Source organism: Numenius arquata, chromosome 7, assembly GCF_964106895.1.
Source record: "Numenius arquata chromosome 7, bNumArq3.hap1.1, whole genome shotgun sequence".
NCBI classification, from domain to species: Eukaryota; Metazoa; Chordata; class Aves; order Charadriiformes; family Scolopacidae; genus Numenius; species Numenius arquata.
In genome coordinates this window covers 19,694,361-19,982,718 of record NC_133582.1, presented here as the reverse complement: position 1 = coordinate 19,982,718, position 288,358 = coordinate 19,694,361, and the positions used below count along the sequence as shown (strand labels likewise).

General features: G+C 40.2%; 5 protein-coding genes across 9 annotated transcripts in view; 3 read left to right on the top strand and 2 right to left on the bottom strand.

Annotated features, from left to right (window-relative positions):
• The window catches only part of FAM184A (family with sequence similarity 184 member A), a 65,660-nt gene extending 19,159 nt beyond the window's left edge, over window positions 1-46,501 (top strand). Inside the window, exons 2-18 of the mRNA XM_074150565.1 lie at window positions 1,320-2,174; window positions 5,052-5,187; window positions 7,927-8,108; window positions 8,660-8,857; window positions 11,494-11,616; window positions 15,372-15,533; window positions 17,462-17,587; window positions 17,783-17,929; window positions 32,107-32,319; window positions 33,468-33,621; window positions 34,023-34,150; window positions 35,551-35,735; window positions 36,228-36,374; window positions 39,385-39,502; window positions 40,217-40,321; window positions 43,876-44,078; window positions 46,141-46,501. Of these exons, the coding sequence (XP_074006666.1) occupies window positions 1,320-2,174; window positions 5,052-5,187; window positions 7,927-8,108; window positions 8,660-8,857; window positions 11,494-11,616; window positions 15,372-15,533; window positions 17,462-17,587; window positions 17,783-17,929; window positions 32,107-32,319; window positions 33,468-33,621; window positions 34,023-34,150; window positions 35,551-35,735; window positions 36,228-36,374; window positions 39,385-39,502; window positions 40,217-40,321; window positions 43,876-44,078; window positions 46,141-46,222 (3,264 nt within the window). The 3' untranslated portion in view covers window positions 46,223-46,501. The remainder of the gene's footprint in view (window positions 1-1,319; window positions 2,175-5,051; window positions 5,188-7,926; window positions 8,109-8,659; window positions 8,858-11,493; window positions 11,617-15,371; window positions 15,534-17,461; window positions 17,588-17,782; window positions 17,930-32,106; window positions 32,320-33,467; window positions 33,622-34,022; window positions 34,151-35,550; window positions 35,736-36,227; window positions 36,375-39,384; window positions 39,503-40,216; window positions 40,322-43,875; window positions 44,079-46,140) is intronic.
• A 6,018-nt stretch (window positions 46,502-52,519) lies between these two features.
• On the top strand, window positions 52,520-99,430 carry MCM9 (minichromosome maintenance 9 homologous recombination repair factor). Its single transcript, XM_074150279.1, has 13 exons — window positions 52,520-52,570; window positions 53,305-53,647; window positions 57,748-58,064; window positions 59,900-59,981; window positions 60,939-61,139; window positions 63,092-63,217; window positions 64,488-64,607; window positions 86,736-86,910; window positions 87,279-87,481; window positions 88,483-88,686; window positions 90,122-90,204; window positions 94,879-95,024; window positions 97,201-99,430. Exons 2-13 carry the CDS (start codon window positions 53,314-53,316, stop codon window positions 98,771-98,773), a joined length of 3,564 nt encoding a protein of 1,187 aa, XP_074006380.1. The 5' UTR covers window positions 52,520-52,570; window positions 53,305-53,313; the 3' UTR covers window positions 98,774-99,430.
• On the bottom strand, window positions 71,508-84,271 carry ASF1A (anti-silencing function 1A histone chaperone). The gene is made up of 4 exons (XM_074150280.1): window positions 83,877-84,271; window positions 80,222-80,337; window positions 75,803-75,979; window positions 71,508-73,494 (listed from the first exon to the last, which is right to left on the bottom strand). Exons 1-4 carry the CDS (start codon window positions 83,983-83,985, stop codon window positions 73,282-73,284), a joined length of 615 nt encoding a protein of 204 aa, XP_074006381.1. The 5' UTR covers window positions 83,986-84,271; the 3' UTR covers window positions 71,508-73,281.
• Window positions 99,431-140,039: 40,609 nt separating the features above from the next.
• On the top strand, window positions 140,040-288,110 carry CEP85L (centrosomal protein 85L). Its single transcript, XM_074150099.1, has 13 exons — window positions 140,040-140,104; window positions 188,174-188,335; window positions 215,283-216,049; window positions 254,229-254,350; window positions 267,266-267,383; window positions 269,419-269,595; window positions 272,982-273,134; window positions 273,414-273,568; window positions 275,123-275,240; window positions 275,561-275,611; window positions 282,044-282,151; window positions 282,468-282,681; window positions 283,605-288,110. Exons 1-13 carry the CDS (start codon window positions 140,092-140,094, stop codon window positions 283,766-283,768), a joined length of 2,322 nt encoding a protein of 773 aa, XP_074006200.1. The 5' UTR covers window positions 140,040-140,091; the 3' UTR covers window positions 283,769-288,110.
• PLN (phospholamban) lies at window positions 220,390-236,040 on the bottom strand. 5 transcript variants are annotated; one of them, XR_012463310.1, is made up of 4 exons: window positions 235,760-236,040; window positions 231,086-231,120; window positions 227,925-228,504; window positions 225,301-226,750 (listed from the first exon to the last, which is right to left on the bottom strand). XR_012463310.1 is itself a non-coding variant. In XM_074150744.1 (2 exons), the coding sequence occupies exon 1, from the start codon at window positions 228,379-228,381 to the stop codon at window positions 228,223-228,225; it is 159 nt and encodes a 52-aa protein (XP_074006845.1). In that variant the 3' UTR covers window positions 225,301-226,750; window positions 227,925-228,222. The 5 variants fall into 5 exon arrangements, 1 of the variants encoding a protein (XP_074006845.1); XR_012463311.1 differs by lacking the exons at window positions 225,301-226,750; window positions 227,925-228,504 and adding an exon at window positions 220,390-223,560; XR_012463312.1 differs by lacking the exons at window positions 225,301-226,750; window positions 227,925-228,504 and adding an exon at window positions 220,390-223,459.
• Window positions 288,111-288,358: the final 248 nt, after the last annotated feature.

The window sequence follows — 288,358 nt, the reverse complement described above, 5'->3', positions numbered from 1 at the left end:
TAGACACTTCTCCAGTCCAGAACACAGAGGCTCTGTGCTTGATTCCAGGAGAGCAATTGTGGGCCTTCTTCATATTTTCTGGCCCTGAGGGCAAGTCAGTGCAATCTTTCTGTTGCTTGGCTGAATAATAACGGAGGACTGGTCCAGGTTCTGCCCTCACAAAAAAAAAATCACCCAAACAAAACCAACCCTCCCCCTCCTCCCAAATTCCTAAATTCTCTGCTGCTTCTTTGTTGTCCATTTTTGTTGCGTCTTGTTCATTTTTAAGATATACACAATAAACTAATCAGATTTTTTTTTTCTGTTCAGATGTGTTTTGTAGCTCTGATCTGCTGTCTGGGAGTTGTGTGGATTTGCTGGAGTTCTAGGATCACAAAATATTGTATTAAAACCACTTATTGCGCGAATAGTTTATTCACTTACATATATGCATATACACACACACATATGCATACACACATACTTATCCATACCTCTATATTGGTGAGAGTGCTTCCTAGTTAAAAAACAGAAAGACAACATCCCATGTTGGGGTGCAATTGAAACATCCCATAGGATGTATCTGGTTACTTTAAAACTTTCACTGAAGGTTAGGCAGCTTTGATGGTTTCACAGCCTCCTTGAGCTGCTTTCCTCCCTGGGCCCCCAGACTGCTGGCTTTCCTGCAGCTACTTTTCTGTTCAGCTGGAAAGTTGGCAAGCTTATGTAGTGAGGGACCTCAGACCTTAGGAGATCCACATACACAAGATGCCTACTAGAAAAGCTATAAAAAATGAAATTATATCTGGGAAACCATCAGGCCTGCAAACCAGAACAACCAATGTTGGCATTTTAGATGTTTCTAAAATGAATTTTTTAAGAATAGTTAGCATTTGGAAAAGAGGAATTTGAGATTTGGTTTTTGTTACAATTTAATTTCATGTTGTAATGTATACTGTGTGTGTTTATTATCCAACAGAAAACCTCTGTTCAAATTTTGTTTTAGGCTATGCTTTTAATTCTTTTACATACATGTTGTATTTTTCAATGCATTAAATGTGCTTTTTTTTCAGTGGTATTTACAGCAGCAATGTGCATATAAAGGCAAAACTTTCACCAGGAAAATAGCAGGTTAAAAAGTATAGAAAAAACATTCTACAAGAGCTATAAGATTGTAATAAGACAACGTTTATACACAGAATCACGGAATATTTGACTTATTTGTATCATGAAAACGTGCCAGATTGTCAAAGTAACTTTCAGAACACCTAGATGTTTTTTCTTACGATTTAATAGATAACCAGAATGCCTTTTCTCATAATATTATTTCATGTCTGTAGGTAATATATGCTTTGAACACTAAAAATGATGAACACGAAGCTGCTATCCAAGCCCTTAAGGATGCTCATGAAGAAGAAATTCAACAAATTCTTGCAGAGACCAGAGAGAAGATCTTGCAGTATAAAAGTAAAGTTGCAGAAGAAATGGATCTCAAGAGAAAGATCCAGGTTTTAGAAGAGTCACTGGAAGATCATAAAAAGATGAAACATCAGGCCTTGACAGAATTTGAAGCCTATAAGGATAGAGTTGAAGATATGCAGCTTTGCGCAGAAGCTCAGCATGTCCAACGTGTAGTGACCATGTCAAGAGAAGTAGAAGAGATCAGAAAGAAATTTGAGGAAAGGCTGCGAAGTTTCATACAGTTGCAAGTACAGTATGAGAAGGACAAGCGTACAGCTCTGGAAGACTTGAGAGCTGCCCACAGGCTTGAGATTCAAGAACTTCTCAAGACTCAACAGAGTCAGAATGCTACTTTAAGTAAGGGGCAAGAAAAGTTAGAGGAATTGCATAGACTGGAGCTGGAAGACTTGAACAGTAAAGTTGAAGAGTTAAGACTGGAAAGAAAAAAACTCATTGAGGACTATGAAGGTAAACTCAGCAAAGCACAGTCCTTCTATGAACATGAACTTGATTCTTTGAAAAGATCTCAGCTTTTTACAGCAGAAAGTCTGCATGCTTGCAAAGAAAAAGAAGTGGAGCTAAGAAAAGAATTTCAAAACCAGGAAAGTATGTTACGGAAGAACTTGGGAAAACTTAAAACTGAATTGCAAATGGTCCAGGATGAAGCTGCCAGTCTACGGGAAAAATGCCAAAAACTTCAGGTGGCTCTTGGTACAGCAGAAAACAATGTTCAGGTGAGACCAATTATATGTTATTAAGACTGTGAATTTTCTTTTCCTATTTATACTGTCTTTCCCTGTGGCTGGTAGGTTGAGGTGACTGGAACACGTAAACTTAATTTTCTGTCACTCGTACTTGATTATCATCTATTTCTAAATTTTTAAAATTTATATTATTATGTTTATTATATGTGTTTAATTTTCCCAAACTGAATTAATACTACTTTATATTCCAGTAGAATCTAGAAACCCCTATCCAGGGGAAAGTTTTGGTCTCCTTCCTTTCAGCTCTTCAAGAATGAAGCTTCGTTGTTCTAGTCATACTACCCAAAGTGTAGTATGTTCAATAGACTACTCAAAATGGGTACCACTTAAAGAACAGACAAAAAACCCCAAATCAAACCCTGTTCCCTCCACCCCAAAGAAAGAAAGAAAAAAAAATATGCAAAATGCTAAGCAATATTGCATTAGGTCTACATATAAATTCATCCCTCCTCCACCCCAAAAAAAAGGATTCTGAGAGGGAAGGAGGATGTTGGTGACTAATATCACTTGAGATGTTATACTGACAAACTGAAGTGCTTGCTAGAAAAGTTGAGAAACCACTTATCTAGACTGCTGAGTTTCTTGGAGAAATATATTTGACAGGGATGTCATACAACTGACTATAAATACAATGAGGGTACTGTATTCAGTGCAGTCTTGCTTGTAGAGAACATTAGTGATTATCTTGCCTAAACATGTTGAGTGTTAGGAAAAGTAAGTTTTTGGGAGGTGAGAAAAAAGACAACTTTCTGAACTGTTTGAACTTTTTTATTATAACATCTTTATTGCCATTTTCACAAGCAGTAACTGAAATGTTTTCAGTATGTACTGGTTTTGGCTGGGCTAGAGTTAATTTTCTTCACAGTAGCTAGTACGGGGCTGTATTTTGGATTTGTGCTGGAGACAGTGTTGGTAACACAGGGATGTTTTAGTTACTGCTGAGCAGGGCTTACACACAGCCAAGGCCCTTTCTGCTTCTCACACCAGCCCCACCAGTGACTAGGCTGAGGGTGCACAAAAAGTTGGTGGGGGACACAGCTGGGACAGCTGATCCCAACTGACCCAAAGGGATATTCCATACCATATGACGTGCTCATCAATAAAAGCTGGAGGAAGAAGGAAGGGGGAACACTTGGAGTTATTGGTGTTTGTCTTCTCAAAGTAACTGTTATACGTGATGGAACCCTGCTTTCCTAGAGATGGCTAAACACCTGCCTGCCAATGGAAAGGTCCTTATTTTGCTTTGCTTGCATGCACAGCTTTTTCTTTACCTATTAAACTGTCTTTATCTCAACACACAAGTTTTCTCACTCTTACCTTTCTGGTTCTCTCCCCCATCCTGCTGGAGGGCAATGAGTGAGTGGCTGTGTGATACTTAGCTGATTACCAGGGTAAACCACAACACAGTGTTATTTAGATACTAAAGTTTCTTGTCCTTAAATAAGGACAAGATGTCCCAGAAATACAAAGATTGTATTTTTTTGGTCAGCACAAAATAGGACTGGGTGCACTGGACTTGAAGGAAAAGAGTCTGTGAAAGACTGCTTGGTTTTTGGTAGTTGTGCTGAGGTCTGGAGAACAGTAAACTCTATGAGTAAGCTTAAGCTTATCTTGTCTTTTGCATTTAGTTACTCTCAAGTTTCAAGACCAGAAGTACCATAAATGTGATGGTCATAGTAATTTTGGAAGCATCATTGAGTAGAGCTGAGATGGGCCATGAGCTTTTCCCATTTACAATCTAATTCCAGCTCATCTTTTGGACTATTCTTCCTTCTTGTATTAAAGGCTACAGGGTATAGTGAAAGAAGACTGCCACCTTTATCAGATGTTAAATTCAGAATACCTTTTTCCAGTTTCCCAAGGGGCCTCCCAAAAGTTCCTTTCCAACTCTCTTCAGTTAACAAAGCAGAACTCTTGCCTTTCAATTGATTACACCAAGGAGGTGGGGTTTTGGCAACCTACAGCAAAGAGGAAACCCACTGTATATTGATCATTCCTGCAAAATAAAGTTAGTCTTAGTCTTAGTTCCAAAGAGGAAGAGTCTAGTACAGTATTCACAGCAGATTTTTTAAGTCAGATTTTTTAAGATGCTCTGATCATCATGGAGGAGGTGACCAAAGGCATAATCTCACCACTTCTGCTGTCCATGTTTCATTACACAACCTGCCCAGTGTTTTCCCCAATTCTGTTTCCTGCTTTAGTTTCTGAAATGATCCCTTTACTATTCCACTGACTTGAATGATGAAAAATCTAGCTTTCCTTTTGAAACAGAACAAGATTTCCTTTTCCTTCCTGCATGGCTGAGAACACATCATCATCATCATCGATATGCTATTGTGAATCAGTACACCAGACTTAAAGCATAGTAGAAGCTTGATTTAACTAATTGCCTAGCTCTTGTTTTATGTATATCCGTGTGCAGCTTAATTTGTGTCAGTACTAAACACTCACAGTTGCAATGAAGCACACTGTAAACTGCTGTGAACATACAATGTATTACTCAGTGTGAAGAACTCTCAGATATCAGAAACCAGGTTTCTCAAATTGGCCCCCAAACCCTGGACCATTTTACCATTTTTATTTTTCGTATACCTTTTTGAATATTGTCACTTTTCTTTTATGCATCCTTGTCATGCCATGTATCCAGTATCTTGTAGTGCTTCAACAATATTTTTGGAAAAACACAATACAAAACGAATATGACTGTAATATCACAAGAGTTCAGCTTTTGTATGAATAAAGCTTGCTTGCTGAAGGGTCTTTTCAGTTTTTTTTAATCTAGTGTTTGTTTAAACTTAAACACGATTGTATATAATGATAACAGGCATTATACTGTTCTTCCTCTAGGTTCTTCAAAAACAGCTAGATGATGTGAAGGAAGAGGAGATGTCATTGTTAAGCAAACACAAAGAAGTGGAAAGTGAGCTAGCAGCTGCTAGAGAGCGCTTACAGCAGCAGGCCACTGATCTTGTTCTCAAAGCCAGTATGTATGTCAGGAACTTAATCTGAAATGAACTTCATCTCTTTATTCTAGCCTTTCCTCGTTCTGTTAACCACATGCAGATTTAGAGTGCCTAAAGATTGTTCAATGCTGTCCATAGATATTTCTGATGACTTGGTTTTTAACTGTTTTGATATCACATGCATTGTACTTGGGATTCTTTCTCTGTGTACTTACTTGTCCAAATGTTCTACTTTGTATGGCATGTATGCATCTTCCAGGCCATGGAATTTCTTGCCTTAACAGCACTTGTACAGAATGCTGCTACTGTGTATATGTTCTCCACATAATCACTGAGAAATGCTTCCTATTCCTCCATCCTTTTTCAGTTGCCTTGTCTTTTTGCTGAGACTTACTGCTGTACATCTACTATCAGAAGACTTGCAGCTTATCGGTTAATAAATCTGTTAGGATTTTCTTTATAGCTGTTTTCTTGACTTCTCTGTGCTCCTTGGCATAAGGAAAGGCATAGAAAATGCTTTTAGATTTGCCTCTACACATGGGTTTTAACTTAGTGGCATTGTCTCTCTAGTAAACTGCTTAGTGGTAGGGCATGGGCCTGAGCCCAAGTACTTGAACTTGGTTAACTATGCTTATAGGTAGGATTGTAGGCTAAAAGTAAGCCCTTGACTTACCTTTGGACTTTTTCAACTAGACCAGTCGTAGAAATACCTGATTATTTTCCACACAAGTTAGCATAAGCCCAGGGGCCCTTCCCAAAAGTCACTTTGGATATGATCACCTTGTTTTGAAGGCTGGGATGTTGCCAGACTGTACCAGTCGGCCTTAGGGACAGAAAATACTTCACAGCATTAACTTGCTAATGCTGTAATAGTTTACTATTTATATTATATACTGTATGTACTATTACTGTAATTGCTTACTATTAGCTGGCTACATGTGGCCTAGCCCTCAAACTGTGTATGTGAATGTGGCCTGTATCAAGGCTTTATTTCTGTCCTTCAAATAATGAAGCAGGTCCTACAGATGGACTGAGTGTGTCTGCTACCTAGGAGACCTTCATGCCTAGGACAAGTGGCATAAACGAGCTAGCTAAGGTAAAGGCTAGGAATAATCTGAGCTATATGTTTGGACAATATAGAGGCCAGCTGGGACCCAAGACTGCAAGGTCCTACTGGATGTAAATAGCTAAAAGAAATGGGCTCTCTGCTAAGAGGATCTCAAATCATGGTTCTCAAATGGGAATCTGACCCTCCAAAAAATGACGTGTGAGGCACTTACAGAAAAAAATCATGACCTGAGACTGTTGGAGGAAAGAAACCTGTTCTCATACACTCTTAGGCTGTTCCTGTTTCTTTCCTTAGGCAGAAGCATGGGAGAGGTTCACCAGCCAGCCCCAGATTTACTGGAAACAACATCCAGGCTTTTTTTCTTTATTACTGATGACAATGAGTCATCTAGACTGTGAGTCCAACGCTGGTCTCCTCTGGCACTGAGGTTTTTAGCTTTACCAGAAATGGCAGTGTGTCCATGCTGTTGCTGAGCTCAGTGGCACTATCAATAGTACCTCCTTGCTTTACAGCACCTCGCTGTGCAACAAGAACCAGGAGCCCTGTTTACAGTGGTCCCACCAAGCCTTTATTGTGAGATATAATTGATTACCAGCTCCTTTGGATATGTTTTCTGACCCTGGCTCACTGCCATCCTCTTTAATTTTCTGCTCATGCTTGGATGTCAAAAATCCTGCCCCAAAGAAACTAAATTCTTGTACTTAATTACCATTCAAAATATTTACTCATTGTATTTCAGTTTGAAAATGCTGAGTTATATTTATTTCCCATAAAAGATTTATTCTTCTTCCATTTATCGTGAGATTCTAAACTTGAAAGGAAACTGCTGTGTTTCATATGTTCTGTGTAGAGCATGAGGAATGGGAAACCTCTGTTGTGTGACAAAAACTTAGATTAGTGTGTGTGTGCACTTACAATAAAATATGCATGTACATAATACTTCCCGACAAACTTGAAATTCTTGTATGATATACAGATACAAATTAAGTAGAACAAGGAAAAAAAATACCTGAAGTCATAAACCTTTTTCCACTGGTGATATGAAGGACAGATGATTATATAGTCTAGCTTTGTAGATTTTTTTTTTTAAATATATATAAAGAAATTAAAAGCAAGCCTCTAACCTGCAAGGATTTAGATCATACTTTACTATGGAGAGAATGAGTTCTGCTACATCTTTTAGTCATATACCTATAACAAAATAAACAAAGTGTAATTCCATAAGTTTTGCATAGCGTTAGCTGCTGTACCTAGCATGCTGGTTAAATTATGAGTTTGATAAAACAGTAACATCTTTACTATTAGACTTCAACATTCTGCTTTCTGTTGTGTAGTTTATCGTGGGGTAAAAATGTGTGGTTTTAGGTGGGGCAAGTTCTTCAAGACAGACTGTCCATGTTCATACTATTGCCTACCTTTGCTTTCTCTGGAGTCAATATGCAACTTTGAACCAGGAAAATTGAAAGTAAAGGAGCCCCAGCACCAAGCACTCTACTGTTGTTGGACATTTTACAATAAAACTAAAAAAGGGAGAAGTGGAGGGGAAGGTGAGCATCGTAGTGAAGATAATGGACATCCATATGAAAGCTTCCACTAGAGTTGAACTTCTGGAAAACACTGAGCTATGAATGTGTACTTAAATGACATGAAACCAATGCTGTGAGGTTTTAAAGAGCTGTTTTGTTTTTAGGTCACATTGGAATGCTTCAAGCTACTCAAATGACTCAAGAAGTTACAATCAGAGATTTGGAATCAGAAAAGTCTAGGTTAAAAGAAAAACTATCCCAACTGGAAGAGGAAAGAAACTTACTACAAAGCAAAACTCAGAGTCTGGATGAGCGACAAAGGCAGCAAATTTTGGCCTTGGAAAAGGTTAAACAGCTTATTGGCTTTAGTTGAATAAAAACAAAAGACCTAGAATTCTAAGAAAAAATTGCTGGTTTGATTTTTGTTTTATATAACTAATGTAGAGTGTAAAGTGAGAGTAGTGGGAAGTCAGATTAGATGTTCAGACTGCTTTGGACATCTTTTAACATTTTAATTTAGTTTATGACCTCGTGTGTAGATGCCTAGTATCTAAAGTGTCTCAGTAAGGAGAAATGTGAAATGGTTAAAGAAGAATTAAAAAAGCCGTTCTCTGAAAATGTGCTGAACATGTTTGAAAATACTGAACTGAAATTTTCTATAGGTATGATATCTGATTGCTGTTTCCCCAGATTAAATAGAGAAAAAAAAAATAAGCTTTAGTATCGTGGATATATTGAAACTACCTTTTTGGTCATTGAATTATTTAGTCATTGCTTAGTGTTTACTAAATTTGTTTAATATGGAAGTTAACTTATGTAGATTTATTTTATCAGTAATGTTTTTGTATTTTTTTATTGTTTAATAGAAATGATTGTATATTTATCTGTTTCTTACAGAAAGTAAATGAAGCAAGGGAGTCACAACGTGAATATTATGAGAAAGAGCTGGTAAAATTGCAGGCAAGATTGGAAGGGGAGGCTGCACAGTTAAAGGAGGCTCATTCTAAGACCTTAGAAGAATTAGCATGGAAACACCATACTGCAATTGAGGCTGTGCACAGTAATGCTAATAAGGATAAGAAAAAACTGCAGATGGTAGGTTTGTGTTTTCTTAATAGTCAAACTCTACAAAAAGCAAATGTTAGAGTTTGAACCTTGTACTGCGTGGTGGTTTTGTTGTATGGCAATTTTTATTTGGAATTACCTGCAGATCTCTTGTGCCTGTCTGAAGAAACTGCTCAGCCTTTATTAAAATAACATACACTGCCAAAAAAAAAAAAAAAAGCATTTGTTCTGTCATTAGTCTGCACAGAAGAGAAATTCTCAACTCAAAACAACTTTCTTTCTCAGTATAGTAAGTGTGGTTTTTTCTCTGGGTTTTGTGACCCACGTTCAGAAAGGTTGGTATATTGCTCAAGATCATTCTTCTGAAGGAGATGAAAGATTATGTTACTTTAATATTTATTTAAAATTTTCGTAAACAGTCCAGAAGTACAAAAAGATATTATATTAGTAATTGACTGTCAGTGTACTCGAGGACAGCAACAGCTGTTCCTAACTTACATCATAAAATTATGCGAACTGTATATCAACTATTCATTTACCTTTGTTTGGAATCCTGAAACTGAAAGGCTGCTTTGTTTCACAAAATTGGCCTTTTCTCTGTTGGCATAACTGAGAGGACCAGTTTTGAATTATTATTTCCCAATCTGATTGTATGTACACGATACACAAATTTTCCTTTATACAATAAATATGGGATAAATATTAATTGATTAATTTAACGCTTTGTGAGGCTCCTCTAGTGTGTTCACAGGAAACATCAAGAAACACAGTTGTAGTTAGCGATGTGCATCTTAGACTGTTTTTTATAAATTATTTTACTGGTGTTGCTTCTTAGTTTTATCTCAAGTCCCAAAGATTTTTTCATGACTTCCAGTGATGGAAGTAGTTCTCCGGGACATACATGCATCTGATCTTTCAAGTTCACTTTCTTTGTAACTTTAAACATGCTTGTTATTAATACAATGTCTCTTAAAGGTTTCTGGGAATATTCTCTTTTACTTCAGTAAGATGTGGGGTTCTTTTTTTTTTCTTTCTTTTGTTTTTTATTAAACTAATGTAGAGAATAAAACAAAGGATATCATAAAATGTTTTTTTTTCTTAAACCGTTGAAACAGGGAGCACCTCTATAAATGTGAGAAATGTGAAATTTGATTTTAGCAAGGGAAGATTAACTATGAAAAAATGTCAGGGTCAAGATCTCAGTAAATCTTAATCAGCGTACTGTCTCCTGTCAAACCTGTCTTGCTAAGCACATGTTGTGTTCTTAGAGTAACTCAAGGAAGGAACAGTCAGTCTCAAATGTGGAGAAAAGTTAAATTTAGTATGAGGAAGAAGATGGTATACGAGGAGCCTTGGGACAGAGGACACGAGGATTTATTGGGACTGAAAGACTGGGAAAGGCATCTGGAGTTAGGAAAGCTTTGAAAGAAATGGAATAGAACAGAATTCTAAAGAATGAGAATAGGACTCAAGAAATGGCTTAAATATATCTCTTTGCTTCAATTCTTCCATCTATAAAATGAGCTGTAAAAATGGCATCGGTTCATAGGATGATTATGAAAATAGAGCTGCTAATAATTTTGCAGTACTGCACAGCTGTACTGCCAAGTATCATAAAAGAACTAATTACTCAGTTATCAGTGTAGGGTCTGAATAGCACTAGTGAAATTTTGCAGACAGCAGATTTCACACTGTGAACAAGAAAAACTGAGCAAGTCTCATTTAGCAAGCATCATTTGTCCCATGGTTCTGGTCTATGTATTTTCATAGCTGTTCCTGAGATATTTCTGATTTCTCAGAAATCTGAGCCCAGGGCTACAGAGACACTGAATCGATGCTAAGCCTTGCATTACAGCTGAACGCCTAGGAGGGAGTTCATACAGGAGCCTCTGCATCTGCATAGAAAACCTTGAAGTTGTGTTACCTGGAGCACTTTACCTGGCAACATTAATTTTTTTCGGTACTTTGTGGTATAGTAAATTATATAGTATATTCTGCTGGAATATACAATAAAGCTCTTAATTTTAATGTTTCATGTTCAGTATTCTGTGATATAAATTGTTCTTATGAAAATATATTCTGAATATTAATAAATTTAAGCATATGTTTATAGTTTTACTTAATAAAAGAAAAAGGTTTCTAACAAATATACAATGTAGGCTCATGTAAGAGAAATTTAATTCATCTAGCAGTTGCTTTCAGTATTTGGCTATTACTCCGCAGAGATCAAATGAAAACAGAGGTGTTACTTGATTCTTTCCATATAATTGAACTTGAAGACTAATTGTTGATTTCTTTTGGTTCTACCTAAATTTTATAGATATGGTGTGGGGTGCTTTTTTGTTTATTGTAATGGTCTGAAAACTTCCCAAAGTCCAAAATCCAGTCCGGATTTTAAACCTTACTATTTTCTGTGGGGATTATGTGTAGGAGATAGATGGTAAAGGCTGAAGCATGTAAGATTAGAGAATGAACTCAAAAAAGAAGGCATCCATTGTAAAAGGAAATAAATCTTCATGTTTTAACACTTTAAGGAAAGGACGATTCTTGGTTGAGATCAGGAATACTTATGCCAGGAGGAATAATTTTCATGTGGTGCATCTGTACTTTGTACTGATCATGTGGCAAGTATTTAATGCTTTTTCCCACCCTTTTTATTTCTGAAGGAGCTGGAGCAGCAGTTTGAGAAGGAGAAACTGCATTTGGAGGATGATAAGAATCAGCTCCGACAGCAACTAGAGAACCTGAAGGAAGAGCTGACAACCAAACTGACTTCTGCCAATCAGGAGGCAAGGTTTAATTTCATTGTATCAGCTAATGGTCCTGTGCACTACAGCACATTCCATCAATAATGATCTTGTGCTTAGGGTCCAGTGCAGAGCTGGGACTGCACTGTTCAGTCTGTTTAGTGCCTTACTTCTGTCTCTTCAAACACGCTAAGTTACTTGACTGCTTCTGAGCACTGATTTTATCGTCCTATACAAAATTAACAAAGCAAAAGAGACTGCAAAACAGTTGACATAAACAACCTTTCTTGTTTTAACTCTGCTTATTTTCTCCTTAGGTACACAAACCTCTACACAAAATATGTCAGGAGACAGAGGGAAAATTAACTGTATTTAAACCCATATTTGTTTACAATTAACATATTGTAAATTCTGGTCAGCATCCTGACTTGATGACCTTCATATATTTCCATCAAAAGATGACATGAATACTTATTTATAGTAAGACCCAAATTATTTGCAATGTTTTGATACATAAAATCAATGTTAAATGTATCATAGAATGGTTTGGGTTGGAGGGGACCTTTAAAGGTCATCTAGTCCAACCTCCCCAGCAATGAGCAGGGACATCTTCAACTAGATCAGGTTGCTCAGAGCCCCATCCAACCTGACCCTGAATGTTTCCAGGGATGGGGCATCTACAACCTCTCTGGGCAACCTGTTCCAGTGTTTCAGCACCCTCATTGTAAAAAATGTCTTCCTTCTATCTAGAAGTACTGAAAGGCTGCAGTAAGGTCTTCCCGGAGTCTTCTCTTCTCCAGGCTGAACAACCCCAGCTCTCTCAGCCTGTCCTGATAGGAAAGGTGCTCCAGTATGTGTTCTTTTAAGTTTAATAAATGGGAAAGATTGCCCTTCTGAAAGTAATTTTATTATTGTTATTATTAATAATAATTATTTTAATGTATATATTCTTATATGTTAATATATTGTGATGATATATTATTAACATATCAATACATTACTAAATTAATATACACATTAATGTATTAAAATATTATATATTAAAGTATATATTAATATAGATTCAATATATTAATATATACTTTCAGAGTAGGAAGAGTTCAGCAGCACTGATCAGTCCATCCCGAGTGCCTCTTAAACAGGAGACTACTTTCTTCTGCTAGTTGTGAGTGCCTTTGCTGGTACTTCAGACCTTGGAGAAGGTGCAAACTGAAGCTGGAACTGCTCTTGCTGTTTTAACAGTATGCTTAACTACATTCAAATCGATATAAATATAATGTATTTGTTATATATATTAGCAAAATCATACACAGGTTTATTTTTCATTTCAAAATTACAGAAAGTTTAGATATTTCTTCTTAGTTTTAACTTATCTGTTGTGTGTTAACTTTCTTGCTGGATTAGATCTGAGTAGAGCACTGTTGTCGCTCTATTGTCATTCAGCGCTAGGCTTTAATTTAGTTACTCTTTGTCAACTTCTCTTGGGTTCCTGAGTAATAAACTTGCTGCTTCTTTGAAGGAAATCACTTCGATTCTTTTAAGAATGAGTTTTCATTATCTAACTGCTATCAAGTTCAGGCTTGGGAAATCCATCAGCACACTGAATTAAGAAAACCGAGGCATAGCTAAGGAATAGTTAATTCTACCATAAACTACAGTAGGGAATTAGGGTCAGCTGTTATTTTGTAGTTGAGCGTATATACATTCTTATGCTAGGATAAATGCAATACAGCGTATTTTGTCTATCAAGAGAATAAAAGTGTACAGGCAATAAATTCAGGGTGGTCTGTAAATCCACTCTATGTAGTTACAGAGGCAATACGTTTTGTTTTATTACTATGTTTATCTTAAGCACGAGACAAGCGCTTTACTTGAAACCATAGCTTACCCTTGGATCTCTATTGACAACTGTGACAAGAGTTTCTCAATGTCTTTGCTGACCTGGAAGAAATTTGACTGTGAAATGTCTGGCAAGTTTTTAGCTTAGTTCTCACATTTCTATTGCTGCTTCCTTTTTTTGTTTGTTTTGTGTCGTTGCAGATGTCATTTAACAGTAGGTATGTATTTATTACTCAGTGCAGATGTTAGCTTAGCTCTAGCTTCCCTGCTGAGAAAGTTGCTTTTGAACCTACGCCATCCTCTTTCCTTTTTTTATAGCAATTATCTTAGCTAAAGGATGAGGAAGATTCAAGCCTCATTAGGCTTGCTGCTAGTACCAAGATATTTAAGACCAGTGTAATCTTAAATACTTACCTGAGGTTTTTTTGAGAGTTCAGGTTAAGTCAAGATCTTTACTTTCTCGTACGTATCTCTGGATGAGGCTGGCAGTTTACTCTATAGATTTGCTTGCTTTCACTGTTGACCAGCCAAGACCTTTTAGAAAGACTCTGTTTATGTCGCTTGACAGAGTAGTCGAAGGACTGGCCATCTCCTTGCAAAGGATGTCCGATGATATTACTAAGAATCACTTTAAACAGCCTCCAGCGTTGCTTTGTCAGTAGAATAGACCTAAGCCCCGTGAGTGGCATTCCTGCATAACATTTCCATATCCTTTAGATCTCAGGACTGCTGTTCACTTTCGTGCCGGGGGTTTGCTACTACCAGCTACGTAGACAGTGGTGCACTTTGGGGATATCAATACAGTTTTAGGGGCAATTTTTCCTGTAGGGATTCTCTTTCAGGTAGTAGTGCTCTGTAGAGAATTAGTAGTTGTTTGTGTATAATGCAAAACTACAAATAGCCAAGTGCTCAAGATTACATTAGTTTTTCTCTGAGATCTGTCATGCCAAAGATACTTGGGATTCCTTCCTGAGAAGAAAGGAAGAGTCCCTCTTTTTAAACACTTCATGGGTTGCATACAGAGGTAGAGAGTTCTGGGTGTCCATGTATGTGTATATGTATGTGTGTGCACCTGTGTATGTTATAAAGAATATTTGCATATAATTATGCCAGCAAGCAGAAAGACTAGTTATAACTGTTACCTGTTCATACCTGCAAACCAGAAGTAAGTCTTTTCTTGAGACAATTCTCCTGTTGTGGATGAATTTATCCCAACATACAAAGGCAATGGCCTAGACTATTACCTCTTGCAAAAGCTTCGGTTCCAATTAGCTGCTGTTCTTTGGTCCCCCCTGCCTCCCATTATTCTGGTTTTCCAGCCTACATATTTTGAAAGTTTTTCTTTTTCTATAGGTGGTGAAAAATGTCCAATCTCTAATATTTTTAATTGAAGCAAAGCAGTATAGCGTCATTTTACAGTTGGGAAGCTAAAGCACAAAGAGGCAGAAAAAAATGTATTGTTATATAGCGGTTAAGGAAATGATGACATAATACAGATATTAGATTGAGCTTCAAACAGGCTAATTCATGGACAGGTAGCAATCTGAAAACAGAGAAACATATACCCTAGCAAAAGTTAATTTAGCTGTTAGATTAGAGTTTATATATTTTTGAAATAATGGTTATCATTGTTTTAATTAGCATAAAACATGCTTCCTCACAGTAAAATTACAGGTAATTTCAGAACTTTTATGTAACTTCTTTCCTTGCAAAATGATTCAAACATAGGTTGGATATTTTTTTATGTGTAAAAATCTTTTAATTGAATCTTTGATTTTATAATAATACAGGAATTTTTTTTTAATACAGAAACATAAAGTGATATTAAGGGACAATAGACTGTGCAAATAAATATTTGTCTAGGTTGGAATTAGAAAACACTGGAAAAAAATGAAACCAGGATGACTTCGCTTCCAATAGTAATAATTATGGAAATTACAACTTTTTTTTTGTCATAGGTGTGTCGTCTACAAGACTTAGTACGAAAAAGTGAACAAGGCCTTGGTACTGCAGAAGGACATATCTCCAGTCTTCAAGAAGCTCAGGAAATACTCCAGAAAGAACTAGAATTAACTAGAGCAAGACTGCGAGAGACCACAGATTCATTGTATAGTGTTGAGGTAACCATAATGTTGGAGAAAAAATTGTGCAAAGCACAGTCACAGCAATTTTGGTCTTGTTTTTAAAACGGCAAGGAGTGCTCTGGTGTACATATGATTGAAGTAGCTTCCTATGGTTTCATTGAAAGAGAGATTTCTCTTTTTATTTTGAGTAGAGAGAAGAAAAATGGAGAACTAGGACAGGTTGGTTTGGGCTTTTTTGCTTGTTGGTTGGTTGTTTTGGGGGGCAGTTGGTTGGGTTTGTTTTTTTTTCAGAACACATTTAGTATTTAATGAGTATTGCTGCAAGCACATCTTTCTGTGGTTAATATAAATTGTAGCTGCCAAAATATGTCTGTACAAAATATATCCAGAATTGGATTTCTCAGAGGCTTAATAGAATTTAATGAGAATGTAAAAAGGATATGTGTTACACCAGTGCTATTCCAGACAGTTTCAGGTCCTGGTGCAAAACAAGACCCAGAGCTTACTATATCTAGAAACCCTTTTAATTTATTTATTTTTATGCATGCATGCCATGTTTTCCTCAAATAATGGGCACAGTCTTCATTTCAGACTCAAATTTAGAATTTCAGAAGACATTTGAGAATAGTTTAAAAATATACGCGATGATATCTTGAAAGATAACAGAGTATCATCCAGAAAATGTGACCATTTTATATAATAGAAACAATTAATTTGTCTAAGCACAAATATATTGCCATTCTGGTTGGCTTAGTTGGAACTGGAACTGTCAATCTGTCAATAGTTCATTGACTTTAATGCTAAGTATCATACTAAGTATAACCTTTCCTTTTAATTTCATCAGTAAACAATGCACATTTACAAGATCATGGCAATATTTGAAGTAGAGCAGCAAATATTTATAAAAAAATACTAATAAAAAAATCCCTGAATCTGTTTCCATACTGGTGTTATTTTCTTAACAAAACCAGCCTGAAACAGGATATTTGGGGTTTGGTTTTTTGTTGTCGTTTTTCTTTTTAAAAAAAATTTGTTTCAGCTATGGTCATTAGATGTGCATCCTGCTATATTTTATAACTTCCTCTATATTTCCTTATAATTTCTTTAAGTGTCCATATGAACTTCTGCATTCTCATCTCTTCATCTATTATAACATTTAAATATTCATATATAGCAAGTTACTGGCAATAACATTTATCTTAACAGATTTAAAAATATATAAAAAAAAAAATCCTGCAAAAAATTCTCACTTTAAGTGTTAATTAAATTTAGGTGGCCATGTTTGCTTCTCATAGATGAAGCAAGCACTGCTGAAAAACATTTGTCTAAGTATGATTTCTAGGTAGTACCTAAATACTATTTTAGTATGGTAAAATTTGAACAGAAATTGATAGGAATTTTTAAGTGGTGGGGGTTTTTTTCTGTGCTCAGACTATGAAACCCTGATTCTAGCGGGTTTGTCCAGTCAAGAAGCAGAAAGAAGATACATGAACTTTTTATCAAATCCACACAGTGCAAGCTTTGAAATGCAAATACTGAGTATTTGCTGATTTAAAAAAAAAAAAAAAAAAAATCCAAAACATGCTTGACAAGAACCTAAGCAGCCTGCTCTAATTCTGAAGTTAGTCCTGCACTGAACAGCACTTGCTGAGCTTTTGAGGTTCTTTCCAATATAAATTATTCTGTCATTCAAGGTAACAGTATTTGAAAATATTAAGTCCAGAATGACTTACTGGAAATTTGCTTTTTATAGTAATGCAGAATTCTGTTCCACAAGTAAGAAATATCAGCAGATGTGTAGACATTAATTGTGTGTAATTAGGAACTACACACTGAAAAAGTTACAGTTCAAGTTTTATGAGCCAATTATAACTGACATTTTTATTATAAAGGTTTGAAACATTTAAGGTTTGAAATACTTTTTTGCTGCTGATCAGTCTCTATTGTGAAGTTTGTGTTTGCAGGGGGAACTAGATCAGGAGAGACAACAGCACGAGGCGATGATTGCTGCCATGAGAGAAGAGGAAAAGTTCAAAGTCGACAGAATGGCTCGTGACTTGGAAATAAAATGGACAGAAAATCTTCGGCAAGTACTTTTTTTTCTTTCATTCTTTAATAAGAAACAAAGTATGTATTGCACACAAATGTAATAGCAAATAAAACATAAAGCAAAAGTTTCTGTTATTATCTAAGCTTTTCCAATTATTAGTGAGTTCTTATTTCTTTTCACCTCTTGCACAAGGCCCACTGCATTTTAGTTATTTTAGGTATTTGCTTTTAGACAGGAATGTAATAAGCTTCGTGAAGAGCTGAGGCTACAGCATGAGGAGGATAAGAAGGCAGCCATGACTCAGTTGTTGCAGCTGAAAGAACGTGAAAAAAACGCAGCAAGGGATGGATGGCAAAAAAAAGTTGAAGATCTTTTAGACCAGGTAACTACGTTCTCTTTGAGAATTGGAAGGCCATTGCAGTTTAGTTGCTGGTGGTTTATTGCTAAGTAACTACGTGAGATTGGTTGAGATATCTGTCTTGAAATGAAATTTGTTAGTGTAATACTTTTTAAACCTAATTGTTATCAAACTTTTAAAGTAATATATGAAGATGCCTTAAGATTATATGAATGTCCTTCTTTACACTAAATGTGAATAACGCTTTTAGAGAGGGTGTTCACAGTCTCACCTATTCACTAGGATTTTTTTTTGGTTGTATATCTGCTCACATACTCTATTGTAAACGTTTACCAATGCTAATTGTTCGAACTTGGAGTTATCACTTATCTTTACAATAATGACACTGTACAAGTCACTGAAAAATCAAAACGTCCCTCAGTTTTATGTCACGATTGTTACAGCTATGTCTTCTCTTAAGTGATTTTGAACATTATTTTGGGATAGTGTTTTATAAATCCTGAGGTTTTTGATTGCAGCTTGTATTTATAAACTCGGTTACATTAGCTAATTCACAGAAAATACTTGCTTTGTAGTTTTTCCAAACCATAAATGCTATAGAACTGGTTTTATTGACTACAGCTTGAAAGAATAGCTGATAATGAACAAATATATTTTAAAGTAAGAGAAACAGATTTTGGAACTCACTGAATGTCTGCGATTTCAGGGTGTTATTGTGGAGTGGCTTTTAATTTGCTGTCTAATTTGAGAAGTCTAATAACTGAACATGCACTTGATTATACAGCTTCCTGTAGGAACACATAACAATTTATTTTGCTGACAATGGAATTTAAGCTTGTAAAATCTTGTGGCTTAGGTTCATAAAAGCTGGAGGTTTTCAAAGTTCTGTTACTTTTTACAACATGATTGTAATGAGACTTGGACTCATTTGATTTTAAGTTTCACTTACTGCCTTTACCCACACTTCATTTACTGTCTTTACTTCTACCTATAAATAGCATTTTCTCTAGGAAAGTAAAATTTGAAAGGGATATGTTAAACCTCTAGTTTTAACATACTTTGAAAATATTTTACTTATCTCTGCCTTTTAAAAATACCATGACAAATCTAGCCTACAGTTTCAGAGTGGAAAACTACTATGTTGCAAATGAACAATTTTTTTCTACATATGGAAGAAATTTTGGAATCGGAAAGCTCAGGAAGCTAAATGTAGTAAGGAGAATCTTGTGAGAGAATTTGGAGGTATAGGAAGTGGTCTGCAAATGCAAAATGGTTGGTTTGGTGGTTTTTCTTTTCCTTCATTCCTTTTACTGTACCAAAGACCTGCACCATTTCTTAATGGCATGTGTGTTCAGGGGACTAATAAGAAAATAAACCATAGGAGTCTTGACTTTTTTTTTTTTTAACCCAACTGTTGCTTTTCCATACCACTGTTTGAGTTGGATTGGTATTTCACAACGATTGAAAAGTTATTGTTGGTGGTAAGGAATTAAGGTTTCCCTCTGTAAGAATCTACATTTATTCATTACATCTGGAGGAGAGAGAATTCCAGACTATAGCATACAAGATGGGTAACTTAAGTCTTAGAGAAATGGGTTTGTAGTAAGTCCCTCCTGATTGGTCTAGAGACCAAGTGTGTAGTTATCTCTGATATGAGAAATGGTTCTAGAAGACATAAAAAGAAAGTGCTTTTCCTTTTTTTCCTGTAAATTGTACTAAGTACTTCTACATCAATCCATGTGAGAATTTCTTCATGAAATATGTAGTGCATTCAGATGTGCTAGCTCTTTTCCATTTCTCTTAGCTGTGTAATGGGCTTTTAATGCTTTTCTGAAAATATTTTACTGCCGAGAAGGCTTCAACCATGGATGAAATAGTAGGAACTTTCTCTTTTAAAGCATGAGTGTGTTCTCTCTTCTGCCTCTCCATGTTGCTCAACCTTCAGTTCTGAGCAGTGAAATGTAGAGGTTCTGTACAGATCTGTATTATTCTTACCTATTTCTTCTTGTGACAGATATTTCTTTCTGTAAACCGAATCAAGTATTTTGATTGTGGATGGGCTTTTCTGTATTTGAGGAAATACAGATTCTCCCATCTCCCTTACTTTTCAGTAAAACATGCGTTCCAGTAGAAGAAATGGTTTTGTTGGTGTGTTTTTCCATTCTTATGTAGCTTCACGCTATTATGTGACCAAGCATCAGTGTGACATTCTTCTTTCTACCTTTGTCAACTTTTCGTATACAAAGATATCATCTTCTATTAATGGAAATATTAGAAGTAGTATAGTGAGAATGGACAAAAGCATACTACATATGCTTTGGTAGCTGTTGTTTATTTTTCCTGCTGCAAAGATTCTCTCCTTTTTTGTAAAAAATGTATAAGCTTCCTATGCAGAGTTTGTTTCTATGATGGTGTGTTTGTTTTTCGCAGGATCTTCTTGGTTGGAAGGGACCTTTGAGATCATCGAGTCCAACCAACAAAAAAAAAAACAAAAACCAAAAAACAAAACCAAAAACAAACAAACAAACAAAAAACCACAAAAAAAACCAAAACAAAAAAACCCAAACCACACAACACCAAAACCAAAACAAACACCATCAAAATTAAACTATCAAAAAATATAAATATATCAAAATGTAAATATTTGCATCTGATGTAGACATTATTTGAATTGTAGTTATCAGAAAATTTCAAACTCAGTCTTACAACCCTGGCCACTAAGTGTACTCTTGTTCATGAAAGTGGAGTGTTGTAGAAAAGTCAGAGCTGTGTGCATCCATAAATGCCCATTGACCAGCCTTCTACCGGAGGGCAGTTATTGCTCAGTCTTTATTTGCCGATGTGGAGGTGCTTATCGCAGAGCTGATGTGCATCCACATTAGCAGAGTCAGGAAATGCTACTTTCTTTCCCCAGCACAAGGATTTCACAGCCTGCATAATCCTTACTTTAGAAGATTTGCTTTTGAAGGGGTGCTGGAAATTTCTACAAGAGAAAACCTGCACATAACCTATATTTACTCCCTGAAAGAAGGAAGATTAACTTTCAGCACAGAATCACCTTACTGTGCCGCCTTTCACCTGATATCGTCCTGAACACATTGCCTGAAGGCTTGTCTGTCAGAGAAGAGTAAATTTTAAGTAGCTTCCCCCTAATTCTCTTTTGTCGTTCTTGTATTCAATAATACTAGTAAGGCTACCATGACATCTAGTGGATGGTAAGGGATTTTGGGCAAGATTTAAAAAGCACTTAGAAATCTATAATGCTGAAATCTGAAAGAATGAAAAGAAAAAACATTATGAAGGTGGGAGCAAAGAACAGAAGGCACCTGGAATGCAGTTCAGGATAAGGTTCTATGCCTCTTCTTTCATCTCAAGATATTTGTTATTTTTTGAAAGGGACACCACTTTCTGCAGCTGTTGGAAACTCTCAGAAGTGACCAGCTCTGAAAACTGGTCTTAACAGGAGTGGGCTGCAACTCCTGCAGTACTCATGGAGAATCAGGGGAGCTTTGGGAGTTTCTGCCTAGATCCAGTGTCTGTAAACGTCCCACCACTCATCATTGGTTTAGAAGAATTGGTGCTCCTGTATTCTGAATGGGAAAACTATGCTTTAAGCTAGTCAAAACCTATTGGACATGAGGGTATGAATAACCATGTAATTCAGACTCCCTGCAGCTTTCAGAGGGGCATCTGTTGAGGGTATTTCCCACTCTTTCATGACTCTCTGTACTTCTTAATAAGGAATCCCCCTTGTTCTGGGCTCCCTGTTGTATGCAGAGACATGATCCTGGAGATTGGTTGGTGATTTATTATATCCGGATTGGTCATTGTAGTTTTGCCTGAAGCTCAATAATGAAAATAAATGCCCGAGATCTGTTTCTCTTTCTGACCTTTTAGTTCCAGTCTTTCTGACCTTTTAGTTCCGGTGAGCCCACTCAGCCTGTACTGCACTCTCTTCATTATTTTACTCTTTGTTTAAAAGATCTGAATGTAACAGAGGAAGTTCATTAAAGACCATTTACAATTAAGAGCTACCCAGCAATACAGACAAAGAAAATCAAAACAAATCAGTTTTTAAAGTATTTTCAGTGGGATACGGTAGGAATACTAACAAATTCTAGCTTTGTTATTCTGTTTAAGGATAAATGCCTTCCTGGACTTTTTTTCATCTCTCTTTTGGTTTCTTCTTCATTAAATTTTTTCTCTCATGGTGGTGTGTTTAATTAAATTTAAAAATACATCTAGGCTGATGTTTGAAACTACACTATCTTCATATCCAAAGAAACTTGTTCATCTGATCATATACTTTTAACTTGAAAATAATATTACCAGATTTTGTTTGGCAGTTGTTTCAGTTAGTAAATCTGGAGGAGACTGAAACAGTTTTTAATTCTACCTGTCAATGGATGAAAAGAACATTGAATTCTTATTACTGTATGTAATTAGTGATGCATGAGTCAGGAAAGAGTTTAGCTTGATATTTGGAGTTAAGTTTACACTTCCAGAACTGGTAAATAGAAATCTAAGCCAAATCCAACAGTAATACCATTCCTCAAATCAAATTCTATATATGTATATGTTTTTCCCCTAAATGTAAGATAAAGACTCTGGCAAGAGTCTAGTTTTAAAACATTACTCTGCTCAAGTAGCTTTTGCATAGGTTAAAAACCACTGAAACCAGTGGACCATGGGAGGAATGAACTCTAATTTATAAGGTGGAACAAAAGTTGTTTGAGATTCAGTAGATGAATAAAATTCCAGATTAATGGCAGGAAGGATTAGCCATGATGCATGTATGATTTTTAAATTCCTGATAGCATTATGACAAATAAGTAAAATTAAATGAAGGTCTAGTACCATTCCAAAAACTTTAAAAATTATCAGTAGATTCAAACGATCCTCTTTGTTCAAAACTTTCTCTTTAATCTTGACCATTTAACCTGCAGTTTGTCAAATTAAAAAGATATAATCCAAAATCCAACCAGGTAAAAATATGTCAAAATACCTAGGTGTTTTGCCCAGCAGTTTGATAGAATCCTACAACTGAAAGAGCAGAGCTCTATCTTTTTAAAGCAACAGGATAATTACCACCTTGTGATAGTCTGGACACAGCATCTTCACTCAGTTGCTACAGAAACAAGAGGAAATCAGGACCAAATTAGGTCCCAGCGACAGCTACATATTTCAGAATGCTGTATATATATTTTATTTTCCTTGATAGAAAACTGTTGGGTTTTGACAGAGGGGAAAGGGAAGGGGCTCTAAATGATGATTTTTCTTATCGGTCAGACAGGGCAAACTTTGCAGCTCTTCTATTCCTGGCATGTCACAAGCCTCAAGCCAAGTACAAAACGTTGTAGTAGGAAACAGCTGCTTTCCAAATCTCTGCAGAGTCATCTGTCATGCAAACACCAGGCAGCCACAGACAGTGCATCTGCTGACAAATCAGTCTTTCTCTTCAAACGAAAGTATCTCAAGGGAGAGTGCTGGGGTTGTTGTTATTAGCTGGATAAAATGGACTTATGCCAAAGGTCCCTTCAGCTTCCTCACTAGGCATCTCAGAAACTAGTTTCTTTTACTCACGTCTGATGGATGTACATAGGTGTTCTTCTTCAGAAAGGTTAGCAGTATCTATTGGAGGTCATTCTTAAGATGAGACAAAGACTGTGTGGCAATCGAGATGTGCTTTGGTACAAGAGATGAAGTTGGGTATTCCCCAGTTAGGGTCTCGGGTATTACATATTAATTTCTGTTGCCAGCAGTATTTTGAAACCTCATTAAACTCTATACCAAAGTCAGATCTTGACACAATTTGACACTGAAATGTCAATGAGAAGAAGTGTTACATAATGGATCTTTGCGTGACATAAAGACTGATGCTGAAATTTAGTGTCAAGTCTCTATAATCTGGTTGACAGTAATCTTTAGTCAAGGGAAACAATGAAATGAGAGAACTTCCATGCACCCAGTAAGCTGATGTCCTGCAGGACACAGTGCAGCTGAATGAAAATGTCAGTGGTGCAGTAAATTCACTCTTTGAGGAAAATGATACTGTTTGATCACTAGTGCGGCCCCTGTTGATAGTCATGATGGGAACACCAGCAACTGTACATTACAATAAGCAAACCCAAAGCTTGAGTAGTTTCAAATCTCTAAGTATGTGCTTTACTAGAACACAGATTGGCCCAACTACATTGAAAATGCAGCTCTTCTAGGAGAGATGTTGAAATAGAGGTGGGAAAACAAATCTTTCCCTGTGTCTTGTGTGAAAGGTCTTTTGGCCCTGCTGTGTGGACTGCACACCGTGGGTTCTAAAGATGCAGCAACCTCTTTGCTGTTCCTCTGGGTCATTAGGTAGTTCTCTTGGCTACATCTGAGGCTTAGCTGTGCATATGCTGAGGGTGGAGAAGACAATACTTACACGGAAAAACAAGACCACAAAATCAAGTAAAAGCTGACAGCTAATACATATATATGCATTAAAATGTGTTTTCAGAAGTTCCTGTACTTCTAAGAAACAAACTGACTCATTTATATATCCGGTATCTGTGAAGCCTGATTTCAAAGAGAATTGAGCAAGGGTTTCTCATATCGCAATAGAATCACAAACCAATGAATTCCAACCTGTAGAAATAGCGAGAGTTAAAGCCGCATTCTCTTTTTTTTTTTTCTCATCACTTCTCCCCATCGTAGAAATAAAGAGAGTAACAATTATGCCTCCATTCTGCTTGCTTCTCATTGCTTTTTTTTCCCCATATCATGGACCTTTCCATGGAAGTAGTCATGAGAGTGTTTTGATTTTTTATGGAATTTCTTAATAATATTTCAACCAGACTTATTTTGGAATTCTCCATTCTGAATGTGTCTGCATACTTTTCAATAGGGAGCTGCATCTGATTATATTGCTATATGTTCTGCTGGAATCAGCCTGCATACCAATTGACTAACCTAGATAATTCTAATTTTCTATTCTATCATGTATGTATTTTAAGAAAATTATTTATTATCTAATGAAGGATGAAAATGATAAATTACAGTCAGTTATTATTAATCGTAGTGAACCCCTGTTTGATTTCAGTGATGATTCACCACTAGCGGTTTTTGAGATTTATAAATTGCTTTTAATCTTTTAAAGTATCTTTCAGTAATATTGTATAAGCACACATTTTTTGACAAAAATCTCATGTGATAATAAATTGAGTACCATTAAAAAGTCCTCTTAAGTATTATTTCTGTACAGTAGCATTTATTGCTCAAGATCCTAGGGTTGTCAATGCAAGAAAACAGGTTTTCTGAAGCAGGGCTTTATTCCGTTGTTGCCTTGACTGAAAATCATCTTATTTTCACACTTGAAGTATTTCTTGATTAGCTCTTAAATAATCCTTTCCACTCTTTTTTTCCAGGACTGATTGTTTAGCTAGCTGTTCTATAATTAAATGTTTTTGAATAATGACATGATACTTAGGCTTCCAGATTTATAAAGTACTTGTGTATTTCAAGTTCTGTTAAAAATCAATAAGCTATTTTTACTATATATTCAACATTGCTGTGTGTCTTTTTAGAAGGTGTAGAAATGTCAAATATGTAAGTTTAACTTTAGTCAATATAACTTTCTTGTGTGTCTGTTCATGACCTTTTTGCCAATCAGATCTGAGCATTTAATTGTTAATTTTTTTTGCACAAGATAATTACTGTTTTGATTTCACAATCAGGAAGTGTGGGTTGCTGAAAGATTGCTTTGAGTGCAGTAGCCAAAGAAATCTGTGACAAATCTAAATACTGAACTGGAGAGTTCTAGTCTAGAACCTTCAACAAAAGTTCATTTTAATTCCATCTGTTTCCAAATCTCTGGAAAACTTCTAAACTTGGTGAAATCACATGTGTTAAAATCTTTAGCTTGTCTTAATACTTTTAGTTACAAGATCAGTTTGACAGCAAAGCAAGACCAGTTTCTTTGTTGGTGGAAGAAATCTGTTTTTCTGCAAGCAGCAGGGGCTGCTCTCACTTTCTTAAATGGTCTTTTTAATAGAGTAGTCCTCAGAGTAAAGCTTCCCAAAAGTATTTGTACTTGGAATTTCTTTTCAGTGTAGAACGTTACTAACCTTTCTGCTTCAGGTGTAAAATCTAAATATATATTATACGTATTTCTTAGTCTGCAGTGGTCCCTACATATGTCCCAGACATTCTAGAAACCAAACATTTTTTTAGCAGGAGATCATTCCTGCTTTGAACAGCTTCCCCGCTAAACAAATCAGAGGGATGGGAAGGGAAGCACAGCAAAAATGGGTAGATTTGTTCAGATTGGCACTGTCAAAATCTGGTGTAGAAATGGGAGCTGTTAGATGCCAGTCTTTTTTCTTGTCCACTGGAGTATGATGCCTCCTAGTGTTATGCCCTTGCATAGAAAATTGTTGCTTGAAACTCTTCTACAATTTTAATAAGATAATTTTGTATATTGCAAAATAATGTATCTTTATGTTGTGTCTTTTTGTAGATTCAGGAGAATGAATAATATTGTCCTCTTTTTGTATTTTGACAAAGTATTATCTAAAAGTTCCCAAATGTAGGCTTCCAAGCTGCTGTCAAAATACCTGCTCTCTCCTGGAGAAAGCCATCTTCTTGCCTGACCTGTCCCAAAAGGGGAAATCAGTCATGTGGGACTTGAAATTGCTCTCACTTCATTTCTGATGACTCTATTATATGCGTGTGTGTGTGCCTATCTACAGCATTCATATATATATATGTATATATAAAACATAGGCATTTTACTATATATATGAATGTTATATATGATTTGTATGATCAATAGTATATCGTATGGAACATCTACTTGGCAATATGTTTTTATTTTTTGCTCTTCACTAGCAATCAGCTGTAGCATAAGTGGTATATTAAGTCATTTTTTGCTGGAGACTTTCAGGAAGAGTCTTATGTACCTATCTCGTTCTGAATTTTAAGAAAAATAAAAGAAGTATTTTAATATAAATATGTCCTCCTTACAGACTGAACTTGGTTTCTGCCCTTAAGCAGTGAAATTTAATCTTTAATATTATGTGTTTAACATGCTTGTGATATTTCAGAGACACAGCTGACTGATTGGGTCCTTACATAACATCTTTTCTAATAGTAATGCAGTTTGGTGTACTTAATGATCTCTTCCCACAATTATTTGCCCTAAAGGCGAAAAGAAAGGAGTTGGATAATTTGAAAAGTGTTCACCTGCATAATATACAAGTATATAGTAACATTATGTTGAAGAGATAATGCTATCCTGTATGTTGAAAACATAACACAGGAAAACACATCATTCTGTTCTGTGTTCAGTAGTTTATATACTAAGTCAAAGCAACGTGTTCATATTTTTTTCCAGATAGTTTTCAACTTATTTTTCCCTGATCAAATTATAATTAATGTTCTATGTTTTACTCTTCCTTCCTTATCCCTTTTTCTTTTACTTAGTTGATTTCTGAATGTTTCCCTTTATTCCTGTGATCTTTTCTTCATAGCGGCACTGTCTCGGTGAAGCTTTGCATAAATCTATCAGCAATGTAAGTGATTTGCACTTACAGCTCGTAAACAGGGCATGTTTGCACTAATAAATCTGCATATCCCGTAGTACTGCTTTAGAGCTTTAGCCTATGAAATAGAAGACGTGGTAGTATTTGAGAGGAGAACGTTTGCCGCTAGTTATCAAAAGCTCGTCTACTCCATCCATTCATCTGTGTAAATGTATATATCACTGGACATCCATCAAACACTACATACATGGTCATAACATGAGCAGCATTTTTATGTGATTGTTAAAGCAAGCCAGCTTGTGGGCAGTGCAAATGTGTATTGCAGAGCTTTCTATAAAGCATGAGATTGATGCTGTGTTATAAGTTGCAGTTTTGCAGCGCAAGTCATAATTGTAGCCAAAATATTTATTTTCCTCTTTTTTTTTTATTTTTAAAATTCTTACTGATGTTTTAATGTGCTTGAAAATGTTGGATTTAAAGTATTGAAAGCAGAGAATAGTGTTTAGAGCTGTTTTCTTCTGAATCCTCAGTACTGGAGTATATAGAAGGGACTTTCCGAAGACATGCAAAGGGAGGCACTAGTGTTTTCAAAAATGTGCTCATAGAGATATCAGTATGTGTACTCAATAATCAAAATAATGTTTAAAATTATGTACTTTTCTAAAAATAACTGTCAGATTTTTAATATTTGATGTACTTTCAACAAAAAAAAATATTAGAAGGATAGACTAATCTGACTTGGTCATTAGAATCATTTAATTCTCGTTGTCCTTTATTTTCTGTAAAGTCTATTGATGCAAATAGGCATCTCCAGACATTGACTCATTTCAGGCTGTGGTTTTGCAGTCACTTTAATCTGGTGGAAGTGTGACATCCTGGCCAGATGTCAGATGTCTCTTAATCATCTCAGTTAAAATGTTTTCTGCATTTCCAAGAAAGAAACAAAAAGAACATTGTTTTGCCTTTGGCCCATGATAAAAAGGTTTACAAATGATATTCTGAGAATTATCAGAATTTGGAGCAGAAATTTAAGTAGGAGAGATTTAACTTCAAGCCAAAATTTTTTTTCTTGTCATCTTCATAAACATTTGGCTGAGATACCATGGTCGACTCCATTTGAATGTTATCATAAAAGGCTTTTTAGAGTATGATGATTAAATTACCTGAGGTTCTGCAGGACTGAGCAGAACTTCCCCTAGAATTGTACCTCCTGGTGGCCATGATGAATAGGACAGGGCAATGGTGAGAAACCTAAGGGACAGAAATATGGTGAAAGGGACAAGTAAGAGTGTACAGAACATCTGTCCAGTATCTCGGTGTTTCTGGCACAGGCACTCAGAGAAGGAGCAAGAGGATCTGAGTGAATATTGTGGGATTTCCTTCATACAAGATTTTTAAGCAGTAGTTTGTGTATAGAGTTCCCATCTACTGCAAAGAATTGGACTGAATAATCTATTAAGACTATCCTAACTGCACGTTCCTATGATACTAAAAATGGAGTCAGGAAGAAGAAAAGAGCAAAGTAGGGGGGGAGGAGGGGGAAAGATATTGGATTATGGGATGGATGGAAGACAAGGAGTACAGGGGCTAGAGCCAAGTCACAGTGGTGGTATCAGGGAAACAAACCAAAAAAGAAAACAAAAACCAACCTGAGAGTTTATGGATGGTGGTTAAATAGGATCAGAGATAATCTTAGGTAAGAGTTACCTAAAAGCACAGAGGCATCCAGGCAGGGTCTCGTTTTCGCTAGCTGTGATGTTGCAGAGGAATAGGAAATAAAGGCAAGGCTTACAGGTGAGAAGGAGGACCCAAGCAGGTGTGAGGTTACAGAAAAGTGGGGAAAGAGACAAAAGCCCAACAGTGAATGGGGGGTGAATAAAACAGATGGGGATGCGAGGAGATCAAGGGGAGTTTAGGCAAGATTGATTGATTAATACCAGATGATGATACATCGATGAAAATTCAGAGCTGGCCGTACTGATAGTGGCGCACGGTGCAAACTGACCACATCAGTGGAGTGAGTTTCTAGAGCTGAAGAGAAAGAATATGATACGTGGTTGTGTTACTGGCTTGTCTGACCAGCGTGGCAGCCCTGGCCATGGTATGCTGAAAGGGATCAGCCGAGGAGCTCTGGGGCTTCTGAGGAAACTAGAACTCCACCATACCAGAGGGAAGGTTTTGTATAGATAAGTAACTGCTTGAAAGATAGTATTAAATACAGTGTTACCACAGTGAAGGTAGATTATCAGCAGAGTTACACTGATGTTCAACATACTTTCTTTTGCAGGTTGTTTATTAATAAGTAACATGGGAAAGTTTGCAGCTTATAAAAAGTTATTCGGGGGTGGGAAGGACAAAGTCTGGCTGATGAATTATAGAATAGCCATAAAAAGCCAAGGGACTTGGCAATAAAATGGCAGATGCAATTCACTGTAGATAAATGTAAAATGATACACAAGGGAAAAACCAAATTCTAACTTTCTGTATAAAATGATGAACCTTACCTTGACTTATTAGAACTAGAGAGTAGATTTGGGGATTATGATATATAATTCCATGAAAACATCACCTGAGTGCTCAGTAGCAGTCACAAAAGCAAATAAAACATTAGGAATATAGAAAGGAGAGAGAGAACACACCACATAAAACCATGTCACTCTCATTTTAAATACCTTGTGCTGTTTTGGTTTCCTAATCTTAAAAAGAAATAGTAGAAAAGGGGCAAAAGTAGGAGAAGTGTGATGATAGATAGGAAGTAGCTTTCATACAAGGAGTGACTCATTAAACTAAAACTGTTTAATCTGGAAAAGACTGTAAGAAGGGATATAATGGAGATCTACAGAAACATGCATGGAATAGAGTAAATGAAAAGGGAACTTATTTTAACTCCTTTCCTTTACATGGCCATTTCCACTGGCGTGTCTATTAAAGATCTGGAACTTGCCACAGGATATTGTGGATACTAAAAGCTTACATGGATTCAGATGGTGGTTGGACTTTATGGACCTTTCTTCCATGAATTTGCCCAAAAATCCATCTTCTGGTTTAAGAAAGATTGCTGGGTGCTGGTAGACTTTGGAGTCAAGATGCCTACATTTATCTCTTGGCCTTGTATTTTTCCCAGTGTGACCAGGTTTGGCCATTTCTGGAGGCAGAACAGGAGATCAGACAAACCTTTGGCCTGACATTGTGCAATTTGTATGTGACATTCATATTTAATGTCCTCAGTAAAGGGTTTTACACAGTTCAGATTACAAAATGTAGTATAGGCCTTCACTATACTCCTTCGATTGTAGCTGATCTTCAAATGTATCCGAAGTAAAATACTATTGATACAGTATATGTAGAAGATAGAGTATATATGCCCAGACACAGAGACTTGATGAATTAGAAATGCAAGGAGCCATGGTCATTTCATCCAAATTAATTTGCTGCTTTTGTTTTAGTGCTAATTTTACTTTAAATGTAGCTTTTTTCTTTCAAATCTGCTTAAGCTCTGTCCTTCTGAAAAAAACGAAACAATAATGTTCATGCTGCAAGTTGTCCTTGGTATGCTGCTATTAATTTTTTAAGTGGTGAGTTTTAATGTTCTGTAAATCAATAAATTGATGTGCAATGTCGTTATTAATTTGTCATAATTAATTTTAAGATATGCTGAATCAAATGACACTATCAGACTTTCATTTATAATTAAATTTTATGTATTGCTCTGAGGCTTGAAAAGTACCCTTAATGATTCAAATTCTTTGTCAAGTAGCAAATTTCTTTTTCCTTCTTTTGAGTCACTGTAGTGAAAATCTTTTTTTTCGGTTAAATCTTGTTTCCAGAATTAGAGAATGTATCTCTCTTCTTAGGCCTAAAGAGAATACAGGTTTAGTGTTTTCAGTCTGAAAATATGCGATCTGATGTGAAGAGCAAAGTATAACATTATTATAAAAAGAAAATGGGACTTTTTTAAGGAGTACGGTGTACTGTAATGTATTAAAATGCTTGTTGGATGGAAAGCATCATTTGTAAAATCAGTTATTTCTAAGAAAACGAGTATTTGTGACTCAAATTGATTAGATCTTAGATCTTGAAAACCAGCAGAAACACCACTCTCATAGTATTGCTGAGCTAACAAAAAGCTTGGAATCCACCAAGTGTAACATTTTCTTTGTGATTTGGAGTGCTGTGCTACCATTTCTTTTTAAATGGGAAAACTACCAGTAAGATAGGACCGTATCATATCAAAAGATACAAAAATCCATCAATCTAGATGTCACAGGCTGCCCTCCCCTATCAGCTGCAGGATTTCCCTTACAGAATTGATGTGATGTCCCCCTGAAGAATAATTTATTTTAACAATCAAGTGTTTGATTTCAAACCTTGATAGTGTCATTTTTATTGATCTTTATACAAAACCGAGAAGTAAATTTTGATAATTCGGCTATGAAAAATTGTGTTATAGGTAGTATGAACTGACAGATGTGATAACCCTTACAAAACTATATATATGTAACTACTGTATCTCTGAGGTATAATATTAATAACAAACTCAGTAGATGGATGACATTGCTTGTCTCTCTTTTAGTTAATGTTCTGTCTTTAAAATTTCAAGTGTTTTCTTCCTTTGAATGTTTTTTTCAGAGTTGATGTTAGTATTAATGGCTAATGGATATTTGCTGTTCTGTTGTGGGTTAGATCTCCTTACTGAAGCAGAATCTGGAGATGCAGCTTTCCCAATCACAGAGCTCTTTGCAGCAGCTACAAGCCCAGTTCAGTCAGGAGAGACAGAGGCTGACTCAGGAGATACAGGAATTGGAAGAGGAACATCAGCAAAGGCATAAGTCACTTCAGGAAGCCCATATCCTTGCCTTTCAAAACATGGAAGAAACAAAAGAGCAAGAACAAAAGGCATGTTCATAAAGATATTCTGAATTATGTAGAGAATGTTGCCATTTTAGCAATTTATGTACACAGTTGTTAGTAGTAAAGAAAAAAGTATCTCCATAAGAACTTAATTTCCTTTTCAGTTGATGTCATATAGTAACATTTTTTCCTAGTTAAATCTGATTAAGACATACTGAAAATCATCTCTAATGCTGACATTATTTAATGTCTTGCGTTATACTCTACTAATGTATGCATATATGTGGGTGTGTGTATATATAGAAAATTATTATCGACACACACATTACAGTAGTTTGACATTGTTATCCATAATATTATATTCTAGTTTTGATTTGGAATAGGTTTCTCTGTATTTTCCATTATAGTTACACATAATTTCATATGTGTTTTCTGATACTTCCTGTCAATTTACTCCTTTTGTAATGTATTTTGTATTTTCATTATGTTAAAAATTGTATAAACTATGTTCTGCAACTTGCAAGATAATTTTTGTGTCCAGAATAATGTCATACCCAGGATATTTTTTTTTAAAACCTTGACTAAACCAGCCTTAAAATTGGAATTTCGGCAGTGCGTGGTACTTAATAGAGTATCTTCAGTTTTAAGTTCAGATCTAGAGTGTACTTTTGCAATCAATTTTCCAACTGTCCCCACTTATGTATTTTGGTTCACATCACGGACTGGCCTTAGAGCACGCAAGGTGGATTCCTTTTGTGCAAAATGAAACTAGAAGATGTGCACTAGGAACATTATACTTCGCACGCTTCAATAGGGAGTAAACGTGGTTGTCAGTTGGGAGCAAAAATCCCCAAACGGGTATTGCATGAGCACTAGACCCATCTATGGATCTGCTCCTTATCACCTTGCTTGCTATTGTAAATATAGCCATAGATTGTTTTTTCCTCTTTTCCAACCGTGAGTAGAACAGAGTTTTTGTGCACGGGTAATCTCAATAACTATCAGCCACTGAAAAGGAAAAATATAGTAGTAGGATAACAGTGCAAGAAGAAAATATGAGCAATATTAATGCATCTTTAATAATTTCTATAGCATGTCCATGCCTGATTTTTGTTGCCAGTTGTTTATTGTTTAATATTTTATAAATTCCCTCTGCTGGTATAGAATAAATTTTGTCAATTCTGATTTCATAGGAATTAGAAGAACGTTTACAACAGAAGCACTCAGAAGAACTTCAGGCACTGAAAGAAACACATAAACAAGCCATGGAAGGTTTCAAACTGGAGATGGAACAGGAACTTCAGACTCTACGATTTGAGCTGGAGGATGAAGGAAAAGCTATGTTAGGTATACTATTTTCAAGTTTGCCAGTGGGTCCAAAAACATTATTTCTGCTCATGCTAATATACGCACACATGTATGTGTGTGTGTGTGATAACATTGTAGTGTGTCTCAGAGTCATACAATGTTGACCTAATTGTTCCTCTTAAGATAATTATATGCTTTACAGGTAAACCCAAAATGTCATTTTTGAAAAATCTTACACTTAAGTTTTTTTGGAAAGAGTAAGCAACCAAATTTGTGATGGAGAATGTTTCAAAAACTAAGAGGAATAGAATGACAGGGTAGTTGCTTAACTGATATAAACTGTGTGTTAGGTCAGCAGCAGTATTTCACAGAGCTAGACTGGTTTTGTTAATTAATGTAAACATTTGCACAATAAACTTTTTGTTGTCCATGGTAACTAGCTTCCTTGCGCTCAGAGCTGAATCATCAACATGCAGCAGCAATTGACCAGCTGAGGCACAATCATCAACAAGAATTGGTAGCTGCCAAGATGGAGCTTGAAAGAAGCATAGAGCTCGGCAGGCGACAGGTAGGCGGCACTGCTGGCAACTGACCGTAAAACTGCATAATTGGTATTTGTTTTCTCTTAGCTGGAGGCAAAACTGTTGTGAACAAACAACAAACGTGTAATCCTTCAAAGTCAGCCAGCACCGGCAGATAAAGCATCTCTACCAGTTTACCTAAACTTCCTTGTTTAGCTTTTTCTTCATTCAACAAACTTCATCCAAAGCTTAGTAGAGGCTCCTGCATCAAGGCAGTTTCCCCTCAGAACTGTGCAGCTGTCCGGGAGCACACTGGCTTGCCCTGGGAGAAGAGTTCTGATTCTCACAAAATTCTACTCATCCTCAGCTGCCAGCAGGACTTAAAAAGGAAAAAGCTGTTTCTCTCCAAAGCCTAAATGATATGGCTAAGAACTGGTTGCTTAAAACCAAATGATGCTTCAAACTTAAAAGGTAGCTTGGTATCTTTTAGTTTCGGGAGCCAAATTGGGAAAGATAAATTAACAACTAAAGAAAGCGGAGAATGGCATAACAGCTTGCAACTGTTTCTTAAAAAACAAACACCCCTGAAACCAAAAAATGCAAAACAAACCCCCACATCCCAAATCCAGTATGGACTACCTTTGCTTTTAGCAGCAAACTGATTCATTCACTTTTATATTTCATTTTTCACTTTATGCACAATCAGTTTTTCCAGTAGTAACTAAAAATTCAAAAGCTTGATCTCTATTGAAAGGAAGCCAGACTCCTGGAAATAAGAGGACCAGAAAATTACTTCTTTATTTGCCTATACAGTAGGCTTTTCAGGATTGATTTACCAATAGTCCAGCACCAAGGAGGTGGAATGGTTTTAGAAATACAGTAACAGAGGAAACAGATTTAGTTGGATATAGCCTTTACGCAAAAACAGAGACAGTCAAAGATAAGCCCTTCTTTTTCTCTTCCTTGCTAGTTTAAAAGTGTGAGCACTAGAGGCAAAAATGTGGTGCTGTCAGCAGTCAATTAAAACATAGATTCTTAGAATCATAGAATTGTCTAGCTTGGAAGGGACTTTTTCAGATCATCGAGGATTTAGGAGGGTACAGTTTCAGTCGTGTTGTTTAAAGCTAGAGTGAGACATCTAAAGGAGATGTCAGGAAATTAAGTTTATAGTACAAGAGCAAGTTTTTGATCCAACCAAAGGCATGTACTTTTGGCCTCAGTACAATGACCTGCTAAGCATGAGCTTTCGTTGTACTGAGGGTAAAGCAATTAATTGTTTTTTCCTATGTTAGAATGCTCATCAGTTTTAATTATAATTTGTGTCAGCATCAAAACCGAAATTGTCTATTGAATGGAAAATTCTGCTCAGCTGTTATCTTCCAAAAGCAAGTATTGTGCTTCCGAGAGGCGTCTAAAGTATTTTTTGCTGCTGCTACTTATATCATAGGAGAAAGAATTTTTATGCCGAATATCAGATCTACAAGATGAACTGAGACACCGAGACCATCATATAGCTGAACTGGACAAAGAGATTCTGCATCTTCATGAAAATATAAGTGCATTGACCAAGGAATTAGAGTTTAAAGGGAAAGAAGTTCTTAGAATACGCAGTGAATCAAACCAGCAGATCAGGTATGATTTTTTTTCCACTCTAAACTCAAATGTCTATTATTTTATGTATTGTTTTACTTAAATTAAAACCTGCAAATGATAAAATTTCTTATCCCCTTAATAAGTGACGTTATATATCATTTAGTCTTCTTTAGAAAAAGCTATGCCCATTACTAGTAAATTTAGTGAATATTACCATACAGTTAAGCTGCATTTCAGTGATACATTTTAGCATATTTTAGTAGCAGTCCACACAACTGTTGGGTTTTGGTTGTGTTTTTTTTGAAATTCATTATATTTGTTTATTTAAAAAAGCATTAAAGGAGATGCGTTTTCCATGAAATAAGCTAGAAGACTGGAGGACAGTAAGTAGTGGGTTTTGATGAGTCAGTAATTCCTTCTATGTTGTCTGGTATTATGTAAAAGCCATTAGAAGCATGGCAGAAAATCATGATGAACAAACGAGTCTGATTTTAGAATAACTCTTTTTTTAACAAAAAATAAATTAAACAGGATGCATGAGCAAGATTTAAGCAAGAAACATGAGAAAGAGATGGATGTCTTGACAGCAGATCACATCAGAGAGAAACAAAGCATGCTGGCAGATTTTAATAAGACCCAAGAGCTGCTCAAGGAAATTAATTCAGCTTTACAAATTTCGTAAGTTTTGTTGCATTAAAAAAGTTTGTATGTAGCTGCATTTGAGTGAACAGTTTATTTTGGTGTCCACAAGTTGCTGAAGATATTGCAGAGATGCAGGTGTGCAAAAACCTCAACCAAGTATGGGGCCTAATCTTGCATTCTTTAGGGAACACAGTTCTATAAGCTTTAGGGAAATTTAGTGAGATTAATTGCTAGGGATTTGAGACTGAAAAATTTCAAGTAGGAAAGACATTAAATCTGTGCAGTTCTTCAAAAATTGGAGGAAACACTGTTTCAAATGTTTTTTTCTCAAACTTTTATATGTGTTTTTTGAGAACATAAGAGTTTCTTCAAGTTTATAAACAGTACAATATTTTCTATTAAGAAGTCTGATTATGGCACATAAGTAATGCAAACATTTTTAGGTTTGGTAACACGAGGAAAATTAGTGTCTGAAATGGATTATACGAGCATTACAATAACAGAATACTTAGCGTGTTTCTGAGTCAAAATGCCACCTGGGGTTACACCACCTCTGGGCAGAAGCAGTGTAGCAGTCTGTTGTCTGGCCAGTGTTCTCCTGTCTTCCACATCCTTCATTCTTTATCTCTGTGACGTAACCCCTTTGGTCAGAGTTTCTGGCTGAGGTTTTATAGCGCATTGAGGGTTTCCTGACACAAAGTTGTCACTGAGGGGTTTGTATTTGCATCACAAAAGATTTATGGCAGAGAAAATAATTGTCTCTAAGCATATGATTGAAAACTTTTTAAAGTTAGTATCGATTAAAAATGGACAATAAAGCCAAAATGCATCTAATTCTTCCTTGATAATAAGCACTCAGAAATTGTCCCCAAATAAGATGGGTATAAAATTCTAGTTCTGACTCCCTTGTAATCATCCACATGCATGCTTTTGCACCCTGATAAATGTGGTAACTTGCCATTGAGTAAGTTAGGTGTATGTTACCTCCTGTTTACTGCATTTATCTTCTATGAGAAACATGCCTATGAGCAGCCACCGGAACTAGGTGTTGGAACTGTTTACACTAACTTCTTCCCCCATGAAGTTGTTTCTTTTTCAGTGTCCTGAGATTTTCTGAATTTAGTTGGTTCCCCACAACTGGCTCTTGCTCAACTTAAAGTTGCGAGGAAGTAGGCACTGGTCTAAAGACAGCAAACATTATCCAGGGTGTCCTGACCTGGTTTTCAATGTGTTATCTCTCTCTAGTTAAATTGAAGCAAGGAGCTGTCAAAAGAGGAAATTAAGTAAACAAACAAACAAAACCAAACAAAAACAAACCCAAAAAAACCCCAAAACCAGAAGCAGCTATTTCTTAAGTAACTGTTTCCAGGTTCTGCCTTACTTAAGCATGGCCTTGTAAACATTTATGAAATGCAGAATCAATCTTACAGTAATTGAGAGTGGGTATCATTAATTAGGCTCTACAACTAGAGTCTTTAAATTACATATTATCTCTTTGAAACAGAAAAAACCCCAGTTCTCTGAAATATCTGAAAATAAAAGGACAGCTGTGCGTAACTATGTACTATCCTCTGGGGATCTGTATACGATAGTTTAACCCAGCATAAAATGTACACACAGAAATTAAGCCAGCTGAGCATATTTCTGTTCTGCTGAGTCAAATGCCTTTTCTGCAAATAAAAACAGTCATGTTATTCACATTTATAACGTTTTATGTAAATATATTATATAATCTCAGATTATGTACAGGTTATTTGAAGGTTATAAATATAATTTAATATGAATTGTTTTTTCAGATGCAACTCGAAGTAAAAATCACATAGCTGCTTCTGAGGGGAAAATATTTATCTAAAGTGGCAAATTATGTTTATTTCCAGGTGGCTTGGGGAATTAAGTTTGAGCTGATTTAGACATCTTAAATTCATAGATTTTTCTCAGGGTTTGGTTGGTTGTTTTTTTTTTTAAATATCTTTTTTTTCATCAAGTTTGTTAAATTTCCTGAATCTGTTCTGAAACTTGGTTCACTAATCCACATGAGGGTTGAGTATGAGAGACAAGTATTTTAGTAGTTTCCTTTGGAGCAATGTTTGGCATCATGAGCATTATATTTATGTTTCAGAGAGACACAGTTATTTTAAATTGTCGGGTCTTCCAATCTTGTTCTTTAAGAAGAAATAAGGAGGTTTATGCAGTTACTTGTACGATTCCTCTCTCACTGGGCTTATTTCACTTCTCTCCTTTAATGCTTTCCCACCAGGCATTTCAAGTTTCCTCCTATTTTTTTTCAAATGTTTATCAATTGTTAATTTCTCTTAATCCAGATATCCTAATATCCAAGTGTTACTGCTTTTCTTTTGCAGCTCATTCCTTTATTTCATCTCTAATGGTACTAAGTTGCTTTTGTGGAGAGGAGTTAGTTACCTGTTAGTCTTCACTGTTCTTGGATATCTTTGTCCCAGTATGTTCCACGTGAACTGAGGAAGATGGTGCCAGCCTTGTCTGTCTGTCCAATTTCTCCAGTATCACAAGAATGCATCTTTATTCAGAGTAGTCATCTATAAAAAGAAAAATGATACTGTTTGTTTTCCTCATCAAGAAAGTGAATTGCCAGCTTTTAAAATTTATGTTAATATTAAATATAATGCAATGTAGTCCCTATATTTTACATAAGAATCAATTTTAGCTATGTCTTCTGTAATTCTACTGCCCGTATTACGGTTTTGAATGCCTTATTTTCAGTCTGACTTTCAAGAGGCCTTTTCTCAAAAAAATCTAGTTCTGCATGCACATGAAAGATGTTAAGTCTTTAGAATTTTGCCCAGATTGTTAGTTACTGGAACAAAGGCTATTGTTATTGTTGATTTATTTTCTTTTAACTAGCTAAAGCTGAATGATAACATAGAAATTAGTTTACTTCAAGGTGATAAGAAAATCACCTTCTGCTTTTAATCCCTGAACTCTATTTTGTACTAATCAAAAATGTGACTATTCACTCATTATTTAACACTGGATCAGGCTAAAGGGAGTATTCTTCTTTCCTATAAAGTTTAGAAGAAATGGAAGAAAAATATAAAACCAGAGAATCAAGACCAGAAGACTTGCAGCTTATCTCAGAACTGAAAGACCTAATTGCAGAGCGGGACCAGCTCATAAAGAAATTGATTGTAAGACTTTCATGCTCTCTTGGTTTAATATCTTGACAGATATAAAAAAGTTAATCTATTTCAAAGTGTTTGAAATGCATTTAAAGAACCAATCCTGCTAGCATGTTATTCACATTCGTTAACACATTATTCCTGTGGCTTCAATGACTCAAAATAGTAAAACTAATTAGATACAGAGAGTTTTGCACAATTAAACATAATAAATTATTACAAAAAATATTTCAGTACAACCTTGATCAGATGTCTACTATCTCCAATCCTGGACTAAGCCAGCCATGAAAGCCATATCAGAAATAGTCTCGTCTGTGAGGTTTTTAAGACCAATTTCCTGATCCATGGAGCTTCCCAAATTGAGAGCACAAAACCTGGACTCATAGTAGTCTGATTATAACTTGATTCAGAAGCAAGAAGGAATGAGGAAATTCAAATTAATTAGAGATTAGAAGTTTACAATACTGAGTCTTTCCCAGTTCATAATTCATTGGGCTGTGCTCATTCTCTGGAGCATAGAACTGCAACAGAACTGCATAAATAGAAATTATTTAGGATTTACATATAATAATATATAAACCATATTAAATACGAAATGCAATTTTTAGAATTACCAGTTTCTTTAAAGACTTAAATTTCTTTGAGATCATTTTATAGGCAGATTTGGCCACTAACGGATTGAAAAATGCATAAAAAGAAGTTTCTATTTGCTCTTCTTTTTAGGAGGACAAAAAGTTCTATCAGCTGGAGCTAGTTAACAGGGAGACTAACTACAACAAAATGTTTAATGCAAGCCCTAATGTTGGTGTTATTAATCCATTGGTGAAGGTATGTTCCATGGACTTCATTGCTAAAGTGAAGAAAAAGAAATCTAAACTTAGGATATAGTGAAAAGAAGAAATATATGTGTATGTGTGTGTGCCTGCGTATATACATATTTCACTCTTAAAATACATGTTCAAAACAAGGAACATAGTTTTCCATTTGTCTCTACTTATTTTTGTGTAGGTTTGTTTCTTTTGTGTTGCTGAGGGGTCCACTGATATTGTTGCCTTAGTTTGCTAGATGTGTATGACAAAGTACAGTTCCTTCTCACAAAATCAAAATAGAAAAGTGACAGGCAACAGAGGGCAGTACTGTAGCGTATAACAGAGACCAGTGACACCTATAACCAGTTTTAGTTTCATTGTTTTTCTTGGTTATTTTGGGAAGTGCAAGGGCAACTTCATTTTTCAGGTGGTGCTCAGGATGGGAAAGCATTAGAAAGACAGAGGGAGAGGAGACACTAAAGGAAGGAAATAAGGGTAAAGAGGGGGAAGGAGACGAGTATGAGAAGGGCATGGAATGAGTCTGAATGGAGAAAGACATAGGAATACTGGAGAACTGAACCGGTATGGATTGTGGGGGCAGCAGGAGACAGAAGTCAGTCTCTAGCCTTCTCAGTTCCCATACAAGAGAAAACACTTCAGTAGCAACCTTTTCTAGGTCTTTCCGTCCTGCTGCCAGTGAAGGCTACTGTACAAGCAGGCATAGTCGCCTCCCTGTCACTTCAAAAGCCAGCAGCATTCCTTCATGATAGTTGGACTAGATGATCTGAAAGGTCCCTTCCAATCTAGGCAATTGAATGATTCTGTGATTCTATGAGGAACATGAATAGCCTGTAGCAGAGCACCTTCATTCTATTTTTCACCACTTCAGGAGTAAGAATGAGTCCTTTGACACTTCCTTCCTTGTCCCCGCTGTTAAGGCAGAAGATCAGGGGAAGGTTCCAAAGCAGAGGGTAACCCAAGGGGCACAACAAGCAGCTCAGATGCCCGAGAGCTTCGGCGATCAAGGTTCAGGCTCCGTTATTTACAAAGGGGGTCTCGCTCCGTTACCTGAGATCAGGCTGTGTTGTTGAGCTAAGCCTTAGTGTAGTTTCACATCAGATAGGCGCATTTCCCACTTCTGCACAAACTCTGCTGCAAATTGTCAGTATTCTTCTATGTTTTTCAGGAGCCCAGCACTCTTACAAGCTTATCTGTGGATGCCTAGCTTTTATGCATAACTGCATAAAAGAACTTAGTTTGGGCCCAGTAGAGACAATTCCAGGACTGCCAGATACAATTTGAATGCTCTGTTTTTATGTGATTTATCGTGGTTTGAAATTTTTGGAAGTTTGTCTGAACCACTCATTTATAAAGATGTGAAATGTAACCATCAATTATATAAGCTTGTGTTGTGTGTGAAATCTGAAGTGTTTGGGAAAAGTACTTCAACATCAGATTTCTGTAGTGATAATTCATATATTTTTATAGTATGTTTCTATCACTTAAAACTGTTCAGATTTTAAAACCATCTTGTGTGCTAGAACATTTTGATCTCTCATTTCATGAGTTGTGGACTATGTTACTTTATTTTGTCAAAGCACGTACTGTGTTACTGGAGAATGAATTACAAAGAAACTGAAAATCTCATTCTCTTTTCTTTTTTTTGTAATAAAAAGACAGAATTTATGAGTTACTACAGGCTTTGCATATTAATGCAAAATTACAGCCATTGCAGTATGTATTACCGCTTCTCTAATTTATGCAATGGATCTGTTTATATTACATTGTTACATCTGAAGTTTCTTAATAGAATACTTTGCATGAATTTCATGGAAACAATACACACAATTTTGTCTCCAGATTTGACTGCTTCAGAAGCATAGACTGTTTTATAGAGAATAAATATAAACTGCAGTATTTTTCTTAGCATCTATGTGGATAATACATGTTTTTCAGAAATGAGCCACCCATGAAGCACACCGATTTAACCACAGCGTGTTTAACACACAGTTTTAATTAGTGTATATTACGTTGCAGATGTATTTGACATAAGTTGGTTACTTTTACCAAACTATTTTTTCCACCATAATGTTATTTCTTTCTTCTTCAGCTACTACAGAAGTAAAGCGTATGGGACAATCTTAGCTTAATGCTTTGCAGTTAATGATCTTTCACTGTAATGCTTAAAAGAAACTGTTTTCTATTATAGCTTTCTGTTAAATTGTTGAGGGTTTTTAATTGTATTTTGACAACCGCTTCTGCCGTGTGGCTACAATTAGCAGCATTAGCATCTGCCACCCCCGGAGAGGTCAGGCACCGAAACCAAAGCTGGCAGAGAGCAAAGCAGAAAGGTCAAACAATAGGACTCTGTCTCCGTTTGAACTCGTGCCCACCCTTGAATAGAGCAGCTCTTCTGTTTCAGGGGGAATTGTGCAGGAAAATATTATACAGAAACAACATGAGATTCCACTTGTCTTTCACTTTATTTAGTTCGTGTCGTTCTTAGGCCCTTAAGGGGTTTTCCTCCTAGCTACTTTGTTAGGGTTGCATATGTGTAATTGAATTGCTTTATTATATATTCAAATAATACATAATTCATGAGAATAAATGAATCCATTCATTCAAAAATCCTATTTTTGGAAATAAGGCTTTTTAAATATTAGTATGTTATCGTGGACATGGAATATTTGTTAGAAGTCAGAAAATACACATGGCGTTCTGTCACAGCTATTTTTAGAAAGCTATAGAATTATTTGAAGCATTCTTTTACATTAAAATATCTATTAAAATAACGAGGATAAATACAGATTCTATTGTATGATGTTATGAAAAGTAAAATAGTGATATAAAAATATTTTTTTTCAGTATTTTGAGTTTCTTAAAAATACTATCAGTAGAACTATAAAGAATATTAAGAGAGGAAAAAAGCTCAGTTGTGCCATCTGGTGTCCAGAAGCAGCAGCTCTCCTAGCACTACCTTGTCCACGAAACTGAAGTCCTATACAATAATCTTTTTCTCTTTAGCAGTATTGCTATATTGCTTGCTTTAAAAGAAACCTAGCTGCTTTTCTAGGTTCCATGTTCCAGTTACCAAAATGTGTCTCAGTGAGGGGGTGAAACCTGTTGGAGAGATTCAGTTTTTTTGTCATTGAAATTTGCTGTAATTACATTTTGAGAGCAGAGCTGTTCCATTGACAGCAAGAAAAGATTAAAGTAAACATGAAAGGTTTAACAGATTAAATGACAATTTTATTGAAAACTTCCTATCTCCAATGTCTTAAACAGACCAAAATGTTATATTGGAAGATCTCATATAATATATTCCTTGCTTATTACACTAAGTCTTAATAACTTAATCATCTTGATCAGAAATTTTTCTGTGAAAATTTGTTGTGCTCAGTTCTGGTCAAAGCAAACAGTAAAACTACAATTGGGGGAAAAAAAAAAAAAAAAAGTAAAAAACCCCAGCCCAATCTGTCCCAAACCAGCCATCGCTACAACTTTTACATTTGCAAACATCCTCATCTGTCCTGGTGCAAGAAGCCTTCCTTACATTTGTTATTTTTAATGCAGCAAAAGAAGAAGAACGATAAATCAACAAACAGGTTTGTGAGTGTCCCCAATCTAAGTGCTCTGGAGTCCAGCGGAGTGGTGGGCAATGGACATCCTAACCGCCTGGACCCCATTCCCAACTCACCCATCCACGATATTGAGTTCAACAGCAGCAAACCACTGCCACAGCCAGTGCCACACAAAGAGCCCAAGACGTTTTTGAGGTGAGCACTGCCTCACCAATCTTTTTTTTTTTTTTTTTTTGCTGAATCCCACTTGCTTTGAGAACCTTTCAGAGGTACAAGTACTCTTAAGGCATTTTTAATTTTTACATGATATCTGTAACCTCTTTATAGTATTCCTTTTTATTGTAGACCCTGTTGAAACGTGAAGTATTCTCTCACTTTCATGTCTTGAACTTTGAAAACCCTTTTAGATACTTTTATAGAATTCATGTGGTTCCAATTGTTTACATATATGAACAATTGTTTTAAATGTTTGTGTTATTTACTGATTGTCATGTAGGAATTGATACTAGCACAGAATTTCTTTTAATCAGTATTACATGGTAATGGTTTTTATGTAAGAAAACTATTTTCTGTGCCACATGAATGTTTTGTGTTTCCCCTTTCCTCACCTAAATCAAATTGTTTCATAGGAGTAGCCTTACCCACAGCAACAGGAAACATGCTTGCTTGGAGGCTTAATACTGAGCTTCCAGTAATCAAAACCAGCATTAATATCTCAAGTAATTATCTCACAAATTAATATAGTAAATTGAATAACTTAAAAAAATGGCATTTTAGAGGCAGGATTTTAATCTTTTGGCTTTATGTGCCTACATATTAAATGCACTGAAGTGGTGTACTCTGTATTTAGTAGGTGCTGATCTCTTACCTCTAAGTTGGTAACTTAAAGCAATGTGTAATTGCCACTTCCACAGTTGGTTGTTTACTCTCTCTTTTAGTTTTATGTGAAAGACCACATACCATGCAACTACTAATTATAAAAGGAAACAAATAATAGAATCTAAGATAGATAAAGGAAAACAGTCTATTTCAAGAAAATAATTTAAAAAAAAAAAATACTGTTGCTTATTTTTTCCTGTGCATGCGATGTGCATGAGTGTGCTCAGATACCTACAACATGCATGTGCATGAACTCATGGACTGTCCTGCTGGAGTTGCCATTCTGAATTGGTTTGTGCTCTTTGTAATACAGTAATTACTGATTTTTATTGATAAAGGAACTTAATTGTGTAATATTTATTACACAATTAATTGTAGTATTTATAGACTGAGGGGGGGATCTGATCAATGTTTATAAATACTTAAAGGGAGGGTGTCAAGAGGATGGGGCTGGTCTTTTTTCAGTGGTGCCCAGTGACAGGACAAGAGGAAATGGGCACAAATTGAATATAAGAAGTTCCACCTAAACATGAGGAGGAAATTCTTTACTTTGAGGGTGGCAGAGCACTGGAATAGGCTGCCCGGGGAGGTAGTGGAATCTCCTTCTCTGGAGACATTCAAAGCCGCCTGGATATGTTCCTGTGCAACCTGCTCTAGGTGGACCTGCTTTGGCAGGGGGGTTGGACTAGATGATCTCCAGAGGTCCCTTCCAACTCCATGTGATTCTGTGATTAAATTTAAATTAGATTTAAGGATTCTCTCTTGCTTGTTTTGTGAGAATTTTAAGTGTTCAAGGGGGAAACAAATCTTGTTTGCAGTGCAGCAGTTTATTTTTTCCTAATATATTAGTGTATTTTAAATGTGTGCATGAACAACAATGCAAGTGATATCTGTGATTAGTGTTAAGTATTAAAATAGTGTGTATTTTTGTTCAGTTGCCAACCAGTCTTTGTGAGCACATGTCTACAAATATGATGCTGGCATCATATTTTTGAAAATTAACTTTACCACAGGAAAAGGATGCTAAAAGAGGACCTCCTACAGTCACGTTTTTTCAAGAAAACCCTTTTTATTTTTCCTGAAAACCTACAGCTGTTTATGAGATTTTAAATTATGTTTTCCGAGATATTATTTGCCACTCTGTCACGTGGCTTCTGAACTGACTTGCCTGTGCTGCTGATGCTCTCCAATGGAGTGGATGATCACAGATTCTATAGGGAGACATTAAATCATGTCCTGAGGCACACTGATCATTGACCCATGGGAAAACTCACTGCCGTCTTCACTGAGTATTCTCTGTGATTTTTCTTTTCTCCTGACATTTGTACTTTTTGTGTAGTTGTGGGATAATTGTTCTTTTTTCTTTCTGTGAATTTAGCCCTCCTCAGACTGACGCTTCACCAGTGGCTTCACCAGATCCCCAACGCCAGGAGTGGTTTGCCCGATACTTCACTTTCTGAGAGCTGATTTGGTTTTGTGGCACAGCGTGACGTGGACTGTTTTTATAAGAGCATGACCTTAAGTGAACCCTCATGTGAACAAGCTTTTCTGTAATTTGTCGAACACTGTGAATGAGAAAGTATTTGTCTTTCTGATTTGAAACTGCACTGTATTTCATGTTATATTTGTTGGAAGCACTTGACATGGTACTATATAATGTGCGTAATTATAACTATTATTTTTATTTAAAATGGAAGAATCTTTAAACTTTGTAATTACTACATAATAAATTTTGGTAGAACAAACATAATGCTTTCCCCCTTTTTCCTATAAATGTGTTTTCTTTGATTTCAGGTAAGGCTTTCCCCCCCAGAATAACATAATTGCATGGTTACTATAAATACAATTGAAATTGTAAAAGGAGAAGGTATATATATCTCACTCTCTCTCTCTCCAGTTTGGGCAGGATATGTTTAATGTGTCCCAATTCTATTCTGTTCCTTTGTAGCAGTTTAAAAACTGTCTCTTTCTAACATTTAAAAGGAAGAATGTGAAACAAAGCAAAACTAATGTAGGTGCCAAAAAAGCCACAAACCAGGAGCTGTTCACTGGGGGTGTGGGGGTTGACTCCTTACCTGTCACCCATGAGATTTTGCCAGCTAGTTCTAATCAAATGTTTTATCGTTGAACTTAAGCAGAAACTGTTCCCACACGTTATGTATTTCTTTTATGAATATTAACAAAAACATGATTTAAACATTTTGAATACTGTACTAAGTATCTTTGCATAAATCAAGAATCTGTATTTTGAGCACACAGTCCTGCTTTGGATAAAATTCATGTCTGAAATGAAAAAAACCCGAACAGCCAGCCACCCAGGTTTTTCCCATTTATACATACTATGGATACAGATCTTTCATTAAAACTTACCTTCCCTTGTCTATATTAAAGGTTTTTCTTCATCTTAAACTGTTCAGCTAGTGAGCATGATTCTCCAGTCTACATCTTTTATGATGCCATTGTTGCTCGAGAAATTTGCTGCAGCATCTAGAAAACTAGAGCTTATTGTCTTTTTTTTATATTTTTTCATTCAAAGATTACCACAAAGTAACTCGCACTGGTAGTCTCAGGGAGAAAATTGTCTCTTTGTTTTATGAATGTATTTTTAAGCTGAATCTCTTATCTTTACAAAGCAGGAAAAAATGTTTGAGTTATTTGAATAAGGTTTTAGTTAGCATATACAAATGTCTTGAACTTTAATATTTCGTCTGAAGCCCTAACTACATCCTTTTTTCACTATATGCACAAAGATAAATACCCAGAAAAAGATACTTGCTAATTGCAATGAGTTTTATATGTAGTATATGTATAAATGAAAAATTTGTATGTTTTCATATAAACAATATAAAATCTTCTAAATGAACATTTTAAAACTTTTATCTTATAATTCAGCTTGAAAACTCCACTGAAAGCTGTATTCTGGTGATGCTGCCGTGGATTAAAGATGTATACAGCAGACTTTCTGTAGCTGGTGGACTCAACTGTAGGTATATGCAACTTTTTAATTTTAGAAGAAAGCCATATTGGGCAAAATGTCAGATTTCTTGGCTGTTACCCAAAATAAAATACACTAGCTCATTTTGTTATAACATGCTCAAGTGAGTGTTGTGTATTTTTTCTTCCATGTTTTGCAAGGGCTCAGCCTTTTTCTCCCATGCTCCACTTCATTTGTGCATTTTTACATATGGAATTAATAAGAGAACAGTAATCCCGAAGATGATCATATCTGCATTTACTTTACCTACTCAGTAAAGGTATGAACATTGGTTTTTTGCTGGCAGGCATTTGTCTTTTGGAAGGGAGAAGAAAGTTAAGGAGCACTGAGTTACCGTGTCTGCCACAGCCAGTGGCTGTTCTGACCCAGTCAGTCTCCTGAAACCAAAACCCAACTAAACAAAAAAAGCCCAAAATCAACCCGAAGAAACTAGGAAAAAAAATGGTTTTCTACCAAACAGCATTGAGAACCCTGTAACATGTATTCCTAAAAAAAGCTGAGGGATCAAAGGGTCAGCCTCGTTCTTCAATGGCCAGCGTCCGAGGAGGACTCTGGTGGTTCATCTGCCTTTGATCCTGATCTGTGTGTTTCTGAATCCAGATCCAGGATCCAGCTCCCGTTTGTCACTGGGTCCAGTCTGGGACTTCCCCAGTGCCTGCTGGTGATGTCATCGCCATCCTGGTGATACTGGTTTTGTATATATTGTATATATTTCATTATTTTATTTTTTCATATTATCTTTTCTTTTTATTATTTTATTATTAAAAGTACTCTTTTTAGTTTCGTAGTTTAGTCTCTTTAAAAAGTAGTTTAGTAGTTTAGTCTCTTTTAAACTCATAAGTCTCTCTCTCTCATCCTTCTCTCCCTGAGGGGAGAGGATGGGGAGAGTGTCTGTCATTCGTTTCCGTGGCCAGTCCGGCCCAAACCATGACACAGGTATTATTTTGGTTTTATTTATGTATACGTTCCCTGACAAAATCTTTAAATGGAAATATGACTTATTTCTATGTACAATTATATACAGAAATCACCTTGCAGTTTTAAAGCTAGTTTACTTTGCAGTGTATTTTAGTCATATAAATAAACATCCATTTCTTTAGATATGCTACAGTGATTGGAAGTACCTGTGGATATTACCGGGATCGTGTAACAGGACCAGATGGCCAAGCTGAAACAGAAGTTTTCCACTTTGGCATGACCGACCACTGAACTCTATTTCTCTTAATAGCAGAACTTGTTATTTCCCAGTCTCAACATCAGGCTCTTTTACTCCACAACTGTGTTAACATTTATTATTTTCAAGCACATACGCAATTAGGCAACTCAAACTTTGTTGACTGTACAAATTGCACTGCAAGTTCCACCGTTAATGATGGGAGCCATGAGGTGAACTACGGCTCCGCTCTGGAGTCCTGCACAGCCTTAAGGATGAGTTTATAAATTGGCCTGTCACTGAGGTAACTCTCATTTTCAGAGGGAAGCACGGTCTAGAGGCCTGTTCCCAGTAACAGCTGGCGGAACACAACGAGAAGCAGCTGCTGCCAACAGCACTGAGAGCGACGTTGCTAGGGAAGAAGAGGAGCCAAGCTTTAAGAAAATAAAAGCATAATTCACTAATGACTACCAAAATCTGGCTTCACTGACAGCGAGTACTCTTGGAAATTATCAGGCCTTCCAGGTACAACCTGACGGACAAACAGAGAAGTTTAGAGAGCAGCTGAGCCTTTAGCTGGAGCTATGGCTGTTTAACTTCAGTTAGGGATCGTGGACGTGACGGCTGGGCACAGAGAGGGGTCCGCACGCTTCAGGCTGTGAACGCCACGGGCAGCCTCCCTCACGGCTGGAACAGGCACGTCTCAGGGCAGAGGCTGAAGCCCAAGTTTTACAGTCACATGAACATTCAACCACATTCACGCTGCTTAGTCTAAATCTTTACCTAATCTTTCCTGTGGCCCTTCTCGGCGCTCATCCAGCCTTGCCGGCAGCGTCCCAATTGCACGCTGGAGTGGGACGTGTACCAGCCACCCTGACCGTGGCATCAGCGGGCAGTTCTTGTTCTCTCCTGGGAGGTTTCCAGATTGAGAGCGCACGCTGCATTCTGTAAAACTGAAGACCAGGAGTTCTTCGTCTTTGTCTTTTTCTTCATGACCACGCAAGATGTGACCTGAAAGCAGAAGTAGTAACACTGGCTTATGTAAGGGAGCCATTCAAAGTGAAAAGTGTTCTGAGCCCAGGACAAGAGAGCTTTTCAGGCTGGTAATGACCATCACTGTCTCCATCCGCTCGTTTGAGATAATTACTTTTTCTTGTCCTATTTTGCACCATGCCTTTGAAAGGGGCTGCCTCATGGATTTCCAAATGGGCATGATGTATTTTTTTTTTGATGACTTCTTTGTTGAGTAAACATTTCTTAATTACTCAGCTAAGGACACAACTGTTACTAGTGATTATTAGAGAATAATAAAATGATAAATACTTTAGTTTTTTTTCTTGTAGGAACGACTACCTAATTGCAACCTTTAAACACTGTGCTGGTTTTGGCAGGGGCAGAGCTAATTTTGTTCATAGCAGCTTGTACGGGGCTGTGTTTTGGATTTGTGCTGGAGACAGTGTTGGTAACACAAGGATGTTTTAGTTACTGCTGAGCAGGGCTTACACACAGCCAAGGCCCTTTCTGCTCCTCACACAGCCCCACCGGTGAGTAGGCTGAGGGGGCACAAGAATCTGGGAGGGGACACAGCTGGGACAGATGACCCCAACTGACCACAGGGATATTCCACACCCTAAGGTGTCATGCTCAGTATATAAAGCTTGAGGAAGAGAAAGGAAGGAGGGGGATGTTTATGGCATTTGTCTTCCCGAGTAACTTTTATGTGTGATGGAGCCCTGCATTCCTGGAGATGGCTGCACACCTGCCTGCTGATGGGAAGCAGGGAATGAATTCCTTGTTCTGCTTTGCCTGCATGCACAGCTTTTGCTCTACCTTATTAAACTGCTTTTATTTCAACCCACGAGTTTTTCCTCACTTTTACTCTTCTGATTCTCTCCCCATCCCAACCAGGGGGAGGGAGCGAGCAGCTGCGTGGGGCTGGGCTGCTGGCTGGGGTGAAACCACAACACCCCCCCAAGCCCCAATACCAGTTCCTTGCTCTGTAGTTGTAATTGGCTGCTGCAGCTGCAGGCGGTTGCATTCTTTTTCATCCTGTCGCTCTAGTTGTTCAGGCTACAAAACACAGAGTCTGAGGAAGCATAGACCGACACCTCCAGGAAATCACAAAAATTACAGCTCTGCCATCCCAGAAGCCAGGTAACTGTGCTGATCCGTCTAACAAATGCGCAGAAACAGAGGAGTCTCATCATGAGAAAAAAGCAGCCTGGTTTTGGTGCCTTGCAGGACAACACCATAAACTGAGTAAGGTTGACACTGAAAGCCTATTGCGGAGACAGGGCTTGCTTCACACTCCACCCAGAATAATCTTTACCAGAAATAGTTTTGAATTTTCACAGTGATCAATTTATATATTGGGTGCAGATCTCAGCAGTGCTTTTGCAGCCATACCCATTAAATTGGTTAAAATAAGACCATTTTAAAAAGCAAAACGCTTTTTACTTCTAGAGCCATATTTAGGGGTGAAAACATTTCCTCTTTATAGCCCCCTGAAGCAGTCTTAGCCTTTTGATGTAAACGCTGCTTCCTTCAGGTGAGGATTTAGGCGACATCTACAAATACTCTAAAGAAGTTTGTATTTGCAAGCAATGCAGGACAGATAACTGAAGTTCTATCCACTGATTTACCAGACAGGACTCATACGCAGGAATCCTCTTCCCATAGCCTGCAGAGTAGCAATTCAGAGAAACACGATTTGTGATTTAAAGCACCCGCATTTCCACCCAAGAAGCTTTTGCCCAAACATTCCAAGACCCTTCCTTTCTCTGCAGCAAAACGTTCCTCAGACCAGCTCACGAATGGTGAGGTATTCAATGTAGTTCACAGAGATTAAGTAATCACGGTAGCTTTCTTATCCATTAAGATCACATATTTAAATATGATGGGGAGAAAAAACGTCAGACATTCAAATGCGTTATCTTAGTTTAATTAAGGCAGGTAAGGCAGTTACTTTACATATTGAAACCATTCATCATAACGTGAAAATAAGGGAACTAAGGGATAATTTTGTTTGAAAAGTGTTGACTTTGCCCTCCACCAACTCTAAAAATTTGTATTAAAATACAAATTCTGTACATTTCTTCTGATATCTTATTATAGAACTATTGGCACAGTTCTGATACCTTGGTGATAGTATGGTATACTTTTTCATTAAGATTTTACGGGGGCAGTGATTTTTGATTGCGTATCAGTAATTCACCATTAATACAAGGCAACAACGGGAGGTCCTGCGAATTAGGAGCTCAATGAAGAAGCTTTAAGATCCTTCAAACGCTTTGAAGTTAAGGGGGCATTAAGTTATTCTCTGCGATATCAGACTTGAATGGACATATGAAAGACATTCAAATACATTACAGCAGCTGGCACACCCCTCCGCACCCACCGAGCGCCCTCCTCCTCTCCCTTCACCCGCTCCCGGGGGGGACCGGCTCTCCCGCAGCCGCGGCGGCCCAGCGGAAGCGGCGCGTTCTCCCGCTGCGGCCGCGCAGGATCCGGAAAGAAGCCGCGCTGCCCGGGGGACGCCGCGGCCGCGCGTGGAGCTGCGCGGAGGGGGCGGGGACGGAGTCGCTTCTCCTGCCGGGTGAGGGAGCTGCGGAGGCGGCGGGAGCCCGCCCGGAGGGGCGGCGGCGGAGGCCCGCGCTGCAGGTACCGAGCGGGCTCGCACACACGCTGCGGCGGGGCCGCCGGGAGCGCACCCGCGGCCTTCGCCGCCCGGAGGCGGGACGGGACGGGACGGGAGGCGCCGGGAGCCGCGCTCCGCAGGCGGGCGGCCGAAGCGGCGCGTTGCCGGCCCAGCCCGGCCCGGCCTACCCCCGCCTCGCCGCGTTCAAAACTTGCCGCGCTGGTGGCGCCCGGGGCGGGAGCGGGGGCTTGGCCGCTCCGCGCTGCGGCGAACCCCGAGCCGGCCGCCGCCTGGGGCGGGACGGAACAAGCGGCTGCCGCTTCCCTTCATCCCCCACCGAGCGTGCGACGCACCGGGTGACCGGGCGGCTTCACTTGCCGGCATTAACGGGGAGAGGAGCGCTCTGCCCGCCCCGGCGGCGGGCGTGAGGAGAGCGGCACCGCGCAACCTGCCGCGGAGGCGGGACGGCTGCCTGACTGACGGGCCGACTGCCGGGGGGCGGGACAGGCGTGATTGACGGGAGGCGGGGCGGCGCTGATTGGCTGGCGGGGGCGAGGCGGTTGGTTGGCGGGAGCTCTCTGTGAGGGGCGGGGCGGGGCGCGTCGTTCCCGCGGTGTCGTCGCCCGGGTTCGTTGGCCGCGCAGTCGCCCCTGAGCCCCTCCCCTCCCCGTGATGGGCTTTTCTGAGTGAAAAGTGAAGTTTTCCGAGCGGCCTTACCGAAAAGCCCGGCTTTGTAACCGCTTTCCCTCACCCGCAGAGAGGCAACATGGTGCTGGGCGCGGAGCAGGTGAATCTGATCGGGCAGGTCTTCGAGTCCTACCTGCTGGAGCACCACAGGGACGACATCCTGGGCATCCTGAGGGAGGCGGACGAGGAGGCGCACTACCCCGTCGTCGTTGACGCCTTGACGCTCTTTGAGACCAACATGGAGATCGGGGAGTATTTCAACGCCTTCCCCGGTGAGGTCCTGACCGTTTTTGACAGCGCCCTGCGCCGGGCCGCCCTGGCAGCGCTGCAGGCCGCCACCACCGCCACCACCACCGCCACCTCAGGCCCTCCACAGCTCAGCATGAAGCAGAACCTCCACGCCAGGGTGTCGGGTGAGTTGGGGGGCAGCGAGGCACCCCGGGGGCATCTCCCAGTCGGCACTGCCCAATTCCCTCATTCTGTAACGAGCTATCGGGGTGGCCAAGGGAAGGAGCAAGTTTAATTCCTGCCATTTCAGTGTTTACACCAATAGCAAATGGCTGGTGTGTTTATTAGACGGAATGGAACACGTGGAGTTGTGTAGACCAACCCGCAAAAAAGCTGCGGCCATCCCTGATGGCGTCATGTCCTGGTTTGAGGTAAAAACAGAACCAATTTTGTGTTCAGTAATCCTACTTTTTAGCTAAGTCTCTTCTAACTAACTAAACTCTGAAATTAGCAGCGTATTGTGCAGAAAATCGATTCGCGTTTGTTGCTAGCTCAGGGCTTAACGCCAAAGCCTTTCCGTGGCAAAAAGACTCAAATCAGCAGCCAGTCTCACATTATTTCTCTTGTTAGCCGGACGGTCTAAAGTAAAAAAGGCCTGAAAAAAAGGTCTAAAAAAAGGTCTAAAGAAAAGATAGTCTAAAGAAAAAAGTTCTAGGGGAGGATAGGTAGTTCGTAGATTTTCTTGCAGGTTGACATCCTCACCGTGTCAGTTGTCTCGTGGTCTCTGTTGGCTCCACCCATCTCCCGGAACAGACAAAGTCTAAGTTTTGATTTGTCTTCTCCCAATTTAATCTGAAAATGTCAAATTTTATGCTTAAATAATTGTTACAAAATTGCTTGTTATGAAATTGGAATGAACTGTTGGAAGGCATGATCATTAATCGAGGATTTTGTCCTTTTTCCCCCTACAAGTTGATATGTCATTATTGCTTACTATTAGGAAATCTTTAGTAGCTTTGAGGTGTGGTAAGCGTGGAGTGCAGGTTCTGGGGTTAAAATGCCTATTTTGCCTGTTGTGGGGAACTGGGTCTGCGGTGGCACAGTCCTTTCTGGTCATTGCTGATGGTGACTATTTGGAGCTGTCAGGTCTGCAAAGCCAAGGGCCTGGTGACCTGCGTTTCCCTCCCCTGTCCCATGTTGGAGTGGTTTATGATCATTCAGTCTTTTGGCAGCTTGAACTTGGATGAATCACAGTTGTTGAATAGACCTGTCTTTTGTCCTAGTACGTTTCATTAAAAATATTGTCCTTATAACACATACACGAGAAATATAATTAGCCTGTGGCTCTCATAATGCTATTTTCTCAAAGTTTTTAGGGGAAGGAAAAAAAAAATAGGCTTGCTACCTGTGTAGGGGTTATGGAGCTTGTATACAACTGCTGAGTATGTGGTGTAAAAGGGTGGCCTCTGTGTTGTACTAAAATTTGAAATGTCAGGCATTTCTCTGTACCTATAAAAGTTGGAGTGAATTAAAATTTCCCCCCTAGTGTTCTAGCATGCATCTGCATCATTCAGCGCTTCGGCATGAAAACAGAATTATGGAGTATACTGTGGAGTATATATACTCAAAGGATGATTATTTCATAAACTACCAGGAAGTGCTAGAAGGAGTAAAGCAAGGGGCAAATGATCGCTGCATGAGTAGCGGTGTCTTTAAGACATTCCTGCTCCTATTATCAGCCTGTTGCTGGAGCTGACCATTCCTCCCACAGTGATGTGGGATGTGTGGTAGAATATTCCTTAGTCAACCTCAGGCAAAATTAGCCACGTTTGATCACATAGTTTTAGTAACTGATAAAAGCAAGTCTGACTGATCATTGATGGAAAAAGCTAGTCAGCAGCCTCACAAATTACTCCATCACTAAACAGGAGGGAAACGGATAAAGATCCTCATGTGGTCCAGCTGGATCCATGTAGTTTGGTTTGCGTTCTGTGCCATCGAAAGGCTGGCTGCCGAAGAAACAAAAGCCATAAGCTAAACGATCTGTAGGCTTTTTACCACCCAAATTTTCCCATGATCCCATAACCTGTTAAGTGGATGCTGGGTTCTGATTACCTTCAGGATTCTCGTCTTGGAGTGCCGCTTCCCATTCCCACGTGAAACGGGAATGAAGAGAAGGTGTTGCGCTCTTCTTGGTGGGAGCAGCGGGCACCTGCCTGGAGTGGGGCCAATGGGATCTGCGTGTCAGGCTTGGACTGAAGTGAGGAAAAGTGGGTTTGCTTTTGCGAGGTGCAAGAATGCAATCTTAACGCGCTCATACCAATACGGACAGGCCATCTAGGAGTTCAAAGAAGGACTCGGGGAGTGTGAATATGCAGGGATTAATAATGGGTGATTACCCTGGGTTCACTGAAGAAAGTAAAAGATGAAGTTCTTTATCTGAATTTTAGCATTGTAGGAATTTGATTGTATAACTTCTCCTTTTGCTACAAATCCATTAAAAGATTTTTCTTTACTGACTGTTACCCTGAGCATCGCTGTGGCTGTTGCTGATCGCCAAGCTGCTTCTAATAGCTCAGTTTTACATGTTATTACAAATATAATAAAGGTGATTCAAGGAGACACGTACTCAAATAAAGAGTTTGTCAAGCAGTCTAATATGATCAGAATGAAGGTTCTTTTTTTCCCCATCCAGATTCTTGTCTCTTCAATATTCACAGAGATGCTCATGTACATTCTGACAGCAGTGCTGCAGCTCTCTCTAGTGTAAGATGTGTTGTATTTTGCAAAGGTAGTTGAGATGCACCAATACTGGTCTGGGAAAAAAAGATGCCAAAACAGTTGGAAAAATAATGGATTTTATCTTTTTTTTTTTTTTTTTTTTTTTTTCCTGAACTGAATAGAAATGCAGACCTGCGGGAAAAAAAGAATTTTCACCAGGTTTGGTAGAATATCTAAATAGCTTTGTTACAGTCAGCCAGAAAAAAATGTTTGCAGTTCTACGTAATAATCTGGAAAAGAAATAAAGTATTTACTTCTTTCTGCTTTACTTTTTTAATTTATTGTTTTACCTTTTAAAATTAGCTTAATATTTTAAAATGTTTTCCTTAAAAAAAAAAGCAAAAGGTCAAACACTTTGCTAAAAAGCACTAGAACAGAATGTTTCAGCATGTCTGAAATAAAGGATTTGGTTTTGAAAACACTGAAATAAATATATGATGTCTTTGTTTTTAGCAGCCAAAGCTAATAAGAATATTTTACCTAAATACACAAATAGTTTTGGTCCCCTTAGAAACATCATTTTCCAGCAGATTTATTTTTCTAGCTAGTTTTCTAGTTTCCTAGCTCTATTTTGGAAGTAAAGCTAAGAAATTATTTTAACAGCAAGTAATTTCCTTTTTAAGTTGATAAATATTAGTATCTTGTAGTTCATATACTAACTTCTGAAGGGGCAACATTTTGATGCTGCCCTCAGGTGTGCATTTCAGACACTATTGATTTTTGTAAAGACTTTGTTGGCTGTTGCGGTAGGTTACTTTTCCTGAGGATTTCAGCTGCTGTGGTGCTAAGTGACGGCTGCACGGGTGAGTGCGGGAGCGGGGTCAGTGCACCACGGAGCTGGCTGTTGGGGTGGAATTAAAGGAGAGCAAGTGCCACGAGAATGTTCTGTCACTGTTCATTTGAATGTGCAAGTGAATTTGCTTTGGTTGTGTTCATAACCTCTTCGCATTCTTTTTATGCCATCCTTCTCGTGCTTGAGGCTTACTGGTATGCGATGTACATTTAAGGTCAAATGCTCGCAGACTATGAAATTTAAGTTTGCTTAGACTTGAGAACTCACACGAGATCAAGAGTTACACTTGTTTAAATGTGGGAATAACATTGAACCACAATTAAGTAGCATAATTAAAATTTTGTAATAAACCAGTTGTGGAATAAATGTTATGTGCCAAAAGATCTTTTAAATTAATAAATAGATCTGAGAACATTGGGAGCTATTTCCATGAATGGAAACTGCTCCTGACTATTCAGCCCTTGGCAAGAGCAAGAGAGTAAAATGGCAATATTTTCTGTTAGTGCTCAGCGTCTGATGTTTTTCACCATCTGAGGCCAGTGAATCAGATTTATGGTACAACAGATGAGTTGTTGAATCTCATTTATAAAAAGTAATAACAATCGCTACTGTTAATACTTCTGGCATTTTTTCTAGTCTTTCAGTTTAGCTGCATTGTAAGTCCATGTTTTATATGCATAGCTTTATGCTGCACATATTTTTGTTTAACAGGTTTGCCTGTTTGCCCAGAGCTGACTCGAGAGCACATTCCTAAAACCAAGGATGTGGGCCACTTTTTGTCTGTGACTGGGACTGTCATACGTACCAGTCTGGTGAAAGTTCTGGAGTTTGAACGGAGTTATATCTGCAATAAGTGCAAGCATGTGTTTGTCGTCAAAGCTGATTTTGAACAGTACTATGCATTCTGTCGTCCATCAGCCTGTCTTAATGAAGAAGGCTGCAACTCAACCAAGTTCACATGTCTCTCTGGAACAACCTCTTCTCCTACCTGCTGCAGAGACTATCAAGAAATCAAAATTCAGGAACAGGTAAAAAAAAAATACAATGGAGAAAAAGGGGAGGGTATTAAGGTATAGATGTCTCAAGTACAAAAAGGATTACCTTACTAAACAAGGCATTTAAAGGCTTAATTTCCTGCTGGAATAAGGTAACTCCACTAATTTTTATGAAACTGTTCATGCTTACATCAGAATTAAGTTGTTGATTAGATTTCCATTATTAGTTAACTCCATTCCAGATCATACGAAACACCTGGGATCACTGCATGGGTTTTACAAGGATTCAGCATGGAAAACTAACCTAAGTTTGCATTCTGTCTCTAAGGTCTAAAGCCAGGCCAGTGGTGGCCAAGACCAGCTAGGGTGGTGCAGTATGGTCAATACATGGTGTCTGCAAATTTCTTTTCCCTTCAGCCAATATTGAATTCAACAATTACTGAATATGTGCTCCTCACGGAATTTGCATTTGTTTTTCTGAAAGTAAACACTTCCTGGGTGGAAGTATGGCTAAGCTGGAGGAGTAAGAAACTACCGGGCTTCTTTTTATGGTTGCGCGTAACTAAGACAAAATGCTGTATGAAAATTGAGATTAAGTGGGGTATATTGCAGGCAATGTTTCTGTGTTTATTTATACATTCAGTGTCTTTTTCATAATTTTTTTCTAAGATCTCTAAGTTGTTTCAGGGTTTTGATTTTATAAATTAAGAGGATAGTGGTGCCAATCTACATGCAAAATGAAAGCAGAAATGTATGAAATTAGAAATGAAACTCTTTAAAGTTCAGAATAGCAGAAAAGTAAGGAAATAAAACTTTCTAGGAAATAAGCCCTATGTTGCATGTTTATATTATGATTGTTTCTGACATATGGGTTCTATAACATGTTTTGTTTTACTGTGTGACACAGGTCTCTAATGGGAAGGATTTTCAGCAGCAGGGGCTTATTAAACACAGTAAGGTTAAACTGGGAATGAATTTCACTCATGTTTCCTATTGAGCTCTGCAAGTAGCTGTGTGTGTGCCACCACTACTGACACTGACGTGAACTGCCTGTGGCCGTTAGATAATACACAAGGATGAATTAACCTTGGTAGGCACTAGAGAGTGAATAAATCTGGAATTGCAGCACGTATGATGTGTACTGCAGAATGAAAAGGTACTTCTGATTGTTGTTCTTGTGCAGTGGATATTCTAAAAACTATTGCAAGCTCTAAGTGTAAATAGAAAGATTATTGGTTAGAAATAGACTGTGACAAGATTGCATAGACTTTGCCCTGGAGAAAAGAAGAAGAATTACAGCAGTTACTGTCATATTTGTCAATGTACGTTTGGCTGATTGTATGCGATTTGTTTTTTCCTGTTGTTGATTTAATCCTTGACACCTACATGTCACAACCTGTCCAATTATGGTTAAATACCAGAAAAATACAGAGAATAATCTTTTAGTATATACTTCAGCGACGGGTTATTTAACCCATGAACATGCTTCAGTACCCAAAGTAAACTCTGCATATTGAAGAAGTATCTAAAAATATCTCAAATTATTTAAAAAATAAAAAATCAGCTCTTTCAAATGACCACTTTTAGTGAGATTTCTTCAGCAATATACTGAAATCACACAGCACCTCCCAGGATTGAGCACCTTCAGCTAATTTAATACCCAATCCCTTTTCCATTAATATCAGTATTAAACTTCCATTATTAAGTTCATGGCAGCAGTGGCATGTTTACTGTGTAAGTTTTGTGAGAAAAAGCAAGGACTGACCTCAGTTCCTGGAAAGGAGTGTAGGTCCTCTAAGCCTGAGCAGCTATAACTGGCTTTTGAAAGGTGTTGTTCTTCAGGAGTGCTTTTCCTTCCTGTCTCCTAGGTTCAAAGACTGTCTGTTGGAAGCATCCCTCGTTGCATGGTGGTTGTTCTGGAAGATGACTTAGTGGACAGTTGCAAGTCTGGTGAGGATACGTCGTATATTGCATATCTTTGTACCACAAGCATTTTTATTTTTCCATTTGAGACAAATCTTTGCCAAGCAGGCTGTCAGTGCTGAGGGCTTGTTGAATGAGAGATGTTCATCTGTCACGTAGCTGTTTCAGCTTGGATGTTAGCGTGGCAGTTGAAGACTATTCTAGACAATGTCATACATCCCCATGTTACATCTTGGCTGTTTGACACATCAGTTTCAATAAGTAATGTGTTGTGACACACAGAAAGTATATGAAATCTTGTTAGCATGGGAACACCAAACCTCTTGAGGAAATTGCTCCACACCATCGCACAGCGTGGGGTGTCCCTCTGTAGGTGTGTGGAGAGCTGGGTAACCTGGCCTCCTGTCTGAGGAGTGCTGCAGGTGGAAAAAGCTACTCAGCATTCAGAAGGAAGCTAATTGGCAGGAGGATGTATGAAGAATGGACTAAAAATCCTCAGATAGGTACATCCCCACAAGAAATTATTTTCTAATTGTGCTTTCTCAGAAGAACACTGTGGCCAGAATGTTAACGAGTGATTCTGGAATTCATCACAAAAGTGAAATAAGTTTTGACTAAATTTTTTGTATAGTATACATTTTTTGTATATAGATATATTTTTCTAATAGAAAGAAGAGCTTTTACAGTTTACCAAGAATTCCTCTTTTACAAAAGAGGAAACAAGCAGAGGTATACTTTTAAGAATTCACCTACCTTAATCAGAAGTAGAAAGACATAGCAACTTCCTACCACAGACATAAGCAATCTACCTAATGTTTATTTTAGACTTCCAGTAACTGAGGGAGGTTTGCTTTTTGTTGTTGGGTTTTTTTAACCTGATTTACTGTGACACAAGTTCTCAGTTGCATTATTATGCTTTATAGCTGTCACATCTGCATATCTCACGTCAGATGTTATTTTACTAGTTTTTGTTATTACCACCAGGAGATGACATCACCGTGTATGGAGTGGTAATGCAGAGGTGGAAACCTTTCCACGAGGGTGCACGCTGTGACTTGGAGCTTGTTTTGAAAGCCAACTACATTAAAGTTAACAATGAGCAGCTGGCAGGGGTTGTAATTGATGAAGAAGTCCGCAAGGAATTCGAAGACTTCTGGGAAAAGCATAGGAATGATCCCTTAGCAGGTTAGTAGTTGAAAGCTTTTAAGTAGAACACATTTTCGGATATAGGTGAAATCAGAAGTGAAAATACAGTGACTGAACACGTTTGTCCCCTACTATCCTATCCCACCACCCATTTCTCCAATAATATATTTTTTCCAGAACAGGAATATGAAATTCTTACTTTAATATTACTGGGGAAAAAAGTACCATAGGTACTGCATTGATCTTCCTTCTTTTGAGCTTTCTAGCCAAGTGTTTTGTGGAACGTTTATTAACAAGAAACGAGAAACAACATAAGTTCAGGGAAAAAGAGAAAGCATGCCTCTTAGAAGAAATAGTGCGGACCAGACCTGCTTTTAGTCAGCACAGCTATTGGCTCTGGAGTGAGGGATCTGCCTCGCTGTCTCTGCATTCCAAATTAAGCTGTGAATCTTTACCACAGAGCTTAGCACATCTCATCTTTAACCTAACTCTTGGATGCCTGACCCTTGATTTAGGTGCTGTGGAGCCTCCAATCAAATATGGAGAGAGTCTCCCAATTCACAGTGGCTTCCAGAACAGCCGTAGTGTTTAGTATGCTGGCTCCAAAACTTACCATAGTCTGCAGTCAACCACCTGGGAATTAGCAGGAGTTGTGCCTGGAACGCTGTCCCTCTCCATAATCTCAGTGCCTTCTCCTGAACCGCAGGGAAGCTCAATGGACGCTTTAGGATCTCTGTCACTGAACTGTCTCAGGCAAACACTCCATCTTTTAAAACACTGAAAAGGGCTTAGTCTTTCTTCATAAAAGGCAAACAGGAGGAAAAGCAGGTGGGAGTGTTGCCCGTGTCAGCTTAAAAATTAGAGCACTCACATAAGAAATTGGAGATCTTGTCAATGGCAAAGATTCTTCAGAACTGCATTTCTCAGAAAGCAATTTAATTACTAGCCTCCTGCTGTTTAGAATGAGAACATTTCTTCCTCCTGCTGTTTGGAATGAGAACATTTCATATCACTCTGGTTAGAACTGTTCAGAAAGTAATTCAGGATCCTTATTGAAGGTCCCATTCAATCTTTCATTTTGAGGACAATTTTTGGAAGCCTGCAGGGAGCAATGTGGTTTTATGCAATATTACCCATTTAGAATAAATAAATTAATACAAACTGGCTACAAGAAAATTGGGGTGGAAATTAGAAGTGCCCTGACTGCCCAAGATGTCTGTTTCAGGCTCTTTGTCTGAATCTGAGTCCCTTTAGGTGAGGGCAGAGATCAAATTTGACTAAGGAGTCTGAGGTATAGACCATTTCACAACAGGATGTGTGTACATTTGCTGTTTTTCAAGAGATAATGCTAGTTACTGCTGTATTTTATGTCAGTCAGTTTATTTATCATCAGTTGCTGATGCTGTGTCCTGAGAAAGTCTACCACAGCAGGCTTCTGAGAGAACTTACTCAGGTGACCTTATATTTTCTGGATACTATCTAGAAAGAAGCAGAACTGCTAATCTGCTCAGCGCTGACAAGGCAAATGAACCCGAAGGCAAATAGAGGCAACTGCGGAGTTAAATCTGGAGTTGTGCTATGGCTGACCAAAGTTTTTAAAATGTAATTTTTGGACAAAGATGTGTTAATTCCCTCAGAAGACCTCCACAAGAAACATATATGCCTCAAGTCATCTGCTAGGTGGCATATTTTGCCAGTACTTTGCTGCTTGTGACAATGGAAGGCATAACTTCTTTATAATGAAGGAAGTTTGATTCAAACTGCTTGGGTCCCATTAAAAAAAAAAAAAAAAAATTAAAAAAATTCTCTTCTCTGCCCTGTTGCTCTCGTTCAGGAAGCAGACCCAAATTATTTGTGAGTGGATGTAGGACTGTGGACATAGGACAATTATTTGTCAGTGTAATAGGACTTAAAGTTTATATAGGAGGCCATGGAAAACCAAGTTTTACTCTTAGGGCAGTGCTGAGTGCCATGTTTTGCTCCTGTTCTAGGGAGGAATCAAATTTTGGCTAGCTTATGTCCTCAAGTATTTGGATTGTACCTGGTGAAGTTGGCTGTAGCCATGGTGCTCGCTGGTGGTGTACAGAGGACTGATGCTACTGGAACTCGAATCAGAGGTTAGTATTGTTTCTAATACTGTCACATCCTTCCTAACAGTTGTTCCCATCCCTGTCTTCACCCATATCCCTCCCCCCTCCAAAATCAAAGCAGTAAGGTTTTGGAAGCATAATGATCCCATTTCCTTGAGTGAGAGCAATTTTTGATTAATGCTGAGTATTATTCCAGAATCTCAGACAAATAAAGTGGGTGTCTAGACTTCCTCTTTTTATTTTAATTTTTCCCAAATAAAACCCAGTAAAAGCAGGTGTTCAAGATTCCATTAGGTAGAATATTAAAGGCAGTTGTTTTAGGTAAAACATAAACTCACTTTTTATTGTTTAAGTGACGTTTTGAAATGATTTCTAGTAGAATATTCCCAGCAGTATTTGGCATCAAAGGATGGAATATTAATGTTTCCTTAATGTGGATCACTACAGTACATTGAAAGGAAAAATTAAAGGATTCATTTTACTTCTTAATGCCAGACTTTTCCATCTGTGATTGTCAGCACATCTCACTTAGTTCTGTTACTGTAAGTTATCTGCCTGCTGATTCTCCTTCTGTTGTTATTAGATGGCAAATACGCCATGTGCCAGGTGGTATGCAGGTCATAATCTATGTAGGTCATAATAATCCTAAAATAGTATGTGTGTATATACAAATTCAGGATTTTCTTAATGCTCCGGCAGCTAAATAAAGTTATAGGGTTTATATTTGAAGTTGTATTAATATTTTGTAGGAGACAATGAAATAATTTTAGAGCATTTCAGTGGGATTGTAGTAGTCAAATTATTTACTTCTGTAATTGCATTGTTTCAATATTACTAAACTGTGTAACTATTGGCAGTGTAACAGAATTAGTTGAGAAAAACAACCTGATGATCTTATTAGTTCTTTTCACAATAATTTAAGTAAACTGAATAGTGGAATGATAACTAAACCCTGGTATCCTGTTTCATGTTCAAGGGTCAGTTGAGTCTGCGAAATGAGTATTCTAAAATGTAAGAACCCACTTTACAGAAAATATGTCAAATGCCTGCTAGTACTTTAAAAATATTTCATTGTAAATATTGGGATTGGGTGCAGCAATATGACTGCATGCTTTTATTAAACAGTATATTTATCACACCAAATCGTGCAGTCTGAAACAGAATTACATATCGTAATGTATATGTAGTACTAAACGTTAGGTGAATAATAAGAAGTATTATTTAATGCAGAGCATTTTGTTTATATCTTTCTCTGTATATAAACCATCTACTCTTACATCAACGTTTTCCCCCCAAGGTGAATCTCATCTTTTGTTGGTTGGAGACCCAGGTACAGGGAAATCTCAGTTTCTCAAGTATGCAGTAAAGATCATGCCACGCTCTGTGCTTACTGCAGGAATTGGATCTACAAGTGCAGGTATGTTCTTCCTCAGCTGGAACGCTTCACTTTTTTCGCTGGAGTATGTTTATGTAGAGGCCTTCTACATATATGAACATGTATGTTCATATAGTGTTGTACGAGCACAGTTGAAGCAAAGAACTGCTGTGGAGGCACATGAGGCTTGACATGACTCTGCAGAAGGGCAGTCTTGCCCCTTCTTCTGTATCAGTGGAGCAGTCTGATGAGCTTCCAACAGGGAACCTTATAAGCCTCATCCAGGGGCACCTCTCGCTGCTTTGCTGGCAGAGGATGATCTGGACCTGTATTTTTAGTGTTCTTCCCAGCTATGACAAATCTGACATCTGTCCAGAGCTCCCACTGTGTGATGGGCTAGCTTCATTTGGTTTCTCCTGAACAGATACTCTCCTCTCTTCTGTTCTTTTATATGTTCTGGTTGGGTGCCAGTTTGATTTGTGCTTACTTTCTGGAAATTTACCCCTGTGCTGAGGAATTATTTCTGACTCATAAAGATGGTTTCAAGATAGTTTCAGAGAGGTTTTTTTTTTTTTTTTTCTTTCTTCTGGGGACAGCGTGCAGGGTCAGATTACCTCTGCAAATGACTTTATGTGAGCAAATGACTATATTAATAGTACATGCAAAATCACAAAATAATTAGGGATAAACCCCAGAGTCTCAGCTGGCCTATGTAACTTGAATGTTTCACAGATAGTGCTGTTTTTCATTTTATGTCTGGGAAACTGCATTATTTATATATGGGAAAACAGAGAATAATAAATCTTTCCCAGTTCCGGAGCTATGTGTACGTATGTATACTGGGTCTTCCGTAGCTGTGAAAGTGGAACGTGATGTCAAACGTATACACTCTCGTCTGCAGGGAACTTGTTATGAAACACATATGCCTCTGGTTTTCCATTCAAAGTGTTGACAAATAGGTCTGGAGAGAAGCCAGAGAGAACGTTCTGGCTCAGCGTAACCTTTTCTCCAGCTTTTGTTCTGTGTTAAGAACTGAGAACAGGCTGGATCATCTAAATTTTACTAGGGCACTGACAGCGACCTGGAGTGAAATTTTGCCATACATTTCAATGTGACCTTGCACACTTTTGTCAGTAGCAATCTCCCCGTGTCAACTGCTCTTGGCCTGTGATGTTGCTGTTGTCTTCTTCACCACATCTCCTTCCTCTGCTTCATTTTCTGTATGATTTGGTTTGCAGCTTAGCCATGATAGCTAGGTTCAAAGGCATTTCCCTGAAAACCAATGGATGTAGTTTGAATTATTTTCTTCCTTGTGCAAGGAGTGTCTTACCTATGAGTAAGTTTATAACTGTACCTAACATTGATTTTGTCAATTTACCATTTGTGCAGAAGCTTTAAATGATGAGTTTAGAGAACTATTAAATTGTTTTACTTTCCTTGTTGTAATTGCACACTTCAAATTGCCAGTTTCTACTTTCTCATGAGAGGAGAGTCCTAATGCATGTTTTTCCCTCCAGTGTACAAAGACTAAATCCATAAATTCTACTTTCGGCTAGCTCCTTACTTTCCATAGAAAGCAGTGTGGATTGCAGTTTAATCTCTGGCTCTGAGATTACCATCCACATTGGCCAAAAGACACACTTGAGATTTGGTGAACTCTGGCAAAGTGCTAAAAGCTGTCTTAAATTTGGATTCCTCTTTTAGAGAAAACTGCTGATATCTAACCGACCTTTGGTAAAGTCTTGTGCATTAAAACATCCTGTACCCTTTACCCATCCGGTGCTGTTTTAGGACACGAGCTATGTATCAACCTTAGAATTAGAATTCTGCTTTCAAAACTGTCAGTCATACTAGTTTTCCCTGGTACAAGCATTTATTGGTTCCAGGAAACCGTATTAGATCATTAACATTCTCCTTATGCCAAAATTCTCTTTCTTTCCTGCTCTACCTTAGGTATCATGTACTTTGAGATTGACTATGATCCCTCGGGGGCCTGTGGTGTCATGTGCCCGCTGCATCCCATTACCCCATCCAGACCTAACTGGAATTGCCTTGCAGAATTTCAGAAGACAGCGACCTAGGTCCGCAGCTTGATTTGCTGTTGGGCCTCTGCTCTTCCAGTCAGGTTCCTGCCTCCTCTAGCGCTTTTTAAACAGTTTGTGCCTCATCAAGTGGGTTTTGTCTGATTCAGAAAGTTTGACCCATGCTAACACCCTGCTTTGTTGTTGTAGTGAATCGGTATGGAAGATCTTCATCTTTCTTACCTCAAAAACAGGCTCAAGTTGACCTCTTGCTGCAAACAGTCCTTACAAATGACCAGTAATTTATTCTCTGTTGTGGGTGAAAACAGAACATTAGCTCATTACCTTCACTCTCTAGATAGCATTTCTGAGTTTACTTGTTTGATTAGGTTACCTTTCTTGCGAACACTTTGCAGAGATTTTCTGTTTAGAGTTCTCTGCAAGTTCATGACTTTTATGAGGAACTGGGGCTCATTCCTCCCACATCTCTTTAATGAAAGTTGGCAGCCAGAAGTCCAACCCACACTCAACAACTCCATGGCAGAAATTTCTTTGTCCACTTAGGACTTCCTGATTTGTAAATAAAAGATGAGGGAACCATCTGTCCCACTCTCTGGTTCTGTCTACACAGTGTTTAGGTTTTGTAAAGGCCTGGTTCATTCTTCCCCCTTAGCTTCTCATCTGAGAATGACAGAGAGTCATTCAGGTACCTTTAATTTTTATAAATTGATACAGAGTTTTTCAGGGAAAAAAAAGAGACTTAGTGAGATTTAACAAATTCTCTGTTGGTTCCCACCTTGTCGCTGAGTTTAACCAACTGTTTTGAAGTCCCCAGAGCCATAGTGCTGCTTGTGCATAATTGGATGAGATAATCGCCAGTAAGAAAATATTACATTTTCCCCTGGAGCTTGAGATCTGCAGTGATAGATTGAGTGGTGTGTTTGACTCCATAGGGACAGGAACCAACCCAAGCTGCCTGCTGGTGGCTGTGGAGCTTGTGGACATCCGGGCCACAGTCATTCTGCTCTTCCTGGTGATTATTTTGCTGTTCACATTTCTGCAAAGCTTTGTTTGGTGTTGTGTCCCTCCACAGATGGACTGCTTAAAGAATTTTATGAACTGTATTTAGAACAGCTTGTCTAAAAATCTGGGAGCCTATCAGCTGTTTCTCCAGTTCTGTACAATATGCCTTCCTGGGCTGTATGAAATGCAGCCTTCTGGCCTCTCCTCTTACAGCCTCTGCAGAGCCTTGAGACTGCTGCCCTTTTTTGCTGGCATTTTGCAGCGTCTAGCATTGACCATATCATGCCAACAGCAGTTTGCCACTGTGGCTTTTTTCTTTTCATTGAAGGCAACGTAACTCAAGGGGAAACCACCACTTTTCTGTGTCATAGTAAGCCTCTCCCTTAGGCAGGCTTCAGGTGCTAACAGGCTTCAGAGCTCTTTTCTGATCCATTAGAAACCAGTTCAAAGTGGCTGATGTGAGCCATCTGGCTATGATTATGAATAAAGTACATGGTATCAGTATCCTGAGGTGCGCAAGACACTGCAACTGGAGACATTTTTCCCTGTTTGTAGATCCCCAAACTGTCGCTGGGCGTTCCCTAGTTGATATAGGCCAACTGGAGACATTTTTCCCTGTTTGTAGATCCCCAAACTGTCGCTGGGCGTTCCCTAGTTGATATAGGCCAAAGGAGTGCCAGGGAAGTTTTCCACTGTGGATTCATACCCTGGTCCTCATAAGGTTATTAACAGAGGTGCAGCCTTTAGGCCACTCTTCTTGGATCTTCACGTCTGCCACAAGATTCTTGTTCTCCTGAATAGTCATAATTGTACATGAATTTGAAGTATTTTCTATCGGTATGTACCTTGAAAATAAATATTTTCCTGAGAGCATGACTTCATTGGCTGTTCCTTCAGCAGTTGAGCCTCAAGTTGAAGAGGCTTTACCTCTGTAGGAAGTCTGCTGGGCTTTGTGAAGGAATGGATTTTGAAGTTGTGATCAAACCTCATCAGAGATGTACCACGTCTGTAACAATGTCTTATCTCTTGCAGACCCTTAAATTCCCTTAATTTCCTCTCAACAATGCTGCTCCAAGATGGCTTTGTCCTGAAACAGTGCTTACCTTGACCACCTGCATGCAAAAGATCATTTGGCCAAGTAGATAACTGTCTTCAGACATTTTGGTCTGTTCATATAGCTGTATCTGAAGACCTGTAGTTAGGATGGACAGGAATTACTGCAGGAGCAACATCTTCATCATGTTGGCTGGAGGCTTCAGGTCTTACACACTTCTGGCATAATACATCCAGGCAGGTCTTCATCAGACCTTTTCATCTGCTGTTGAAATGACTGGCATTTCAAGCAGTTGATTTTTGGATGGATATTGTATGTCTTTGGGATTCCCTTTACCATACCATAAAGCCCCTGCTTCTTCCCAGTTTCTATCAGTGTAGGTCTGCCACACCTTTCTAGTGAGACAGGACAAACTGGAGGACCCCCTTGTGTTCAAAGGTAGGCCTCCTTATCTCCTGGTCCAGGGGTGTTTTCGAGAGAGACCCAAGCACTCCTAGAAAGTTCCTGACATTTCAGCCAGTTCTTAGCACTGCTGCTAAAATGCAGCTGTTGTCTCTTACCTCTGGTGTAGCCATTTGCCACACACACACCTCCTTCCTCATTTTTTTCTGTTTGCAGGGAGGGCAGGCACATCCCTTGTGCCACGGACAGTGAGTGCCCAGCCATGCCTCCCAGCCAGCATCGCTGAAAGCTGGGAATGCTGAAGTGTATCCTCCCTCTGTCCCCTCCTGAAAGGGCCTTTGCTTTCCAAGTTCCAGATATGAACCCGGGGTTTAACAAATGACTCCAGCTGGCTTTTCTTCCTCGAACATTCTTCTTTGCCTAGACCAAAAATCAAGCAAAAATGCCTCCACCTGTCTTCTGCAGCCCAGCTCTCGTATCGCACACTACAAGACCAGCTCTTAAGGAGCAGAACTTCAACTGCAAACATAAATACAAACGGGGAGGCCCAGCATGAGTAGTCCCCTCCCCACTGCCAGCCTTTGTAGGTAGGTGTCCGTTCCGAGCAGAGCCCTCCAGTGAGCAACAACAGGAACAATTAACCCATCATCTCCAGACCAAATTTCTGTGGTTCTCAAAAAATGAAAGAATCTGCAAGCTTGCAGCCCACTGTGCTATGCATAAGGGGTAGGGTAGTTAAGGAAGCATGTGAAGGATCTCCTGGCCAGCTGCCTGGACAGAAGCCGCAAGGCTTGGTTAACTCTGCTCTTTTTCGGTCTCTGGTAAATGAGGATTTGCCAGGAGCGTACATGTACATAAGGTGGTTTGGGTTCTTTTACCTTGTTCTTCCCTACCACCATTTTCAGATGGCGGGGGACAATCTTTATACAGCTGCAAGGGGCTAGCCTCAGACTTCCGGAAAATCAGCAGTTGAGGCCCTACAAATAATTGTCAGATCATCAGATTTGTCTTTGTGGCTTCGTCACTCGCATCTCAAGAATGCAGGTTGTCTGGCAATCTATAAACTAAGCTACTGTGGTTATTGTAAGGAAAGTTCTGAGTTGCCGCAGTCTTGCAAATTCATAGTAAGGCTTGGCTTTTTCAGTGGAGCTTTACAGAGCCACTGGTGAGGTTAAATTTCACCAGCCTCCATTGTCATGGAGTTGGAGCCATTTTGCTTGCTTCAAACTTGGGAGTGTCACAGTAATTCAGACTGAAGGTCATGCATGAATAAATCACAGTGACTGTAAGATGAAGGGACAAGTATTTTTCAAGCTAGACATAAGAAAACCCCACTCATGTTTTTCATTCCTAACGTTACCTTGTCTGATCCGTTTACTTCTTTGGACGTGAATAACCTCTGATAAGCATTACAACAATCTTCTAATGGAAGTGAGTCTATCTACCTGAGGTAAAAATACAGCATGATCCATCACCAGTCGTGTCAGTAGCGTTCCCTTGCATTTTGGGGGCCTCTACAAGTGGAGGCTGTCTGTGTGTCATGCACGTAACCCTGCTGTTTCAAAACTTTCAGAGATCAGGGACAAGTCTTTACAGAGATGACTTATGTGCTCTGTATCTTTAATACCACAAAGTTTGTGCTTTGATGTTACCTTATGATGAGACCTGAAGCCTCTGGAGTACTGGATTTTGGCTTCTCAAATTCCATGTCTCTGGAATGTGATTTTTCCAGGAAATGTGATATTCCGAAGACAGTGTGTATGAACTGCTAAGATCTGGACAAAGTTGTAGAAGACCCGAGAGGCATGCAGTCTCTCAGAGGGCATAGAAAGACTGTTTCTTTTGCAAAGATGAGGTACAGGTGTTCTTCTCCTGTTTCCACCAAGCACAGCAGGGTTTTTCTTTTTTCCTGTAACTGGTGGGTCAGCTATAGCTAGGATGTGTTAGTGTATCGGGTAAGCTGATGCCAAATTCTACTGCAGCATCATGCCATCTGGTCTAGCTTGAAGTTTACTGCATCCAAGTTGATGTGTGCAGTTGACTTTTTCTTCTCCTAAACAGAAAATAAATCTTCACTTTCTGATTTCTCCAAGTTAATTGGTTTGCTGGATGATGAAGTTTTGTTGACTGTTTTGTAGCTGATTCTGCAATAGCAGTAATACAGTTTGCTTCCATCGCTTTGTGGCATATGCTTCTAAGATGCCTTCATACTGCTGATGGATGGACTCTGGTCACAGCTTGTACTTGACCATGTTTTCACTTGAATCTTCAATAGGCGCACGAGTTTGAAATACAGTAGCCTTAGCTCAAGGCAGACTTCCTTAGCCTGCCACTCTTTCAGCAGATGAGTGAGTTATTTCCATGCTTACTTTTAAGAGATATCTTAAGAGATTTATAAATAGAACAATAAAGTGCATGAAAAAATCGCAAAATGTCACTGTAGACCTTAAAGTTGCAATATAATTGAAAATCAAAAGATCTTCCTTAAAAGTTCACAGAATTTCAGTCCTCAACTGAAGCAACTGCTGGTTTGGAGGACCAGTTCTTTGTGTTAAGTCATACAGATATTAGTGCTAATATTTTTAAATTGCCAGTCATAATTTTAAACAGATTTTCAAAAGCACACATTAGAATTAGGGTTCCAAATATTAATGGATTTCATTACTTTTTTCATCTACCACATGTACTGCTGAGTTTCCACACAAGAAACAAACGTGCACATACACTCCTTTCTGATTTAAAAAATATACATGTTAGAAATGAAGAGAATTTCACTAATGACATGGAAAGACAGAAGTGCTAACTGCTTGGGACATCTTCATCCCTATTAGAGGATGCAGAAAGAGAAGAGAAAGTGTTCTATTTTTATTCAGACCTATACTGTCAGTCACCATGAAATCTACCTTTTTTTAAGGGCCTGCAACCTACAAGGGTTCACGGTTTGGGCAATTACTAGTAACTAGCAGAACTATATTCTGGTAATCTGACATGACAGATTACAATTTTAAATGCACATGCAGTCACAGCAAATGTATAAGGCTGATGAGGACTGGAAGGACTAACTCAATTGTTAGTGTCATAATAATGTCTTAAGTCTTTACAATTTACTGCCTAGTTCTTTTTAACTTCAAGGATGCCTCCGGTAACAGGGATGTCTCAATGCAAGAGCTTCAGGGCAGGCAATGTATTCTTGAGTGTGTCACGCCTGCCACAACAGGGTTTGAATCTTGATTATACCAGAGTAGAGAAAAGTTTTAAATTCCAGATGTTTCAAAAAACTGAAAGCAAGCATCTAAATTCCTTATTACTAGTTAAAAATACTACAAGAATAAAGTATACCTGAAAATAAATGTACTAACCCAGCAGTTGAACATAACAGTCTTGCAGAAGAGCATTTTTTGGCTACTCATGCTATTCCTTTTGATGCTTAAATTTTCTAGTAATTGCTTGAATCCTTCCAACCGCGTGTGCCATTTGGGTGGCTGAGAAAGGGTTCTTTGCTGCGATACCCACCCAAATTCACATGAAACATTGTCCTTAACAAACCACAGTTTGGCTGAGCAGCAGCAGGAAGAGATTTTTTTTTTTTTTTTAAGAAAAAAAGTCCTAAAATCCGAGATAGCAGATGGTAAATCTCAAATTGCATGCTTTAAGTAACAAGTATGTGCCTTGAAAGGAAAAGAAGCTTGCACCTAAAATTATACTGTGCTGCCTGCTTTCACAGCAAGAGGACATTTTTGGACTTTTTTTTGAGATACTTTTTTCTTTGCACTTCATCTAATGACAGTTTTGTTCTTAAACTGCTATTAAAGGGCACTTTGTATTTGGCAATCTGGATATCAGAGATGAGGACATGGCATTATTCCTTCATTTTGCCTGAATATTTTAACTTTAAGGTTTTTAGCTTTCAATAGTGCTTACAAAGTAAAGGGGAAGGGAGGAGAATAGGTATGTACACTTTAATCGGGTTTGGTTTAGACCACATAGAATAACACATTAGAGAAAAAAGGCAATTACTTAAAAATAGTTGTATTTATATTCCACAATTTGCTCAAATACTGTTTTTTTTTTTTTTTTTTTATAAACTTTCTACAGGATGTTTTAAAACAAGTTCTTCACATTGCTTGTCAACTATATACTTATGGAATTTGAGGGAAATAGTTCTGGTTGTTTTTACAGTTTAACACATGTACAGTACCAAAGCGATGGTGGTTAGTCACATGCAGTCCATATGGGATTCTAACATAACATTTAATGAGTTTTCTGATGTTGACCACCCCTTTGATGCTGAAGGTAATGCATCTGTAGAAAGCAATGACTGTAGATTTGGGTTACTGCTCTCTGCATCTTCCAGTTTTTCAGTGTTGTCCTCCCAATTAATGTGGAATCTCGTGACTCTGGGATTAGATGCCAAAATATTCCTTTGAAGCTAGGAGAGAAAAAAATACATAGATTATGTAATGTGTACATCTCAAACTGGAGTTCACATGCGTATAGATTTTCCCCCCACCCCTCTTTTACTTCCCATAGCCTTGTATGTATAAAACAATTTGTTTAAAAAGGCAATTCATACAAAATGTAAATCTATAGCTACTATCTATGGATCAGAAACATGCTTACAGACACTTCTAATTCATTCATTTACTCTAGTAACCCTATCAGCGAAATAACTCCTTTCTTAAGAGGATATTTTTAACTGAACGTGAGTTCAAGGCTGTATGAGAACTCTGCAAGCGAAGTGCAAGTGTTTATTGTTTTAGCCATCTTTTAGGAAAGCAAATGACTACTCCCACAAAGATTTTGCAAACCACAGTACTTCATAAAATTTTGCATCCACTTTATGGTCTTTGCAGTAATTGTGTCAATCCCATCAACTGACTGTCTTTAAGAGCACAGCCTTTCCTTAAATTAAGTTACCATGCTTTAGATTGATTTCACTAACCGAATTTTAATTTGTCTACTAAAGTTTTAAAGTAAAAACATTACTTAGATTTAGAAGACAGTAACATTGTGGCAGTGGACATGCCTAGACATTAGTCATATGTTTTATTGTCATGGCTGGCCTTCATTTTCCTTTGAAGACATGAAGTATTTATTTATGCAGCAAAAAAGATAATGCTCACTTTCTCTTAATCTTTCACCATTTTCAAGATAATAAATAGTTAACTCTAGAGGATGGCAACTTACCATGATTGGCCACGCATTATTAAAGTTAAGGCTGATCAGAGGAAAAGTTTGCTTTGGTAGTAATGCTGACTTTATTTTCCAAGAAAGCGTGCACTCATTAAGTATTTCCCAACCCTTTAAGCAAACTAACAAGACCATTTCTTTTTTTTTTTTTTTTAACCTTCTAGGGTCTATTATCCATCAATTACAATTAAATATCTTTAATAACCTTCCATTCTATTTGTATGTTTAAATTCTGTCCCAAAGTCTCATTAAGGACTTTTTATACAAATACATGATACCTTTTTCTGATCTTTGTCTTAGAAGCAGAGCTAGCTTTTTACATAAACAAATCAGAGAATTAAGACAACTAAGTTCTAGGCATTTCTAAATTCAAGTGCTTAAAGGACGTCAACATTCTGGCATTCACACCCAAAATAACAAGTACATGATTCGAATGAAAAAAAAGAAAGGAACAGATTATAAGTTTAAGAATCCTCAAAATTAACAGTCATTTTGAATTTTGAGAACATACTAAGTATCTGATCCCTGAAAATTAAGTTAAGCACAGAAAATCATCAGCAACTTTCAAAAAACAATTTACATACCCATTCAATTTAGTTACATTTGAAGATCAGTTTCAGGGACTTTGGGGATTATCTCTGCACTAGTCATTACAGTACAGGCATTATCCCATTCATTTCTTCATATATCCAGTATATAATTCATGCAAACTTGGGAAATAACAGAATTTTCACCATCACACAACTTTGGAACAGAAGTGTGTACACATGTACGTTAGCTTTTATAAGGAGAAAACCCAAGTCCACAAAATCTTCATGAAAAAAACCTGGATGCTGTATCGAACCTTGTTGGTTTGTACAGAGTCTACCTGGGTAGAGCATTTCATGGGATTTTGACTACTTTTTGATATTTAATTGATTCTTCTCCTCAAGGTATTAGGTTCCAAATAATTCTTTTTCACATCATCTTTTAATTCTAGTCCTGGTTTAGTTTTTACCATGAAGGAGATATATATATATTCCTAAACTTAATCTGTATACTGCCTTAATCAAGTTGTCTATTGAATGGATAATCATCCAACCTGCTCTTACCAGGTTACTCCACTTATTTTATACAAAACTTGTTCTTTGGTTTCTTTGTTACTGTTTTGCAGAAACTGCAGCTCTAACACTAGAACAGCTGGATAACAACTGTGTTGAATTAATACTTAAAACTTAGTTCCAGGTTGACTGGCCTGTTTTTTTGAAGAACAGAGCAACTTTGTCAGCAGTGGTGCAGGTAGAGGGAACCCAAAAGTTTGTTTCACGCAGTCAGTATAAAATAACAACGAAGTCCAGCCAAGGCTCGGAGACTGCTGCAGGCTTCTCAATGTTCTCCAAGTTTATGCCAACTACATGGCACTTTTAGTTTGTCCTCCCAAGTCTTTTCCATTATATATTCTTTGTCCCATGCACTTTATGGAATCACTTGGGGTTTGGTTTTGTTTCTTAAAAACCTATTTCTATAAGCATACCTTTGATATGTGACTAGAACAAAATATGCCTTACCTTAGAAAAATCTGGCTTTACTGGTGGATTCTCTCTCAGTTCTGTTTCGGTATATTCATTGTTTACATAGTACCCAACTCTAATAAATTCTTGACCTCGATAGGTGCAGGTAATTAGCACAACCGTTACACCTACTGCATCTGCATCTGGAATAAGCCCTGGGTTAGGTGCATCAGCCTAAATGCAAAAGGGAAAGATGAATTAAAAAAAACATTAATACCACATGCATATCGAGCAGGGGAATATTAAGGAGTATGTCTTAACAGCTGTGTAGTGACTGTATTTAAAATTTTTCTTCAAGTTAAGCAGAAAATACACCTGCTTTCACATCACCCCTGAATTTAGGCCATTATCTACTAGAGACAGAATTACTTAGAATACAGTAATAGTGTGCGCTGACATTTCTTGAGAAATACAGACTGCAATTTATTCTTCAGCAAGAAGAGCTGGGACAGGCTACGGTGAGGTTTGAGCTGTCCCACAATTGTCTAGGAAAGGAATAAACTACTCTCGCCTCTGTCCACGTGCCTACATTTATTAAAATGTGTGCAGTTAAATGCATCGTTGCTCTAAGACATCTGACATTTTCAGCCAGGATGCAATCCTAATGGGCAACTCTTATAATCTTTCTCAACGTCCTTACCTTGGCTCTGCAGTTAATAATAAAGTTTGCCTTGTAAAACGTGGCTTACATCAGTCCCTTAAAACACTTCCTAACTACACGTTTATTGATAAAATGTGATGCCTCATTCTGCCATAGGATTTAAAGTAACAGCAATCTAAGCATAAATGAAACCACTTTGTATTTGCAATTTTACATGAAGATCTGAAGCCAACAATGAACACCTGTGTTGCAAGTACAAGTTGGTATTAACAGTGTGTGTTAGAATGGTTTGGGTGTAATGAATTTTGCCTTAGGGCAGAGGACAAACGGGATTAATTCCTGCTGTCCCTCTCATCCCTACTTTTCTGTAGTATTTATATGCTCCAGCACCGTGAAATTTGGGAGCTAGAGGTCATGCATCATTGGCTTCTGCTCTTTGCTACTTTAAGTCTAAGCCTTCAAACCAGTCTAGCTTTTTATAAGAAGCTGTAGGCACTTCGCAGAAGAATGAGACGAGTCAGATGTCTCAGGTACAAATACACTGGGGGGAGGAGAAACAACCAGGGAAATCAGGTAGAACACAACTTCCTCCAGCCCTGAAGGGAATAGAAAATGACCAAATGGCTTTACACAGGCACAGGGTAATGGAAAAGATGACCAAGGAATAGGACAAGTGTAGAAGTTTGAAGAAATCACAAGAACTGCCAATAGAAATGAAATCACAACTTCAATTCAGTAGTCTTGTTCTAACAGTGCCCAGGACCATTTGATTACATTAAATTCCACAGTGGGCAGCTATAGAAAAATATATTGCAAAAGGTCACTGTTCCATTTAACTCCCCATGAAAATCAATTCACACCCTAATGTTGGATTTTAGTTTTTCCAGGCTCCCATTGTCATTTTGTCTTGTAATATCCTATGCTACAGTTGTGAACCCAAGGAAATACTCCGTTTTAATGCTACCTAACTCTCAGGAATTGTTTTGCTGAGTAGAAAAGACAATGAGCACTGTTTAAAACTGCTTTCTTCTATCAAATTTTGAACTTCCTGCTTTACATGTCAAACCTCTGAATTGCCCGAGAAACAAATGATCCTACACAGGTGGAAGAAAAAAAGAAGAGCTTGGTGTAACCAAGTGATAAGTGAGCAGTTGCATACGGATATTTCAGCAGGCAAAAAGAGGCAGTAGGATTAACTTTTACATAAAAATCACTGTCATAATATGCCATTTTTACACTAGAAATTACTTAAGAATTTTACTAAATCACCCAATATATATGTTGTCTTGAATTATCTTGCTTTTCCACGATACATTTATTCACATAGCTATTACTGCACAGTAGCTAAGTTAGCGTAAGGTCATATCCCCACTTAAAGATAGTAAATTATTTATGTGCTTATACTCTCAAAAAGAAGCTTCTGTGAATTTATTACAAATCCCCAAGTGCATAGAGAGAAGAAATCAGGTTTCACTACTTATGTCTTGGTATTTAAAACCAAACAGGCCAAGCTGTGGGCCTTTAATATTGAAATATTTTTAAATGTTTAAAAAAAAAAAAAAAAGCTGATTGTGTAAGTCTGAGAAGCACAATGGTTTTCCATCTTTCTGTATGTAAGGCTGTTTTCCCAACCTGATACACGGCTTCTTTTCAACAAAGGTAGTTTTATCACCCTTGGTATTTTAGCTGTTTGGTACCCCATTTTACTTGCTGTTTTGGCCATTTTCCTACATAGAAGAATCTACACCATATTATTAGCTGAAAATTTTATATACTTCTACAAAGGTCCCTTCCTGTGCTGTCCAGATTGAACACAATCTCTTTTCTTTGCCTCCTGCAGTTCTATGCTTTGCCCCGCTCCGGCCGTCCCTTGCTGGTTCTCTCCATCTCCCAGGCTGCTTCGGTTCGGTGAATCAAACAGCTTCAGTCACCAGCAAAGGCTTCTCGCAGCACTTTGGGGTTTGCTGTCTCCCATCTACACATTAGCTGAGCCCTACCCTCACCTGAAATCCAGTGCTTTTGAAGACTAATATACTTTGATTTCTTATGGAAGTACTGTTAGTCTAAGGATTTATAACACAGAAGGAGTACTGACTCTCCTACAGGGCCCATTCCAATCTAATCAAAATGTCTACGTATATACTCCTAATTTAGCTGTAGTGTCATTTATAACTGGGATACAATTTATGAGTCCCTCCTACAGAAACTGCAAGACCAGTACATTTAATTTTCAAGGCTTTCCTAATCATACAGCCAAAACATGCCTTTTTAGGCACCTGCCTCCTGCTCCTTCCCATCACCATCAACAGTGACTCTTCGTAACTTAATTAAAAACAGTGCATCTTTTAAATTAGGAATGTAAATGCCAGCTGGTTTCTCTGGATATAGTCCTACAAGGTAGCCCCTTTGTGGGCAGCAGAGGATCACCTATTTCTGAGCAATTAATGGCATAAGCTATAATAGCTTGGTAATGGAAGAACTGTTAATAAATGATGCATTTGTTACACATCTGCTTTATTTGTAGCATGGAAAAATTCGGCCCAGCTCCAAAACCAAAAAGAAATGTTTCAAAACTGATTTGCATGGATGTGGTCGATAAATGTAACCTCCAGCTTAATCCCATTCCTTTAACCTGTTCTGTACGAAAAAAAAAAGTTTCCTGGAACTTACAGGATTAATCAAGATGCCTCACAAATGCTGGTATTATTTTAAAACAGTTACAGTAACTGTGAGAAATAAGAAAGTGTAATCATTAGCCCTTTTTTTAAAAAAAAATGCTTATACTCCAGCATGCATTTGCCATTAAATAATTAAGTGAATTTATAGTATTTGGGAAAGTAGCACGGTTCTTATACAATAAGCCATACTCAGTTGCAGTTTGATTTTTCTGCTCATGAATTCTGCTCTCAGTTTACAAGACAATTACTAGTATTTGATAATAGAGAAAAAAGTGAGCTAAATTATAGTTTTTGTTTTAAAAAAAACAAACCCAAACAAACAAAAAAAACCACACAAAACACACTCCTGCAAGGATTTAGGTCCTCCCCTCCCCCCACCTCACTCACTTAAAACGGAAACGAGAACAGGCTAACAGGCTATATAGTGCTGCACTTTCCCCATTTTCCTTCCCTTCAGTATTCCTCCTTAGTAACTTTTGGCTTTAACAGCAGTATTTTATAGGACTGTTACATGCTCCAGAGTTTGGACAGTCTTGACCTACATACTTCTGTCCCAAATGCCTGCTATTTACCATTGGAATTCTACATAATTTTACAAATTGCTTAGTTGTGATTTAGCATGCTTAGCCAAACAGCATGGTTGAACATTTATCTTGCCAAACAGAAATGAACTCTTAACTGTTGTGGCTGAGTCTTACAATTAATTTGTTCGCCTGATCTTCCAAAGATGTTGTCTATATTAACCTAGTGCTTCCTGATTGTCTGAAACTGCCATCACCTGCAGTAGAGTTAAGCCTGATGGTGCTCATATAAACCAGGTAACTGGCACTCGTTTACCGAGTGATCTAGAATATGTTTATAAACCAGATTGGTCAAAATTATCAGTAGCTACAGGAACAGTGCTTATATCACTATCTCTAATTATTGATACCACAAGTGAAAATATTACCATGGAAATATCAGGGGCAAGAAATAATCAGCTCATGAAGAGACTTTAAAGGAAGGTGTATCATACCTTAAGAGCTGACTGAAATATTTTTATGGCTTGTCATTGTTTTTCAAGTGCCTCTTAGTTTGATACAGTCATCTTTACACAAATTAACACAACCCTTTTAGAAACAGCTAAATCAAACTTACCTGAAATACAAACATGTGTCTGCCCGCAGGAACAGGTCCTACTAAAACAGAGTCTAACACCTGATCATACTCTTCACTTTCAGCTGAACCCACATAAATTATTTTCCACTCCAAATCTACAGGAAAACAAAAATGAAAAAAAAAATAAACAACCAACCCTAAACGTTACTTTTAGTTACAGTTAAAGGACTTTGGCAACAGGCCTAAAATAACAAGGATCTGTCTTCACTGGGGAAATTTATTGATGCCTGCCTGCCCCAGTCCTCGTGAACCAGACCATCCCACCGTTTCTCTCCAGTCAGTTGGTACTGCAGGAATCCTTCTATTTTCATAGTCAGGTTAATTTTCAAATTTTATAGAGTACAGGGCCCATCTCCTTGCTGGGAGCTGTGTGAACATCTTCTCAAATGGCTAACAGCTTCAGCAGAGGGACAATGCCTATATACGCCTATAACGCACTGCACGCCTCCCATACTGACTCTCCTCCCAGAAAGAAATTCCCACCCTCCACATATACACCTCGCAGCTTAAATTACACAGATCATGGAAAGTAGTTAATTAAGGAAACCCATTGTGTAAGCACCAGGAACACTAACTGTATGCCGCCACTCCTTCACACGTAACTTGTGTAACTGGAGGAGCACGTGAAACTGTGACTGCACGATGAAATCATATTCTGATTGAAGATATTTTGGTGCTTGGATTTTATCCACATTCTGAAATGGAGTTACAAGCAAAAAAAAAAAAAAATGTAGTATTTTGCTTCTTAAAATAAGGCACCAAAATGAAACAATTAATTTCTTCTTACAATTCTTCTTCTTACAATTCAGTTTTTTCTAACGTAGCCTCTCCACCAGACGTGTTTGAAAGTTGAAACTGCAAATTAGCACACATTAGCTCTTCCTGGGCCAGCTTTTCACTTTCACTTTTTGATTCAAAAGCACATGCATAAATACACATATAGAACTAATCTTAAGAGACAGACTTTGGGTTTTTTTTTAAAAAAAGAGGAAAGAAGATCACCACTACAGAATACTATGACTAAGTCTTTTTTTTTTTTTTTTAAGTGAAATCTTTGCTTCGAAACTGTACCTTAAAAACTTACATGGTATATTTAATATTTTTTGTCCTTAAGACCAATGCCTGGATTGTCTATGCAAGAGCACCAACCTGTACTCTATTACATTGACTTTATTAGTATTCTCTGCAAAATCCAAAAGCCTACATTATGGTTTCTTGATGCAGGAATGAAACAAGCATAGAAAAAACCCAGCACTTAAACAGAACTTGGTTGCTTTAGGATCCTGTAAGACTGCATCTGTCTTTCCTCATTAATGAATTCTTCTTATCGTGTTTAACATCAATGCAGGTATTGGGGGTTTAAGTAACATAATTAACAGGGCTTGGGAAAGGATTTTACTCCTTTGTACAGCACAGCACAACTGGCTGTGTACTGTATCAGAGGTTTTATTGACCTTGTAAGCATGTAGCTACTGCAGGCTACTCATCCAGGACAATTAAGGACCTCTTTTGTCAGCATCTGAGAGTAAGTTACTAATTACAAGAAGCGAGGACTTTAAGGCTAAACTGCTTATCACTCTATCATGTGCCACTATTCTAGGAGAAGAGTATAAAGTTCATTCTAAACCAGTAATATTTAGTACTAAAAAAACTGAGTTTTAAAAAATAATTTTTTGATTATACATTTAATATAGGTTGATCCTATATTGTTGTTTAGGTATCTTGATACAGAATAACAACTTTACAGAAAAAAAAAAGGGGGGGGGCTGGAGTTCCAGAATTTAATTTTAAGATCAGTGGTGCACAGGACTGGCTGAAAACAGCACAGTAAATAGATGTAGTAGCACTTGAAACCTAAGGCAAGGACAGCAGTTTTTTCATCGATATAGGAAGGCTATGTTTAATCTTCTTTTTAAATGTGAAAGATAGCAGTGCTCATCCTGAATGTATCCTGTAGTCTAACTTGCATCCAGGTGGGGGAAGGGAACCGAGAGTTTTGCATTAGACCATCTATAATTCTTCTCATCCCGATTGTCTGGGATTAACGTAAATCCAAAGAGTGAGGAGCACGTCACGTACAGCTGTGCACAACTGGAAGGCAAGGCCTGACGCCTTGTACCCAGCCCCTACCAGGGCACTGCCGTCCAGGGGACCGATGCTGTATCTCAGCTGAGGCCAGACTGAGCGGGGAGACGCCGCCAGCAGCCTGGGTATGGGCGCGGAGCACACCCCGCTACGGGCAGCTCCCCCTAACGCCTCGGCCGGTTGTAGAAGGGCAGGGGACATGGAGCAGAGACCCTTAGGAAACCCCGAGGCTCGGGCTAAACTTCCCGCCACCGCGGCCGTCCCTCCCGACGGCGCTGGCGCAGAGCAAGCCAAACCCTCCCCGCCACCGGCACCCACAAGTAAAAGCTGCTACAGGAGCAGGCGGGGCGCGGCAAGTTTAACCGCAACGACGGAGAACCTGCCCAGGGCCCATCACCCGCCAATTCCCGGGTAGCTTTCGCCTGCCCTCGCCCCTCAGGCCGCCGGTGCTCCCTGGCGAGCAGGCAGCCCCAGCCGAGCGGCCGCCTCCTCCTCCTCCTCCTCCCGGAGCGGCCGCCCCGCTTCCCTTCCCGGCCCGCCGCCGCCTTCCTCCCCCTGGACCGCGGCGTTCAAAACTCCCGCCCGAGGGGCGACGCGCGGCCTCTCGGGCCGGCTCCCGCCGAGAGCGGCGGCGCGGCCTGCCGGCGGGCGGCGCTGCGCAGCGCCGCCGAGGCGAAAGGCGGTTCGCGGCCCGCCCGGCTGAGGGGAAGGCGGGAGCCCGCCGGCGGTGCGGCGCGCCCCTCGGCGGGGAGCAGGGCCGGCGCCCCGTACTCGGCCGGGGGGTCCCCGCAGGGCGGCGCCGCCGGGGCCGACCCCCTGGCTCTGGCGGCAGCCGGTAACTTTCGAGTGACTTCCAAAAATAGTGGCTGGCGGCCGGCCCCCTCCCCCACCAGCAGGGCTCCCGCAGCCGCCGCGCCGTACCGCACCGTACCGCGCACCCACCGCGCCGCGGCAGCCAGCTGCCGACACCCGGGAGCGAGCTCGCCCGCACCTACCTCCCACAGCGATTTAAAAAATAAAAAAAAAAATAAAAAAAATTAAGTATTAAAATGGAGCACGAGACCAAAGAAACGCTGCCTGCGGAGGGTTTTCCGCGCTGCGAGTAACGCCCGGGCGTAGGGGGGCGGCCGGCGGCCCCTCTCCCCGCGGGGACGCGCGGGCGCCGAGCCCGGTGAACCCTCTCCCCCTCCCGCTTCCCCCCCCCCCCCCCCCTCACGCACACACAAAGCTGGCAACATGGCTACCACCACTCAAACAAGTTCCTCGCAACTTGAAAGCTCGCCTCGGCGATGGCGGGGAGCGGCGGCCCCGGCTCGGGGGGCCAGGGCAAGCGAACGCCGCCCAACTTTCCCCGTCGGGCTACATGGCGGGGAGAGCCCCGGTTTTCCGCCGGCGGCGCGGCCGGCACATCCTTCGCCTGTGCACGGCGATGCGGCGAAGGAGAAACTGTTAAATTGTAGGCGCAGGCCTGCGCAAAGTTTAAGCCTAAAAAGCCCCGAAACGGGGGGCCCGGGGTTCCAAAATGCGCATCGGGGGAAGATCTACTCACCTTCCGACAGGTCCTCTATGCACTCAAATGTGATTTCGAACTGGAAAGGATTGTAGAAAGGAGAAGGATTATCCAACACCACTACATTGTTCACCTGAACCTTTGCCATATTTTGAAGAAGGAAAAAAAAAAAAAAAAAAAAAAACCACCAGCCCCCAAACAATAGGAAGAGCGCGCTAAGGCGGCACGGTGAAGTCCAGTGTGTCGGCCGGGGCTCTTTCGGCGCCGCTCAAACCCCCGAGCGAGGCCGCGGAGCCGCCACTTGCGAGAAACTTTTTTTCTTCTCTCTTCCCCCCCCCACCCCCCCCCCTCCTTTTTATTTACACCGGGAACACTCCACACTGCTCGCCGCTTTCCTATTTCACTCAACTACGGCCCATTCTGCCCTGCTCGCCGCCAGCGCCCGCGCGGATTGGCCGCACGCCGGCCCAGGGCCCTCCCCTCCCCGAGCGCCGCCGACCCAGCGGCAGCAAAGATGGGCCCCGCCGTTCCCCGGCGCCGGGCGGCGGCGCCCCCGCCCGGCGCGCGGGGGAAACGGGCGGCCAGCGGCCGGGGCGGGGCCGGGGCCGGGCGGGCGGAGCCGGGGCGGGCGGGAGCGCGGTTCGCCCCTCCTCGGCCGTGGGGTTCCGCCATGTGCCGTGGGAGCCGCCGTGGGGTTGGTTTTGGTTATTTTTTAGGCTGTTTTTTTCTTTTTTCTTTTTTTTTTCCCCCCCTGTAGCCAAAGGTGGTCGGGGCGGTGCAGCGAGCTGGGGACGCGGGGGTTGGGTGCCGATGGGGTCCCCGAGGGTCGGGGCCATCCCGGCTCAGGGCCGTGGGGCAGTGCCCCGGGGTATTGGGCTCGCAGGAGGCCAGCCCCGCCGGGCGGCCTGGTCACCGACCCCTTGGCCGAAGGCAGTGTGTCAGCAGGGTACCAGGGAGCAGGGCTGGTGCCTCGTCCACTGGGGTGCCCCCCGACTAAAGGGGGCTTTGCTGGCGGGGTGGTGGGCGCCCCATGTGTGGGCGGGCCAGGGTGCTGCCCCAGATCCACCTGGGTGCTGCTAGAGAGGCTGCCCACCGAGGGGCATGTGGAGGGATGGGAAGCGTGTCTTTTACGCAGCCCTGCTGTCAAGAAGCTATCCCATTCCTGTATTTGTAAAGAAGGCCTTAGGTAACGTCATAGGCTGCGAAGCCACACATATCCACATATCCCTCTACAGCAGCAGGAAGCCCAGAGAGGAGGCCATCTTGTGAAGCTGCAAGAGGCCTGTAGAGGAGGCCATCTTGTGTGGCAGCAGGAGGACCGGAGAGGAGGCCATCTTGTGGCTGCCACACAGAAGGGATAGGGAGGAGTGACAGCACTGTAACACCAGTTTACATGCTCGGGCTTGGGGGGTGGGAGTTGTCAACCCTCACTACAGGAGGAGGTTCCGTGCGGAAATAAATACACAGCCCGGCTCTAGTAATGTTTGCAGGTTGCCTTTGAGTGCAATGAAATTGCGCACAGCAGGAAGGCAAGTAGGAGCCATCTTCCCACCTGGTGGGAGCAGAGAGCTGCCAGACCAGCAGCAGGCGACAGCGCAGCACTGAGGCACAGAGGCCCTTGGCCCTCAGCAGATCTCCAAGCCTATGCAAGGTTTGGAAAGCAGATGACACTTTTGGTTTGTATTTACAAAGGAATGTCATCGTTTGATACTTGGCTGATGTGTTGCTCGTTCCACTTTTTAATAGCATTTTCCATATGTCTGACACAAGGCTCGAGGTTATCTTGCTTTTTTATAATTCTGCTATATGATTGACTGCCTGGGTTGTTCAGTGCAGAGTCCAGGCAACCAGGAAAGACTGGATGCAGTGGAGGAGATTCCTCACAACAAACTAAAGCACACATTATGTTATGAGGCAACATATTTCCAGTAACTTTTGCTGGCCGTTTGGGAACAAATGGCTACTGTGGTGGGCTGCGCAGCCATGAGGTGGCCTCAGCAGCCTGTCCTACCTGAGCCAAGGGAATTGGGGAGGCATTCCTGGGCATGTTTTGACATAACATTCCATGAGATTTTAGGTTGGTCACGGCTTGTCAATTGCTAGGATGTTTTGAGCTGAACACTGGAGTGAAAAAGGAGGGCTAAAGATAGAAACTGGGAAATAGGGAACAGAAGGTTTGAAAGGAGCTGCACCTACTTGATAATGAGTGGCCATTGTCACACTTGCCCAGTTTCTGACCTGCCATATTCCCAGTGTTGTATCGTGTAGATTTATTGGGAATCTTGTTTCTTTTTTTTTTTTTTTTTGTCCTCCCATTTCATCTTTGGGCATCTTTGGATTTTCATTTTTGCTTAATGCTTAGAGGAACCCAAAATCTCATAAAGAAATTTAATTGCCTTAGTTTAAGGTGAGTATTTTTCTCAACTTACTGGGGCCAGGAGTTAAAAGGCAATTGAAATAATATTTTTTTTCCAAACTTTGTTTTGCAGCTCCAAAATTTTTTTCTGTTTTAGTAGTTGATGGGGAGGAGGAAGTACATGGGTCCTTTTCATAATTTTGTGATTTTTGCATTTGCCCTAATTTTCAATTTGATCTGGCAGATTTAGTCTTCTTACCCTAATCTCTTTCATTCAATTACCAAAGTCTGAGAACAAGTAACTGTTGAACATGGGAAGCTTAACAGAATCTGCTCCACAGGTCCAGGCTAACCTGCCAAACGCTAGTAGGATTTCTTACTGGTAGGTGTAAAGTGAGTTACATGGTAGATGTATGTGGTGGAGCTAACCTGCTGTTTTGCCTTCTGTCCGTGACAAAGCCAGTGTGCCGGGTCCCTTTTTTTCACTCAGGTGCGCTCCTGTGTTTTAAGGAAAAAACTGACTGAAGTAATTGGTTCTTCAGGTTTGACAGTGACTGCTGTGAAGGACTTCGGGGAGTGGAACTTGGAAGCTGGAGCGCTGGTGCTTGCAGACGGAGGCCTGTGTTGCATCGACGAGTTCAATAGTATCAAAGAACATGACAGAACCAGTATCCATGAGGCAATGGAGCAACAAACCATCAGTGTTGCAAAGGCTGGGTAAGTGGCATGTTAACATACGTGATAAGATAATGTAAGATGTTTCTCTTGTATTTACAAGTTACATTTATGTTGGTTTTCACCATCTAAGGACCTAGCTGTATGTAGAGATTACTCATGGCAATATTGCTGAGTTATTTTTGGTATCCTGATCACTGTCTGTCTGTCTAGCTGCTATTCTTTGCTCTGAGAAATGCTGTATATATAATATATATTAATACAATAATTGTGTATATTGTTTAGCTCTTACTGTCTTTCAAGCTAAGACATGCTTTTTATAACATAAAAACGTGATAATTTTTAACAATTTGGAACTATTTCCCTTACCAAATTTCATTCAACCGTCTGTTCACCATACTTTCCTCTAGCTTGGTGTGCAAGCTTAATACAAGGACAACTATCCTGGCAGCAACAAACCCAAAAGGCCATTATGACCCTAATGAGTCTGTCTCTGTCAACATAGCTCTTGGCAGTCCCCTGTTGAGCAGATTTGACCTGGTCTTAGTGTTGTTAGATACAAAGAATGAGGAATGGGACCGCATCATTTCATCTTTCATCTTGCAAAATAAAGGTAAGAGTAGTCTTTTTATATTATAAGGTGTTTGGGTGTTGTTTTTGTGTTTCTTTTTTTTTTTTTTCATTTTCCCACCTTTCAGTTTAGTTTGTTATTCTTAAGTCTTTCATATCCATCATTGTGTGCATTTTTGCTATCGTAATTTCCTGCGGTATGGTTGTTTTCCCAGTAGTAATAAGGTAGAGATCACTAATGAATTAATAGGTGTGAGCTGAAAACACTATACTTTTCATCTGTGATGATTTACAAGAGATTTCATCCCAGATTGGTCAGTAAGTGGATAGTTTCCATCTTGTGCCTTTACATTGCTTGATGTGGAGATCCTACACACCATGCAATTGTACATGTTGTTAAAGGGAAGGTTAATTCAGACAGAACAAATCTGAGGTGCATGTTCTGCAGGGCTCAAGGAATGAAGGATAGTGTTGCCCACATGGAGCTCTGTGCTCTGGAATTGAGGAAGGTGGTGTGATTTGATTTTAACCAGCCCCTTCTCCGTCCACTTCAGGAATATGGCTTTGGTCCCCATTAGGGAAGAAGTGGCTAGAGGAAACTTCAGCTAGCTTCCTTCCCTTCCCAAAATGTTTCCTTGCAATAAATGTTCAGAATACGGCAGGTAGCTTTTTGGCTGCTACAAAGCCAAACGTAAAATGGCCAGAGGAGGTACTGACATTCATGTAGCATTTTACATTTTATGGAATACTAGAGCACTTAGTACTGACTGTACCATCTGGTGGGCAGTGAATCTGACAGCAGTTCTGTTGAAATTACTGGAGGCTTTACTGTGGATTTTGATAGGGGAGGGATCTGGCAGTGTGTACAATTCCACACTGGAATTTGACCGAGTCCTTGAGGACTGGTGTACGGAAGACAACCTGGTATGCCCCAAAAATACAGTAATGTGTCTCTTATAGCCATCTCTCTATTTAAGAGGGATTCTTAGGGAAAAGCTTGATGTCTGTTGTTACAGAGTTACTGACTAGGCAGTTGTTACGCAGGTTGCCCAAGCAAATCAGAAAAGCTCTGGAGCATGGAAAAGATGAAAACCTATTTCTGCCTTATAAAAAGTATACAGCCAAAATTGTCTGATGAGAGCAACCTGATCCTTGTACGCTACTATCAAATGCAGCGTCAGAGCGACTGCAGAAATGCTGCCCGAACTACCATTCGCTTACTAGAGAGTTTGATACGCCTTGCAGAAGGTAAGGCCGCGGCAATTTTATTTTTAGGCTAACGATTAACCTCTATAAAATGAATAGATCAGGAGTATAATTATAGCTAGTAAGCAGAGTAGCGGCTTTTCCATAGAGGTAGGGAAGGTGATTCTTGTGTTACGTTTCTAATCTAAAGAGACTTGAGGCTGGAGATTTTAAATTTGGGAAAGGGTGTTACATTTAGATTATCAACATCAGTTTTAATTTTGCCATTCTCACACTTATAAACTAAAACCACTGGAAGAAATCACATTTCAGAGAAAAATCTCAGAAGTGAAGTGTCTCTATGAAAAGCAATCTCAGTATTTACTTGACTTCATTTGAGTCCTGGGTTGCCATTCTACCCAGCTTGAGGAAAGGTGTCAAGTGTTTGCTCCTATCTTAAAATTGTATATTTTTGTTTCCTTAAGTGTCAGTAATGAAGTCTGTGTTTTGCAATATGACTTTAACATTTCCAACTCTGAGTTGGAAGCAGTAGGTCTTTTTCTTAACATGATTTTGTTCTATAAAATGGCATATCAAATATTTTCAGGATGAATTTAAAAGAATGTGTTGTATTTTTGTAGAACAGTAATAAATGGTCTTTATGCTTTTATATGCTGGTCAGCAATGTGATGCTTCCTGCATTAGATGTTTATATTTTGTTCTCCATTTTGGGGGGAAAGTATTTAACTGAAAGACATTCCTAACTTGATCGTGGGGGATCTGCATGTTATTTTCACATTCTTATGCATTCACACAATTTGGGGCTCTTAGTAGTATTGCTTTCTTTCAAAGTATTATATGGATGGTATTAATTAACCTGTGTTTCTTTTGCTGAATAAGAACAGTATGTGTTTCCACAGCCAATTAGGAGGAGAGCTTCATGTGGTAAATTATTTGCATTATATCCATTTACAAAAAATCAGTTTTGTTTTGCTGACTTAAAAAAAGGAAGGAAAAAAAAAATAAAGCTATTGTAGAGAAAAGCATTTTAAATAATACTAAATTTGTGATGCAGACCAGTTGGAGGAAATCAAGCCTTTTCTGACCTGTGATGAAAATTAGACTTAATTTTTCACTTTATGGTGATGACATGTACCTATATGGATAGGGATGTTTCGTATCACGCTCTTTGTTGTGATATCCAGCACTTTACATTTTTTAGCTCTAGCATTTTGAGCATCTTTATTCAAACTGTCGCTGTAACTGTAATCCAGAAAGCACAGAACATTCTTTACTAGTAAAACTAAGCCTTCCAATTCCTGTTGAAGTTGACACTGAAATGAAAAGGATTGTATTAATTTTTAAGTTTGGGCTATACACCAGTGTTTGAAGAGCTGAAGAAATTTGAAGAAATACACTGTCCCTTCTAGTACAGAAAATTGCTTTTTGCCTTTGGTAACACTTGCTTTCAGTACCCGTTTATTTTTTTTTTTTATAGCTCATGCCCGGTTGATGTTTAGGGATACCGTTACTTTGGAAGATGCTATAACTGTGGTATCAGTGATGGAATCTTCTATGCAGGTACGGTTTCTTGCACTGCCATTGGTGCAGTACCACATTTAAGGGATTCAGTTTGTCATGTAGGTATATGCCAGCTTCCTTCGTCTCTTCAGAGAGGATTTCATGGACTCATGGAAAGTTAGTCATCAGAGGCCTTGACAAGTCATTTTTAGTCCATCTTGATTATTAAAATCCTAAAACAGAGACTATACTGAAAAATCAGAATTGGTGATAAAGGCCTGGTACCTTTTTTAATAGACTTTTCAGTCTAAGTGAAGTTTTGGTGTAATATTGACTTTTGGTAACCTACATTTTAGATACCTTTTGAGCCAGAAATTATGTCTATATTGCTGTGTTTAATAGCCTCTGATGGGTTTTTCTTCCACAGTGTTATCTTACCACTCATGAACTAGGTATGAGAGAACAAAATCTTTCTTTTTGGAGGAAGTTTGGAACAGTTCCCAAGACCTAATAAAGGGAAGGTCTTTATTTTATTTTGCCATTATTTTGCCATTTTATTTTTTTTTTATTTTATTATTTTGCCACTTTATTTTGCCATTAGATCATTTTAAAATATGTTGGTGGTGATCCTAAAACTCAGAACTAATTTTACTCTGAGAAACCTTGAAAGTCCAAAACTTTGATTGCACTGAAAATTGTGCATTCCAATTATCACATGGATTTGTGTAATGTTTCTGTGTAAAAAGGCATTTAAAAATGTGGAAGGCCAGATTTGAGTTTACTTTAACATTGTCAGGTTGAATATAAAGAAAAAGCAACACATTTAGAATTGATAAAAGGAATGTGATGTGAATCCGATAGAGACATTTTTAATGGCAATAATATAAATGCTATTACTTCAGATAGAATATTTTTAAGAGAAATAAATCTTCATGCTTTGGAGTAGAAAAAAAATTACCATAAGCAGATTACCCAAATTTTTATGCATGGGGGTTTTTAGTAAGTCTGAAATGCTTGGGTTTGGCTCTGTCAGAGATGGCGTACTCCACTGCACAGATGACTGCTGTGATCCAAAATGGCACTTCCTGTGTTTCTGCATAGATTGATATGAATATATTCAAATTAAAACAATTTTATATAGCACCCGTTAGCTCAATGGACCTTAAAGACCTTTGCAGGAGTAGATATACTCCTTTTTTGGAGATAAAGCTCTTCAGGATAGATACAGAAAGTCACATACGGCAGGTAGGTACTTGTGATCTCCCTTGTTCTTTCATTGAGGGTTGGGAGACTAGTTGCAGTTTGTGCCATGGATAATCTACTGCAGAGTGTAGCAAATGGAATTTGTCTCAAAAATACTACAGGGCCTGACCTTATTAAGGAACAAAAGATTATTTCGCTGTCTGCTGCAATCCATCTTGCACTGTTTTGAAGAGCTCAGCTTTTCAATGACAGCACTGCATCTAATTTAAAATAAGAAGCTGTACTAATGTATCCAGTTGAGACAGCAGAAGATATCACATAAGTGTTCATTAACTGTAATTAAACCTGTAATTAACTAGATGGGAATTTGATGGGACAGTGGTTTCGAAGCAATATGGTTTTGGATATAAGAAATCTGAAATACTCAATTTTTTTTTCATAACAGAGCAAAAAAGTGTAATGCATGTATATAATAATAATAATAATGAATGTGTATTGTCATCTGTGCATCCCTGTATCTCATCAGCACGAATAAGTGTTAAAAAAAAAGTATTTTAACTGTGGGTCACTTCATATTTATAAACCCCTGCCCTCAAGGGCTGCAGTTCGCATGACAAACATCTATCTAATAAGAGGCAGTGAGAAATTTGCCTGAATTATGACCGCAGAGGACTACCTGGGAGTAGCTAGTATGCTCATCGAATTGGCTCCACTCTTTATTTCTTATGAGCATGTAGGCAAATGCCTTCATCTTTGCTAGAAATCTGCAAATTTGAGATCTGCTTTTTAAGGCCAAATTTTACTTTCCTCCTGAAAGTATAAATGAATCACTGAAACAGTTTCTTTTTGAAGAAAGTGATTTATTTGTTTTATTTCAAGAATGAAAGTAACATGCAAAAGTTTATTTTCAGAAATTGATTTCTTCTCTAGAAGAAAAAAACCTTTATGTATAGATCCATCCTGTGTTCCCTGCCTAATTGTCAGTCTGTAGAATGAGGCTGTAAATGGGGAAGCACCAGTGTCATTCCTGAAGTACTGGCTGCCACCTTTCAGCTCAGCAAACTGTCTTCAACACCGTCTTTGCAATTTCTACAAAAACTTCTATTCTTCTTGGTATAAAATAAAAGTTCTCAGGTCAGTGTTCAGATATTTCTTGTGAGCCCTCTTGGGAAGAAGGACTATCACATTTTCATCACCAACCTAGTTCATTGGGGATTTTTTGTTGGTTTTGTCCTCTAGTTCACCATTCTTTTTCTGTTTCCTACTTTGTGTTGAGGATATTCTAATCCTCCCTGGCTTGATCTTTTCTTTGCCTTATTTCCTCTTTGTTAACATTGTCTCTTTCTTTCTCTTGGTCATGTTTTTGTCCTTCTTTTATTCCTTTTCCAATCCCTCTCCCTTTACTCCTTTTTTACATTTTGTCTTCCCATCCTCAGGCACTTTTACATCCTTCCTTTCTGCTAGCTTTCCCTGTAATACTTTCTTTTTTCTCTCTCTGTTCTAGATCCCCTGCCCTCAGTTCCACAGCATATTATCTCATATGACTACCTTCCTCTACTCAAAATGATATATCAGAGTCTCAGAGGGGCAGATATCTCAGAGACGTAAGCACCAGCACAGGAATGAAACTTCACAGATATCTTAAATCCCACTTAGAATTTCACACACATACACACACAAACGAACATTTAAAAGAAGCTCATTGTGATGGCCAAGTAAAGCACTGAAAAGCCAGTGAGGACAAGACATAATTGTACCCCTTGGGCATATATCTCAAGATACATAATTGTGTATTCCTTTTTTTTTTCCATTGAATCCTTAGGTCACAGATTGACAGTACTCAAGCCAAAACCCAACTGTCCTTTGTCAGTGTTTTGCTCAATGTTTTGTTTATTACCTGCTCTTCTAAAGGTAGAATTCTCAATTTCTTCATGTGTTTTCCTGTGGAATTCATCTCCGGTGTATTTTTTTCAGAAATATCAATTCACTTATCTTCACACAGTCCTTGTGATGGGATGGTGCTACTCCTGTTCTGTGGTCTGGAGCTGAATTCTGCACAATCCAGAAGGTTGTCCACTGGAGCATATACCATGAGAGATGTTTAGGGCCCCAGTTTCAGAGTAGTAGCACTTTGAGTTGAGCACGTTCCCCATTGACTGCAGTTTCCTTCTGTGCACACACCACATCAGGATCCCAGTTACAGATTTACTGTCTTTCAAAACCTTTGCTTAACTGGCTCATTATGAAACACAAGAACTGGAACTTATCATCAGAGATAGAATCTAGTTCTCCGTGGCTTCTTCTGTCCAAACCAAGAGACTGGACTTTCCTTTTTACAATCCTAGCCTCATTAACTATGAACCTTCCAGTCCTTAAAACAAACACGGCAGAGAGGTTCTGCAACAACCTTTTCCATGACTACACACTAATGCTTCTACATGGAACTGATCTGTCACGTTCCTGAAATGACACATGAAAAAAAGCCCAAGTGTTAACTTGCATTAATGATTGCATGGACAGCCTTAGTTCTAGCACTGCGTGGTGTTAGAGGGCTTTAATTAGCCACCAGGATGATGTTTTTTCAATGTAAATTTTTTTTTAGTACAAAATTTCAAAACGGAAGAACCAGAAATTGCCACAAATGAAAATGTGGGGTCCATGTGATGCCATACATAGCAATTTCTGGTTCTGGAGAATCCGTTGACTTTTGCTGTTGCTCTCATGGCACTTGATACCCATCCTGTTCATCAGTTGTATTGAGCTTTATAGATTAGACAGGAGCGGTAAATGCTAGCTAATCTGTGGCAAAATAGAGGGGTTGTTGTGTAGTTTTGTTGGTGTTTTTTTCCAAAGAGCAATTAACTACAGAGCTGTTCCAGATTATTTGTTGTGGAACAAATCACTTTGTGCAGATGCTCTGTTCTGATAAAAACTACTTCATTCTCACAAGGCACAGCAAAAGTGTCCCAGATTAAAATCACCTGCTCTCTGGAATTATTCCTGAATAGTTAGGTACTCTTAAAGAGCTATTGAGAAATACTTCTGCCAGTCAATTTACCCTGTGTTGACAAGCCTTAATACCCAGGTCTTTCCATTCAAATAATTAGGCAAAGCTAATGAAAACTTCTGCCAGTCAGAACTTCCTCGGTTATAAAAGTTGCTCACATGGGCATAATTTTTACAAGGTATTTGGAAGACTTCTTTAATCCTAATTTCCATTTTTAGTCATGATGTTGTTAAGCCTTAGGTGGACTTTCCATTTTTTGTATCCATAAAAATAAACCAGTACAAGTAAACTGCAGGCTTGATCATATAATTGCTTTATGTGTATGAGCAACTTTGCCCCTGTGAGCAGACCTAATAGGATTATTTGTGTGAATACAGTTACTCAGTAAATATTTGCTGCCTTAAGCTTTAAAATAAGGGACAATTTTGTATAAAATGGACTCTGCTGTTTAAATTCAGTGCTGAATAATAAAGATAGCTTCCTTTTTGTTTTGTTTTTTTTTTTTAATCTCTTTGCTGACATAGGGGGGTGCACTTCTCGGAGGCATCAATGCCTTACACACCTCATTTCCAGAAAATCCAATGGCGCAGTACCGAACACAGTGTGAACTCATATTGGAGCGACTGGAGCTGCAAGATCTTCTGCACAAAGAGCTACAAAGACTTGACAGGTTATAATATGCAAAGTAACAAAATAATTCAAATAGAATTGTTTGACAGTAATATCTGGAGAGGGTCTAAAAATAGAATCGGACGTTGGGAGGGGACTTGTTTAGAGGACATGGATAATCGGGGAGATTGTTATAAAGTAGCACTCTGAGATAATCACAAGATATTTCTCCTTCTGAGTTACAGAATTTACAAAAAATTTAAGAACATTTTAATCAGTTCCCAACTCATATCTCAGTTCTATGCTCAGATAAGTTTCAGTGGAGCTTCTTAGGGTCAAAATGGCAGATTCTGTAGCTGAGCAAGTAATCTTATATAACCTTTTGTTACTTCCTTGGTAAAATACAGCAGATCTGCTTCATATTTTTTAAGCCTTCTTTTGTGTTGGTCTTGCCAGGATCCTTCCCTTTCTTTTAATGGAAAATACGAGCCTGAATCAAAGTTCTGTTCTTTTGGGTGATTTTTGATTTTTTTATACACTGGAATTTTCACTATCTCTACTTTTCAGCTCACTGCAATAATCTTTGGAAAGTCTATTTGCTGTTATTAATAGAAAACTTGTAGGGTACTGAGGTTGAGAGGAAAACACTAGGATTGGAAGGAAATAAAACACAAAAAAACCCCCAACATTTGTTTCCTGAAATGAGGTTAGGCTCTAAAGAAACTCTTACTTTCTTATTGTTAAAGGAAGATAAAAGATTAATGTTATCGAACCAAATGGAGTAAGAACAGCTGGGAAGATACACTTTTTCCTTGAAATATTTTTTCAGACTTACTTTGTAACTAATAGTAAGGACATCTTAAATAACCACAGAGACAATAAAAGCAGATGAAAGTGGGGTATGTCCAACAGACAGACAAAAGCTAGTTTAAAACAGAGGTGTTATAAGGGATGACAGAAGTGTAGGATGGGGTGGGAGATCAAATACAAAGACAGGATCAGGTCTGAGTTTGACCTTCCTGGCAGGGGCTTGTGTTATCTGCTCCAAAGGCCTTCTAATGAAGAGGATTTTCCATTGCCATTGGTAGTCTGTTCCATTAATGCTCCATCATAATGCTCATAAAAGTTTTCCCAGTATCTCACTGAATCCCCTGTGATGCAAATCGAGCTGATTTCTTCTTCCCCCTCTTAAGCAGCTTAGAGAATATTAAATGATTGTCCTCTTTAAAACAACCTGTTCTGTATTAGACTTGTCCCATGCATTCCCCCTGAACTATATTTCAATAAAACAAGCATGTATCTTTCAGCCCTTCTTGATGAGTCAGATAATTTCTGCTACTTTCCATCAAAATTCTACAAATAAGCGTATTAGTAAATAATGATAGGAATGATTCTAAAACATACATGTCAATATAGTGTTTTCTCTCTCATACCACAGGACCTGCTCATAATGCTTAGGGATCATTTCACCTACACTAATGCAGTCACTTTGGGGATGGAATGTGGCTGCTCTTCACTCATGGTTAGAATCACTACTTAGCGAAAAGTAGAATGCTGTCTCCCTTGGAAATGAGGTGTTTAGGTACAACAGTCAGAATGTCAGCTATACTGAGATTGGAGGGAACCCTCATTCTAGCACCTCTGTTGTTTAGGAGAACCCTGAGAATATTAATAGCCACAGACAGTGATAATTAAGATCTGAGATGTTTTCATTCTATCATGTGGAGGTTTTGACCTGTTGAGTTCATAGCGATTGAGAGAAAACTGTCAGCAACCACTATTCCAAATAATACCTAGATATTATATCCATTGCGATAACTCATTTGAGGCTTTGCTTTGTGCAGGATGAAATCTAATGAGGTTCCTGTTCTAGAAGATACACTTATAGAATATATAATTCCTAAAGGACTCTAGCAATGGCTGTAAGCTGTTTGGGATTTGGGTTTTTCTGTTTGGTTTCCCAAGGAAATGAAGTTTAGGTGGTTGCTTTCTCTGTCCATCTGCCTTTGTTCTGTTGGGGGCACTAAATTCTGCCATGTACTGCAGAAGGTGCTGAAAGATCACAGACTGCAACACCAGCTTTCAGAGCTATATGTGAAACTTAATAATGCATTTTTGTGACCTACATTATTTGTAGCTTTTCACTATTCATACATATTAAGCGTCACTAATGCAATGAAGAAACGAAAAGAAAATAAAAATAAATTACTATTGCTTTTTTTTTTTTCATTCCGTAGATTACAAAAGGAAAATCCATGCCAACTGCAGCCTGCAGACACAAGTTTCAGTACTACTGCAAGATGCGTGGACAGGGATACATTTGGGCAGTCAAAGCAAATGCCTCAGTCAGAACCTTCAAATCAACAAGATAATAACTCCAGGCCATGGCCTTGTTTGCCCGAAGGCCCCTGCGAAGGGGATATACAACTAGAACCCTTGTGCAACCCAGTGCATGGGAATAACAAAACCACAAAACACTTGATTAAACATAGTAAGAGAGGTGATGATGGCAGCCTGGCATGGTTTGACAGCCTGGACGAGAGCAACACTGATGCTGAAGAAGCTTTTCAGAAAAAGTCTCCAGTGCCCAGGATATCTCCAGATAACTTGGCTTCAAAAGCCCTGCTTAAAAAACCATCCTGTTCTGGAGAAAGAACCGCTTCAATACCAAGGAAGGGAAATGGAATGAGAGAGTCACTGGCAACTGTGAATCTACGTGCTCCTTTGGAACAGGACGAAGTTTCCAAGATAAGCAAGAAAAGGACCGAAGAACATAACTCTTCTTCTTCAGAAGCAAATATTCAAGCCCCAGCATCGCCAAGCGCTAGTTTGCAGGATTCAGTTATTACACAATGGGTGTCTAAACGCTGGCAGAGACTGCACACGGAGAAATCACGTGGATTCTTTACCAGTACACAGGACCCCGAGGCAAAGGCCCTTCCTTCAGTATTACCTGTATCTGGCCTGATGGATCTTTCAAGTGATGCAGATTCTGTGCTAGGGGAGGAAAAGAACAGCATATCCGTAGCAGCAAAAACTGAATCAATTTCCATGAGAAAACGAAGTAAAGGTGAAATAGTGAAGGAAGCAAAGGTAATAAGTTCCCATGAGCCAGAAATCCTTGACAGTGAAAGTCCTCCAGCAGCTAAACTAGCTAAGTTTTCTTTCAGACCAAGGACAAAACTTGATCATTCTTCAGAGAGGAAAAATGAAGAATTTTCTCTTTTTCAGAGTGAAACTATTTTTAATCCCGGAGAGCAGGTCCAGGGAGAGCAACTGCCAGCAGAATGCTGCCGCCCTGAGAAATGCAAGACGACATTGACTCGCTTAGGAAAAAATAGTTTGGAAAAACAATCGATTGATAATAAAGGGGGGGAAGAGCAGCAGAGTCAGGCCTTAGGGAAAGAGGTCAGAGGAGGTGTAACAGTACTCTCTGATGTCAGTTTTGATGCTGTGTCATCTCCACCCACTGTAAAGAAAAGGGAGGGAGAGGAGAAGCTTGGTGGCCCAAGCACAGGGAAGGTGCGCTCCAGCACATTAGCCAAACTGTCAACATTCTCCTTTGCATCACGTCCTGAGTCAAAATTGGGAACCTCACCTGCCATTAAGATTGACACTAACAAGGAGAGCCGTAGCCCATTGCTGAAGGCGCACGTGAGCAATCCTAGCAGAAGGAAGAGTTTTGCCTTGGGAAATGCCAGTAAAGCCAGCGTGGTCACACAGAAATCTCTCTTCTCGATAGCAGAGCTGGATGATGATACATTAGATTTTGATTGGGATGAAGAAGTTAGGAAAAATCCAAGCACATAACGTGTATATCCTCCAAATTACTTAACATGCAGTTCTTCTGAATCTCCATCCTTCTATCAATTGTATCCGTAGTTCAGAAAGCATTTAAAAACAATCATTCTGGACCTCTGTTGATACCAATGAACACACTTTCTTTAAGGGCCGTATACTTTACATAAGCTGCATATACTGTACGCCCAGAGAGACTTTTAGTTTTCTAAACTCTTCCCAAGACTATTCCTGTCAGTTGACCATTTTGATTGACCTGATGTAACCTGAAGACTTGTGTGGTTATGTTCATATATCCAAAGTACAGTGAACTTGCAGAAGAGCACACTTAATTGACTGTTACTCTTGATTTCATGTGATGGTTAGAACCGTATGTGATTCAGATTATCCTTCCAAATGACTATGCTATGCCACTTTAGAAAAATGATGATGCTAAAGCTATGTCGTTACATTTTGTTCGTCTATATGTGCTGCTTGTCTCAGCGTAGTTAGCAATATTGTGATTTATCATCATGCTATGGTAAGTATTTCTGTATTATCAGTATCATGACGATTTTGCTGCATCTCTGGTTACTGTGCTCCTTGTCGCACTGCTGATGTTGAAGATACAGATCGAGAGCTTTTTGTTTCTGTTTTTTTAATTTCCGTTTTAAATACACTGGTTCAGTTATCTGTGTCTGTATTCTGGGTCATTTTATCCGAACTCAAATCTGTAATAAACATACAGTTCTCCACTGCAGAGAACAAATTTCAGGTGATTGAACGGGAGTCTTCAGTAACCAGGGTAACTTTAATGCGGGCATTAAGCCCTGGCATATCAGCTACAATTCAAATCTACCGGCTTGGTGAAAAGCTTCCCTAGTGTAGCGTGGTTCTAACTCAGATAATGTTTACTTGACTATTTTAGTTGTGATTATAGAGTTTTACTGCATCTGATACGCAGTTCATCTTCTGTAGCATGCTGCATCCTATGTCACTCATTTGTCTAATGGGAAATTAATCTACTAATGTACTACATGTTTACAGAGAAAGGTGAGCCTTAAATGTCTTTCCGTGACTTGCCTGCAGTGTTTCTGCTGTGTTTGAATTCTCCACAGAATGTTCTTGTTATTACCTGCAAGGTAAACAAGGAACGGAGTGGTTGCTTACAGCACGGTAAATCCTTTGGGAGGCTTGGTAGCACAAAGAAGTTCTGATTCTCTCTTGATTTGCTTAAATTTAGCAGTAGCTCCCTTGAAACCAAGTGAGTTAAAATACTGCAAAATTTCAGAGGATGAGGGAGTGTGAGGCCCAAGCACTTTGGTGTGATACAGTGAAATCATGAGAGCAGTAATCATGGTAGTTGGCTTACTGTTAAGTGTTTGGGAAAACGACAGAAACGTTACTGACCAAACTGATGGTGTGGTAGTTCCTCCACTGGAAACATCACATCAGTCCAAAGAAGTGGAATTTACCCACCTTCCTCTCAGAGCACACGGCCACCCCTTCCTGTTCCTTCTCACAAAGACCTACGCCAGGGTGAGGGTGACCTGCACTCAGGACTGCCCATGGAAGTCAGAAATTTCCTACAGGATGCTGTGTCTATGGTGAAACTGGAGAAGGGTGAAGAGTCCTGGAGCTATTAAGAATCCTGGAGCTATTAACATTTATGATTGTCTTCCTACTTGAATTTTCACAGGCCAGCTAAAGGCATAGTTTCCCATCATCACAGGACCTGCATCAAGTTCTTGCATGGTGGTCTCGTTTACAATCAAAAATCCTCCTTGCTAGCTGTTTGGTTTGATGGATGTTGCGAAGTGGCCAGTGCAAAGCCAGAACATGGCTACTGAATCCCCACAGTCAAGCATCATGAGCTTTCTCTACCGTGCGAAATGATAAAAATATTAGTCGAGAAATTTCACCCACCTGTGCCGGAAATACTGTTTTATTCATCACTTCCTACAGATCAGTAGCTAGGGCCCCATCTAATGTAATTTGCTATGTAAAGTTACGTGATGAGCTGCTCCTAAGAACTGCAGGACCTTTTCCTAAATATTCCTTTGTGGGAGGCTGGTTGACTTTCTCCCCTCTGCCCAGTGGAAATTAGAGCTTTCTTGAAATCAGTGGAGTCATAGTGGCACAAAACTGAGTTGAAAGTCAAGCTCAAAACTTCCTTCATATTCTCCATGCTTATGCTGTGTTTGAGAAGGTTCTGGGTTTTATATTCTGCTTGTTTCTAAGTTGTTGCGCTGTAAGATCTGCCAGAGGGCCAGGGCAGCTACACGGTGAAGCAGAGCAGCCGTGTTTGGGAAAGCTGGAATGCCAGGTGATGCAGACAGCGATCCTCCTTACTAACGAAACGTGGGAAGTCTAATGAAGCCAGGGAATGCTCAGTTAGCAACAACTGTGAGAATGGAATCGGGAAGGATGCCACAAACTCCTGTCACTGTGAGGTCACTCTGCCTGGAAGGCCGCTTGGGCAGCTTTGTTTCCCAGTTAGAAGCAAAGAAGAGGAGGCACAGGGACATTGTATTCAGCTTGCAGAAAGGCCCTTCTTTTCTGTATTAGCAGAAAAAAGCCACTGTTGTCTTTTCAAACGGTCTGCAAAGAGGTCCCAGTCACACAAGTGTGTTGGGCAAGTAACCAAAGAATAAAGTTGGAAGAGCAGATAGTGCTGAGATCTTTCTTTACCAGACCACTGCTTCTGTACTGCTTCTGTTTCATGGCGTGAATTCAGAGCATCGAAGATAAATGAGAAGCACGCAGTAGTAAGAAAATGGTACCTGCTGCTCATTTACTCCCTCCCTCACCATTGCTGTTGCTACAGGCAATGTATCGGTGTCTTGGCAGGGAACGTGGCTGACTTCTTTCTTTTCCCTTTTAAACCAGCTTCCCCCCCAAGCAATCGTATGTGTTTTGAGTGCTCCAAGAGGCAGGCGGTGGGAGGATGTAACCCACTATGGCAGCGGCGGCAGTGCTGGGCTAACCTGCAGACCAATCTCCTCTGCCAGTGCTTTGTGCGGTCAATGGGCAGATGAGTCACTCCCTTCCCAGGCACCTGCCGTTATCTCCTTCACGGTTTAACACTTGCCTCTCTGGCTTTATGAGCTACAAATATACAAAGGTGTCCAATGCGTCTTCCCAGGGTGAATATATACAAATATGTATCAAAGCAATTATTACTGTTTGAATACACTAGTATTTTATTAAGCTGTGTTTCATCTTCATGAGTCTGGTTCATTAAAGGTGAATATATATGTTGCTGTCTTAAAACCCAGTTGAACCAAACCTTAGAAGTCACTGGTTCTGTCAGCATATTGACAGGTCCTCGTTTGGGAGCAGCAGTGAAATGCTGCTGTTAGATATTCAGCATCCGGACTCCATTGCCTTGGTTGAAACCAGATCGCGTCATGTCAACATGGGACAAGATGACAGTTTTACTGGCAGCGCTCCCATACTACTGCTCTCCTGGATGGCCCATGCAGACATGATGATGACCCCAATATTTTTATATTTTTTGATTATATTTTTGCATAAAAGAAAAAAAAAAGCTTCATCATATTTCTTTTAATCCTCCTGCCTGGCAATTCTGCTGGGGAAGGCACAGTCTTGGCTGAAAGGAGACCGGACTTCAGTGAGACCACACTCTGAATTAGGAGGCCAGGTAGGATAGTCTGGACTGTTGTGAGGTGGCTCTGCTTACTGCTGGAAATTCGGAAGGTGGAGCTGTGAGTAATGTCTCTCTATGATTACATACATCACTGGTTGCTTTGTCGACCTCTCTGATGTCCTGTCTCTTCACTTCTGCAGCTGCAAAACCCTGCTGAAAGAGGCTTCCTCGGGAATCTTCCTCTACTTCCCATTTACAGAAACGGGCTCTCGGCCATGGATTGCTTATGCCCTGCTGTGTTGTCCTTCCAACAGATATCGGGATGGCTGAAGTCCCCCATGAGGACCAGGGCTTGTGAACGTGAGGCTGCTCCCATCTGTCCATAGAGGGCCTCGTTCACTCAGTTACAGGAGGAGCAGATGGAGCTGCGTTACTCAGCGTCCCTCCTGATGTGACTGGCCTTTCCTCTTCACTCTGCAGAGCAGTGAAGCCCTTCTGCAAGGGCACCTCAGGCTTTGGGGGAAGTCTCTTCCTCCTGCTGGTCCTTGCCGTTGCAGGCTTCCATTTTTCTGCGTTATTGCCCTCCTCCCTTCAGTGTGTGCCAGTGCAGGAGTTTTTGGTTGGTTGGCCGTGTGCTGTGGTCCACCGCAGGCTGCGCTTGGAACCAGCTTCTCAGCCTCCTCCACCGCCTCCTGCGGCTCAGCCTCCTGCTGCAGGAGGTCCTCCACCGAGGCACGCCTTTGGCAGGCAGGTCTGCAGGCTGTCCCTGCCCCGGGAGAAAGGTCTAGGCACTTCCTGCAGTCAGTGTCAGTGCAGCTCCTCAAAACTCCCCTGGGAAGCGCTGCCCGTCTAATTCAAGGCACTCCTGGGCTGGATAACTAGTTCTTAAGCTTGTAAAACAACTTATAATAGGAATCACTTGCCAGGTAAACATCTGACAAAACCAGCCTTCGGTTCTTCCCAGCATCATGGAAATTTTAGACGTGACACAAAAAAACGTGGCAGAAGAGACCCTGAAAAAGGGAGTAGGCGCCGTGTGGATGAGCTGCTGTGGCGCTGGCTGCCAGCCACCCTTACTCCAGCTCCCGTGCTGCTTTCCCTTCCGAGTAACCCGTAAGCAGGAAAGAACCCTACGTGGCTGAGTTTGCTTCGTTGCTCGTGTTATTCTCAGGCCAGTAGTTTGAATGTCATCATTCTTGTCGGGTACATAAATTAGTGTGTTAAATATCGTAACGTGGTGTGCACCAGGATTACAAAACCAAGTGAGCGGAAGCCAAAGGCAAGGCAAAGTCAATATAAACTGAAATAAAACTTCTAATTAGTGGATTCAATGGGAACAGATTTCCCAAGTGAGGACATGTAACATCACATTCTAGGGGGAATGTATTTATTGATGGGAAGATGAGGTAAACAGAGTATTAAGTGCTCTGTATTTCATGTGAGTGAGGCAATAGCTTCATTAATAATGAATGCTAATTATGTCATCTCCCTTAGGTATCCGGTATGCCTTTGCTTATCAATACCTTCCTTCCTGTTAGACAGAAGAATGTTAATAGATCCAAGGAATAACATTGTCCTTTACTGAGTGAAGAGCGCAGTTATTTTAGAAAGGACTGAAAATACCTTTCTTACCAAGTTTGATTATTCTGAACAAATATGTGTAATTACAATTGTACACATAATAATTTTATGTGCAATTGTATAACTACACAACAGTATTTGCATAACAAATGCATACGGTGTAATAATGCAAATATTATTGTGCAATTAAAACTATGATTGCAATGCGACTTAGGAAAAGATACCCTTTGGAGCAATGACTTTTCAATGGGTAACATTTCCTACCGTGAACTCAATAGTCGTATCGTAACAATAGTTACAATCAGATTATGTAAAAAAGCCAGGAGAGACGCGTGTGTCATCAAAGCCCCCAACAGGAAAGCTCATACAAGCAAACCCTACACAACTGCGATCACTCACAAGGTGTTTGGCATCTCCTGAGTCACAGATTTCATGTCCCAAATCGCCCTGTTGCTACTGTCAACGTTATTATAACTCCATACTCCCTGGCAGCTGGAAGCAGAGGTGGAGAGCAGTGGGAGCTGCAGGTTCCCAGACGTAGTCATCTGCCATGTTCAGCGGCATCCTCACGTTGTTCATCGCTGCCAAATATGAGGTGAGCGCACCGCGTATCTCCAGAAACCTTACTCGCCCTTGTCCTGAAGTGTTTTCCTTCTCCATTCAAGGCACCTCCTTGTTCATCTGCTGGTACAAAACATCAGACAGAAGAGAAGCAGCTCCTCCCTACCTTCAGTGTGGGAGAGACAGTCAGCTGTTTGGGCGGCTGCACCTGCAGTTCTGCTTCTAGCCCGTCTCAGTGGTCTGGAAGCAATGATGTAGTTCCAGGAAGAACGCAGCTTCACTCCCATTCTACACCACCAGTAGGACAGCAGCTTTACTCCGTTCCCTCTTTCGTGGAGCCGTGGAGGTGTAAAAATGCCTGTCTTGAATGCAAAGGTGTCTAGGCACTAGAGCAATGATTTTTTAAGAGGTTCTTTAGGTCACAGATTGACCTCAGGACCTCTCCAGCTGCCAGGAGACAGCGCTACCCACTAACGGCTCCAAAATTCAGCGGGATGAGCATCCCGCAGCGGAGAGGAACCCAAAGCAACACGGGACTCCAGCTGACATAGTGCTCGCACACCAGCGCAAACCTTAAGTGACGTGCTCCAGCCCAGTCCGTGTGTCTGGACCGGCCCCGCGCTGCCGGGTAAGGAGGTGAGCGCAGACCTGTGCTGGGGACCACGGCAGCGTGGCCTTGCTGCAGTTGGCAGCCTTTTCTGAGTCCTAGGGACCGGACTTGGGCAAGCAACCTCAGCTTTCCTCTTAGCAACACCTAGAGCTAGTTATGACCACGGCAACCTTCAGAAATGTTAAACATGAAGGCTAAAAACGAGAGGAAATGCTGAGAGTCACCTGGTCTAGTTTTGTATTCAGAGGTAGCATGAACTCCCCCTAAACTGGCAAGTTAACTTTTTTTGGTAAAAAAATACTTTTTACAGTGCCTGGTTTACAGTTTCTGAATATTTATGACTGACAGCTCTGCTCTGCTCTAGCGCTAGTGATTAACAGCGGCACTGAAAGATCTTTTCCTTGTTTAAACAAATAATAAAGACCTAAGCCAAAATAATTTTAAATATACCGTAAACATTAGGAAGACTGAAAACTTTAAAGTCACAAGTGGGTCATTCCAGTTTCTGCAGGAATCAGAAGGAATATTTCCGATGACTTCAGTGGGATAATTTTCTAATGACCTTCACAAGATTCAGCTCAGCAGCATATACTTATGGGTCCATTATCCAGGTATCAATATACAGAATAAATATATATATTGTTCTCTCAGTGAACACAGAGAAAATATAAGGGTGAAGGTTTTTTCTATATCAGTGATTAAAAAGTTTAAATTAAATTGTTCAAAAGTTGAAAGTTAAAGTTCCGTCTCTGATCACCTCTCAGTGGTGTCACTAAAATGATGATATAATCTAATGTCATCATGAGATTTGAAATGATCTTGTTCTGTTAAGTGCTATCTTGATTTAATCAGCTGTTCTTGTAATTATATTGTGGCTCTCCCATTACTATTTTATCAGCCTCAATGAGGGCTATATACCTCCACTATTTAAAATTTTTATAGGCTACAATTCGATGTGCAGAGTTCAGTTTGGTTGGAATTTATCGCAGCTTAACTGCAAAACCAGTGGGTTACCTGCAAGAAAATGGGAAGAAAAGTTCTATAATCTATTTTCGGACCTCTTTGAGCATAATGAAATTTCACCTTTTAAAGTTAAAGCTATTTGATATCGATCGCAAAAAAAGTTGGAGTAGAAAGCTGTAATTTTTGTAGGGATGACTCTTGCATGCAGAGCAAAAGCGTGTCCCAGAACGGCTGAGTCTCGGGTTGGATCCCATGCGCTTTGGAGGCTGTTCTGCAAACTTCCCCGTAATGGCGCGCCTGCTGCAAGGCGACGGGAGACGAGCTGCTGCCCGTCGAAACGGAGAGGTGCATTTTCACCTCTGAGAATTTGGATTGACAGCCCTCAAGTTATAAGCAAAGTGAGCCAATTGATGCAACCCCGACCCCGAGCTCTCTTTGAAGGTAATGAAGACAACGAAACTTGAGCGGTACCTTGGACGTACACTGTTGCTGATGTCTGACTGCGTTCTCTCTCGTTTGGTTGGCTGTTTTTTAACACGTGCACCTGAAATACCCGTGTGATTGTGTTGAGAGACACCCTGAGCCTGGTTACAGTGGAGAACAGCAAACTCTGAACCTCTGGAGTGCCAGTTACGTACATGACAATAAGAAAATACTTGAATAAAAATGAGGGAAGTTCTAGACCATGAACACAACTTACATCAGTTGTATAAAGGGTGAGTATAAAACCAGACACCTGGTTTCTTGGTGGTGCGTGCTTGTGCAATTTCCTGCAGCGTTTTCACAGTGTCTTCTTCCTGGTTTACTTTGTTTATACTTAGTAAGGCAGAGTAACTTATATTAAAGTAGTCACATAACATGAGTGCGCACATTTCAGGAATTCACGGAAGAACGGAGCGATAGGGCAATGTGCTTTCCCTAAACGCTTGTGTGCACGCACTACGCAAGTCCTGAAACTGGACTTAAAAGAAGAAGCTTTTCTCTCCTTGTTAGACGACTGTCAGATTTTTCTCCCAGTGTAATATCAACTGTCAGACACGTGCTCTGATAGGCAACGGGGTAACTTGTTTTTCAATACAGCAATGCATGAAATTAAATGTTTAAGTGATAACGAGCAGTCGGAGAGAAGGGAAAGCAGTTCTGAGTGAAAGTTGACGAAGAACCAGCAGAGGGAGCTCCAAAATTTGAATTTTTTTTTGCAGTGAGAAACGTCCTTGGGAGCCGACTGTTGCTAAAAATACTGGTCGGTCACTGCACATGGTGGGTGTGCGCTGCTTCTTCCCTGGTCCCACGAATCACAACAGCAAAATGATGTCACATTTTTTTGGGTAGGATCACTCTCCTGACGTGCTTAAAATGTAATTTAACAGGTCTTTGTAGTGCCACTGTTTGTTGGAAGAAATAATTGTAAGATCTTCCACTTATCAAATGATACGCTAAACTCTTTCTTAATATATTACATGTCAGCACTGTTGCCCTTATTACCTGAATCCATTGCACTTAACAGGAAGCCATGATGAAGAGCCAGACTGTGACATTAAATGCTCTTTTCCAAACTAAGACGCGTGATATCCCAACAGAGTGCCCTGGCCTGGGTCACAACAAGTTTTCTCATTTTTAAAATTAGTTCCAGTATGATGGGTGCCAGGATACTGAAGGGACACGGAGTCAGCTATGGAGCGCTTTCTTCATGACCAGGCCAGCAAACTTGATATGCCCAAGCTGTCCTCCCTGGCATGGACGCGTATAGACCTGGGACCTTTCGGTGTTACACCTTCTCAGCCCAGGGCAAAAAACTGCCCTGGCCAAGGAGAAACGCTACTGGAAATCAGTTCACTGTCAAAATCTCAGACTGAAAAGCAGTGTGGCTGTGGGATAAGCTGGTCAGGCGCTCTCCAGGGCTCTTTCCTAAATGTAGTCATGGACCACTTCTACTTTTAATTATTTCTTTCAGCAGAAGGAACTGGAGAGAAATTAAATACCCTCTCAGCGCAATTTATTATCACTGAGACCTGCACAATTGAAAGTTTCTTGTCAGCAGTGTCCAAGGCAGGGCTGGCTTTGGTACCTCTCATCCTTTCCTCAACAACAAGCTTATGCATTAGCATGAGCATTAAGCTGATTAACATTAGCTTAATTGGTAGCAAACCAGGTTTGAGCTGAATGCTCTTGAGAACTCTTCTTGAGTATTATTGTGAGAGACTTGTTCTGTGAAATGGGAAAAAATGTTTGAGTCTCACTCTCTTTTACTGAGAGCAACACACACATCTTTCTGAATTATAAACAAACAGCTTTGACTAGTACTATAACACCAATAATTACCAATGTCTGCTAAAAAACACCGTTTGGAGATTCCTCTCTCTTCTATTTTTCTGATTGCTAGAGTGGTATTGCCAGCCTCCCTGTATCATATACATTTACTAACTCCCTTTTTCCAAATTAAGACAATCATAACATACTTTCTGTAACTGGTGACATTTGCATTTCTGTACTCCTCGTTTCTGATGAAGTATCTATGATTCCCCATCTTCTTCCAGTGGCCCATGAATGTTTTGGCTAGGGAGACTGTGATTTAACTCTAATGCTTCCCTGCCTTTCAAATGCTTTTTTGGTGGGGGAATAAAACTTCACAGAATTCAGCCACTTTGCTCCCTTCCCTCATCTAACACACCTGCTAGTGATGATAGTCAACTCATCAGCAAGACTGGTGTTGGACCTATGGGATTTGGGGGCAGAATTATCAAAACTTTTGATAATTCAAATTTTGATAACTTTGATAACCCACTAGTACTGGGTTTAAATTGAAACTCCAGCATCTATCTGCAAATAATTCTTGATTGCATTTAACGTAAGTCAACAGTTTGTTAATCAGTAGGCCTTCAACCCTTGTTTGCAGCTCCTCCTAAGGGGGCACCTCTCCCCTTGAGCCTGGCTCTCAGGCTGTGCCGGTTACGGTACCCTGGGGAGGATGAGCTTAGGTGCAGCCCGAAGCAGGAGCAGGGCCTGGGGAGCCCGCGTGTCTCTGACACTTCTGCACAGGTTCCAGCCAGCTTGAGGTCACATCCAGGAGCAAGCCCAAGGGTGCTGCGGACCTGCCCACCAGCAGGTACCTGAGCAAAGCCTGGTGCAGGTGCTTTGAGCCCGGAGTTCAGCAGTCAGTGACCACAAAGAGACTGTGGAAGCTTCATTGCTGAAGGTCTTACAGAGAATGTGAGTAAAATTAAGTGCTCCCCTTATATCTAAGTTAAAATCATATTTCCAACAGGTTTGGTTATTAGAAGAAGTTGATAAGTGATGGATATGTTAACTTTGGATGTCTAATTAATTTTAAAAGATGAATTCTGGAAAACACCTTATCTATTTTATTAAGAGATTTCTGGGCTTTAATGTAAACATCATCCAGCTGCTTTAAAAAAACCCATCCAGATAGAATCTTTATTTTTACTCCTAACACACTAAGCTTGTATCAGTTAATTAAGTAAAAACACTTGCTTCAGGAACCCAGGGTTCCCAAACTAATATTGCTGATGGACTTTCAGTCCTATTTAATCTTACTTCTCCATCCAAACTACCACTGCTGGGGCCTCTTTAACTGTTCTATTTGAGATGTCTAAAACAGGAGAACAATACAAAAAATATCTGGTTCCTATTACTGCCACAGAACCGCCACCCTCCCGAAGCTGAGAGTGCTTGTGATGCCAAAAAGCTAATTAGGTTAGTGTGTCAGTTTAAATTCTCCAGGAGGTGAGCATTAGATGTTTACTAAATTTAACTGTCTGTTTCTGGATCTGGAATGTCTGTTTGCTAGGATAGAGCAGGAGCAGAGACACTGGGCTTTAAGTTAATCAAAACCAGTATACTGAAATGCATGCAGAAAATGAAGTGGCAATTAGAATTACAGTATTTAGTGTATTATCTAAATTATAAGGCCAAGCAAAAGCTGAAGAAAGGGATGGTTTTCAGAACGGATATTCTGCAAGCATTTAGGTAGCTTGTTCTGGCTGCAATTTGGAGCAACTGCATCGATAAATTATAAAAAAAGTAATGTGAAGGAACATCTTTGAAATGCATGCAGCATGAATTTGCAGGCGTTAGGTACCTTCAGCTGTGTCTGAATTATGGGACGTGGCAGCACTTTCTAGGTCCTGACTCTAGGCATATGCCCCAAAGGCATCTTGTCTTTGTCCTGTTTAGATTTTAACATGCACCATCCCTTTTCCCTAGGCCATACGCTTACTTCCATGGGAAAAATCTGGGTGCGCGCTCCAGAAGGCAGCACAGCAAGCTTCTGGCAGGAACTCAGCTGTGAAACCAGGAGGGCAGGATATACTGTAGAGCGTACCTGGCCTGGAGCCCAGAGACATTCTCCTTGCAACTGGGATTCACAGGCTCAAGTGTTTTTAGGTTTTTAGGTTATCAGTATGTGCAGAGGGCACCAGCTCACCTTTCTTCCGAAGGAAGAAGTTATGCACTTCTCTTGCAGCGTAGGGATTAGAGCACTCCCTCATAAAGTGAGATCTTAATTAAGATTATTCTTATTCTTATGCACTCACTGACAAGCCCACCATTATTTTTTGCCTTTGGGGGAGATAATTTTGAGACTTAACAGTGACCTGCTTTTCCTCCCCAGAATGGCTGAAGTCTGAGCCCATCGAGGGGAAAGTGACTCCACCAGGAACCCTCTGGTTCACGATATCATAAGGGGAGGTCAGGGACAACCTGTTTCCTTCACTGCAGCCCATAATATCTTGAGATGTGAAGAGTTCACGATTTTGCTGTTGGCTCAGGTTGCAGAATATTCTGGTGATCTTCTGGGAAGAGAACAGAGGAGAACTTGTGAGAAATAGACTGGAAATGAGAAGTACCTCAAAACCGACTAAGTTTAGTTTTAAAATCTTGACAGAATCCATAAGAATAGCGGTTGATATGCCTTTCCTGCACTAAATGAATGGATTTATTTTCTGGTACTAAAAACTGGGTATGGGCTTATTTTTAGATGACATTGTGCAGTTTATGTTCACTCAAACAATGAGCACTGGGGAGCTGATGTAAAAATATGGTTGGAGTAAAAATAGATGTTTTTCTCTATATTCTTTCAGCTTCTTGGAACTGGATGTTTCTTGAAGTACTGGTATGAAAGTAAACACTGCAAAAATGATGGTATCTGCTGTCCTCTTCTCTGTTCCATGTGAGCTAATAACCTGCCCAAGGTGGACTCTCTGTTATGTTTTCTTACAAAATGTGTTCCAGGCTGTGTAGTCACTCAAGACTTACAATCCATCAGAAGCTGCTGAAATACCAGCATCCAATATCAACTTCCTAAAAGAGCTGTTGTCACCTGTTAACACACATATAACCCTTTCTGTATAACCCTTATTGCTGTTAGTCAATACCTTCTGTAAGTAGGTACCCTTTTCTTTCAGGTGTCTACAAAACAGAAAGGGAACTGATGGCAAGAAAGAAATCAACTTTATCTGTTGTTGTTTCATATGACGACCAGGAATGTGCCACCCAGGAATGGTAACTACAACATCTACCACTGAACTGCGCAAGGTCTGTTTGCCTCCTATGGCACTTCAGAACTTAACAGTGTGGGCCTCAGCTGATCTCTTAGGAGTGTGCACAGCTAACACCGTCAGCAGATCTTGAAAATAAAGCATGCTTCCCATGCCATGGCTTCTCCAAAGAATGCCCAAAAATCTTGGGGGAAAAAAAAAAAAAAAAGCAGCAAAGTAGGAGAATACCGACCCCACATACAGGCGCCTGGATGGGTTTAAAGGCCAGGGCATGGATTAAAGCTCCAGATCAGCTCCCTGTGCTATCCCACCCACAGGTTTGATTGAACAGAGCGAAATAACTACCAAAGACAGATGTTATGGAAATGGTCATGCAATAAATGAAGTGGCAGCAACAGCAAAAAGTATACTTTCCAAGCAAAACTCTTGGAACCAGTCTTATATGTTGGAAATACAACTTGGGGACAGGAGGTTAGAAAAAACCTCCCCACCTGTTTGAGAACAGCAGCGCTCTTTTCTTCAGGGCTTGCTCCTGACCATGCTTCGGTGCTCAGGCTACAGTCTGCCCAGGCAGCTGCAGCCACCAGCTGTGTCCAGCGGGATCCCGAGAGCAGATCCAGCTCAGCAGCCGGGAAAACAGTACCCTGAGGACATGAAGCAATTGTTGGCCTGCATGCCATCCCTGCATGCCAGGGAGAGTAAGTATGGAATAAAAGGGAGAACAACCTCTTCTCTTTTGACTCAGTTTACCTACCCTGTTCCTTCTATAAGATCTCTCTCTTCTCCTGTGATTAATTCCCAACGTGGTAGTTTTAATAGTTGTGTATATCATTTGCGTTTGATGGTTAAAGAGGGAGGAAGGATAAAAGCATGAAACTCCTAGAATTAATGCACATTGACCCCTAACATTAAACAGTGGTATTACCCTTCTGTAAGTCTATCCTCTGTCAAGTAACTGTACCCGGGAAATAAATATTAGTCTCTTAACAGCTGTCCTGGAGCCTACATCCCTATTACTACTCTTCTGAACAGAGTAAACTAAAGTTAAATGAAGTTATCAGACATGATCTCATATTCAAAGAACCAGTGTCACTAAAATAACATTCTAAATTCAACAGTCTAATGTAATTACTAAAGTGGAATGTGGTCTGTTTAGTGCTGTATTGATTCAAGCCACTCTGTCGTAATTTGTAACAGCAGTGCCACTGCTGGCATTGGGTTAGCCCTGCTGGTATCGTTTCCTCTTGGGCAATATTTACAACGTAGCAGTGAATAACGGTAATGACCAAAATTTATCATATAGAGTTTAAGATTTTCAAGCAAAGTATTTAAACCTAACTTTAAAAGAGGAGGGCTTGTACTTATGGGAATAGAAGATGAAAAGTAACAAGAAGCTAGAAAGCAAAACATGCTCCTTTTGCCTGTCTAGAAAAAGGAAAAAAGTGACTTTTCATGTTCCTTTCTGTGTAGGCTGATGCTGGCGGTGAGGGAGGAGTTCTCAGAAAAAGGACTGTGAGATGTGGTGGCACTTTCCTTTGTCCCTACAATAGTGTCCTCCTTCTCCCTGCCCTGTGATGTTGAGCCTTCCTGCTTCCTTTGCTCTCCCACCTTTTATTCCTTCTCAGTGGCCCTGTTCTTTCTCCTTTTTCACTTCCTTCAGTGCTGATCTCACAACCTCAGTCTCTTATTTTATGTTGCTGTTTTCACCGCCATATCTCAGCCTCCAAAAAGCACACACACGCGTATCCCCAAGAATGCTCCTTCGGTTCTTTTCTCTTCTACCGTGAGTTTATAGCCAACAGCATGTATACATATATATGTATATAAATGACTGAAACTTGTGAACACTGGATCTGGGATGATGAACACATCTTTTTTAAAATACCTCTGTGAAGTTGTGCGTATCCAGGCCTGCCAATGAGCTGTGCCAAGTAGGCTCCACACCAGCCTGGCTGGGCAGTCGCTGAGCTGAATGATGGTGCTCTCAGCAGAGCAGCTGATACACCCGAGTGGCTGGAGCCAGGGCCATGCCTCTCCGCAGACAAAGGGCTGCAAGAAGAAAGGAACAGAGGTGATAAAAACTGAGAAAAGGCCCCTCCGAGGAAGGCATTTAAACGCATTTTACGGTTGGTAAAGAAAGAAATCTCCTTCCACAGCGTGCTTCCTCCCACCCTAAGATGGCTGTTTAAATGGCACCCTGCCTGGGCTGACACACTTCTGACGCACTCCAGGCTCTTGTCCCAAAATGTCAGTCTTGCAGGGCACCAAGAACTACACCAGACATTTGAGGCACTGCCCACTGACACTCACGAATACATTTTTAGGTGTGATTTTATTATAACTGTGTCAACTCTGCTGCATGTGTGTCATCGGCAACACAGTATTTGGCACTAGCTCTGAGGCTTGTTCCTGCAGCAATGTTCCTAAGAATGCCCTCTTTTATATTTTAAACAGTAATTTATTGATTCCCCGTTGATTTGGTAGAGAGAAAAAAGAGAACAAGGGGTGGGTGGAGGGGAGAGCTTTGTAAGTGTGAACTCCTATGCTCCAAAAAGAGAGGAAAAATAGCAAAAGAAATCCCACTGGTAGTATAGTCAGTCTTTAAACAGCACTTGTGATTTTTTCCCAGTTGTAGAGCGAGCAGTACTGGTTTACACGCATTTGCTCTTTTTATGTAGAGGAGGAAAAAAAATCTCTTCTTCCTTGATATCATACGTGCATGTGAAATGTACAGTTTATTGCTGCAAAGGCTGTGGGGTTTTTTTTCAGTTTCTGTGGTAGATGCGCAGAGGGAAACCGAGACAAAAGTCACTGCGTCCAGCAGAGGGAGCTCCAAAATCTGATTTATTTTTTTTTGTGTTGGGGTGACAGATGGTGCTTTTCTTTGAAATAGATGATCTCTGGTAGAATCCCGTTTGTTAACATAGAAATCCTTTGATGATTTTTCATTCCCTTCTGTTAGGAATTCCTATCTTTCCCTGTCACAATCCTCAACGCTAAAATAATATCAGAATTTGTCTATGCATGAGGGTAATTTAGAGTCTGTCCTAAGATTCGAAAATATTTTTTATATGTTTAAGTTAATTTCAACTTCAATTTTAATGCAGCAGTTGGTATATTTCTTCATAGGATTATTTAAAATACTTCTGTTCAGCTTTTCCAGAAAAAAAATCATAGCATAGGAATTATTTATGTGCATGTTCCTAAATTTCCATGAGTAAACTCTTTCAACTCCACAAATGAGCAAACCCTTTTCCATTACATAAAACATATGTCTATAAATGGCCATGTGTTTCCTCTTCTGGTCAGGTCAAGTCAGCCAGTCCCAGGTGAAGCAGATTATATGAGTTTCCAGCCCTCACCTCTACCATCAGCACCTGCTCTTCTCTCATTGTTCAAATTCACTAAAGAACGTTTGAAGATCCTGATGCCATTTTGTTGATTTTGATAATATTTAACTACTAATCTAACAGGTATTCATCTAATTTGAGGTGTGAAGGGTGACGTGCATATGCTATTGCCCTCACAAATGATATCTATTAAGTATGCTTTATTTGAGTTAACGTGAAAAAAATAATCACTGCCTGTCTGTTGTTCACAGAACTTAAACCATTGTCTCTGGAGAAGTGGATCCCAGACTTCACTGGCCCAATGGCAGAAATGGTGAGTGAGTGAAGTGTGGAAAGCAAAACCATGCTTAGCTCTCCCTTTTGGCTTCACTTCAATTTTTTTAAACTTCCTGAGGCTCAAAAGCCTCAGGAACATGTAACAAGCCATGTCTGCTGCCCTCAACTTTTATTCTTACAATGAACATAGAAAACATATGGCATTTAGCTCCTGGTCATGTCATGCCACTAAAATATCCAGTCTACCGGGGCTTTTTCTTTTTCTCTGGCTCAGAGGAGAAAGAGACATAATGGGAGCAAACTTCAGAGGAATAGCTGTGCAGTCCTTTAGCAGCTGCTCTGTGTGCGGGAGGGGTCCGGCTGGTTGTGTGTGGGATGAACGCCCTTCAGAAACGGTGTGGCATCGCCCTTGATATAACTCCTTGTTCTGCCAAAGAATTAATGTCATGGTGTACTCCTTCCCCTCTCTGCTCATGCTGCCGCAGCCCCCCGATGCAGGAGAGTGTATTGCCATTCACTTTGCAGACAAGAAGGCAGTGAACGTTTGTTTGCCGCCGGCTGCTTGATTTCTGCCTACTCTGCTCTACAGACAAAAGAGAGCTGGAAGCCATTTGTGCAATTTGGAGCTCCCCGTCACCAACTCCTGAGTGTCTTGTGGCTGTGTTGGGCCCAAATAATCAGAAAGCAGGATCTGGCTCCACAATCTGTTTTGTTCTCCTCTTTCCCTCCTCTTTTTGATCTGCTTCCAAGAGTTTCCTCTGGAGTCAGTGATGATGGCTGGGATATCTGGATATCTGCAAAGCAAGCTACTGATTTAGGTGCAAAAATAGTGCTTTAGGCTTCTTTTTCAAGAATTTTACTCATGCCTGCGCATGCAAATATTGAAACATTATTTGTCACACTGCAGAGAATAATTACTAAACAGTTAGATTCAGATTTATTTTTGCATTTTAAATGTGTTAAAGTTTTGTCATAAACTATTGCTTATAAATATAGTGCTTTCCCAAGTCAGCCAGTCTCACAGAGGATGGATAAACAAAACTTCCATCTGATACCTTCATCTCAAAGCCTGCTCACCTCCCAGCTCCTCTCCCTCTGCCAGGCAGAGCTGGGAGATCAGATTAATTCCTGGAAGCCCTTGCGCTTTCAAACCACAGCTGAATTTCCACTTCGAGTACTTTTCAGCAAGGCTAATTTCAGGGATCGGTTCCTCAAGTTCACTCTGTCTTATGTCGTGCCTGCCCAAAGAAATATCCTCTTTCTTAAAAATCAAAGTGTTCTTGAGACAATTTTTTTCTGTAGCTTTTCTCTCTCTCCTGCTTCCACTATCTAGAATCTAATGCCAGTCAAAGACAAGTGTTAAAAAGGTAAATATGTTCACTGCATTAAGCATGTGGTTTCTCCTTCTCTTGTTTCTCCTTTGCAGCAGTTTAGACCTTTGCGCCTGATTCTTACTTGATTTGCAGCTGTGTAACCTCCAGTACTGTTATTTTCCAATACACTCTATCTGAAATATGTATTCCAAAAAGCTTGCCCTCTGAGCATGAGATCTGAGAGAGAAACAAACAGAAGAAATCCCGCTTTTGATCTTGCTCCTCTTCTTTCACGTTCCCACGGCCTGACCTCAGTGTGTGACAAATGTGGGCTTCACGCTTGGCCCACGCACGCAGAATGGGAGCCCTGTGCCTCCAAACGCCATCACGCCTCTGTGCACAGCCCTGACCTGCTCTCTGGCCTCCAGCACCCCCGGTCCCTGCTGGCTTCCGCTGCCCCGGGACGAGGTGCTGCCACCACCCGGCCTCAGCCTGGTCGGGGTAAAGCAGGCAGTGGCTGGAGTTAGGGAGACGTTGGGAGATGGGGGTCCAGTTTCTTTCATAAAGGGAAGGGCCTCCGTGATTTTAAACAAATCACCTGTCTTCAGTTCTCTTTCTTATGGATGATCCTCTAGGTGTTTCATCCCCTGAGGAGGACAGAAGGGTGAGCAGCCAGCTTGCCTGGTTCCCGTAAGTCAAAATGGTTGCCATCTTAGGCCAACACCTGTGAAGCTGGTACTTACAAATTGGCTGCCCCAGGACTCTGCAGTGCATGGCCACGAATCTCCTCTTCAGTTCTCTTTCTTATTAGATGTTCCTCTGAGTGTTTCGTCCTCTGGGGAGGATGGAAGAGTGAGCAGCCAGTTTGCCTGGTTCCCATCGGTCAAAATGGTTGCCATCTTAGGCCAACACCTGTGATGCTGGTACCCACAAAATGGCAATGCCAGGAGTCTGCAGTGAATGGCCATGAGTCTCCTCTTCAGTTCTCTTTCTTACAGATGTTCCTCTGAGTGTTTCATCCCCTGGGGAGGATGGAAGAGTGAACAGCCAGTTTGCCTGGTTCCCATCAGTAAAAATGGCTGCCATCTTAGGCCAACACCTGTGATGTTGTCCCATTGTTCTGCAGTGCATGGCCACGAGTCTCCTCCTCACAAAGGTGGCCACCATCTCCCAGCAGTGAGGTGAGGCTGTGCATGCCTGTGTACAAGCTGTCAGCTGGAGGGCTACCTGGGTCGTGAAGTGCAAGGAGTGGAGGAAACCCAATGCGAGGCAGGGAGGAGGAGGAGGAGGAGGAGGAGGAGGAGGAAGCGGCGGTGGCAGCAGCGGCAGCCAAGTTTGCAGGGAACGGATGGGAAGGCCGAGTGGCTGAGGAGGTACGTGCTGGCAGCAGAAAATTTATTCAGATTGTAGCTGGTGTTCTATATACTTCAGATGGAGTATTTCCTGATATTTTATTTCCGCCCCCCCCGTACCCTCTTACTCTGGAAACATGTAATTTAAAAGCTTTCAGCAACCCACAAACCATTGTGCTAATGTGCATCAGGCCTTTCAGCGGAGACGTGATTGCCCTTCCTGAGGGGATATGGGTTGTGCCTGTGGCATTGGTGCTGGTATCATCAAATCCTAATTGAATTGTACAGCTTTTTCCAACGGAAATCAAAAGGTAGACTCAAAACTGAGCTGACCCTTAATAAATGCAATTAGGCACATAGTTTTTCTATTATTGTTCTGGCTATTTTGAAGCACTAAGTTAAAGAAGCCCAAAGCTTCATAGATGTTGAGGTTTTCAAAATGTGCATGTCAATAGTTAGGATGCTGAGGCCATTTTCTTTGTGTTGAAGCTGCTTTTAAATTCAGTGAGTTTTGGATCCAGTCTACAATGTGTATGTCAGTAACAAAACCAGGAGAATGAGAGAACTGTATTTTATCCATACTTTTTCTCGTCTGGAGAAATGCAGAAAGCTGAAAATTCAGAAATAATTCAGGTTTTTTATTTGCTTTGTACATAACTTTTTGCAGCTTATAGGACTATGTTATCGCAAATGGTGATTAAAAAACACATGCACAACAAATTTGGTGCATCTTTCCAATAAGCAGCATCACCTAAATTGCAGAGATGAAATATGCCCTTTGTTAAACGTGGCTGGGTTTTAACAAAACCAGCTGGAGAGGCACCTGCCGTATCCTCGGAAGGAATGGGTGAATGGAGGGGGTGTCTCTGCTGGAGCTCATGCAGTCTTTGCGGTAACAAACATGTTAACATCCTTACCCCAGGATCCATTGGGGACTGTTCCCCAAAATTACCTCATTTACCTCTTCCAGTTCCTTCTCATTTCCAAATCCTCTCACAAACTAGGCAGCCATGGTTATTAGCTTTGTTTTCTAATATAGGTTCTTCTTTGATTGTTGGACATGGCTTACATGTGACACTATTAGAAATGTTCACGGCTCAATGTTTCCAAGTGACAGAAGCCCTTTACCTATTTATCAGTGAGATGCGGAGTGTTGCTATTTCTCTTAGGCAAGGCCTGAGGACCCACTGGGGTAAGCAACTAAAGCTGATAAACTGGGGTGGCTCCAGAGAGCCTTTTAAAAGCCTTTAGAGGGCCGCTACCTATAGGCTACGTCTATACTGGAAAGTAGAACAGGACCAGGGCACTGGTCTGCAATCATGCGTCTTGTTTAATTGTTACAGTGCTCCACGGCACAGATTTGGTCCATGTCAGCTAGCAATATTGCAGGAAACGAAAAGGATTGGATGCCACAGACCTTTCCTAATGGGTGGTTCAGATATGACTGCCATGTCTGGAGGCAAAGGGGAGCAGTTTAACTCGGTGTATGCATGCCAAGCCACGTTGCATTGCTTCAGGCTACAGAAAAGTGTCTAGCCTGTTTTATTTACTAGCTCAGACATAGCCTTACAGTTTCATCCTTAGTACTGCCACTGATTTTACAGAATAACATCAGTGTGGGGCTCTTCAGATCTGTGATACTGACTGTAGGCTTCTGCCAACCTTTAATGCTAGGTTAGATGTGTCTGCAGAAGATACAGTCTCAGCAATGCCTGTAGTGTGGACTCACCCTGCGGATAATCTTTAAAAAGCCACTTAATTATTTTTTTCTGAATTATTTTTCTTTATTTTAACTCTCCTTGGAACTGTAAATTCCTTGGAAGTGCTGTATTGTAATTCAATCAGGCTGGGGAAGAGATTCTCCAGGTAGGAACAGCAAGTCTGCAAAGAGCAATGCAGCTTCCACCTTTTGTTCCAGACAGAGCTGCCAGAAATCTGTCATTTTTCTCTTGTTTCTTCCTGTAGCTTTACCAAAAATCAGGGAAATCTGTTAAATAGTTTATCCTAGTAAACCACCATTAACTTGTCACTTGTCTTTTTACTAGTAGTAAAGGAAAAGTGCCTTTCCTAACTGAGCTGCTGCAGAGGGAAGGGTAGTCACATTGGAGGCTCCTGGTTCACGATATTGAGATTTCTGGTTTATGAAATATAGCTAGGTTAGCACTCAGCTTTATTCTCACATCAGTACCTTATAGGAAAGGCTTTAGAAACTGTTATTGTGAATGAGATTTTATTTTATACCTCAGGAGAGAAAAAGAGGATTGATTTTAAAAAGATACAAGTAGGGCATGAGTCTCTCAGACCCTGTTGACTGGTGGTTTTCTTCTTGGGAGAGAGATGCCCCCCTAATGCTCTTTGGCAGAGCCGTGTTTCCCTGCAGAGTTCTGGGCTCCACCTCCTGCATCGCCACTGCATTCAGGGCTGCCACTCACTGCTATGGCACTCGTTGAACTCCTCATCACTGGAAAAAGAAGCTTAAGAGGGATGTTTTCAGCCTTGCCTGGCCATGCTCCTTGGCACACATCCCTTCCTTCTGGTGAAAAGCAGCCAACTGGATCCCCTACAAAAGCAACACGTCCCAAGCAGGTTGTAGAAGTGCCCAAGAGAAGGACGGCTTTTAGCAGATGTGCTAGGAAAGACTGAAGAAAACAAGGACCAGAATTTCTGTACACTTCCTTTTCTTGTTTTAACTGCTTATAGGTATGCAGGTTTTGGGGGAGAATGAAGGGATGAGGAAGGATCAGGACAGATATGCATTAAAGCAGTGATAGAGGATCTGACTGAAGGCCTATTTAGCCCAGGTTCTGCGTATCACTGAGCTGAACAAGACCATTACAGAATGAGTAGATGCTGCTGGAAACTGGAAAACAGCAAGACAGGAAGATGCTGCAGGACATCAACAAGAGCGAGGTCCTGAGGTGGCAGTGAGAAGTCTCAGTGCAAGTGCTTGCTCCAGCGTGCAGAGACAGAGGCTAAGTTGCTGTGGGAGGACTGGAAACGGTAGGACCCCAAAGTGGATGCTGCTTAGTCCAGGAGAGGGTCCTGCTGTGGCAGGAAAAAAATAAACTGGAGGTGGTCCTCTGGTGAGAAGCAGATGAGAGGTTCTTGTGTTCTCAAACAGTAGACTGGACCAAGTGTGAATCCTTGAGCAAAGGCTCCATCAGATGCTGAATATGTGTAAGACAAATGAGGAAATGCAGCAGAAGGTCAGAGAGGATGTGCCAAGCATTCCTGGCACGGTGACAGCCAGCTCCAAGAAGCTCCAGGGCACATGGAGATAGGTGGAACTGAAGCCTGTTGGTGACTGAAATGTGTGAGGGAGTCAATGGCAGATGCAAAATCCTGCTAATTGTGTAATTATTTATTTAGTAAAGATAGCTTGCAGAAAATGGAAGAAATAGCTGTTGATGGAAGACCATGGCAGCAGGTCAAATGTATGTGGTACTTCTCCCTAATGTTCCACAGCCTTTCTACATATTTTATCACCTTCTGTGGATTTTCCATCCACTAACTTGTCCCTGAACACATGTAGAGACAAAAAGAGGGAAGGGCACACATCTCTAATGTGGAACTGGCGGCATGAGGAGTTTAGGGATGGCTACAGGAGTGGGAGGAGCAAGATGTGTAGGTGACTGAGATGATGAGATTTGAATAGTGGAGGGCAGCAACAGTCAGAGCACATCAGGTGCTGGCTGAGGGCGTCCATCAGATCTTTGACTGAGAGACGCATGTGCATTAGAAAAGAGACGCTGTAACTGTCTCACACGCAGCCGTGCTGTGCGGGTGAGAAAGTTCGAACACTAGACGGCACACCAGGCACATCAACTTACTTGTTTAGGCTTAAACGCCATCATTTGGTGCTTACCACATTGCTTTGGGGGTGTGGGCCTGACTCATATCAGCAATAGCCTGCTGGAAAGTCAGAGCAGAGGAGAAATGAAACTGCACTTACTGACTTTTTATTTATTGCCCAAGCAGAGTAATGTGAGAATGATTATGGGGGGTGGGGAGGAAGGCGGGAATCAGGACTTCCAGTCTCCTACTCATGTAGCATTGGTAGGAATGAATAATTAGATAGTATTCGTTATAAAACCACAGACATGCTTTTGGCAACAATAACTTTGAAAGCATTTTTTAGTATAGACTGTGTGTTGGCCTTGTTAATCGCTGCCTCTTAGAAATCCCTTGCATTTGGAATCTCTGCAAGAAATATAATTACTCTTGTGATTAAAAGAAACTTTGGACCATGGATAAGAAATATGATGTGTGGAAAAAAATTCTACCTAATATTTTTTGGCATTTATTTGTAATGGCATAATGACCATCTGCTTCCCAGAACCTGTAAGAAAGATTTCTGTGCATGTGTTTTTATTGCAACAAATGTCAGTGTGTTGTCTTTCCTGTTATCACAGCATCGGGCTCTATTATCTGTTACTACTGCAAACCAATTTATTCCTAATAATAGAAAATAGGTCATAAATGACTGTCCTAGTTTTTTTGCTGAATTGGGGTCCAAAAAAGTGGAGCAGATTTAAAGATACTCATGAGGTTTATATACTGCAGGGGAAGATGCTGATGATTATTTTTCAGACCAAATAATAAAATGGTCTGAAAGTTTCTTCTTAAAGTCTTTTAAGACTTCAGAGTCTTAAAGTTCTTGTGAGCATGTGAAATTTTTCAGTGCTGCTAGTAAATGGCTAAAAATTATGTTTCCCCTTGTTTAAAGTAAGGAAATAAAGCCAAAAGTGGTCCAACTTTTAGGCTGGTTGCATGGCTGTAGTCACCAGGCTGTCAGCAAGGTTTTACTTACTTCACAGACATCAGGACCTAACTGTCACACAGCAAAGTAGCAGCCTCTGAAGCCCAGTCAAATTGAATTTTTGTACATGAAGAAGCACTAAATTACTCAGGACTTTGCTGTCTCTCACTACTGACTTTGGATTTATGTGAAATAGCAGCCCACTGCTCACCAAGGGTTTTGTTCCATGTTATCATAGTTTTTAATAAAGTGGAAATCTACCCTTTAGAAAATCAATAATGCTAATTCTCAAGTGGCCACCCCAGTGCTTCAGGCTCTCCTTCTCCTGTGCCCATGCAGAGGCAAGGAACGTAACAGACAACATGCAGAGGCAAAGAAACAGCAAAGTAACAGCAGCTGAAGCCAAATCAAAGTATTTGTACATGGCGCGGTATCACTGTTCAGTAAAACAAATGTTTGTTTCCACCTTCATTTAAAATCGCAAGAGCAGGGACAAAATTTCTGTTCCTCTCAGTGCCCGCAGGCACAGAGTACAGCAGAGATGTCTGTGAGGAGCCAGGAGGCTGCTGGTTTGGTGCTGTCACTTTGAAAAGGGGTCTGGGATGAATGGTTTCCTTTTCACAAGTCCCTTTCCCTGACCTTATTTCACAGGCAGGTTTTTCAAGCCTTTGCGTTACTCTGAAGCTGTTTTCTTCCTCCTTGGTTTCTGTCCAAGTATGATTCTCTGAAAGCTCTTCACTAGCTTGCGTTTGTAGGCTGTGAAACGCATGGTAGGTAGCGGGGAAAACAGGAAGTTTCAATGTAATTCCCAGAGGTTATGTACGGGATTGAAACCAAAAACTGTTTTATGTTTGTTTTGGCCCACATAGCTGGAACCTAGCGCTGTGGAGTTATTAATGTTCAGTGAAACATTCCAGTGGGTATGTACCCATGAACCTGCTGACTTCTTGTTACTGTATTTAAAGAGATGCTGTAGAAAATAAAACCTAGTTTATCCAGTGAACTTTAACAGCACTGCATCTGTTCAGATGACGTGGTTTCTAAGAATATGCTTTTTTTAGAGCTCCTGTTACTTTTCTGATCACTCCTTGGGCTGGGACACAGAATCCTTCATGCAAATGCAGTCTGTCTCCTACATTCCTTGCAACTCATTTATCTGAGAGAAGGAAAAGGAAGAGAAACAACTCTGAATTCACCCTCTTTCACACACTTAAGGTTTTTCTCCATGGAGTCCTTCATGGAGTTACTTCCTATGGTGAGGCACAGGCTGCTCTCGAGCACAGGTGAAATTCTGCGTATGTCCCTTCATTCATTTTGGGCCTCTCTTTGCAAGTGCTTCTGGCTGCCTCACCTTCTCTTGATCTATACACTAACTTCTGACTTTGGTTTTACACCAGAAAACAGGAGTCAGTGTCATGCGTGTGTTCAGTGATCAACTCTGTGGCCAGAATGAGAAAAATAAGATTGGGAAAAAAAAAAAAGTACAATAGCCAACAACAAAACCAAAACTCCCTCTGATCTGTAGTGAAATCATCTCTGGAAGTTCCCTCCATCCCCAGAATTAGAGGCTGGGCTGTGTTCTAAAGCACGAGGAGACGAGATATTATCCTAAAATTGTTACGATGGTGTCATGATTTAGGGTCTGCCTGGGACTGCACAGTGTGTTTCAGCAGTTTGCTCCCCTGGGAGAGTTGCAATGTTTTGTGCCTGTCAAATGGAATTTCTGGTAATAAAACCCTGTACTGGATCTAATTAACACTCTCACTGGTAACACTCTCACTGGCCTGCACCAGCTTCTCAGAAAGTGCTTCTCGTGTGGGTCTTGCAATTCTCTCTTGGGCTATCTGTAAACACCACGTGCTGTGGAATGCTACTTTTGGGTAGTTAACAGTTTGCCCTTTTAACTCCAATATGTCTTTCTCTTATAACACAAGATAGGTTTAACAATAAAATAAAGAAAAGATTGTTGAAGCAGGATTTCAAGTAAGCTCTTTAGTTACTGATTGGAATCAACCATCTACAAGAAAAACAAATATCAAAACCAGTCCTTATCTGCTTTAGCAACTAAATATTATTTCGTTGCTTACCCTCTCAATTTGTGTTATCACTTCTGAATGCAATTTTTTCTGTTTCAAACGCTGCCCCCTTTCTCTTGTACAATGTGACAGGAGAAATAAACTGACTTCTGTTACACCTCTAATCATCACTTCTAAGAATTCTTTCAGGAATGATCACATGAAACCGTACCTGTTATGTATAATAACTTGCACTCATTTTGCTACCCATCCATGCATTCAGAGCTGGAAGTCCATACTACAGCTTACAGCCTGGTTAGGAGCAACAGCAATGGCTTGTGGAAGGATGCATTCTCATGTTTCTTTCCTTCAGCTCAGCTCTGTACTAACGCCCTGGGAAGGTGTGGGAGATAATTGCTTTTTGGTATGGGGTGGCTAGAAATTGTGTGGTTGGGGGGGTTCTTTAATCTTCGCTGCACAATGAACAGGTACAGATGGTAATTGTATGAGTAGTTCAAACTGAAAAAAAGATATGACCTACCACAGCTTACCTTAAGGTTTTTATCTGCTAATTGAAATTTATCTGAACTGCCTTTCAAAGTCATTAGCATTGTTCAGCTCGGGAAATAGCTAAACCATAACCGAGACTGATGGGCATAAGAGACAAACATTAGAAGCAATGAAGCTCTTTTTAGTAAATGAATAGCCCAGGGATCTTGCAAAGTTTAAATAAGTGCTGGGCTATGCCATCCGATGCTGGCTGATGAAAATGTTCAATATTACTCTGATCCTTGCTGCATAAAGGGCAACAGGACCTGTTATGTTCTCTGTAAATAAGCAGGATGCTGTCAAAAGGTAAGTAAGCAGGACTGTGACAAAATACATTGTTATTACAGTTAATGTAGGTACCAAAGACATCTTAAAACTAAGAGCTTGAGTTTTTTGGGTAGGTGTTGCAGCACACGTTGGTTTCTGTACTTCCACAGCTGTCCTGCTAACAGCATGCAAGTGTCTAGCTTAAAACCAGCTCTATCATGGCCACGCAACTCAGACTTGGAGTACACACAGAGTACTATTTCCCTAGATAACAAAAATAACCCACTAAACCTTCAAAACTAGCATATAGGTTGGGGCAGAAAGGGGTTCCTGTGCATATGCATAATGACTGTGGGCTCTCTTCCTGCTCCCACCAAAAGTGGAAGCTCCATACCAGATGAACTGTCCTCCCTGCTTAGCATTACTATATATTTTTAAGAAGGAAAGCCAGCATGATGTAGCTTGCCAAAGTCACAGAACGTCATAGCCACTTCTAGACCTGCAGGACACAACACTGGTATCTCCCATCTTTTGTTCCTATCATGAGCCTGGGCCTGCCTCAGAGAGCTTGTCCTATCTCAGTCTCTCGTGATAGCGAGACACAACCTTCTTGTGTGGGTGCTCTGGGAATCCAGTCTGGAGGTGGGCCCAGGCTGCAGCATTCCTGAGTGTCTGCACTGCCACTCTCTCTGCTCTTCCCATTCAGTGACTCTAGCCTTGGAGCATGCGTCATTTCTAAAAGTCACAAAATATTTGTTCGTGGATGTGCAGGTAGCACCTGGCTTGTGATAAGGATACCTACTTTCTGCCTTTCTACCAGGGAATCTCTAAAACTAGTGCAAGGGCTGTAGTTTGAGGACTTCAGTTTGCTTACAGAAAGATGAGAGTGGGGGCTGGTGGTGTAGAAGTCACTATTTTTGCTCCAGGACAGGAAACCAAGCTTTTCCCTGTAGTCTGATTCCATCCAGTTGGCCTTGCTGCTGTCCTCATTTTATTGCAGGCTTGTCTGAATAACCTCAGGTCTTGTCCTTGTTAAGTATTTCCTGGTAGTTGCTATCACCTATACCAGCTCAGGGCACAGCCACAGTGGACACCTCAGTGGAGACATAAGGCAGGCAGCTGCTGAGATGTTACATATGGGCTCATCCAGCTGAGCTCCAAGGTCATTAGCCAGTGCTTCCAGTGCCGGTGCCACAGCTCCCACCAACAGATCTGAACAGCAGCACTAATTTGTATCATTGGTACATGTTTCTGTGGTGGCTGGAGTCCCCCCTTCTCCTTCCTTTCTCTTTTGTTCATATTCTCCCTTCATTTGTTCATACTTGGTTACTTGTCTCAGGTGTGCCAGCGCAGTAATGATCTACATAGCAGAATTTTCAGACTGCGAGCTCCCCAAATGTGGCAGTCATTAGTGATACGTCCTCGTAAACATCCATTCTTAAATCCCTACACCCTAAGAAATTCGAACCAAATGCTGGAAAGTTTTGCTGCAATATGCATGTTTGAGTGATACACGTCTGGGAGTTCTCTAACAAAAATACATGGGTTATTAAAACACTCAGCTCAGTTTCTGGTATTTTACCTGTAGATCTTGCACTATTATAGCATCTTTTCTCATCTCCAACACTTTTTTTCCCCTATGTTTAGGATGATAGCCGGCACTGAATTGTGCTTGGCTGCTGAGTTGCAGGAGAGAATGAAAGAGCGGAATGGAAGTAATTTTTGTGGGTTCAGATTGCTTACAGCACTTCCCTTGAATAATCTGGGTTTATAGATGCTTCCAGTGTAACCCTTCTTGCTCTTTCCCACTAAATTGAACAGGAGAAAAAAATGCAACTTTGTAATGTAATTACCATATGTCATTAAAGGATTAAAGTAGCAACACACTTTGTCTATTTTATACAGCCTCATGTATAAAACATGCTCATCGCTACATGGGAAAAAATTAACCACTTTTCATTTCTGTGGATTGTAGTAAATAGTGCTTGTAAAGGAACTTTAAAACTGTACACCAAATTCAGCTCCCATGTCAATATGTGTCACTCCTTCCAAAGTACCAGAGGATGGACTTATCCATAAGTAAACCCTGTCCCTATAATGCTGAATTTGGACTGAGATTTCTGTATCTCTCAGCTCATTAGTTCAGGTTGTGCAGAGCCTTTTGGAGATAACTCCAGTGAAGCATGAGCAGCAGCAACCAGCTCTGTGCTCCCGTTTACACAGCCACATAAAGCAGCAGGGGAAGTGAAGACGATGGGTCACACTTGCTGTCACCTCAGTGAAAAGATCAGTATTAATGGATTAGGAATCCAATTAGCCACTCCTCTTCTTTCAGCAAAAGCTGGCATGTCAAAGGTTGCTGTCTCTCAAGAGAATCGTGGGGCGCAGATGGCTGAAAATTCTGACATGCTTTGGTGCAAAATACAATTTTGGCCCCATCATTTTGTTTCCGACTTCGGTGCTCCCGAGGAAGGCGATCCTGTCAGTGTCTGGCTGGGCTCCTCCGCACAGCCACTTCCATCTGTAGCCATCTTTCCACTCGAACCGAACAGATTTCTTCCCCAGATTGGTAGCTGTTTGCCAGACAGTGTTATGGGGCTGTCAACAAATGGACTGCAAATCACTTTTCTGTTTGTTTAAATGGAGTTTCTTCTCTTGTCTTTCACTCGTCTTCAGTGCAGCTCAAGGTCAGCAATTAGAGGCTTTTTAAAAAGAAAAAAAAGTGTTTCTTATCCACTTCATGTCTGTTTGTAGGAGGAATTTATTGCTTTTTTTTCAGATGCCGTTTAATGCTGCACTTGTTTCAATATTGTATCCTTTATATAGCGGTGTTACCTGTTCATCTGTTCTGGAATTCACTTGAAGTCTTTAGGCATTCAGAAGCCTTTGCGTTTTAAAAGCCATGAGATAAATTCTTAAATTATTATTTGTTAGACCAATAATGACCAGAAAATTTGCAGAATTCCAAGATGTTAATTCGGCCTCTTCTGCGCTTTGCAGCAATTGCAGGATTCGTGAGAGCAGATTAGTGCTTTAGTCCCTCACGCACGGTGCCTCTGGCGTTTTGGTACTCCAGGTGACGATGGACATTTTCCCATCGTTGTAGGTCAAGTCCCGTTCCACAAAATTCCCAGTTTATTGTAGATTTTTCTTCGGGTCTTAAGGGTGATCATCTATGATATTTGAGTGGTAGTGGGAGGGAAGAAGCTTGCTTTCCCCTTCCCTCTTTTTTCCCTCTTACACATACTGTCTGGACACTACAGAAGTCTTTGCAGAGTGTCCACCTAGATCTGCCTGCTGTTGTCAAAGCACTTCAAATCATGGCTCATTTGATATCACTGATATATTGGGGTATAGGAAGTAATGTAGATAAATCTAAATTACTCCTTTTTTAATCCCTCTAGTTTTCCTCTACAGAGAAGGAAATTCGTGGAGGCAATATCTAGTTCAGGAGGGAACTGGTAGGCATATCACAATAGCACTTCATAGGAAAAAAAACATCCCAAATTTGCCATGGAAGATCACCAAGTATTTACTGTTAGTTTAACCTCAGATTCAGGTATGAAATAGGGTATATAGCACTGTCCTTCCTGATGACTGTCTGGTGACACTTGGCTCACCAAGGAGATCAGCTATCAGATTCTCTGACTGATCTTTTTTACATACAACTTTTTGCTTGTGGAAGAACTTAGGCTTATGCATAATTCAGTCCTCATTTGAGAGCAAGGAGGACTAAGCTGTACAAACTGAGTAGGGAAGGGTAGGCATAGCTAAATATTTTTTAAAATATCTGTAGGATAGAAATTTGGTTTAACTCATACACAAAAAGAGCTTTTCTGGAAAGGATAGAGGGACCCAGCTTTCCATTGGCTTTTTGTGTGGCTTGTTGCAAATGGGTGCTTCCTGAAGGCATGTTTTTGCCGATTATAGGGATGATCTATTTTGATAGAGGTTTTCAGCAGCAGAAAGACCAGGTTTGAAATAGTAAATTGAAATTAACAAATGCCCTCAGCTCCAACATCATCAGGTTTTTTCTGGGACTCCTCAGTATGATCCTGGGGACCTCTAATTGGTGGTGCTTACACCCTCAGAAGTATCAGTGTAGTTAAGAAACAAGAACTTTTCTATTAAGGAGAAAGGGAAGCCCCAAACAGTGTTAGCTTGGTTCCTCACCCACTAGTACAAATTATCTTCAGGCCTTTACCACATCCCATCCCCATCTGCTGAGCCCTGCCCTGCTCATGGCATAGTGCCAGTGAAACCCTAGGAGCCTGAAGTGTCCTGGAGGCAGCCTCTCTCCTGCCCTATCCCTATGGCTGCTCTTTGTCTGCGTAGCATCTCAATGTTTACATCCCCACCTGACGACTGATCCCCTCAGCACACACAGGGCTCAGGGGCAGCTGTTGCACATCTGCTTGGGTAACTGGTCAGCCAAGAGGCATAACCGGCCGGTCAGTGGGGCAGAGCCACAGGCTGTCCCTTCCAGCAGCCAATCTGTTACTGTCCTTGCCATCTTTTGCCACCTCTCTTTGTGTCCAGCTCCATTACCCCGAGTGTAAAAGAGGAAGGCCCCAGGGAATCTGTGCAGGAAGTAGATGATACTTTCTCTACAGGCTGGCTACTGCCAGGCACCAATGGCTGGGGAAAGAGTTGAGGCCTCCATCCTGAGTTATAGCTATGCTGCTTGTGCAAGTCGGCGGGACCCCTTCCTACTCTTCAGTAGAAGATGGAAGGAGAGAGTTCTTGAACCTCTAGACTTTCAGACTTGCATAAAAAATGAAAATAACAGTAATGTACCTCACAGAAGGACTTTTAAGGGAGAATCCATTATTTTTGACATGGAATGAGTTGAACTATTCCAGGTTAACTAGAAACCAGCGTCATTAAAAATAAGGTGTAAAGCAGCTGACAGAGCAAAGCCAAATCTCCAATTCAAAGGAGCAGACTCATTTCAACACCTCAGACAGCCCTAGCAATGTGAATAAAACTCTAGTAAACATCCATAATTTATCAAAATATCTTCCTAACCTTCGGAGGTTTAACTCCTTAGTGGATAATTGATCTTTTATTACAACTCAAACTGTGAAAGGATGGGGGAACTTCAAGAAAAGCCTGTGGTACAGAATGTTTGTGCATTGTAGGACAACGTAGGGTTGACCTTTTGTTTGGCCTGGATGAAAGGCAATGTCAGAGGGTACTGTTCTTGGGAGCAGTTACAGCACCTTTATTCACTTTCCATTTTCTCCGTCTCTGAGGAAGAAGTTAAGGCATTGAAAACTGAATCTTCTGAATGTCTCTTTTTTTTTCTGAGCTTTCTTCAACTGTTCTATAATGAAAGGTTTAAGAATCACTTAAGTCTGAACAGACCATTTCCGACACCTGATACTGACATTGACTTTTGTGGAAGCAGATGCAGGGTGCTGTTGGTCTCCTTCAAAATGCAATAAATTTAATGCTATTAAAAAGAGAGCTATTATCTTAATTAACATGGGATCCATTTTCTAAATGCCACACATCCATGTACTTCAGAAAGGTCTATGACCATGGAGGTGCTACAGAGCAGAATAGATCCACACAAGCTGTACTACCTGAAGCTTCCTAAGCCCCAGGTCATCACTTCCTGGGGACCTGAGGATGTCTCTTTCTTGATGGTCATTACTGAAGACAGTTCATCAGATTGTAAAGTTGGCAAGAAAAGAAACCTTCTCAATGCTTGGAAACATATAAGCAGCCCCTCCAAGGTGGTTAAAAATGAAAAGCAATAAACAAAATAAGCTAGGATGAAAGATAATATTTGACACCATTTTCTATTTCACTGCTTTGGTTAAATAAACAAATTCTATATTGATCAGCCAGCATATCCTTCCTACAGTCTCTAAAATTGATGCAATTATGTATTCTTGTAATTATAATTCAATATCTGTTAACTTGTTACACCATCTTTGGACAACTCAGACAAGAAATAAATAATGTATATTTCAAGCCTAATTTAATTTTCAGTGATTAAAAAGTAATTAACACCAGTTCAGGCAATCTGCACAATCACGTTTCTTGCCATCACTTTAGTTTTCTTGGAACTGAGAAAGCTAACAGCTTTTTAAATTAAAAGAAACAAATGTTGTTTTGGTCTTTACAGACTCTTCACGGTAAATCCCACTATCCTCATGCCTGTAAGTAGTTGCAATAGATTCAGTGAAATCCCTCTCTTAATATTTAAGTGGAAATGAAACACAGACATTGAGCTGCAAAAGTGAATAGGAAGGAGGCTGTTTCAGGATGGTTGCTGGGTCTGGGGCAGCAGGTAACCCCGGCGGCTCTGCTGCTGTGCCCCTGCCACCCCATGCCTTGCAGTGGGGTGGTGGGCTCCTCCTGGGCAGAGCTCGGCAGCTGCAGGACCCAGACACACAAGCTTAAAATGGATATTTCCACCCTTTTTACAAGCAGCACATTTGGCTTCTGGTTATATCTTTTTGGTTGTTTTCTTGTTTGGCTCTAGTGTTTTCTACTTTCAAAAGTATGGGTGGGTTATGATGACTAGTTTTCTTTGATGTATGTCTTCTTCCTTCCTTCTTTTCTCTTTCTTCCTCTCTTTATTCCGCTCTGTTTTTCTGTTTAGGCTGTGCATGACTGCAAGCAAGCTTCTGCTTACAGTGCTTAGATTGTCACTGATACTCCACGCATAACTCCAGTTTACTGCAAAAGCTAAATTCTGACTTCAAGTAGGCCTTTGGTTCCAGCAGGCTTGATGTTCTTCACATATGTATGTGAGGGGAGCTCTGGGGCTGCCCTCGCCTCCCCGGGACAGCGGGCAGTGCTCTCTGGAGCCTTGTCACACTGGAGTGACAACACAGACCACGAGAGCAGAAACGGGCACTTGCTACCAGAGGCTCTTTTTCATTTTGTGTCATACAGATTTAGCTATTTTCTGTAGGACAGGGTCGGTACATTTTAAACAGCTGAGATATTTTCTTAAAGAGTCAGTGCTGTTTGTCATTTTACTAATGTGCATACTTGTTGAGAGTTGTATCAGTACTAAATACGTTATTGCAGCTTATCCTTACAGAACACTTGGAAGCATTAATATTTATTTATCTATTACTGTGTCTGTATTACAGTATATGTAATTAATGGGTTTTGTAATCTCTTTTTAAATTTATCAGTTGTTCCATAGACGTCTAAAAGGGAATAAAGAATATAGTAATATAAAGAGATCATTAAAGAGGGATTTGTAAACATTCATTCACCAATTCCTGAAGTGATAATAATTGCTCTACAAACAAATATCTTTGGTAATAAATCTTTCCATTCACGTGCTCTAGGAAACAGACAAGGAAAGGGACCAGCGTGCTCGATTCCTGTCACAGTTCTTTTTGTCTCTGCCCTGCTAAATCATCTCTGGTAAGTTGTTTCACAGATCTTTTCTGACAAAATCTTTGTCAGTGTAGAACAAGAATTCCCAAATGCCACTATTTTACTTATAATACTGCTCGTAAAATTGTTTACAGAGAAGGTCCTCAGACACAGATGATTCATTAAGCAGTAGGCATGGCTTTTACAGCTGTTAGGTATGGGCTTTTTATTCTCTGGCTATTAACCTGGATGATGAAAGGAGTTTATCACTGTGTGACTCTCCTTAGAAGTTATTTGCATTTTAGTTTGGTGGTCTTCCTTGGCCTAATACCTAACATAGAAATGGGTCTGTTTGGAAATGTCAAGTGAATATATTGTAGAAATCTGACTATCAAACCACAAAAGTAAATGCCCGTTTAATATGGTATGCAGAAAGTAGTTAATTTTCCTGTCTTTCTTTATATCTGTAATTAGGCTTTGAGGACTTTATTGCCCCCAGGCAGAGTGCCCGGTCTCTAGCAGTTTCACATGCACATTTCTTACTGTTTCCATATCCTGCACTTTCTATTTTCTTTTCATGGCCCATTGCTTAGCAATTGATTTTACTTCACACAGAGAATTCTCCATAAATAAAAGGTTGGGAATAACACTTCAACTTAAACAGTCAGTTTTTGTAATTCTCTCATTATTTGCTCGATCAATAGCTTACAGTTGTTAAAAAAAGTACATTGGCTCCAAGACAACAGGAAGTTCATGCACTCCCAACCTGAATCCTTTCCCATCAGCTGCAAAAAGATCCTACAGCAAAGTGTTAGTGATAGGAGTTATCGGCAGATGTCACAGCACCCTGTGCTGCTTTCGTTCTGAATTACTTCTACCTTGAAACATCAACTGGCAGGCCCCAAATGAGTTGGCTGGGACAGATGTCTCTGTATTCATTTATATTGATACCAGGGAAATCATTATTTCGAAAGTCAATCTCTTGCTTATGCCAAAATAACACAGTGGACAATACTGATGTACCATATACTGAGGTGTTGGCAGAGAGAAGCTGCTTCAGTCTGCAGCAAGATTGCTTTTTAAGTTAATTGCTTCATCGTTGTCATTGCAGGATCATGCATATGCATAGCAAGTTATGCATTCATTTTGTGTTGGTTATTATTACTAAAACCTTTTGTCACTTTAATTAATAACTTTCACTTCATTGAAAGCATATTTTAATGAGTTTGAAATGCAAAGTGTATTTTTAAAAATCAGAAATGACTGTCACTGAGAGTTAGTGGATGAGGGAGGCTGGCCATTAACGCCAAAATTCCAGTGATCTGTGCTTTAAATCCTTGGTGTGATCACTTGTTAGTACTCAAAATACTGTACTCGGTTCTGAAGCAGTATTGTCCAATGCTAAGTAGAATCTCAGGAAACAGTGATTAAGATAATGTGACTGAGAAATCAGGATAAAAGATAACAAGAGAAACACCATAGTAGTTTAGAAGTGTACGATTTAGGGGAGGAAATTTTATCTGGTACTGTTAACTGGCAAAAAGGTGTCTGAAACCCTGATTCTGCAAAGACCACGTAGCCCTTAAATAGAAAAAAGAACATTAGAATATGTCTGGATTTAGAAATACGAAATATATTTTTTAAGGTTTGAAATAAGTCTTAGTGTTTTGATTCTGCATGCCTGTAAACATTTTTGGTATGTCTATTCAGGCACCTAAGTTCTGACAAAAGTAGTGAGCTGAGAAATTATTTAATCAGAGGTTAAGCTGTTCACATTAAATTCCTTTTTCACATTAAATTCTGCATTTCTTAGAAAGAAGTTTTTATATATATGATAATAGATTCTATGTATACTTTCAAGGGGTGTCCTCAACTGTAAAAAAAATCCAGCACCTACATGTGTCTTATAGGCACATTTTGTCGTTAACAGAAGTGGATATGCATGATGAAACAAATTTGATGTCAATGCCTAATGTTACATTTACTGGATCAATGCAATACCATTTCATAAGTCCTTAAAGAGTCACACCCATAAAAAAATCACTTATATGAAGAAAAGAGTGCTTCTTAAAATGCATGTCTTCTCTGAACCATTACTCTACATTTTCAGGTTTTATGTTTGCCTCCCACTGAAAGGGAATTCCTTCTACCTAATCAGATAGTCTGGGTTTACATAGAGGAAGAAACACAAGGTTGGGCTGCCAAACTTATAAAATCAATTTGGCACCTGAATTTTCAATGTGTTTTTACAAATTGCCCATAACCAATAAAAGATGTCTTTCAAGTTAAGTTATACTCAAAATAAACCTAGGGAATGCCATGACTTGCAGTGGTTTCTGTAAATTGCAAGTGAATAGGACTAAATGACAAATTTTTTCATCATACACAACTTGGAATAGGATCAATGGTTCCTTCTCATGTTGTCTCCACAGGTGTCAAGGAATTTAGAAAAACACAGAAGCTTATGTTGTCAGTGAAAACAATGAGCTTAACAGAAAGTCTGCAAAGACCAGATGACAGAAGTGTGACTCTTCCTGTCCATTTTCTGTGTAAAGACAGATTTTAAACAAATGGATTTTGAACTTGTGCATACACTGCATAAAGTCAAGATAAACAGATATGGAACTGGCAAGGTGAAATAAGAGAAACATATTCTGCAGTTAATTAATTGCCCTGAGTGTTAATAGGAGTAATAGCATGTGAGAACACAGCTGGAAATGATGGAAATATAGGAGTCCAACAGGAATTCCATCTTTTGTGTTCTTGCTGAGGTCAAGAATAGTCTTTCTGGTTGTCTTTTTTTTTTTTTTTTTTTAGTAAGATGCACTGTGGGGATTCCTGCTGAATGAGTGATTATTTCCAGCTGTGTTGATAAATTTTCTGAAAAGATGACAAGGAATTGTTTGGATGTTGTCTTTTAACTGGCTAAAATCAATTTTGAATTTGAAAAGGAAGTGTCTAGTATCGATTTCAGACATACAGTTTGCAAAGAACTATCAAATATACTGTGGGGAGCAAATCTTTACGAGGAGTGGAGGAGGAGCAGCCCTGAAACATTTCTGTGATTCAGATATTCTTCAGAGTTTCTTCCTTAAAAAGGGCACTTTGAAATGAAAATGGTTCCTTTTTTAAAAAAGAGGAGGAATTGATGCCGTGCTTGCTTTTAAACTCATCCTTGTCTCTTCCTATACAGTGAAGCCACATAGTTTGAATTAAAGAAACAAAGTAAGAAGCAATAACCATATTTTTAAAATGTTGCTCAGGAATGTGTCCATTAATGAGAACTGCTAGTGTGAAGAAAGAGCTTTGCATAACAAAAAGGCTGAACTCCAAAACAATTCCTTATTAATTCAAAAAATAAGCTTGCATAAGCATCTATTTACTATATAATAGTAATAATATAATAAAATATAATAATACAGATGGTACTGTCAGCTCTAGAGATCCATGACTTTAATATGAATGACTGTGGTTTGGTTTTGTTTCAGGCAATGTTTATCAAACAGACTGTTTAAACTAATTATTTAGCCCACAGGTATTTGTCTCTCCACCCACTGAACCTCTACAGTTTGGACGTAAATTATAGACCTAAATTACAGATCTGGTTTAGCAGATCTGATCATTCTGAGAACTGTTAACATTTGTTCCAAAGAGAAAATGGCTGTATTTGCTGTTACCTTTGTTTGGGTGAGGACAGCAAGGTGTCTCATCAAGTGAAAATAGTTACATAAATGCAGTGGAGGGATTCGCCCATTGGGAGGTAATGGCCTAACGTTACCCAAATGCCAATCAGTGCTAGCTATTTATCTCACCAATATTTACCTGCACATTTGCCTGGATCCCAAGAGAAAATGGTGGTGGGTAAACCCCATTAATCCCATGAGGAGATATAGCTCCAAGCCAGGAAAAATACTTCAGTGTTTCATTTAGCCTCAAGAGTATTACATCAGAAAAACAAAGACTTGGGCATCTGAGTTAAAAATTCATATCTTCAAAAGCCCAGCAGTACTACTGCACAAATGGGAGTTTCTGTGTGCCAACTTTCCAGCAGTGAAGTTCCCTCAGGAGTTAAATGTATGTTTTGTGTACAGTCTGTTGCTACCTAGTGTACGTAGCTAAGTTACACTGAGATCTTTATTTTAAGCACATGTCTACTGAGCTCATTGGTAAGAGTAGGTGCATTTGGTATTCAATAAACCTGGTTCAATGTACAAGATATTTTCCCCATGAAACAGTAGTTCAAACACTTGTGTAAGTTCAAGTCCATCTTCTGTTTATGAGTTTTTGAACTCACCTCTATTACTGGTGCTTAAATTAGCTCCATAATGCTATAGGATGAGGCAGCTTTAATCTTTTCTTTTGCAAAATGGAATAGTTTTATGAAATAATTAAAGACAATAACTTCATGACTAGACCACTTGTCTAGATTGGGGGAGGGAAAGAAGACTTAGGTTCTTCCTTCCGCTCTTGTGAATACTTAACATTAAATATCCTATCAATAAATGGGTTTCCCCAAATCTAGGTGAATGCTTAAATCTCAAGCCCATGGATAGACTCTGTAAATGTGTAAATATTCAGTGCAAAGAGCAATACTTTCAACATGAGGAATCAAGGTAACTCCATCCCATGCTGAGGCCACGGATGGTAGCTCCTCTGGGGCTGTGTTGGCATCTCTTCCCTGTGAACTGAGCTGCTGCCAGGAAAGTTCTTGGTGTGCAATTTGCTCTTAGTCAAATGAAAATTTTAATATGCATTTAAGGCCAGCAGTATCTTGTCCCATAATCTGACAGTTAGAGCATCTAGATAGGAGAACAAAAAGGCTTTGCAATGTTCTGTAAGGAGGTAAAAATTGAATTTGGACCTTCCATATACTGGCCCCAGCAGTGGCTTATTAAGAATCAGAGGTCTTCTGATGGTAGTGACTGCAACAACATGTGTGAAGAAGCCCTACCACGGGTGTCTGCTTTCAGGACAGAATTTGTGGCTGTGAGTATAGAGAGGATGGAAGTGTTGGTCCCGAGCATGTAGCAGCTGGGTCCTCTTCCCCCTCTCACGCTGCTGAGCAGTCGCATGCATGCAGTGTGGCTCAAAATAATTGGTGATCATTGGCCAAAGTGATGGGCTAAGAGAAAGGGCAGGACAGCTGGATGAACTTCCACAGAAGAGTTAGCATAAACTCAAGAAAGAGAAATGGTGGCTATGCTTGAAAAAGCTTGGGTGGAGCAAGGGGGAAAGGGAGAGAGAGCAATCCCAAAGGCTTGCGTTATACAGTCTGGACTGAAGGGAAGAAGAGGGGGAGAAAAGGAAATAATCCACACATAAATAGGCCTTTAATTTTGTTTTCATTTATATAATTACTTATTAGAAATCTTTTTAGTAGGAGTAAGGGAGAAGTTAGGAAGGTAGAAAGTGAAGAGTCACTTGAAAAGGAAATGGTAAGAGGGTTAAGGCAGTAAGAAAAATAGAGGGGAAATAGAAGATGAAACTCAAGGGCAAAAGCACCTTTAGCTCTTTATCAATTGCAGAGACATCTGACTTGTCAGGGACAATTGCAGAGACATCTTGCCTTTTCACTTCAGTCAGCCAGTAATACCCTCCATTTTTGTCAAATTGTCTGTGGCAGTTATCTGCTGACAGGATGAAGGGGGGGAATGCCGCTATGTCTATGTTCTCGGGTTCCTCAAAAAGTGGCAAAGTTGCCTGTGGTATCAAATAACCTGCGTGGCAAGTGCGTTTGGTGCAGGCAGGTATTTTAAGGAAATTCAAACTCTGTTTTTCCAGACACTGCTGCTCTGACTGCAGATGCAGGGAGGAAAGACTAGGTATGTTTAATGGGGAAAAATGCAGAGGAACCTGATGCATTTCACTGAAGCGAGGTAAAACTTTTCTTTCCTTCGGGGAGTCTCTACATCCTTTTACTTGCATTATGCAAGAGAGCATTGCTAACTTGCTTTAGCTACTGGCACAGATGTTTCCTTTTACATGTGCATCTCCAGTGATTTTTTAGTCTGACATGTAGCTGCGTAAGCAGGACCTCCTGGAGTCTATGTCATGGAGCTGACTCAGCTTACAGACACTAACCCTGCAGAGTCAGAGATCTGACTCTGAGATCCTAAAGGCATTCTGCGACTTTCTTGACTTGTGCCCAGAGACACAGGTTCTGTAGGCTAGATCTGCCCTTCGGCAATCCTGTACAACTGCTCTTTTCCATAATTCTGCTGTCTTTTCCAGCCACACCATCCCTGCAAGATTTTTCAGGTGTCAGAGCAGTCAGAATTTGTTCTTGCAGTTGCAACTTAGTTAACAGCATTTATTCCACTCATATGAATATTTCATTGCTCTGCTGTGAGTCCCTACCTTATCTAACCACCCAGTGGGTGCTAAACTGACTTTGACAAAAATGCAGATTTGAAAGTATAAACCTCGGTGAGGCAATCCAGATATTAAAGGCATGACAAACCACCTGCAGTATCTGATGTTATCAGAGCTTTTCCATGAGTTCACAGTCTTACATACATACTTCTGTGGGCTGGATATTAACGGCAGCTTTCTGCATCTGTCAGATGCTAATTCAAGAAACAAAAAAGAGTTTGTAGTTCCTGTCTTAAAGGCTGTGGGACACTGGCACGGTTTCAGCTAGCTGTCTGCCCTACTATCAAACCCTGTTGTAAGAAGAAGATAGGAGCAGGGTCCCAATTCACTGCAGGCAAAGTACTGCCTCGGCTGAGAATGCAAAGGCACATGGAGTTGTCTTTGGACCTGCTCGACTCCTAAGTGTGCACATCTATTCTCAGTACCCTCTCTACCACACTGCAGCAGAAGACAGGGCAAGAGGGGTCCAAGTTAATCCCTATACGAGTAGGAGGCAGTAAAAGGCCAGTATTGCCGTTAATAAAGACCGTGAACACATCTACAGATGAAATAAGTAATAAATGATAGCATGACTCAGATGCTTTTCATCTGTAGGTCTCAGAGCACTTCACAGAGGTAAGTATTGCTATTCCGAGCATAGAGCTATGGTGAGTAATAAAGCCTTTTTGCAGATATATTTCACATAGATCTCTGTTAAAGCCACTTCTCTCCACATGGCGTCTGTTTAAGGTTTACATGCAAAGTACAAGAAGAAGGGGAGGCGGCCATCAGTTGTTGCTTACCAATCCAGTGCCGATTGCCTTTGCACTTTGCAGTGGGTGGTTTAAGCTGCAGACGTGTAGCTTACCCGTAATTACCACAATTTCCTGTTACACTCATTTGAAAAGACAATGTTCCTGAGGAAGTTATGAAGACGGCAAGTAAGTTGCTGCCTTAATTTCTGCGTGTTTGATTTAAGAGTGCTGTCTTAATTATGCTGGCTAGAGCTTATTTACAGTGCTTCTCAAACAGTGCTGTCTTTTGGAGGGGTGAGAAAGCTTGTTTCCAGCTAACATATGGGCAAATTCGGATATTCTGCCGTCCTCTCAGCATGTTGCTCAGAAACAGCTGCAGAAGATTCAAGGCAACTCTTTCTTTTACTGGTGCTGGAGTTGTGAGGAAAGTAGCTTAAATATTCAGTTGCAAGATGCTGCTGCAGCTGGGACGTCAGATAGGAAAATGTAACTATTAGTAAATCTACTGTATGACTGTAAATGTTCCTTAAAGGCAGTAACTGAAAAAGCATTTTCACGTGTTCAAACCAGCACATTTTTTTAAAGTAATGAATTATTTATGCCTTCAGATGGACTCTCCCGATGGCTGAGAAGTGTGTGCTAGAGAGCTCCTTCACTGTTCACAACACAGGGTTTTCAAAAGGAAGGATGTCTGTACCTTTTTGCTAACAGTCATGGCTTCCTGCCTTTGTCAGGGGAAATACGGTGGAGGGAAGCAGCAAGTTTGCTGTCTGTCTGATGCACAGATAACCTGTTTGGGGCGCCCAGCGTTACTGCACAGCTCACAGCACAGATAGGACCGGTTTGACTTTGCCTGCGCCGTCTGTCATGACAGCAATTGCCTTGGTAGTTACAGCTCTGATGTGTACAGAGGGCTGAATATAGCTCTCAAATAAGGGGATTATCCAGAGAGAATATTAGGCGCTATACTTTTTTCTGGGCACGCAATGCGTGCAAGGAAATGTTGTGGGAAAAGCTGGGTTGCTAGGCAGTTGTTTTGCTGGTAATGCGGGAACTAAGCCAACGCAGAGCAACCCATAGAGACTGTTCTTTTCAGGCCACAGAACAGCAGAGAGCCTCAGCTCATTCTTTGCACTCCAAGTTTTCCTCTGTGTCTGTTTGGAAACCATTGATGCCATGTAACACCACTCTTTAAAACTGATAAACCACCTGTGACACTCTTCTCTCCACTCACCCCAAAAGTTTTCATTTCTTTAACATATCTCTGATTGGTTTTTAAGTTCCAGTTTACTCAAGCAAAACTTCCATTGTCACCTCTAGAAAAAGTAAGATTTAGAAAAGGAAAGAAAGCTACTAACTTAAAAAGTAGCAAATGCAAAAAATGAGAGAAAAAATTATTATGGTTTAGTGTGTGAAATGAATAATAGAGAAAACAAGTTACTTAGCTGTATGCTCATCAGTGACGATCCAGGTTCCTTTGCGTCGTCACTTTAAAGATACATTCTGCTAAAGGCTGAGCAAACTAGAACACTCCCCTACACGCTTACACTAACTTAAAACACCATTAACTGGATATGAAGTGGCATGTGAAGGCCCAAAAAGATTCCTGCAGTTTATGTGAAGAACCGCAAGATCCAGAGACTTATGATGGCAGCCTTAGTAATAGGGACTAATTTCGATTTCTGAGATAAAGTAGAGAGAGAAGTACAGCCCTTGGGCATTACACTGCATTTCAGTGAGCTGTGCGAGGCAGTCTTAGGCACTTCAGCTGCAGAACTGGAAATCCAATGCCAGACAGAAGGAAACCAGAGAGCTGCTCTCTGGGAGAATCACAGATACTGTGCCGACACTGACTCTGATATAAAGGAGAGAGAGGATATTTTTCAATGCTGCTATTCAGCTTGTCTCCGTTGCCTCCTGTGAGTCCGCAAAAGGCTTTGTGTGAGGGAAACTACCATTAGACTTGGTGCTCATGGGCATCACCACTGACAGTACCAGCAGGGTCTCAGGGCCAGACAAGTGTGGAGAACAGGATCTTGCATTCTGAGTCACCTTCCTGCTGTCTGGTGGCAAATTTTATTTTAAAGGATTATTGTAGCTTCATGTTGGTGGTGCCAAGCCAAATTTTGGTCAGTGCCAAGCCTGGCAATGATGTGAATGGTTTGCCATGAATGCTCAGGGGGAGGATGAGTTTCATGCAAAGGGGAGCTCTCATTCCTGCTGCCTGTAAGGCACAAGCTCTGCGTTGGCCTGAGAAACCAGAAGCTGGGTGTCACCTTTCACAGCTACTGTATGTGCCTGCCTTCATTTGCTTTGACATATTTAAGTTAATATTTCCCAAGTTGTGGCTAAGAACATTATGGCATCTTTTCAGCTCATGTTTGTTAGTTCCAATTTTAGCTAGCATATTAGCTGAATATAAACCTTTATTTTATTCACACACTAATTCATTTTCTTTCTTACTGCACTTCATAAATAAGTCAATGTACAGAATTGTATTACAGAAGCTCTACTAAGTAATAAATAATGCATTTGGTTTGCCATGTGATTCTGTGCTTGTCTCTGCTCAGTACTCCTCTAATTCACAAAATGTTTTTTTTCTCATAGGGTATGTAAGTTAAGATTAGATATTTTGTTGTACCTTTCATAAAACTCATGCCTATTCTGAACTAGATGTTTCTGCAAAGAGTTTATACAGAGCAATATTATACTGAGCAAAAATATTTATTTATTTTATAATGTCTCTCTAAAGTTTTAGTTGTGGGGTTTTTATTTATGTTTTTTTATGAGTTAGTGAAGTTTGGAGTTGATAATCAGTATTCTCCTAAACTCCCATGACCCTGTCACATACAGATTCTATTTTTAAAGACCTTCAGAAGGTGCTAGAGGAACTCATAGGCCAGTTATTCCCTGTCTGTCGTGTACTTCCCCTATATGAAATCCATTCATATTATCTGTATGTTTCAGGAGAACAAATGGTTCTGTTACGAGGGCAAGGGTCTGCAAGGGAGAGCAGTTTGAGAGAAATGTTTATGTATTGTGTGCTGATTGGACTACCCAGATGCTGAGAGCTTGCAGGAGTAAGTGCAGATGTGGAGCCAAAACCTAATAAGTGAATGCTTATTTCTCCTCAAAAGCTTCTACTACAACATCTACATGTGCATTATAATGTTCAAACTAAATAGAAAATTGACGTAAGATATTCCACCTGGTATAGACAATATCAAAAGTGATTCTTCCCTGAAAACTCCCTTGCCCCTTGTTTATCCAAGTGACAAACTTTCCAGCAAATCTCTTGCTGCTTCACAGCAGCATGAGCAGTGAAGGCAAATCAAAATATCAATAGAAGATGCCAGAAAGACCTATAACAAAACTGGACTGTGAGAAGATGGTGAGCCACAAGCTTTTGGCACCAGCCCAGAATAAAGTTCAGAGGAATATCTATAGGCAATTAGATTAGTTCTGAAAAGTTCTACTTTGAATATGCTAGGAAAGTGGCTAAGGTAACCTTGATAGTAGAAGATATCCTGGCCTGTGAAAGGTCAGAGGCAGTGGGTCACTGTGAAGGGGCATATGCATTATGAATGGGAAAACCTCAAAAGCTTTGCAGAAAACACAAGCAAACAGCTAAGGTGAAAATAAACAAATTTGCCAGGAACTTTGATATTGTAAATGATCTTCAGATTTTTCAAGCTGAGAGGTATTCAAAATATTAAGAACGAAGGAGGAAGTACTACCGGGCAGACTCTAGATCACCACTGATGAACATTTGGTCATGTCAGGAAAAGGCACCCTAAAGACAACACAGTATTCAAACTACAGACCTTTACAAGTAGGATGATGATGAGGATTGTATTGTACTGGAGAAAGTTAAGAGTACTGGCCAGAAGTCACTGGAAAAAAGGTCCAAAGAATGGATGACTCTGAGCAAGGTGATCCAGAGGAGGAGGAGCTGGTCTATTCAGGAAGTCACATGTGCTATATAATACACAGAAAGAAAGAAAAGCTTCTTAAATAAAAAATGAGGAAAGTAAATTCTGTGCATAGTACCTAAGACAGATGAGCTGCTAAGCTGTGCAAGTCACCACAGATAGCTGATCAGTGACATTAAGTCCTTCTCAAAAGATTCACAGTGCAGAGGAGTGTGTCTGAGCAACAGGCCAGACAGCCGTGAGCTGTTTGGTCTGCCTTAGTAAAGTACTTTGTGGTTCACAAAGCACCCCTCTGGGATCACTGGGTGGCTTTTCTGCTTGGCTCCCAAACCCAACATTTTTTGGTTGGCTCCCCAAAACATCCCAGGTGTGGTGAGATCAGTGGTCTTGACAAACTGCGCAGGCTAAGCAACTGGTTCAAGGTGATCACCAGCAGTAGATAACATATCTGTTATCTCCCAGTGCTTTCCCAGCCTCCCTGGAGAAACTCATTAATGGAGTCAAAACGGCAGAAAGGGTCACAACAGCAAGATTTGGTTTGCAAATGCACAGAATATAGGTCGGAAGAGTAAAGTCAACAGTTTCCTCAGACTGGTGAATTAGTTGAACTGCTGGTCAAGTGATGTACTGTGTACAAGGCATGGCAAAACCAGTGGTCTTCTGCAATGGAGAGGAAAATAGTAACAAGGCAGCAGCGTGGCTGATGTGCATCATCTTCTGTGAAAAGGCAGCTGGATCACATAGGATAGCAATTGTTTAAGGAAACCATGAGGGATTGCTCAGTGGAGGTGGTCTTGGTTTATGCAAGATCTCTACAGAGGGAGAGATTAATAATTTTCAACCTGTGGTTTACCAGTCCCTGGGAATGTATGGACTAAGTCCATGAAGCATCATGCAAAAAAGCATGTTTTGCTGTCAGTGAACTTAGCATTTGTGAATAGTGTTGAGAGAACAGAGAAAAATATTAGTGAAAAAGACAGAAAGAGTGGTGCATGTTGCAATTTAGTTCCACCTATAAATGACTGGATCAGACCTGTCAGACAGCTCTCCCTGGCCCTGTAACTAAAGTTGCTCTAATAATATAGACCTAGTGTTTGCCTTGAATCTAAAATGTTGCTACGAAAGCTTTTAAAGAGAAGTTATTTTCCAATGTGCATCATCAGTACCTAAAGTGGGGCCAGACTACACAGTGCCTTTGTCATCCTCTGAGTCCCTTCAGGCAGTGGTCATGCCTCCATCTCCTTCTCAACACTCTGCCAGGAGGCAGAGGACCTTATCCAAAGATTATTGCATCTACTGCTGGCTCTGGTGGAAATATGTAGCATTATCTTTCAAATACTGGTGAGTTGTGTGGCAGGATAGCACTCGTTAAAATGTTATTCTGCCTTGTTTAATTGATTTGTATCACTCTGTGTCTTCATAGTTTTAATTTTTCCATCTGCTGCCCTTAGATTTATGGGCAACAGCATGGTGTCCCCTCTGAAAGAATTCCTGGGAATAGTTTCTGCAGCAATGTCTTGTGAGGGACCAGCCCTCACATAAGCCAAAGTCCTTTCTGAGAGGTTCTTAAAAGCATATCAATAGAATGTCCATAAAGCAGATTGACAGGAGGAGCATATCCTGCAATGGAATGCAGAGGGGAGAAGAGGTTGTGAAGCAAAGGTCTCAGTAAGAGTGCTAAGAAGTAAGTAGACATCGCTACCTTCTTTTTAAGCTCTTCTCCTTTATAACCTGCTCTTCTAGCAAAGGTGTAGTTTTGCCCACTTTGTCCATTACCATATACATTCAGAGCTGATGGCTGGTTATCGGTATCGTACCATCCTTTTCAAATGCTGATGATGCATTTCTGTTTTCATTTCCTCCTCCACACACACGCATACGTCACACAAACACCATACAGTCGTGTTCTACTGAATCCCCTGAGACAAAAATAATAGGAGTTACCCAAGGGAAGGGATGACGTAAATGGTTCAGAGGACCGTAGCCTAAAGTTTTAAACAACAGTAAGAATTAAGAAATGATGCTATAGGGAAGTAAAGACAGTTTAGAAAATGAAAAACTAAGCCTTAATTTCTGACTGTGGCTTTCAAAGCAGTAATGGATTCCTTCCCCCAATTCCCCCCAGCACATATGCACATCTTTCCCTCAAAATAGCAAATTATGATGACTACAGTACAGAGAGAGAGCCAAAAGATTTGCTAATATATATTCTACGCATACCAGTGGTGGATATGTCATACAGAAAAAATGCATGGGACTTTTTTTCTGTCTTTAATAGCAATAACCAACAGAGGTCAGGGCATTTCCTAAAGATTTATTGACTGTTTGGAGTTAATATCTTTCACCTTACTTAGGGACCACCATTTGCTCCCATCCAGCCATTAATCTGCAGGAAACACCCTGCACCGTGGTCACTGTTTCCTACGTAACAGCAGCGCAAATCAGTAGAAATGGTGTTTCAAGAGTGGGTAGAAATGCTACCCTGTACTTAAAATGCATGTCATGGGCAAGAGTAAGGGCAGGGAACAAAAGCCTCCAAACCGTCCTTCCACCGGACATTGCTGAAAATAGGTTGACCACTTCTGACCCTCTTCTAGTCAGTAGCCTCACCACCCACTACCGAGTTCCAGCAGGAAACATTACTTGACAGCAGCACCTCAAAACGTTATGCACCAGTCTTTGCTGTCGCTGTTGACTTTTTCTGCATTTTTTTAGCCCTCTGGTACAATGTTACAATAAATTAGCTAAATGTGTCGTCTTTGATGAGTGGCATTTCTTCAGGCTTGCAGTTTTTTCAGTCTATAAATGAAATTACACTCCCTTAATCTCTGAAAAATTACAGGCTGAGAGGGAGTGCAGCGTAAGGGGGACGGTCTCCAGGAAAGCACAGATGGAGTCTGATAGAGTAGAGCCATGGAAACTATATAAATAAAAGCGGAATTGTTTATAAATATTTCCGGGTTTTTTGGGTGTGGGTGTGAGCAATTGCATTATTTGAAGACACTTTTCTCCCATAACATCTTTTTTTATCCTCGGTACAGCAGTGGGCAGGATGGCTGCAGGAGCTGCGGGAGCCCCCCAGGGATCATAAGGCAGCAGAGGAGCCCCCAGAGCCCCCGAGCTGGGTCTGCAGCAGGACCCCAGGCGTGGGGCAGAGTTCTGCCTTGCTGAGTGCGCTCCGCTGAGCAGCAAAGCCAGGAAACTTGGGCACCCCCTCCGCTAACGTGACTGAGCTGCTTCCAGCAACCAAAATAGTCCCCTCACTGCCGCCAGCTGACTTTGTAGCCAGTCCCGTCCTGTCACTCAAGTGATTGCAATTGGAGCTTTCAGCACGTAATTCAGAGCTAGTGTGACGAGGAGGGTGTTACAGTTTCACATAATAGAATTGGGGTTTACTTTAATTTACAAAACAGAGCATTATAAGTGGTTAGGCACAAAAACTCTCCTTAAAGAGCTTTGCTTCCAGACTGAGATATGGGTTTACTCCTGCAGCAGCTCTGATCCTCTAAAAGAGCATCTTTCCATCTTACATAAACCACCTTGCACTTATTCATTCAGTTTCCCAAAGCTTTTGTGTGCAAAGCTGAGGGGCAGCACCACGTTCAGGAGCAGAGGGGAGTGTGAGGGGCCACCAGCACAGAGGTCCAGTAGCAAGGGGAAGCTTCTCCTCCGAGCAAACACTCAAGCAAGGCAGCTGGTGAGAAGGTGAAGGCATGACCCCAGAAGAAGACATACAAGTAGAGCAAGGAGGAAGCTGAGAAGAGGATGTGATTGACCAGTGGGGGTAGGGCATGGGGTAATAACAGCCAGGCTCATGAGAGAAACTGAGCACAGAAAATATGAGCAAAGAGTTAGTCTCCAAAAAATCCCATAAAATATGTGCCCAAGTGACAGAGCTGCTGGTATGTGTGTGAATATTTCTAGCAGTTATTTCTTACAGATTTGAATTTCTAAAACATAGTAGTATGGTTTTACTATATTATCTTATTATCTTATTATTTAAAAAGCTTTTGTTTAGTTCTGGACAGTATCCAAATAAGACTTGTAATGTGTATTTAGATCCTTTGTTTTTACATATATGAAAGAAACCCATCTCTGGTGAGTGGTATTGCTAGAGATGGTGAGGATGAGTAACCCTGCGTTGGTATTCCTGCCGGCGCTACTCCATGGGCCCCAGCCAAGAGGCTGAGATTATACAGACACGGGGTGACAGAAAGATTCTGCTTTGGAAAACTCTCAGGGCTTTTACTCTCCTTTTATTCCCTGCTTTTAAGCCTGGGAAGCAGAGCGGATGTCTTGAGGACCACGCTTACCACATCAGACCCCATGGCCTGGCGTCAGGAGGGGCACACGTTCCAGGCTGGAGGCCAAGAGATGCAGAACACCCTCATGGAGGTCTGTGGCTCAGCCCAGGCCATTCATCTCACCTCCTTCCACAGGGCCAGGAATGAGTGAGACCTCATGGCCATGGCTTGGGGAGACAGGGAAAATTGCATATCCTGAATTTAACCGATGATTTCCTGGAAATTCCCATTAGTTACACCAGGAGGAAAAAGCATTTGATAAGACCTAAATCAAAGATAATTAAGTTCACTAAACTGGAAATTCCTTTATTTGTCTAACTCTGATCATCATGGGGCAGTTCAGGGGAAAGTCAGGAGGCACACAGGAAACAGGTCCATGGCTGGGGCCATCACTGGGCTGCATGGAGAAGTAGGAAAGTTGGTGACCAAACCATGGAGCAAGGTTAGACACCAGAGCTGTGGGCCAGGACAGTGAGCGTCGGTGCAGAGGAGAGCAGGATGGAGAAGTTGGGTTGGAAAAAGCTGAGTGCTGATCCTCATATGGATTGCTGGGGTACAGATCCCTCCTCTCCTGTTCCTACCTTAACCTATTAGTGCTTCTGGTTTTAATTTTGCTGAAGCACAAAAGGGTTGCACCAACTCATACGGTTTCTAATTTAGCTTGTACATTGATGCATGGAAGAAATTAGTGCATACTCAGCCAGGATGTGAATATATAGTTCATTAGCTACTTTGTACTATATTCTCTATGGGTGTCCTTAGTATACAATAAATATTACAGTGACTTACTCTGCTTTCTCAGTGAGGGTACAGAAGCCTAGTGCAGACTAGCTTGTGGGCTGTAAATTCACAGTGTAGCTACTGTACACTAACTTACCCACTGCAGGCAGACCCTGACTTAAAGCAGCATCACTTCTCTGCATAAATGAGGTTTATTTGTTTGTGCTTGTAGTACCTGTATGATCAGGAATCAACTGCAGCTGGAGGCTCTAAGTAGGTTTGTAACAGAAGCAGAGTAATAATAATAATAGTTAATTGAAATTGGTCATGTCATTGTAAGCATGCTGTCAGATGCGGTAAAGAAATCCTTTCATTTGTAAGCTGTTAAATGGAGACACAAAGGCCCAGTTCCAGTCTTTAATTTCTTAACTTATATGCAAGAGAATGGTTGTGGGTATTTCTTTTACTTCCAACCTGCCACAGATGAGGCACAGTTCTTTCAGCAGTGTTCAAGCAGTATGTTGTGTTTTGGCTAGAGGAATCTGCCATTTATGTTTTCTAAGCCCTGCTTGCCTCTTGTATATCAGGGAGCTTTTGGCTTACACCGCAGGGACTTGAGGAAGTAACTGTGAAGCCAAGTGAGGAGATGGGAGGCATCTTTCTTCGGTCTATTCTCTCTTCAGCCCAAGCCCCTGTATTTGGAGGTCTCGCAGAGCTATTTGCAAGCCCAGGTGATGACAAGCCAGGAACGCTGCTGTGAAGACAGCCAGCTCCTCTTCCCCCAAGCCATGGAAGAGCTATTGCTTAGAGACATTGTTCAGGAGGAGCTCTTTTGATGAGACAAAAAAGCACCCCAAACAGTTCATTTTATTGGACATGGAAGAGAGATAAAGGTTAACTTGTTGCAATTAATCAAGGCTATAAAGGCATGTAATTAATTCTGTGTTTATTAGGAGATCATAGCTGTGAAAAGGGATGTTCCATGGGTTAGCAGTTTCCTGCAGTGTATAAATGTCAAGACCAAATTAAATAACTTGGTAAAAGTGAATGCTGAGGTGAAGGGGTAAACACACACCGTATGTAATGCACATGGGCTTGTAGTAGTATGATTTTATTTTGTCATGGAAAAAGACTGAAAGGTGTTAAATAGGATTATCTGAGGCTGGTAACTGACACTTGACTGCTCTAACATTAATCATGTGCCACATTTAGAGTTCTTTTTTAAAAGGCTATTTATTTCTCCATAGCCTTACAATAATAAAATCTCCTTTCCTATTTAAGAATCAGGTAGTTTTAAAAGCACATTACTTGTAAATAATGCTCTCTAGCAGCCCGACAGACAGAGTGATACTCTGTTTGGTATCACTGTGAGGTAACATCAGAGAAATGGGTCTTTTCACAGAATAATGGTCCTGCTGATACATAAATATCCCAATACTTATGGAAAAAAATATATGCCAAGGCAAAGACAACATGTTCATGTTCACGGCAAAGAACCAAATAATTTCTAGAGCAACGTATAGTTGTGTACTTTGGGGGAAGTCCTCATTTATACAAAGTTTTCTACCTTCTGAATGACCTCAGTGTAAATGAGGATGTGGCTTTTTACACTGTAGCTGCTGATGAAGCTGCAAGTGAGTTGCTTTCTGCGCCTCTACAAACGATTTGCATTCTGAATGATGCTCTTCTCTTTGGTTAAAACATAAAGTGACCTAGAAAAATAAAGAAGCTGTAGCACCCAAGGAATATTACCTTACCTAATCTACCGCTCTCATTCTAACTCTCCTTCTCTGGAGTGGCAAGCGCTGGGGAGAAGAGACCTGCTGCTACCACTGTTCCTAACAGTGTATCATCTGCCACAATCTCTCCTTCCAATGTGTATGCAATTGTGCCTCATTGGCTTCCCATCCTAGTTTTTATCACTACTGAAAATGCATCCTTATTTGACCTCATCTTTTTCAATGGTCTGCTCAGTTTGCTGTGAGCTTTAGCATGTAACCTAACAGAAGGGAGGCATAGTTTATGTGGTTTTCAAATGAAAAGCACTTATAGGTACTATTTTTAGGGCTTTGTAAGTTCCGTTTTTTATTTGCCTATGTGTTTAAATATGATAGATGACAAAGCAATGTATCCCAACTGCAGGTTTTTTCCCAGTTGATAATGTGAGATACACTGCAGAAAACTATTTTTGACTAGCTGTGGATTAACAGGAAGCCTAATATTTCTAAGAAAAGGTTTATAAGGTGACACCTTCCTCACCTGCGTACTGCTAGTCACAGCCTGTTAGGGCAGGAGAAGGATAGCGAGGGCAGGAGGGATCTTTGGGGAAGGTCCTCGGTTGTGCTTCATGGAAGAGACATGTGGAGGTGGTATCTACACTGTGGGACCCAAGGTGAGCCTGCCAGCTCCGTAGTGAGGTTCAACCTGGGCACCTGCCAATACCCTGCTCTGTGCCCCATGTGCCCTGGGTCCTCTCACCGGGAGACATGAGGGTGTTCAGACCATATTCCGAAGAGGGAAAACGGGATGAAATGTGCATCACAGAGTCTGCTTGACCATGGCTAGATAAAAAATAGATCTGTTCCTACCCACTTGTTCCCTTCCTTGAGCCAGCACTACATGCCAGCACACTGAAAGTTTCCTAAGAAGTGCTAAAAGCTGTATTGTTTGGGATGCTTGAGAGGATGCTGGAGAAAATAACATTAAGTAAAGAAAAATCATGACATTTTGCAGGGACATGGACTATGTCACTAAGTTTCTGCTAGATGTACCTTTTGTGATTCTTTGAGCTAAAGAATAGGATCAGAAACCAAAATAATATTGTAGAGCTTTCAAAAAATGAAATCTCTTTTTTGGTTCCAGCAATATTAAAGAAGATTGAAGACGGAGAAACTGTAATTGTTGCCATCATTGGTTTTTAACTGAAGTCACAAACTGTAGCTAGCAAGACACTTATGTAACACTCTCTAAAATGTCTTTGTGCTCAGAAAAGGTCATAAGTAAATTACTTTGAAGCTTAATCAGTGGGAGTACAGGACAATTTCTGTATTTCATTATGAATCCAGTCTAAATCCAGTGAGGTCAGCAGAGTTACTTGGGGTTTACAGTAAAGTAAATGTGTGTAGAATATGGCTCCATGATCTTAACTCTCCTTTGTTTTCACTGTGCGGATACTATGCACTTGCCTGCAACTTGCAGAGAATAATTTTAAAGAAAAGACTCAATATGCAAACCTGTAAAATAATAGCTATAGGGCAAAAAGTGTAAAGTTTAACATTGTTTAATATACAAAATATTTTCTAGTGTTTCTACAATAGTCTATAAACTAGTGAATACTTTATGTAGGGACTACAGTGACTAGTTTTGTATGTAGGACATTTTAGAATAGGATTTAAAAGTATAGCCTTGCTGTCTTTATAGTTGTGTTTATCTTCTTCACCCATTATATATTTGTGATCCATAGGTGAAGCCATAAATCCTTTGGAGATGGAGCAGCTCTGCAGAGGAGCCTAGTTTGTTAAGTTTCTTTTGAGCCAGTTTAGATCACTGGGTTTCTTTGGTTTGTTTTTTGGCACTTCGATAACAGAGAACACTTTCACCATCTCAGGTCACACAGAGGAATCTGTAGGGCCCTTTGCTTCAGGATATAAATGTGCCGTCAGCGATGCTGGGGAAGCAAAAGCAGCAGGAGAAGACTTTCAGCATGAGTGGTCTGTCCATTTGCTGAAGCAGCAGAGAGTGACATTTGATTTGAACCTATAAAACAAATCCTGCACTTCTGTATAATTGTTTATGAAGAATACAGTAAAAGGTGAGACTTGAACAGAGAATAAAGATCAGAAGTAATAGAATAGAAATAACATCTGGATTCACAAGGTTTATACGCAGGTCTGGGTCAAAACTTTCACAGAAGTCCCTGGATTTAGATCCCAAGCCTGAAGTCGTTTCGGTACTAAGAGGAATGATGGAAAATAGAGAAGAGGGGAAAGAAATCAGAAAGGTACTGGTGAAAGGTGGACACAGCCCATCTAAAACAATGCATCTTTCCTGGGATTCCTGAGTGGCGTTTTCTAGATGGGATGTATAGAGACTTACCAGTACTGAGCAGACTGCAGCTACTCGCTGCTGCTGAACCCGGTACACTTTCTGCAGCTGGGACTCTTTTCACGGATTCGTGTACAAAAAGTGCTCTGAACCTGGCCCTGGAAGTAAAAGATAAAATGACAGGAAGTTTTTGTTCAGCGCTCTTATCTTGGGGGATGCATTAGGCCGTGCAAAATTCAAAGGGGTGGGTTTTCCTGTTTCTTTACTAATGATGATTTTTACAGTGTGTAAATATGGGAGATGTATACTCCTGTGGTCATTTTTCCTGCAGAAGCATCATGGAGCAGACAGATAAAACAATACAGATAATTCATTTAGGAATGTTATTTAAAGGTAAAGAGTTGATCAACACAAGTGACTTAAATTCACTGCCAAATACAACAGCTTTTGTGAGTGCTCTAGAAAAACAATCATAAACATGTTTGGATAAAATCTCTTCTGTTTGTAAGTTTTGCTGTCTTGCTATAAATAAAAAAACCGCCCTTCCTCCTGGGAAAATTTGATGTGATTGATAATCACTGTTTGGGCCAGACAGGTTCAGAAGACAAGGTGCAGCTGCACAGCCTCAGGAGGAAAGGACAGCGCCCCGGGGCATTTCCTGGCCCAGGAGGAGTATGGCTCCCGTCAAAAACTCTGCTGCTCTGAGGGTAAAGATTGTACTTATTTTGTCTGGACACCTTGCTATGTTGCAGTGGCTCCCTGCCAGGTGGCAGGAGCAGTGCCTGTGTCCTTTCTGGCAGGCCTCTCCAGCAGAAGAACGTCCCACGTACTGGAATCCAGGCTTTCCGCAGCAAGATGTCCATTTTGCTTTCATGTTCATTAAAGAAGCAAGTGGGAGGCAGCCTGGCTCAGAGGTGACTTCACACCTGGTGTGGTTCAGTGTGCTGCCGGGCCACCCCACCTCCAGGGGGTCTCCAGGCAGGACAGGGGAAAACTGTCCCCCGAGAGATAAGCCTGAGGAGGCAGCCGCAGGGAATCTTTGGGGCCAGTCTTCCCAGGACCGCAGGCAGCTCAGGGAACTGGTTATCTGTTTGGAGACCCAGGGATCCACCTATCTCAACTGAGAACACGGCCACATTTGACTGATCTTGATTTATTCTCCCCAGGGAAAAAAAAAATGTTATCCCGCTGATGCTAGGTATCAATAGGGGCACTAATAATGCCAAACTAAGAATGGGGTTGGAACATTCATACCTCTCTTCTCTAAGCTTAGTCTAGTCCCATGCATGCAATGCTTTCTATCAGTTACTTGATAACCCATCATTATGAATTACCCAGTGATTTGTTGATTTGGGATGTGTGTGGTGATTGCTCTGGTAAAGCCAAGAAAATTTATATTTGACACCAAGTTTCTGAGTAACTAGAGGTGGAGTGTCATTAGGGGTGTATTCAGATTGTGAAATGGCAGATACATTTCAAAAAAATTTATTTTACTAGGCTTAATGCTATACTGGCAGTGCTGATGTAGCTTGTGGAAATCAGTTTACATTTCATTTAAATGCCTGAGTGAGAGATTTGTTGATAGTGATTCTTTGTTTTAATGACAAGAATGTCAATCTACATCGTATATGAAATTTACTGAAAACAAAATAAATCGTAAGACCATCAGACACTTGGGTCTTGTCTGCACGTTCTGGTGGCAGGTCTGGGTATAGTGTGAAGAACATGACCAGAGCAGCTGGTTTCCATCAAATGGCATCATGATGGTATAAAGGAAGGTAAACTGGGCCCTGCTGGCTCTATTGTTTATGCTCTGCAGATCAGCTGATGTAATTTTCACTGATGGCTCTCTCTGTAGTGTCCTGGGGAGCTGCACTGCAGTTGCGTGTTCATGCTGCACTTGATGGATTGCTAAGTGACTAGAAGTACACCATCCAAAAAGGCAGTGGTGCTGGCTTCCCATTAATATTCTTGTGTGTCTTTTTGGTGAGTTTTAGTGGTAAAAAACTATCAAGTCTGGAATCTGTTACCTATTAAGTAGCTGTTGCCTTACAGACATGGCAATGTTGACATAAGGTCTTGTGATACAATGGGTTTTGCAAAATAATGCCATCTGTTTGCTGGAAATCAGACTAAGATTATATACATGTCTCTTTATAGACCAGTGTCGATAGATGTGTCAATGGCAACATCTTTTGTTCAGTGACCTGGAACCTGATTTGTAAATGCATCTGTCTGGTTTTATGTTTATGTGCATTCTTTCTGTTTTTTAGTGTGCTAGTACTAATGTAAACATGCTTAATGAAGCAAGCACCTTGATTAGATTTGGGCTTGTGTAAATATTTATTTTGTTTGTCCTAAATTACTTCTTCCATATAGCCACATTTTCTTGCATGTCCATTATAAAAGCTTGCCAAGTGCCTCACACTCTATTGCTCTGGCACCAAATTACTACAGTTTTAACTCTCCCACAGAAACATTTGTGTGCAGTAGTGTTTTTGTGCGCATTTTAAAATTGCGTTGTGTAGTAAACACACTGCTCAGCAACTATTACAATCTATTTAGTAAAAATGTGATGAAAAAAAGTAAATATTAAGCAATTACATTTCATTTAAGAGCCAAAGCCATATCTCATCATGATTTACCGGAAAAAAAAAATTGTCTGACAAAAAGCTCATATGTGATGATAAACTGTAATGATGACATAAAAGAAGAGATGCTTTTCCTCTTTCCTAAAAGGAATATAGTAACAATTTCTGAAAGTCAAATCCTTGATAGCCTCTGCTTAAGTTCAGCTCTTAATATGCAAAAAAAAATACTCTAAATCATACCCTTTCCTTCCCTGATTTCTTGAAAACATGCAGGAAACACTTTTTAGATATGTTGTCAGATCATTTTTCTATAACCAAATAATTATATTTTGTTTAGAATCTGCAAACAGCTAAAATGTGCATTCTTTTTTAATCTACACTGCCAGCAAGGATAAAGTTAAATACAGATGCTATAAGCAACATTTATAATGGATGGTACTGCAAAAAGAACAAAACTTTGAGTGTCACCTTAACTGGCTGGTTATTTTCTCTATCTTTCAGTATGAAGGAAATGAGAAAATACAGGGCATAAATGCTCAACATGTCTTTTAAGGCAGCAGCTTTCAATCTAATTGCATGAAGAATGAGATGCAAAAGATCATTACACAACACACCAGTCAGAAGAGTGTCATCCTCACTGCATAGCTCAGGGCAGGGAGATTACAACAACCCTCTTGTGCCTTGGCCAAGCTCTTTCTTTTTATTTGGCCTCTGGCTTGAAAGAGATACACTGTATTTCTAATCTAGAATTTGTATTACATGCTTTTGTGAGTAATCCAGGTTAGTTTTAAATTACTTGTGTTCTATGGTTTATTCATGTTCTGCATGTCCTCAGATGGTTACCTACAAAGCCACTGCAAGGAAAAGAGCTGTGGACCCCTACGTACTTGCCAGATGGTGAGGAAGCCTGTGGCAGGCAGAGTTTGGAGTTGGCTCCGGTCCCCTCATGGTGCCAGGCTGCCTGCACGGTGGCCGGGCACACACAGCATTTGGGATGCCAAGTGGTCTGTGAATTACCTTTTTAAAGGTTGCATGGTGCTTCAGCTGGGAAAGGGTTTGCTCTCCATCTACAGAGGACACTGATCAAGACAGACAGAAAAACACTTTCTGGTGAAGTCTGTAAGTGATATAAAACCTGGTGATATAGTAAGTGAATGCAGCGTCCTAGAGCACAAAGAGCCTGTGCTGGCTCTTGGGATCCAGTCAGGCATGGACCATGGACACCATTCTCAAATGAAGTTATAAAAAGCTGGTGAACTTCTGGTCCGGATGACACTCTGCTTTCTAGGCTGTTGACTATGTCTTCTTTCTGCAGGCTACAAAGCTGTATCTAAATACAAATCCCTCACAGCAATTAGATTTTTCTATGCAACCTGAAATAAGCATCCCAAATTAGTGTCCTATGAGGAAAACTGTATGTTTCCCAAGTAAACCCCAGCTGGGTTGCTGGGACTTTGCTGTCAGGAAGGTTTTCATTGGTGTGCACTGAAAATCAGGAGCCTGTTGCACTCAGTGCCCGTACTCTGTTTTTAAGCAGGGTCTTTCTTTCTTCAGCCAGAGCTGGGAACACTGACATTCACCCAGCGTGTCTCCTCTCTGCTGAATTCCTCTACATTGAATGACTAACAAGAGACCAAGGAACACTGTGAAGATATCTGTTCATTGCTAGTGCTCAGATTTTCCATTCATTGCCAAGACACAGCATCCATTTCCAGCAGTAAATGTCATGCACAAGCAATAGCTCTGCTGTCGGTGTGAAAACCTAGCTTAGCTAGAGGAGAGGCGTAAAAGATTAGAGCACATCCTCTGTGTGCAAAACTTTACAGTCCAAAATATGTCTCATACTGGCAATTTGAAACTGATTGATTAGACAGGGTTGTATCCTAAGGCTTCATTGTCTGCCTGCATCGAATGTTACTTTTTTTTTTTAACTCGAATCATCTTTACATGCCTGGGTACTAAAACTGATGATGGTCCTTACTTGGCCAAAAGAAGGCAGCATTTGAAGGAAGGTTTGCAGACTGCAAACCTGGCTACACGTGGTCTTCACCTGGGTGAATGTTAGGAGATACTGGGGCTGTTTGTCTTTATCCAGCCTGGAGCAGACAATATTCCACAGGTCGTGTTTAAGCAAGCAGGAGATGTGAGGGACAGCAATAGAAGATGGTCTAGGACAAAAGAAAGCAGAGGCAGCAATGTCTCAGTGCAAGGCACTGTTAGAAAACAAACTCTAGGGAATGTGTTTGAGGTCAGTCTCTGAACCAGGAGCAAAACTCAAATCAAAATCTGAATCAGATTCTGCCTTGTAGTTAGACCTTCAGTGCACAGTCTGTATATTGATTTAAAAGCAGTCTAATTCCTCAGCGCAGAAGTGTTTCAAGTGTATGAGAATATTTCTCCAGCTTTATATAGTAAGGGACACATAAAATCTGATTTGAAAAATAATATAGTGTGCAATGAATAAATGATATGCTCTGACATTTGGTGGTGTTTGTGAGATATAAGTCTATTTCTAGTGCAGTGTAGGCTTAAATAGCCAAGTGGCGTTTACAGGAGACGGGCTGCTGCATTCCTTTTCAATTTGCTAATAAGCATTAGTCTACCGAAGTAAGCCAGCCCTGTGCTGAATAAACAGGTGGGACTGTTCATCTATAGGACAACGTGAGCAGCCCATCATACCGTCACTGGAGATCTATGCGTATGTCATGTCTTAAATCGTGAAAAAAGAAAACAGAATTTAAACTAATTGACTGTACTATTTGGATACATGCTCAGCCTCTATATGCCTTAGTTCACCTAGCTGAAACTTGAACTAAAAATAATCCATAGCTGGAAAATCTTTGTGATGGACACTGTAAAATTCCAGCGAGATGGTTGTGAAGCGTAGTTTATTCTTGTAAAACGCTTTATGATCTTTGTTTTAAATGTGTTTAAACCATAAATGCCATTAGGAGTTTATTTTACTGCTGGTCAGTACTTTCAGTGTTGCATCACTACATTAAGAAATGGAGGAGTGTCATTTTGACTGAATTACCAAGGAAAACTTTGTTCTCTACAGTCCTCCAGCTGGAGCACAGAAACATGAGTTCTCTTGTACTGGTGAATACACCAGAGAGGTGGGGATACTGAGCTGTGTAGTGCCACCACCAAGTAGTTGAGGTCGGGAAAAAATAATCTTTTATGACTGGGTGGACATTCAGTCACTGGAAAAAGAAAGGTAACACAATGGAGCAACTCTTCCTCTTCAAGAGAATATTGGCTTGTTACAAAGTGGTTCTAAATCCAAAGTACTTTGGGAGGTTATGAGAAAGATTTGAATTTGAATATAGATTCTGCTCTCAGAATCTATATTCTGTTCAGTGACCTGAAGAACCCCCCAAAAAAGCAATGTCTGAACTTTTCTAGATGCAGCTGGTGCAGCATTAGGAGGTATCAGGCTTTAATCAGAGTCCTGCTTTCAGTTTCCAAAATTTCAAATCCCCTCTACTTTCAGAAGGTGCTGAGCCAAAGTCCCTGATCCTTTCTTCTTGGATCTTGCTGAGGTAGTAGCTAAGTGAAAAGCTTCACTCAGTTCTGCTAAAGCAGCTCCCTCCTACCCCTTTACTGAGAATCCTTTTAGCTGAGATTATCGCTGTGATCAGTTAATTTAATTAAGTCAGATAGAAACATACGGAGAGGCAAGGCATTGGCTCAAGATTTTCACTTGTAGCAGCTAGGTCTTGAGAAGGAAAACGTTAACATGTGGTACTATCTTGCCACTTGGAAATACATAATTGTGTTTGAACACTGTTTCACTATGGAGGGGGACTCTATAAGAGGAATCGCAAACCTCTGAAAGTGGCTTCCTAATGGAAACAACAGATCATGAACAAGGTAACTAAAGTAGCTGCTTGATTGATTGTGTTAATGCCCAGAAGGAAGTATGTCCATTACATATTTTCTGTGGCTTTCCATTGTATCTTTCATTTAACAATGATCCATATACAAGAAAGGCTAAGGACAATGCGTATTGGAGGAGGGAAATAACTGCCTTTAAGCAATGTCCTTTTGCTTTCAGAGTGTCTGGGATTGTTTTCCCTCTCTCTTAGAAGCCCTATGTATAGCCAGTGAGCAGGGTCGGCTGCTTGGTTTGAATTTCTCTTTGTCTGTTTACTGTGACAAAAAAGACCCCAGCTTGTAAGCAAGCTGCAAAGCATTGAGCAAGGATGTGTTTTGAAGGACAGGAACAGCTGAGCCTTCTGGAAGCTCTACAGTTTGCTGATTATTGTGGTCTCCTGGCTGATTTTGCTTACAGTTATATGTATGTGATTTATCTGCATATCCTATTTTATAAATTATTCCAAAGAGGAATCAGTGTAATGCGACTCTCAAAACTGCCTTCTCCCCCTCTCCAGGATGAAGTTGTCACTCCAAACCTGCATGTTATCAGAGCTTTCTCATCCTTTCTCTCTTTCTTTTCTTTCTTTCTTACTTCTTTCCCTTTCTTTTCTTCTTCCCTTCCTTCCCTCTTTCTCTTTCTTCCTTTCTTTTACTTTCTCTTTCTTTGATTCTGTCTCTTTCTATCATTCTTTCCTTACCTTCCTTTTTTTTTCCTTCACTTTCTAAGTCTGTCTGCTTCTTTGTCTCTCATTTTGCCTTCTTTTTTGTTTTGTCCCCCTTCTCTTGTTCAGTCTTTTTCTTTCTCTCTCTTTCTCATTCTTTATCTCATTCTGTTTTTTATTCTTTTTCTGAAAGCCACTACATTCTTACGGAGGGGACAAATGAACTTTATGTTTTGTTTACTGCTTTCTGAAACACTTTGTATGAAGGGAGCTCATGATCTAAATGCATATCTTTCTGATGGTTCTTTTGGGTTCTTTTGACCCTATGTGAGTTTAGCAAATCACTCATCAGCTTAATTTGGAAAAGGATTGGACCCCCAAGATGGATTTCAGTTCTGACTGACCATAGAATAGCTTGGGTTGGAAGGGACCTTTAAAGGTCATGTAGTCCAAAACCCCCTGCTATGAGCAGTCTGCATGAAAGCAAGCAAAACCAGAAAGACTCATCAATCTACTTACTTGTCTGCCTAAAACTATTATGTCAAAGAAAACTTGAACAGTCTCTGAACTGAAGATTTTTTGAGGAAAACATGAAAACTCTAGAAGGTGATACCAACACATTTCTGAAAAGGCATTACTTCATAGTACAGATATATGTTTCTTTGTAGCATCCAGAAAATTATATTTGACTGTTGCTATTTAGTGAGAACTGACAGTGCACTTCATACTGTTGGAGAGGCAAATGAAAATTCAGGGCCTCCTACCAGGCGCCTGTTTCTTATTTCTGAAATGCTAACTATGCTTTAATTGTGGTCTGGAAGTTGATGTTATTTCAGAATTGTCGTCTTAATTCCCATCACTCCTATTCTGCAGATGTGGAAAATCACCCTCTTTACTATATCGCCCATGATTTTCTTCATTACCATCTGCTAAGCTTCCAAAATCTGTTATGAGCTCGCTGCTAATTTCAACTTCCTTTCCTTTTTTTTTTGGGAAAAAAAGCCCCACAACAGAAAATACGTCATCTGTATAGCTACTGAATGACTTACCTTGTTGTAATAAAGAACTCTTTTCAGAGACATAAGTCAATAGTTCTACTTAGGTCAGCCAAGAGGAATTGTCTGTTCTTGGGCACATCCTATACCCGTCTCTTCTTTCCAAGGGAAAACAGTTTTCACTAGACAAGCTGATACTCTGCCAGCTAGGAAAACCTATGGTGTTTGAAAAATTAAAGTTGCCTTTAATAAAATACCTCTTTTCTAGTCTAACTATTCTTTCTCTCTTAGCCAGCTATGCAGTATTAAAGTATTCAGAAAATAGTATTTAATAGTATTATGAAAACAGTTATTTTCTAAAATGTGCATTCATTTTCAATTTTATCTATTCTTTGTCACTTGTTCTAATAGCTATGCACAGCATAGAAGTAATTGGACTGTTTGGATTCTCCCTGTGTATTTTTAAAGGAATTTCATTTAAATGATAGACTTGAAACTGGTTAGTAATAATGACATCACTGTCACAACAAAATCAATTTTTAGCAAAACCTCAGCTTATTTAGCTATGAATAAACAATTCTATGGGCAGTAAGTACATTTAGCTTTGTCTAACAGGGAAGCATTAAAACTGGAGAGGCCTGAACTCCCTTCCCAACTCCATAGTGAGCTGTTGTGTGCCCAGTTTTCATCATCTTTGAAATGGCCACGATGGGACTCACCCCCATGAGTTTGGAAGCGATGTCTGAAAGTGCAAGGCAGAATAAGAGCGAAAGATTTTGAGGAGGGGCTATATACCATGAAGGCCTGGAGGGACAGATGTTTTACGCCATCTCTTTGAAAGCCTCAACACACACAAATGCATTGTCGTGAATAACTCTTATGATGCATTTACCAGTTATTTCTGCAGATACCAGCAACTCCCGAAATGAGCTGCCTACTCATTTGCAGTAGTTGAGCAAGACCGAAGCTGTTGGCAGCGCCTGCATCAAAGCTGAAATATGATGATAGGATCCGCGTTGTGTGTGCTGAACGGGGGCAGACCTGCATCACGCTCATTTCTTGTCCAGCAAATGCTACTTGCTGATGCCGTGACGTGTTTACAGGGACAGGTCTCTCTCCTTTCTGTGCCGAGCAGTAAGCTCAGCTAAGTCTGCCACTCTTTTGTTAAATTTGTAACAGCGTGACCGACTGTCAAATCTCAGGAAATTCTATGGAGCTGGCTTTGTGTTTAAAAATAGAGCTGATGAAGGTGGGTGGGGGAAGAGCACATTCAGAAATCTGGCTTTTTGTTCTTTGCCAAACAGTCCCACTCTCTCTCAGGCGGATTTTGCAAAGCACTCACCATATGGGAGGACAAGGGCTTGAGAAAACCTGACCCCAAGTTCCTTCAAAAATGTGGTCTTCTGGGATGGTAAACTGTCTGATTATGCTGCACAACTAATTGGATATTTGTTCTACAGTCCTAATGTGCTTATTCACCCTGTACATAATCATTGGAGTCGGTGCTGAGGTCCGGTCAATCAATGGATTACTATACAAGCCTTTGCAAATGGGTTTGGGGACCCTGCAGGATGTGTCAAGCAGTGCCTTCCCGCAGACCAGAGCCACAGGGACCCCGAGCCCTTGCTCTCTTCTGCACTGAGCTAATAACTCTTGTCTCTGCCCTTTTTTTGGTAAATCTGACCATAGCACGTCATGGAGCTTGTAAGTCCATATTGTGCTGCTCAGTATGGAAGGGAGGGCCAGGCCGGGAGGACCTGCTGTATGCGCCTCGTGCCACGTGCTGTGGAAAGGTCTGAAGTGGCTGAGGTCCAGGGGCAGTAAAATCCTGTATTGCAATTGCTTCTTGGGATAGCAGAAAGGATTTTTGTGACCAGCTGTGGATATGGTTCATCAGGACTCTGCAAGACAGTCCATTTCAGTGACTGCTCACTTGTATTTTTAAGGAAGGAGTCTTTAGCGAAATAGTCTCTTACCATATGGTCCGATTTGAGTACCTATATATACTTCACGCAAAATTATATTTAAGAATCATCTGAAAGATTATGATAAAAAACCCAGTGAGGGAAAATTAGGGACTTCATTAGGTGTGGAGTGTTTAGATTCATTAGTTGTGGAGACAAGCTCCACAACTCTCAGCCTCTCAAACTGTTTGATCCAACTTGGTTCACGAATTGACTTCTTAGCCCAAGGCAAGTTACTGTATTTACTAACTTATCTGCTTTTTTTTAAAGAAGGAACCAAACTGCCAACACGTTCTTTTCATCTGTGTTCATCCAAATTTGAATTTGCAATAGGTCATGTTTTGTTTGTGACGGTGAGCTTCAAGTGGGTTTTCTGAAGGAAACAAAATGTTGATAATTCATGTGAATTTTAGAACTTTTTTGTGCTTCAGAATTGGTGTGGAAATCTTGCAAGGTGAAGCGTTGTTCTGAAGAACATTCAATGTGCTTCATGACAATTTTTTCTAGTGATTTTTTTAATGCTTCCATAGATGCAGTTTCAGCAGTTAAAGCACGACACAGCAAATGCTAAATATAGACTCAAGTTAAATGGTTGGTAGTTTCTGTTTTACACAGCTCAGTTTTCTTATCTCTGTGCAAGGGAGACTGGATTAATTAAAATGGAATATGTAAGCTCAAAGATCTATAGCACTGAGTATATATTATTGTTTGATTGTGTTCTGCTTTTAAACTTTGTTACATACTTCTAGGGTTTTAGATCTTTCAGATTACTCTAGAGGTCTGAGTCAATTTTCAGAGGTCACATATTTATGCTTTAACCTTATATGTTCTTGCATATCGGTAACATCTGCAAGCAGCAACATATAAATGCAGGAAATGCTGTGGTTTTGGAATATGTGACCCTTAATACAATGAAATACATGTTTTTCTTGTGTTTTTAATCCAAATTGTGTTAGCCTATCCTTGCAGCAATTATTTCAAACATAGAAGTGAAAGAGAAGTAATATTTGCATGCATTTAAAGACAGTTTATTACAGGAGTCTGTTTCCTTTTAATTTCTTTCTCATTTTTCTGTTCTATCTTCTAACCTAAGTGGCTGTGCTAAGTAAAGACCTTGTCACAGTGACTGCTGGGGATGTGTTCCAGCAGGGCCAACATCATGAAAGGCTCACGTCATGTAAGCGCGGTGCTGTTTTCCAGCAAGGACTTCCATGAATGAACTGACTTCATGGACCATTTGCTGGAGTAGTTTGCAGATGGGAGTCTTGTGTACGACTGCCTCTTGCGCTTTCTTAATGCACATTAGCTGCTGTCCACTTCAGCTTCCTGCGCTGCTTGTCATGTCCTGCTTCAGTATTTTTTTGCTCTTTTTAATTTTCACATTGGGAGCATATACATAATGTTGTTTTGTGAGGAGGCAGCCAGTTCTGAGCTTTTAGACAGGCTATTTGTCTCTTCCCGTTAGTGCATTTCGTTTGGGCGGTTAAAGCTACTTACCTTGTGAAAGATGGCAATCAGTCGTCCTTCAGAAACCAGGGGGATGTTCCCATGTTCTGGATTCACCTTCCGATGCTTGGCTCAGAAGATAGTAACACTGAAAACTAAACGGTCAAAGTATAGAGCATGTTTGTACTATACTGTCCTGCATTAACCAGAAAACTGGAATTATGGTTCTTCAATTTAATTTTAATTGATTTAACCAGATATTCCTATTTGAGTTATTAGAATGGTACACCGGTGTACTACATGATGTGCAGTTCTTAAACCATGGGATTCCTAAATTAGTGGGACAGTCCCCAACAATTCAAGCAGGAATACTTAAACTTCTATGCTTCTCTTATTTATGTACATTTCAAGTTACATGCTCACTTAGCAGCTCAATTTCTTGCTGTTTTCTCTGTGGCCGCAGATCAGGTTGCATGTTTACTAAAATGCCTTTCAGATCAATTTGGTCACTCAAGCAATGTGTTAAAAGTAGAATACTAGAGAATGATCTCACAGCCAAGCCAGAGTCGCAAAGTTACTTTTAATAAACACTCTCGTCTGTGATAATTTTAAGTCAAAAGCAAAACAGTCTAGGGATATCGTGGAGGACTCGTACGCAAGTCATATACTAACCCTGAGGTCCCATGAAACAAATCTGATGGGCATTCTGGTCAGTACAAACTAGCACAGTCCGATTTTGCATTTCAGTCATTTTCTGCCTTTTCTGGTGGACTGCATTTATATATTTTATATAAGTTTATGCTAATATATATGTTTATCAGTTTAATGTGAGAACGTTATTAAAAAGACTGAAGGATATGAAGCTTGTGATAAAAGTCAACTGCGCTTTGCAGTCTCAGGCATAAGAAAACCAGAGAGTGTTTTCTAAGGCTGCAAATCCTCCACCCTGGGAAGTTCCCAGCAGTGCCACGATCTATGGCTGCTGGCCCTTGTGCGCTGTGCCAGGAGCAGGCTGGTTCCCAGACATCTGCAGGGGCTGTGCTGTGTGGGTCTCAAAGTGTCCTTTTAAACTGGATTTTGTTCTACCAGCATAGAATACCCCATCATTTTAGGCATGGACCTCTCTCTGCTGAGAGAAAATAAAGTATTATAATACTGATACATCATTATAGTATATAGTAGTGAATTATTGTAGAATCAATGCCAGTGATTTTTGTAGAATAAAAGTCGACGGAGAAAAAAAGATGGGGTGGGGAGCTTCATGAAGTTAATTGTATTTATAGTTAAAGCATGAAATACATTTTTCCATCTGACTTCTACATATGGGCATATGACAGCACTGAGCTGACTAAACCGAGCACTGGCATAACTCCATCGACTTTACTGAAATTTCATCCCTTTGCAGCAGTAGTGGGTCTGGCTCAAACACAAGTGACCAGATAATTTTCTGTCTGGTAATGTTCATAGGTTGTATTTCGGACTTGGAGTAAACAAACTACATATTTCAGGCTATAAGCAGATAATGATGGCCATTTGAAAGAAATTTCCATTTCCAAGTATTTGCACAAAGTTGTTTGTATCACTCTCTGGCTGCGCTCCAGCGTGTTTGGCCTTCCTGTATACAGTCACTTGTAGTTTTAAATACCGTATTTCTCAAAAGTTATAGAATTCAGTAGGGACATTTGTTGCAAAAGGAAAATAGGATTTATTCCTTTCTGTGCTGAGGTGGAGACGGAGCAGGGAACCTCACTGCACCGTCTCATCCTTTGTTTCAGTGACTGCATACAAGGGGGTGCTTTTTGATTAACCTTCGAAGCAGATAGCTGTTAAACAGGTCAGGTGAAATGCTGTCTTGTGCTTCTAATACGGCAGCCACTTCACATTTGAGGTGGAGTTTAACCTACAAAAAGAAGCTTAAAAAAATCTGCAAATTATCGTGTAACAGTATCATCCAATGCTTTATCCTTCTGCACTCATTTGTCTGTGTATAACATGGAATCAAACATGACTGCCTTGAAGTGACTTGTCAACTGTAAAAACTCAAGCACTGCCAGGGCCAGTGAGATTGAAAACCTGAACTGCAGCACTGCTGAGGCTTCTGAGGCTTTAGCATAAGTTTTGAACAGAAAAGTAAATACCAAAAAGTTCAGTATTTTGATAATCTGAAATTGAAAGGGGCTTGGTATAGCCGTTTTGAAACTGAATTGTGCCTTCCTTGTCTGATGACTGGTAGCCCAGTTATATCATGCCTTCATTTTCTTCATTTTTCTGGTCCTTCTCTCTGAAGAATATCAAACAATACTCTAAAGCAGAAAATTACCATTTTTTTAATTAGTTATTACAAAGAAGCCTCCAGACTGCAACAGGTCCCAAATATGGCCTTCATCAGATGTTTCAGCATCATAACAGAATGATATGTAGAATATCACCAAGTGATCTCGGTCCTCTCTCTCAAGAGCATTTACAGCTTGCTGTACAGGAAGGATTGTACAACAGGCTTTACAGCTAGAGCTACCAGAAAAAGAGAAAGGGTGGAATGGTCCTAAATTCAGATAGTGTGTTCATAGAAAGTGAAGGTGACTCAAGGGGGCTCAAGAGCAAGAGAACTGGAGAGATTGTAATAAAAGTCATGCAACACGAGTAGGAGAAACAATTTAAAAAAAAAAATATTTTTTTTAAGTGTTATGTCCTGAAAGGAAGCTAGGTATGTTAGTGAGTCCCACCAGGGCTAGGGGAAGAGGCTTGCTGCTCCAGTACAGGCAGTCTGGCTCTTAAATGTGTTAGGGTCCAACTCTGGATGCCAGAAGGAAGTGGCCTGCCTGCAGCCTGTACGTTTTTACGTATTCTCTTCATCCCCTCCCAAGTCACTTGTATTTCCCCTTCTTTCCCACTGCCTTTGGGACAGGAAGGAATGGAGAAAAGGGAAGGTAGAATAGCAGAACTCAGAATTTTCCCCTTGAGAAAAACACACCTGGGAAATTCCTGATTCTCTTCACAAGCTACTGGTTAGATGTCACTGAATCCCACCCCCTCTATATGTTCTTCTTGTGGTATCAGAGTTGATGTCACAGAGTTGATTTAAACCTCTTAGACTTAATTTAAAATCATATGACCAAAAAAAAAAGTTTGTTCCGCCCACTAGTAATGAACCATGTAAAATCCCTGACTCCCAAGGGTCTTCTAGCAATGATGTAAGTGAAAATATTTTCAGACTGAGATTCTCAGGTGAAAACCTGATTCTGAAACCTGGAACATGAAGAAGAATCTGCTGTGGTAGCAACAAGCTGCTTGGTTTTATTCTCTCTCATGGTATTAGCTGTTACTGAAAGCGCAGGGCAAAGCAGATTCAAACCAGTATCAATTTGTGCTCCCATATGAAAGACGTGCACTCTCGTTTGCTTGTAGAAAAGGCAAAAATAAAAACATTGCATACACCATGTTTTTTCATATTAAGTGCCACAGTTTATTGTTAATGCAGTGAAAGCAACATACTTCCAGTGGAACATTCCAGTCTTTTGTAGGCCAACCTGCCCCTACCAGCAGGGGTGGAGTTTATTAGTTAGGCTAATCTATTCTTAATTACAGTGCCACTCAATGGAGTTTAACATCTCACTTTGTAACATACATAGCGATTTTTTGCAAAGCAGAAGGAATTGCTCTAAGGTTTCTTGGAGGCTGCTTAGGCTTTGCTAGGACACAGTGTTCAACTGAAAAAGTTGTGGGTGGAGGAAAAGGGTTTCTGTACTCAGTGAAGCAACTCAATAACTGAAAATTTGTGATTTTAATTTCAAAGTCAATTACAACAAAGATATGCTTGCAGAAACACCGCTGGTTTTTTTCATAGAATGCACACATGCTTGATGTTTTAATTAGATAGGGGAAATAGCCTGCATTCTCTTAGAACAATGTTTAGCCATTTAGCATTTGGGTTTTTTTAATAATCTTTTAATTCTGTTAAGTGTGAAAGCAAGTGTGTAGAATAAATATTGAACGCATTTCTGGCTTTAATCAAAGAAAAATGCTGCTTTCAGAGGTTATGCTTCAGCTTAATTCCATTTAGAGCATTATGTTTTTACTCAGGAAGAAAAAAAAAAGAAGAGATCTGATTTCTCAACCTGGAAATGGATCACAGACCCTTGGGTAAGATGGGCTGCAACTGACATTGATGAGACAGCATCTGCCTAGTACCAGTGCCCGAGCTGTTACTTTCTATTGTTATTTTTCTTTGTTGATTCTGCCAAGAGGGTAGAGTTTGTGTCAGAGGATGATGAGGAAAGAGGTGGGGAGAAGGCTTAGCGGACAATAAGAACTTGAGTCCATTCATTGTCTGGAGCATCACATTTCACAGTAATTACCCACGGATGCCGCCTGTTTCCACTTACCACTGATTCACATATGAGGTTACATGAGCTTTCCATCGCACCACCCTGTTGTTTCCTAGGGGTATCGAGACCTTTCTACCCGTCTTGAGAGGGGCAGTGCTGGAACACAGATTGCCACGCTCCTAATTCTTATCACCCCGAGATCCGAGAGGTGATAAGCTGATGCAAGTCATCCTAGCGTAGATAGGCTCCATTAGGCACAGAGGGACAAATGCACGTAGAATGGTCCAGAGCCAGTACTACCCACCAGCTCGCAGGTGGGACAACATGGACTTGTTAAGACGAGGGGTTTGGGATGTCCTCAGAGCTCGGGATGACCTCAGGGCTCGCTGCATTGCCAAGTTGAGATCCATGTGAGAGCAGGGGCTTGCCTCAGCAGCATTAAATAGCACAAACTCATCTCTGCAGGAGGTCCAAGCCAGTTAGAACACTTTTTCAACAGGTTTTTGAAAATCTAAAACAAATACTGCTTCTAGTCTAGGACTGTGTACATAAGCAGACTGCAGATGTAAAACATTGCTGGATAGTGAATAAAGCATTAACAAGCTAAATTTATTTACAGAGTAAAACTACTGGCTTCCGTTTGGCCTGGTTTCCAGACAGATATACTGAGGTTGTTCGTAGTGAAAAAGCTTTACTAATTACATTCAGTTTTTATAAAGATAACTTAAAATCCAATCAAAAGGATGAATGTGTCTCAGGTTCTTTTATCTGCCTGCTTAAATTTAAGCATTTTTTTTCCTGCTCTGAGCAGTAGCACTGTCAAAGCACAGATGCCCTAGCGGGGACACCTTGGAAGACATGGTGTTTGCTGTGAGAGGTGATTCAGCCAGACTACCCCCTTGTGTTCTGCCACCCTCACCTTGGCCTTTTTATCTGTTTTTCCTCTGTGGTATTGTTCACATGTAGAGAGGAGGTACATAGGAAACTGTAAAGCTTCCATGAACGGCAATACCAAGGTACACAAAAACACTGCAGTGACATTTATTAGGAGACAGAAGAACTGTTCTCACACCTCTTCCAGGCATGCAGATCTCTGGGGTTGTGATACGCCTCTGGATTCTTGCAGCTGGATTACAGGGCAGCATCACAAACTCCAGAGCTCAGCAGTGATGAGGTAGTTTTCCTCCTCACCTGCTGCTAGATGCCTTCCCCTTCTTGATATGCAGCTTCCTTACAGCTCACTGCATCCTCCTGTAAATACGCTAAGCACATGTTTATCCAACAAAATAGCATGCAATAAATATTACAGGCAGACAAGTCCTTTAAAGAGGTCTTGAACTAAGCTGTTTACATGTTTCTTAGTCTTGAGTGTTTTGCCAGATGATACTTTAGCTTTTCTTCTTTCTTATATTCATGTTTACTTACCATGCCCTCATAACATTCTTCAGTGTTGAAGTTGGCTTCAGGGTTGAAAGGCTGGCAATTTACCTGAGGTGTTATTAACAATAACTTATTTTCCCGCATTGGTCTTCTACTGTAAGACAGTATTTGTGGTTGAAAATGCTTCCAACCTTTTATCATTCAGACGACCTCTAGCAACAGTCTGAAGGTTTTGATGGGATCTCTTGAGTATCAGTATTTGGGTTTTTAATTCATTATTTAGTAACTTTTTGAAGGCTGTGTTTCTACAACTATACCTACAAAACACGTACAGTTACGCTCCATAGTTACAATGAGCTGGTGAGGAATACATGTCATATCAGGTCTTCAGTGAGTACGTAAGGACTTTATATGGACGAGAAAGAGAACAAAATAATAATATGCAGCATTTCTATGTGCTCATTCTAGTACTTCTGAGGCCTCTCTTTTACTGAGTACATTAGCTAGGCATAAATAAAATATAACTGCTGCTGAAATATATAACTTTCTGAAGAGATAAAAGCTATTCTGTGATCATTGGCTACTAATTAAAAATGCATCAGGTCTGCAGGAAGTGTTTGAACACAGATTTTATTTATTGATTGAGTGTTTCCAAACGAACACAGAGCTGCTCCGGTTTCACCTCACCTCCCTAAGCCGTCATGTCCATCACACTGCAAAGCTGCCTAAAGCCTTGCTTTTCGGTCTTGGGGGTGGTGGGTTTTGTAACTTTGGGATGGTTACACTGCAGTTAGAAGCGGTCCAAGCATTTTCTCCTTTCTCTCCTCTCTCTGCCTGACAATGCTGATCGAGTCAGGGCACACTTGCTCAGAAGGCAGTGTACAACGGGGACCGCTGTGTTTGGCAAACAACAGTAACGCAAAGGCTGCTGTTGCAGAATTATCATCTCTTGAAGTGTTTGGCGCGGACTCACAGCAGCCTGGGATTGGGGGAAGCCTCTTGCTGGCTTTGAATTCTTGCTGATGGGAGCATTTGGTTTCCAGTCCTGTGGCTTAAACTTCATGGTGATACCAAGGATCTTTTGGCGGAACCCATCGTTCAAATGAATGTTACGATTCTTCTTTCCAGTTTGTTTTCTTACGAACACAAAAACGTACAGGGAAATTGTGGTTTTATTATAAACTCTGCACGTACCGGCCTTGGGTATTTCAAATGCTGTAATTCTGGAGTAAGGCATTTCACTTTCCTTTACCAATCATCCTTATACCCAATTAAGAGCTTTCAATTAGCTGTTTTCCCAGATGACGGTTTCACGCCGTTGTAACCGGTACCCTCCCCGATCCCAGGTTAGGCGGGCAGGAAACCGCGGCTCCGGCCGGGGGGCTCATCCCCGCCGGGCGGCCTCGGGGGCGGGCCGACGACTCAGTTCACCACCCCGTGGCCACCGGCAGCGCCCAAACCACCTCGCCGGCCCCGGGGGGAGGGAAACCCGCCGGGGGTAGCGGGGCCGCGGCCTGCGGGCCGGGCCGGGCCGAGCAGAGTCACCCCCGCGGCCGCCCTCCCCGCGCCCCCTCCCCGTGGGCCGGGTTATGCAAGCGGCTCGTCCCCGAGCAGCAGCGGCAGCATCTGCGGGGCTCCCGCCCCCTGTCCCCGCCCCGCTCCCGGCGCCGGAGAGGCAGGCGGCGGCGGCGGCAGCGCAATAGAGCAAGTTTTGTCTCCGGCGAGGGGGCGGCGAGGTCCCACCGCTCTCCGCGGTAGCGGCCCGGCACCATGGCTGCGGCGCCCCTGGGGCAGGCAGCAGCCTCCCCCGCCGCGGTGGCGGCCGCAGCTCCCCGCTAACCTCCCCCCGCCGCCTACCCCCGGCCATCCGGGCCGCGGCCGCCCCGCCGGAGAGCGCGCAGCTCCGCGCCGCCGCTGCTGCCGGAGAGCGGCGCTTCCCCCCCCGGCCCGGCCCGGCACCATGTGGGGCGGGCTGCACCCCCAGCTCGGCTTCCGCGGCTACAAGGCGGGTAAGGAGCCCGCCCGGCCCCGCCGCCTTGCGCGACCCGGTGGGGCGGGAAGGGATGAGGTTGTGAGGGGCGGGGGGGGGGGGGGGAGGCACAAGGGCCCCGCCGCAGTGGGGCGGGCCGGGCCTCCTTCCCGGCTCCCCCACAGAAACGGCTGAGGAAGCGGCTTCACGGAGCCCGGAGTTGGGGGGGACGTGGCGGCGGGGCCTCTCGGAGAGGGCGCGGGGGCCGGCCCGACGCCGCCGCCGCCGCCTCGGCCCCTACCGGGGCCGAGTCGGCGGCGGCGGCGTCGGGCCGGCCGTCCGGGGAGCTCGGTGTTTACGGAGCTGGACCTTGCGGCGGATGATAAAAGCTGAGCTTAACCTACATAATCCGTTTCCTTGTTTTGGGCTTTTTTTTTTATTCCCCCCCCCCACCACCACGTTGTGTTAGCACACCCCGAGGCAGAGGCTGGAAGCGCTGCTTGCCGTTATGCTCCTCGTTTTAAATTTAGATTGCAACAAATCGGTCGAGTCCTATTTTTTGATTTTTTTTCCTCCCCCCCCCCCCCCCCTCACTTTTCTGTCTCTGGATTAATTAGAGCCTATAGTTCCTGCGGGTTGGCAGGGATACGTTGAAATTGTACCCTCGGAGTTAGGTTGTTGCTGGGTTGGGGGCGGGGGGGGGAGACATCCTATCTGGGAGCGGTGGGATAACTTTCACCCGCAAAGGCTGTCAAAGCTGGCAGAGGAAAATAGGTGAAGCGATTGCAGAGCTTTGCTTTTGGGCAGGTAAGGCTCGGTACCCGCTCCTTCGGATGCCCTTTTCAGGGCTTGGAAATGTTACCGGCTGTATCACCTGCTCTGTTCTGGCAGAGTTCCTGCAAATGTTTTGCGATATTTTGATTTATTGAAGTAATCGATCACTGTGGCAGTCTGTGGTTTGGCTCTGCCCTTACAAGTGTTGGAATAATTTTTTAATGGTTGGGAGTAATTTTTTTTTTTTTTTCCTTCAGAAATTTGGATTCATGTTTTAATTTTGGGATTGCAAAATATGACGGTATAACGTGTATACAGTTAGTTGACATATTTAAATGGCAGGATTGTTTTGCTTTCTACTGACAGGGTTTTTCTTGCAAATACAAGAGCTGCTAAGACGCTCTCAGCAGCTGCCTCAATCTCTACAAGTAGCCTAATGTTCAGTCCCTATAGTGTGAAAGAAGACATTGTTCCTTTTTTCTGTACTATTATTAAGTTATTAATTTCTGTGTATAACACATTTGCCTTGTTGAAGTGTTGTGAGGATTTTGTTTTGTGTGTTTGTTTGTTTTTTTTAACACTTCCTGCGGAAGAATGGAGTTACATTATCTTTGTGCTACAGCTTGCAAAGATACTGGCTGTTCTGAATGTGAGGTGCAGAGATTTCGGTTAATTTGATGGCAACTGCAGGAGTTCGGGGTGTTTCAATCCTTGATTATTTGTGCTTGGAGCAGGAATATTACAAGGTTTTATTACGAGCCGGGCATTGGCACTAACTTCAGACCGTTACAAAGATTGTTGATGTTAATTTCTACGTTTGTTTCAGAAAACTTTGGATTGTGCCATTTGTTACTATGTTTTGTATGACCCCCTTTTGTTTGGGGTCAAATAAAGTGTTTTAGCCCTCTGTTGAATTTGTCAGCAATTCTGATCAGTCAATTATTGGATGAACATTTTACTTTTGCTTATTTGTCAGAATCGTCTAAGGTTTGAGAACTAATTTTGTGTATTGCTTTCCTTTCCTCGCTAATCCCCTCTTCCCTTTAAATACGTAGGGTCAATACGAACTTCAAAATGTATATTTAACCTATAAGCAGTAGAGGTGTAAGGCTGGTAAAACTTGTAAAAAAAGTCTCTAACTTGAGATAAGATGGACTTATGGAAGGTGGCGGTTAATTAGAAAGCAAGTAGATAAAGGTTTAACCTTGAGATATGATCTCTGCGTTACAGTTTCCAGCACATAGTCCCTTCCTTCATCAGCCTTACTTTGAAAGAGTAGAGAAGCTGTTTTCCATGGGTTTGTAATCCCTCTGAAGAGGAGGAAGTTAATTAGCTCCATGCAGGCATTTTAATGAACGGATGATGGCTACTAAGACCCCGTGCTATTATATTATTGCCAGGTTAGCTTTTTGGGTTTTTTGAGAAGGAAGCTGTCCGTGGAAGAAGTATTTTATCGCAGAACAGTAGCATCCTACTGGGAAGCAGACGTTTAAGCATTTATTTTTCAACCTGAAGGAATTTTTCTTTTGCCAAAATATGTTTAATTCTTCAATGGCAACTACTTGCTATGGATTTGGATTCTTTTAAATACTGGTGTGGAAGCATAACAGTTAATGACTTTGTATTCTTGTTAAGCTGTGTTTATTACTGAAAAGCACTCTATTTTGCTGGTTGTATTTTAGTTATCTATAGATATGGGTATTTAGAAGTCCTACTTTTTTTGAAAATTTTACAATTCTCTTACAAGGCTAGGTGCCTATTGAAGAATTCTGTAACTATTTACACAGGGGAGTTACCAGATTTTTGGTAATATATGCAAATTAATTCTGACTTTCTTAAAATGGAACAGGCAAGCACACTTCTTGGGGAATGTTTAATTTGTGACCTTCAGTTTTATTCACTCTTTTCAGTTCAATAGGAGTTCATTCTCTTAAAAAAAAAAGTGCTGTCTTGTTTTCATCTGCTGAGACTTTTTTTTTTTTTTTTTTTTAGGTAGGTGCTTTCTGTTTAACTAGTGGATTTAATGACAAAGTTTGCTGCCCTTGCAAAATAAATCCAGCTTCTCACAGTCAGAGTACCTGTCCTGAAAAATTAAATTGCTGTTTTTGGAATACATTTGATTGACTTACAGGCTTTCAGTCTTCTTGTACACATCTAACTGTTTATGAAAACCTTGCAGCACAGTTTATACCTCTATAAAGACAGCAGTTACCCACTATGCTGCAGGAATTTAAATAACTGCAGTCAAGGACATGCAGGGTTTCAAGCCCTTTGCTTATTTATCTAGACCGTCCTTTGCAATGCACAGTTGGTTAACAAGACTACGAAAATGTTCATCTTGGTGTGTTGTTCCTCTGGGGCACGCAGTCAGGTCATTCAGTTAGGCTATGTGTGTTCAACAGATGCCTGTGGAAAGTGAAGCAAACACACTTTAAAACGAAAAAACCAAGTATTTATTACTTTCAGTAAGCTGTACCACGTCTAGTCAAGCTTCTCTCCACTGTCCAATATTAGCAGTAGTTGACCACTACTGAAATTTGGCCAGTAAAAACTGTTTAGGTGGAAAAGAAGTGGTGAAATCTAGAAGCAAGGTGCTCAGAAGGATGTGATTGACACTCTCTAAGAATAGTAGCCTGCATCCCTCTGCTCCTGCAGCCCTGGCAGTGAGATTTGTTCATAAGGCAAATCCCAGAAGTCACCCGTGTTCTCGTACTTAACCCTTGTGGGCAGCAAGCGTGATGCACGTGGGTCTGGTGGATTGTTTAATTGTGTCACAGTCAAAGTGTCAGCAGCAATAAGGTCACAACACATTGTAAGGCCCATGGGCTGCTGCCTCCTTGGGGTACCCATGGGGTTCACGGGCAGGTGCACAACACAGCCAGGGTGGGGAGGATGGGGACAGTGACACTCCTTTTCATCCTTTGGGGTGGAGGCGGGGACAGAAATCCAATGGTTTCGTTTCTGTCACAAGTTTTACTGGTCTGCCCTTGGAGGTCTGCAGCTGGGGATGTGACAGCTCTTGGGACGTCTTGAGAAGGCAGGTTTGTCTTTGCAGGCTAGGCAAAGCAATAAATGATGAGTTAGTGTTACCAAGGGCAGACTTCAAATTGTTTACGGGTTATAAGTGTGTGTATATATGTATGTATATAGTTCATTTTAAAGATTAACTACCTGAGCTTAAAAATGTAATGTTGCAAGACTGGCTGCTAGAATAGCCTTTGCTGTCTTTCACAGATCGCAGTGACATTAAATGACATTCTGTGTTTGAGTGGTGGTGAACAGGAGTTACTTACTTCCCTTCAAAAACAATGCCTTTCCTCCCCCCCCCTTCCTCCAGGCAACTCATTTTTATGGACACAGTATCCACTCTTTTAATGTGTACAAAACATGAATGTCTTAACTGCTTAGCTGCAAGAAAAGAATGCTAAATGTGAGGATGTATTATATTGTTGGTCTTGGGGGTTAGGAATTGTTCTGATCTCTTGTACATTAACTGTATGTTGAAGGTTTACTGACTAAATACAGACTGGTGGTTTCAGTAATTCTGCGCTTTTAAAACTTTTCTGAAAGGAAATAGTAATTAATTTAATGATTTTGAGAAGAATGCATTAATTTTAAGCAGTTGCACAGAATAAGTATGTAGTAAAAAGCAGCCTGTGCTATCACGTCTGCACTAGGGGATGATGGTGAAGGAAGTGCTAGTTAGGATGAGAGCACCTGTAGCTTCTCCCAGGAACACCTAGGATTTATGTCCACCAAATATCACTTGTTACAGTTGCAAATAATTTATGTTAAGATTTTAGCTAGGCATTTAATTACCTGTTAAAGAACCATGCATTTCAAAACATGGAAAAGTTGACAAATACAGTAACAGTGCATGGTGATAAGAATAGCTGAAAGCCTCCTAAATCAAATAGTTCTTGCATGGCTTGAGGTTGTAGCCAGAGGTGACCAGCCGTGCCCTGTGGTGGGGCTGTGGGGCCACTGGAATTGGCCCAGGACAGCCAGCAGCCCTGGCTGCTCCTCACAGGGGCCACCTTGCAGCCCCCAGGCTGCCAGTGCTTGGGCACCGGCACCTGGTACAACTCCTGAAGGAGGAAGCCTTTATGTTTTGAGTATTTCTGGCAAGTTGAGGAGGTTCTAAATGTGGCACTTGGGCGACTGCAGATCGGCTGCAGAGAATCAGAGGTGGATGGCTGGAGAAGAAGAGGAGAACTCACAGCAGAGAATAACATGTGTAAATATGTTCACAAGCATGCCTAGGTTTGTCTTAGTCCTGACCGATCATCCCTCGTGTACCCTGGAACTGCCGACCCCCATGGAATCATCCCTGAGGCTGACAGCTTTCCCCGGGCACTGTTCTCTGCAGCGTCTGGCTTGGTTGCCTGGGCTTGAACATCCTATTGATGGCACGGCTACGCTCAAGTGACCTATTTCTCCATGGCCAGCCATGCCCGAAGTGGCACTGCATCTTTCTGCCCTCATTCCGCAGGGATCTTTGCTGGTTTTTGAGAATCAAATGGCTCCTCTGTAAAAGGAGGCATTAACACAAATAAAAGAAAGGCACGTGTTGAGGGTTTTTTTCCTTCTTTTTTCTTTCAAGGTGTGATAGGCCCTGAAGTGTGGGAAGATGTGACAGATAAACTCCTCCTTTTGCCTGAAGGGGTATACATGGGTCGATTGCAAGGCATGATGTCATTTTACGGCTAAAATAATCTAGTGAGTAGTTGCTCCCACCCTTCTGAGTACCTCCACTCGTGTATCCTTACTGCTTCCCGTGTGCCCACTCTAGCACTTGGTCAACCTTATGGCAGGCTCGTTCAGGGAGCTGGACCAGGAAAATACTAAAGGTAAATAAATACTGAAGGGGGAATCTACAGTCGCCTGACCCCAGTGTGAGACAGCGCTGCAGGAAGCATCCGTGCTGGTGTCAGGCGGGTGTGGAATACCTGGAGTCAAACAGGCTGGCTTTTCAGTCAGCTGATGGATAGTGGAAAAATCTCCCAGCAGTGTCTTGCTGCGCTACTGCTGATGTCATCAGGAAGTATATAGTTAATCCTCAGACTTACTCTAAAGGCCAAGGCAGATTAAGAGAGAAGATCAGGAAAAAGTGACATTAATTCCACTGGACAGTGTAGCTTCCACCAATTAGTGGACTGGCATACAGGGTGAAATGGGTCCATGATAACGACTGGAGAGGTAGTAGGAGACTATCTCAGACTTGCTGAGGAAGGGCAGTGCAAGTAGTGTGAAGGAAAAGTCTTGCTGGCTCTTTATTGATTAAAATACCTGAAGTAGACTTAGCAAATGAAAGTAGAAAAGCAAATGATGCTTCTCAAAAGCTCAGCTTCCTAGTATGTTAAGAGACTGGTGGTGTAGTATTCAGACAAGAAACGTTCTTGAATCGTCCTGGAGTCAGATCTGAGATTCCTTATAAGGTATTCTTATGTTTTTAATGTCTGCTTTACTCCTTTTGTAGTGTAGTTTCCAGATGTTTTGGAAAGCTGCAACTTTTTCAAATGTTTCAGAATAAATAAGACTTTTTTTAAAAAAGTCTGTATTTCTCTAAAAGATGGTATCTTCTTTCCTGAATGCCTGCTCTACAGCAAAGCAATTTAAACCTTTTGGCAATTCTGAACCTTTGGAGATGTTCTTACAGTTGAGAATTAATGCTTTGTATAAAAGTTCAGTGAATAGCACTGATCAAAGGCCCTATGTTTCTGTGGGTAATAAGAAAAGGAAGTGGGAGTATAGTGACCCAGCTATAAGCACTAAAGGGCATTAAAAATACCATTACTTAAAACTTCATCGCTTTTGCTAGAGACTTTACGGAAAGCAAAGCTAACAGTTGTCATCTTAATTTCTTTCTGTTTACATCATCATCTGAAATACCAAACTGATTGAACAAGGGCTTTTGTGTGGTTGTAGAATTATTGTAATGTGAAGTTTTACATCAGAAGTGATTGTAGTTGAGAAGATGAAAACAAAAGAAGTACTGGTTTTGACTGGAAGTATCCTAGTTAGTGTTGATGATGTACAGTGTGAAGGAATTTTATTTTTATTTTTTTTGAACTACTGCTCTTTCTTTTTAAATTCCAGAGTACTGTCCTTGCTGCTTATATTGAATAGGTGTGAGTGGAAGCTGACGAGCTGAGATTGGGGAAAAGTTGTGCCTTGTGACATGTGCATTGGAAGTTTGTAAGGAAAGTCTCCTAATGACAAGTGAAGCCAGAATTTTGTCCTTTTAACCAAAACGTAACAATATGGGAAGTCACTTACATGATGTGTATATTTCTGTTAGCACACGCTAAAACTGTAGTGTGGAGGCTCTGGTCTCTCGTATGTCCATATTAAAGTACATCCTGTTGTGTGTGTAATGCACATCTTTGAAAAATGATCAAAAAAGTTCTATCTTTGTTATATTGAGCAAAATGTTTCAGTGAAATTTTTTTTTTTTGGTCTCTGTCTCACCGTTTATTTTAGTGTCAAAGGTATCTTTAGATCTGATATCTGATTACAAGGAGGAGACAAATTATAGCCATGTTTGAAAAAAGTAAGACTGCTAGACTCCTTTATTTGATCTGCTTTGGTAAGTGTGGGAACTGCTTAAAACCATTTAGTATTTTTTGACTTGTTCTAGCAGCTGTGATTACTTCACTTTTCCCCATGCATAGAGGAGATTGAATTAACTCCTTAAACAGAAAGAGAGGGGGCAAAGGTAATTCTGTAAGAAAAATGTTGGAATGACAAACAGTTTGGAGAAAAACTGACTTGATCATAGTTTTGAATGCTGATAAAGCTAAGCTGCAAGAAGGGCTGAGACATAGATGATAATTAGCTCTTTTTTTTGATTGGAGAAGGATTCAGCTGGTCACCTACAAGTGTACAGCTTTTTAACAGACTCTAGGAGCTGACTGTGTGTCCTGAGGGCTTGCTGTTTGAAGTTTATATTAACTTTAAGTTTAACTTAATGTGTTTATTTTCCTAGACGTTCCCCTCTTCATATTCTAAGTGATAAACTTTCCAAGTTTAAAAGGTAGCCTTCTCCTCTGCAATTACTATGTGGAAGTGAATGGAAACTAAGAATATCATTTTGTGTTTCTACGGGGTGAATAGTGCATTGAGTCCGAAGACAAAGAGGCAAGCCAGCGTAGCAGGCATGAGGTAATATATGTAGTCTGTGTGCCAAACGTGAAATAAGAAACATCTGCAGCTTGTATTTTGAAGTTCTGTTTTATGCAAATACTCTATCTGGAAGCGGAAAACTCACAGGAGTGCCATCAACAACTGGACTGAATTCCTGTTCTTGCTCCTGTCAGTGATGAAATGAAAGCAAATCTCTTTCTTTCCTGACAAGGGTAGGAATTTCATATTTGCGTTGATATTAAATAACTACAGCTAAATGCTGTCTGTTTAAAAATTATAAAGTGTTATGAATTTTAGTTCTTGTTTTACGTGTTTTCTAGACTAGAAATCAGGGATACCAAGTCCATTAGTACATACTGTGTCAGCCTAGGGATTTTGCTACCTTTTTAGCTAGCCGAATGCTGTATTGAACACAGCTTTCTGCTAGTTGAACAGATTTTGTTGTCCATGGTGAAGCCAGCAAAGATTTATGCTTATCTTGCTCCAGTTTAGAATCTGCCTTAATGTGGAATTTGGCAGTAGGGGTAAACCTCGCTACTAGCTAGTTGATGCTAGGCATCAGAAGTGTGCTTCTACATTCCCACTCCTTCCTTGGCACTGCTTCTAGCCTGACCCCTTGCTGAGCCAGCTTAGGAAATCAAATTAGCAGATAACCTTTTTTGTGAGTGGGGACAGTTTGTTCCTGAACCACTTTCTGTGGTGTCTGGAGCGGCAGGGCTTGTGCTGGGGAAGCAACAGTGAGTGTGTGTCTGGGAAAGGTGACCAGCCTTTGTGTAGCAGCTGACCACTAGATCTGATTAGCTCTAATGTCAAACAGCATTCTCGGCTCAAGCCCATTTTAGCCGGTGGCATAAGCTGGCCAGCTGGACTCCTTGGTGGAAAGTCAGAGCTGGACACCTCTTACTTTCTATGGACTCTGGTGCGAGGGGTTGAGAGAGAGTGACCTACCTGATTATGTCTTTAGAGAATCTTGCTGTGGCAGTTAAAGCTCATTTGTCAAATTAAACATATTTATTCTTCTTAGTTTCCATTCCTTCTTCTAGATTGCATACTTGCCTGCATGAGAAACCTTGTAACTTCTTGTTGTATGGTGCCATACACATTTGTAAAGTCATAAAAAATTGTAACTGGTGAAAGTTCACGCTGAAATATTGTTTTGTATAGAAGACAAAGGTTTTATAGCTATAATTATCTATGATGAAAGAATGTACATTTAGCCACTTCTGTGGGGAAAAAGAAACCCCAAACGGTTTAACTTTTATTAAGGAATTCCAGAGGCAAAAGAAGCTGGAGGTTTGGTGACACAATCTACTTAAAATTTAGCGCTCTCAAGAAATTGGAGCACAAGTTTATATTCCTTAAAATATGACCCTAGTCAGCTTCTTCTAATTGATACTGCCAATTTGGTGTATGTTTACTGTGAGGATTGTATTTTGAGGATTTTCTTCTTTGGGTTTCTCTCTTCTGCTTTCATTTTTCTCCTTTACTATTTTATGTTGTCTTTTGCTCACTCTGGTAAGTGAATTCTTTTGCACATGAATAGTACAGAGGACAGGCATGGGCCTTTGTATGCCAGGCAGTATGTTATAAAGCTGTACAAGTAAAAATGCCAGTAAAAAAGTCTCCCCCTCAATATTCTGCTTAAGCTCTTGCATTCCTGCTTTTCTTTCCATGCTTCCCTCTATATCTGTACATTTTTATCTTTCTTCATACTTAGGATTGCTCTAATCAGTTTCCAACTGAAAAACTAGGAGAACTTAGTTAAATAGCTTGCAGGCTCTGTCAAGAAAGCACACTAATAAAGGATATGAGTCCTCAGGATGAATCATACTTTAGCTATCTGACATTGTAAAGTGCTTTTGAGAAACTGAAATATAAAAATTCAGTAGTTAGGGCTGTCATTTCATCCCACTTTGCCCTGCTCCTTTTTGCACTCAGATTAAGCTGTATCATCCACCTACTCTCAGCTGAATTCATGTGGGAGGAGGGATAGGACCTTCTGGTACTTCAGTCCATGGCCAGCTGGTAGAGCTGTGGGCTTCTGCCACCTCCAGAGTGTTTGTTAAAAGGGTCCTGAAACTGTCATCTGGCCACCTTCCCTGAAGGCTTTAGAAACCCTCTTCTACCAGAGTATTGCTCATCTCAGAAGACAAGAGGATGCTTTGTAGATGTGGAACTTGTTTTGGATATTTGTATTAATAAAGGTTGCAAATTGTTCTGCAGAAGGATCATAGAGATGTAGTGCCCCTGGCAAATACTTGTCTAGCTGTCAGGGTTGGGATGCTAGTTTTTTAATACTATTTTCAAGAATATGTATTTATTGTGTCAGGATATTGGATTGAATCCAGTTTATCTTTTGCTTCACCTTTGATTGAAGGAGGCTGTTCTTGCACCATTATAAGACTAACAGATTTTTTTTTTTTTAAACTATATAAATATGTTCAAGTATGACATCTGCTCGTGTCTACTTTTCGAAAAGGTTTTCTTTTTGCCATTTTAAGTTCCCCTGCCTTTATTTCCTTCTCTCATTATTTGTGTCGTCTTTCATCAGTTGAAAAAGAGAATAGAATAACTGTCGGCAAAGAATTGTCATGCATGAAACGTGCACTGAAGTGAGATTTTCTTCAGTCTTTTAGCAATAATGTTCTCGCAACTATGATCAGTAAACATAAACATTTTCCAGCTGAAGTTAAGTTTATTCCTACAATATGGCAAACAGTTCACTGAGAGACCATTTGTGGGTTTGTCTGTAGACTTTTCCTTTTGATGTGCGGTTTCTTGGCTCTATGGGACAGGGAGAAAGCACAGAAGAGGCTCCAAAACCTTGAAGGATTCATTGAGAATGAGGGGGGGGAAGTTGCAGCTGGGCTATGTTCAGCAGTGTCAGGGGGCTGTATGAGTAGGTGTGCAGGAACCGGGTTGAAGGTGGGTTGACTTATTTCAAAATACTACTGCATGATCTTCCAGAATAAATAGCAGGGTTTTGCTCAAAGTTGTTGATGATGAGGGTGAACTGAATAACTTTGGCAGTGTTTTGGGCTGAAATGCTGACTCTTTCCTTGAAAGAGCTTCAGGCAGGCTTCAGTGCCATTGTGTCATGACATATTATTGTACAGCTTGGTCTTACCTGTGATGGCTAGATTGAGCTTTGCATAGTTGTCAGTTTTGATAGTACTGTAGTGAGATCTCCCCTTCAGAATCCTTTGGCTGTATAAATTTGCACTGGCTGTCGTGGGTGATTCACTTCTGCCCACAATCTATGTCACAGTCATGGTGTGAAATAGAAAAGTCAGTATCCTTAAGTGAGCATGTATTTGCTGTGAAACCCAGTAAAGTCTTATGCTGTTGCTTTTCATTCAGCATCTAGGAAAAATAACAGTATCATAGCTGTCACTTAAAATTAAACTTTTTACATTCAAGCATGTTAGAGGTATTTTAGGAACCAAATAAAAAGACAGTGGTGTTACTATTTTGTGTATGTAGATCATGTGGGATCTGTGCATGCCACTGAAATTAGAAGTGGTAATGATCCAGAATTAACTAGGTGCCACCTTGCCAGCAGTAGCTAACAGCATTCTGTAATACACAGAAAAAGATACACGTTTTTGGAGTGAAATTTCAACAACTGATCTCTTTCAATAAATAATCTACTTCCTGCAGTTCATATACTTAGTTGTTAACTGATCTAAGTGCCTAGGCTGGGAACACAGCGCTATGTTGGTATATGTAACTGACCAAATTCAAGGATGCAGTCAACTGTTTGTATAAACAAGCTCTGTCTGAGATTTGTTTGGGATCTTGGCTGTATTTTATTTGTTATGTTGTTGGAAATCGTAGCCAGGTAGGATGATACTACTTGTCTTTCTCTGCCATTAAATCATACGAAACTTAGATTTTCCTGACCCAGTTAGGAATGGTCATAGTCAGATGGTAATGATCAATTTAACAGCACAAACACCTATTAGAAATTTTTGTTTGCTTCTCTCGCTCCACGCTGTATTTTGGGCAGATGGACAGTAGCTGTTGATGGGCAGGTTTGAGAGGAGAGCAGCAGGGTAAAGCAGGTGTGGGGATGCCTGGGCGTCTTCTGCCCCTCTTAAACTTGGTTCCTTTAGTATCGGCAGTTTGCTGTGTGAAAGAGCCTTCATTTACAGAGAGCTGTTGAAAAGGAGATGGGGAGCATAGAACAGGGTGCATGGCGATTGGTGATTCTTCAGGACTTGCTCCGAAGGTCAGTTTCAAATAAGGAAACCAGTAAAGGAATTTTAAAATATTGACTTGGACTAATGAGGTCTATAGGGTCTTATTTTCTCGCTTATACTTCCTTGCTGGAGCTTCCCTCAATGATGGGGATGGGGTCTGCTGTCTGGCACTTTGAATTAGGTACACATGACTTACTGTTGAGACTTTTACTGAGTCCATCTCTCCTATCTTGTTTCCCTTTTCTTGGACAGTTACGGGAGTGGGTTCAATTAGCTTTAAAAAGCTGTTTTTCATGTAGACTGTTAATTTTCATAATGGCCTTCTATTGTGCAGAATCACCATTAGGTCAGCAAAGTAAAGCAATGATGCGGATGCACCACGAAACATTAAAAAGTGTAGACTTCTGGAATACGTCATTAGCTATCTTAATTAAAAAAAAAAAAAAGCGCTACATGTTTAGTGTCAAGCAAAGAGAGTTTCTTGAAGTGATCACCTGCAAGCATGTTCTGTTGGCATGTCTGACAGGTCAAAAAGAACACACTGTTTTCCTATTCAAATTCTAAAACAATTCTCTTTCTTGGGATGTATCCCTTTTGAATCCAGAGGCTGCTCCTGAACAGTAGAAGCTCAGTGAGTGAGAAAATGAGAGCGTTCCCCCCCCGTCTCAGCCTCGCTCCGTGCCTCCGTGTAGGGGAAGAAGCGTGATGCTGGTGGCGGCAGCGTGGGCGCTCTCCTGCTGCACGCAGCCAGCTGTGCTTTGCGAGGGGTGGTGAGAGGCAGCGCCTGAGTGAAGAGACCCTTCTGGAGCCCGGAGCACAGAGCAGAGAGACTGGAGTATTTCCCTGGAGAGCCAGATGGGGTCTGGCAGGCCTTTGCTGAGCCAAGGCTAATAAACCCTTGCTGGCCTCATGCTGATCTGTGTGTAGCTATGCATGTGTGCACTTACCTCTTTCAGGCCTACCAGCTTAAGGATCAGGCTTTATGTGGAAACGCTGTCCTGCCCCTGGATGCAAAGGTGCTACAGGAAGTGTTGTGTTCATTTTGTGTTGTGCCAGCAAGTCCTCCTGGACCTACGCTTTAGCACCACACTCGGGGCTTGGTGTGTTCCCAGGCTGTCTGCACATAGGTCTAAAATTCAGAGTAGGTTATAGTAGGGTGTTTTGTGATGTTTTTTATTTCTTCACCTGAAAGTACCTGTAGACACGCTGATGGGAATGAGTGTCTGCCCCTCAGTGCGGTACCCCTTTTTGTAGTCTCGTTGCACTGTAGCGTTGCATCTTTTGTGATATGTTGCAGCAAGCACAGTTCTGGATCATGAGAGACTCTGATGAGCTGTTTGGAGAATCTTTGGTGCACTGAGGGTGGGTAAATGCTGGAACAGGCTGCCTGGAGAGGTTGTGGAATCTCTGTCCCTGGAGGTGTTTGAGACTCAGCTGGATGTGACCCTGAGCAGCTTGATTTAATTAGCTTTGCTTAGGGCTGGGGGTTGGACTAGATGACCTCTCAATGTCCTTTCCTACCAAAGTTACTCTTTTGTTTTGTGGTATTTTTAGCTTTTATTACTGAAACTTCCACCAAAGTGAAAATTATCCCTCCCTTTGGGGGTCTGTGTATGGATGGCTATAGGTCCATGTATTGAACACTTGTCCAGCCAAGAGGTCTAAAGAGTTTGACGCTTAAAGCTGTGTTGATTTAATGTGCAGTAGGTGGAAGCATTAGCTGCTGTGTTTCCTTTAACACTTGTTTAATGCCATAAAAGCTGAAATGTCACCAAAGAACTGTATTGTGGAGAACAGCATAATAAAGGGTAAATGGAACTAAATTTCTTCTTCTAAAAATGTATTTTAAGTGTCTTCTAAATCAGAACTGTCTCTGGCTTAATTAGCTTGGGCTCCCATAAGTCAACTTTATTCTTGCTGGAATAGCGAGATGCAGCTGGAGAAGCATGAAGTGGAACTCCTGTGGAAAGTAGACCTATTTAGAGGGAGGGACGGGAAAAATTACTGCTCCCAAATCAGCCAGAGCATTTAGTGAAAAATGTGCTGGGTAGTAGGGGAGGAAGAAGCGTCCCAGTTTCCCACTAGCTGTACGGGAAACTGTCACATTTCCGTACATGAGATGATGACACAGAGAGAATGCTATGAAGAGTGACACCTGGAGTGGTATTTGCTTAGGATCTTGGCTGGGACCTCCTTACAGGGTGTGACTGGTGAGCCACAGGTGAGACACCGGCAGTCAAGTTCATGTCTGGTTCCTCTGATCTTCTGTTCTGCTGCCTCACTCTTGGACTTGAAAGCTACTCAATGGAATAATTAAGAGTTGAGAGGCTTTTGGGGAGGAAAAGAAAGTTTAAGGAAGAGAAGGAAATACACTGCACAAGGTATGGATAAAGTAGAATGAAGGGGAAGGGGAATGGAGTGATTCTGAAGACTGTGAGGAAAGGTACAGAAATGTGTTAAAGGGAAAAAGAGGCAGTAACCTCAAAGAAGAATGAAGTTGAGACAAATGAGACAGACAGGCATATCTAAGACCTCAAAGAACCTACTTACAGAAAGTCGACTGCCTTAGATGTCATGTTACAGTAAAATAGTGCATACAGTAAGGAAGCATGTACTGTATCCCTTGGTTTACAAGTGGCTTGGTGAGCAGCTGTTACCGCTCTGGCTAGTAGGTCTAGTGGTTTGGCTGCTATATGGGGAGTTTGTATGTATTCATATATGTGTGTGTGGGGGGGGTTATTTATATATACAGATATGTATTCATTTTTACATCCTTTTCTAAACTATTTGATTTACTGGGAACCAAGTACAGCTGGAAATCACAATGATCTACAGATGTCATTGCAGAGGCAAATTGCTGGTATGACTTTGGATGGACACTGCTGAAAATGTTTAAATGACCTAAAAATAACCACATGTAGCATAAGAGACATTGTATGTGAACTGATACTTCTTCATGAGTCATTTCCTGCAGAAAGTGTTATGCAAAGCTAACTGCTAGAGGGGGTGTATGTATGTGATTATACATAAAAATCAAGAGCAGGCTGTGCTTTTTTCCAAGGTTCTTCATGTGGCTCTGCTGGTTTGGAGTGCGAACATGCTGATCAGTATTCTGCTTTTAAACAATGCTTGGATTTAGATATTGGCTATTGGAAATTGCAGTGGTCCTCTGGGGTTATACTCTGTGGTGTATTTTCCCTTAAGACTGACTATTAAGTTGGCCAGACATTGTCAAAAATTACTTGAACAGAGGAACTATTTGCTGCTCTGAATTGGGATATAAAAGGTAGTATTTTAATGATTATATAAATAAAAAAAAATTAAAATAACCAAAATGAAACAAACCACTAGGTGGATAGATGTCTCACAAAGACAGCTTGTGTGCAGCTACTATATGCCTGCCTGAGTTGGTAGTCTATCTTTTGATAACTGAAAACTACTGATAACAGTGAAAAATAATTAATTACTTTAGATATCAGTGTTAAGATTTCATTGATGGCTTTATTTTATGACCTAGGTCGTGTGGTTTGTGCCTGGTTGGAAATGACTGTATTTAACTGGCCAAGTCTTCAACTGGTTTCTGTCCTAAAATTCAGTCATCTCTCTTGACTGTGTTTAAATGCTTGCAATGCCAAGTTCTGCTCTGAGTTGAGAATCAGTTCTAGTATAGGAATTGTATGATAAATGTCCTGTTAAAGTTAGTGCAAGGACAGTTTAAGGGTCATGTTTTTAAATAGTAAAAATGTATTTACTGTTTGGGAAGTTTCCACCTAGTAGAAGTATTTTAATACAAAAATACCCCAAAACATCGGCGCAGAGTCTGGCTCAAACCTGAGTTTGCAGTTTGCATCTTGACTGGTATTTTGTTGTTGAATTCTGTACTGTATCTGTAATGACAGACTTCTGGCTTCCTTCTTTGTAGGCTCAGATTATTCCTCAGTGGGATGGTTACCTGGTGCTGAGTCCCTGTGGCAGCACACAGCCATTTCAGCAAGCAGTCAGAGCAATCCTGTCAGAAGACACAGTATAGCTTCCGACAGCGGGGACACTGGGATCGGTACCTCCTGTTCTGATAGTGTGGAAGGTGAGTTGACACGGTTCCGTTTTGGATGTTTCTGAGGCAGAAGCAATCCAAAATGTTTTGAAGGTATGTTTCCCAAAATAACGGTACTTTTCCAAAGCTGTTTAGCGCGTGCAGTTCGTTGTTTTCCTGGCTGGACCGAGTAATTGTTTTGGTGGGATTTAATTAATTTACTTCTGCATGAGTTGTGTGCATTAACTTGCGTTTCTGCCACAAAGCCAGTACTTGTGTTAGATCTTTTGATAATTGCAGTTACAAGAAGTGCCAGATTTATACAGAGAAGCAATATCCCGTACTACAGCACTTGATAAAGGAGTGGTAAAAGCAGAAAAACTTTTGAGGGAGTTGATGAAAAGCCAAGGCTCGTTGGTATTCACTCTGTGTCAGCAAAGAGAGCTTACTCTTTGGGGCTGGGAGGAAAATGGGGCACGTTGTCTTCTCATTTCTTTCTTCTGGTGGGAAATATGTTTACATTTTATTGCATGCCATTTGACACGTAGTCAAAGATCTTTAAGGAAAATCAACACTATCTAAAGATTGTTAATACTTAGTTCAGACCAAATCATGATTACTGAAAGTTGATCTTATCAGGGAGGGGTTCAGCCTCTGTGGTAGCAGTATCTCCCTAACACTGGCACCTTCCCTATGGAATGTGTCACTGCAATTAAGCCTCAGTGAGGGAGAGACTAGGCAGTTTTCTGCTTGCACAGCCTTATTTCCCAGTAAGATTTTTCAAGGCTAAGGTAACGACAGCAGGACTGTGATGTACTTTTCTCCAGCGCCTTTCTGCCTGGTAGATTTTTCAAAAGGGGTAGCTGAAATGAGGAAGAACAGGAAGAATTAGTAGAAATGAAGTAAGGAATCCTGAATGAATGTAAGAGACAATTCTCTACAGGGGGGCTGAGCATTCCTGAGGAGAGGTCCGAATGCCTCAGTTAAGTCTGTGAGGCCTCTTTGCACATGAGGAAATCCTTTCCACCCTCTTCCTGTTGTATCTGTCAGTTGGAAAGGAGTAGCTTTCTGCTTACTTTCATTTCTAAACATTTATTGGCTTTGGCAAAATAAAGGTTTTTCTCAAATACTCACATTCTTGGGTGTAAAACTAAAAGTGTAAATGGTTGTTAATGCAGAAGTCTTATTGCTGCCTTTTTTTTTAAAGGGATGTAGGGGGAATAAAGCTTTCTCATGGTGTACGTATCTAGATTTACCATCAGTCTCACCCAAGTGTTGCACCATAGTATTTTAAGACGCAGCACTTGAATTAAAAACATGCTCTCCCCTCCCTTTGAGGGCTTCTCCATTTGAGGAGTGGGAGGGAGGAGAGGAAATGAAACAGCACCTCCTCATCAGATGTCCTCCTGGCTAAAGAGGAGAACAGAACAACTGTTTTCTTGGGGGTGTGGGGGATGATGGCACACTGATACAATCACAAGTTTGATAGGCATTTGTTACCAGTTAACTAATAACTCTGTCCATTTGCATGCTTTTAATAGATCATTGTTAAGAGCTGCTTTTGGGGTTTCTAAATCTAAAATAAAGAGGGGAAAAGTTGGAACAACGGCTATTGCCAGAGGCACAAACTTCATGAACTGCTTAACAATGGTCAGTTCTACTGTATCCTTAATGTTATCAATTTTCTGCCACCTTGTTTGAAAAACTTTCAGTAGCAGAAAATAAAATGTTAAATTAAAAAGGAGGGAAACCTAAATGTAAAATTAATGGAAGGAGTTAATGGAAGGAGGGAGCATATGACGGGTTTGGAAACTGAATGTATACATAGGTTTTTATTGGAAAGTGCTGTTACCTATGATACCTAGTTATCTGCATCTCTGCAGAGGGCTGCTCCCTCGCCACATCCACGAAAAGAGTATCATTGTGATCTGTGAGGCTGCCAGGCCAGACTGGTAATTGCAGACTTGATGCTGGCCATCTGCTCTCAATGTGGTGCTTGGGAAGAAGCCCTTGGGGATTTTGCAGAGGGGAATTTTTTTCACAAGTCAGCAGATCATTACAATTTTTAACAATGTTCAGAGAATGAAATGTGGCCTTGCTATTTCCTTTCTATTATGCCTACTAAAAATAAAATAAAAAAATATTCAGAATTAACATTAACTTCTGCTTTAATTCTGGAAGTTGCAAGTGAACTCATTTGTACAAATGTGTAGTTACTAGTAAATACACTGGTGCAGGGAAAGGAGCTCAGATGCATTTAAAATCTGTTTTTACTGGCTTTCCTTGCATCTTAAATCTTCCTTTAAATTAATCTTCTTATTCATACTTCATTTCAGGAGCACTCGTTCTTTTGGAAAGTGCAGGGTTTAAAGAATAATGCCAAGTAACTCTCTTGGCTCAAACCTGTAGGGTTTGGAGGGGAGATGCGTTTTTACAAAGACAAGAGAAAATCTTTTGTGTCGGAATGTATTCAGTTTGTTGTCTGTATGTTGTGTTGTGCAAAGGTAGGAAAATTAGGAAATGAAATAACTAGTGGAGTTTCATTGTTGATGTTGAGCAATGTTGATGTGTGCACTGGGGGGAGCTGAGGAGAGAAATTTAGAAGCTGTAAATGTGGGGGTGTTAATTTGGGTAGAATAGATCTAAAACTTTTAATTCAGAGTGCTCTTAATTTAAGGATAAAAAGGCATTTAAAAAAAAAAAAAGGCAGTTAATATGGTTAGGGTTTTTTTGTTTGTTTCCTGTCAGTAAGTGGTTCTGGATTCAGATCAGTTTTTGAGCGAGATACAGAACACAGTAATTATTTTTATGGAACAGGAGGAAAAGATTTTGATACGGTCTTTTCCAGGTTCTTTTCTTTTTAAAGTTACCTGTACTTCTAAGTCAACTCTGTTATTGCTGTTTTCAGCTTAACCTGTACAAGACTGACAGAATAGTTTCCTCTTGGGCATTGATTGCCCAAGTCTTCAGAAAAAAATTTGTTTTCTTGGTTAAGAAATTTGGTGGAAGTGAAATGTAGACCCATATGAAATGATTGTAAAGTTCCTGCATTTCTGGTAGAATTTGGTGTGGAAGAAGAGGTTTTCATTGGTGGCCAATTATTGGTGAAGACAATCTGAATTGGCTTGTTCTTGTTTTCCTTCTCACTGGCAATTCTAGAAATGGCAAACATAACATTTGTGGCTTATGCTTATACAGACAAAAGATAGCTCCCAACATTAAACACTTAGCAGCTATGCTGTGTACAGGTCTTTAGATTTAGGTTGTCTCTTAATCTTCAGATTTTGACCAAAAGATTGTTGTTATTATTTCAGAACTGAAGCTATAAGAGAAACAAAGTTAAGGGGAGGTGGGTGGCAGAAAAACACCTCTCTTGTAATGAAAAACTGCAGGTACAAAGTTCTGAGAACTTTCAGTTACAAGATTTTGTGTCGTGTCTTTGTGCAACTGGGAATTCTTTCAAATGGAAGCAGATTGTGGTAAAGGTCTAAATTACGACTTCTCTAATTCTCTGTCTACATTAAAAGCATGGTCTAGATTAAAGTGCTTCTTTTAAAATTTACAATGTCTATTAGGAAAAAGGCATGGGATACTGTATAGAAGTGTGCAATGCATTCATGAAGCACCATGTTTCCTATTCTCTATCAGCAGTAACAGCATTTATACTTACAGTTTTTAATAACCATTGTGACACCTGTGCCAGTCACCTGTCTGTCTCTGTATAACCATTCTTTCAGTACCATTTACATAGGAAACATGAAGTCTGTGTTTTAAGCATTTTTGAGATTGTTTTTATTTGGGTTACCCAATTAGAGAATTGGGGACTTATCAAAAATTAAATGGGCTATAAACCCCAGCAGAGCTCTTTCTCCTGTGCACATTGTGAGTTTTGCCTTTTGGACAGGAGGTTTAAGAACTAGAAATTGATGTGACAAGATAAGCTTGCCGTGCAGGGGAAAGTTCCTTATAAAGCAGATCTTTCTCCCTTACTGTTAAAAACGATTCTTGATTTACCATTTGTGGTTGCAAATTGCTAGGCAGGCATAAGAATTCATAAAATGTTGCTTTCCTGGAAGAGAGATTGGATGCAGAGGATCAGAGTTACTACTTTTTTACTGGGGAGTTGATGCTCTGATAGGTTAAATTTTTTAAAAGACTTCTTTTTTTTAAACACGCCCCACCCCTGACACCACCCCCCCACCCCCCCCATCCCCCAGTAGAAATATTGAGTTAAGATAGACGGGTAATTGTGTCTCTCTTCATATAGAAATCTGAATAAGTGTGGTCTGTTCACGATTTAAAACGCTGTTCCATAGCTATATATAGAGGTTGCCTTCGGGAGAGGAGTTTCACAAGTGGAGTATCGTCGACTAACTACAGCATGCTTGATATATTGCCACTGCGTTTTGTATAGATATTACTTCTCTGGAATACTTAACTGATAGAATAGGAACTTGTTTCAATGTTATGAGACCTGGAGGAGTCTCTTGTCTCTCATTTTGAACTGAATATGTTACCTTTTTAACAGATTAAAAAATCTAATCAGTTCAATTTAATTGTAGCATTTCTTGATACGCCAGGGAACATGGTACAGCCAGCTCCAAAGTTATTTGATTTGCTATTTCAAGCACTGTTCTTCCAGCAGGTCCTGAGCATGGTATTCTAACACTTCTTTTTTTTTTTTTTTTCTTCTTTTTGCTGAAGGAAAAAAAGAGAAGTTAATAAATATAGCTACTTAATGTAGCGAAAGGCAGAATTGATTTTCAGGAGACAAAATCTAATTATGAGTATCTTGGGGGGGGTTCTTCCTTTCTTTAGCATGCTACAAAAAATGGGATTGAGAATGTGTACAGGTCAAATACTAGTTTGTGCTCTCAGTTTTGATGTAGGGAAGGTGCAATAGCACAAGGATCCTAGATCTTGAGAGCAGGCAGTGTACTTTGGGCTCATTGTCTACTGTTCTCACCAGTTTAGGAAGAAGATGGATTTTCAGAGGAGTCCCGAACTTAATTGAGTTGAGGTTAGTCTCTATGCCTTTGGAACCTGGCAAGTACTGGCATAAGTTTGGTGAAGTAGCTTGATTGTTTGGAGGGTAGAAAATAATTATGTTTGAGGCATTCTTCCTCCCTGCTTGCCAAATCTCAGGCTGTAAAGCAGTGTCCTGCCCTGTCTATATTTCTGAGGGGAATATAAATATTGATGCTCAGAGCGTGGCTGTTTATTTTCTGGGTTTTTTTTGGTAGGATTTGAACAAAATTTAAACATAGGTTATTTCAGAATTCAAGTAATCTATTTCCAGGATTTAATAGATAGGAAAAAATGATGCTAATAAATTTCCGCTGAAGTAAGACATGGAGAAATTACTTCAAATGACAATAGCATACTCCACAGATATGAACCTGTATACTCTGAATTTGAAATTGACTTGAACTTAACTAAAGGCACTCACTAATTCCAGATGTGAGTGTTCTGCAGAGAGAAGTAGATGCTGCTTTAACTTCATACTTTGCCTTCTTTTGTGGTAATTTCTCCATAGAAACAAGCTCACAGTATGCACATGCTTAGTTTGCCTCTCATAAAAAATAGTACCAGGATTTTTCTCCAGCCAGTGGGGTGATCTGCCCAATGAACTCAGTGAATTTTGCCTTCAGCTAACATCAGCACTTGGTTTTTAGAAAGAGGACTTCTGTTTGTTCTAATTGGAAATAACTCAGTGAAGATAAATTGTGCTTACTTAGGATTTGACAGCATTCACTTTGATACTGTGCAAAAAGTTATTTCTATCATATGTATTTTGGAAGCTATGTCACTGAGTTATATCAGAACGAATGTGTTTGAGATGGTGTGGGAGGTTGTATGTCCCCTGCTGGCAGGTAAGCCCCCACATAGTCTGTCACTCTCCCCCAGTGGGATAGAGAAGAGGATCAGAAGACCAAAAGCAAGGAAAAGCCCCCAAACTTGTGGGTTGAGATAAAGACAGTTTAATAAGTGAAAGAAAAAACAAACAAACAAAAATCAAGTGATGCAAAAGCACCACCAGCAGACCGATTCCCAGTCCGTCTTCAGGCAACAAATACTTTGGAAAAAACCTGCCCTACAGTTTTATTACTGAGCATGACATTGTATGGTATGGAATCTCTTTGGTATTTCAGGTCAGCTGTCCCAGCTGTGTCCTCTCCCAACCTCTTGTGCACCCCCTTGCAGGGGTGGCAGAAGCCTTGATGCTGTGTAAGCACTCTTCAGCAGTAGCTAACACACTGGTATGTTATCAACACTGTTTTGGTCACCAGTGTAAAACACAGTACCATAGGGGCTGCTGTGAAGAAAATTAACTCTGTCCCAGCCAAACCCAGTACATTCTCTGCCCCTTATTCCGTATTATTTGCATCATGCTCAGGTGAAATCTTGCGGAGTTACTTTTATTTTGTCCTGTAATCTGTATTTTTGGAGTGTGGGGGATATCTGGTATTCTGATGGGAGCATCATACAATGACCTTGTCTATATTTAGGTTAGTATCATGAGACCTGAGCATGTCAAGCATTATACATCTCTGCTGAGAGATTTCATGGAGGACTTTGCATTTTTCCTTGCTACTGTTATGTCAAAGAAAACTGGCCTGCATTCATCAGCTCTGTAACTCAGGATCTCACGAAGCAAACAGGAGCGAGATCGGCTTCAGAACAGCAAAAAAGAGGAGCATTTTGAGCCTTAAACTACATTTGTATGAACACTCGAAACATTCTGTAGCTACTTAGTATTTAGGGTACGTATTCAAGTAGCATTTGCAGCCATATGTGAAAAAAAAATCACAGGACTGTTTTAATCCTTTCCACTCTAGACAAAGCAGGACACTTAGTGATAGGCTGTAGGCACTTAGGATGTAGGTAATGATTTGCTTGTAGCCTCTTGCTGAGCAAGAAGAGACCTGTTGCTGCTGCCTGGAGTTCTCACTTGGGACTTGACAGAGAATACTGGTTGTATGCCCCATAGAAAGCTTTGTAAATCCCTGGTTTTTAAGAGTTTTACAACACTGCCTATTTCTGGAGGGCTTATGCTTTGCTTTTAGTCTTTATTCAACACACCTGTTTCTACCTTTTTGTGTGTGTGTGTAAAGTCCAGTTAATGTGTTCAGTGTCATCCTTTATTTTAGCTGTTATTTCAGTGTACTGATGATAAGGAATTTTTGTAAAAAAACTTTTGGAGTAGAAGGTAAAAGCTCCCTGTTAAGGAGAACCTTTTTCAGGACCTCACTTGCATTTCTGTGAGCTGCTGTGGTAAGCCAGATGGACTTTTCATATCAGTTTTAGCATTATAAAGGCAGCAGTGAGTCAGAACAATGTGCAGAGACCATTCTTACACGAAACATGCTTACTCCACCTCACTTCTTTCATCTCTGACTTTCTTCAGGTTAGGGGATTAAGTGTCTGTATGAGAAAGTGAGAAGTATGCAGCAAATGACAAGTCTGACCACTAGCCCAAGTTTTGGATGGAAGGAAACAGTTTGAATTTTGGAGACTGGCAAGGGAAAAAATAGCCTGTAAGAATGCTTGCCTGTCTGCTCATGGGGGAGTTTGTTTGCAGTAACCTCACCTGAGTGATGGTTGGTAACAGCTGGCCTGTCAATTTTCAGGCAGAATAGGTGTAAGTTTGTTGGTTTTGATAAGTTAAATTCCTTGGAGAACTGTGACTATTTCGTTTTTAAAGCAATTATTATTGTCACTTTGCTTTTTTCTTTTCACCATCTTAAATGCTTTTTTCCCAGTCAAATTTAGAAGGTAAATCGGTGGTTTTCCTAATACAAACACGGTAAAAGAAATTTTTGAGGTTTTTTCTTTTCTTCCTTTTAAAGGGCTGACAAGATTGCATTTGTGTCAGCTGCAGTCATGGAAGTCTGTCTCGTAGAAGTACACAGCTACAGCAATCAGCTAGACAGAGGTCACTTCTTTGCCACTGGAAGAGAACAACCCCTCATTCTAGGAAGTGTCTTTTAAATGTGCACTTGTCAAATTTGAATGTATGAAAACTACGAATTGAGATGACAATGGAGTTGATCCATATATTTTACATTATATTGAGCTATCAACAATTATCAGCAATCTTTCAGTTAATTGCAGAGGGTTTTTGCTTTCTTACTGATCCTTTGCCTTTTTTAGGAATTACGTTAAAAAGTCACATGTATTTTTCATTCATTCAGGTTGAAGAGATAACTAGGGCATGTAATTAGAGATGAGCAGAGGTTGGAATAAACCTAGAAAAACAAGGGCTGTCTAGCTTAAAAAGATCTATTAGTATATAAGAATAATCTTTGTTTGTTCTCTGTAATAAGTTATTCCAGTTTTAGGTAATGTTACAGTAACTAGTCCTAAATATTTTTCTTAAAATGCAGATGTTAGTGTTTGTGAGTATTGTAAGCTTTAGAAAGTGTGCAGTAAACATAATCTCATCTTCCTGCTGTGTTGAAGAGGAAATTGCAGATGAAACCCCAGTCACCTGTGTGCTATGGTATTAAATACTTCTTCTGCTCCATGTTTTTGTTGTCCTTAGACACTTTTAAAGCTCCTGGAGCTGATGGTCATATTCTCACACCATCACATTGCATTCTCATGTTGCTTGTAAAAGTTGCTTCTCCTTTATCTCCACAGTACTTAGAATCTGTAAGCCTTTTTCACGGCCTCATACTGAGTGCTACAGTGTAATTTTACTGAAGTTTTGGAGACTTGAGGATTCGTGTCTTGCTTTAGGTATGCTTACATAGTTGTAATAGCTGATTTACCCAGGTTTACAGTTCATTTGTATTTTCAGCAAGAAATACAAGTGTAGAAGTAGCATGCCATTAATTCATTGCGAATACAAGTATTTGAGACTGAAGAAAATCTAGCAATGAGTGGGTGCTAAAGCGAATTCATCATTAATGTTGGGTCTTAATGGAAGAAAATAAGACTTTCCAATGGAGAAGTGTATAAGCAAATTTAATTTCTTGGATAGCTCATAGTTTCACTGTTTTTTATTCTTGCAAGTAGTGACAATTTAGGGATGTGGTGAAAGAAGGTTCTTACTTCAAAATGTGCTTGTATTTTAGAGGAATTCGTATGAAATGTACCAGGAGAGTGGAGGTGAGAACATTTCCCAAACTGATGTTCCTCCAGTTGAAATTTAGCTTTATATCTGTGTACAAAAGATAGTATTGTGGATGCTTTTTTAAAGTAACATGGAAGGAGTCCGTACGTAGTCCAAAAGAATAGTCTTGGTTATACAAAACACAGAGACAAGTCTGTCTTGTCCAGTTTTTCCAACACAATGTGAATGATTTGTGGATGTGCCAGGTGGCACCAGGTGACCTGTTGTGAGATTCAGCAGTTGGCGTTTGGGTTGAGAGCTGCACTGAGTTTGGAACTGGGTTGAAATGAACTTGTTGCTTAAGGCTTGTTTTCTTGTGGCTCTGTTGTTAAGACCTAGACAGTATCAATGGTGTTGGTACTGCCAGGAAACAAAACAAAACAAAAAAAAATAAGAAACTGGAGGCCCTGTGTTCCCTTCTGGCTGCAGGATGGTCATTTAAATGTAGCAGTAAATAGCCTTTTGATTGTAGGATGAGAGTCGGGACCCATGCCCATTTCTCCTGTTTCATTTGAGAAACTCTTTTAACTTCTAACTTAACAATAAAAGAGCAAAAGCATCATGCTATAGATAGGACATCTGAATGTGCAGCATGCTAAGAAAACCTTAGGATATGTCTCAATTTAAAGAGTACCATTTTTTTGCTTTGTGTCATGATGACTTAGCAGTGATACTGAAAAACGACTGTTTGAACTTCGAAAGAGTAAGTTTTTAAATGTGGGGGTCAATATTTTTTTATTTGTGTAATAAGTCTTCTCTGCTGCTCTTAAAACTCCTCAGTTTTCTGCCTGTTACGCTCTTTGTATTTCACTTAAAATTTGACTTAAAGTTAGATCTGCTTTGTCTGGATACAGATCGTGGACTTGCTTTTGTCCAGAGTGACATTCTGGAACCTTATCCTGTGGATGGCAGTGTATTGGCCCCTGTGAGGAAACTTGTGTCTTGATTTGGCTTTGGGGTTTTTTGTTTGGTTTTGTTGTTAGTGGTGGGGTGTATTCATACAACCCCCAAGCAAAGCCAACAGCTCCAGTCTTTACTGTAAAATCCTCCCATGTTCCCACCCCCACAGTGACAGCAAATCCTCTCATGAAGTGACCACATGGAGGCTTTGTGAAGCTTTGCTGGTTTATTTTAGTACTCTCTATTGATAATAAACCTCTTAAAGTATGTTTTTGCCTCTTGACTACTTTGGAATTGTTGGAGGGAAAAAGCTTCCATTAAAGATGATTTTTTCCACCACAATTTTATGTTCTTGTATTGTAGTTATCCTGTGTAATTGGTTGAAAAGTTCTGCTCATTCTGCTTATGAAAGCAAATACAACTTATGTAATGAATAACTTTTTACTAAATACTCAAGCTTTTTCTGCAGAAAAACGCTTTGAGGCAGTCCTGGTAGGAAATGTTAGTTGCACAGATCTAAAGAGCGTCTGTGTGTGTGTATTGTTTTAAAAATGTCTATTAACTAGCAAGATCAGAAAAAAATATAAAAGGCAATTTTGGTGTGTATGTAAGAATAAACTCCCTCCTTGTTAATTGTCCGTACATTACAATATAATTCTTGTTCCTCTAGATGACTGGATGGATATTTATTATATGTTTTCACTCTTGTGGCATTGAACAGAAGTTTATAAGGATGTTGCTAACAAATTCAATGGATTGCAGAATGCCTTTTCTTGCCCCATGAGCTTACTGTCCCGGAAGAAACCACATTCCTGTTTTGAGATCACAACATACTCTCCTTGACAGCATGGCTCTGAAAAAGGGATGGAAGTGGTAAAAATTTTGCTTTCATCTTGCCAGATTACAATGTAGCTGTGACATGACAATCACCTCTTAAATGTATGGTATAGCTGGCACTGAATGCTTGTGACAAATTCTATGTGAGTGTAGGTTGGCTCCTTGCAACTCACCTGATGCTTAATAATTTAAATGCCACGGTCTATCTCATCTTAAAAGAGGAAGCAAATAGTTTCAGGCTTCTTTTTTTTTTTTTTTTATTATTTATTTAGTGCAAAATTAATAGGGATTTTAGTCTCCTTGAGAAAGAATTTGCAGTGGATATTTTCGTGCTATAGGATCATAGAAATGTGATTTGGAGAAGACTGCTGGAGGTCACCATTTCCAGCCCTGTGCTCAGAGCAGGACCATCACCAACACAGACCAGGTCAGCCGTGACTTTGGTTGAGTTCTGGAAAACCTTGACAGGTTCTTCAGCCTCTTTGGGTAACCTGTTCCAGTGCTATAGGATGTCCTTGTGAAGAATTTTTCCCTAATGTCCAGCCTGACAGTTTTTGGTTGTTGGCCCATATTTTGTCTGCTATGACCAGGAAAAGTGTGGCCAATAAACGTAACTTTCTGCCATTCGTGTATTTATGGGATTTTTTTGGGGGTGGGTGGGTTGTGGATTATAGGATTTTTTTCTGGCCAAAACCATGTATTGGCTTAGCATCACCTCCTGTAGTTTTCAGCAAGTCTAGATATTATAAAACAGAGTTTAAACATGTGTGTATTTTTGCTTTGAAGAACAATGCATGCCTCCCTGTGTTTGGGCTTTATTCTTAAGTATGCTGGATGATTTCTTTCTTAATGTTGGTCTGTGAATCAGGAGGCTGAACATCCTGTGCATGTTTCTTAAATTGTATGAACTGTGATAAACTCTTAGTGGCACATCCTTTTCCATCAGGGGTTAGTCTGTCACTGTCAAAGGCTAAAAATATCTTGTATTTTCAAAAACAAAACAATCTTTCTAGGCTGATTTAAACAATGGCATTTTTTGTATGAAGTGGCAGGAGGTTTTTCAGTTTTCCGATTTATAATTTTACTGTAGGGATTCTGAACAGGATTATAGTTTATTGTTCTATCTTACATACAAATTCTAAAGAAACAGACACATTTTAACTGTGAGAGATGTTTTTGGAGCAAGCTTTTCCTTTGAGAAGTGATGTGGTTAGAAGTACTCTTTTCTTTCTTGCTGTGTCAGCTGTCTGTATGCAGTCATACTTTGCTGTTGAGAGTGATGGTAAGGTTTTAATTCTGATCGGGTCAGCTGGGAAAGTGAATTAAAAATACGTTTAAAGTTCATAGAAAGGGAGTTGGATTCACTGGGGCACCCATAATCGTCACTTGTGGTTTTCTGCACGTATTAGAGAAATCTTAATAGCTAAAAGAAGTCTAGTTGAAAAAAACTTAGAGACTCTTTGGAGTTCAAATGAGATGTGCTGAGGTGTTTTTGTTTTTTGGAGGTTTTTTTTTTGTTTGTGTTTTTACTTTTGGCAGTAGTAATCTAAGAACTGGCAAGTTCACGGTGCAGATATGTAGTAAAAGGAACATTCAGATAAAAGATTGTCTAGTGTTGTAAAATGATCTTTTCATTTAACTTTGTGCTTTAATGGGATTCTTAAAAGCAATAATTTTAAAATAAGCCTTTATTTTTTCTGTGCAAAATGCGTGTGTAATGCATGCTAGTGGTTTGTGTGGATTATCTAACTTTCATGATCTAAAATTAACTCGAATAGGTGCTAAGCTGTGAATTAGCAAGTCCTGTTGGTATAGTGTGTAGCTATTTTCTATCTGGGAGGAGAACTTGAAAAAAAAAAAGTTACTATCTTCAGAGTATAAAGATGTGTCCCCGAAAAGTGGTTATTTTCGTGCTTATTTGAATCTGATGTCATAATTCCATGAAGGATCACTGTGGATTGGAACTAAATGGAAGGCCAAGTTATTTTCAGGTTTGATGGACATAAGGTCTTGGAAATCGTGGCTTTTCTGTAAGTTTTTAAGTTACACTGGAAAAGTTTGTTCTATTGGGTGATACTGTTTGTGGAAGAACAACTCTTTTGCCCTATCTAGACCAGGAGAAAAAGTACTCATGGCGGGGGGGGGGCGGAAATCCCTCGTGAAGAAAACAAAAGCACTTTTTGTGGAGGTCGCTTAGGCATATGTTGTCTAATATAGCTTCTAAAAAAATCCTGAGTGATTCATGGCTTCTGTAGAACTGGAAAAGTTCTGTCCTTGTGACACATGGTCTGAACTTGATCTTCTGTTACTTTCTTTTCAACCCCTATCAGTGTCACCAGCTTCAGTATTCCTGGTCAGGTCTCATTATTGCCCCATCTTCTCTCTCCCAATGGGTTTGAGGGAGAAGAGGGGGAAGACAACTCTGACTTGAAGTAGTCCAGAGGATAGGTGTGCTTTTCACGTTCAGACCTTCTCATGAAACCCCTCTGACCGGGTATTCAAATGATGTTACTCCGTGATGCTGAGGGGACTCTGGTAGAGGACTTCACTATAGGATATCCACTCAGCTGGATTAGCTTTACATACACAACTTTCCAGTTTGTTACTTTTCTATTCTTTCAGTATTGGTTCCTTAAAAAAAGGAAAGTGGTGAAAGGCTGGTTCTGACCAGACTCCCTGTTTTATGGTCTTTGTCGTAACTTCCGATGTTACTAGTGGTTCGATCCCTGTAAAACTTAGGTCCTGGGAATCACCTTTTGGCTTAAAAAGAATAATACGTGATATAAATAAGGGAAGAAACAAACATTGTTTTATACTGGTGGGATTTCTGCTTTTAGAATATCTTTGAGATGGTGCAGTAATACTTTTGTCCTTTTCTTGTATTGTGTCCAGTTTTGGGCACCTCAATACAAGAGAGATATCGAGGTGCTGGAGCGGGTACAGAGGAGGGCAACGAAGCCGGTGAAGGGCCTGGAGAATAAGTCGTACGAAGAACGATTGAGGGAGCTGGGACTGTTTAGTTTGAGGAAGAGGAGACTGAGGGGTGACCTCATCACTCTCTATAACTACTTGAAAGGACATTGTAGAGGTTGGTGCTGGTCTCTTCTCACAAGCAAATAGTGATAGAACAAGAGGGAATGGCTTCAAGTTGCAACAGGGTAGGTTTAGACTAGACATTAGGAAGGAGTTCTTCACAGTAAGAGTGATCAGACACTGGAACGGGCTGCCCAGGGAGGTGGTTGAGTCACCATCCCTGAACGTGTTTAAGAGTCGTTTAGATGTGGTTTTGGGGGATATGGTGTAGGGAAGATGGTTGGACTTGATGATCCCAAGGGTTTTTTCCAACCTAGATGATTCTGTGATTCTTGCTGATTTTTTTCCTTTGTAAAATGATGTCTGGGAGAGTTACACTGTTTTTCTACATCTTAAGACTAATATCAGTAAATGATAACATCAAACTCTTGCAGGATACAAAGATGCAATATATATATATATATAGACATAATGAGTGAATAGCAAAAATTGCAGATTTTGTGCTTACCCATGAGTTTAGTTTAATTTTTTTAATGGAAAATAAAGTTTATTTAATCCTTATTGGAAAATGGAATAGAATATTTTGGAAGGTGATGAGGAATGTGGAAAAAAATCAGAAGCTCTTAAATAAGTACTTCTGAAGTTTTGGAATGGAATGGGAATTTGAGAGTAGGTAAGAATATTATGAATGTATATGAATATTTACTTTAGTTCTGGCAGGTAGCATAGTCTAGTAAAATTAATAAAACCTGTGACTTACTGCCAAGAGTTCTTGTTTATATGACTCTGGGAGTACTATACTCCCATGGGAGTAGTATACTCTTAATTTACTGTAGAAGTTGAAGAACTCTAATTAGAGTGTTGCTTACATGAGTGGGTTTTATTCCAGCTGTTGGGAGGTAGGTGTGGGATTTGATGGAGAACATAACACGAGTGGTGGAGTTCTGTGTTTCAGAAGTCGTATATCAGACTTAGAGAAGCATGGATTACTTTTTTTTCCCTCCAAAACTTACTGATTTGTGAGGCTGGTTAAGTCACTTAATTTATCTTTTATATGTGCTTATATAGATGGTTTCATTAATATGCATTATATGAGAGTTTGTATGGGTGTATGTACATACAACCCAGTTACCATGCTTGTTTTTCTAACATCGTTAATCTTTTTGGCCTCTAATAAGGAAAAATGTAAATCAAAATCTAAAAAGACAGTATAAAAAAATATTTGGGGTTTCTGCTAAGAAGCTGTTCATGCATTCAGTGTTTGTAACTTTGTTATTGATACAGTTCTGTTTCCAGTGCTCCATCGTTTCAATATTGCAATTGTGCCTAATCTGCCTACAAGTGCTAGCCCAAGATGCAAAAGGGAATTTAGCAGTGGTTGATTATAAAAATATTTTATGGAATGTGAAGCATGGTGGTTTTGACTGCTCAAAAATCATTTGTGTCAACCTCTCGCCTGAAGCTGAAGTGCATTAATAGCCTTCTACCACTTGAGTGGTGATGTGAAGCTCTGTGTGTAGCTTCTAAAATTGCTACCCTTTGCAGAGTTTCTGATTTCATCCTGGTATCTTGGATGTGGGCTGAATGCCATGACAATTTGCTATGTTAGGGATTTACTGGTACTATTAGGTAACACTGGAGAACACATTAGATACTGCATTGCGCAAAATGGCTCTCTTGTGTTTCTCTGGGGTGAAAGATGACTTCAGTTATTAACATCATTAGACAAATGTAAATTTTTTTTATTTAAATACTTTCTGTAAATAGATGATTTGGACTCTCTGAGCTAGTGGTTATAGAGCTGACTTTATTTCAGAGCCAGAGAGCAGGTCCTGGTAAGCTGTTTTCTCCCACACCAGCTTTTGTGATATACTTTGTTCCCTGTTTGTTTTGATCAAAAAGTAAGATCTGAAATTGAGTCAAGCTTTTTAAGAGTTCTATTTTTAACTTCTGGAGCATGCTGTGCTAGTAATACCACAACGGAGGTGTTTCTTAATAGGTTGGAGAGCGGAGAAGAAACAGTTTTGTATTTTTTTGTGTGGGTCAAAGAACTGCTAATGTGCTTGGATACCATAGTGATGAGTACTAAAAATATCCAAATATACGAGCCAACAACTGGAAATAAATTTATAAACACTAAATTCTTTCCATTTTCAAAGGCAGCAATTGAAACATTCTCTGCTCTCCCACCTCTGGCTCTGGACTCATAACTCTGCAGATCAGAAAACAAAATGGACATACTAACTCTGTCTTGTAATTTTCATGGGGTGCAGAGAGAAGTGCTCACCAAACTTTAAAGAGAAATGCGTTTCTGATTGTTTGTGTTTAAGCTTGTTAGTTGTTTGTAAACAGTGAACCCCTCTTCTGTTTTAATATTGTCTAGGAGTTAGCGCTCAGAAGACTGGGTAGCAAGACGGGTAGAAGCACTTAAAATAACTCTGCAATTCTTATGTCATATGGTATGCTTTGTTTAAACATGAAGACTGTGCTCAGTCATGCTGGAGGTTCAGTGGGTGCTCAGGGAGGCACCTTGGCATTGAACCAGCATCCCAAACCACCCTGTTGGGAATTGAGATGCCAAACTGATCTTTAGAATTACGGTGATCAAACCCCAAAACTTTACCAAGGAAGGATTTTCTGCGTGTGTTGTCGTCTTTTTGTTTTGAATGCTTTAGCATGTTTTATCTTGAATAACTACAGAAATTACCTCAAATATGCAAGTTGGAGTTTGGTTACAGTTCTGTTCTCTACAGTGGATCAAGTCTTTTAACCTGAGACTTTTTATCATTTGCAGCAGGTGTTGTGTTTCATACCAGGGAGGATGGATGTATAAGCTAGCAAAAGAACTTTTGGTCTCTCAGGATGACAAACATTCTTTTAAAGCACTTATTATAATGAATAGCTTAGGTTTTCTTGCTCTTATTATTTAGTTGTATTTGTCACTTTAATTAGTGTGCTAATGCATAAAACTTTCTAAATCATGGTAACATCAGGGCACTAAACTTGATCTTCTCTCTGGCATAGGCAGAGGGGGGAGAAAGAACTTTTTTAGATACGAATTGCTGGTGAAAGAATGGAGAAGTAATAAACTGCTGTTAATGTTTTTCTTCAGAAATAATTTGCAAAGCTAAATATTTTCATTAGGAAAAGCTGGGATAAAAGACTGGGCTAGGCATTATGCATTTCTCTCCTAATTTGGTATCTGTTTAAGCGTTGGTTATAGTTAAAATCAGATTTTTCAGCCAGCCTTTTCAAAGCACACAAATGGCTTTCAATTTTCAGAATATTTCTAAAAAAACAGTGACATAGAGGTTCAGATGAATAGTATATAACTATCATTACTTTATAGACGGGCGTCAGTAGCAGGTGAAGAAACGCTAATAAGCATTAAGATCTGCATATATATTCCAGGAAAACTTAAGAGTAATATTACTCAGATGGTAACATGCATAGGTTGTTGGGGTTTCTTCTTCAGACTTCAAAATTATCTTTTGTAGCTTCTTTGATGGTGGACATATAAGGAAGTATGGCTCCCTTCTGAAGGGGAGGCTTGTTTTTTAGAGTACAGAAATCCTCCTAAGAGTGTGAGATTTAGTTCTAAATATAGCCTCTGAATTAACACTGCTAATTTTACCAGTGTATTATTCACATTTGCTCAAACTATCAACTGTCCTCCAAAAAAAGCAAAATTAAGTCCTCGGAGTGTGTGTGGGGAAGGTGGAGGTCTCGGAGGGAGGGTTGTTTGTGGGCATTACAGAAATGTCAATCCCTCTCCTTTGTTTTATGTTGTAGAGAAATTACGTATTAGAAATGGAACAACATTGTTATCTGTCTTAGTATCATGGCTTCACGGGTGTGTTAGAAAAAAAGAAAATACTAGAAGCTAGAGTCAAAATGGTGAAAGCCAGACGATGCAGGAAGAAAGGTGTGGGGAAAGTTGAGGTTTTTCCACGTCTGTTTATTATATTATAATCAGTTTTGTAGGATGGAATTCAGTAACTTCTTCTTGCCACTGGTGCTTTCAGAAATGTTCCTGTTAGTAACAGCAATGTCAAATTCCTTTGCCAAGTATCAAGTTTTTGGTTGCTGTAGGAAAATGTTGAGAATTCCAGGTGGGTCTTACCCTCCTTTCCCCCCACTTTATTCCTTCTTTTAGTTTCAGTTGAATTTGCAAAGTTTAAAATCTATACGTTATACCAGGGTAGCCAGTATGGCTCAGTGTAGAGAGCAGTGGGGGGAAGCAGGTAAGGTTTATGAAGTGACATCAGGCTTGTTGTTGTAACACTTTGCCTCCTGTTCTTCATCTGGGAAATAAGGATAACGATAGTTAATTTTTAAAGTATAAAAAGTCACTTCTTCTGTAGGATATAGAGCTATGCTCAAATCCAATTTAAGGTTAATCCTCTGGGACCTGAGCTGGGTTCCAGATGGTGACCTACATGAGGAGTAGGCTGTGGATCTTTTATCAGAGACCTAAGGTGTCCAAGAAATATTAATGGAAGGAGAGAGTCTGATGAGAGTAAATGAAAAGTAGAGTAACAAAGCGAATAATTTAAAAGTTAGAAACTAGAGAGCTACATTTAGTTGTGCAATATTGTATTTTGCTCTTCTGTGTATTTATTTTATGGGTTTTTTTAATGGTGGTGTTGGGGTTTTTTTAAACATCTTGCTTTTTCCCAAGTCTTGGTACGTAATTAGTTGCACCAGGACTGCTAGGTCCTCAGCAGACCTATTCCAGTTTGAATATAAGCTACTGGTAACATACTATTCTGGTACAGTTTGGGGTTCAGCTTCTGAAGGGGAGAGAGACTTCCCCGGTGAACTAAATTATTCTTGAGGCAGCAGTTGAATCTTTGGGATTCCTGGGGATGATTTCTGGCCCTTGGAAGGGATTACTGCTTGATGCAGGCTGTTGCCAAAGTGTATTAAATAAATTGCTTGTGGTACTTGAACCACTCCAAGCAGTAGGTAGCAGTGGCGGTGCTGCGGCAAGCCGGCTGTGTCTCTCGACCTGGCCTGACCTTTGCAGCAGAAGGAAGGAGGAAGGAGATAGACACAGCCAGCCTTGCTATGAAGCAGCGTGAAAGCCATCGAGCAGTGTCCTCCTGCCTCGCTGAGCCCGTAGCAGCCTCACTGCTGTGGCTGTTCACAGCACCTGCTTCTGCCTGTGAAAGGATTTCTTTTTCCATCTGGATAAAAGCTCGTGCACATGTGCTTTCATTGTACAGAAGCCTGCGTGTGTGATACTTGAAAGGGTCAGCCATTAAAGGATTACCAAGCATTGGAACAGGCTGCCCAGGGAAGTGGTTGAGTCACCATCCCTGGAGGTATTTAAAAGAGTGTAGAGGTGGCTCTTAGGGACATGGTTTAGTGGTGGACTTCGCAGTGTTAGGTTAATGGTTGGACTCAATGATCCGAAGGGTCTTTTCCAACCTAAATGATTCTGTTTTAAGGTTATGAGTTTGAGCTGGGGCAATGAGTGAGAATGCAGAGGTAAACTGGGAGGCTGACTGCTGTGTGTGAGGCTCAACTGGGGGAAATCAGTGGAGGAGATAGGGTTGGTGTATGAGGTTGAGAGAGAAAATGAAGACGTAGGTATGTCTCCTCTTCCACACTTGCGTAGCATGGTATAAAGCTTTTTATAACAGCTTTTCCTGTTAGAAAGAGCTGTTCTTGGTGGGCCATGAACCAATATGAGATCCACGGCTTCGTGGTGTGCAGAACCAATACCAGATGAATCTAAGTAAGACACTTTTAAGCTAAAGACCATCTTAGTAGGAGGCAGGATTAAACTTTCAGTAATGGATAATGATCTCAAAACCAGCCAGAAACTCCAGTCTCCGTGTAAGTTGACAGTGGGATTTAACATTCTAAAGTTACTTGACATTAAATTATAGGTTCTATTTCTGCCTGTAAGGGATTGATACACACCTTGGTCAGTAAGAGTTTTAACTGCATGGAATGATAGTGCTCTGTGGGAACCCTCATATTTTGCTCTGGTCCCTTGGGTTAGAGGAAGTGTCTCCTCTTAACTCTCCTCATGTGAGCCTCCTCACACGCACCTCCTTTTCCTTTCATGACTTAGGTGAGGTGGTTTCACTGCTGGAAGGCATCGGTCTCAATAATCTGGGAATGCTGGTGTTGGAGATGGCACCTGGAGTAAGTCAGAGAGTTGGGATAATACAAATAAATTTCCTTTGGAGCCTGAGAAAGTACAACTTCTGCCTGACTTGGTGTAGGAAAGTGGAGGGGTAGGTATGTTCCTGCTGCTTGATGTTCTCTTACAGAGAACAAAAATACCTAGAATTTTCTCCCTCTGGAGGGCAGGGGTGAATTTCTGTTCTGATGGGCCAAGTTACTCCCATTTTTTTTGGAGTAATTTCTAGCTGGGGATGAAGAAGTAATGCCAGCAAGAGGGAGTATCTGGTGACTATTAAAGTAGGTGGTATTTGTGGCATGGGTATCTTGCAGATTCAGAAAGGAAGGAGATATATTGTGACATCCATAGTTTTTTTGTTTTTCTTTTTTGCTTTAGCCATTACTTTTAATGAAGGTCCTAGGGGAGTATTTGATTTCTGCATGTCTTTACCGTTAAGTGCTTGTTGTTGGAAAATGGAATTGGAAGCTGTAGATGGCCTTCATAAAAAGGCAAATGGAAGTTAAGATTTAGACTTTTAAAAAAAGAACCAACCACAAAGGAAAAAAAAAATCCCTGTGGCAGTATAAGTTTTCACTCATACTTTTATTTCAACAGAATGAAGTTGCCTGATTACATGACTGCTGTTCTGGAATATTGCTTTATCCTCTTATCTGGGGGAAAAAAATAGAACCTGATAATCTAAAAATCGTTCTACTTAGTTATATAACTACTTCTTAAAAATAGCTCCAGATTGCCAGAAAAGAAAGATGCCGCAGGGTACAAAATTTCAGTTTTGTTCAGCTTCTGTTCTTTTACATAGAACATCCACACTTTCCACATAATAGTTTTTTACTCTTTAGTGGTGCCAGTTGCATGTTACTCACCTGTATTCATACAGCAGCTTATGAACATCCTGTAGCACAGGTCTCTATCAGACGCTACGTATGTACAGCAGTAATAATAACACCAAAGCTGTATGCTGAAGAGCTGGTTGGCAGAGAGGCAGTCAAAGATCATTGAAGGTGGGGTATCCCTTTGTGTGTTTCACAGCTAACTGCTGTGAAAGTTTAACTTTGAAAATGATTGCCGAGAGCATCCTTTATTATGTTGTGTTTCTAGAAATCACCATTATATTTGACTGTGAATGTATGATATCCTTGGGATAAGGATGTGTAAATCAAAAGGTTTATTGTATGCTGGTAAAATGAGTTAATTCTTTTAAGACATACTTCTATCTTAACATGCTCAGTTTTCGCATCTAAAAGGATTTTATGTAACTTATGTTAGCCTTTGTCATTATAGATTAATTTAGCAGATGGCCGTTGCAACCTTGGACCAATAGCACTTATTTATAACTTGTTTCTAGTGACTGATATAGAACAAAAATTTGCTCTTGGGTTTACCTGCTGTTTACTTTAGGCTCTCTGATTAGATGCAGTCTGAGAAATCTTTTCTGCTTCAATTAAATACCCCATAGTATTTGCCTTGTGCTTTTAATGAATCTGTACTTTCACATTTCTCTGACATTGGCATCTGGAATAATTGAGTACAGTAAGGAAAACAGAACAGAATCTTGCAGTAGTCAACTCTTCAGCAGAGAAAAATAATTACAGCATAATCTTTTCCTGTAAAATTATTTCACCTGCTGCTTTTTGAGCTGTGTGCTACTGCGTTAAAGCTGTCCTTGTTGCACAAGACTGATACACGTGACTTCATTTTGGAGTGGCAGCATCCCACCTCTATACAGTGCTATCCTTCTTTACAATCTCCTGTTAAATCATATTCCAAATATTGGCTTCATGTGTGCAAGGTAATTTGACCCAGATCTGGCTCAGGAGTAGGAATTTATTAGATTTGTTTGAAGAAGTTTCTCTTCTGGACTTGTAGATTCCTTGTCTGAGTAGTATTAGCCTAGATACTGCTAGGCAAGTTGTCACTTTACAAAAATATTAGTAGGCAGTCCTATTTTGTATTAAATCTTACAATATCAGTTATCTTAAGATTCCTTAAGCAGGATGGCTGTACTTGGTGTGTAGGTGATATGTTGGGGGCTTAGAAGTTTTCAGGTAAGGTTTTTAAATAGCTGAATTGTAGTGGTGTGTATCTGACCTGAGAATGGCTTCAGAGATTTTCTTCTAGGTATGATAAACATAGTTGGCCCTAGTGATTTAAAAAGCATAGTACAGGAAAATGTAAATGGTAGGAGACATTTGTTAACTTTATATTGGAGGATTTCTTTCTTCTCCCCCTTCTTCAGAACCAAGTGTCTGCTATGCTCTCTCCCTGTGTTTAGGTTTTTATTAAGACCAAAATTAATTCTGTTATTTTCTATGCCAGATATGCAGGAACAAAATAGTTCAGAAGGGTAACACAGGATAGTAAGAAAGCCATATGAAATGCTCTTCTTTTTTTATTCCATCTGCTGCTATTATGTGGTAGAAATCTTGTAGCATGTTTTTAAAATACAATTTTTTCAATTCTCTGATTTATGTGGTTTGGGAAGTATTGGATCAAGTATTGAAATGTCATGCCTATTAGAAAAGTGCTTTAGGGAGCTTTGTGATGGGCCCCCAAAGAAGTTATTAAGATATCTGAAAATCAAAATTTGATGTTCAATCTTGATGCTGTTCAAAGGAAAACCAGTAGCAACTAGCTATATTTTTTTTTCTCCTATCTCTTTTTCAAGTTTTCAATGAGAGCAGTCTTAAGCATTGAAAGACTCTGGTGACACGCAAGCCATGTTTAAGAGTGTTTGTAATGTTCAAATAAATACTAGCTCAATGAAGTGATAACTGAGTAATGCTGAAAAGAGAGCACTTCTAATTCTGAATTAGGCATTTGCTTACCATGACTGTATGGAAGGGGAAAATCTGCTGCTTGGATGAAGTAGTTTTTGGGAGGATTTGGCCAGATGGAGCTTATTCCTGTGACTATAAAAGAAGTAATATCTTCTAAGTTTGATGGTGTTTTCTGGATTCTCTCCTATTTTCAGTGAAATTTCAGAATTTCATGCTTTTTGTCTTGTGAGGAGATGTTTCAGAATGCAGCCTGGCTGTCTTTCCAGCTGAGCCTGCAGTCAAGGCAGACCGAAGCAATATGCTCTAAGAAGAAGTGTGAATTTTCTCATATGTTTCAGCAAGCGTTAATGGGAAGACTAATTAGGACAACTTGAAGCCAAAATTGCTGTGTTTCACTTTAAGACAAATTATCAGAGACATCCATCAGCTGTAGTTGGATGTATGTGGCATTCCAAGTTTAAATCTGCTTGAAGAATTTAGAATCAGAAGTGAGGAAAAGAAATTTAAGTCTAAGTCAGGGCTTAAATTTAGAGTAGGACAAAAAAAAAATAGAAATCTACAACATATAAATAACTCTGTACTCTAATAAAAACAGGTGAAGGAGATCATATACTTCTAATTATTATTGTTTTTAATTCTAATTTGAAGACTGCATGTAGATCACGTTAAATCGTGGAAATGCTAGAAGATAAAGACTGGAAATACTATATTAAATACTACTATAATTTTTTTGGTACTGAACTGTATTTAACTTTAAAGACACATGTATACAGATAGGGTTTTTTCTCTTACCTTTCTGTTGCAGATGTGGTGTTTCTACTCGTAGAAGTCTATATAGCCTAAAAAAGATAGGTCCCCACAGTCAGTTCTTTTTGAATCGTAATATACTCTTATTTTCTCTGGATATAAACAAGCTTGTGGCTGCTTCCTTCCCCGGACTGACTTTGTGATGTGTCAGATTCAGCTTCTGGGTAAGGTACAGTACAGTAGTTTGCTTGCTTGAATGTTATAAAGGCAGTAGCCTCAGGCTAAGGAGTTACCTGTAAAACAAGAGGTGCTTTTCCTTTCACTGTGTGTTTTCCTCCCTATTCTCCCTGGGAGAGTAGGAGGAGAGCAGGAGTCTCTCCCTGCTCTTCTGCTGCATCCTTCCAAAAGCAGGACTCTAACCCTGTGCTTTCCATCTCATAATAGATATGTTCGAGACTCCAGCTCCATCATGTCATATCCCTCTTTCACCTTCTTGTCACTGCTTTGATGTCCTCAGCCAGAGGTGATGGAGTACCTTTGCTTCTGTTGCAGAGCAGGGATGGAAGCTGGCAGCCCCTGCTACACAGCGTAGCAAGATGTACCTGGTCTGTAGTGGCTCTCTATGCAAGGGTCTGCTGTGCCATGAGAGGAGATAGGAAGGCAGAGCTGAGAGAAGCTGGCACTGCAGCTGGCACAGGCAGATTGGTTACATGTGGTGGGCATAGCACCCTTTTGGGAACCTGTAGTATTGCATGTCGCTGTCTCTGCTGCTGCAATAGCTGTGGGCACAAGTGTGTTTGATCAGAATACTGTGATTCCTTCCACTTGAAATGGGTTGTGTGGTCTTCTGTATTCCCCTTTAATGTGTCCCACCTCTTGAGCTGTATAAAGACAGAGAAAACAGCCAAGGAAAATGTTTCTTTCTGCAGTATAAAATTAAGAAATAATTTCAGGGAGGAGGGGGCAGGTCTTTCATCATGCATGTAAAATCTGGTACCTCACATTTACTAGCAACATGATCTGTCAGGTAACAAGCTGGTGGTATTCTACTCTCTATTTCACTTCTCTAATGTGAGCATCCTATGTGTATTTTATGGCCATCATCGGCACCCTATGAATAAGTCTTAAGCTGTTGGTCCATTTCAACCAGCTCTGACAGTTTTGTCAAGTCTTAAAGATAGCTACATTCTGTAATTACTGTGAAAGCAGGTGGCTGGGTAGAGACAAGAGACAACTTAGGCTTTCAAACAGGAGGGTACATGGTGGGGCAGTGACTCATTAGGAGGCAGGAAGGCTTCAACAAGAATTTCCACCTTCTCAGGAGCCCTGGCTTCTTTAGGAGCCAGATGACAAGTATGTAATGAACAGGTATCAGTCAAGGAACTGTTGATTATTTTGCGAGTTATAATGCATTTTTCTCATGAGAAGAATGGCTGTAGGTTTGTGTTATTGTGTTATGCTGCAAGTACAAGGAGTGAGGAAGTCCAGTCCCAAACAGGGAGGAGTATTGAAGTAAGGATATCTTTATTTGGATACATAGAAAAAGAAGTGCTGCCATTTTTAAAAGTTGTTGCACCCTTGGAAGCTCTCTTCTTTTTCCTATCAGTGGCATGGTGTATTGAGTCAAATATATGCTTTGAAAGTGTGCCCAATTAATAATGTATTCTGGATTTCGCCAAATCACATTAACCCAGTGTAGCCATCAAGCTGGGTGTGCCAGTCGCACTTCTAGAGCAATGTTTGTTTTTTTTTTTCTTTTTAATTCTTCCACTATGAACTCTTGCACCAGCTGACAAATCCCAAAGAAATAAGTTCTTTCTAGGTTAGGATGAGAGAAATAAGAAGAGTGTATTTGTTTTGGTCTTGACAAAAAGGACCCCAAAAGAATCCTTTAATTAGAGTAATTTCATTCTGCCTATCTGCTGTGAACTTAACGAGCAATATGAGCTTGCTAAGGTGCAGCCATGGGAGATGATCCTCTAATGAGAGGATTAGGTGTTTATTTCTGGTTGTCCACAGCCTGTGATGCTAAGCACGTGTCGCTGGGCGTGCGAGAGCTCCCAGCTAGTCCCCAGTAACCTCTTCTTCACCTCTCTCATCTTTGCCTTTCCATCCCCTCCTGAATATCACCTCGCTGATTTCTCTGTTCTTGATAATTTCTGCTTGGGATAGTTTTCATAAATTATATTACATTCAGGTTCTGTGTGGTATTGTATTAGTGGGTCTAAATAACACAAAACCTAAATGGAACATGAATTTTTTCAGAATCTTGTTTTTTAGTAAATCACCTGAGGAAGGGTCATGGTTTAACCCCACTGGCAGCTAGGCACCAGGCAGCCATTCACTCATTCCTCCCCTACCCCCGGTGGGATGGGGAGAGAATTGGAAGTGTAAAAGTGAGAAAACTTGTGGGTTGAGGTAAAAAACAGTTTAATAATTGAAAAAAAAAAAAAATTGTAAGGAAAAGGAAAATTACAAGGAGAGAGAAATAAAACTCAAGGAAGACAAGTGATGCAAATGGAAACAGTTGCTCACCAGCACCCGCCTGATGCCCAGCCAGTCCCTGAGCAGCGGCCCCTCTCCAACCTCCCCCCTAATTTTATTGCTGAGCATGACCTCATATGGTATGGAATATCCCTTTGGTCAGTTGGGGTCAGCTGTCCCAGCTGTGTCCCCCACCAACTTCTTGTGCCCCCCCAGCCTAGTCACTGATGGGGCGCTGTGAGGAGCAGAAAGGGCCTTGGCTGTGTGTAAGCCCTGCTCAGCAGTAACTAAAACATCCCTGTGTTACGAACACTGTCTCCAGCACAAATCCAAAACACAGCCCCATACAAGCTGCTATGAATGACATTAACTCTGTCCCAGCCAAAACCAGCACAGGAAGCATAGTTTGAAATAGTTCTGTCCAAGAGGCCATCATTAAACTGGCTTGTCTCCAGCACTGCCATTTTACAAAATGCATTTAGTGAATTCTTCTGTCTTTAAAAAATGAGAAGAGGGGTGATGGAAGAGGAACCAATCCTGGGGCTCCTGAATTGTGTTACCTCTACCCTTTATGATACAGAAGCTACTTAATGTTACGTCAGGTGGGGGAGAAATCCAGTCTGCCATCTTAAAGCTGGGGAATGAACGCTGCCTTCTGCTCACAGCCTGAGAATTGTGTCTGGAGCTGCTGTTGCCACCACTTAGTACAGTTCTCTTTTTGTGATGATAGTACCAGAGCAAAATAAATTTGAAAATCTCTCATTTTAATAGGTTTCCATTCTCATAATCTTAAATGGTTTAGAAGACCCTATTTTGTCAAGAAATGTTTCCTTCTATTTTTGCATTTCACCTTGAATTTGATGTTTTGTCCTCTGGGCACTAATGTTAATATGAGTTCTGTATTGTATTGTACTTATTTACATAATAAATCTCTCTTCTCAGATCATTCAACTTCAAGTGGTACATCCTCGTTTAAGCCCAGCCGGTCACTGGTTTCTATTCCCACTGCCCATGTGATGCCGTCTAATGCCAGCTCTTCACTTTCCAAACACAGGGAAGCTTTCAAGTCTGATGGCTCAAAATGGAGTACAAGCTTTGTACGGTCGGGAGGAGGCAGAAATCAGGGTGCCCTGGACAATTCCCTTGACATGAAAGATGCAAGACCTGTAAGAAAATGGTCCTCCTTGTCTAAACTCAGCTCACCAAATACCTTCAGCCAAGATGGTAGTAGTCATTCAGTGGACTCCAGGGCTAGTACAGACAAAGCTGCGTCACCACAATTAAGGACAAATGGGCCAAGTTGTTTGCATGATAGCATGGAGTTGCTAAAAATTGAGGACAAAGAAATGGGGAAAAAACGTTCTTCTCTACTGGACTGCAAATACAAATTTGAAACGTGCAGCAAAGACGATTTTGTTTCAGATTCCTCAAGTAGGAGACATGCCTTAGACTTGACCTACAGTGCCTTACCTGAAAGCAAACCCACAGCAGCCGGCTGTGAAGCTTTTGGACAGAGATACGCAACTCTGGGACAACAGGCTGTGAGCGGAGCTCCCATACAGCCAGCAGTGAGGACTCAGATGTGGCTTAAAGAACAGTTACGTGCAAACCCCCTGGACTGCAGGGCCGCCGAGGAGCCCTACGGCATAGCTGCGTGGCATGTGCAGCAACTGGAGGATTTTAGAGTGGGAGGTGAACAGCCTGTGCAGGTAAGGCTAAAGCTTCGTGTTTGCTGCCATCATGTGGCATCATGTGTTACACCTGAGGAGTAACATCAGGCACTTTTCAATAAAATAGGAAAGGGAAGTAGTCCTCTTAACGAGGTGATGGTGGTTTTAAACTTTGATTGGGGCTGCCGCTGCTTGCTTCTCAATATTGCCTGAGTGCCAACAGGTTTTTCTGACATTGCCTTACAGTTTACTCTGATGCAGTGTGCCTGTCTACATGAGACTCGCGTCTCTTTTACTGAAGTTGGACAGAGTGAGAAGTTCATCAAATAACACTTTCAGTAACTCTTAAAAGAGGGTTTTTGGTCACGGTGTAGTGGGGGATTGTGAATGTATTCTGATCTGAATGGATTTACAAAGAAGCTGCATTTATGCTTTCATTGAAAGAGGAATGACTCCTGCATACTGCACAGATTAATACTCAGTATCCCTATGCCTAGGACTTAAAAAACTGAATTCAGTTTGGTATTACTCCTTATATTTTAACTAATTAGAATTAATAATAGTCAATCTTATTTATTTAAATAAAATAATACATAGTTTTTATGTGTCATGTTTGAAGTATTTTCATGTAGAAAACATCAAATGTCGTTTTAAGAGACAAATAACCCTTTCTAACATGACAATTTGCAATCTTTGTTTCCAGCTCTTACCCTAATGGGAAAAGGTAGCTTGTGAAGGAAGGCAGTATTTAAAATCTAAATGTTCAAGTTTACCTATATAGGTAAATTTAACTTGCCGAAAAAATCCCAAGGGGATTACAATATGTAGATTTTCCTAAAAGGCAGTTTAAGGTTAGAGTAGGATATTAGCTGAGTAGAGGTAATCTAGCTGTATGTGCAAATATCTGTTTTCTCCAGCATGAAGATATATGAAGCGTTGTATATACAAAGCGTTGTGCACAAATTTTGTTGTTTCTTCCATTGTGTATTGAAGGAAAGACCGACAAGTTCCGAGATCCAATAGTGCTCTTAATATTGATCTGGATTTTTTTTTTTTAACCTTAAAAAATGTTAATTCAGTTAGTATGGTTGAACTAACATTAATCCTTAAGAGTCTCTCTAAAAACCTGGCATTGTTCCAGGTAGCCACCCTTTTACGTTACCCTTATTACTACAAAAACCCTCATTTTTTTTTCTAAGCTTTTTGAGGATTTCGATGGCGAGAAATTACTCGGGTAGAGAATTGATGCTGAGGGGTCCTCTCAGAGCCAAAGTGACAGAAACTGGCTCAGTGCTGAGGCTGGCTTGGTGTCACTGCCAGCCAGGCAGCTGGCAGCTACCAGTGGTTTTGGGGAGCAACAGCAGGGTACCGTGGAGGAGCAAAGCCCATCCAGTCACTCAACTCTTCCCAGCTCCCAGGAGATGTGTAGCTGGCTGAGGCCATCAGCCATGCTGTCTGCGAGGTCTGCATGCAGATTACTCTACCTGGTGGTTCTATGTTTTGAATTTAAATATATATTCAGAGTAAGCTTCATTTATTTCTTTCCTTCATTTAGGTATATGTCTCTTCATCATCTTTTGTGTACGTTTCACAACACTTTGTTTAGGATGGGTGTTTCAGAAATTCCTATTTTTGTTCAGGTCAAAAAAAACTCCCAGCCTTTTTTTTTATGTTTCACAAGTGCTTTCTCACTCTGCTTGTGATTAAGTACAGTGTATTCTTTTTGTATGAAAGCAAAATTTTAATTTTGGAACAGATGAAGCCCTATATGGAGTATTATGGTTACTCAGAAACTTTGTTCCTGCAGGCGTTGATGCTGAAGTGTGTTTTGAGGACAGAGCCAACAGGGGGAGCACAAGCATCATTTATCTTCTTGGCTGAGTTAATAAAATGATGCTGCACCTTTTCAGCTTTTTGAGATTGTAAGATTATAGGATGAAGTTTTGCCTAAAACTGTTTTTTGTTTGTTTTTTTTTTTTTCTTGCTCCTTTTATTTTTATATCTGTATCGATAATTGATACGTATGTTACAGGACCCAGCTAGCCCCTGGCTTGGGAAACAGTGATCCTATCAGCTGTCTGGTCAGTCCTGGAATACTGGGGAAGTCCTTGAAGTTGTGGCCTTTGCTCTGCTTACCCTGGCTTCCTGCTTGATTGCGAGGAGGGGCCACAGGGAGTCTGGCAGTAATTAAGGGCACAAGGGATGTGGAGGAGGTTCCTCTTGGCCTTAGCAAGCACTTTCAGTTCCTCCTGGCCTTAGCAAACACTTACATTGGTATGATTTGGAGTTGTGTTGATGGGCCATGAAATGTGACCTGCTACATTCCCTCAAGTGAGAAGATGTGATTGTGAGATAGGACCCAGGGAAACAGAAAGTTAAAGCGTGTGCAAGAGCGATGAGCCTTTGGGCATCCTCTGCTGGCCCTCCCTGCCTGCCCTGTTTTTCTGCCCAGAGGTTACAGCTGTAAGGAGGAGTGATGCCAGAAGAGATGAAGAAAGGAGTATGGTTCTTCCTGTCTTGACATGATTTTATTTTTCTTTAGCAAACCTCAGCACAAGGATGGAGTATGCCTGGTTCTGCATACAAATTGGGGGATGGGAGGCTGGAGTCAACAGTGTGCCGTCTCGGCCAAAAGGGCCAACCATGTCCTGGTGTGTATCAAGCACATCCCAGCTGGCTGGTTGAGGGAGGTTATTGTCCCACTCTGCCCTGCAGTTTTGGGCACCCCAGTATAAGTACATCAAACTTAAATGTTTTAGAACTTACATGTGCTTCCAGTATATTCTGGAGTGGGTCCAGAGGAGGGCGACCAATATGTTGAGAGGTCTTGAAGGCAAGACTTAGAAGGAGTGGCTGAAGTCATTGGGTTTTTTCAGGTTGGAGAAGAGAAGGCTGAGGGGTAACCTTATCACAGTCTACAGCTTCCTCAGGGTGGGCAGCAGAGGGGAAGGTGCTGATGATCTCTCTCTGGTGACCAGCGAGGAAATGGAATGAGGCTGCATCAGGGGGAGTTCGGACTGGGCTTTAGGAAAAGGTTCTTCACTGGGAGGGTGCTTGGTCACTGGAACAGGCTCCCCAGGGAAGTGGTCATGGCACCAAGCCTGTGAGAGTTCAAGGAGCATATGGATGACACTTTTAGTCTGTTTCCTTAATAGTCCGAATTTAACTGAACTCAACATCTACCTGTTGTGTTTTTGTTACGCTTTGCTCCCCAAATTAAAAAGCCTATAATGTGGCCTTTCCATTCCAATTGTAAACCATGATTTTTGAAATAAGATCTTTACTGTGCATTGTAAGGGACACTCAGAGTGTTGGGTAGAAGACCTACAGCTACACTGAGGTTCTCTTTCAGTATATGGTCAGGTTTGCAGCTTTGGCAAAGATGCGATGGATCAACAGAATGCCTCTTTAGAGAAGGTGCATCGTTTAGCTGTGGGTGTGGTGTCTGTACATTTTGGAAATAGATCTCCAAGGAGGATCTGGTCTATGGTTATTGTGTAACATCATGGAGTTGTATATGAAAATTCTTTTCTCTAGCTAGTGTGTGCTATTTAATGTATACTTTTTGAAGATAAACATTCTCCTTTGCATTTCCAAGGAACAGATTTTAGCTGTACTTCAAAGAAAACAATTTCCATGCAGAATTTGTATTTCACTGTATGCTTAATTATTTTTGGTGTACAGCTCATCTTTCAGCAAACATTCTAAACATAGTAGTGCCTTTTTGCTTTTTTTTTTTTTTAACCTTCAAAGTAAGGAAGTGTGTGACATGGCCTGTGTTAAGGGAAAAAGTGCTTATAATATGTGACAGCAGTTCCCATTTTCTGAACTAGGAGACCATACAAATCTGGATAAAAAGGTAGTATGTTTTTACATACAGGCATTTCTTAAAGCCTGATCCTATTTTTCTACCCTATTGTCTGAATGTACCTAGGTGCATACTGTATGGTAGTCCAGAAATGAGGTTTAAAATGAAAGTGTGCCTTTAAAATTGTGGGAGATAATACCATAAGAAGGAAGGTTTCAGAAGGTCACATATCTATTTATTAGTTCTGTACAGTGTTGTAGGTACCACATGATGAATCTCTGTTTTTTCCAGTCTATGGGACATCTGTGATTTCTTCATGGTGTCCTAACTTCTGTCAGAATGTAGCAGAAATAATAGTTGGAAATTGCTTAAGTGCATCTTTTCCCTTTAATGTATCTGGTTTACTGGTTTGTGATTTTTTTTTTTGATTTAATGAGGAAAACACTGCCTACCACGTATGTAAAAGTTACTGGAAATTAAATTTTAACACATTGAGAAATTTAGAGATACTATAACAATCTTAATTTCAAAAGAAAAGGAAGAAAGTAAACTGCGTGCATACCTAAACATTGGTAAATAAAAGTTGTAAAGCTTTAATTGAAATAAAAAGTTACAGCATTCTTCAAATAATATTGTTGCCGCACAAAACTTTATTCTTAAATGTCAACTCAAAACTAGTTTTTCTTATTGTCCTGGCAGATCAGAAAATTAAAACCGGTTAATAACATTTTTTCCTGTGTCATTTCGGTGAAACCATACTTTTCAGCAAGATATAACTTTTTAACATGAAGAATTACCACTTATAGTTAGAGTGAACTCCTTTACTGCAAGCCACAATTAAGCTTTTGTGTTCTGTTCCTTTTGCTGTGAAGTTGGTAATCCAGCAACTGGGATTGGGTTCGTTATAGTTCATGTGTGGGCTCAGTCTGGAGTAAGTGCTTGCAGATGAAGAGAAACCAAACCTTGGCACTGGTTAACTGATAACCTGCCAATTCTTATATGTCCTCTTAGGAGAATGCACGTTTCGGTTTCAGCAGTGTATTTCAGCATTCATTGAAGAATCTGTAATTTCCGTTGCTGGCTGAGAGGAGGCTGCTGGGGTTGTTTCTTGGGGTTGTTTCTACATGCTAATGGCAGAGTTTCTTGTAGACTTCCTTTGTATGTAATTTTGGAAGTACATGATTGTTGGTGGCAGTAGACTCATCTTTTTCCTTTTATTAAAAAAGAATATTTTTTTTTTTTGTCAAAGCTAACTCCTTTGTCTAATTTTAGCTATTAAACTGTCACAGTGGTTTCCTGAAGATAGGAAAACTTTTCCACATACAGAAGAACATACAGACAATAAGCTTTGTACAAGCCCAAGCAGTGTTATCAGTGAATTGCCATTTTGTTGGGAAAATAATTTTTATTCTTCTTTAGACCAGAGTGGGCTTCATATCAGTTTCTGTGGTTGTGGTATGCTCTGTGCCATCTATGTCAAGCACTGGCACAAATCCTCCTAAATAATACATAACTATGTAACTCTTACAAAAGATATCCCTTGTATATAAATTTACAGATTTATTTTTTTTTAAAAGCAGAGTATTTCAAGATTGCCAAAGTGAGTGATAAAGTGCTTGCGCTGATGTAGCTGTGCAAAGTTTTCTGCTTTAAATACAAACAGACAGGAATTGATATTACTATAGCAACATTACAATGCTATTGATGAGTAGTTTGCAGAAGCTATTTTAAATGTTTACTGCACATATTTCAGAGTAGATGAGAGAAAACCTTTTGTTTTGACTATCTGTGCTGCCCCAGCTGGTGTATTGCCTAAGCTTTGGAGCAGGCAGCATAAAGTAGAACGCGGATGCCTGTTAATGGTAGAACTCACATAAACATTCTGTTTCCCTGGACGTACCAGCATTTTCCCATGAAAAGTCTTTTTGTAGATCCAATTTAGATGGATCTCTTGCAGGTAACTGAACCACCCCACAACAACAGTAATTGTCTGGAAATCCTGGGTGTGAGCATGAGTAGATCAGCTCTGGAATATATTCAGCACTTGTGAGAAGCGCTGGATCACCAGTATTTCTGCTGGATCACCAGTATTTCTGCTGGATCAGGGATGTGCTGTTGGCACTAGAAAGCTGGAAGCTGGGGCTTCCCCCACTGCATGAGCAACATCTGCCTCTTTTGCACGTGTGTTAAGACTGTTAATGTGCACAGGTATGGTGTTAAATTTACTGTACAATGCATATATGTTGGTGCACTTTATTCCCAAGTTGTGCTTGGGAAAGAGAGATGGTAAGAGTTAGCTCTTTGGCCTCAATCTGACCACCATCTTTCCCAGCATACCTCAGGTGTGTAGAGCTACCTTCTGGGCAAACAACTCCAGCAGAAGCGAGCTCTTTTTGGTCACTGTCCTTCCCAGGGACCTGTGGGGGAATGTACATCATCCTGTAAAGGGCCACAGAAGAAGGTCCTGTAAGAAGTGTAGGTTGGATGCTTAACATGAAGACAAGCTCTGGGTTGGGTGATTGCACTGGCAAGTAACAAGTGGCATGTCAAATACAGCTTGAAGGCTCCCATGCTGCACACTTGACCTGCGCATAAGTGGTAAATCCGGCTTGTTAAGGCTGTAGCACACTTCTTGCGGTTGTGCAGATGCAGCTACTGCTCGTGTACGTGGCAGCGTTAAGGGCTTCGTAGGGGGAGTTACGATAACCCTTGTTAATGGTCATTCGTTTTTCAGTTTTTCTGACAGATTCTTCCTTTGATGCCTCTGGGCGTCAAAAGGCTGCTGGCTTTTAAGGTGTTGATGTGAACTGCGGGTGTCAAAAAAGGTGTAACTAATAATTATGCTTCTGTATTTGAACTTAACTTATCCCTCTCTCAGCTGCTGCAGGCTGGTTTTCATGGGTGTCATTGTTTGCACCTACAGCATCTGTGCTTTTGCTCTCCACGGGTCATTTGATGTGTGCTGTCAGCCCAGTGCAGGTGTTTTGTTCTGTCTTCCTGCTGTAGCCGTGTCATTTCCTGTGACATAAACGTTCTATGGAATTCCCATCTTAAAAATTTGATTTCTGCTGTCCCCTTTGCAGAAATGATGTTCCTTGAAGGCTGCAGATTTTTGTAGATCTTTAAATACAAGTCAGCTGTAGCGGTGAGCAACAGCAACTGCTGACGTGTACTTGGATTTCCTCACGTACTCAGCAAGGCTCTAGATGCTTTTTGTTACTCAGTGTCAGGTAGATAATTGTGCGTAGCTTTTAGGATCGCGTTCTGATGAAACAGTTGAACACTTTCTCTAGCTGACAGATGTTTCAGTATGCGGGCTTTGCATATTTTTATTCAGATAGTTCAAAGTGTCTACGTTATCATTGCAAAACCCTCGAGACAAGATCTGAGAAGGAAACAGGGCCTCACAGAGGTTCACATCAGCTTCACAAGGATAAATGCGAGCACCAGAACCAAGACAATCAGCAGAAAATTGAGTAGCAGGTTGAGGCCCCTGTTGTTAGCAAGATCCATAACGTGGCTCCCTCTGTTGTGCTCGCAGCAGACTATTGATTGTAGCTTTGGGCTGCTCCTTGAGTAGTAAGCAATATAGACTCACATGAGTTTCACTGTGTCCTCAGCTGTTTACCTGTTTTTAGTTTCTGCCAATTGAGGAAAAAAATGTTTGTTTACAATAACTAGATTTTTTAGTTTTCCCAGAAGAGGAATCTGGATGCTCCTACAAGCCTTTTTTCCCAAATACCTTAAAAATAAATTAAAAAAAAATTAAAGTTAATGGTAGCTTTCATTTTACTACTGAAGAACTTCTAAAGAACTGGGTAACGGAGAAAGGACTTGAATTTTATATAGTTTGGCTATTTACTCTTTAAAATGTGTGTGGTACTCCTCAGGCCCATTTGATTTTCAAAAGAATGGCTATTGGCAAGACTTGCTCTGTTTCAGCTGTAGATTTTTGAAACCTTACTTTTAAAAGACGATCTCTGCAGGTGCAAAATCCCCAACTTTTTCATGTGGGTAAAATGTACCTCTGTTACCCAGGAGTGTTTCCTGCCCTTCTAGGGTTTGGCACCGTGCAGCGCGGTGGGTCGCGGTTTGCCAGCAGTGAGCCCTGGGGGATTCACTGCAGCTTTGCAAATGCCTTATTAAGAATCTAGGCTGGGCTGGCAGAGGATGCATCCTTGGAGCTTTTAATAGCACATACGCAATAGCTTATTTTAAGATAGTATTAATAACTTAGCAATTGTGTTTTATATATAGAAATATATATATAAAATAAATAAATAGGACCACTCAGCCCTAACAGTGAAATGTTGCCAAAACTTCTTTGTAATATCCGGCTAAGTTTTTAGGGAAGATCACAAGAGGGCAGTGTTTTATAGCTTTGTTTTTATAGCATTTTTATACAGAAATGGCACTTCTGGCATTTTTTTATCTAAAAAAAAAAAATATAATGGGCTTATAAAACAATCGGTTTCACTAAACTAACTGTCAGATATTACAATAAATCTAGGGCTTGTTTTAAATAATTTAAATTACCAGGGTTCTTACTGAGACAAGCATCAGTTTTTAAAGGAATCCTTAGAAATATGTTCTGTTTTTAATCCTTGCAATGAACAAGAGGTATTCACTCATCTCCTTCTGTAACCAAAACAGGTTGGTTGGTTTGTTTGTTTGTTTTTCAGTTTCTAACATCTAGGTCAAAGCTAAAAGGCCTACATTTGTTGTGAAATAAAAGGTATCTATGGATCTTATAGGACTTCACAAATATTTTCTAATTATATTCTGACAGGCAGTATTTATTAATAGCCATACAAATACAGGTATCTGGTCTGTAATCTGTAATATATTAGTATGCTTCCAGATATGAACAAGAATACTCTCAATATGAATGTGTTCATTACTGTGCTATAATTTTGGCAGAGAGGATATAGGCAAAGTGCATCTCGGCATGAGTGTGTATGGCTGACGTGATTATTGTTCTGTGTGTAATTGCAGCAAAACTTATGTAGAAGTTCTTTATGCTGGAGAAAAAGTTTTGTGCATGTTTTGTGAAAAAATTTGTTTAAGCCTATTTTACACTTAGTAAGGGCAGTTGTTGCTACATTCAGGCAGAAAAGTTAATAAAGAAATGCAAGTAGCTGCAGCTCTCTGAAGTGCCTTACTGACTAGTCTTGGTCAGAACAAAATTTCAATTCTGAAATGGGTCATAGCTTCACCTACAGGAAAATGGATAGATGTATCAATTTTTGCTGAGGGGAAACATCTTTAAACCCAGCATATTCTTGTTCCTGATCCAGCTCTTTCCGAGTGTAAAATTGCCATGGAAGGGTGTTTTTTTTTTGTTGTTGTTTGGTTTTGGGGGTTTTTTTTTGGTAAAGACTAATTGTTGCCTGATTCACGATCCGTGTGTGTAATAAGAATTTAGCAAAAAGACATAGCCTTGGGTGGAGTGGAACAGAGAAATGAAAACTTAATCCAAGCTACATGCTATGTTTGGAATTTTTATTATGGCTCATAAAAATAGTGAACTTTTTGATTACATTTTCACAAAATTCATTAGGGTTGTTTATGTGCACTAGTTGGTGAGCGTAAATTAAGTATGTGTAGGTGATCTGGACATCACAAAATAGGCAAGATTACTGTTGAAAACCAAACCAAAATAAACAGAGGTATAAAGAATTAGAAATCCGCATGATGCCTAACTGTTTTTCACGTAACTTTAATAAGTGGATGATAGAATGGATGCTTCTTTCTGAATGGAATTGTATTTAAGTATCTTATCTTATACATTAATATATTTTCAAGCAGTCATTTTAATAAATAAAAATACAGTAGATGTTAGTATTAAAGCCCATATAAGTATACAAAGAAGATTGTACTATATACAAAAGACTTTATTTTTTTAATCTCTGGGTTCAGGTGACATTTAGTGATATAGAGGACAGTAGCAGTTTTTCAGATCAGCAGAACACTAAGACACAGAAGACCCATACAGTACATGCAATTTATCTGCATTGCTGTAAAATAACAGTAGGACTCCCAGTTTATTTACACTTAGGTTTTGCTCTTGTTTATTCATTGTTTTTAAATAAATAATGGCCTTTCAAGTACATAAGAGGAAAGTGGTGGGTTTGTTTTTATGATGGGGGTGGGGGTCTAATTTTTTTAGCAGTGCTTTACTTTGACTTCTACATATTACTGGCTTGTGAAACCTGCAATCTCAATGAGTCCTCAGGATGTTTGTGCTGATATTTTACTCTTAAAACCTTTTTTCTGCGGTAACTTTTCAGTACTGTAAAACTGTTGTGTATTTCCAATTGAAATATCATAAAACACCTCCAAAGTAAACTAAAACTGGAAACCCTATTCATCACAAAAATATAGGTTTAAAAAGAAAAGTAATTTTAGATTTTTCTTTTTCCATCTCTCTCCCTCACCCCCCGAAAGTGCACTGTGTTTGTGGCTTTTCTTAAGAAGAAGGAGTAATGGGAAAAGTGCACTTATTAAAATCTCATGCATTTGTTACAGTGGTCAGAATGCATGAAATGGAAATGAGATTTACACTGATATTTTGAATCAGTAGTATTCATATGCTAACTTGTGAGTGGGGGTGTGTGTTCCCAATCTCATCAGTGCTGGCCCTAATCTTCATACAGTAGCTAATTTCTTCTAGTGATTAACCTCATTTCAGAGGTCTGGTCTGAGTGTATCTGTTTGCCAGATAGGAAGTGGATCACCACTGGACTTGCTTTCATTCCATCAAATACAGAGTTTTTCCAAAGGTTTCTTGTATTCCTGCTCAGCTGTTCATTGTCAACCTCTACTCATGGAATACTAAGTCTTAAAGGCAGACTACAAGATCAAAATAAACTTGTTTTGATTTTCTGTACTCATCAACAGGATTGCTGATGTACGGTGGTATAGAAAGATGCCTGTTTAAAAAAAAAAAAAAGCCTGTTTGAGCTCTGTCTACTGATTCTTGAGCTTTCTTTAAATTTGAAAACCCTATAAAATTTCTAGGAATTTAGCTTAGTACCAGCAACACATGGGAGGGTTGGAAATCTACTGCTCAGTCTTGTTACTGACAACTGCTGGAGTAGAAACTTCATCTTTTACATGTATAGACGCTGGTATACATGCTAGAAAGATATTTCTGTAATGCTTTCCCTCCTGTGCATAACTGTTCCATTATTTATTTTATTTTTTATATAGTATTCATTTTAGGAAAACACTTGTTCTCTAACAGGCGTTTGCAGTTGAAGGTGGTGATGGTACTTATATTTGTATAATACACTTCAATCATGGGAGTAAGGGAGACCTAAACTTTCCTCTTTACCACATCAGAGGTAAACTACGTTGAGTGATATGGGCAAATACCAAGTTTTCTGCAGTTTTAAACTAAGGAGATTATTGCATAAATTACATCAGGCCACAATAAAGTTGTCTGAAGCCAAATAATACGAACTTGGAGAACAATTTTTGATTGTTAAGTTGTGCGAATTGTCATGCCAGTTAAATGACTATAGAAAATGAAATCTTTGTGTCGTCCTTTGGACTGGGCTGACCACTATAAACGAATGACAGATGCTCTCTTTAAATACCAGTGTGATAGTGCCAATTTTTCTGCAAAACATAGTGAAAAAACTTTCCAGATGTCATTTAGTTCTTACTTAGTAAGGGTACATCTAGTGAGAAATGCTGTAAATGAAGTTGCCACTTTTCTTTCAGATCCAAGTTGTGTGTATATATATACATACATATACATATGTGTGTGTATATATATAAGATCCCTTAAGCAGGGAGAAAAATATATGAAATAGTATTTATTTTTGGGTTAGAAGACATTTTTGGTTTATTCTCATATTCCCTTAAAGACACTAAAACACTTTGAATGCCTTCAGTTGATAATGCAGAGATGCAGCACCTTGAAGTAAGCAGAGCAGAAATTTTCCTAGGATGTATTGAGGGCTGTGCCTGTAGCTCTTTGGGTGAACATGGGCTGAATTTAGAACCCCTCCAAGGGCTTTAGGATTTTCAGAGAAATTTAAAAACACCCAAAGTGAAGTTGCTGTTTGTGTGATGTAGCTAAAACATTGCAGAACTTACCAACTCCATTAAGAGGCAGTACTTTACCCCATTCAGAAAAGACATCTCTTGACCAAGACAGACAAATTAGGTCATGCACAGCTTTGTAACAACAGGCTCTAAACACTGTTCTGCACAGAAGTGTAGTTTTAATACATGTAGCAGGTAGAAAGAGAGTAGTGCGATGGTTGGCGTACAGCTCTAGTCCAAGTGCTAGCCCCTCTCACAAGAGGATCCTTGCATTGGGAGTTGTGGGTGTAGGTCTCTCTTCCCTTTCGGGTGACTTTCCTAGAGGACAGTGCAGAGAAGTGCTGGAACTTCAGAGGAGCATCACAATGATACAGATCAGCAAGAGGCAAATTAAGATCAGGCAGAAATTCACAAAGAGCTCTTGGAGCCTTTGGCGTGCTTGTGGGTTGACCTCAATAGTTGAGGCTCTCCTCAGAGCAGAGCGGGTTATGTATTGGACCTTCTCCATGGCAACGAGAAAGCAGAGGGCACAAATCAGAGGTTTTAGGAGTGCAGGAAAGAGGAAGAGTTGTCAGGAACAGTGCAAAGTGCCTATTATCTTCTCTTTTTGTTTTAGACAGCCTTTGTGGAGCTGGGAAAGCAGGAAAGCGAAGAGTTAGAAATGCCAAAGTAAAGAGTTTTGATGAGTGCAAATGAAGATTGTTTTAAGGTTCTAAAAAGCCTGAAGTAAATAGGTTGCTTTTACTTTAAAACAGGATTTGTGCTGTATTGTGCTTTTCCTCCTGAAGGCTACTGAGCACCTGTTTCTTAGCAGTGGTGAGGAATTGTGGATATGTGGGATTTATTCAGGTCATTGCTTTAGATCCTAATCTCTCCATCCTTCACAGTTGGTGGAAAGGCCACGAATGATTTCCCTTTCACCCCTGCTTTAATTGTTCAAGCACACGTGAAAGCCTGATGATATGGCTCGAGTCACAGACCTTTCAGCCAGGAGATCTGGAGATTACTGCTGGCTGTTAGTGACCCAGGCAGATCATCTGATTTACCAGTACCTTATTTTGGAAGGGAGGAAAAGAAATCTTGTTGGAGCATTTCCATTCCAAGTAAAAATACTTTAAGGTGCGTAATTACAAGCTGTGCATCACTGCTGTAGGGGATTTTAGTAGTCAACAGACAAAACTGAAAAAGGACTAAAATTTTTTATGTATACATGTAGGCCCATGCATTACAAAATGTAGGTGCAAAGACAGAGGACTGCTATGAGGAACAAAATAAAGCATGTATGTGATTTTGTCTCTAAAGTGAGTGTGTTATTTCAAGTATATTTTCCCTGTCTTTAATGTCAGTGACAGATGACAGTTGTCCTACACCACAGCTACTTATTGGGAGTTTTAAAACCCTTCTGTATGAACCCTCCATGGGAAGAGGCTGGCTTTGATGAATGCTTGCTTAGCGCATAGCGAGGGGGATCCTGTAGGTGTTACGGCAATGTGAAAAATTGGTTTTCAAGATGATGATGATGTATACATCTCTCAAACTTTTCTCCTAAAGCTGCATTTGCCAGTAAATGTTTTATGAATGTTTATCTCATGATATCTTTGACAGAAGGCCTCTCCTTGTCATCTTCTTTTTTTTTCCCAAGAAATGAAATTCCTGTCTGCTCATTTATGCCACATAAAGGAAAACCATTGCTTAGATATCTGCTACCTAAATTATATGATGATCCTGGCTGAATCAGAGGTACTTTGTTGTCCACAAATTTGCCTTTAGATCGGTTAAAATGGAAATCCTTAAAATGAAACAGAAGTGTCTTTCAGACTCTTCTTTTTTAGTCCCTCTATGTGGGGCTATAGATTCGAATAGTGCTGTATGAGCAGAATACATGTGCTTTCAGTGGCAGTGTTGGTATTTAAAAAGAGAGTTTTAAAAGAAACCAGATTACACATGGATATTTTAATGCCTTTAGATGATTCCATGTGCTGACATCTCCTCCTAAAACCGAATTTCAGATCTTGTTATTGAGTTTTGAGCTATAGTTGATCTTAACTTTATTGCAAACAAAACACACACCAGGAACTTACTTTCATAGTGAATGTAATTTTTCAGCTTTGTTTGACTTTATGCTGTACCTGTTTTTATCTATTTAAGCAGTTAAAGTGCTTGCCAAGTATATTCTACTTAGCTCTCTGCTGGTCACTGTCTGTCCCAAGTGCAGTAAAAGCAAGACACGCACAGGAATTCTCAAGCGCTTGGCTGACGGCACATTTGTTCTCCCAGCCCAGTTCGGGCTGGGGTGCATTAGGCTGTTTATCCTCTTCTAGACAAGGCATGGTAAGTGAACCACTAACGGATTTACGCTAGTACAGAGAGGTTTGTGTAACCCGTGTGTGTGTGATGAACACTGCACAGAGAACAGTATTTCCCAAGAATGACTTCATCACAACTCCCTATGTCTTTTTGTAATGCAGGGTGCGTGCAACCTGTGGGCTTTGGGTTGCGCGTGACCTGCTGCAGCAACAGATTTGTCTTCTTCCTGGCTGCCCTCAGGAGGGCTGGGGCAGCATGAGTTTTTACCCGCATAGATGCACAATAAGTCCATTTCTGTGTACAGCATTAGATCTACTGCACATAGGCGAGCAGCTGCACTGCTGTGTTGCTGCATAGGTTTCAATTGCATGACTCACGGGACAGGACCTGGGGCTCTGAAGTGCTTCTGTAAAAGGCAATATTAGCTGGTTGGGCATCTTGAATGCAAGGTCAACACAGGTGAGGAGGGATGGTGAGATCTCTTGGGAAGGGAAAAAAAATTATTCTTCCCTTTGAAATGGATGAGGGATGTTTCTGAGGGAGAAGGCAGTAGGTCAGAAGGCTCAGTCGAGCTGTGACACTGACATTGGCTGTTTGAACATACATTACCAGACAGGCGATAAGAAAGGGTATTTTAAAAAGGAAGATAGTGTAAGTTAAAATGTATAACTTTTATGTCTAGAAAACGATGTAGAGAAGGGATCAGGAAAGGTCAAAATAGAGTAACCTGGTTTTCTTGATGTAAAAGCTCATATGGAATTGGAAATTTTAAAAACACCTACACATTGTTTTACCTACTATGCCTGTCTGTGCAAGAACCTTATAAGCAAAGGAAGCAAACTCTGTGTCTGTATTTCAACAAGTTTGTCTTTACAAGTGCATGGCTTCAATTAATAAACACATACCTTGCTCGTTAATCCTCCATGGCGCTGTCACCCACCTAAAGTGTGCATAAAGAGAAACAGGATTCAGTAACACAGCTGTGTATGGGTGGCTGGCAAGGTCAAAATGGACAGCCTGAAAAATAATTACACTGAAATGAGGGCTGATCATTGCCACAAATAGTAGCTGCTCTGCTGTTTAGACCCCTGACTGTGTTTTAGGACAGTATTAAGAAGTATTATGCATACACACACCACTTCTTGACAGGAAAGTGCAACAAAAGGGCAAGGTATAGTTGATTATTTTTTTAAAAACCAGTGTTGCACTCATGTGTGACAAGACCAAGTATTGCACAAGAGAAGCTGCTGGCTGCATTGCTTTGCAGTTGTGTTCAATCCAGTGCTGTTAATGGACGTGAAAGGCTTGTTTTATGCACAGCGCGGGTCTGCAGGAAGCGTTCACGTGGGTGATGCCATATGTTAGTTACTGTGTAGGGGATCCCTTATACCTGCTGCCCTAGAATGAGTCTCCAATCGCAATTATTGCTTCTTTCTCCACTGACATGTGACTGTTCCCTGATTTGTATTAGGTTATTTTTATCTTTGTTCCTGGGCGTCCTTCACAATGAGAGGAGGTGTGTGACCAAAGTGAAAACTGTGGGCCACGTTCGTTCCTGGTGCAACTGCATTGACTCCATTGAAGTCACACGGGATAAATTTGGCTCCTTTGGAAATGCCACAGCAATTTTAGACACAGCCTGTTTCCTGTCATATGTTTACTAAATGCAGCAGTGATATCAGTGGAATAGAAGAGGTTTGACATATTTGATTTGTTGCTCTCCCATACGACCAACTGAAGCCCTGAAAAGGCATTATTAAAAAGTAATATTGCATAACAGTCTATTGCATGAATTTTTACGAGATGCCCCCAAAACCTAGTAATTCATTTTCATCCACTGAAATGTCTTAATAACCATAAGCATAGTGATGCAAAAAGTACCATCAAGTTATGTGATCCTTGGTGTAGTATGTGTTTAGAACTGTTACCAAAAATTACCTGGCCTAAGAAATTCCTGTGGCTGTTTGTGTGAGCACTGTGACACTCCCAGGCAGGAATAGGCATTCTCTGCATGTTCAGAGGAGGTAAGTTTAAAGATTTGTGTCTGTAGTGCCAAAGCAAAGAAGAACCCTGCATGCAGGACTAAACGCTATGAGTTAAATTGAACCTGGAGCTCTTTGTCACCATTGTCTGTGGATACTGAGCTGCACTAGGTAGTTGTGTCAGTGAAGAAGGGTATTAAGGGTATCAGCCAAGTGCAGGAGAGGACAGATTGAGGGAGGAAAGTGGAAAATCAACAGAGGAAGAGAGGAGGAGTGTGGAAAAAGAGCAAGGAATTGTGCAAGGGGAAAGAGAAAACTGCAGCTGGAATACATTGTCATGGAAGAGAGCTAGAGACTCGCTTGTGGCATATAATGTCTTTTTTTCAGTCACATTCAGAAAACATTTCATTGGGATGGGGGAAGAAGCAACATACCAGCTCTCAGTGAGAAGTGCTGGTAACAGGAATAGCAAACTCATTTTATCCTGTTTTTTTTTAATAAAGTGTCAATATTTTTCATTTGTTTGGGAGAGGATAGGGGAAGGCTCACGCTTAAATCTGGATTCTTTTTTCCTCCCTCTCTTATTAATTCATTCCTCTTACAGTCTTCCTTTTGATTAGCTTTGATGTTCTCAGTGTTTTAGAAGCAAGATGGCCAGTAAAAGCCTATACCTGGATTTCAATTCTATGAGAATGTGACAGGTGTAGATGCAAAGAAATTAACACTGATGAATAGCTGAACGTGCCCGATTTGGCATTTTGTTCCTTGGAAGTTATCCACATACCTTGTGGGTAACTGGGACTTTTTTCTGTGTGGCGGCCCATTAGAGTAGCCTGGGAGCTAATGTTTTGGGCGAGTTTGGAACTCTGGACCATGCAGTGGGACCTGGGGCAGGTGCTTCAGCCTTCATACTCATCTGTTCCCCTCATCAAAACAAAGCATATAATAACCATATACTTTCTCCCATCTGTTGGTATGATTGGCCTTTTATGTAGTAACTTTATTTTAGGAAATTAACTCCTTCCTCCAGTGCATGCACTGAGTACCTAACACCTTGTAGTTTCAAGGGGGGGTTTAAGTTCTGGTGGTTCATATGACACTACTTATTAATAGGAAATGGGGTTAGTTCAATTTGAACTGAAGTAAAAATTGAAATACATCTGGTATGTATAAAAGGTAGGAATAGAAGGGGATGTTGCAAGTTGTGTTTTTGCCCTTTTTAGCAGCTCAGGACACAATGACATGGCAGTCTTTAAGAATATAGTGGATAAATTCAGCTTCTGAGAAGTAACTTGATGTCAGGAAAATCCTCTTAAGCCATGTATCAATCTCTAGAAAGCAAAAGCAATCTTCCAGTTCTAAAGTGTTTTGTAGTCTAGGGAACATAACAATACTTTCCTGTGGGATTTTTGTTTCTCCAGTTGGAGTACTTTTCTGTTCCTAAATCAAATTATTCTTAAAGCAAATAAAAAGCTGCTCTTGTAACTTTGTAGGTGTATCCCATACATTTTTGTTTCCTGATAGTCTGAAAAAAACAGTGAAAATCACCTTTACGCAAACTGGTTACAAACAAAGTGAGTTTCGTATTGTACAATGAAGACACTATATTCCTAACCTCTTCAGAGGATGAGAAATAAATGCAACTTTTTCAAATAGAAGTATGGTATGTACATAAATCTGAATCTCTCTAAATACAAGTAACGTAGTTGTCTTGACAATTGAGTGGTAAAAAGAAAAAAAGCAGAAAATTGTTTTTTGCTGTAAATTAAATGCAGTCTTTCACATCTGATTTGTAACATTTATCACCTGCTGTGTAGTACATGCTTCTGTCATGACTGTCGGCTGTTGTTACTCGGGCTTTGGATGTCTGTGACATGGGATGTTATTGGTGTGAAATTTTTAGATTTAACTTAACAGCTGAACCACACTGTCATCTTCTTGAAATCACCGAACTCTGTGATGGGATAGAATTAAGATGAACAGGCGTCCAACCTGCTGTAGCTATGGATGCATTCCAGTAGAGAGCTGCCTACAGCAGTTAAGTTTCTATGTGTATGTTCAGTCTGTGTGTGTATATGCATAAACTCTGTATGTTTAAAGGTGCGTGTATGCAGTGTATATGTTAGGAGAGAAAGATTTTCTGTGTGGTAAAATAAACCCAAACTCCTGTCTTCACTTGAAACTACATTTTATGTTTCTTTAGCCTTGGGAAAAAAAAAAAAAATTAAATGTTTGTCTGTCAGAATCTTCTTGCTCATTGTAAGCATTGGTTTGAAGGCACTGGGAGATCCGAAGTGCTGCTTCTGCCTGCTGGGAACAGCATCTAGAGAACTTCATAACAGGTTGTTTGCCTTAGGAGTAGCAGGGCGTCCGGACACTTCCAGTACTTGTCTATTCAAGAGTGGCGCAAGGCTGCTGAGCACAAAACCAAGCATATATTTTCGCCTGATGCATACCAGTCAGTAATAGGAAAAGGAATTAGGTGTGTCCGGTAGCGGGGAAAACACACCTCACAAAATTAAGGTCTATATTAAGTCTGTCTTTTCTAAATCCAGAACCTTAAGTAGATATAAGTAGTAAGGTGTGAATTAATGGAAGAGGAGAATGTGAATGTAAGGAGGATAAATTCCTTAGAGACCTAAATATTCATGAATCATATTAATTTTAAAAATATTTGTATATCTAAATATTAAAATGTCCTTTATGTTTCTGTTTAAGATGCACTCTCTTTTTGTTTGTTGTGATTTTTTTAAAGCTGAGGTTGTGTTTTGTTTTACAGTGTGTATGCACTTCCCTTAGTTGGAAATAAATGGATTACTTTCTGCATCCAAAATTCAGTTCGTGATGGTAGAAATCCTAGCTAAATTATTTATCTGTTATTAGAAGCATTCTAGGACAAGTTTGGCAGTTGCAGTGACCGCCTGGAGAAAATAAACCTTTAAAGGAATTCGTAGCAAAAATACTATATAAATTCTGTAGTTTGAGCTGCAGTTTGAGTAACAGAATATAATTTCAGTTCTAATACTTGTACCACTTAAAATTTTAATTAAAGATACTTTTTAATCATAGAGCAAGAAAAGGTTTGCTCTCTCAATGTGTTAGATCAGAAAAATGCTTTTCTGAGTTAAATGGTGAAAGAGCTTTACTCTTGCTGGGCTGTGGGTAGGCAGCTTTGGGGAAACAAGAGTGTCTACAAAACTTAAAGTGAATTACTCTCTTTGGATTTTGTATTAAAAAAACAAAAACAAAACCCAAACATACTAAATTTGAAAGGAGAGACAAAGGTCTGAGGAAAATGATGAAAGCTTCTCACCTTCTGGTGTAATGCTACCTGTATAAATCATCCTACCCAAGGACAACCGGTGTTCCACCAGCATATAGAAAAATCTCAGTTGCCTGTATTGTCCCTATAGTACATCCCCCCCCACCCCCCCAGTATTATATTTTTGACACAGAGCTGCAATGCCTACATTTCCATATTTTTTGATAAACAATAATAACGAGCTGTTAATTTGAGTAGAGGAATTTTTGTAGAAAACTACAGCTAGAGTGCTTTGCTGTAAGAATTAAAAGCATAAAAGAGGAGAGGTCCCTTACCTCTGGTGTGACTGTTAGTGAAGCGGAGAGGAGCCTGCTCGGGGCTGTGGGAAGTGTCTGTAGATCTCTGGCAACTTGTCCGAGTCTGTGACCAAGTTGTGGGAACAATTGAAGTAGGTTGAGAGGAAAAAATAACAAAAGTTTCAGAGGCAGGACTCCCGATGTCATTCAGCAGCTCACAAATTGTGATTGGTCCCATTTCTGCCTTCTGACACAGGCAGTTGCTCCTCTAAACTTGTTCACAGCAGTAATATATTAAACATGGGCAACATCTTTCCTCTTGTGAAGGGAACTGTGTGCCAGGGAGACCACCTGCGCAGCCACAGCGTGAAGGAATCTGGGAAGCAGCACTCTTCAGTGGGGTAGCGAAGGGAGCTGCTTGCTTACACCCTGACTTTTCTTAAACAAGAACTTAAATGGGAATTTGTTCAGGGACCTGCTTTTTGGATGTGTTACTCTCGCTACAGCAATGTTTATTCATCATAAAAAACCTAAATCTCTTGTGTGGGTGACCACATTTCACATGAGCCTTAGACTTGGAATGATTTTCTTTTGTACAAACGGTTTCTTAAACTACACTTGCAGCATGTATAGTTTTGAAAATTCTGTTACACTGTAAACTGAATACCCACTGCGTATGGTGTGTGCTGTCCAGTATCTTTTTTCTTCTGATAATGCTTGAATGAAGTAATTTTTCCGTATTTCAAGCCTGTACCAACCTTTCAAGTTAATTTATGGGTTAGAGGAATTTTTTTTCCCCAAATAAAATCCAGCATACATAATCTTTGATATTTATCATTCCTATATAATTTGAAGTATTTACCTTTCCTTTAAAAAACACTCACACCCTTTTTCTCCTCCTCCCTCTTTTTGCGGCTGGAAACTATCCAAGTGATTTTTGAGAACCCCTTCTGTGTATTTGGATAGGACTAGCAGCTGGATGCTACTTTGCAGGTTATCTTACATGTATCATCCTATGTTGGGAAATGACAAATGAGACCACAGTGCGTATATGGAGTAGGTTTTGTGCATCCGGGAAGTGGAGGATTTACTGGGTGCGAAAGGACTGAACTGTTTGAGCGTGTGAGCATCCAGCATCAGGCTTCATACATGGATGCTACTGACACACGTGCCTTTGCCCGATTTGGAAATTGCAGACAAAAATGCAGAAGCTCAGCCTAACTCTGAACACTTAGAGATTCTGACAGCAATTGTTTAGCATAGATTAGTGCTTGGCTTTGAGCAGGAAACCAGGCATGGTGGAGGGGGTTGTTTAGTTTGGTTTTTTTCATCCCCTATAAGCCCTGCTGTGACACATGCTGCAAACCAGAGAAAAAAGACCTTGGAGGTGATGTACCACCTGGTTTCAAACTGAGCTCTATTGTTATTTTTGTAAATAAGGTTTAGATCTTCTGCAAAATTGGTTATAACATAGTTGAAGTTAGAAGCTCAGTTTTAATATAACAAATCTACCTGCTTAGTGTTATCCTTTAATATCAAACACAGGAAATTTAGGGTCACATACTTCAGTTGAAAGTTAATGGAATATCTCCACAGTGAGGAGTGATAGTTCTTTACCAGTACAAAGGGTTTCATAATTTACTTATAATGGCATTATTAACATTATAAATGTATTGCAGTCAAGCAAACTGGCCTTTTCATGAGGGAAGTTTCATGTTTTCATTACATGTTGTCATCCAGCAAAAGTACCAGCTATCGTTGCATTGCTTGCTTTTTGTAAGATGTAATGTGAAACTTTTACTGTTGAAATTCACTTCTGTACTTACTAAAAGTCCCACATTCAGCACTGCAGTTGCGATGTGAGTTCTTCCCTTTTACCAAGTCACTGTAAAATGCTCATGTTATTTAGTTACTCTGCTTTTATTGTTAGTGATTTGGACCTAAAAATCATCATTTAGGAGCTTTTTAGAAATGAGATGTCTTAAAAGAATGCTGATTTTATTTGTGAGCTGCTGACGCAGTCATAGCTTAGTCATCTTTTTAATGAGTGATACCTAAATATGCAAGGCATTCATAAAAATAGTAGTATCTCATCAGAAATATAATGCATGCTTTCTATGTATGTGTAACTCAAGACATTTTAAGCTGGAAAATATATTTCAGTAACATACACAAAATCAGACCACATAGATGTTGTAGATCTTGTATTGATGCAGTTTCTCTGACAACAAGCTTGTTTGGGTACCCTCTCTTGAGAACATTTTTCTAGTTCAGTTTAGTATCACTCCCCTGTGTAATCACAGGGATTTTGGTGGGATTCTGAGGCAGGTGCCCAAGTGCTGCCCATGGGACGTGTCAGTCTGACAAGTACAGACAGTATATATGGGTGCATCGTTGTACTGTTTGATTCGCCCCTGGGTGAATGGGTCCAGACACCCGTGGATATCAGAAAGGAAAAGCTTTAAAAAGGGAATCTCTGTTGGAGGTTCTGGTCTGCTTTATTTTGTTCTGGGGAACAAAAATGTGCAGCTGTTGCTTGCTTGACCTTAAATGGAGATGATCTGGGCTTTCTCCAGTGGGATTAGAAATCTGCCACCACAGCATGTTTCTTCTCATAAATTTATTTAGAGATCCGGTTGATGTTTGGGATAATGTCCAAAAAGAGACGTGTTATACTTCAACATACCAGCTCCTTTATTTAAATAATAATAAGACTTTTATTCACATTGACAGTGATTTCCTGGACTGTTTTTGCCTTTCGTGTGCTGGCCACCTGTAAAATCTGTGTAAAGAGTTTGCAATGTCAAGTATCTGCTCCGTTAATAATCCATGACTTGGCATAGAAATGAACTGCTATTCAAGCCCAATTATTTATAATACACAAGTAAAGAAATTCAGGAGTACATCTGAGTACTCAGGTTAGTGCATTATTTCAAGGTGCTGCTGCAGTTTCCTTTCATACTGTCAGTTTACCTCTCTGATACCTCACTGCTAAGGTTCTTGTGTTGCACACGTTTGGTTTAAAAGTGACTAAAAATGAAGAGAAGGGAGAAGCGGATGCTCCCACAGATGTTCAGTAGTTTGTGTGTGTAGGGGGAACAGAATAGTTTTGGTATTGAAGCTGAACACTAAAATGAGGTCTTTCCTTATTGTAACCAGTTTTTTCTGGCCAGATTCTGATGTCTCCTGCAGCACGTGTAATTGCTTGTAGCCATCCAGGTACCAGCAAACATGGCTTACGAGACAGTTTTTGCTGATCTGTGCTAAGGGAAAGGACCCAGCTAATGTATCCTTCAATTACACTTGTACTGCAGGTCTAACATAACCTAAAGGGAGATGGGAGTTTTTTATTCCTCCTAAAAATACAGGAAAAGCAGTATTTTCAGCTGTTGCGAACAGCATTCCAGATTTACACCAGGTAAGGAGATAGCCTAATCAATTTGGAGATAGTAACATTTTTTTCAGCCTTTGGGTTTTTTTGCTTGAATTTGATAGATTTATGACCCGCATGTTTGTATATTTTACCTCATGCCTCCTTGAACGCTTATCTGACTTCAGTGATTGTCACTCACATCTGGAATCCCAATGTTTTTTGGGTGTATGTGAACAAAGTTGCCTTTCTGAGGCTGCAGATTTTCCTGCTTCTATAGTCAGACTCACAGTCTCTGTTTAGCGTTGTAGGAGGCAGCTCTGCTGAGAAATCTAGGCTTTGTGTCGTGTTACTCTCCTCTGGGACAAGAAGTATTTACTTTTCCTAAGCATTGGACAGTCATTAAATTAGTTTGATCTTCACATTTTGTTCTTAATTATAAACAAGGTAAACTTACTTTTTGAAGCTGTAACTTGTGAAGCATACCATTGCAAAGTGATTTAAAAAACCGTACAAAATAAATTAATAGAAAACTATACAACTTGTGCTGAAATATTTCTCATTTTGGGAATGCTGAAGGCTCTGGCATGACTAGTCATCTGATTTGTTACTAACCAAAGACATTTTTGGAAAGGTCAGCTTGAATGTTTTCATTTCAGTCGCTGTTACTGGCATGAACTTTTAACCATTAAAGTAGATCACAGGGCTCAGAAGTGTAACGCCTGTTTATTGTCTTCAGTGCTTTGACCCAATGTTAGGAGAGAAGTAGGGGAACGTGAAATTTTGCCTGGCTCTTGCTCTGAAAATCCACAGTGTCCTTCCTCTTCCATACCCCCATAGAGAGCACTAATTTCACTTGGAGGCAACAGAGTTAGCACAGGCTTGACACATGTAGCTTTTTTATTTTGCAATAAAATATTGACAGCACAAAAAGCCATGCTCTTTCAAATACCTGGTTGCTTTCATATCAGTGAAGTGTGTTTTTTTTTACTAGATTAACAAAGGTAAAATAATTGAATAGTAGCAATTAATTGCAGTGGTGCAAAGTGTCTTCAAAATAGCAACGTCATACAGAATAGGAAGTTTGGAAGTTTGGTGATCTTCATTACAGTGGAAGGTTTTGTTATTTCTATGAAATGCCTGGGAGAACTGTGTTTAGGTGTTTACTGGTGTCCTCAATTGGTTAAGCTGAACAATGTGCTTTAGGTGGTGTGCTGAGATCCTTATACCTAAGAAACTGTGTTGAGTGTCTTTGAGATAAACTGTTCTAGGAAGCACAGAGATTAGTTGTGTTATTTGACATGTTATGAGTGATGGATGAACGGCGGGACAAAGGCATATGAAGGAGAGATAAAGTTGGAAGACCATGTTCCAGTTGCCAAGTGGTGGTGCTGGATTATCTCTGCTTAAACAGTAACTGCAGAATGGAGGAGAAACGATTGGGGTTTAGATTTAGCTGCTGCCTATCTCCAGCTGAAGGTTGTCCTAACAGAAATGCATAAACGTTGCCCAAACGTTGAACGCATTGGCAGCATTTAGAAGCCGAAGGATTCTCCTGTGCAGAGTGACCACCCTCTTGTAGTGTGGAGCTGGAGCTTGTAGGACAGTGGCTTCAGCATCTTGCTGGGATGTTCTTGCTGGGAGCTTCATTCAGATCACCATGGAGATCGTGCAGATCAGACTTTTAAAGGATCTTCAGACTAAGTTTTTAGTTGGTCCTACTTTGATGTGTACATATGGGAAAGGTGAACTGGAAACACATTTCTTTGTCTTGGTTGATGTTAAGAATGGCGTTTTTCTTTACTTATTTCTTCTGCCTGTTGCCCTGCCTCTTTTTTTTTTTTCTGTGTGGGAGGGGTGGAGGGAGGGGGGGGAATGGAGTGGCTATAAATAAGACTAGCATAATTCCCATGGTGAATGTCAGCTATTTATCGTTTCCTTTCCTTATTACATGCAATTTGTAGCTAAAACACTGAGCTATTTTTTTTTACTTCATCAAAAATCACTGAGGTTTATTTAAATAGCAGAATATCTTTTCCCTCTTCAGAAATGAAGTGCTGTTTCCCAATTACGTATGCAGGAAAAAAACCCTTTATTTTAAAAATAAAATTGTGTTTCACTCCTAGCACCCCAGAAAATTAAGATCCCAAACTTTGGGTTGCTTTTTGGTGTTGCTTGTTTTTGGTTTCTTTCTGTTGTAGAATGTGCCAAAATAGAAACATTGCTCTACTCCAGTGGTTCAGACCATTTCTGAGTAGCAAGAACAGATTTCCCAGTCTTGCAAATATTTTCTGACAATGTATTTCATTACAGGCAGCTGCTTTCTCATGGAGGTTCTGTTGTCACTCACTGGAGTGTGAAAACTTTGTCATGTATAGTCTCACAGGTCCTTTTGGCTGTAGCTGCCTGGCCACCAAGATGATGTGAAGGAGAGCTTTTCTTCCAACTTCTACAACTTTTTTCTTACAGAAGAAGCTATTTGTTTTCTTCTTTTTTTTTTTTGTGGCCTCTAGTGAAAATGAATTGGTCCTGTGGTTTTGAGATACAGTCCTTTGTATCCATTGGTTATATTAGTATTTGGTATAAAAATAGTATTGATATCTCTGAATTAGAAAATGAAAACAAAGGCAGTTAATTCTGAAACATGAACTTTGCCACCTTCTAGATGAGCCTCCTTCTTCTGTGTTAAAATACTGTCCTAATTCATGTTATATTGGATTAGTACTAGTTTTAAGAGACTCAATGTATGAGGGGGGTCATTCTTGCAATAAACAGCAAAATTAAATTTTAAACTCTTCAAACTGCAATAACTCCTGTGTAGGTTAAGAAGTATATAGATTAAACTAATCAAGTATAACATTATATCTTTAATGCATTAGCTGCCACTGTGAACAGAGTGTAAGCATACTTGATGAGGGGAAGCGAAAGGAAAAAGGGGGGCATTTCAGTCTAAAAAGGGTCTTCGAATATGGTTACAGGGTATATATAGCTGAAAAACACACCAGCTTGAATGTTCAATATGACTTTTTCAGCATGTAGAACCACAAAGGCAAAACTATAGAGGATCTCCTGAGGTCCTTACAGACCACCTGGGCTTCCTGGTGCTTCTTTCCATCTAGGAAGGATTTGGCAGATTCCCATTCATCTAAAACACCTTAGTAATGACAGCGCAGAAAGGTGAATTGAGAATCAGCAAGCCTTTTGAATTTGACCAGTGGGTAGAGTATAGCTTAATGGAAGTAGCAGTGGACTGGAATTTGGAAAATGGTGATTTGAATCTAATTTGAGTTACCAGATTTGCACAGGTTTCTTTCGATTTTTTTTTTTTTTTTTTTTTTTTTTTACAAAGATTCTAGGAAGGCTACTTTGAGCTTCAGTCACAGAGAAACTACGTAGAAGTGTACGTACAGCTCTGAACTAGTTGTTACTGGACAGCTTTTAGTTCTTTCCAAATGTTTGGTGTTATTGACGTATTATTAGACAGCATACTAGGAGGGGTTTGCTGCAGATGCCCCACTTTTAGCTGAGTGGCTCATCAATACACTGGGAATCATTTTCTCCTCTCATTCTCTCAGTATTGGACACAAAAGGGAGTCTCCAGCTGGGGCATTAGGAGGTCTGTCTCTGTGTGTGACTTTTTCTAGCATGGTGAAAAATAGATTCAGATCCTGTCAAACAGAATATGCAGCTTTATCTCCATTTTGGCTCCAAGGATGTTATGGATGGATAAGACCTTGTTTTTCTTTTTTAATACAATCAAAAACATCATTCAATGTATGTTTATTTTTCTTTAGGCAGGGATAGTCTCATTTGTGTCTGTTAAAACCAATATTTTGCTTACAAGATGGTTTCAGAACACAGCACTAGAGAATGTGCTGTGTTTTGGTGTTCTTTGGAGAGCCTTGGACAAATTGTCCATGCTCTTGTCTCAGTTTCTTTTCTGTAGAATGAGAGTTATATGACTAGTTTCTTTTTAAGATACTTTGAGACCTACAAGTGAAAAGTACTAATTGCTGATGATGGAAGTGATACTTACTTTTTAGCATGAACTTTTTCTACTCTTTCTGCTTATATTAAGAAGGTGCTAGGGCTCTCCCCCAGTTTATCTTCTAAGGAAGGAAAACACCTTCACACACTGACACGGATGTTCAAAAGCACCCTTACATCATTCTGCTACTTTTGTTAGAGACAAGTGCGTTTCAAGTACCCCTCATAAACTCAAGTGGGAAAGGTTCATAATCTGGATTGAAGCCAAACAGTTTAAATATCTGTCACTTATTCCACACACAAATTGTGTGACTACCTTCCTGCTTGTGTGGTTCCCAGTTTCACAGACAGTCCAGTGTTAAACTGGCTGCACTTCTGTTTGTCAGTGACGCAGAGGTTTCAGGCCAGGATTTTCAAATGTCTGAATTTTGAGATTTCAGGATCTGATTTGTCAGAGGTGCAGATGCTCTGTAATTCCCTCTGAAATTTAGACAGTCACTCAGGTACACGGTGTCTCCATGAGAGTTAAAAAAAATATTTTTTTTTCCCAAAATTCTGGGCAAGAGACTGAATAATTGTTGTTTACATGACGATATGTGACGTATGTGATGCTGTACAGGGATGGTGGTAGAATCTCTGCTTGAAGCGATGGAAATCTTTTCACGATAGGTCTATGTGCCATCCTGGTTGGTTTGCTGGGCGAAACACAAGCTAGTTCCTCCAAGGGAGAATTCCAGCAGTGGGGCAGAAAACATGAGTATGCCTCTAATAATTTCCATCTACTGAAGTTTTTCAAGGTAGTCACGGACAAACATAAATGAGTAATGTGCTCATATTGTGCAGAGCTCTGACACCCATAGACCTTATGTCTGCATGAGGCTGTTTTTGTTGAGAACTTGTTTTTGTCTTCCAATCTCCAGTAAGGTGGCTTTACTAAATCCCTTACTTGTGAATCCCTTACTTGTGCTGTTCACAGAATATTCTTGTCTTTTTTTAAACTGTGTTCATGGTAATGAGAGCTGGAGAAGAAAAAAGGCATGGGGGGGAGGGAGAACTGTGTGTGTGTGTTCTTTGCTTCTGCTTTATCAGGCTAAAAGGGAATGGAAAACAGTATATTACCTAATCATTCCCTCCCCATGTGCTGTCAGTTGTAACATGTACAGAAGTTGCATCTGCAAAACTGGAAATGCAGAGGTTCCATTAATTTGGCTCGACTCCATTCTTCCTGCAAGTGCCCAGAGAGGCCTGTTCTGGATTGCCATTTGTAAATAAAATGTGCTTTTGTGAGTTTTTGTGAATACTTGGATTTGTTGTCTTATAGTATTTTGAACATTTCTGCTTTACTTTTGTGGGATTTTTTCTTTCTTTTTAACTTCAGTTAAACCTGCTGAATATTACACTCATGGCTCATGTTCTTATAAAGTCATGAAAAACTAAAACTAAATGCAGAGGAAGAGAGGCCCAGTTTTCTGCTTCACGGGCAAACACCCTTCGCAGAATCTAAAGAACCTCCATTTGAAAAACTGGGCCCCTTGATAAAGAAATTGCAGAGCATCAGTTTTCCCCAAATGTATATTCCCGCTTCACATTAAATTCAGAGGGAGTTACCTCTCAGTGTTTCCATGTTTTGTTAAGAGAATCTGATGCTCTGTGCTTCTTGGGTTCCTGTAAATTTTCTTCTCCAATTAATGCACAGCAAGTATTCTTCTTCTTCTTTCTTTTTTTTTCTTTTCCTCTTTCTAATATTCACCCCAGTTGCACTCTCTTTTTGTTATCATCTTGTTACAGAAGGGTCCCTGTCCATTTCTGTGCAAGACTGATGGCCAGCTCTGCTCATTCTTGCAGAGTTCCTGCAGGCTGGCAAAAAACAGATACCTTTTTGCTTGCTTTCTAGGTCACGTTTTGGCCCTGATCAGGAGTAGTAAGTATTGAATGAGCAATCAACACTGACCCTTAGTAAACTGGTATTTGTAGATATTAGCAATGTACACTTAACATAAAGGTTTTTATAAACGATCAGAACTTGGCTGAGGGTGCCTGAGTGCAAATGACTGAGATATTTTACTTTTAGGGGTGCTTCCATTCATGATTGATTTGCAACTCGTCTTCCCAACTGTTCCTTTTTTCTAATCTATTTCTGTCTGACTTGTACAGTTCATAAAATTTTGTAGTGAATAAAGTATGTCCTACATTTGTGCAGCACTTAAAACAATGGTCTTCTTGTGGGCTTTGAGTAACTATAGTCACTTTTTGGTCATGCTGCTTTCCAGGCCAGAATAGGAAACAAAAAAGAAAATCAATTTAACAGTGAAGCTTTCACTAAAAGCTTCAAGAAAAAAGAAAAAAAAGTTAAAGTTGTTCTCCTTATAGAAGCTCCCTTTCATCTCCAGATTTTTGATTTTTTTTATTTAGTGAAGAACATTTGACTTTAAATGTAATGGGAAGATAAAATGAACACTTAATAAAACAAGTGCTTCTATACTTAGGAAAGACCCAATTGTTATCAGTGGAAAATTCCAGGCACTGTTGCTTTTAACGTCATATTAAGTGGCACCTAGAAGTGTTTTGTGTTCATAACATTTGCCAGAATATAAATGGAAAGGATTTCTGACAAAAATAATACTGGTGGTGCATGGAGTATAAAGGAATGTTATAACAACACATAAAAGCAAGAGAAGTGTAATTGTTCATGGGAAGATAAGCAGAAGAGGGTCTATAATCCAGCCTGCAGCTCTGGGAGTGCTGGTTTCACCCTTTAAGAACGTAGTAGCTTAAGGTGGCAGAGATGAGAAAGTCACGGAGGCTGCAGCCTCTTGTGATGGGGCTGTGCTTTACTCGTACAGTAACAACTGTATCTGTAGGGATCCTGAAAAGTCTTTTCAGAGTTCGTATATTGATTTCTTAGTTTGTTGTTTAGGGCTTTTGCACAATACCATCAAGGATGCTAGAGGGAACCAAACCTTGCCAGTTAAGTGGTAGCCAGTGTTCTGGTTCACTTCCCTTACTAATCCCCTGTTATGTTCCTGTTTTCCTCAGGAACTCCTGCTGGATGCAGATCCTGAGCACGTACAGATCTTTCATACATACAGTCTCTGACTGTAGGCTTAGGGCCTGTGCACGCTCTCATAATTTGGATAATCAGCACAGGCAGGGCTACTTTGAAAGATAAGAAAGTGTAGAAGGTTTTTGTTTTTATTCTCTTATGCCACTTTCATGTGGAAGTTCCTTTTCTTGAACTAATTGCATATCTAAACACCAGGTCTTGGCCAGTAACTTGACAGCATCACAGCATTTTTTTGGTAGCATTTTTTTCAGAACCTTAGAAAATATGTAGTCCACAAACCGATACTTTTGGAGGGTTTGGCACTGTCTGGAATTGAGATAATTCAATTTGTGGTTGTGTGTTTGTACTAATCCAGCACAAAGCTGTGCCACTGCAAAACTTGATGTCTTGTACACTGCTTTTCCACTTAACAGTGTGTGCCAGTGCTAGATTTCACATGGCCTTGTACAATGAATCTGATAGGAGTCTGACCTGGATACAAATAACCTTCATGTGTGTGGGATAGAGGGGAAGTGTAGGACTAGGGCTGTCGGGAGGGAGCTGAAAGGTATGAATGTTCCAAGTGGTGAGAAGGGGCAGGAGAACAGCCCCCCTCCCTTTGATAGCAGCATAAATTTATGCCACGTTGAAGTGACCACACGGTTGCTTTCAAAACCCTGTAACTATGCTATCAGTAGAAAATTTCCACTATTTTCTTTTTTTTTTTACCCCCTCCGTGGTGACTAGCATAGCTGACCTTAGCGTTTGTTTTCTCCCATCTCTCTTAGTATCCCAGCAACCATGTACTTGCTATGCTTTTCTCTTAATTCATTTGTAAGCTGTTGTGCTAAGGGATCATGTCTTCCTCTTGCTGTGGTTATCAAACCTGACCTTGATAAAGTTCAGAAGCCTCAGCTGCAGTATAAACAATGCTGGGGAAGAAATAAATGTACAAATAACAGTAACTTGTAGGACAGTCAAATTCCTCCCTGGCTTATGTGGGTCAAGTCCTTGAGGTCTCTAATAAGCATGTAATGCCTTGTGTGCAATGGGAATTTCTTTTGTAAGGAGGCTTCGGCAAACATTCTTGAAAAAATGTGTAATGGCTAGAGGGAGTGCTGCTTTTAGGAGGCGTTCTAATGCTGTTACTGTTCATTCTTTTCCTTTTTGAAAGCTTTCCACTGTCTAAAAGATACAATGATAGTGGTGTTGTCTGTAAATAAGCATTAGCATTCTAATTTTTTTATTGGAAGGGCTTCGAAAAGGCATACAACAGATGCAATAATGCGGTTCCATCTGATTGAGGAGAGGCACGTTGCCCCCCCTGCCCTTGCACAACAGAACAACTCATTACCGCAATTTTAAACACTTGCCGCAAAGAGGAGGGGGTTAGTGCACTAGCAAAGGGCTTCATGTGCTTGCTTAGTAAAGCCCTGTATGACATTGCAATGCCAAACTGAATGGGTCTCATTCTATAATGGCAAAAAACCCGCAGGAAAATGGCGAGGACTGGGTTGGGGGGGAGGAATTGTCCTTTTCTTGTATTCTTTAGCCAATTTTGAGATTCCAAATTACCAACACTAATTTAGACTACTGGAAGCTTGATAACAATTAGTGCATCTGTCACGCTGGCTCCTTATTCTGTCGAAATCCTTTGTGTAACATCCATGTAGTTCAACTATGACTATATGTATTTTTAAGGTGAACTCTTTCTTAAGTGAGTTTTCATCTTGTTTTTCAGCCTGAGGTTGGAGCCTAACTGTGATTCGTCTCTCAGCACAATGTAGTCAGTTCTGTCCTTAGTCACATGTACTTGGTCCCAGCATAGTTTAACACTGAGAAGTCCCGATGTGTCATCAAGTAAGGACTAGATTGCCCTTTCGTTCTTAAATTTTATTCAATGTAGATCCTAAAATCTTAAAATCTGAATCTTCTTTCATTTGTTTGTGAGATGCTTTTGCTACTTTCCCCCTTCTTCTTCGTTTGGGTTTTTTGTTTTGTTTTGTTGTGGTTTTTTCTTCTGATACTCTTATGCCAAATTGTCGTATCTCATTTTTCATTCCATCAACCATGGTTTTATGGGCTCTCAGTCTAGGAAACAAAGTATTTGCTGGCTGATTTCATGTCTCTTCAGCCTTTGTGGTATTTAGCTCTTTACTCATATATTACTCTTTCTAAGCTTTTTAACCATTAGAGTTGCACTTCTTTGGACATGTTCTACCATTTCAGTGACTTTTTGGTAGTACCATGCCTAGAACCGAACATGTTCTTCCAGCTAGATTTATGCCAGAGCTATTTAAAGTCACTGTCTTACTCCTTCCCTCACCCCCTTTCTCTGTGCTCTGACGTATCAGATATAGGCAATCCAGACTTGCATTAAGATGATTTTTCAGGCAGGTTAAATTGTGAACTCCTGTCACGTTTATTCTCCCTGTTAGTTGTGGTGCCTCTTACATTAATTACTTTGCAGGCTGCATGTCTGTATAAAGGATGTGTTTGGGAATTTTTTCCAAGCCTTGCTGATTTTTTGATATTTTTTTTTCCCCTTACTGGATTTCACCACTTGCTGTTGGCAATGCTAACCTCTCTATGATACATCTGTATTTCTCAGTACCTCACAACTTGATGATGTTTCAATTTTCATTTTAATTATGTTATCCTTCTCATTAGAAATTCCCCAAAGAACACCACGTGTTCCACGGCTGGAATAAGGGTGCAAGGGTTGTTCTCTCCCCCATGACTGCTGGAGATTTGTGGAAGTATAGCAAAGTGGGATACAGCCTTTCTTCACAGTGAGGGTGACAGAGCCCTGGAACAGGCTGCCCAGGGAGGCTGTGGGGTCCCCTTCTTTGGAGATTTTCAAGACCTGCCTGGATGCAGTCCTGAGTAACATGCTCTAACATGCTCTGGGCAATCCTGCTTCAGCAGGGGAGTTGGACTAAATGATCTTTATGGTCCCTTCCAACTCTAAAAATTCAGTGAAGTGAAAGCCTAGGTGTTGCTGCCAAGGATTGTAGTGATTATATCCTGCTGAGCAGAAACACTGTCTTCCCTAAATGGCAAAGATGGAGCAGAGTGGAGCGGTAAGTAGGTAGTGGTAAAATACAGACACCCCAAGTCAGGATTTCTTGAATCAGTCTATAACCTTGTTTTTACCCATCTGGGAATCTGTTATAATGGTCTTTGTGGCTCTTCTTTCTAGTGCATTTCAGCAAGGCACAGCCTCTTTCTACAGAAATGATTCCTTGCCTTACTTTTAAAGTGATTTAAAATTAGGGCCTGATTCCATGGTTGCAACCTCCTCTCGCTTTTTCTGCCTGAGAGCCGTTAGTCCTGTCGTGTTTTGCTGCTGTTCCTCCCAGATTGTCTGGATTGAGGGAGCTGTTGCGAGCTGAAACACTTGGCCTGATGTTAGGATGAAATCTGGGTGGGGAGGAAGGGATGGGTAAATCCTTCTTTCCTTACCCAGGGTGGGGAGGTCATCAGTGACCGCTGCTCTGCCATTACAGATCTAATCCTTTTTCCATCACAGGGGAGCAAAGACCAAGAATCGCCTCTGTGATAATAGTACATTTGGCCTTGCTGCTGCCACATCCACCTCTTCTTTCTCCCTCGTCACCCAGTGAGGTGGTAGGGCAAGTGCTGTGTCCCTGAGGCACAGCCCGTGGGGACACTCCTATTTATTTCCTCCACTGTCAGTCGAACAAAAGGAACCTATAGTCCTCCTGTTGTCATTGTTTGATGATTCTTTGTCTTGGATTAGCCGTGGATGCAAGGAATGCTCTTTCTCCTGAATAATGAATGCCCTGCAGAGGGGTAGTCTGTGGTAGTGTAGGGCAGTGCAAGCAGTTGGCCAAAAGGGATCATTCGCTTACCATAACTTTTGGTGCTCTGCTAGCTGTTAGGAATGGGCTGTGAAAACTTTACTACTACTTTTTGTAGAACAGTCAGCGCTAAATTATTTAAATTGCAACTTTCAGAAAAAAAACCCAGCCTTTAAAATCCACTCCTTTTTTGAGATTAGCTATCATTTGACACTTCTGCACTCCACCTTTACTTTGCGATACAGCTTGTTACGTGGAATGCTGTGCTGCTCTGTGTGCTGAGATGCTGAACTACAAGCATGTTTGGAGAAGATAGTTTTAATTAGCACAATTAAAAACACAGCCATTATTGGCCTAAGTTATCCAGTGTTGTTACCCTCTAATCCAGAGAAAAATTATTTTCCCACTGTTAAGAAACATGATGGAATCAGTCAGCAATGTGTGTTCAGCAATAAATATTTGCATATAGGCTAGTACAGAAAAGGTTGGGTTTTTTTTTTAATTATTTTCTTTTCCCCCAGCAGATAGCTGTGCCTCAGCAGTGACTTGAAGGCTTGCCAGGCTGTAAAAGTCAAGGCCAAGCCCTTGTCAAAAGACAAGCCAGTGAGGACCTTTGGACGCCACTGTGCAAAGGATACTGTTTTGACTGAACAGATGTTCTCGGTCCAAGGCTGATACTCTCGGAAGAGGTGCCAGGCGACAAAAATAGTTGTATTTTCTAGGGCAGATGGAAAAGAATGCTGTGTGTTTCAAGCTGGTATTTTATTTTGCAGTTGTGGAGGATTCAAGTTGAGGACTTGGAGTTGTGGATGGCTTTCTGTGTATGAGTCCTAAAAGTGTTTCTTGCTCTCACTATTTGGTTTGATGTCCTTAGGAGACAAAATACTCACGTGTAAGTGGACCACCTGTGTGTTACCACACCATTCAAAGCAGCTTAGAAAGCTGTTTGGAGTAGTCAACACCATGTGCTCATAAATGAGTGAAGTGTCTTGTTATTCTGGGAAGTGCTAAGAACTATTTTTAGCATATTCTTTTTTTTTAAAATTGGCTGAAACATGATATCAGAAACAGAAATTTTCATCTGTTCAGAGTGACAAATTGAAGCACACAGTTACAATACAAAATAATATTTTATTGGTTGTTACTTATGTGTGTACAACATGTATATACTCCATAAGATTAGATACATTGCAAAGCCAAAGCATCTCGGTCAGTCAGCTAAGGAGGACTTAATATATTCAATTTTTTTAAAAAAATCATGCTATTGTTAGCATCTAATTGACAAAATAATACTCAGTTCTTAATTTTGGGAAACTCATTGCCTTGCATTCTAGGAGCCTTAATATTTAATAGCTTGTATAGTCACTGTACCAAAGTTGAAGGGATTCTTTCTAATTTCAGTGCAAACTATTATGTTCACAAAGGTGCTAGATTGAAGTAATGGTCTTGCTCTGAAGAATTTTGCTAGAGAAACCACTGGTGGCTTCCTAAATGTTTTCAGTTAATATGGGTTCATATTTAAATAATTGTTTTTAATATCGTAATTTTTATAGTTTAGTCTTAAAGACAAAATTCACTTGCTCAATAAATGCATTGATTTTGCTTTATAAAGTCATATATTTCCTGTTTACCATGTCAAAACTCTTGTGCGTTATTTCTTTTGGGTAGAGATGGACTTTCTGGCTCTGAAAAATAAGATCTAATCCCAACTGCATCAAGGACTCTTTCTTTCTCTTTTTTTGACTGTAGGGTGATGATATTGAGGTAGATATAGAAAAACATTCTTCTGCACTGTAGTGGGAGAAGCAAAGGAAAAAATTTCATGACACAAAGTACAGTGATAGTTCCTGATGTTGTCACTTTATACTGCATGACATGGCATGTGTGACTAAGAGAGACTTTCAACGAAATAGTTTTTTGCTGGTGCCTGTTAATTCAGCCAGTCATGTAGATAACTGTAATACAGAACAATATGTGACAATCCTAAGGTATTCTGTAAGCACCAAAGATGCCTTCGAAGTTATCTGGTCTGGATTGAGTGACACAGGCAAAATTAATTTTAGATTTATTAACCCTTAGAGACTCTGCACTTTACTTACAGGAAGAATCATGACTTGGTATCTTTCCTAAATTTTATTATACTTCTGCCCAAACAAAAAAAAAAGCCAAGGTAATATCACCAATTTAGGATTTTTAAATGCTAATATTGATCGCTGTGTTTGAAAAATGAAGCAAGACAACTGTTAAATCGATGGCAAATGTTAAAAAATGGGTGGTAGATCTTAATCCAAGCCACACTTAGTTTTGCCATTCCTTGCCTCCCAGTAGAGTGCTGTGCCATCGTCAGCATAACTTCCTTGAACAAGCATAGGTTTAATGAACTGACTTACTAGAAATTGCAGATGCGACAAATTTTATTCCCACAAAACTTTCAAACCTAGAATACGCTTCAGTAAGCAGTTGTACTTTGGCACTTCTTTTTGACACAACAATTGAGAGAATTTTCAAATGTTTTCTGTAGGGGTTTTTATTGCTTCTGGCATATATTAATGAATGAGCATGGGATATGAACTATTAACCATAGTCATAAATCAGTGAAGCATTTTAAGATAAAATTTGATGTTAATATTATCATATTTTTCCTCAAAAAGCAGTGTTTATCCAGTCCATATGACCTTTTCAGAAAAGATACAATACTTGATATACAATCATTGATATTGTCCAGCAAGGAACACAGTCAACATTTTCAGTGTTCTCTTTGGCCAGAAATTGGCATGAAGTGGAATTGTTGGGTTTTTTTTTGTTTTGATTTTTTTAAATCGTTCCTGACTAATTTTACTATTGAAGCTATCCAGTTTATTAAGCAAAGGAAACGTTCATTTCATGATCTGAAGCAGATGAATTGGACTTGGGGGGGGGGGGGGGGGAAGGTGATGGTCTTGAAAGATTTTAGAATAGTAGATCGTGTCATCTTACATCTGGTTTTAAGTTATACATTGCAAGAAGGAAAATGTGTTTCTGTCCATTTTATCAATGGGCAAGTTAGGGATTGAACTGAATTAGACTGAATGGGAAAAAATACTTTTTCAACTTACAGAAGAGACCACAGCTGTCAGGAGTTGGTTCCTGACTTCAGCACATCATGGTATGGGGGTTCAAGCAACGAATTCTCTCCATTCAGTGTTACAATTCACAGTAAAGTTTTGACCAGAAACATGGATGGCTTGACAATTGTTTACCTAATTTTAATTGTCAATGGTATGTCTTGGTTTTAATACAGTTTATTGTAATTTCAAATGAAATTTAAAACTTTTGAGAGAAATACAAGTAAAAATATTCTTTCACTTTTTTTTTTCCTTCTGCTCTCTTCCAAGACCATAAAAAGGCAAAATGGTCCAGGATGCCTTGGAGATAATAAAAAGAGAAATCTTTTTTTCAGTGATTAAAAAAACTGGTGGAAGATTAGACGATACCTCATGGCAGCCAATGCTGTGATGCCTCGATCTGATCACAGAAGTTCAAACTTAAACCTTCCCTTGTGTAAATTCCTGATACAAATATTTGTAATACTTTTTATATTCTGAGTATAAATTTTTTCTTGATTAAACATCCCAGCTAGTTGTTTACTTTTCTTCCAAACCATAATGTTGTTGGTTCATATTCAGTTCAACTGTCAGCCTCAGTTTGTTCTAAGATACATAGCCTGGCTTTTGTGAAGATGAATGGAAAGACTGAAACCTGTTACTTGTGAAACTTTTCTTTTTGGAAACAGTTAGAATTTAACCAGAATTATATTCTCTTGTTCTGTATTTTCAGTGCAGACACATCTAGGTGAATTTCTCTTTCTCTATATACTAAAGTTACAGGTGGGAGTCAAACAAGTGAAAGGGATGGTAACCGTTGTCTGCAGTCATCGGCAGGTCTAAAGCTATCAAGCTATCTCATTTGTAGTACTAGAAGAATTGCAGCAGGATATGAACATTTTGTGGTGTTTGTCTTATGTCCTTGAGCTCTAAATGAGCTTTTAATCTCAAACTGCTTTCAGAGTTATGAATTCTTTAGTAGAGAAATGATAAAATAAGTTTTCAATCACTGACACTGGACTGAAGCTTGTTTCAAGAAACTTGCTTGTGAATCCAATTGTTTTGTATAAAGCAAATCTGAATTAAACTAAAAAACAACTGAAGTTTCTGAAACAACAAACCATTTTGTAAATGCCTTAATATCTAGGATATTATTTACCTTTACTGTTTCGGAGGCTAAGTCTACAATTATTTTATGCAGGTTCCAACTGGAACATCTCGTCAAAGTTACCCAGCTACCAGCTATCAGGACTTCAGCAACTGGGAATCTCTAATGAAAATTAAAGAGGGGCTGCTAAGGCAGAAAGAGATTGTGATCGATCGGTGAGTAACCTGCTCCTGCTGCATTGATTAGATTAGACGATGTAAAAGCTGTGATGTAGAAACTGACTTTCAGGAGAGCTGCTTAGTCAGTGAAGGTGTTAGGTTCCAGCCCAGCAAATATTTATGCACAAATATGTGGGAGCTAATCGTTGCCAGCAGAGAAGACTGGCTGCTGGCAGGAAGTCTTTTACAGAGTTGGAAATTTGCTTAGGGGTTTAATGCCTCTGCAATGGAAAAGGGAGATCGAGACCAACAGTCAGTTCTGTCAGCTTCCCCATCTTGGCTTCTTACTAGTCTGGGGGGTTGTATCAGACATCTCTCTGCTTGTTCGGGTCTTGAGAGTGACTTGCAAGATGAAGATTGGTAAACTGCATTGCACTGATTTTCTTTTCCATGACAAGTACAGAAATGCAATATATTTGAAGCCAGTTGATAAAGCTTTGAGAAATTTGCCTTTGCAATAACATTCAGTGGTAAAATCGTATTCAAATGCTCATACAAATTATTCATATAATAAAATACTAAATCCAGGATCTATCTGTCAGTAAATACATCACTTCTTATTAAAATCGCTACCAATCTGAAATGGGCCTTGGCAGCAACTCACTGCTGTTAAGTTCTTGATGTTTGGATAAAATGAAGCCTTAACAAGGAAAATGTGCTTTTAATAAAGCTTAATGAGGCTTATGCTAAATTAGCAGATGTCATCAGAAGCTGCAGAGTTTGGATGTAGGACATTTAAGAAGGACATTTTTATGTTTGACATAATTATCATTTGGCTTAGTCTGTGTTTTAATAATAAACTCTTGGCTCATGGCTGAAAGAGGAGTGGTTGTTCTGATCTTGAAATAGTTGTGCCCTCTTATTGATAGTTTGCTCCACAGCATGAGAACTGTGTAAAGCAGGTGTGTGTTGATCACAGGAATCTCAGGCATCCATTGTGAATGTTTTTATATTTCATCTAGCAGTTACGCTCTTTTAATGGGTGGAGATGGACAAGTTGGGCATAATTTACTTTGGGACCAGGAGAATTATGCTTGTGTAAGATCTGTTCCTTCCTCTGTTGCAACAGAGCAAGGAATTGCGGTGGTTTAAGGTCTTTCTGTCCCCTAGCGATCTGGCCATTACCTCTGTTGGCACTGTAGTGATGAAGGTCAGCGTCAGCTTCCCCATTTGATGTGGTGTATCGCTGTGTGTTTACCTGCCTCTGCAGCTGAAGATGGTGCCCAAAATTAGGAACTGCGGGGCCAGAGGCTCGGGCACTCCATCCCACTCAGCCAGCTCTCCTGCAGGGGTGGTCATCTCCCAAAGGGATAAGCAGTTAAAATGGAAACATCCACTGTCGCATAGATCTCCTCTGTCAGAACCTTCTGATCAGCTGATTAAAGGCTATCTACATGACAGTGTTACCTTCAGGCTTGCTCTCTGAGTAGTGATGCTGTATAACCTGCAGCCCACCTCTCGGGGCCCAGGCTCTCAGCAGCATTTGTCAGTACGTTGCCCGTGATGGCTTGGGGCTGTCTTTGGTGTCTGCTGAGCATACGATCCTCTGCACTCTTCATGAAGGCTTGTTATACAATGGCAACTAAAGCGCCAGTTCACCTTATTCGTCTCACACTGGAGTGAAGAGTGAAGTTTCTGAAGTGACAGTTTGTAAGCTAGTTGGCCACTAGCATTACTTGATGTTGTCCATGTTGAGGAAGAAAAGCTGTTTCTTGATATCCGATGGCAATGTGCTGGTTCTTTTTTGGTACAGGACGTACTTTTGTGTGACTTGATAGAGAATACAATTCTTTCTGGATTTCTGACCAGAAGTCAGCTCAGATTATTCCTTTTCATGAAAAGGAATAAAATACACTCTGGATGCTATTGAAGCGAAACAAAGACCATTTAGTGATGTTACAGTCATTTCCTTTAAGTAGACATTTGATGTTACAGTTAAGCATGTTACAAATTACAATGATGCGATATAATAATGGATCACAGAAAGGGCTCTTTTTGAATATTGAGCCTCCTTTTGGGCAAAATATTTGTCTTAAAAGTAATTATTTTAAAATAAAATAGAAATATTTAAAATAGATGGTTTGTATTATTTACAATTAGTATATAGTGATGCATATTTATAAAGATGTTACAGCAGATTTTTTTTCCTTTTTTTTTTTTTTTTTAAGAAGAGGTAATGTTTTCTATGACAAATAAAAATATTTCTGGTTTCACTCAGAGAGAAAATGGTACATAGCTGCTGTCCACAATCCTAGAACTCCATTATAAAGCAGTAATGTTACATTTCTTACTAGATGGGCTATTAATAAGACTTAAGTGTGAATAATACCTCTTTGCAAGGCACTAAGCAGCAGTAAGCGAAAATTTGGTATTATCCCTATTTAACATGCAGGGACATGAGGCCTTGCGCTGAGAGTCAAGATGATGTTTGGGAGTAAACCTAAGTCTTCCAGCTCCTGGTCTCCTGAGCATACTTTAAACATCTTTTCAGAATTTGCATTTACTTGGGAATAGTGACCTAAAATAAAGTTTGCTAAAGTGTGGTTAATTTGGATTCAAGATGGTGGTAGTTAAATTACAGAATTTATGCTTTCAGGAAGTGGAGGAGGAATTCTTTTGTTGACTGAGATTTGGTAGTAGGTGTTCGCTGAGAAGGCCCTTCATACCTCTGATTCTCAAGGAGTTTTGAAAGGTCTTGTCTCCTTAAGTCATGTCTCATGCTGAATTTACAAATGGTAACTAGAGGATGCCAGCAAGACTTCTTTAATTCTGGGGAGACAGAAGCTTGAAAGAGACGGGTTAACCTTGTGCTGCCTGGAAGCTGGAGGAGCAGGATAGCAGCCAGCGTGGTGCTCCAGACCCAGCTGTTTGCTGCTGACAGGTACAAGGAACAGCTGGATGAAAGGAACCACCCTGGGAACACCCTTCTCTTGCCCTTGTCACCAGCCTCCCATTCAACCACAGGGTCATTACCCACTTCTTTTTTTAAGGTTAAATCCTCTTCTGTTGGGAATTGCGCTGGGGCCTCGATAATCCAGGAGGTGGAGGCGATTAACATCACTTCGCACCACACACCGTGTTCCATGTAGCGGTGCTTAGGTCTGTTGATAAGTAAGAAATGTAGGCTCTGTACAGAATCCTTAAGCTGTTCTACCTTTATCTTGTTAAAAATGGGAGGAGGGAGAGGAAAACAAAGCCTGTTGCCTGCTTCCCTTCCTTCCGCACAGTGACAAAAAGACAACACAAATCCAGCCCTTCCGGATGAGATTATTAAACTTCCTTGTTTTGCATGGGAAATCTAACAGTTTTGAATAGCTGCAAGCAAGTTTCAAATAGTCGTTAAAAATGATTCAAGGAATAACGGTTACAATGTAAATCACGGTACTTGGATAGTTGGGTGTATCACTGGAAATTCAGAGCTGTGAGTGGAATTTTTGAAAAGCCAAACAGCCGCTTGTCTCTGGGAATTGAGCAAGTGGCTTGATTTTTATTCTAGACACTGTGTTAAACAGCATATTTAGTAACACATTAGTTAAAATTGATCTGATTTGTGTAGTCTGTTTGGCATAACAAATGCATGTTTTAAGTATAAATGAACAGAATAGCATAAGTGGTTTGGTTTAAAAGTGGTTTAGGTTTGCTTTTTGAAACTACTCTAGAAATCGCTGTCAATTTAATGAATAAGAGCCTGAAATTGTTTTTTAAGTCTGCTCTTAAAAATGGGATGGAGACTGTACTTTTAGGAAGTGAAAACATGGTGTGTCTGTGTGCATGGGATCACAGTGACTCTTAAAAGCATGTGTCGTGTTTTCTCCATGTAAGAGCTGTAATACTTACTACTAAAATGTCTGTCTTCTGCTGTACAAAATAATTAGATTATCACTGCCTTCTCTGGCGGTTTAGTTTGCAACACTACATTATATTTAGCACCAGAGGGAGCCAACAGTGTTTGTATTGGTTTAGAAAATTACGGCATCACATTTTAATTCTTTGTGTTGCTCCTCTGTTCAGTACCTTCACAACACTGAAATGACAGTGTTTGGTGCAATAGCAAATGTCTCTTGAGACTGGCCAGCCACCGTAGATGTCTCTAGTGTGGCCCTGGCACTGTTTCTTTGGCAGGCACTGCATATAGGGGGTACATGAATAAATGCCAAATATCTGAACATATGACACAAGCTGCTGAGAATAACTCTGTGCATGCAATGTTCTCTTCCAGGCAGCTTAAGGGCATTTGAACAGCTTTTTAAGGAAAGGTAGATATAGAAGTATAATTTTAGTGAATAGCTGTCATTCCTCTGGGCATAATAACATTTGCATTCTGAAAACAGTTGTTAAATCATTAGCTTTCCATCCTGAAACTATGCTTAGGTGTTTTCATCGGGACAATAGAATTAGATTTTCCAACTCTAATAATTCTGTGATTCTATTCTATGATTTTCTTTGCCTTGTGTCAAGTTGTCCTGACTTCAATAGTTGACATCAAACTGTATGTGCTCTGATAGGGCTCATATTACTGATAGTGTAAAGCTGTAATTCTCTTAATTTGGGATGGTCTGTTAAATCTGCAGCATTAGCATATCCACTTGAATGATAATTTGATGTCATTTTTGAGGAAGCTTTGAAGCTTTATGCCACCCAGGGTCTGAGCACATGGATATATAACTGGGAGTCCTGTGCAGGGCGTAGGGCTGTAAGGAACCTCATCAGAGTGTCTTGCTGTGCAAAATATTACTTGCTTGCAATAATAGCTTGAAGAAGATGTATTTATCGTTTTCTGGTATCACCAATTACCTATGTAACTTGTGGTTGAGGCTTTTGTATCTTGGGCTGGTAAACTTTCAGGAAGTTTTTGTTACAGAGTAATTATTTTAGCAGTTTTAAAAGTTCACCTTTTCAGAGGTGGATGCTAGTAATACTGATGAAATGGCTTTTGTTAACATTAGTTTTCCCATAATAACCTAATTCTTGGCAATAAAGAGAGAATGTAGAGCTAGAAATACCTATCTAATGTATCCGTTGGGCCCTAGGGAGGGCAAGCTGTAGTGGTGTCACACCTGGTAGATGTCTATGTCCTACAACCTTTCTGGGTTGGACATTTTGGTGATTAGTTAGCTGAAGCATTAGAAAACTTTTCCTAATATGACTTAGTCTTTCCTCCTAGGTCATGTTTTCTAGACCTCTGGTAGTTTTTGTTATTCCTTGAAATTTTTCCAGCTGATTAGTACATCTTCCCTGAGGTGTCCAAACTGGCCAGTCAAGGCCTCCCTCCGGCTGAGTGCTCGTCTGTCTCACAGGCCGTGCTTGTAGTGTTTGCTTCTTGCAGTACAAGGTTGCGGAGTTTTGGTCAGCTGCGATCCCAGATCCTTTTCTGTGGAACTGGTGCCGAGCCATTTTCTATTCTGTAGATTTAAATATTTTTAGGAAGCTCTAGTATTTGACAGAGCAGAGAACAGCAGGGGAGGTGCAAGGCTGGGCCTGTTTTCATCCTGTCAGGAGACTGCAGAAGTCGAAAATCACCCACCACGGGAGGGAAGGTGCATTTCTTTCTCTGAGCAGTCATGTCTTTGTCCCACTCATGCCTCACACCCCCTTGACTAAGTAGCACAGAACTTTTGAGAAAGTAGAGTACAGTAGCTGACTGTGCTCTTGCCTGCCTTGCTTCAGCACTACCTTCCTTCCCATGGGTCAGGCTAGTGTTTCAAACTCCTATGCAATTCAGAAAAGTCACTTAAAAAATAACAATCCATCCAGAACAGAGATCACCTCTTGGCTTCCAGAGGTAGTGTTCCCATCATTTCTTCAAGATAAGTTCTCCTGTGACTGGTGGAAAGGTAGTATTCACTTTGAACTTCAGGCTCTTAATTTCACCAGGAACCCAGGCTTTATTGCACAGGAAATTTTGAGATCATCTTTTCTCATGAGCTTTGCTGATGTTGGAGTTCTTTGGCATTACCTTCCAAATTCCAGAAAATGTATTCACATTGTTTTTCAGACTTTGTTTACTACTGATCTCTTTCCCTATCAGTACTCTGCACGTTTGAACTTGTGGTCCCAAGAGATCATGCCTTTAAAACAAAGGGATATAAAAATTAGTATCCAATTTCTTAAGCAACAAAACAAAGCAGCATACTTCCAACTGCCCCGTGGAATAAATTATATTTGTAATAGAGAAGGATCTGTGTTATATTTTACTTTGTATCCCCATTCTGAGGAAATCTGCTCAGGCCTTTTCACTTAAAGCAACTCTTTCTTGTTAACTCATGACTTTTGAAGGTAAGCATCAATTGTCATTTGATTTATTATGAAGTTACTAGTGTCCCTTCTGTGGTGGAGGAAGTCCCCGAAGTGTTCGAAGATACTGGACCTTTATCTTGACTTGTAGCATAGGACTTAGATTTACGCTAATTTAAGTGTCTTAAAAGTTGAGGGGAGGAAATGCTTCTGTGGCAGATGTGGGTTTCTAAAGGCTCTTTCATGTTAGATAAGTGAAGGTAAGGTGGGTTTGTAGAGAACAGATGAGTTGGTCCCAGGTTGTAGAAAATGTGGTTTATTTCCAGACGAATGCGTATCTGAGTGTCTGTGTAAGCACATGTCCACAGCTTGCTTGTACTGTGTGAATATGAGAAAATGATGTGAATGACAGTTATGTTGTACTAATGTTCTTGAGACATACACAGAAGCAATTTGTATATTAAGCAATTTATTTATTATTAATGCTGGTCTCTGAAGACGGTGCAGGTTTGTGCATGTTGAGCTGAGTTCTGTTCTCTGCTATCCCATGTCCTTTGTGCTGTCTTGAGCTTTCAAAGGGGGATTGTTTGACCTAAAGGACAGAAACACAAATTAGTCAAAATTGAGATCTGCCCCACCGTTACCCTTGATAATTCACTCTTATGGCTGTAACTTTGTTTTTGCTCATTTAAATGGATCCAGTTAGTGTCAGGTGACACCAGTAGTTTTCCTCTGGATTCTGGCCAGCTTTGTAAGTAGAGTCACAGTCATCCAGGATGGGGGGAGATTGGCTGCCATTTCACGGGGCATAACATGTTGTCTTGCCCATGTTTGTCTGCAGAGAACAGTGGCACAGGGAATATGCACCACCAGAAGCAGCCCCTTACTGTCCATGGGCAGAGAGACTGCAAATTTAGCAGACCCATAACTGAAATGCACACGTGAAGCATTTTTTGGTCATTCCATAGGCCACCTTTAAGTGTTTTCTAAGTCTGACTGTTAAATACAAGTGTCCTAGTGAGGTGATTCTCTTATCACTGAGGCCAGGACGTAGCCTTCCTTTCTCCCTGCTGATGAGCTGAAGAGCACTAATTCTCTTGATTGCACAGTGATGCTGGGATGGGCCACAGCAGAGGCCCCTGTTCCAGCTGTGGCAGCTTGGCTGAGTGGTACCCACCATCTGCCATGGAGGGGAAGGAGAACCACAGCGGTGCTGCCTGGACTCTTGCCTCCCCTCCTCACCAGCTCTGCCTGAGGCTGAGGGGGTGGGCAGGGGGACCGTGATCCAGTGAGATGCTGAAAGCTGATGTCCAGTGCACAGGATGGACACCAACAGCCTCTCCCCGAACAGATGGGGCAGCACGGTGTTAGTCCATTTTCTTCTCGTCATCTGCATATATCAACTGAAAGTGAGCTGCTTATTTACAGACTGGGCTTTAGGCAAGCTAGACATAGTTAATTGACGTTAGGGCACGCTAATGGCCATTACAAGAGAAAATGATAGCTGGTGGGCCGTTTTGCTGTTTGCAAGGGTTTAGAAGAGGTTTGGGTTTTTTCCTTAGGTGCATAATTGTCTAAAAGTGTGCTGGGATTTACTTTTGTTCCCCATCCTCTTAGCATCAGAAAGATTTGAGCCGAATTTAGCGAACCACCCTTCTCAGATGCTTGATGTTCAGATTGACTTTCTCCGCAGACATAGTGACATTCAGGATCAAGCAAGCCTTTGCTTTCTTGTACAGCAAAGGACTTTGGCAGGGACCTGCCAGAACCATGCAGGTGTATGTCACTTCATCGGTCTCAGTCTTTTGAGCATGGGCTTCTAGTTTCCTGATGCTCAACGTGCTTGGGTGTGATTTAAATTGTTGGGCTTAGCAAAGAGGTTACTGTGTAGGAATGGAAGTATCTATGGCAGGCAGGAAGCCAGGTAAGGAGAAATACTCTGCATAAATGCTATAAAAATAATTACACAGTATCAAAATCTCAGGTAGCCTAGTTGTAGTGCCAGCAGTTCTTGTAGGGGTAATAAATAACTGGTAAATCTGGGAAAGGCAAGAGAATGGTACGATCTGCCATGACAGGTTTTCAACTTCTGCTTCCTTACAAAGCATCATTTATCTGCAGTAGTGAAACATGACTGCAGCCATGAAATCTTGTTTACAAAAATAAAGAATGCTCGAGGAAATAGAGGAAAAAGCAAAAAAAGTTGTGTGTGTTTTACAAGACCTGAAACTAAGCCAAAATCATTACTTTTTGAAAATAGTAGGGTTTTCTGTAAATAATCTAGCTAGCATGTAAATTGGGGATTGGGACAAAAGAGCTGGTTATAGGGGACCATAGAGCATGTACCTACCACTTTTGAACCTGTCCCTTCAGCTGAGTTCCCTTGGAAAGAACGTACCTGGGAGCAGCACAGGGAGAATTTGATCTCCGGATATTTATGAATTACAACTGGACGTTCAAGAAATGGGGTGAAAAGGCATAGTCCAGGATATCAGTGAAATTTTTAAAAGAAAAATAATAATAATAATATAAAACCCAGGTTGTTCCTGAGAAAAAAAGCCTTAAAATCATCATATCTGAAGAAAAATACAAGACAATGTCTTCAGTGACTTCATTGCAGAACTCTTCTGCGGGTAACTGCAATGGTCTTCTGTGTACCAGCGAATCTTCTCCTAGTTCAAAAGGGGATTCAGTTCTCTTCTTGTCTGTTTGCTTCCGTGCTGTCACCCCCTGTTCCTGGAGACAATATTACACCTGGAGGGACAGCTGGAAAGATTTGTGCCAGAAGTTTTTGCGAAAGCAGTGCTATTGGTATCGTGTTCGTATTAATTGATTGAAGAGTTAAAGTTTATGCATCTTTTAATTACATTTTCTTTTGAAACATTAACTTAAATAAGGCACGCTTTTAAATGTCCCTCCCAAAATGATGTTTTTCATTCCTGCCTTTTGTGACTTTTTTACTTTTTTTAAAAGAAACTTTTCTCCCCTCTGAGTCCCATTGGTTGGTTGATGACTTTAGAGCAGGGTATTGCCTCCTTTTCTCTTTAAGTCTGAGTGGGAGGGGAGGGGATGTGTCAAGACAGACATTGAAGTTGAAATGGAGTATTTTTTCTTTGAACAAAGAAGCTGAATGAAACCATGTGAGAAGTCCCGTGACATTCACATAACATGCCAATAACTCTTACTTTGCCATCAATGTAGACTTGTAACACTCACTCATGGAAAAAAAGAACAGAGAATTTGTGAAGGAGAGTAGTTTCCATGATACCTCGGTACAGTGTTTTCATTGAATCTCGTTGTGTGAGCTATGATATGGTTTCTGTAAATGCAAGTCTCAAGGGTGGGCTCCTGTCAGGTTCCCCCATGTCTTGAGCTCAGGCCACAGCTTGTGCCCACTTGTACGTAGTGGCTTCTGGAGTCACAAAAGGTTGAGGAGCTCGGTGTCTGGAGACTTCAGTCCTGTGTAAGACTGAGTGACTGGAAATTCCTGTGTTGAAAGTTACAGGAAAAAGAGTAGGTCAGAGTAATGCAGTGCATCTGCATAACTCTAGCATCTGGAAAAAAATTTAAGAAGTGAATTTAATCTTTTTTTAAAACATCTTGGACCCCTGGGGAGACTTGAGTGTGTTAGCAGCTGATCAGAGGAAGGGAAGAGTGGAGGAGAGTTTGCCAACCTTAGTCACAACAGTTACAGGATTTCAGTCTGCTCTAGTCTGGCTCTCTGCACGGAGGAGCACGGAGGATGAGCATGAGGTTATAAACTCATACAAGGTGAGAGTAGTGTTGCTGCCTATAAGGTAAAATCCCTCAGTTTCAGAATTAATTATATCTGGTTTGGGCCTACCCAGAGTGGCAGTTGCCATGTATATAAACAGAATTTTGAAAGCACTTAAATGCTGAAGGTTTTTGCTGTTGTTGGGGTTTTTTTTGTCTTGTTAGTTTTTTGGTTTTGTGTTTTGGCTTGCCTTTTTTTTTTTTTTTTTAAGTGTTAGGATGATTGATTAGTAATAGGGAGGCTTCTGGGGACAATGTTCCCACTGCAGTATGTGAGCTCTGCTTCTTGAGAGCATTTGAACTCTTCTACACTCCCTTTAAATAACGCTCACGGCCCGTGGTTATGCAGTGGATTAATAGTAACAGCTGTGGGCTAACAGAGGATTAAAACTGCCTTAGCATATGAGAACATCAGTGATAAAATGCATCTGGTATGAAGTCTCTAAAGACTTATAGGATTGTATGTAAATAGTAAATAAGTTTCTATGGTGCTTATCTTCTATTCTGCTTGTGACTGCTGGACTGTTTTCAGAATTTTTGTTTCTGGGTGCCATGAGGTTAATGATATTTTCAGAGAGGCGGTTATGCAAAGAGGTTGTGCAGGATCTACACAGCCTGAAAACATTCGTACGGTGTGTTTTGTTGGCAAGGTTTTATAACAGGGGAGAGTTTCATGCTTTGCAGAGTGAAAAGCAGCAAGCGAGTTACACTCTGTGCTAGCGCAGCTCTGTTTCATCATGGATTAATTTGTCTCACCTTTTTTCCTGCAGGGATTTGGTAGGGTAGGGAAAGGATTATGAAAGGAAATATGGTAATGTAGTTCAACCAACACTGGAAGTTAAAAAATACTTTCAAACATCCACTCCAGGCTGTAGTGTTTAGATCAGCCTATTGAAACCCTGCCTGTGAAGGAAGGCACTGCTAAGATACAACCAGCCACAAACAGAAAATCATGTAGTGCCTTCAAGGGATAAGTGACAAATGGATAAATAATTCTAAAACATGTGGGCCAAAGATATTTTAATAGATCTGACTAGTAAGTAATAAGGAGATTAAAAGATGAAAAATTACTTCTGTTCATAGGTTAAGACAACTCATGCTAAATAATTTTGGTATTTGTGACCAAGCACGCATGGGAGTCATCAAGGCTTTATATTTTCTCATATGATTGAGAAAATAATTTTCTCATATGGGCTCTTATAAGGTCTGTTACAAGTTAAGAGCGTATTGTTTTACCTAATCTTCAGATCAGCTTCTTCCAAAATCATAGAATGATTTGAGTTGGAAGAGACTTTAAAGATCATCTAGTTCAAACCCCCATAGCTTTAACTAAAGCTATACACGTTTAACTGAAGTTTAAACTTTTAATATAGTCATTATTTTTGAAATATTAAATTCATCTTGTAAACCAAATTATTTGTATACAGTTGGCTGATGACTAGCTAGGAGAATGTACATAGCTAAAATAATTCCCTTCAATTGGTTTTTCACGTCTGATTTTTCCTATTAAAGTTTGCAGTTGACATCTTTTCAATGTAAACGTTTTTAATACGTCTTTTGTGTTTAGTTTATGGATTGTATAATAAATATTTTATATATTCATGATAACATTTCTGAGGTGCTCTTCCTAAACACAACTCTTCCTAAATTTAAAGGAAGCAAACCAACTTTGATCTTCTTCTGTACTTTTAGAGGATTTGCTTTTCCAGTGTGTACCCAGGCAGGTCTTCTCCCTTGAAGTTAACCTGCATTTGCTGTTTATCTCCTGTTAAGATTGAGTTTAGTCATCTCGGTTCAGCATCGTTGTTTCCAGAAAAGCCAGTCATACTGCATGCTTAGAAGTGAAGCTTTAAGAAACAATTTCATGCTTGTGTGCAGGTATTTCCTAGTATAAAAAAAGAAGGGAAAAGGGAAATTAAAGGAGTGCACAAATTTGATTTTAAGTTTATTGAGAAGGTTGCTACATGTGTTTCTGATGGGTACTGACAACTCTATTCTGGAGTGGGTTATTGAGGTGCCCATCGTTCCACAGAGAGCACAGCACACCTCATGGGGCTGTAACGTGGGCTGGGGCTGAGACCTGGCTTGTATTTGCCCTGCAGTCATGTTAGTTCAAATGCAGTCACAATTTAAATAGTGATATAATTTGTGATATAATTAAATAGTGATATAATAGTGATACTGTTTCTGCTGTACAGTGGCCAAGCGATTGCTGTAAGAGGTTAATTCTGGTTTAGTATGCCTTGTGGTATTTCACCCTAGGGGTAGGGAACATCTTATGTAAAGCAGTTAACTGAGAAAGTCTTAAGCAAAGTAAAAGGAGAAAGACCTTGCAGGAAAGCCATGCCGACTATCTTATATAAGGACTTTTTCTTCTTAAGTTCTTTCTGCTCCACTTGTAAATCTCTTTAACCTACATCAAAAGTCAGCTCTGGCAAAGAGAGAGGGGCGAGCAGACGCCCAAGTAAAATGAAGGTGCAAGTTTTGTTTTTCATTCTGCTTTCTATATACTTTTTCCTGCTTATGCTTCTGGTCCTAGGAGCAAGTGACAACAGAAGCCTCCCTCAACCCCCACAAAATCTACAGAGTTTTCAAGTCATATTTCTACAAGACTTGTGTGTTATTGACAATTGAGCACAGACCTTTTGGAATATGCTTAAGTAAAAGTTACGTGGTAATTGTAGTTTAATAGCTCATATCATGATGAGATTCCGGTTCTAGTAGTAAGCGAGACTAATTGCAGTCTGGCTGTGGTGGGAAAAAGCCCACAGATAAGGTAGATCCAGGATAATCGAATAGCATTGTTATAGTATTCTTCAGCATAAGTCTTAAGATCTAGGTTTGTTTTAATCTCTGTTGCATTACTTTTTTTTTTTTTCTCAAATAAAATATGTGTATTAACAGGCAAAAGCAGCAAATTAACAATTTGCATCAGAAGATAAGGGAGAATGAATTACGAGCTCAACACGCAAGACTGAGCCATCTTGTGAACTGCGATGAACCTTACATGGCTAATTTGCAGGTAGGATGCACATTTTTCTTTTAGCCAAGCTTTCCATTGCCTGGTAACTGACACCTTAAAGCGTGTTCACAAATCACTGCAGGCCAAAATGTAGAACTTTTGTGATTATTGATGGTTGTGTAATTGTATAACTGTAAATTGCATACAGGAGAGTAACCTGTAAGTGTTACAGTTTACCTTACATTCGCAGAAGTCTAAGTTATGTTAACATTTTATACATACTTGTTTTGAAATCTGATTAAAATGGGGTAAGAATGAGGGATTGTGACACTGTAAGAACAAGGGTTTAACAGCGTGCATGTAGCGCAGTTATACAGGGAGATATTAGGAGATGAAGTGGTTTGCTAAGAAAATACCTGAAAACAACTGATGGAAGATTTTCTGAAGAGGAGAAGGAGGTACTGCTCAAAGGAGGGGTTAGATTGTGTTGATAGAATAGAAGGAATTCACGTGAGAAGACAAATTCACTGGTGGAATACCTTTGCACAAGACACCTGAAAAAAGGATATGGATTAGTACTCCTAGGGAATGCTCAGTCTGAAAGGGAATGTGTGGTGGTATTTTGGGCATACCTGTCCTAATTTTTCTCTAACTAGCACAAATATCAGAGAGTGTAAGGATGAGGTAGCGTAGGCTAACCACAAAATGCAGATCAGTTTGAGGACTCTGGCTGCCACCCTGTCATAGCACACCAGTTCCATCTCCAGACCTCGGCATACGTAAAAGACAATGCAGAAAGAGAATGTTTACAGCAGATACGCAGAGAAATAGCTTTTCTGTCCCTCTTTTATTACCTTATCTTTTTCTGTCACAAACACTGCACCAGGATCTCAGCTAGTGTACTTCAGCATGACATTAATTATGTCCTTGAGGTAACACAAGTGTGCATCTGGTTTGTGTGAGACAGGAGAGAAGTTCAAGCAGAGCCTTAGTGTGAAGTTAGGTATTCAGAAACTTTTTCAGACATCTAGGAATGTGGCATTTTGGTGCTTCCCAAAGTTCTTCTATAAAATACTTCAAAATTCTGTCTAGATTAAGATTTTTGGGAAAAAAAGAGTACCGCAGAAACTGAAATTTTACTGTACATATCTTAGTATACCATAATACGCTTCAAATAAAGCAGCAGATGCATTCATCTTTCTTAATTTGAAGAGTTAAAAAAGTTTGTGATGTATTTAGGATTTATGCTTCATTTGCGTGTCTACTGTAAGATTAACTTACAAATGCAAATCTACTTTAATGGAGGTTTTAATCTCTTTTAATGCTTTGCTGAAGGAATGTTACTAGTTAAAAATAGTCTCTGCATAATTTCTTTAAAGACACCAGTTTATGTTATTAAGAAAATCTTGAAACTGAAAGCCTTACGGGATGCATCTCCTTTTTCATCCCACATGCAGTTGATTTCCATTTTGTGCTTGTCTGTCTGTGGGCAGTGGAGGTAGAAGAGTAATATTGAACTGCATGAAATGGAAATGGAGGAGGATTTTTGTAGAGAGGACAGAAAGTAAAAGGTCTGCCTTCTGATCATAGCCCTAGTCTCAGGCTTGTCCCTGCGTCCTTCTGCACTGCAGGTGTGATAGCTCTAAGGTTTGACTAATACTAGTGTTCTGTTTTAGAAGGATCTTGAGATTGGAGCATCTCTTGTTTTAATATATTCGTAGCCATTTTATAGAGTGCTTTTCTTAGGGAATGGTATGATAATGCAGTGGCAGGGATTTGTTTTGACAACACTTTTTGTTTGGATTTTCAGGGTTTTCTTTTGGAAGAAAAGTTGCACCTCTTCCATAAACCTATGGGGAAAGTGGCCTTACATGTGCTTTGTGAATGTAAATGTGTCCAGCAGCTTTATGTTTTTTTTTTTTTCTCTAGATTCCTGAAATACGTGCTGTTGCTTTGTATTTTAATGTTTGAACAATCAAACCCCACCCTTCCTGACAGAGGAAAAAAATGCGGGACTTGTTTTCTGCTGTGCTGTTGAAGTATAGGGTGGTATGTGTACGTTCATTTGTATGATTATTTTATTTCTTTTTGTAAGCAACCACAGTATGAGAGCACATCACTGCAACCTCACGTTTCAGAAAGATCAGCATCCCACCTTGAGGAGCTTGAGCGAAAGATTGCAGCAGCTGAGAATAAGGAATTACAACTCAGTGAATTTGTAAAACAAATTTCAAACAAATCTAGTGAGGAGAAAAAGAAGATGGAGGAGAAAGTAAGTGGTTTTTCATGTTCCAAATTTCCTTTTGATACTGTTATAGCATCGTATGTTTTGTTTGTTAGAAAGCAACTTAGTATGTGGGTTACTAAGCTATTTTCAAAAGGTAGCTAAACTATCTGTGATAGAAAAATTGATCATTAGTGAATGTAGGTGTTGGCAATGGATAAATCTGAACTTGTAGTGAATACATTCTAAAAAGCAATACTAGATGAAATGGCAATCATGGTGGAAGTTTTAACCAGGTATCAGTTAAACTTGCTTTGAAGAAAAGCTGCTCTAGGAATTCATGTAGCTTGAAGTGTTTATTACAGTAAATAAAGTATCATTTAAAAAGATAGCAAGTGTGAAAATGAAATCCCTCTTTTTAGCATGGCCTGTAAGTGCGGACCTCATGCTTTGACATGTACTTACCAACCTGGATGTGCCTGCTCGGCAGGAGTGATTCTCTTGTAGCCTTGCTGGGATGTGCAGAGTAGGCTTTAGTCTGAGACAAGGAAGGAGCTTCTATGGCTGTGTTCTTGGAATTGTTTTGACAAGGAGTTTCTTTGGAGTCTGAAGCAATACCCATGGGTAGTTTTGAATGTCCCAACAGCCTTCCTTTACTGCAAGCAGGAATATGCCAGGTTCCTAATTAATGTTTAGGGATATATTGTCACTATTACCTTTTCTTCTTTGATCACTGGGCTTAGATTTGTATTAATGCAGGCTCAAGAAGTAGGAGCAGTATGGTACAGTGAAGTGGCAGGTGGGAAGACAAAGAAGAAAGCATAATTAATCTCAAATTCTGCCTTATCATTTCCTGTGAACCCTGCACTGTGCTTTTCACTAAGGGTGACATTTGGGAAGGGCAGAAATTGGATGCTGCTGCTTCCTCCTGCCTCAGCTTTTACTGCTTGTGTTTCTCACTGGGTAGGAATTGCTGCTGTAGGCGGTGGCAGTGATAAGAACCTGTGCAGCAGTATTATGTCAGCGGGATGGGCTGTGGCAAGGAGCCTGATTCACTGCACAGTCCTGCTTCACCCTTAACACCCATCCATCTCCTGCACTGAACAAAATACTCTCAAGGAGAGAAAGGGCAGGGGGGAGAGCATGTGTTTCTGTAATAAAATTAGTGCTCTTCTGTTTGAGGGAAGACTGTGGAGGGAGGAAGGAGTTGTGCTGTGTTTCCCACGAGGATGTGGCAGGCTGGGAACCCGAGCAGTAGGTTGGGTGCTGAGCCTGGGGATAGCCATCTCTGGAGTTCCTCCGCTGTGCTCAAAAAGCTTGGTGTCCTGGGTCAGTGCTGATGCTCAGGGACAAAAGTACAATTTCTGTACCGATCAGAGGGATTGTTGCCAATAGCTGTGCTGGGGTTATTTCCGAGTGAATGTCTGCCTCTCAGAGAGGGTTTTTCAACCCAAAGCCAGATTTAGGCAGGGGGTGGAGAAAATGCTATTAACTTTCAGGTGAGCTTTGCTTATAAGTGTATGCTAAAAGAACACATGGAAGTTTAGGTTAAGGCTGCTGTTCTACTTCTAGAAATGTTTCTACTTCTCTGTTTGCCCCACTTTTGTAAATATATCTTTTCCTGCGTTGGAGTTTTTAACATACAACATTTAAATACAGTGTGCAGATGGTATGTTTTTGACAATACAGGACAAGCTATGACTGTTCAGTATAGGTGGAAGGAAAGAAAACATAAGGAACACTCCCATTTCCTCGACCGTCTTTTGTCAGTGGTTAGAAGTCTAGGGAAGTCTCCCTCCTCACAAACCCAGGATGTGTTGGATCTGGAGAAGGTTCAGAGAAGGGCAGCAAAGAAGATATCCATCAGAAAATCACAGGAGGGCTGATTCAGTCTTCTTGCTGGAAAGAAGTGACTGAAGGGGGGGGAGTGTGATAGAGTCCCGCAGAGCCTTGAAGGGCACGGAGGGCAATCAGCTCCTCACTGCAGCTCTTGTTGCAGGAGCGAGAGAACATCGAGTGAAGCTCTAGGAGCCAAGTACATGATCAGCAAAAGGAGCCAGCTCCTCATGCCAGTTCTCTATAGAAAACCTCTAGATTGTATCTCTGAAACTGTTGTCATGTTAAGAGTATAGGTGGTCTCAAGGGAAAAATGGGTGAGTTGATGGAAGTGCTGCGTTGTTCTAAATGCACAGAAATAATAACCGCCTCAGGAGAGCCCCTAAGGTGAAAGCAGCTAGAGGCTGGGAAAATGTGCTTTCCTTGTTCTTTTCCTACTGTAGACGTCTGCTTTTGGCTGCTGTTGGAGATCGGATACCAGGGTAGAAGGCCTCTTGGTCTGAAGCATTGTGTCCCTTCTAACATTAGGGTGGATATACCTGATACTTCCCTTTTGAGAAACTGCAGGGCCAGCAGAGATCAGAGGTGCTCTTTGTCTTTGCTGGCATCATACCTGTCTTTGCTCCGTCCAGACATACCAAGTGAGGGAGCCTGAAAGCTTTGTTCAGTTCTGAGGTCTTGATAAAATAAAAGATATAAAGATTTCTGGCCTTTTGGCCATCCTCAGTTTTGTGGCCCATATAGAAGGCGCTATCTCTGGAAGAACTTTCCGATATTATTGACTTAAACTTTTCAGTAGGCTCTGTTACTGAGCTCTGACCTTGACAGTGTCACACTTTAATTTCTCAGTGAGGTGAATGTCTGTGGCACCGAAATAAAAGTACGTTTAGCATTTACTCTAGTGACAAGTGTTTGTTATCTGTGAATTACTACACCTTAGTTCAAGCAATAGAGATACTGTTTCTCATTACATTGGATTATGACTGGAAAATACTCTTTTCCTGCCTGCCTTCCCGCTTTTTTGACCTAGGTAATAATGCAAAGTAAGTACCATGAGTGTGAGCAAAGATAACACAATATAAAAAACCTTTTGCATGCTGATGGACAGTTAAGATGCCTGTAGAAAAGGTGTTTAAGAAAGCTGCTATTCTGTTCTGATGTAATTGTCAGACTGCATCGAGGTCAGGTTGTTGGCTCCAGTTCTTATTGGGTAAAGTTCTTGGTCCCTATGTTTAAAGTTGTTTTTCCAGGATAGAGGACAAGGATGGACTAAAATACTTCCTGGTCATTTGTTGCATATGAACATCCCTATTGGTGAAGAAACTAAGAATATTTCAATTGTTGAAGTGTTCAGGTTTTCAGTTCGCAAGGCATGTGGAGTGTTCTGGGCAGAGGTGAAGTGACTGTGGTTTGAGGTCACGTGTGGGTCTATGTCTTGGAGCTGCTGGGTTTAATCATTCTTTTGTATTGTTTTCTGTAGTAACTGACCCTTTCATGCAGCTGAGAGTACAATTCTTGGAAGAGTAGTCAGCCTCTGCTTCCAAAGCAGGTTTATTTTTCACTGTAATCATAAAACATGTACTCTTACTTTCTTCTAGCTTAAAACTAGAGACCGATATATTAATAGCCTGAAAAAGAAATGCCAGAAAGAGTCTGAGCAAAACAAAGAAAAACAAAGACGAATTGAAACCTTAGAAAAATACCTGGCTGACCTACCAACGCTGGATGATATAGAAGGGCAGACTAAACAGGTAAGGTAAAGGGAGTTTGCTTTACATTTTAAAAACGCAAGTAAGGTCCCTTAGCTGTTGTCAAATCTTTTTACCGTTTCAACATATATTTTTTCCCCATCTATTTAGGAAGAGAAGTGTTTCAATGTTTTAGAGAGCACTGTAGCTATTAGGGATTCTCATACTCAGATCTAAGTTAAACGGGCCTGAGGTTATACCGAAGGTAACTGCAAGGCTGTGGCCTGCCACAAGGCCTTCTGCTAATGTGGAATCATGTCTGACTAATGTAACCTGTGTTAGCTGCAAATTCTAGAGGAGAAGAACAAGCAACTTCAAGAAACTGTGACTGAGTTAGAAAAGAAGCTCGGAGAGGCCCGATCACAGTGCAGAGAGAGAGAATTGCAACTGGTGTGTCAGAAGAAAAAGGAGAAAGAGCTGGTCACAACAGTACAGAGGTATGAACAGCTGCTTCGGCTGTGCCCTGAAACTGGTGTACTTTCCCACCTGATGTCAAGACCTAATGTAATTTGCACTCATAATCTATTACAATGGTAATGATTTTTCATGGCATAAATACGTTACTGTGCAGGATGACAGTGTAACGTAATGGAAAATCCAACAAGATTTTTATTTGTGTCGAGTTGCAAGTACTACCACAGAGAAGAGGCTGCCTAGGACACTCTTCACCATCTTTCTTTAAAGATGTGGGACACGGCTGCAACAGCATCATAGGCTGCTGCCAGACAGAGGATAGAATAGACATGTGGAGCAAAGGGGCATTGTGTAGAAGCTGTCAGCACTCCTGTGTGATAACTAATCCCGTCACGAGCTGTGGAAAAGCTCCCTGGGTTTTGGCTGAAGGGTATATCAGGGAAGGGTCAAAGATTTAAATAAATTGTAGCTGCTTCTTACCTTTTCACTGAGGGTGCGGTTATTTACAGGGAAATTTAGCTGTAACTAATCTGCTGTCATTGAACTTGCGTAACTATGAAGAAACAAATGGCACAGATATCCATGAGAAGGTTCCAGATGAAACATGGAAACATTGTTACTCTGGTACATTTTAGATCAGGGAAGCTACTTAAACACTTATTTTTAAAAAAAGGGTGTGGGGGGGAAGCAGGGAAGGAATCACTTTGAATAATTTATGTGGCTGTTACTAGAGTTCAACGTCCCTCCATTGGGTCAAGGTGCATGCCACAGGAGTCTGAAAGTGTTTCCATGATGAAAGGCAAGCTGGTTGTGACACCTTGCCAAGCAAATTGTTGATGCATTGTTTCCATCTTACCGATGAAAGGGCTTTTTCCTTCGTGCCCTCACAACCTAGAGGGGGATCAGTTTGTCTTTTCTGAAAGCCTACAAATAGTTGAGGTGGCCTCTGATTTCTAAATTAGACAGCAAGATTAGCACTAATAAAATGTATTTCCTTTCTGAGAGAAGGTGAGTGGGCAAAGGCCCTAGCTACACCTAGGGGCTTGAGCTGAGCTACATAGGGTCTGAAGGTCGTGCCCTCATGTGGGAGTAGCTGGCAGGAGTGGCTTTATCCTCTCCCTTAAAAGTCATAGAGGGCATGAAGGATAGGCCACCAGTACTCGGTGCAGCCTCCGATTCTGGACTGTGAGAGGTCCAAAGACTCCTCTGGTCCGTGCTGGTGCTGGCTTTGCCTCCCACAGCAGCACAACGCAGCTGTGAACACCACAAAGCTTTCCTTTGCTCCTCTCTGCCCTCACTCCCTACACTGTACTGCTGGAGCTGTGCCTTTTGGGACACACAGCACAGAATCCGGCCAATAAACCCATTTCTACATGAATCTATTCTAGTTTCGGTAGTTTAGGATTTTTGCATCATTCATCCGCTGTTGGTTTGCTCGTTCCTGAGGCTGGATTCTGCTAGGGACAGTTTTACGGTTCTTGTTGGAAGGTGGTGCAGCTTTCTAATTTTTCACTAGAGCACACAGCCCTTCTGGTTTTTGTCAGCACACTTAATTTTTCTTTCATGTTGAATGGCAGTTTACAACAGAAAGTAGAAAAATGCCTGGAAGATGGTATTCGCCTTCCCATGTTGGACACAAAACAACTTCAGACAGAGAATGAATGCCTCAAAGAAAAGAATGAGAAAGCCAGTAAGGTTAGTCTGCAAATGATCTCTTGGTGGCATCTTTAACCTTGAGTCCTGAATGTCTTTATTTTTTTACTTTAGAAATAAATACCTCACTGAAGAAATACACATTTGTTGCTGCTTGAGATTTCTTTTCAATACCTGTCTGTTTCTGTTCAGTACGTTTATTTTCCATAAATTTCCTTTTCTGTCAGAATTAAAACCTCTGTTTTGTCATTTACATTTTCAAAGATTCCATTTAAAATTTATGGCTACACACCTGTAAGCTGATTTTTAAAAAAGGTTCTGAAGAGATTCAAGCCTTTAAGTTGCTCAATTTTACATTCTAGGTCATAGACAATCAACAGAATCAGATAGCTGGACTGATTTTAGACATGCAGGTAAGGAAGAGTGTATATTCTGTTGTTTACTCTTTAAATTTTTACTTCATAAAGATAACATTACTAAAGTTGAATTTCATCCTTTTATCTTCCCAAATATGAGGCAAAGGTAGAAATGCCAAGAATTTAATCTTATAGCCTGTATCTGACCCATGTTCTCTTGCAGGCTTATAATGTATTTGTCATTGATGTTTGTATGGTTTAACACTTTGATGATACTCAGCATAAAGTGAAAACCTGTTGCTATGTAGCATCCTTATTCTGCTGCTGTAATGGATGTCCTATCAGGACTGCCTTTTTCAAGCATGAGGACTGCCTCTGTAAGTAAGAGTGAAACCTCCCATCCAACTTTGGGTTTTAGACGGTCATCCAAAGTACAAAAAGTGAGATGGATTAGGAGCTTCACTGCTGAGATCTTTAGTAGAGACAGGTGCCTTTCTAACCCATACTGCTTCACGTTTCACATAATTCTGTTCAGCTGGTTTCTGACACGTCAGTCACTTAGACATCTTAACTCTCTTGGCGGATCTTGGGCACCCAGCTTGGAGCCAAGGATTTTTCAAGACAGCAGAAGTTTTCAGCTCAGAGTCAGTTGCAGCTCTGGGGATCAGATTAACACATCAGGCTCCTGAGACTTGAAAGTTACTTAGTGACCAGTGTTTGTTGTGGAGAAAAGGAAACGTTATACAGGTTCTAGGGAAGAAGGTGTAACTTGCTCTAGAAAAAGCCGAGCATTTAAAAAACAAACATCTGTTTTCAGCAAATACTGAAGCCAAATTCAATAAATTCTAGTTTCTGCATTCTTCTTCTAGACTGACATCTGTCTCCACGTTTTTTGATTCCTTGCCCTCCAGAGAGATGGCTGTTACAGGGTTGTCCCTTAGGAATGAAGAAGGTGCTCCTGCTTTGGTTCTGTGTACGTTAGGTTTGGAAGAACAACAAAATGGTAGTAAACGATCAGCTGAACATGTACGCCTTCGGAACTGGGAGGGAGCTGTCTATGGAGCCAGAATCCAAAAAAGCAGAGAGACAAACTGCTTGCATAAACACTTGCTAAGAGCAGGTGCTTTCTTATTTCCACTTTGCATACTGGAGCCAAGTTTGCTTATTTGTAGCTGTTGAAAGTAAGTTGTCTTCCTCCATTAAGTTGCTTCCTTTCTCTACCATGCAGGTAAATAGCAGGCCTGATTCCTGTCAACAGCCATATTTTTGCTTAATTAAATTGCAGTGTATTAAATACATCTGTAGAGAAGCAGTAGGGGATTTTAAGTTGCAATGTATGCAATTAACATACATCTGTTAATTGAAAAGCAAAATCAATCATTTAAGCTTCTCTAGGTTTGAAGAAGACAAAATTCATTAAATTGAGATGTTTTCATGGAGCAGTCTGTTATATGCAAAAATTGTGACACTGGCAAATGTAGCTTTTTATATTTCATAATTAAAAAAAAAAAGCTCAAATTGAATTCCATAACCTTCCTGAGGTTCTCTGTCCCCCTTTTAGCTTAGTTAAGATTATTTACATATATACTATGTGTATATGTTGTGCTTATAAGAAATATGCACAACTTGCCTAAATGTATTATCACCAACCTAAATCTCCTATTTCCTAAGCTTTCTGATCTTTTTCTCTCCATCACCTTTATCTTGAGACTAGTGATCTTTGTGCAGATTTATACAGATGGCTGGTTTGTGTGCTTAGTCTGAAATGACTTTAGGGAGCTGAGACTGGGGAATGCTGAGTAGTTGTGACAGTCTGTCTGTTCTCCAGGTCTTTCTCTTACATTTCCTCTTTTGAGGTATTTTATATAAGCACAGAAAATAAGATTTGAAAATGGTGTTAGCCCTCAAATTACTTGTAGACTACAGCAGCTTCTTTGTATCCTTGATCTCCCTCACCTTCCACATTTGTTCCCTGGGAAGCATTGAAAATTAGTTCATGATAAACTGAAATCCCTTATGACAGAGATACAATTTATCTTCACCTCAGAGGATCTCATTTTATCCCATCTTCTGCCACAGGGTAAACTTATTCTTGAGAATGTATTTTAGTTCATTGTTTTTAATTTGCAAGCTGAAAACAAAGAAATTCTGTTTCAGACAGCAGCATATGAAGCAGTACTAGTTTCTATTTGCTCATAATTGTAGCGGAATGATTTTGATCTTTCTCGTATGGTTTTGCTTGGTTGATTTGTTCTCCTGAGTGTGAGGGATTAAAATTCTGGTTGGTCGTGACAAGATGCCATGCTGCATATATAGTATATCTTCAGAAAGAGAAAAATTATAGATGAGAGTGGCGTTTTAAAAAAAAATATATATGCATTTACATGATTAATTTAGCTATCACAAAATTAACATTTTTGGCACAAAATAGACAGTAAGTGTAAGTTTGTACGATGCCTGTGTTACCCAAAATACATCTGTCAATCCTGTCAGTTACAATAAACCCAAACTCTGCCAGGCTGCGAGCAATGCCACCAAATTCTAACTTTGGAAAGCGTATAGAAAAAGTAAGGATAAAGTATGGAGGACTCCTAAAACTGCGAGCAGTGGGAAATCAGAGCCCTGTGGGCTCAGCCAAGCTGGTAAGCATGTGTGCTTTTTCTGAGCTTTAAGATTAGGCTAGCAGAGATAAGACGTTAGGTGTATCTTCTAGAAGTGGAAATCAGTGTTTATTTCTGATAGTTACTATTAAACAGTGCAGCTCATGAGCTGAACATGTGCACGTTATTTGGAATATTCTGGAAGTTATTTTTGGAGTAGTTTGCAGTGTCATGTAAATTTAATAGCAAATGAAGTGCTGAAAATATACTGGGGAAGGTAATTTTTCTGAACCTGTTTTTTCCTTCTGGACAGGCTGGAGAGGTGGGCCCAGGTGAACCTCATGAGGTTCAACAAGAGCAAGTGTAGGGTTCTGCACCTGGGCTGGAACAATCCTCGCTATCAATACAGACCGGGGGATGAGGTATTAGAAAGCAGCCCTGAGGAAAGGGACTTGGGGGTGCTGATGGATGAGAAGCTGGACATGAGCAGGCAATGTGTTCTCGCAGCCCAGAAGGCCAATCACATCCTGGGCCGCATCAAAAGATGCGCTGCCAGCAGATCCAGAGAGGTGATTCTGCCACTTTACTCTGGTGAGACCTCACCTGGAGTACTGTGTGCAGGTCTGGAGCCCTCAATATAGGAAGGACATGGACCTGATGGAGTGGGTCCAGAGGAGGGCCACAAAAATGATCAGGGGGTTGGAACACCTCTGCTACGAGGACAGGCTGAGGGAACTGGGATTGTTCAGCCTGGAGAAGAGGAGGCTCCGGGGAGACCTAATAACAGCCTTCCAGTACCTGAGGGGGGCCTACAGAAAGGCTGGGGAGAGTCTGTTTACAAAGGCCTGCAGTGACAGGATGAGGGGCAATGGCTTTAAGCTGGAGAAGAGCAGATTTAGATTGGATATTGGGAAAAAGTTCTTTACTATGAGGGTGGTGGAACACTGGAACATGTTGTCCAGGGAGGTGGTTGAGGCCCCTTCCCTGGAGATACTCAAGGTGAGGCTTGATGAGGCCCTGGGCAACCTGGTCTAGTTGGGGTGTCCCTGCTGACTGCGGGGAGGTCAGACTAGATGACCTTTGGAGGTCCCTTCCGGCCTGGACCATTCTATGATTCTATGATTCCTTTCCATCTACCCAACCTCAGGAAGGCTGCACAGTCAAATGTTTAGTGCCTGGCGTTGACACAAACATTGAACATGTAAGCGGCAGTACTAATGCATGTGTTGCAACTGGGGCTCTGGGTGTCCCTGAATTTGCTCATGAAAGAGAAGTGCGTCAAAGACTATTAAAATTTGAAGATACTTGGAAACTGGGAGGGTGTATCGGGCACCTGCTATTACTATATTGCCCTGTTCTTCTCCTCCTCCCTAAGCATCTTCTGTTTGGCTGCAGACAGACAGGGCTAGAGGGACCTTCAGTTTGACCCAATACGGTGACTTTTCTCAGTAGACAATATTTAAAAAAAAACAAACTAAAGATGATGATTCAATGCCACCGCGAGTTCTGATCATCTGCAAACACGACAGAGGAAATGCCTGAAGCAGAGCTATTTCCTGCCCTTTCCCTGTGTTTTCCTTGACGTGGGGCAGGGCCCTCTTTCTTCCTGCCCTTCCTCCCACTGGAGTGTGAAACTGCTTTCTCAAGCAGCTTATCTTTAGGATGCACATTACTTCAGTGCTTCCTTTTGAGGGGCACAGTGTGGGTGAACTGAGAAGCAGCTCAAGTGTGTGAAAATGGTTTTAAAAACAAGTAGTCATTTCTGGGTTTCGCCTGCTGATTCATACTACTTACATGAAAATAAAGTGTGGATTTTTGTAGTTCATACTAAATGTGTAAATTCTAGTACCATTGTTTTCCAGTTTTGCAAAGAGTATGACAAACTATTGGCTTTTTTCACTGTTTGTGCAACGTTGAGCTGAATGTGTTGGGAAATTTTGTCAAGGCTGTACACATCCCATGAGTGTCCAGGGCATTAAAACCTCCACTCAATGTCAGCCTTGCCTTGCTGCTTCTTACTCCCTGCCTTCTCATCAGTACTAATAATTCTTACAGCTAGAAAGTCAATTAAATGGCTTCTTGTCCACTCAGACGTAGTCTCTTCTGTGCTACAGTCCTCTGTACTGGTAACCTGAAAGTTTTATTCTTCATACATCTTAGAAGCAACTCACACAAGAGTAAACTTGGCTTCTTTTCCAAAGCTAAATTGTTTTCCAAAGACCCCAAAACCAACATAGCTTTACGCAGCTTTCTGTGGTTCTGTGAATTGTGGAGCTTTGGGTTTTTTCTATCTTTGAATAAGGCTGCAGAGTCATAGTGCAGCAATTTAAACATATCTTTTACTAGGGACTTTATATGGCATTTTATTTAAGCTACCCTGTAGAATTCCCTGTGAGAGAGTTCTCTGCTTTGGAAGAAGAATCATTAGGATTGTTCCTACAGAGATTCAAGAAAAAACCATTCTTCTGGGACAGTGTCATTCCATAAATCGAGAGCCATGAGTTTGTGAAATGCAATTTCTCCTCCTCCCATCATGGTCTCTGGTTCCACTCTGTGGAAGGTTACAGTCAAAACTGTGCCAAGGCATGCACCATTGTCACCAGTGCTCCAGCTGTATTTTGAACATGATGGGATCAGATTTGCATCTTATAATTGAAATTGGGCAACAGGTTTTACATATTAACGTGCTGAGCTGGGGACAAGGAGGACGCTTTATATGCACTGTGCTAGCACAGCATTGGATTTGTGAGTAATACCATTAACGACAAAAGAGGACTTTTTTTTTTCTTCATGAAAGTTGAGAAGATCTCTCTGGTTTAAAGCATCAGGAGTTTATATAATCGTTATTCATTGTTGTTTGTATTCAGATAAGATGGTTTGAATATGCCTCTCTGAATTTTGCTAGATGACCTTGAAAGACATATTTACAGATCTAAAAGCCAACTAGTGGAATAAATACGAGTGGTTTTAGCAACAAAGAGACCTGTGGTTGTGCTGAATTCACCCCAAAATATCCACTTTGGCAATACCTCATGATTTCTCAGTTTCAGCTCTCTAGGTGAAAACTGGGGAATTGGCAGCAGCTGTTTCCATATTGCAGCAGTTGTTCATTTGATGCTGCTTGTGACTGATCTGGAAGTCAATCACAGAAAGCTCTAGTACTTAAGTCCAACAACATCCTGAAAACTTACTGTTGTTTTCATTACTGAAAGTAATAATTACTGTATCTGTTAAAAATGATACTATAAACTACGAATAGGTTACTTTTTTGCCTGCAGTTGTTTTTTTAGCACGGTAGAGTTGTATAGGCTGTTCTGATTTATTTTTATGTGAATGATTTCAAAGAGCTTGCTGCTCTGTATCAACTGTCAAAGGCTTTCTTCTCAGCTGTATAGAAGGTGAGGTGAATTCTGTGTTGTGAAAGGTTGTAGGAAACCCTGCCGTAGTCTTTGTGGAAAAAAGAGGCCAAAAAAAAAAATCTTCAGTTACAACTTGGCACAGCACAAATGAAGCTTAGTTGTAATTAATCTGCTTCTTATTTCAAGTGAAATTATTTGGTTAGAATAAACAAAATCGCACGGTCATTTTAGACTTCATACATTCTGTATTGGAGTCGTGTTTTGAATACATAAAGTCTTTTTGTTTCTAAACAGATACTGCTTATTTTAGGTATTTCACTGATATTTGGAATAGCTGTGTTTAGTATACATAGAGCTGCTGGGGTCTAGTTGAATATTATGAGTTGAATATGGTAGAAAAAAAAAGAAGAATTAATACAAAAACAATAAGTAACTGAAACTTAGAAACTTCCTGAGGATGCATTTTTTTGTCAGTGCTAATGTAAAGTATGAAAATTTTAAATCGTTACCTGTGTTTTCATTTGATTTAGTCTATGCAAGAGAAGCTTTTGCAAGAAAAGCTGCTAGTTCAGAAGATGACAAATGAGCTTGAAGAAAAAGAAAGGAATATAGAGCAGTTAAATAAAACTCTCTCTGAAGTAAGTAAAAACTCCAAAAACCCAACCCCTGACCACACCTTGCATACTTGACTGTGCTGTTTCCATGCAGACATATAATAGATACCATCCCTACCTCAGGAGGTGAGAACTTCAAGGCTGAAGGCTGCTAAGCAATGGTTACATGAAATGGCCATGTAAAAGCTGTCTATCTGTCGTTCTTTAGAGGGGTACAGAAATACTGGTTACATGTATGGAATTTTTTATTATATTGTTTGTGGTTTGAAACAGGAAATTTTCTGCTATGGTGCATGCTGCAGACTAACTTTCCCCTTTTTCCTATTTACTTTTCACAAAGAACCAAAGACTGGTGGAAGAGAATGCCTCGCTCAAGGAGCAGATGCGACAGATGGAGCAGTCCAGGCAACCAGTATCTGAGAAGATGCCTATAGCAGACCAGTTGTTCAAGGAGATGTCCCATTGCTTGTTTGACTTGAAAGCACTGTGCAGTATCCTTACCCAGAGAGCTCAGGGCAAGGAGCCAAACCTTTCCTTACTGCTGGGCATCAGATGTAAGTGATGTTGTCATTCCAATGCTTAGTAGTGTTTTGACACAGAGGAGTAACAGTTCAGCTCAGTGGTGCTTGAACTTCCCAGCTGGAGAGGCCAGAGTCCCCCGTGCTGTGCAACAGAAGCAGTTGTGTGTGAAGTGTACTCTTGGAGCTCTCTGGAAAAACAGGGTTTTTAGCACACCTGGGCTGCTAAATGCATATAATTATACAGGTCCCTGCCAAGTCAGGAGAGAAGGTAGCTGGCTCTTCGTATGGACCCAATATTTGTGTTAGGTCTTGTCTTTTAACAAGCTTAATAAACAAGTACATTTTTTTTAACCTGAATGTATCATATTATTGTTTTCTGACTGTTAATTAGAATTAATAATACAGACTGGTTGCTGAACTGGACCATCAGCAAGGTAGGAAGGTGAGAGTATAGTGTCCTGCGCAGCAAGAGCTACTATGTGCCACTTAGACTCATCTGCACTGTAACCCCCTGAAGTACTGGGGAGTGCAACAGATGCTGGTCTCAGAGTCCGTGAGACCATCATCAGCCAGCAGTTTATCTGTGGTACTATCTCATTGTCTTACATGGCCTCCTTTCCCAAGCCCTCCTATCCCTCTTCTCTGAGTGGCTATAGAAACCTCCAAAATGTTTAGGCAATGGCTATTGTTGAACCCAATTATTTCACTGCTATTGAGATCCATCAGACTTTAGCAAGTCTCTTAGCGCAAACAGCAAAACATGGCTTTCAGAGAAGCACTGGTGAACTCTGAATTGACTTTTAAGTTCTGGCAGTAGCACATTTTCTTGTCTTTACATCATACTAAAGCATGATTTATCTTGATGTAATTTAAGTGACCTACCCCTTATTTCAAGGGTTGAAGCGTTCACAAAGTGCAGTTGCCAGAGCTTTAACCTTGGCTGTTGTTTTTTGTAGCGCTGAGCTCTTCAGCTGAAGAGAATGAAAATTACCACAGCACAGAAACCCTTTCGAAGAAGCTCCTGGATGTTTGTCAGTTACGAAAGGATATTGATGAATTAAGGACTATAATGTCGGACCGTTACGCTCAGGACATGGGGGACAATTGCATCACTCAATGACAACATTTCATCTAGTAGCAAATGACTTATTAAATGCTGCTGTGTCACAGGTCTTTGCATTTCTATTAAGGAGCCATATTGGAAGACTGCTAATAGCGCCGCACGTGCATCTCTCTGAGGATTGTGAATATTTGATCTCGGGAGTCTGGTGGGTAGGTGAGCATCATCATTTGAACAGTGGTACAAACTACAAGAAATCTCTTCTCCAAACTACTGAATGTAGGAACAAGCTGTGAAGAATGATTCAGTTGGATACTCCGTTTCCTTCATTAGAGCTCATTTTTTTTTATTTCACCTACTTTCTGGAATCAGAGCATCAGCTGTGCTGCTACTCCTGTCTTTTCCTTCATCAAGGGTTTGTGTGGTATTGTCTGTGTTCTGAAATTAGAGCAGAGGGTCAAAGGACCTATAGCTCTTTGTGGTGAAGCCGGAGGCTTCTGCAGCTGCACTTCACTCCAGGAATTGCAATTGGAACAATCTCGGAGCAGTATAAAAAGTAGTTGCTCTTCAAGTTGCCTAAAAAGTTTGATACAGGAAAGATGTTGGTTTTAGTAACGGGTGTCTAGCTTGTTTGCCCAATAGCGGCAGACCACCAAGTTCTGACTCCTTTATGCAGATGAAGTTCATAAAGTATAGCACTATCAAATCATTTTAAGCATTCTCACATTGCTGTAAGAAGTTTCAATAATATGAAGTCTGTGACAAACCCGGAGAAGCTGGAAGGCATGAAACTGCAGCGTTGTATGTGGCTGTCAGGAAAAAAAATAGACTGTATTTTAGTGTTTGTACCTTACTTATTTTTTCCGTAGGTCATCTCCATTTTAAAATGTATCTGGTCTATATTCCACCCCTGAAGACCTCTGATGAGGTCGTGAACCACCTCAACCATTTCTTACCGCAGCTACAAAAGGGGTGTTTCACACTTGGCAACATCAGGGCTCAGAACAGAACGTTTCCACTTAGCAGTATTAAGTACTCGGTTATCTGAGGACTGCAAAATTTTCCACATTGTTGGGGAATTCCTGATTTCTCCATTTATGTAGGAAGCAATTACATTAAAAAAATAAGATCATGTTCCATAGTTTATTCAGTGAGTGTCACTTGGCAGTGCTGTTTTGCTCCTGTGGGACAGATGACGTAACGCTTCAAATTTCCTGGAAGATTACTGCGAGTTAGCTGCACAGCTATGCATGGTGTAAAATAGTATTTAACTGAAGGAAACACAAACTTCAAAGAGCAAAACCACTCTCAAACCACACTGTTAAGAAAACATGAGCATCAGTTATGTATGTGGTATTGAAAGAAAGTTTCAAATTACTAAAGTGCGAGTCGGTCAACTGACCCGTGGTGTGGGTAACAGCAGAAACCTCTTAGAAAGCTTAGCAGTTAGAACCAAGTAAATTCTAGGTAACGTTTTTATGGCAAAAGTGTCAGTATCTTCAGTTTTCTGGTTATATTTATGTTAATAGAAAAAAAAATGGTATAGCAATATAGACTGGTTACCAGTTTTAACTTGGTCATGTTTTGCTTTCTGTTCATTGTTAAACAGTTGCCATTAATGTTGCTTTTTATTATTTGGTGATATTATTTTTTTTAGCTATATGGACTTATTTATTTGACAGTTTTCTTTACCCTGAACCTACACATGGACTAATCTGTGAAAAATAGTGTTGCTATTTATGTTGTTGTTACGTGGTGTTTTCAGATAGATTAACCTGACTGGTTCAACTCCTGTGAGCGGTAAAACAGTGTTTAGATGAAATCTCAAGTGAAATTGCTCGGTGTCTCTACTTCGAGGTAAAAAATGAGGCCATTTTATTTTAAATTTCTATGCTCTTTCTGTAGGTTTGAAGGTGCAATTTTACTAGTGCAAAACTGAAAACAAGGATCTTGGCACCAATGGGCTTGTGGAGTTTCGTGTGCCTCTGACAGTGTTGGCTTTTGTGACAAGGGCCTCAGGTCCTTCCTTTGGAGTAGTCCGTTGGCTTTGGCCCTGCAGCGAAGTCGCAGTCTCCGGTTTATGGCATCTGTCTCGTATCAGAATTCAACAATAGCATTTCAGATAATAAACCGAAAGTATTAGGGAGAGGGGAAACACCTAAGTTGTACGTTATTATTTCCTGAGATGAAAATGTTGTACCTATAAAAAATTACCAAGCAACACATTTTCTGAATTTGGTGGAAATCGCAAGGAGTTTAATGGAGCAATTGGAGAGGAGCAGATTTTTTGAGTCACTTTGAACTATTAAGCTGGTCACTTGGCTGTCTCTCCTGTTAAATGGTGATACTGTACTGCAGAGCTGAGATCAGTAATTGATATTTGCAAAGCACTTCAGAAGCTTTTATGCTTTTCAAGTATTAGTTGAAAGTCCCTCAGGAAGGAGGTCCCATTTTATTTGTAATACTTTGCAGTGCTGTAATCTTGCATTGTAATATTTTTATTACAGAACCTGTAATATTTGTGTTGACTTTAAAGCACTTGATTTTAAAAACCCCTGAGTTTATCTGCCTCAGTCAAGTTAAAGTAGGGAGGTAAATGATGGATGTAAGAGCCAAAGATGCAGACTACCAATTGACTATCTACAGTGATAACAGTATTTTGCTTTGATTTGTTAAAATTTGGCCTGTTGTAGTAGTAGCAATTACTATATATGCATCAGTTTACGGATGCCTCTAGATGGAATAAGCTTTGTCTAAGATATGCATGATTGTTTAATTGGTTAAATTGTAGTGTGTGTGGTCTCACTCAGCATATTTAATACAGAGTTGATTAATGAATGTTAACATTGGAATTGCTTAGATTTAGTCATGACAACTTTTTGCTATAGCTGTTAGACAATCTCAAGGGCTGAAAAACAACTGCTAAGGAATGGATACTGTGCCGTTCTGGCTGGCAGAAAATTTGTACAGTAATTTTTTGTATAGTTTCAGATTGAATTTATACAATCCTTTAGAAGATATTTACAGTAACTACTGTATTCAAGAATGTATTTGAAAAAGACTTGGAAAGTAACTGTCTTCGGACAAGCTATAGGTGATGCTATGTATTTACTATATAGAAGTAACGCAGCTCAGTTGTGTAAATGTGATTTAGGTTGCTCGCCTCCGCTGTGCAGCTTTGTAGTGTGACAGTTGTGTGAAATTGTGGAGATTGGTGTAACCACCCACTCGGGCTCCAGCATTCGAAACTGCCGGTGGCCATGAAGTCATTGCAAGAGCTGAAATTTTGTCCTTTTCACTGGAAAAGGTTTCCCTCCTTCCTTTGCCCTCGCTGCCCGCCTTTTGTTTCAAACGTTTTTTTGGACGTTTTTCTTGCAGGGTAATAGCACAAGGGAAGAAAGAAAGCAAAGCCCTTCCTCCACGACCTGCTGCCCTGGCACAGGCAGCGACGGCACGCTGCGGTCTCCACATGGGACGTAGTTTGCTCCGGTGTTCCTTGTCCTTATCAATGAAGTTACGCAGGTGGAGTTGGGAGGTGTAACTGGGCTCTTCTCATTGATGTGACAAGTTCTGTCGCGAGTGGGGAAAAGATCTTCTGAACTAATCTGCATTCTTAAACTGCAAACAAATAAATGGTTATTATCTATAGGGATGATTTATTCTGGTAGCTCATTAGCAATATTAATTCCACAGCTGCATACCTTTGTGCCTTTTTTTTGCCCGAAGTAAGTGTATATTCCCCTTGAACTTTAGATAAGTTGGTAGGATGCTGACGACTGCACCTTGTTTTCCTCTTACCTGCCGATATTTTGTTTGTAAGCTTTTGTAGTAAGAACTCTGCATAACGTCTAGAAACAGAAGTACTTAAACCAGGTACTAGGCATACACTTTGAATGTTAGGCTGGTCGTAGTGTGCAGCTTTTCTGAATATGAAGTGTGAACAGGAAATTAAAATCATAATGTGTTTATTTTGTGTATATTAATTACAGTATATCATTAGTTCAGTGGGGAGGAGTGTCTGGAGCTATCTTTTAAAAGCACAGCTGACATATGTACTGGATCAGTCCCTGAAGACTGGTGGTTTTGTAAATTGGGTTCAATTTTTGAACCGCTCAGAATACCTCATATGTAAATAGAGTTGTCATGACTTAATCACAATGTGTTCATTGTAAAAAGTAAAGGAGCCACTGGCTGGCTCAGCTTTAGGCTTGTTGTTCTTGCCTCTTTTTGTAATTTTTTTTAAAGTAGGGTTTACAGCTAGAATTTTGAATGCCAAAGTTCTATTTATTAAATAATAATAAAAGTTTTCATTGTTAATAACTGGTATTTTTCCACTGGAATTTGTTTGTTGATGTTTGGGATTTGTATCCACAGAGCAAAAATAAATTTTGTTACAAAAGTGATTTCTTCATTCTTCTCATTTTTCCAATATCTGGCATGTGACAGAAGTGACCAAAGCTGGACCAAGGGCAGGAGACAAGAAGGGAATCATGAAAGATCTTCCCAACGTCCACCCCAGCTTCCCTTCAGGGCTCTGTAGTTCTGCTGGAACACCAGCTGACTGAGCTCCCTTCCTGGCATTAATTTGAAAACAAGAACAAAACAACAACAAAAAACCAAACCAAGGCCTAGATAGCAAAAATATTTTAT

What these genes read in the sequence shown, in the direction of transcription:
- ASF1A (XM_074150280.1), bottom strand. Translation starts at nt 83,985, where the DNA reads ATGGCAAAGGTTCAGGTGAACAATGTAGTGGTGTTGGATAATCCTTCT. An exon ending in CATAGAGGACCTGTCGGAAG is followed by an intron (nt 80,338 to 83,876) that starts GTGAGTAGATCT and finishes GTTTTCCTGTAG; the next exon opens with ATTTGGAGTGGAAAATAATT. An exon ending in TAAAGCCAGATTTTTCTAAG is followed by an intron (nt 73,495 to 75,802) that starts GTAAGGCATATT and finishes TTTCTCTCCTAG; the next exon opens with CTTCAAAGGAATATTTTGGC.
- MCM9 (XM_074150279.1), top strand. Translation starts at nt 53,314, where the DNA reads ATGGTGCTGGGCGCGGAGCAGGTGAATCTGATCGGGCAGGTCTTCGAG. An exon ending in AAATCAAAATTCAGGAACAG is followed by an intron (nt 58,065 to 59,899) that starts GTAAAAAAAAAA and finishes CCTGTCTCCTAG; the next exon opens with GTTCAAAGACTGTCTGTTGG. An exon ending in AGTGGACAGTTGCAAGTCTG is followed by an intron (nt 59,982 to 60,938) that starts GTGAGGATACGT and finishes TATTACCACCAG; the next exon opens with GAGATGACATCACCGTGTAT.
- PLN (XM_074150744.1), bottom strand. Translation starts at nt 228,381, where the DNA reads ATGGAGAAGGTCCAATACATAACCCGCTCTGCTCTGAGGAGAGCCTCA.
- CEP85L (XM_074150099.1), top strand. An exon ending in GAGGTGAACAGCCTGTGCAG is followed by an intron (nt 216,050 to 254,228) that starts GTAAGGCTAAAG and finishes TATTTTATGCAG; the next exon opens with GTTCCAACTGGAACATCTCG. An exon ending in CTGGTCACAACAGTACAGAG is followed by an intron (nt 273,569 to 275,122) that starts GTATGAACAGCT and finishes GTTGAATGGCAG; the next exon opens with TTTACAACAGAAAGTAGAAA.